Raw genomic sequence first — 288,358 nt, 5'->3', positions numbered from 1 at the left:
TGACCTGATATCCGCACTTTATTTTTAAGTAGTTGCATTAAAACTTTAGAGCATGTTTATCCTTTCTACACTGTAGGTAGAATTGCATAAAACCTGAAAAAAATCAAATTTATTGTATTTTAGGAGTAGAGTAATTAAATACTATTATATATATATTACTAGAATATTAGGTTATTAGTTTTTCTTCTTCTCGTGGAAGACAATATATTATTATTATTTTACGTGCATGCCCATGCATTGGTGAGAGCTGAGCAGAGTCGAGTGACTTCGTTCCGTCTTGGTGTCACTTGGCATGGGGCGGCCTGACAGCCACTGAGGCAAGGGTCACTTGATCCTTGGATGGCTTTAGGATTATATTATATGTATAAACTTTGATTATATATTCTTTTCGGTCATTTTTACTACTTGACGTGAGCAGTTCTGATCTCAAGTTCTGTGGCACGATACGATTCGGGGTTTGTTCCCTCCCTACATCAGGAGCTACTTTGCCTAGAACAGATTCCGAGGTCGAGCTACGGGAGCTATGGGGGTCAACGGGGGTCAACGGGAGCCTACGGTTGTGTCGGGCTCAAGCCGGACCCAATGACCGGACTCATAGCCGGACTCAGCCGATCTCAGCCGGTCTCGAGCCTTGTGGAATCATGCGTGGTGTACCTATTGGACTGGCCAGACGGTAGAGTTCTCTCCTGCTCATGAGGGAAGAGATTAACTTTTTACGACTTGCATTGTATGATTTCTCCTATTGGATATGTTTGGGTGATGAATCGTTAGGCGAGATGACACACCGGATTTTGATATAACCATCGGCTAGTGTGCTGTTCTTGTGGGGCAATGCGCGATATCACTAGGCAACGTGTATCATTGCACTCTGATCACAGTCCTTGGATTTTATTGTTTGGATCTTTTGATCATATTGGCACGGCACGGGGTGATTTACTTTATCCATATTATTATTATTATTATTGTATTTGGGCACACAGTGCAAGGAGTACTGGATTCCGACTTGATTTATATCCGATATTACACCTTGATTTTATTTTGGGTTTATTTCGCATGTTGGCATAATAGAATAATCGCATCATGACATCATTCAAAAGTGTTATAAATTCTATTAGCTATTGATATAGGTTCACACATGTGCATATTTTAATTGTAATCATTTTATAAATAAAAGTGTTTTGACCGTAGAGGATCCCTGAGGGGATAATTCTGGGTCACATACTGGGCGATTCGTCGCTCACCCACAAGTTGTTTTGTGAATTTTAGGTGCAGGTTCTGGCGGTCCGCCGCAGGAGATGTCAGGAGCTGTCCCCGAGGTCCACACTACTTGACCTAGTTAGGGTTAGGCTTTTGATTAGATTTACGAGTCCCGTATTTCCTGTGTTATATATACGGGCTCGGTAGATCATGTATCCTCTTCTATTGATGGTGTTATTTGGATTCGAGATGGATCGAATTATATGTTATGTATGTGTATGTTTATTTATTTGCTATGTGACTGATGCTTGATATTCATATTATTTTGCTTCCGCTGCTGTTTGATTTATTATTGATGATTAGCCTTGCGTGCTTAATGATTAATTAAGCACGAGGCGAGGTTGATCACACCTTAATTTCAGAATTCCTGGTTTGGGGTGTGACATTTTCCACAAAGTCACGCAAAGTTTGAGATATCTCAGAGGATACGAATTCCTTAAAAAGATGTTGCAACTCTGTTATTTGCTGCTTCAGTATGGTGGTTCCAAACTTCCAGCTACTGATGTATTGTAAATCAACAATCAATACCAATGGTTTAATTCTATTTTTAAATTTAGCTGTGTCAAGGTTTGTGACATGCTTTTGTTAACTAAAGCAGCCCATTGCCTATGGGCATTTCTTTGAAAAAAAGGGAAAAAAACTAAAAAAAACCCATCTATCCCACATTATGGTCCGTCAATCATTGTACCGTTGATCACATCATGAGGAATTAAAAAGGCAACTATGTATAGACTATTACTATGGTGACAATGCAATAAGCAGTCTTTTGGTATGACATTAGTGTCATTTAAGCTTATAAATTACTAGTTTTAAAATTTATTAAATTGACTTCAAACTGATTTATTTCATTAGTTATGTATTTATATAAAAAATTTATAATTTTTCAAATTTATTTAGTATCTAGTCAAACGGTCAGCACTTAAATATTTGAAGTATCGAACTACAAAGAGATACCTTTGGAAGATTTAGAAGTTCAAAAGTAAAATTCATTATTTCTTTGGTAATATTGCTGAACATTTGTGGCAAATATACAATTTATAATTACTCTTTTATTACTTACAAATAGTACAAGATGTTCTTAGGCGTTCTTTATATATATTTATGATAAGTATTATTTGTGGATTAAGAATCAATGATTCAGGAAAGTTCTGTGTCGGGTTTAATCAGGTTTAATTTGTTATTCTGTTAGGACTCTTTTATTTTGGCTCCTGATCTTCTAAACGAAATTTAATTTTGAGTTTAGATCTGGACCAATCTAGCTGAAGTTGAGTTGTTGTTGTTTTTTTTTTTTTTAATTATTAAATCATGACAGTAAACTGTCAAGTTGCTGAGTTACTAAGAGATCTCAAGTTGAGGGAAATAAATCTGCTACGATCCTAACAGAGATTGTAGGGTCCTACGATTCCAAATTCAACCTTTTATTTGTTTTGAGATTTGTGCATAAAAAACAACTTTTATGGAGATTCGTAATACTTAAAAAATAGAAGGTTGGATTTGGAATCGTAGGACCCTACAATCCCTTAGGATCGTAGCAGATTTATTTCCCAAATTGAGTGCCATGAATATCGCTTCCGAACCAACTACATATTTTCGTGCTAGATTATTGAAATACAATTTTAACAATGAGAAAAAAAAAGGTTTAAAGTTATATTTGATGACTATCCTATTTTTTTTAGCGTTAATTAGTTATGCTAGTTGAAGTGTCTGTGCTCAACTCTAACAGGGTTGTAGTTCGAGCTTAATTATCAGAAATTTCAAAAAGAGGATAACTTATGTATTTTCTTCAAAAAATTATAAGTATACTTGAGCTTCAAAAAATTGTAAAGTTTTGTCTACTAGTGAAACTTCTCTCCAAAACATACTTGTATTTCTGTATTCTTTTTTTTTGAGAAAATTATAAAAATAATAACAAAATAATCCCTCATCCAAAATTTTGTCACACCCTGCTAATTAATTTGGCTAGACCCCTGGATATTTTGCAATTCTTACAGAAAAGGTCCTTCCATATCTACAACTCTGATTCATTTACCATCTTTCAATCCATCACAATTCTACTCAATATTTCTCATCTTCAATTATGTTTATATCACCCCGTTCATTTAAGACGATTCTTTTATTTGTTAGCTCATGGCGGAAATCTCCAGTAATGCAAAGAATTACTCTAACAATTCAAGTGGAGGGGGCTTATCACGGTATTCTTTCGATCAGCCGCAATGAAATTGTGCGGCCAATCTTGAGGCACGGAATGCATAAATGATTAACAATGATTTCCTCCAATATTTTATTCTATAAATTCGTTTTGTTAAATCATAAGAAAATAATATTTACTTTTCATATGAAAAAAGTTAATATATATTTGATGAAGTATTTTTATTGGGTGCATATCCTTCATGACTAGTACACTTGAGAGAGGTAGTTGATGGCTTATATTAAAGATAAAACATCATACTTATTTGATGGTCTATTCATATTGTTTACTCGTTAAAAAATTGTGTTTTTATATTAACATTCACACAATTAATATGCTAAAATACTGCACTTTTTCCTCATAAGAGATGTAAAATTTAAAAAAGGAAATAAACATATTAGTACAGGCATATAAGGTACCTGTTCATTGTAGCTTAACACAGGAAGTATTGTATAAAACAAAATTATATGTGCGAACTTGATTAACGCTTCACTAATTTTGAAAATGCATGAAATCAAAATTTCAAGTGCTGAACACAACTTGTAAAAGCGAGTCTGAATTTAAATGCAATAAATTGGAATAAATTATTGTTTATACTTATATATGATGCAAGAATTTTATATAAAATTCACCATAACTTTTATACATATTTCCTCATTGGTTAATTCAATCCGCAAAACTTTTTGTTTGTTTTGCATGAAAAAGAAAAAAAGAATCACGAAACTTGCGGCGTTTCAAATATTTTTGTTTGTTTTGCATGGAATGATTTTTTTTGTGTAAATATCAAACGATTTCATAAAACAAAACTTTGACACTATTGTGCCTCTGAGTGGGGATACATGAAGTTCAGTGGAATTTTCTACATATGGGGACACAAAATTATGTTGTGCCTCATTGCAGTAATTTATTTGTTTTCTAGAACAGATTATTTAAGACGTGTGCTTTTGTTCACAATGAAGCGGCGACTGTTTTTTTATCTGCCACTGTGTTATTAATAACCCGTTACACATGTCATATTTTCTATGCGCCATACAAATTTCTTACATAGAGAAGTTGAATATATATATAGAGAGAGAGGGATTGACTACTTTATTTGTAAATAAGCATATGAGAACATATGCTTATAAGTTATTTTTCCGTTTTCAAAATTCAAAAAGTTGATCTGAACTGTTAGATGCGATCTCTATATTGAAATGTGCTTGGAGACCAAATTTTACATTTTTCTGAATTTTTTTATTATTTATTAAGTCACTTTGAAAATCGCTGATCCAACGGTGGCTTATGATTTTACTATTTTGGTAAGCCACTGTTGAATCAACGATTTTCAAAGTGGCTTAATAAATAGTAAAAAAATTCAGAAAAATGAAAAATTTGGTCTCCAAGCACATTTCAATATAGAGATCGCATCTAACGGTTCAGATTGACCTTTTAAATTTTAAAAACAAAAAAAAAAAAACTTATAAGCATATACCCTCATATGCTTATGTAAGTAGAGTATCATATTTTCAAATTTTCAAATTTTTTTATTGATATATATATATATATATATATATATATATATATATATAACAAACTTATAGTCAAATCTCATTTCATAGCATAAACGTTTAATAGTTCAGTGATATGCATGGCTCCAATTAACTGTTGAGTTTATTCGGCAGTTTTGAGTCCATGCAGAAACCATCGAATTATTCAGCAGTGATGCATTTTTTTTTTCAAACAATAGTTATTTTTCACTGACGTCTTTAGACTTCGTTATATTCATTCTTTGTTCGGTTATATTTTTTTTATTGTATTCGATTATGCTTGAATAGTATCAACCTAGCTAAAAGAAAATAAAGATGCAATAATACAAAATGATAAAAGATATAAACCAAGATAATATCAAAGTAGACAATATCATATATACCCCTCAAAATCTTAAAATTACGTATTTCTCCTTTCCAAATTCTCAACATCATATTTAATCTTTTAGATTTAAAAAATTCACAAATTGATTGAATTTAATGTATTTTCAATTAAAACTTATTTTAAATTTATAAAATACCCATTCTACCATTTTATTAGAAAAAAATTGTAGCCTACATATATAAGAGAAATTTTAACTCTTCTAGTTTGTCAGTTTGTAAGGAGAAATTGTTCATTTTTCTTCTTGTGGTGCTCGTGCAAGGCCCTATTTGTGTATGAATTGAATATTTTCATTTAATGCAAAAGCTGATTCTTGATATCACTTCTTTTACTTAAAAAAATATGTGCATTTTATTTACACAGACTATATAAGAATATTAAATATTTCTCTTACACCGTATTAGTTTACAATTTTAATTGCAATACTTTATTGTCAAAAGTTGAGTTTGTTGTCCCGTAATTTATACAAATGAGATCAAAAAATGGGTCATGGGCTCATTCTTTATTAATCAATGTATACATAAATGTCGAGCGACCAGCCTAGTCATACTAATAATATTCATAAAAAATGTAAATGATTTAATCTAGTTCAATTCTCTTGCATGCGGTACTTCCAGCGTGATCTATATTGAGCAAATTGTGGAAACAAAATTAACACTTCACTACTGCTAATTAATAAAAAAGAAGGAACTTTATAATATTTTTCTTTTGTATGAGAAAAACATGTCACTGTTATGACAATCTGACTTAGTGATGTACTTGCTGATTTTCTTTTTAATATTAATGACAAGGGAACATCAAAACTACATGAAGCAACTATATCATTTGTCATAAATTTATTATGAATTCATTATATATATTATCTGAGTAGGTAATGATTTTTTGACAAGTAACAACTATCAAATTTGTATGATCTTTTCATCTTTAATATAAGACATCAACTATATTGCATATACATTACTATATTAATAATGACATTGTTCTTCAACAATTTAATTAAATAAATTATAATATAAAATATTGGAGAAAACCAACGGTAATTATTTGGACAGACTATAAAAATTTCATATAATATTACATGGTATGACATGTTTACATCTCGAATCATAAAAAAGTAAGTTTATTTCTATATTTGTTTTTAAATTAGTAATATATTATGGTACTAAGGATCTGCTAAATAAACTTCTCTTATGCATTTAATTAAATTTTCAAATTTCTTTTTTATCATACTTTTATTTACTTTGAAAACATGTATTATATTCCTAACTATATATACAAAGTAATGACATAAAAGATTCCACTCGTGTTGTTTTCACACATTAACATTGTTATTTGTAAAATAAAGTATAAATTGTTTTAAATTTATCATTTATGTTCCATTAACCAAATAGTAGGAAGTTATTATTTACTTTCGGAAAAAATACATAACTTAAATGAAAGAGATATCACATAGGGGTATGGAGACATGTGGAAGTATATGGAATAAAAAGAGAAAAAAAATTGGGGTCTACTATTACGTATATGTACTGACTTCACAATAAATAATATGAATATGAATTCTAGTATGTGAATTAATATGAATTTGTGAAGTCAGTACATATTTGATACCAATATGAATTAGTATGTGATTTTATATGTGAGTGTATGTAGTTGTTATTTATAAGGCTACAAGTAATTAATATGTATTTTTGTATGTGATAAATGTACAGAGAAATCGATGCACTTGAAATGAATATGGAATATGGCCAAGAGGCTAAGGATGAACTAACAAAATCTATCCAGCAAAAGCTTCTAACAATACATGTATATGGCAAGGACTCATAGATTGGTTGGGATGTCTACGTTGATAACATATGTATACAGGTATAACTGGTAAATTAAATGAGAAAAATTTTGGGTACAAATGTTTGATTAGAGAAACAATTAAGTCGAAAGAAATTCAAAAATATGTGCATATACATGCAAATCTTTCAAAAGATTGACAGAATCTCAAGGACTACATATCTACACATTTTCAAGCTCTTGAAAAATTATGACTTGTTTATATAAAATGAAAATGACAGGAAAAATTGCTTCGAGAAGGTTGTGCTTGACACTATGAAACTTAGGATAAATGTCTTGCATTCACACAGATATTTCCTATTCTCTAAAAAACAAATTCTATTGTCATTTGTTTCTATTTGCATGGTGTATGTTTTATTTATTATATAACTATACTTTTTGTATGGTGTATGTTTTGTTTATTATAACTAGACTTTTTTTTTAAGTTCACATAGTTAAAACTTGCTAATATATCCTGATCCTTTAATATATCAACAATCGAAGTCTCCAGATCAGAATTAAAGATCAAAAAGAATAAAAAAAAAAACTGTAAAAGAAATAAATCTTCGAACAGTTTTCTAAATATATATATTGTTTCAAATTTTGATTGGTGGCAGAAAAAAAGAGGCTCGAAATGGACCTAGATTTGAGTTATCATGAATCATACATCAATATATTTGAATTATCAAGAAAAAAAAAATCACATTTTACATCTCTATGGACCTGGAAGATGGGGAGATGAACAGCCGATTAGCACTATAATTAATTAAATGTTCACGATTTCACATCTTTTATTATCATATCAACACAGTGATAACGGCTTATCTAAAAAAAATCTAGTCCATCACTATGTTTGCCATTGTCATATATATTCTCGAAAGAAAGATAAAAATTAGAAAGTTCCTTTGTTTTCTGGTTAGCTTGACGCTAGCTGAATGTACCGTGGTAAAGATAATTATATGTGGGAATTGAACTGAAGTAAATTTTTTGCTTATTTTTCTTTGTTTCAAATGAAAACAACTGATAAACTCTCTCTCATCAATTGGAGTCACTAGACATGTTATATTGATCATTAAGATATAGAAAAAAAAAAGAGGTAATACACACGCACACACACAAATATACATATACACACGAATGGGACAGTATCTGCGAGGTTGTCGACGGTATCATCGCAGATACTCCTATCAGTAATACTGATACGTTCAGAAATAACATATTTTTATCAATATATCCTTAACAATAGTATTTTTTTACCCTCGCGGATAGTGTTCTATTTGTAGTGTAATTTATTTTTACAATTGAAAAGACAAAGATTTATGTCTTTTGTATACCTTGCCCTTCCATTTTTCATGTCAGAGTTGAACGCTGCTGGCATTACATCACCAGATAAAAAAAATGTTCACCATATCAATCCAATTCTACCTCAGAAGACACTAAAATGACCGAAGATCCTCTGTATTATTACTTTACAATCTCTCAAAGCCAACTTCTAAAATTTGTTTACAAACAACTGGAATTGATTACAATCAAATTTTATTTCTTAAATATATACGAAATGTAAAATAATATAGAGGGTAATTCAAATATAAATAAAAGAGGTTAGCAGCAAAATGAGGGCACATCGTGACATATGACAAAAAGGAGTTTCTATTAACAGTACAGTTATGCATGTCATAAAATGATCTGATATTAATTATCTATTAAGATTAATAATTTTCATATCATAAAAAAACAATCTTAACTTGTAGTATGAACAAAAAAAAAAGATTTTCCGTTATATTTGATGACTTATTCCTTTTGACGCCTACATGATGACTAGCATAATTTTTGTAGTAACATTATTAATATAGATTGAACACAAAACTAGAAAATTGAGAAGGGACTAAATAAGTTATGGTATAATTTTATTTTACAAGGGGAGTTAAAAGGTATATATAAATATTTCTAAAAATATCAAATTATTAACTTTTAATTTATAGATGTTAGTTGAATAATATAATTGAGCTTTACGTTTGCAGTTATTTTCTTGTGCCACATGAAATTTCGCAATCTTTGCACAAAATCTTATTCCCTATCTACACATTTATTTAATTAACCTCTTTATCAATTAATCTCATTTTTTTCACAGATATCTCTCATCATTCACACTGTTGTTTACTTAACCTATGAACGTATCATCTCATGTATCAGAGATAATTCTTCTATTTAGTTGCTCATGGTGGGAATATCCAGCACTGCAAGTACCAGTTAGAAGGTATTGGTTGCAACAATTTGAGTGGAGACAGTTTATCGCCATATCCTCCCAACAAACAACAATTATTGCACGATCAACTTCAAACCTAAAATGTATAAATGGTTAACATTGATATCCTCCAATATTTTATTGGATAAATTTCTTTTGCTAAATTGTAGGAAATAATATTTACTTTTAATATAAAAATGTTAATATATATATTTCATAATGTATTTATTTGTGCATACTTCACAGCTAGTATATTTTGAAGGGGAAGTTGATGGCTTATATTAAAGATGAAAACATCATACTTATTTGATGGTCCATTCACATTGGTTTACTCACGAAAAAATTGTTGCTTTTATATAAAAAAAAATGTATTCACACAATTAATATAAACATATGCTAGAAAGTAGTTGCTTCATAGATATTTGGTTGTTCTCCACTCGAATTGTCTAATTATAAGGTTTAGTAATTCATCACATGGTGTTAATTGTATAAACTTGGCATTTTTTTTTCTCATAAGAAAATTTTTATGTCAGATCTTGATTAAATGCTTCACTTGTTATAAGAAAGTTTTTCGATGGATTTGTCATTATATATATGCAATAATTGTTGGAAAAGTTAACAAATTAAGCCTATAAATTAAAACACTTAACAAATAAAAAAAATAAAAATATATATATTAATTTAATTTTAAAATTGACAATCTTATCGACACATATATAATCCTCGAGCTAACATCCCGACAGTCCGACTTATTATTGAAAATCATCAATTATAAATAACAGAAGCATATATAATCATGAGATCTCGAGTACTACATTTCTTCTCACATGGGGGAGTGGACTTATGTCCATGCCTCTTTTTTAGTGTTGCACATAACTTGACGAAACGAGTCTCAATTTAATTACAATCATAGATCAAAGAAACTGAGAATAAATTGTGGGGACAAATTTGGGTCCGGTACAACTATTGTCTGGAACTACCGATCCGAAACTGGTAGGAAGCGCTTTGAGAGCCATTCATTCTTTCTGAAGTCTCTGCAACCGATGACTAATATTTACAGAGCCGCCACAGCAATAGATGCCTCTTCACAAGGCCTGATGGACATGGTCGACTACGGGTCCATTTATAACATCTTTGGCATACAGAACGATGCGCAACACAGGAGTGATCGATTGATCGATTCTGGAGGCCACTATGCAAAGTTCGAGCCCCCGAGCCCCTGAGCCCCCGAGAAGTTCAAATTTTTTTCTCTGGCTGCTAATTCAGAACAGAATTCTGACAGAAAGCTCTTGTAAAAAGAGGCTGCAGCACACTATGCAATAACTCCAACCTGGTGGAGGCACAACACTTGCTTTCGACTGTCCCAAAGGCAGAGATACTATACAAAAATGGAGGTCAATTGGCCTCCATTTTCTTTCAAATGCCTGTAATAAAAATATAGTTTTTTTATATAAATTATAATAAATGTTATGGATATAAGAAAATTGACCTTCATATTTTTGTGAAAACTTTATACTATTGACTTCCATTCTATTTTAAGAAAATTTGACTTATGTACAATTGGAAGAATTCTAGCATTTTATAACACTTTTGGACTATTGAAGTTTCTTTTGTCCAAGTATGTAAATCTTAAAATTATTAATATATATTTTATTAAAATTATGTTATTGAATTTTTTTTTTAGTATGTGTTTGACCCAGGGATGAAAACGGATCGGATAGTGGCAAAACCATATTCGTATCAGTTTTTTGTTTTTTCTGAATATGAATCGGATATTAGATGGATACGGATTGATATCAGCTTCTTTATACTATTATTTATTTAAAAGATATAAGTATAATTAAAAAATACAGAAGTTCACACTAGTGGAAAAATTAGAATCAGGATCGGTTATATACTCATATTAGTATCGGAATACAACCGATCCTGACCAGGGCGTTACAGATACAAAGATTAATCTGGATCGGTTATTGAACCGATCCTAAAAGTTAGTATTTGGATCGGTTGTTGTAAAAAACCGATCCCGATAGTGACTTTTAGGATCGGTTCTACTCTATAACCGATCCAGTTATTCAACTATCTGGAACGGTTCCTCACTACCAACCGTTCCAGATAATCAGCTATCTGGATCGGTTCTACAATAGAACCGAACTTGATATAAATTTTAATTAATTTTTTTAAATTCAGAAAAAATTATCATGATCGGTTCTTAGATAAAAACCGTTCCTGATTCTTTATTGAATTTTAAAAAAATATTTTTTATTAAATGGCCAGCTTCCATATTTATTTAGCTGGCCAATATGCTAATTTTTCACAATCCTAAATTATCAATAAAACAAATCCTAAATTAATTATCAATAAAACAAATCCTAAATTAATTATCAATAAAACACATCCTAAATTAATTATATATCATACACATCCTAAATTATTACAAAGAATTCATGTGAAAGATATGTGTTTTAAAAGTTATCATTTTTTGTAATGATTTATGTATTGTTCATGATTTTGAATATTATTATTATATATTCATGTTCCTTGAGATTAATATGTTATATTTTAGAAGTGTTCAAGAAGATGCACTTGGTCTTGAACCATAGAACTCTTAAAAATGAGAAACATATAATCCTAAAAATATGTTCACAATCGTGGTAATTAAAAAGGAACATTAATTACCGAGGAAGATTGTCATGTAGATTAAAGTACATTGAAGTTCTATAAATGTTGATAAAAGATTATCATTTAATTACATGAATATATAAAATGTGTATTTTATATATTGAACATGACCTAAATGAATGAAACATTATATGGATTGTGTTTTGTGTCATTAATGTTTCTATTGTGTCTTTAGAATCTTAGATATGAGATGTGTAGGTTTTTCACATGAGAAGTATATAATGTGATTGATATTTAAATACTATCTTATGATAGGAATAAAATAGCAGTTCGTTGTGTACAACTTGTGCGGGAGAAATCTATATGTTAATATTATCATTATCCCTCAATTTGAGTTATGATATTACTGGGCCCCTTGGTAAAGTGGAATTATATCGCATGCAATATAACTGATGTAGTTATAATTATAATTCACTTGAGAGACCAAGAAAATGAATATAATGCAAAAATGTCACGATCCTATTTTGCATATTATTCATAATATCATGTGACAAGGATAGACACAAAATTAGTGGATTGAGTAAATGATTACTATGTCGTTTGGATAACTATAATGTAATGATAGAACCTCTTATAGTCTATAATATAAAGATTTATATTATTGCCAAGATGACATAGATCCTCTATACGGTCACACCAACTGAAGAGAAACAACAAGTATTTTACATTTCATAATGATGTATAAGATAAAATACATGTGATGAAATGCTAAAATAAAATGTCATAATATGACATGCTTAGATCATAAATAAATTTATGAAGTTATGCAAATATTATTTGGTATAATGTTTGAATACATTATAAAAATAATATAAATATTGTATAATAGAATAATATGAATAATATTATTTGTTCATAAATTAATTTATTAAACCAACCATAAGATGAGATTAAAGAAAGCATGAGATGGCTAAACAAGGCTAGTGGCATTTGTGTAATTGATTCAAATCTTACACAAAGGGTTGCCCTAACCCTTGCCTATTTAAGGGGGCTCATTTGGGAGAAAAACAAGCTAATTTTCTGCCTATAACACTTGCCAAAATCAGCCCCTTTGAGCAGCCACGTTTTTTCTTTCTCCTTGACCGAAAGTTGAGAAACTTGCTCTCTCATCTTCTCTTGTTAGGTTTAGCCACCAAGAAATCAAATAGTTTGTTGATTTAAAGATCAAGAGGTGGTTGTATCTAATCCTTGAACTCCACATCCATCTATCTAAGAGGTGTGGTAGTTCGTTGTTTAGGTTCAAGGTGAACCAAGAGGTGCTTCCAAGAGAACAGCGATTTCAAGAGATCTAGAAGGGAAATCGACTTCCCTCTAACAAGAGATTTGACAATCTCTTTAGGTATAAATTATTATCTCCTCTTGTATAAGAAATGAATAAATTTATTTATTTTTATTTAGTACATATTAGGTGCTTAATGAAACTATTAAGAAGTTTCTTGTTTGCTATTGTCATATAAATAACGTCATTTGTGTATTGAGCCAAGTGGTGATAGGAAAAAATTTTAATTCTCACCACATAGGCATACACATGAAATCCTTACATCATGTTCATGCAAATTCGGATAAAACACCCTAAATTGTTGTACTTCTTATCGGCTTTATTTCTTTCAGCAAAATTTGGACCCACATTTGGCAAAAGTCGGCCAAGCGTTGTACCGTATATTTAGCGGGAATATCCTGCATTTTTAGAATTTAGAAGAGCATATACAATTAAATTGTGTATTTTATTATATTTGAAGCAACCATGATTATTTTTGAAAAATTTATAAATGCCTATATACCTTTAATTGCTGAAAAACATCGAGGAATTCCTTTATTATGTCTTGCATGAGCAACATGGTATAATATGCACATTCCCAGCCGGCTGGTTGTTGTGGACATTATATAACAAGTTTCAAAAAAATAGAATGTTTGTATTACGAGCATACAAATGGCTTACATGTATACAAATGTGTGCATCTAGGTCATTATAATCATATCGCAATAGAAACTATTACCTTGCAATCGTTACGAACCGTTAAAGAAGTACCCATTTCTTTCATGAAGACGCTGTTGAAATATGAAGACATTGAACAATCAGTACTTACGAGACATATTTAAAATGATAATATAATAATAAAATTATTAGTATTGTAAACAAACGTAAAACTTAGGAAGACACTTACTCCTCGACAGCAGCAGTGATCATTAGCATTTTTTTGCTCTTCTTATCGGAATCGTACACGTACAATGCACGTTCTCTTGGCATAAGCACAGCCAATATCCAATGATTTCTGCATGTTAGGTTTTTAGCATGTCATATTAATCAATTTATATGAATTGAAAGAAATATAATAAAATTAGAATATATATATATATAACACTAACATCTGATGGTAAGGTATGAAGATCAATCTCTTGTCCTGATGGTAAATCCCAGAATATTGACCTCTTCTTCCAACATATTTTCGGAGCCCCTTTCTTTCTCACCACCTTCTTTTTAAATATACCCAATTTAACTTTCAAATCTTTCACTCGCGAATAAACTTGCTTACCGGTCAACGGATAATTTGCTTTGGTATTCTCAGTCTTTCCATCGAATTCTTTTTTTCTCTTTCGGTGTGCGTGGTTGGCAGGAAGAAATCTACGATGACCCATGTACACATTTTTAGAGGAGTTGGGTAGCCACACATTGACTGTATCATCCAGGCAAACAGGGCACGCTTTCTCTCCTTTGACACTATAACCCGACAAATTTCCATAAGCCGGAAAATCATTAATGGTGCAGAAAAGCATGGCCCGTAAAGTGAATTTCTCCTTGCTGTATGCATCAAATATTTGCACTCCGGGTTGCCATAATTCCTTTAAATCCCCAATCAATGGCGCTAGATACACATCTATGTCGTTTCCGGGCTGTTTGGGTCCTGATATGAGCAAGGTCAACATGATGTATTTGCGTTTCATACATAACCAAGGTGGAAGATTATAAATGCACAATAGAACCGGCCAACTGCTATGCTTGCTACTCATGCTACTGTGCGGATTTATTCCATCTGCACTCAGCCCAAGCTTTAGATTTCTAGGATCACGTCCGAATTCGGGAAACTCTCTGTCAATATTCCTCCACTGAGGAGAATCAGCGGGGTGCCGTAATTTTCTGTCTTTTTTCCAGTTATCGGCATGCCAACACACTAATTTCGCATCTTTAGCATTTGAGAACAAACGTTTGAATCTCGGTTTCACGGGGAGGTACCACAATGCTTTTGCCGGAGGTCCTTTATTTGATTTACAATCATCACTTGTATCAATGATGACCTGCTTTGGTTTGTAACGTGATGCACCACATTTTGGACACTCGTGAAGGTCTTTATACTCATTTCGATATAATATACAATCATTTGGACACGCGTGTATTCTTTGAACTTCCAAATCCACCGGGCACAATATTTTTTTCGCTTCATAAACATTGGGTGGTATCTCGTTTCCATCCGGAAGCATTTCTTTCAAAGTTTGTAATAACTCAGTAAAACTTCTATCACTCCAACCGTTAGATGCTTTAAGGTTATACAATTTTAATACACCTTTCAATTTTGAAAATTTAGAACAACCAGGATACAATTCCTTATTAGAATCTTCGTACAAATTCTCAAACAAACAATACTGCTTATCATTATCAAAATCCTCTTCTATATCACGTAACATTTGATCAAAATTATCACATTTATCTACCACTATATCATCATTTTCTTCGGTATGATACTCTTGTTGCTCAGTACGAGTACCTACGTCGGTTTTCAATCCCCATAAGTCATTCCCCTCATCTCCAACGGTATGGTATTCCTGATGCTCAGTACCAGTACCTATGTCGGTTGGAAAACTCTCACCATGCCATATCCAACACTTATATCCTTGCTTGAATCCACGACGGATTAAATGGCTCCTCACTTGGTTCGGGTTGGAAAATTTTTGACCATTGTTACAATCACGACAAGGACACGACATCATTCTACTCCCCTTATTCGCCATATCTTCCATAGCAACTCTGATAAATTCCTCGACACCTGTCGTATATTCATCCGATAGACGTGATGTTTCGTACATCCAACTGCGGTCCATCTGCAATTATAGTAGAACACAATTAATTTATAACAAAGGTAATTGGGGTACTCAATTCTGTTCACAATAGGGCTTATATGGGGCCGGGTTACCATCCTATCCCACTCTCTGAATACTTTGTCTCAGTAGTGACTACATGTTAGTTGTGGTTTAGCATTTAAGAAAATTTCGGCAGCATTTCCCCTTAGTTCCCCGAGTATTCAGGGAACTAATAAGGAGAAATGCTGCCGAAATTTTCTTAAATGCTAAAACACGACTAACATGTGGCCACATCCTAAATGAGACAAAGTATTCAAAGAGCAGTCCCAAAATGGGAACTATTCAAAATTAATCCCTAATGGATTAATTTTGAACGGGTATCATGACCTAAAGGCATTAATCAGGCGGTTGTGGCTCATAAGACAATACTCTAGCTGCATACTTAATATAAATACATTTACTCTAGCTATCAAAATACGCATATATATATTCATGCACAAAACTAATTAAACATGAGTTTTATGTTGTACTTACAACTTTTTTAGATGCCGTACGGAGTGAGATGAAGATCGTTGCACCAAATATCTCAATAATAGCCAAACTACAAAATTAAACCATCGGAACCTAAATAAGGGATGTATATATATATAACATATATATGATGCATGCTAGCTAGCTAGGGTATATATGGTTATATATCAAAAACTCATATATAGCATGCATGTGCAAATATAGTTATATCAAAAGTTCATATATATATATAGCATGAATTTGCTCATCTTCACATATAAAGAAAAGCCATGAAATAGAAAATGTATTAAAACCTAAAAGAGAGATTAGGGTTTATAAAATGAGCCGAATTAGAGCCTAAATGGTGCTACATCTAACATCAAACTTGAGAAAAGAGATGATCAATCAATTAATGAACCTGAGAAAAGGAAGAGTGATAGAGCCGATCAATGCCCAGTAAGATAGCTGCTGCGCCAAGAAATGGAGGCGAGGTATGAGGAGGAAAGAAAACTGATTCTGTGAAGAATCAGACTTTGGAAAAATTTAAATATGCACTATCAAGATCGGTTCTTAGCTAAGAACCGATCCTGATAGTGCATGTGCTGTGCTTTCATTAGCTTTTAGTATCGGTTTTATCAGTAAAACCGATCCAGATAGGTATTAGTATCGGTTGGTTTGTAGAACCGATCCAAATAAGTCGATCCTGATTCCTATTTTTCCACTAGTGTCATAATATTTATCTAGCTAATAATACTGTAAATATTTGACTCCGCCCTTGACTGTCGTTAGGCAAAACTTTTCTGTGGTGGTCTACTAGTGCATTTTAACATAATTGTGCCTGTCAATGGTTTGGATCAACTTCAGGACATATAATTGGAGGGACGCAAGCGATCGTTGCCGACCTAGAGAAGATTGTGAGACACTAGCCGGACTGCACATTTATGAACGTTGTGGCGTGAGAGAAATAGAAAGTATTTCTCAAGAAAGGCAAAGGTGTTGCACATTTTAATACATGACATGATACAGGAAATACAAGTGGAGCACACACTGTTAGGGAGTGCTTGAATGCTAGCTGGTAGTGGAGTCAAATTCAAGGACTGCGCGAGCCATTACAGTAGCTTAATTTGTACACTTTTTTGTATCTAGAATATTCACTAACTGAGGTTAAACTAGATACCTCTAGATCACTGTAAATATCATTTTCTTATTTAATACAATCGGTAGTCAATCGTTAGTCGGTTTTTTGCCGCTAATTCTAAAAAAATGAAAATTGGAACCGATGTTCATTGGATTTGAATTTGAGTATGATGGTTTCCCAGTCTGTCTAATTCATTATAAAATTTATGTACGTTAAATCTGTACGAATATTAAAGCAGATGCATATTAATTTTAAAATGGATCGGACAGACTGGAAACTCTATAGGTCTCAAATTTGAGTTCGATAAATGTCAGATTCAAATTGCTCCCTAAATTGTATACTTTTCTATTCCCTCTTAGGTAATTTAATCTTCAAAATACAATATTTGGTTGGTATTTATAGATGAAAAAAGACTCGAGGTAACTGAATGAAAATTAATGGTACTAGAGTAGGATTTGTGAAATCGAGGTCGTGATTTGCTATTGGAATCAGAACATTTATTGGTGAAGTATTATAATTTAATTAAATAGATATCATCCATGTAAAAAAATAAATTTATTTGAGTTTTTAAGATAATGCAACAAAAAAATTAATTTCTTGCCATGAGATGACATAATTTTGTTATAATAAATTAGTACATTTTATCATGTGTTAGAAGGAAAAAAACATGAAAAAATAAAATAAAATCATGAAAATTGCGGTGTTTCAAATATTTTTGTTTGTTTTGGAATGATTTCTTGTGTAAATATCCAATGATTTCATAAAACAAAGCTCTTTGGCACTCTGTTGTGCCTCTGAGGAGTGGGGGCACGTGGCGTTCAGTGGAATTTTCTACATATGATCGATTACATTTGGAATTGCAAATATATATGAGAAGATCAAAGGACGTGTGAAGTTTTTTTTTTTTTAACATTCGCAGAGACTACAAAGTTGTGAGAAGGAATTGAACTCTCGACTTTTAAGTAACCAACAATTTTAACATTTTTTTAACCAATTGTGCTACCTTTCTTTTCTCCGATTCTCAATTTGTGGCCTCATCACAGTGATTTATTTGTGTGTTCTTGTTCATAATGAAGCGGCAACTGTTTTTTCATGTTGTTAATAACCCGCTACAGATATCATATTTTCTATGCGCCGTACAAGTGTTTCATCTAGAAAATTTAAATATCTTAATTAATTTAACCAATGGCCATATCATATTTTCAAAAAAAAAATATTGATACTAAAAAATACGTTTTGTAGTTCAGTGTTATTCATAGCTCCAACGGTTAAGGTTGAATTATTCATCAGTTTGAGTTCAAGCAGAAACTGTCGAATTATTCAGGGTGATGCATTTTTTTTCCCAAACAAAAGTTATTTTTCGGCGACGACTTTAGACTTAGTTATATTTATTATTTCATTGGTTATATTTGTTGATTGTATTCGATTATGCCTGAATAGTATCACCCTAAAGGAAAATAAAGATTCAATAATACAAAATGATAAAAGATATAAACCAAGATAATATCAAAGTACACAATATCATATATACCCTTCAAAATCTCAAAATTACGTATTTCTTCTTTTACAACTCTTAATATCATATTTAATATTTCACAAATTTATTGATTTTAATGTCTTCTTAATTAAAACTCATTTTAAATTTATAAATTATCCATTCTACTATTTTATTAGAAAAAATTGTAGTCTATATAAGAGAAATGTTAACTCTTCTAATTTGTTAGTTTGTGAGAAGAATTTATTCATTTTTCTTCTTGTGATGCTCGTGCAAGCTTCTGTTGGTGTATGAATTGGATATTTTCATTTAATAAAAAAAATAGATTATCACTTATTTTACTTAAAAAATATATATGTGCACTTTATTTACATAGACTATATAAGAATACTAAATATTTCTCTTACACCATATTAGTTTACATTTTTAATTGCAAGACTTTATTGTCAAAATATGAGTTTGTTGTCCCCTAATTTATCCATATGATCTCATAAAATGCGTCATGGACTCATACATAGACGCCCAATGACCAGCCTAATCATACCAATAATATTCATTAAAAATATAAATGATTAAATAATCTAGTTCAATTCTCTTGTGGTACTTCTAGCGTGATCTAAGTTGAGCAAATTGTGGAAACAAAATCGATACTTCACTACTATTAGTTACTAAAAAAAAAGGAACTTTATAATATTTTTCCTTTGTATGAGAAAAACATGCCACTCTTATGACAATCTGATAACTTAGTGATTTACTAGTAGATTTTTTAAAAATTAATGATAAGGGAACATCAAAACTATATGAAGCAACTATATCATTTGTCATAAATTTATTATGAATTCATTATATATATTATCTGAGCATAATATTTTTTTGACGAGTAACAACACTATCAAATTTTTAGAATCTTTTTATCTTTAATATAAGACATCAACTATATTGCATATACATTACTATATTAAAAACGACATTCTTGTTCAACAATTTAACTAAATAAATTATAATATAAAATATTGGAGAAAACCAATGGTAATTATTTGGACAGGCTATAAAAAATTTATATAATATTAGCGGGTATGACATGTCTACAAGTCGAATAATAAAAAGTAAGTTTATTTCTATTTTTGTTTTATATTAGTAATATATTATGTCACTAAAGATCTGCTAAATAAACTTCTTTTATGCATTTAATTGAATTTTTCAAATTTTTTTTTATCATACTTATTTTTACTTTGAAAACATATATTATATTCCTAACTATATATAAAGAAGGGAAAATTGTGAAAATGCCACTCCAAAATCTTGAAATTGGGAAAATGTCACTCTTAACTTTGAAATTGAGAAAATGCCATCCTAAACTTAATTAATTTGTAAATTTGCCATTGATCTTTTTAATACATAAAATACCCTTAATAAAAAAAACATCATCCTAGCCTCCTTTGCCAAATTGCTTGCATCTCTCCTGCGCGAAGGAAAAGAAGAAAAAAGAAACGCTGAGCACCACTCTCTCTTGCGCAAAGGAAAAGAAGTGTCCCCTGCTACATCCTGATTGGTCCCCTGCTGCATCCTCATTGGTCTCCTGCTCACCACAGGTTAGCAAAAACTTCCTTTATTTTCTAAGTTGAAAATTGAATTGGTCAATTTTGGGTTCTACTTGTTTTGCTCAAATGATTGGTCAATTTTATACAAAACCCTAACAGTACAAAGGTTGCATGCAGTGACAAAAGCCTAACGCTGAGCGCCGCTCTCTCTTGCGCGAAGGAATCGCCGGGTTTGGCAATATCGCACAAAGGATATTAGAAGAAGAGGCAATTTTGAACTGGAGGCATGCAGTGACAAAATAAATTAATTGTATAAAGGGTATAATTAGAAATACAGAAATATGTATATCAAAATAGTATAAGAATACAGTATAAATGGCAAATTTACAAATTAATCAAGTTTAGAATGGAATTTTCTCAATTTCAAAGTTTAGAGTGGCATTCTCCCAATTTTAAGGTTTTGAAGTGGCATTTTCACAATTCTCGCTATAAAGAAATGACATAAAAGATTCCACTCGTGTTGTTTTCACACATTAACATTATTATTTGTAAAGTAAATTATAAATTGTTTTAAATTTATCATTTATGTTCCATTAACCAAATAGTAGAGAGTTATTAGTTACTTTCGGAAAAAATATATAACTTAAATGAAAGGGATATCACATAGGAGTATAGACATATAGAAGTATATAGAATAAAAAGAGATAAAATATACATACTGACTTCACTACGAATAATGTGAATATGAATTCTAGTGTGTGAATTAATATGAATTAGTGAAGTTTATACATACTTGATACCAACATGAATTAAAATGTGCTTCTGTATGTGAGTGTACGTAGTTGTTATTTATAAGGCTATAAGTAACTAATATGTGTTTTTGTATGTGATAAATGTAGAGAGTATTCAATGCACCCGAGAAGAATATGAAATATGGCGAGGAGGCGAAGGATGAACAAAACTTATTTAGCAAAAGCCTCTAACAATACATGTATATGGCGAGGATCCATATGAAAAATTGGTTGGGATGTCTATGTTGATGTCATATTTGTACAGGTATAAAATTTATGTGTAAAAATGTTTGATTAGAGAACTTATCAAGTCAAAAGGAATTCAAGAATCTGTGCATGTACAAGGAAATCTTTCAAAAGATTGACACAATCTCAAGAAGTATGCACGTATATACACACTTTTTAGCTCTTGAAAAATAATGAATTGTTTATATAAAATAAAAATGACAGGAGAAATTGCTTCAAGAATATTGTGCTTGGCTCTATAAAATTTAAGATAAACGCCCTGCATTCACACAAGTTTTTCCTATTCTCTAAAAAAAAAGTTTTATTGTCATTTGTTTCTGTTTGCATGGTTAATGTTTTATTTATTATAACTATAATTTTTTTTTTAAGTTCACATATTTAAAACTTGGATTGGGGTATTAGTAGCATACCCTAATCCTTTAATATATCAACAATCGAAGTCTCCAGATTAGAACTAAAGATAAAAAAGAATAAAAAAGAGGAGGATAAGAAATTACATGGAGTAGAACTATTTTTATTTATTAGTTGCTGATGGGATTAGTTGCATACCCTAATCCTTTAATATATCCTTTAATGTATTAGTTGCTGATGGGATTAATTTGCATTATTTTTATTACATGGAGTAGAACTATTTTTATTTATAATCTTAAACTCTTGTTAGTTCTAATTTTGGATGAATATTTTTGTTGTTGTTCCTACAATAGTCAATTATTTTAATTTTATCTATGTAATTAGTTGGTCCGAATATATATCGCATATTTGACTAAAATTCTGGCGCCGCTTATTAACTTATAATTTATAGAGGTTAGTTGGATAATATAAAAATTAGAGTGATGCTTCTATGGACATAAGGACCTATTTGTAAAATGAACATATTTTTATTTTCAAAATTCAAACAGTCGATCTGAACCGTTCATATTGTTCTCCATATTAATATGTGCTTGGAGACCAAATTTTACATTTTTCTGAATTTTTTTACTATTTATTAATATGGGTACAAAAAATATCAAATTCAGACCATTGAATTTTGTACCCATCTTAATAAATAGTAAACAAATTCAGAAAAATGTAAAATTTGGTCTCCAAGCACATATTAATATGGAGAACAAGATGAACGGTTCGGATCGACTGTTTGAACTTTGAAAATAAAAATATGTTCATTTTACAAATAGGTCCTTATGTCCATAGAAGTCTTTGCCAAAAAATTATTAAGGTATAAATATTTATAAAAAATGATAAAATATAAAAGATAAAATTATTAACTTTTGATTAATAGACATTAGTTAAATAATATAACTGAGCTTTACATCTGCAGGTGTTTCCTTGTGCCACATTAAATTTCGCAATATTTGCACAACAGCTCCATTTAATTAACATAGGCACATAGCCTCTTGATCGATTTCATTTTTTTCTCAGATATCTCTCATTTACTTAACCTATCATTGTATAATCTCATGTATCGGAGATAATTCTTCTATTTAGTGGCTCATGGTGGGAATAACCAGCACTGCAAGCACCGGTTAGAAGGCATTGGTTGCAACAATTTGAGTGGAGGCAGTTTATCGCCATATCCTTCCAACGAACAACAATGCTTGCACGATCATCTACAAACTCCAAATGTGTAAATGGTTAACATTGATATCCTCCAATATTTTTTTGGATAAATTTCTTTTCCTAAATTGTAGGAAATTATATTTACTTTTACTATGAAAATGTTAATATATATTTCATAATGTATTCATTTGTGCATACTTCACAGCTAGTATATTTAATTTGAAGGTGAAGTTGATGGCTTATATTAAAGATGAAAACATCATACTTATTTGATGGTCCATTCACATTGGTTTACTCACGAAAAATTTGTGTGCATTTATATGAAAGAAATGTATTCACACAATTAATATAAACATATGCTAGAAAGTAGTTGCTTCATAGATTTTGGTTGTTCTCCACTCGAATTGTATAAACTTAAAAGGTTTAGTAATTCATCAACATGGTGTTAATTGTATAAACTTTGGCATTTTTCCTCACAAGAAAAGTTTATGTCAGACATTGATTAAATGCTTCACTTCTTATTGTAAAAACATGAATTTATTAGTGCGACCAAGTTTTTCTATGAACTTTGTAATTATATATATGTAATAACTGTTGGAATAGTTAACAAATTAAGCCTATAAAAACACTAAACAAATAAAAAAATATTAATTTAATTTTAAAATTGGCAATCTTATCGAAACGTATATTCCTCGAGCTGACAGTCCGACTAGGTATTGAAAATCGTCAATTTTGAGACAGTATCTGCGAGGGTAAGAAAATACTGTTGTCGATGGTGCACCGACAGAAACATGCTATTTATGAAGTATTGCTATTACCGACAGGAATATCCACAATGATATACCGTCAGTAAAAAACGCTTTTATCCTGTCAATGGTTCGGACCAACTTCAGGACATGGTACGTTGGAGGGACGCAAGCCATCGTTACCAATCCAGAAAAGATTATGGAACAGTATCCGCGCTGCAGGCTTCTCGGCGTTTTTGCGTGAGAAAAATAGAAGGCATTTCTCAAGAAAGGCGAAGGTGTTGCACATTTTAATACATGACATGATACAGGAAATACAACAGTGGACCGCACACTGTTAGGGAGTGCTTCAATGCTGGCAGTGGAGTCCAATGCAGGGACTGTGCGAGCTGTTACAGTAGCTTAATTATATTAGTATACTTTTTTTTAATCTAGAATAGACACTAACTGAAATTAAACCAGATGCCTCTAGATCACTGTAAATATGCTTTTCTTATTTAATACAATCGTTAGTCGATCGGTCTTTTGACGCTAATTCTAAAAAAAAAAAAATGGATTTGATATTCATCAGATTCAAATTTGAGCCCGACAGTTTCTCAGTCCGTTCAATAGCTTTAAAATTTGTATGCGCTAAATCTGTATGAATATTAAAGTGGATGCACACTAATCTTAAAACAGATCAGACAGACTCGAAGCTCCATCAGTCTGAAATTTAAGTTCAATAAACGTCAGAACCAGATTGCTCCAAGATTGTATGTTTTTGCATTATTTTTTTGAAAATTCAACATTACTTTTCTATTTCCTCTTTGGTAATTCAATCCGCAAAACGCAATATTTGGTTGGCATTTATAGATGAAAAAAGACGAGGTAACTGAATGAAAATTAATGGTACTAGAATCGGATTTGTGAAATCGAGGTCCATGATTTGCTATTGGAATCACAACATTTATTTGTGAAATATTATAATTTAATTAAATAGATATCCTCCATGTAGAAATTAAAATAAATTTATTTGAGTTTTTAAGATAATTCATCAAAAAAAGTTAGTTTCTTGCCATGTGATGACATAATTTTGTTATCATAAATTAGTATATTTTATCATGTGTTAGAAAAAAAAAGACAAGAAAAAATAAAATATATATGAGAAGTGAGGACACATGTAACACCGTGAACTTTTAAAATTCAGATTTAATTAAAATAATAAGTGGTTAAATCAAATAATATATATATATATACGTATATACGAAATTAGTGACGTGGATGGTGAAAAATAATTATACGATTAATTGTGTTAAGAGAGAGGAGCAATTGGGGTTATATAAATCATTTAAACAATATCGAACAAGTGGAGGGTTTATTTTGCAAAAATACCACTTACAAGTGGGGGCCCCTTGTCATTCCCTCCTCTTCCCCTCCTTCCTTTCCTTTCCTGCCCCCATCTCTTTTCTTCTTTTCCTTTGTTTCCGCCAAGAGAGAAAGAACGAGAGAGAGAGAGAGAGAGTGAGAGAGAGACACCCCGGTGACCATTTTGCCCGAAAACCGAGATCTAGGAAGAGGAGCTCAAATCTCGCACATCCATCCGTTCCATTGGTAATTCTCGTTTCTATTTCTCTCTCGTTTCGTGATTCCGTGTTTTTAGGGTTTCGGTGAAAACCCGTAGAATCGTACCAAATTGATTATTCCGTGCCTTTGTTGTTTCTAAAGTGTAAATTGATTGATTTCGTGTTCCAAAGTGCAACCAAATTTCCAATTTACGGATTTTCCCAAAAATTGATTAGGGTTTAAATTGTAAAAGTGCCGGACTTTAATAAATTGACCTATGTATAGATCCTAACGAGCACGGCTAGCGGGATTGACGAGCTTACCGAGTCGCGAGATCGCGGACCCTCTACGTGCCCTACGTAACCAGGTGCGGGGGTTCACGGGATCTGTTTTGGGGTTTATTCGTAGAACTAACTAACGGTGCATATTATTATATTTATGTTGATTGCTTGATTTAAATAAACTGTGCATAGCATGTTGAATCTCTGATTGAAAGCATTTGTTGCCGCATTGCATTAATTGTGATATTAGCGTAATTGAATTGTATAACTGTTTTGATTCTCATGTTGGTACGGTTTATCGATTGTTGATCTGTCGTTTTGAATAAGTGAGTGGAACCACAGTATGACTTGGATTGGTTGTGTGAAGTGAACAGTGTATCATAGTGGAAAGTCTAGCTAGCTACTAGACTTTCATCCAGGACCCTTATGCGCATCTGGAGAATGGCCCTAGTGAACCCAGTACCGGTTGGGTAAGGGAAGTGCAGTGTAATTTTAGGTAGAACTGTGGTTCAGTGGTTCAGTGATTCAGTGAAAGTGTCAGTGATTTCTTTTTGAGAAAAGTAATATTCTGTTGCATATTCGCGGAATATGCCCGTGAAATTTTAAGTGATGAATTGATGAGATTGTATGACTTGAAACCAGAACAATGGAACTGTTAAGCCGGAGGTGATCGATAGTTGATATCTGTACCTCATAACCAGACCTATATATATTATATCTGTGAAACCAAATCTTTCTGGAAATTCGTTGATTGATGTTGATGAGATGTGAATTGAAATCCGTTTGAATCTATTCCCGGTACATGTGCATTTATTATTATTGGTGAATAATTAAATAGAAGTTCTATTGCTAGTGTATTTAGTTCTGGTGATGGATTTCTCACAAATCCAGTAGCCCTGTTAAATTCCGCACTGAGAAAACGGATGACAGGTTTTCTCACCCCCTCCCCTCGGGGAATTTTTCCCTTTGAACTGATATGTGCAGGTAAACGCGAGTGAAGTGGGACTCGGGCTCGACTCGTGAGTATAGGCCGAGCTAATAGGTTATGCCAAACCCTTTTTATGCCATTTTGAATGTGTAGTTGAACCCGTAGTCGGTTATTTTGATGTATAGGTTATTATCGAACCGTATTATGTTATAAAACCCTAACGGTATGTTTTAAATGGTTGCTATGATTTAAATGTTGAAATTGCATGTTAAACGTCATTAAAATTTCTAGTGAATGGGGAATAATTGTTTAGTTATACGGGGATTTGATCGGGTTTGAAAACGGGGTGAAATTCCACGAAAATGGGCAAAGGGATGAAAAACAGTACCCTTATTACGGGCCGCAATAACCCTATTGCGGGCCGCAATGAGAGTAGACAGAGAAAAATTTGCAGCTTAAAAAGCCAACCAGGTCATTGCGGGCCGCAATAAATTCATTGCGGGCCGCAATGAATGGAGGCAGAAGTGCTGTGCAGAGGCTGGGAATTTTGGAAATTGTTGCGGGCCGCAATAAATTCATTGCGGGCCGCAATGAATGGAGACAGAGGAAAATTTCAAAGGCTGGAAATTTTGGGAAGCGTTGCGGGCCGCAACAGCCCTATTGCGGGCCGCAATGGGAATTCTGAAAAATGCTGTTTTGAGTATAACTTCGCCAAATTAAATCGGATTTGAACCAAACTTGTTTTAAATCAAATCATATGATAATTTGACTAATCTGGACCGTCGGTTAAAGGATTTTCATGCAATTTGACTTCTCCAACCTCAGACAACGCTCGCAGGGGGCTGCCGCCCCCCTGCCACCCCCCGCATACTAATAGAATCAGGCCCACCCACATAAAAATATAATAATATAAATATAAATCCGCATGCATGAACAAAACCGCATTTTAAAACAAAACTGCGCGACCCCCTGTTCCGGGGTGTGACAACACATAGCGATAAGTGGAATTTTCTACATATGGAATTGAAAATATATATGAGAAGATCAAAGGACGTACGTCAAGTTCTTCTTGTTTTTTAGAAAAAACCTTCGCAGAGGCTGTAAAGTTGTGAGAAGGAATTGAACTCTCAACTTAATTTTAAGTAACCAACAATTAATATTAATTAGGACTTTTTTATAGCCAATTGTGCTACCCCTCCTTTCTCCGGTTCTCAATTTGTGAGTCTCATCACAGTGATTTATTTGTTTCCTAGAACTGATTATTTAAGGCTTGTGTTCTTGTTCATAATGAAGTGCAACTGTTTTTTTCATGTTGTTAATAACTCGCTAAACAAATCATAGTTTCTATGCGCCGTACAATTAAGTTTTTCACCTAGAAAATTTAAATATCTTAATATATAACCAACGAAATTATTGATACCAAAAAATACGTTTAGTAGTTCAGTGTTATTCATAGCTCCAACGGTTGAATTATTCATCAGTTTGAGTTCAAGCAGAAGCTGTCGAATTATTCAGGGCGATGCATTTTTTTTTTCCAAACAATAGTTATTTTTCAGTGACGTCTTTAGACTTAGTTATATTTATTATTTCTTCGGTTATATTTGTTGATTGTATTCGATTATATATGCTTGAATAGTATCACCCTAAAAATAAAATAAAGATGCAATAATACAAAATGATAAAAGATAGAAACCAAGATAATATCAAAGTACACAATATCATATATATATACCCTTCAAAATCTCAAAATTACGTATTTCTTCTTTTAAAATTCTTAATATCATATTTAATCTTTTAGATTTAAAAGTTCACAAATTTATTGATTTTATAATGTCTTTTTAATTAAAACTCATTTTAAATTTATAAAGTATACATTCTGTATTTTATTAGAAAAAAAATGTAGTCTATATAAGAGAAATGTTAACTCTTCTAATTTGTTAGTTTGTGAGAAAAAAATATTCATTTTTCTTCTTGTGATCGCTCGTGCAAACTCCTGTTTGTGTATGAATTGGATATTTTCATTTAATGAAATGACTGATTCTTTATATCACTTCTTTTACTTAAAAAAAAATATGTGCATTTTATTTACACGGACTATATAAGAATACTAAATATTTCTCTTACACCGTATTGGTTTACAATTTTAATTGCAAGACATTATTGTAAAAAAAATGAGTTTATTGTCTCATAATTTATACATATGAGATCATAAAATGGGTCATGGACTCATTCTTTATTAATCAATTAATACATAAATGTCGAACGACCAGCCTAGTCCTACTAATAATATTCATAAAAAATGTAAATGATTTAATTAATCTAGTTCAATTTTCTTGCAGTACTTTCAGCGTGATCTATATTGAACAAATTGTGGAAACAAAATCAACACTTCACTACTGCTAATTAATAAAAAAAGAAGGAACTTTATAGTATTTTTCTTTTGCATGAGAAAAACATGCCACTCTTATGAAAATCTGATAACTTAGTGATGTACTAGTAGATTTTCTTTTAATATTAATGACAAGGGAACATCAAAACTATATGAAGCAACTATATCATTTGTCATAAATTTATTGTGAATTCATTATATATATTATCTGAGCAGGTAATGATTTTTTGACGAGTAACAACTATCAAATTAATTTGTATGATCTTTTTATCTTTAATACAAGACATCAAATATATTGCATATACATTACTATATTAAAAACGAAATCGTTCTTTAACAATTTAACTAATAAATTATAATATAAAATATTGGAGAAAACCAATGGTAATTAGTTGGACAGGCTATAAAAAATTTATATAATATTACCGGGTATACATGTCACTGAAGATCTGCTAAAAAGTAAGTTTATTTCTATTTTTGTTTTATATTAGTAATATATTATGTCACTAAAGATCTGCTAAATAAACTTCTTTTATGCATTTAATTGAATTTTTCAAATTTCTTTTTTATAATACTTATTTTTACTTTGAAAACATATATTATATTCCTAACTATATATAAAGAAATGACATAAAAGATTCCACTCGTGTTGTTTTCACACATTAACATTATTATTTGTAAAGTAAATTATAAATTGTTTTAAATTTATCATTTATGTTCCATTAACCAAATAGTAGAAAGTTATTAATTAGGTACTTTCGGAAAAAAAAAAATATAACTTAAATGAAAGGGATATCACATAGGAGTATAGAGACATATGGAAGTATATAGAATAAATCAATAAAAAGAGATAAAAAAAATACATACTGACTTCACTATGAATAATATGAATATGAATTCTAGTGTGTGAATTAATATGAATTAGTGAAGTCAGTACATACTTGATACCAACATGAATTAAAATGTGCTTCTGTATGTGAGTGTACGTAGTTGTTATTTATAAGGCTATAAGTAACTAATTAATATGTGTTTTTGTATGTGATAAATGTACAGAGTTTTCGATGCACCCGAGAAGAATATGAAATATGGCCAGGAGGCGAAGGATGAACAAAACTTATTTAGCAAAAGCCTCTAACAATACATGTATATGGCGAGGATCCATATGAAAAATTGGTTGGGATGTCTATGTTGATGGCATATTTGTACAGGTATAACTGGTAAATTCAATGAGAAAAAATTTATGTGTAAAAATGTTGGATTTGAGAAATTATCAAGTCGAAAGGAATTCAAAAATCTGTGCATGTACAAGCAAATCTTTCAAAAGATTGACAGAATCTCAAGAAGTGTGCACGTATATACACACTTTTTAGCTCTTGAAAAATAATGAATTGTTTATATAAAATGAAAATGACAGGAGAAATTGCTTCAAGAAGATTGTGCTTGGCTCTATGAAATTTAAGATAAACGCCCTGCCTTCACACAGGTTTTTCCTATTCTCTAAAAAACAAGTTTTATTGTCATTTGTTTCTGTTTGCATGGTTAATGTTTTATTTATTATAATTTTTAAAAAAAATTATGTTCACATAGTTAAAACTTGGATTGGGGTATTAGTAGCATACCCTGATCCTTTAATATATCAACAATCGAAGTCTCCAGACTAGAACTAAAGATAAAAAAGAGGAGAATAAGAAAAAATCTTGATAACTATACAGTAAAATAAAATTCCAAGAGTTGTCTAAATATCTAGTGTTTCAAATTTTGATTAGTCGCAGAAAGAGACTCGAAATGCCAGGAGAGGTCTATGGGCTAATCTAAATTCAGTTGAACCATGAGAATTTAAGAAACACAAAAGGTTGAGAAAAGATGCTGAAGACCACATCAGAACAGTGGAAATGCACAAAGAGATCAACGAGTGTTGATCCATCCCAACAATCATCGAACAAAGAGAAACTTTTTTCTTTTCGACGAGCATCTCGAGTAACCACACCAGCTCCAATCTTTTGTGGTAGATGTTGAGTTCAACAATTATAGTCTTTTCACCTCCTTTGAGTCTTGTTGAATACAGACCTCCTTTGAGACTCAGACCAAATGTTTAATTTGAGTTTTTAGCTCACGAATTCTCAAATTAATGAAGATCCTTGTTTTTAGCACTGTATTTGCTATGCTTACTTTCCACGACACTGCTCTTGCTCTTTCTTTCCTTCCCTCCATCAGCCTTTTCTAGAACACGTACAGTACTAAAAGGGGGTTTTCAATTTGGTTTTTTTAGGGTTTTGCCTCCAACAAAACAAAAGGAATTTTGATTTGGGCTCATTTGTTTCAAGGAAAACGGTCTAATGATATATGAATTCTTATTTCCACATTTTGACAAGTGAGGACCCTATATATAATGGTGCTGGATTTGGGTCACAATACAAAATTATGGTTTGTGTGTACATTTGCTCCAACAAAGCGGGCACAGGAGAACATGAATTTGCATCCTCTGAGATATCTCAAACTTTGGGTGAATATAATTATTTATGCACGAATCTCAAAGCGCATTAATGTTGAGTCCTTTTATTTCAAAATTCAAATAGACACCGAAAAGAAATTGAATTCGCATCCTCTGAGATATCTCATATTTTGCGTGACTTTTTGGAAAATCTCAACCGTTGCAATACGTTCTGCACAAATCTCAAAGCTCAACTAATACTGGCCCCCTACGTCACCCCCGAATAGGCACCGGACACATCGAAATATGAGATATCTCAGAGGATACGCACTCAAAGATATTGGTCCGACTATGAATCTCAGAGGATACGACTCGGAGAACAACGCATTGGACTTGAGCGCCTGTCTTGCTGTTGCGCCACTTTTTGTGTGATGCTTTGCCTGTAACAGCAAATTGAAGCGCTTGATTAGTTTCATATTACCCACAACACGAGAGATCACAGAGCTACCTACTAACGCCATGGAAAAAGCAAAACATGGTGGGGTCAGCCACTCGTTTATATCATGGGACTCACATGTCAACCTCGTTCCATGATGTATATACCCCACTCGTTTCAAACCTCGTATCAATCTAACTTATTTGGATGTAATGTTTTGGTATGAAGCTAGCTGAATAGCTCTTGAATTTATGTAGTTTCAATAAAAAGTAGGTGCGCTGAACATAAATTGCATGAATTTTCAAGACCTTACACACATTCATGATTAAGCAATCAACAAACCAATCAGTAAGGAACAACGACTAAAGTATAAAACAAACTAAACTATATTGCTTTGATTTCATTTCATTATTTTGCTCGTATAAAATTTATAGTCATGTATTTGGTTTATATTGAGTGTTTATTATATGGTTGAGTTAGCAATTTCTTTATATTTTTGTAACGCATTATTTATTTTGTTGGGAATATGTTTTACAAGAAAAAATGCATTTATCCTCGTAATTGTTCTTCGTAATAAATATATAAAATAAAAAAATTGTAAAGAAAAGTACGACATCTGTCACACATAATTTTAAAAGCGAAATGTATTAAAACTTTTATTGTAAAAAAAAACGACACTGTCATATTCAGAGCATTTATTGGAGGACAAATGCACAGATATTGCGTAATAGGCTAATAGCAAATTTATTTAAGAAATTAATTGTTATTACTTTATAGTTTATAGTTTTTGGTTAATAGAATTAGTTAAAAATATTTTCATTATTTATTAATTTGTATTATTTTGTTTCCTTTCGGCCAAAAATATTTTCATACATTTTATTTTACTTGGTAATTTAAACTTTTTGCAAATTAAATCTGCAAATTGAGCTCCGAAAAGGAGATCATTTTTGGGTGGCATGTAAAGGGGGAATAAATCTGCTGCGATCCAAATTAGATGAATAGTACTCGGAAAATTTTGTTTTTTCAAATCTAACTGTCCATTTGTTTTGAGATGCGTGTACAGACAAACTAGCTATTTGGAGATGCGTGCACAGAAAAAATTAAACGGTTAAATTTGAAAAAACAAGAATTTCAAAGTACTGTTCATCTAATTCGGATCGCAACAAATTTATTCCCATGTAAAGGTATCAAATCTGCAATGATCTTGAATAGGTATTACTTTAAACTCTGAAGAGTTTTTGGAAATTGAAAATCCTCATAAATACTTCCTGAGTTTAGCGCAGAGCTGTGAGGTGTGAGAAATTTTTGAAATGATCGATTTTACGTTTTACCCTTCTGAGTTCAGCGGATACTGATTACTGAGTGTCTGAGTCATAAACGAAGTGGATATATATCAGATTCTATCCGCATCGATCCGAAAGCAACTTACCAGTGCTGCAGCGGGTAATATCCACCTCAAATAAAAAAATTAAAAAAGAAAAGAGACTAATTTTACCTGGGAACAGGAGCAATTTGTATTGTACTCACTGGAGAAAAGGAATGGATCATCTCCAATTTAGTTGTAAGGTTTTGTCTTTGACCTTGTAATATAATAAATTTGGTCTGGGCTATGAAAGTTCCTATTTTCTTTTTCTTTTTTTGCATTACAAAAAGAAGGTAAGTTTTAACTGTAATACTTATATTATGTTATACAAGTGAATTATTTGAGTGAATTATTCATATAAATTAATTATTTGATAATTATTTATTTTGTATTCATATTTAAATATGTATTTGTAGATTTCTGTATCCGTTTAAAGTGAATTTGGTTTTAAAATTTTGACATCCGTTTAATTTTTGTATCCGAATTTGTATCCATTCTCTGAAAAAAAAAGTACGAATTTGGTATCAACATTATCCGCTCCGAATCTGCTCCTTTTTCACCCCTAGAGCCATCTGGTTGCAATATACATGAACTACTACTATTATTATTATTATTATTATTATTATTATTTAAATTAAAATGAACTGAATTTTACAAAAGATAGGTTCCGATCAATCAGAGCCTAACGTCTAAACCAATTTTTATTCAATCTGTACTAAATTATGTTCTTTAAAATGAAAGTATCAGTGATCATGAGACCCAAAAAAGAGAGCTAATTATGGAAGCTGCTATCTCTTTAACAGAAGAAAACTTTTGCTTTCTTTTTCTTATTCTATAGTTTGACTTTAATTGGAACGAACAATAATGCATGCAAAAACTTAAACGGATAACTAATGAGAGATTTTTGTGGATATGAATGTATACTAATAGTTTGAGCTACTATATATATGAGACAATAGTATTGTTTTCCGAGAATTTTGTTAAATTATTAGGTTTGATTTTTATTTGAATATTAATTAGAAGATGTGTCACACCCCGTAGCCATCCTGTACAAAATGCGACAGGGTCCCTGCCGTAAACATACGGTTTCCCGTATGCCTACAAGGCAATTACGATTCATTTATCCCATACCCCAAATTTACCCATTTCAAACATTCAATTCCACACATCTACACAACCTAGAATATTTAAATGCACACAAATAAACATATATCACATCACATACCTGAACATACTATATATATGAAAGTAATATCACAACCATAAGTATATATACATATATACATAAGTATCATATCATAACAACAACATATCACAAAACACAGAAAATATATAAAGGTTCTCACAATCCCATCACCATACTCAACAAGTATCATACATATAATACAAGTCACTGGTAAAGAGAGACAAATACCGAGGGCCTAGGACTGACGAGTCTCACCGCTCCCGGCTGCACCAGAACCTGAAAAAGAATAACCCAACGGGCGTGAGAATAAATTCTCAGTGCGATAATTTGCCACAACGGATCCCTGGACTTGGAATCAAGTTTTATTTTCAAAAAGAAATCACATTCAACACAGTGCATATATATATACAGTATATAAAGCTAAATGCATATACCTGACAGCAGTTAATCAAATGAAATCACAACAGAGGAATTATTAAATCGAATCTCAAGTTAAAGAACATATAGGGCTTAATTCTTTTAATTACGTCTGGTAGCAACTACAGATGTACCATCCAACTGGACCCTTCGTTCCCGTCGACACCTGTAGGGTTCCAGACACCTACAGATGGACCCCCAATTACCACCCTAATGTTGACACCCATCTGTAGTGCTTGGCTTAACCGTTTCCTAAGTTTCTGGTTACAAGTCATATTCAGAAAATTCAATCAATTCCTTTAGAACGTAATCTCAATAGATCATTCAAATGCATATCACGCCGGATAATGCTTTAGACGTTCACACTAGTCACCATATTCATACAATCCACAAATCATCACATTTGCCCCTGCCTCAACCAGTTGAGGGCTTACGGCAGCCTAGGTAAACTAAAGCTTTAGAGTCCTACCAAAACCTGCGCGCCAGGTTTTGCAAATTCGTCACTCTTTGGTGACCCATACCATTCTTTCCTTTTTCCAATTCCGGTGACTATCTATCTAAGATCAGATCATAATAGATCGACACAATTATAAACCATACCAGTATGCAAGTCATTCACGTTTCAGAATTCAGTTTCAATCAGATTGGGCTATGCTATGCGATGCACAATTCACATAATGCAATCAATAAATATTCAACATGTCAAACGAAACAATAATTTAATTCTGAAAATAAAATATCAGACAAGTCCAGAAACCCCGCACCTGAATATGCTGCTCGTATACCAACCTTATGTCTCAGACGTCTCGTGCGATCCCGTACTCGGTTGCCTTATAGATTCTATTTAGAATATGTACAATTAGGGTTTAATCAGCTATAATTACTATATAATTAACATTCGTATAATTACGGTTCGATGTTCCTTTGATTCGGCTTAGAATACACCATTTATAACACATCTACACTGTACTTGCGGCCCGTAGCCCAAGCCTTTGCGGCCCGCAGCAGTCACAGGTCAGATCAACAGAATTGGCTAAGTACAGGGTTGGTTGCGGCCCGTAAAGGTCCTGTTGCGGCCCGCAATGGTTTGACCTGCTTCAGGTCCAGTGACCATCTCGGGAATCACGCCTCTCTTGCGGCCCGCAACCCATTCTGTTACGGCCCGTAACACACACAGTTCAAAATCTGGTTATTTGGCTAAGTACCCTGACTTGCTTGCGGCCCGCAGGCCCCCTTATTGCGGCCCGAAATTCTTTTGCAGAATTCATTTTCTTTGGTTTTTAATCCGTTCGATCGAGGCCCGGTTTAGGTTCAGTTAATTCTCGCATTTTCCCGATCATGCATACTACCATACTTGGTAACTTATACCATGTTCATTACACTATTCATATAGGTTCATAACAATTCAACCTTTTTATCTATTTACGTCATAATTTGATCGATACAAGTTAGTAATTCGATTAAACAATCAATCGGGTTTCAATCTAAATATATCAACAAATCCCAACATTTCAGAATCTCAAAACCCCCAATTAAGTTCTCAAAACCAAAACCCTATTTCCAAAACCCTAAATCTCAATTCACAAATTTAAACTCAATGAGTCAAGTAAATGGACTTGAATATATCTAATAACAAGTCAAAATTCGAATTCAAACTTTAAACGAAATAAATCCAAATCAAATCGAAACTAGGGTTTTGAATAGAAATTGAGAGATAGAGATTTATACCAAATTGATTGCTTAATTGCGTAGAGGGTTTCGTCTGGATCTCGAATCTACAAACCGTTCGATCGATAGCGCGAATTTCACTCTCTCCCTTTCTCTCTTCCTCTCTTGCGCCTCACTCTCGCCTCTCTTTCTTTCTCACGGTACCAATGGTACCAACCGGTACAAGGAGATGATTATGACATGATTTTGGTACTTTTGCAATTTGGTCCTTCAATCTTTCATTTATTACATAAGGGTTTATCTTTTGCATATATAGCCTCGTATAAACTTTTAATGCATTCAAATCCTTTTAAATTCAATATATAACATATATATAACATTTATAGTATATATATATATATATTTTAAATATATCAATTTATATATTTACATATGCATTTCATTCTTTCTAAATTCAATGTACATATATCTATATATGTCAAATTTATATTTACAATTTTATAATAACATATATATATACATATAAATTTATTGATTTAAATTCCTTTATATCTAAATTAAAAAAAAACATGTTTTGCAAATAGACTCTCATATATATATATTTCTTATAATCAAGTTTAGAACGTTACAAGATGGCTAATATTAAATCGATTGTTTCTGAGATCTCGTGCAACTAAGTTGTTTTTCAATTTTCAAAGTCCAAAAAGTCGATTCAAACAGTTAAATGTGATCTCTATATTAAAATGTGCTTGGAGACCAAATTTTGCATTTTTTGGATTTTTTTTACTATTTATTAAACCACTTTGAAAATCGCTGATCCAACGGTGGCTTAACAAAACAGTAAAACAGTTTTACTGTTTTGTTAAGCCACAGTTGGATCAGCGATTTTCAAAGTGACTTAATAAATAGTAAAAAAATTCAGAAAAATGTAAAATTTGGTCTCCAATCACATTTCAATATAGATATCACATCTAATGATTCAGATTGACATTTTAGATTTTAAAAACAAAAAAATGACTTATAAACATATACCTTCATATGCTTAAGCATATAGAGTAGCCACCGAAATTTTTAAATATACCATCATCCCAAAAAAGATAAACCCAAACACCCCGGTTTTGAAAATTTTCGAATTTTGACATAACCGCATCGCCTAGATGCGGCCACTTTTCTGTGGGCCGCATCTAGGGGCAGCGGCCCTTTTTTTTTTTTTTTTTTTTGCCTTTTTCTCATGTGACTTTGAACTGAAAACAGGGTGGCCGCTCCCTCGGGATGCGGCCGTGTCAAAATTTGAAATTTTTCAAAAAAAAGGGTGTTTGGATTTATCTTTTTTTGAACCATGGTATATTTAAAAATTTCGGGAGTAGCCAACCTCCTATCTATAGCCTTTAATTAGTGTGACTAGAGCTATATATAAGGCTCTCTTCAACTTATCTACATTATAATATTATTCGTTTCAACTTATCTACATTCAAGTCAATATTTGATATGAATGGTGTTACATTCTGTAAAATACAAAACATAATATTAGTAACTAAGTCTGATATACGAAATATCAAATGAATTTTTATTTCAGAAAAATGCATAATATTTTAAAATAAGCATTACTTTCTTAACATATAATTAGGATAATTAATTTTAATTTATAGTTAACTGGGTTCATAAGATTATCTAAAAATCTATTTATCTAAAATAAAATACATCTTATATTAATCTGAAAATTTTGAAAATACTTGTAAATTAGAAAGGTTGAAAATAACTAATTTAATAGATTGAGATGCACAAAATTTAATTGCAATATTTTATACACTAACTAGCAAAATTAAGAATGGATCTTTTAAGTGGGACCTTATGTCATTCTCTATAATTCCAATCTCTATAATTATATATATTTCTTTCTCTTTCTCTACATGAGTGGCAAAAGCAGAGTGTTCCAGCGTGTTACCCATATTTGACTAAGTGAGGTACTTGCTAACTACCGTCTAATATCTATCTTATCGCTTGGTTGTTTCTCGAATAAGGTTTTCTCTCTCTCTCTCTCTCTTCTCTGTTATGAGTGAGATTACCTGAGAAGAATTCATATCATGTCATGATTTTTGGATTTCTTTGGTGTGACTATTGTTGTTCCATTCCACCGCACATAGCTACTTGGTATATACCTCTCTCTCTGTTATTATTCTTATAACTTGCTCAGAAGTATTAAGAAAGTTAGCTTTTAAGCTAAAGTATTAAATATTTTACTATTGAATTAAATTAGGAAGCTTGCTTAAAGGCTGGTAGCCTTCCAGTCTTATATATATATATGGGAATATGCTAGCATGCTATGCATAGCATAGAGCCCCTTCATGCAACGGCTCGGATTTCGAGTTTTCAAAATTCTAATGGTCGATCCGAACCGTTCATCTTGTTATCCGTATTAATATGTGTTTGGACACCAAATTTTACATTTTTTGGAATTTTTTTACTATTTCTGTAGATTTATTGAAAATCACTGTTTTTTATGGTCCAGATTTGCTGAAAACAGGGATTTTCAATAAATCTAAAGAAATAGTAAAAAAATTCCAAAAAATGTAAAATTTAGCCTCCAAACACATATTAATATGGAAAACAAGATGAACGGTTCAGATTGACCGTTAGGATTTTGAAAACTCGAAATCCGAGCCGTTGCATGGAGGAGCTCTATGCTATGCATAGCGTGCTAGCATATTCCTATATATATGTACGTATATACAAGTCTTAGTCCAATACCTTGCTATAACACAGTTATAACAGTTATATAAGAGTATGAATCATTAATCCACGTACTACTTATGGTCTACAAAGTACCCATGAATTTCTTTTATGTTATTTGTAATAGTTTGTTAATTATTTCTGGAAATTTTGATAACCAGTCCCTCAACGATTAAAAGGATTGTCTGGATATATATTTCACTGGTATCAGTACTAACTTTGTTACAGTACTTAATTTGTACAACCCGGGTAAATTAGAATTTAGGAAAATGCTTAATTGAGTTAGCAAAAATTTGAAGGTAAATAAAAGTACAATATGTATATAATATTATATAGGAGTTACTTTGTTGAAATATGAAATTACTTTCATGTTCAGTTATAGCTGGAAAATTGTGACTTAACTAAAGTTATTTTAATGAAAATAAACGAAACTCTCTAATTCATACAATAGTATTTATTTTAATGATTTCATCTAGATTTAAACCTATATGATGAGTTTATATGCTAGAAATGTCGCAATACATATGAGCATCTTAAAGGGATCTAATTGGTTAACTAATTAAAACCGAATATTAATTTTGAATCGAAAATTGTTTTACACGTAGTTATGAATTCGACCATTCAAATCGAACTGGCTTGTCAGATGTGGCTACAGGATGGTAATTGTGCTTTGAATTACATCGTACCCTACGTTATCAGGTGCGGGGTTACTGGACTTGTTTGATATTACATTTTTAGAATTAAATTGTTATTCATTTTTCATGTTGAACAACTGATTGTTGCATTATTTGAGATGTCTGAATCATGTGCATAGCCCAATCAAATTATAACTGAATTTTGTGTGATACTGTTGACCTATCATTTTGTACGGTTTACCGTTTGTATGATTCTCCTATTCTGAATTATGGTTGAGTCACCACAAGTTTATGTTTATGGAAATCTGTGAGCTCTGCAAAGTTTAGAGTCATGACTAGACTTTGATTACGGAATCCTTATGCGCATATGGTGAACGGCCCTCGCTAATCCCAGTACCGGTTGGGAGGGGGAATCTGATTCTGATTTTGATTATGATTCTGACGGTGACTATAAAGAGACGTCTGATTGATGTCATATCCAGTCTGGGACCGGAATGACAGGTTTGTTTAATGTGTTGAGAATTACCGATTCTGAGTTTATTGCATACGAAATATTATCTGACTATGAACCAGTCTTTAATTAACGGTATAAGCCTAAGCACATCAGATGAGGGTCAGTGGATGGTATTGAGTACCGGCAGGTGTGGGTTTAGCGTGGCCACTTGTGTGACAAGTTGGTGGATCATCTGTTTGTGCTACCAGACCTAATAATCTGAGTTTAAGCCAAATATATCTCCGTTGAGCATCATTTGAAATTCTATGAGTTGAGATTCGATTGACTATTGTGATTGAGCATATGCATTCATTTAATATATATAAACTGAATTGTTAATATTAAGTTGCGAGGATTTAATTCTGGATATGGATTGATTGCAAATCCAGTGGCCTGATTGTGGCAAATTCGCACTGGGAGATAATATTTATATTATTTCTCACCCCCACCCTTTGGGTTATTTTCAGGTTTAATTACATGGATACGGAGAGACAGTTTTGGATTGCATCTAACAGCATAACCACATAATACTGAGGTTTTGGGTTGTTGTAACTGACAGGATACGGGAGACATTTCTAAAACATAGTTTGCCGTATTATGTCAGGTAATTTCATAAATATTGAGATGTGGTTAATATATAATGGTGTTATTGGTAATGCATATAAAAGATCCACTGCTTTGCGTATATGTTTTAATAAATATACGCGGCAGGCTGTTATACCTGTATTTTGGGGTGTGACAAATGGCCATGTCCAAAAGCAGTATAACACTGGTTTATTTTACGTTTTCTTCTTCTTTCAGGCAAAGAAAAATTAAACAAAAGCAATTTTTTCCTCTGTTCCATATTATGATACGAATGACTATTTCCAAAAAAATTAAGAAATTACTAAATGTATAATTGATGTATATATTATTCTCAGTTTTCAATTTAATTAGAATGATAACATTAGTTAATGTATTGTTAAATACTTTAATACAAATACTTTAGTGTATGGGATGAAAATGCTTGCTTCAGTAATTTACTCTCTTTATATTGTAGATCTCGGCCACTTTATTAATTTTTCTTTTTTTTCTTTTTTGAAATTTATTTCTACGTCAAAACACTGTATTCTAAGTGCAAGAGGAGATGGTTTTTTATTTTTTTTCTACACCGTGTTGAATTTTAGTTGAAAAGTTAAGGAAATTGTTGCTCATAAAATGAAGTTAAGATCAATGAAGTAATTGTTGCTCTCTACAGGAGGCAGATGGATTAGCTCGCTTTTGTTGCTCTAGCTCTACAGTGTACTGTGAACAGAAGCATAGGTTCTTAAATAGTGTGTAATTCTATATTATTATTATTATCGTTGGTTTTTGTAATATGGCTATTTTTGTACCATGCAAGTACAGAAGCGTAGGTTCTTCAGGTTTCAAGGGTTTTCTGGTTTTGGATACTCAGTGGGTGGTTCTCATCCAGTGGGTGGTTTTCTGGTTTTGGAAAATCTTAACCGTTGTAATATGTTCTGCGCGAATCTCAAAGCTCAAATAATAATGCCCCCCTACGTCACCTCCGAATAAGCACCGTACACGTCGGTCACGCAAAATATGAGATATCTCAGAGGATACGCACCCTCTTAGGATGAGGCACAGTACTGTTTACTGCATGCGCTACTACAAGTCTACAACTTGTGTTGTATACTCTTTGAATGGTAATATATTCCTATGGGCTGCTTCTAAGAAAATCAGAAATATCGGATTAAAAAAATTTGTATTTACTTAATGCATAATAGTTATATCAAAATTCAAACACAGAAACACTACAAGGCTTCTAGTTCTCTGACGTTAATTGAAGGCGAGTCTGCACAAGGCTACATTAATTAATTGAAGATTCTACAAACTACATATACGGATATGAATCTGCATGCTGTTATTCCAAAGGATCACAGACCCTGTTATTATTCCTATCACAACCGTTCAAAGTTTTTCATATGAGAATCTCAAGACAAAAAGTTTTTGTGCACGAATCTCAATAATGATCAACGGCTGGGATCGGAATAACAGGGTCCAGTGATCCCTTGGGAATAACAGCAGATTTATTTCCCTACATATACATTGAAATTTGAAACTCAATAAAGTTTCCCCCGTTACAAGTCCCGCATTTATTTTGTACAATAAAACAGAATTAGAAATGTGCAATTAATGACACCATCGGCTCAAAACTAATGACAGATGGCAAAGTTAATTAAGATAAATCCAACAGATGGTATTATTTAAGTTTCTTCTATTCGTTTCGAAAAATAATTCAAGTATTGTATGGGAAAATTTAATAATTAATCAGATTTCTTGACAATAAAACCAATTTAACTATCTTGACAAACCCAAAAAATGAACTGTTCCAAATCTAGTCTGCTGTATGTCCTCGCTCTGAGGAGGTTCCAATGCCTCATTCTCATCATACCTCATATTTTATATTTTCGTTTTCAAAGTTCAAATTGTTGATCCGAACCGTTCAACAAAATATTTATACTAAAATATGCATGGAGATGAAATTTTATATTTTTTGGAAATTTTTTGCTATTTTTTAAGATAGGTACAAAATCACTGTTTTTGAACCGTTCAAAAAACAGTGATTTTCTACCCGGCCATCTTAAAAAATAGTAAAAAAATTTCAAAAATTATAAAATTCCATCCCTAACCATATTTTAGTATGGATATTATGTTGAACGGTTTGGATCGACAATTTAGACTTTGAATATGAAGAAAATAAAGATATAAATATGAGGTATAAAAAAAATGAGGCATTAGAACCATCCTCGCTCTATGTATATGTAATCTTAATAACATTTCTAAAAAGAATATTGCAAATGTTTCGTGCTTGATTGTTCACTAATTAAATAATTTGTAATTTACAATTTTCATTATTAACAACGTTGTAACATATCAAATAATATTCAAATTATGCAAAGTTTGAAACATAATCAATATAATCAAAAGACATTTTATTCTCTGGTGACTAATTCATTTAGTTTATACATTAAGCTAGCTAGTTGATATTTCCAAGAAAAAATTCCTACGAATTGTTAATGTGATTTGTTCGCATAAACGGACTATAAACATGCATTAATTTACAGCTGTTTGAAATATCGATCTTCAACACAAGTTTTACATAACTAAAATTATTAAATAGAGTGACATTTCAGGAATTATCTTATTATTCTAGTTATTTAGGAAAAAACATAATTTATTTGCCAAATTTAATATGCATGACTAGAAACCAAACTTCATGAAAAGCGTATTGTCTAACATATGTTTTACATTATATATGTACTAATTCAAAATATATGTTTCACAATAATCGTGTGACATATATACATTTATTAATATCAACGCGCATAAAAGTTTCTTGAGCGAAATACTATTAGTGGACGATTCAACTAGTATGATCTTTTTAGCTTGATAGAATTCATCAACTATACATCAAAATATTCTGAGCATCAAGTACCCGCCAAAAAAGATATTAATTATAATATGATCAAATTATTTTTGCATTTGTCTTCCATATTAAAAATAAACATTAATTCCCGATGATACAAGTAACACAAATTAGGATATTGGAGCAAATTAAAATTAACTATTTTGACCGAAATTTTTTTTGTTACCACCCAAGAAAATTAAAATTAAATGATTACCACCCGTTTTGTTGGATCTCGTTTTTTCTTCCATAAGAAAGTTAAGAAATTTAAGAAAGTTAAGAAAGGCAAGCGTAAGGGCAATGACAAGGGCAAAAGGAAGGCTTCAGTGGTTACTGTAAGCACTCCTAAGACGCCCAAGGCCACTACCGATGCCGAGTGTTTTTATTGCAAAGGCAAAGAGTATTGGAAGAGAAATTATTTTAAGTATCTGGAGAACAAGAAAAATGGAAAGGTCTTGTCTCCTTTAGATATTTTTATCATTGATGTTCACTTAGCTACCTCTATCAATGATTGGGTATTAGATACTGAATCATGTACTCATATTTATATTAATATACATGCACTAAAAGATAGAAAAATGCTAGGAAAGGGTGAGATGCAGCTCCGTGTCGGAAATGGTTTAAATGTTGCAGCAGTTAGAAAATATTTTCCAACCAATGGTCTATTATTTCTTTATTTATTTATTTATCTTTGAAAACATATATTAAATAACTGCAACGAATAATATCATTTTAATCTCTAGTCTAATAGTTAGACCGAGTCGCACGTAGAAAACAAAAATTAACGCAATAAACGTGTAGCAGGTTATGTTGAAATTATTATTAATATTAAATTATTAACTATTATAATAATCTTTTACATGTATTTTTAATTATTTTATCCAATATATATTAAAAATTAACGCAATAAACGCAATAAACGTGTAGCAGGTTAATCACTCTAGTCTAATTTTCGATGTCATATTTTATGTTATATTATTTATCTAAATTTTTAAATATTTTATCCAATATATATTTTTGAGTGAGTCTATGGTACTATGCATATCACGGGTTGTTACCGTGCTACGGCTCTATATTCGAGTTTTCAAATCCTAATGGTTGATCCGAACCGTTCATCTTGTTCTCCATATTAATGTGTTTGGAGACCAAATTTTACATTTTTTGAAATTTTTTTACTATTTTTTTAGATATTTAGAAATTCACTTGATCTGAAAATTCTGGACCATCCAAAAACAGTGATTTTTAATAAATTTCAAAAAATAGTAAAAAAATTTCAAAAAATGTAAAATTTGGTCTCCAAACACATATTAATATGGAGAACAAGATGAACGTTTTGGATCGACCATTAGGATTTGAAAACTCAAATATAGAGCCGTAGCACGGTGCCAAATCGTAATATGCATAGTACCATAGACTCACTCTATATTTTTACTTCTAAAGTGAAGTCCAAAAGACTGTCTTTAGAAGATTCACAAAACAAGTAGAAAAATACAATCGTGTATTAATTAACTAATTATATCTGATGATTTTCTTCCTATCATTTTGATGTCTAAATATATATATATATATATATATATTAGGGAAATACAATGTGAAAACATATGGTCTCCGGAGCTACTAGTTAATAGGCCTAGGGACCTCATATAATTATAAAACAAGTTGTTATTGGATAAATCAGAAAAGACCAATTTATGCCGATTTTTTTATTTATATCCAAAAAAATATATAAATTTAAAAAACTAACCAAACCGCTTGTCTTTTTTCAAAACTACCCAAACCGGAAAAAAAATTTCCGGTTTCAATACCAATTTCCGGAAATTGGATCCTAAATCCGGAATAATTTTTTCTGGATTTAGGATTTTTTTTTTCCGAAAATTTTTTTATAGGAATTTTATTTTTCATTTTTCAGTTTTTACTTATAATTTATTTATTTTTTGTATTGAAGTATTACAAATATTTAATATATTTAAAAAAAAATAGATGTAATACTATATAATTTGATTTATTCGAAAGACTGCTACAAATAATCCGGATCAACATTTTTCATACTGGATTTTTTACGGCCGTAAGAAAAATTAATATAATATAATATATGTATATGTATATGTATATATAATATAATATATGTATATGTATTTATAATATAATATATGTATATATAATATAATATATATGTTAAAATGTGCTTGCATATCAAATTTTATATTTTTTTTGAATTTTTTTACTATTTATTAAGTATTTAACAAAATCGCTATCTATATTCAGACCATTGAATTTTTGTACCCATCTTAATAAATAGTAAAAAAATTTAGAAAAATGTAAAATTTGATCTGCAAGCACATTTTAAAATATCCATCATGTTGAACGGTTTGGATCGATTGTTTGGACTTTGAAAACTTTGAAAATACCGATCGTTGAATGCCTACCGTTGAATGAAAACTTAAACTGAATTTTTGAGGCACTAAACGAGGGTTCCAATACCTCATATTTTTTATACCTCATCATACCTCATATTTTATATCTTTATTTTCATATATATTATATTATATATACATATATATACAGAGTTAGGCTGGGGTGCTATGGATAGCATAGTGGCCTCTATGCTACGGCTCAATATTCGAGTTTTCAAAATCCAAACGGTCGATCCGAACCGTTCATCTTATTATCCATATTAATATCTGCTTGGAGACCAAATTTTATAATTTTCTAAATTTTTTTACTATTTATTAAGCCACTTTGAAAATCGCTAATCCAACGGTTTTACTGTTTTGTGCAGCCACCGTTGGATCAACAATTTTGTAAAATACTTAATAAATAGTAAAAAAATTCAGAAAAATGTAAAATTTGGTCTCCAAGCAGATATTAATATGGAGAATAAGATGAACGGTTCCGATCGACCGTTTGGATTTTGAAAACTCGAATATTGAGCCGTAGCATAGAGGCCACTATGCTATCCATAGCACCCCAGCCTAACTCTATATATACATATATTATATTATATATACATATACATATATTATATTATATATACATATACATATATTATATTATATTATTTTTTTTTACGGCCGTAAAAAATCCGGCATGAAAAATGTTGATCCGGATTATTTGTAGCAGTCTTTCGAATAAATCAAATTATATAGTATTCCATCTATTTTATTTTTAAATATATTAAATATTTGTAATACTTCAATACAAAAAATAAATAAATTATAAATAAAAACTGAAAAATGAAAAAAAAATTCCTATAAAAACAATTTTCGGAAAAAAAATTTCCTAAAAAAAAAAAAAGAAATCCTAAATCCGGAAAAAATTATTCCGGATTTAGGATCCAATTTCCGGAAAAAAAATTTCCGGAAATTGGTATTGAAACCGGAAAAAAAATTTCCGGTTTGGGTAGTTTTGGAAAATAACAAACGGTTTGGTTAGTTTTTTAAATTAAAATTTTTTTTTTGATATAAATAAAAAAATCGGAATTTATGAGCACAAATTGTTAAAATTCCTGACATAAACAAGCTTCACCTACAGCCAATTAGGTACTACGAAGTGATAAGCGAAATTTATAGATAAATAAACACAAATTTGCTCGACTTATAATCCCCAATTAAGATAATTTATGAGGTTAGATTTATAGAATAAAATATTAGAGTAAACCAACTTAATATTTGAACAAGTTCTAAATTTGTAATAATTTCTTATTAACCAATTGTGACCATATCAAATCAGGCAAAAAAAACACAATATGAAAAATAAACTTGAATAATTTTAATTAAAATAACAGATTTAAGTAAACAAATTAAATAATTGTGAAGAACTGATTACGAAAGAATTAAGCAATTTGAGAAATATTTTATTTTCTCCCGTCTAGATTTGAAAGACATGAGATATTGAAACTTTCTCTATATAAATTATTTGATTTCGTATATCGTTATCTGTCGCTCAACATTCTGGATTTTTTTCCAAAACATACATGTGGATGATTTTATTTAGTAAAAAACAGCTAATTTTTTAGATCAAACGTTTTACAAAAAAAATTAAAAAAAGCCTTGAGCACGTTATCTATTAAAGTATGATATTTTTTTGACAACAAATATATATTCATTTGTGAAATATAATATAATTTTAACCATTTTTTATAGGACATCAAAACACTAGAAACTCGTCCTGTTCATATTTAAGTATTCATTAATGATAAACTAAAATGAAAATCAAATTGTATGAAGTTTAATAAACAATCAATCTATATAACATATTTATAGTTTTTTCGTTCTTCTAAAATACTTTTTACTTGAATATATTTTATTTGATTGAAAAATATTGTGGAATTTGTTTTGTTAATTTATTCTCAATGACTTGTAATTCCCACTTGCTTTTCTTTTAATTTACTTTTTGCTGAAGAAGTGAAAGCATTTTAGATTGAGTAAGGCTACGGTGCTATGGGTTGCATAGAGGGCTACAGTGTTACGGCTCAATATTTGAGTTTTCAAAATCCTAATGGTGGATCCGAACCGTTCGCCTTGTTCTCCATATTAATATATGTTTGAAGACCAAATTTTACATTTTTTTTTTAATTTTTTACTATTTTTTTAGATAGATAAAAAATCACTTGATCTAAAAAATTCTGCACCATTCAGATATTTGATTTTTTACCTATCTAACAAAATAGTAAAAATTTTCCAAAAAATATAAAATTTGGTCTCTAAACACATATTAATATGGAGAACAAGATAAACGATTCGGATCGACCGGTAAGATTTTAAAAACTCGAATATTGAGCCATAGCACCGTAGTTCTCTATGCAACCCATATCACCCTAGCCTTACTCTTTTAGATTGTACAATTTGAGATGAGTCATCCTGTCCGGAAATATATTTGTATCTTCTTTATAAATTCAGAACCAAGACTCAAAATAAAGCAATTAGGCCTTTAATGGGCCTTAAATTCGGCCCGGCCGAGTATTTGCTTGTATTTGAGTCAAGGGAAAGAGGTTACCTATATGAACAATAGGCCACAATTCAAATAATTCAATCTGAATTCAGATGAATAAATTTTCTTGTTGATTTTAAAATATATTTAGATTTGTATAAAAGGAAAGTTTCAACAGAAAACAAGTATTTGCCACGGTGGCCTAAACATGTGATAAAAAAAAGGAAAGAAAAAGATTGAATGGAAGAAAAATAAAAGCAAATACTTGTTTTCTGTTGGGGCGCCTAAGGCAAGATTTGAGGCTGGTAAAAATAAAAGAAAATAAAAAGTTTTGAACATACCATTTTTTTTTTCCCTTTTTGGGGCTGAGGCAAGAGATGAGGCTGGTAAAAATATTTTGCAGGTCGCAAAATTTCAGTTAATTTTATTTTCTACTTTCTAGTAATTAATTGGTAATTATTTTCTGGCACTTGACAGAAAAGCAGCAAGGGTGGGCTGGAAACAGTCTACTTCATATTAATTATTTTATTCTACCAGTAATATCTCTTAATACATGTCATTATGGAATGAAATATGCTTGAAATATTTTATTTTCTAGTGCTTTCTTTCTATTTTTACCCTTTTATGTGGGTGAATATTTGTTGATTGTTGTTGAAAACATTCCATATGTTAAGACTTCATTATGTTCAGTTATCTTTAAAACACAGATTAATCTTATCAGAACTACAGAAATCTCTGAAATCCAAAATCCTATCCAAAATTGAAAACACTGTTACCAATTTACAACATGTCTGACAAAATCAAACCACAATCATTACAATGCATCAGCACACATGCTGTCAAATTATTAAAGCAACTAAACAAAAGTGATAGATTAGAGATTTTAAAAATGAAAATAACAACAGATAGACACAACATTAATTGACATATTCCCTAATTCAATAACAAATATGAACATTGATTCCATCATGTCCCATTAGCATTAGCAATATTACAATCAGTGCTTCTAGGTTTCTAGCACAACCATCTATCGACATTACCCAATTCAATGACCTCCTTGAACCCTTGTAGGATCACCTTCCTTCCTCTCATCCTGTTCTCCTGTGAATATTGTTCCGGTGGGTCCCACGATATCATTTCTTCCTTCCATAAACTCATCTGTGGGTCCCATCAAGACCTTGTTGCTGCCTTCGTCGACGGGTCTCTTGGAAGGACGTCCCTTTCTAGGCGAATAAAGTCTTCTCGCGAGATATTCAGGCTGAGTTTTGTTACATATAGGAGGAAAAAGGAAGAACAAATTATACTATTATATTTTTTTTAAAATTGGGGCAAACCTTAGTCCCTGCACATATATAAATAAAATTAACACTTTTTTATATGTTTTGTCTTCCATGATGTGAATTTTTGTTCGGTATTGGTTTTACCAGTTAAATTGACCTTGTTATATTTCTGTATATAATTCAAAACACAAGTATTGTTTGGGCACTCCCCTTTGGACTATGTGGGAAAACCTATATTATATAGCAGAAATAGAACATGCAAGAAACCCTGTTGCAAATGTATCTTCAAATTAATAGCACCACTTTCTAAATATCTTCTAGATCTCAAGTGTATCAAAAGTATGTTAGAATTAGCCAAGAAAAGGAAAGTAATTCATTACCATTTCTGCAAAATCTTCAAAAGAATAGAAATCTGTGACACTCCATCGCGGTTTTCTTGCTTGTTTTGATACTTCTCCAGTTTGCAGATATCTCTCCACTTCCTTGGCAGAGCGGAAGACAATACCAGATTCTGGATCTGTGTAGTACTGGTAAAAGGAAAAAAAAAATGAATTGCTGTATTGCATAATAAATCAACTTTTTTTTTAAACTTTTGATCATTAGTATCATATATATTTACAAATCTGTAAAATTTAATAGTGATTAACTTTCTTATGCACAGGCAATCGAGTCAGTACATATAACAGACAGTTACAGGTACAAATCACCTGATTTATGTAGAATTTCATGCAATTATAAGTGTGAGAAAGAAGACACAAAATGTTGTCCTAAATAGTCTATTTAACAAAGTTTTCTAAGAGAACAATAAGACGTAAATTTTCAACATACCGGATCTTTTCTTATTCCATTCTTTGATGTAGCATAGGTGTGTCGATATTTAATTTCCTTAATCCATCCATCGGGAAGATTTTCGGGTGAATATGTAACCTCAGCTATTATCTAAAACAAAAACAAATTTACTTCCTCTCACTAAATGTATAATCTAATTAAGAACAGGATTGCATAGAACAAAATCGAAATAATATTAACTGAGGTATAAATTGTGGAACACTTTATAAAAAAAGTTGCCACTAACATTATCTTCACCCGTTGTGTCGCAGTATAATTTTTCGGTTGAAGCAGGATAGAGAGGCTTCCCCTCCTTTAGATAAAACTGCACTTCCTCTTTGGATGAGAATCTGTGCTCTTTTGTAGGATCCACATAAAACTAGACAAAATTGAAGAATTCATGTTTAGCTGATAGAGAAAAGGCGCTATTACAACCAAAAAAATAGCAAAAATAACAGTTGAAGATGTCAATAGGTAAGCTAAGAAAATGCCAAACTAAGGATGAGAACAAGTATAATAGTACATGAACTACTGGTAAAAAAAAAACACGGTACCAATTATCATCCTTATATTCCTTTTGCTTTATTTAATTTTAAAACATGAAGTTCAAGATGTTCTAGCACAATATATTTCATATCCGTAAAATTGGAAGTTCTATATTTGCATGAAGTACCTTATAAATTTTTCCATATTCCCCGGGACCGTGTCTAATCTCAATTATCCAGTCAATAGGAATAGAATCAAACAGGCCCTTACCAAACTGTCCTCCCTGAAGGAAAATAATATTAAGTTAATAGTAATACACATATAATATTTCTTAATATAAACTGTTTAGATTGATAATTACATTGATTTCAACATTTGGTATGATATATACTTGGCACCCATTGTTAGAAAACTTTGCTCTGTCGTCCCTGCCAAGCATAACCAATAAACACAGTATCCAGTGCAAGAACCCTTGGTTCAGAGACATTGCTTCTTGAATACAAATTATTTTAGAAAGGAAACAAAACCTCTTTAGAAGAACCCAATTCATTTGTATGTCGAGGGTGTCTCGGAGTTTCCTGTTCTTGTTCATTTTGGAACAATGTTTTTGATTTAAGAGGAGCATCTTCACATAAGAAAAGGCAATGCCTTAACACCTCATCTTGTGTCTGAAGTGTAATTCCCACACAATTTGGACATGGGTAATACTGCAAAAGTTAAGATTTTCTAATTAATACATGAGAAAATATCCACCTAAATTGATAAAGTTCTATCTATAGAAAAAATATTGAGTTCTAACAAAGTAGTTGTAATAATAGGTGATGCTTAATCTCGAGTTTAAAGTAGAAAATAAACTGTCCATTTTGACCTATGAAATGGACCGATCGGTGTCTCTGCAATCTCAAACAGTTTAAATAAATGACAAAAAATGGTACAACAAGAATAATAAGAAATCAAACTTGTTTTGCCAAAGAAAAGAAATGCTATCAAGGCACAAATTATTACGAATCGATCTGTGCTATGGATCTATAACTCCATTTTCAAAGTTCAAACAATCGATCTAAGCAACTAAATATGATCTCTATATGAAAATGTACTTGGAGACCAAGTTTTACATTTTTTTACTATCTTTTTAGAATTTTACATTTTTTAGATCAAGTGATCTTCTATCTATCTAAAAAGATATTAATAAAATTCTATAAAAAGTAAAATTTTATCTCCATGTACATTTTCATGTGGAGATCATTTTTGTCGAGTTGGATCGACTATTTGAACTTTCAAAAAACAAATGCAGATATGAATCCATAGCACGGGTCGATCTGTATAATATGCATATTACCATAGGTGCATGCATGGTTATCTCTTTTAAAATATTCTCTTTTTGTTATTTTAACTGACATCTTTTTCTATTAATCTTAGACTGTGCATGCAATTTGTACTGATGAATTTCGATTTCCTTTTAAAATAGCGATTTGAAATTTGCAATTTTAATTAGCAGGTGATCACAAAAGAACAAAAGAAAATCAAATAAGAGAAAATTGGTAAACTTACAAAGGTGATCATATCTTGATTGTTCTTCTTCCACCTAGAAACTGTTTCCCAGCCATCTGGCAGCCAACCCGGCCGATCCGAGTCGTCGGAGTTTGCATCCATGCATTCAGAAATTGTGATCACCTCTGCCACCTTTCTCCTTTTCATCGACATTTTATTGGAGATAGAAATTATGTTTCTATGATTTCTTTCTTTTTTTCCCTTTTTAGACTCTAATAAAAGGATCTCTATTGAATTTTTGCTTTAAGTGCTTCACTGTTGAACTTCATTTAAACCCATTCAGAGTTTGAGACCGTGACAACTGACAAGAAATAGTTATCACCTCTGCATGGACATGTTCTGTAACATTTGTTATGAGCCTAACATGGATGCTCTTTCAATTTTAATTAATTGCATGTACACTGTTATTTAATTTTATACAACATCAATCAAAAGTTATAAAGTAAAAGGTTTTAATAATTGTAATTATTTTTCAGGATTTCATTTTCATTATATAGGTAACCTAGCATACTATTATAATTTCAGTTTTTCAAAATTATACGATTTTACACGAAGTAAAGGAGACAAAATGCTCACTGCATATAAGTCTACGGTTGTGAAGGTTGCAAGGACCAAATTGAACTATGGAAAAGAATTTTATAGTTGTCCAAATTGCAATGAGTGGAATGGTTGGTGCGACATCACTACCGATTTCAATAACATAACTCAAGTGCAACATCACAAAAAGGGTTCAAGATATAGGTTTGAAGCGGAAATCACTTCGGTACTGAAGAAAATACTAGTCGGAGTAATTATACTTTGTGTATTGATGTGTGTACTTTGTGTGTTAATTGTTGTTAATTAGTGTGGTTTGTCAATTGTACTTTTTGTAAGAACCTTATGCTTATGGTGCATATTAATTGTACTTTTTTGTAAGAATCTTATGTTAATTTGTGTGTTAATTGTTGTTATCCACTTTGGATGATTGTAGCCTATGGGGATGAAAGGTATATATACACTGGGATGTAATTTTACGGCTATGTGCTGAAGTGATGCAGGAACTTTAGATCGAGTTCATCATAAATTCATCTCTAAAAGTTAGTTATAATTTTATATTTAATTGGATGATGGTGTATGTTACGGATTGTACTAAGGTAGCAGTAGCATATTTTATATTTAAAGAATATCAAACGTCAAATCTAAACATTAAAAGATAAAAACGCATTGTAGCAGTAGCAGCATATTTAAGATGCAAATCTAAACATAAGTCCAAACAAATTAACATAGTCTAAACAAAATACATCACCTTGATGTAGGCAGAAATTTAAGTTGCAAATCTAAACAAAGTCCAAGCAAATTAACATAGTCTAAACAAATTACATCAGTAGTAGTAAGGAAAAATTTAAGTTGCAAATAGTTAACAAAATCACAGTCTAAATACACAGTTCATAAATCTTCCTCTTCAGACTCGTAAATTTCTGCCAGCTTTTGAACACCACTCTCCTCATCAGCAACCGTCTTTCGTTTGCTCTTTCCATTGTTTTTCAACTATCACAATGAACAAACAGTGAGCAAAAAATGAACAAAAAAATGAACATAAATATGTCTAATAATTCACCATAAGGTTAGATACCATTGCGCAACTTGAACTTAAAATTTAGAAAAAAAAAATGTAAATAGAATTGGCAACAGATCAGATATGATACCATATAAAGATATGATACCATTGGGCAACATATCAGATAAAGATGACATTGGGCAACTTGAACTTAAAATTTAGAAAAAAAAATGTAGGCAACTTTGTACCATTGGGCAAGTTCTTGAGTTATGGCCCTCTTTTTCGCCACATATGCTACACGTTTTGCGCTTCTTCAAAGAAGGAGGCACAAATCGTGTCGAAACCTTCTTTCTACCTTTACAGTGTGACTCGGTCGAGTCGTCGGAGTTTGCATCCATGCATTCAGAAATTGTGATCACCTCTGCCACCTTTCTCCTTTTCATCGACATTTTATTGGAGATAGAAATTATGTTTCTATGATTTCTTTCTTTTTTCCCCTTTTTAGACTCTAATAAAAGGATCTCTATTGAATTTTTGCTTTAAGTGCTTCACTGTTGAACTTCATTTAAACCCATTCAGAGTTTGAGACCGTGACAACTGACAAGAAATAGTTATCACCTCTGCATGGACATGTTCTGTAACATTTGTTATGAGCCTAACATGGATGCTCTTTCAATTTTAATTAATTGCATGTACACTGTTATTTAATTTTATACAACATCAATCAAAAGTTATAAAGTAAAAGGTTTTAATAATTGTAATTATTTTTCAGGATTTCATTTTCATTATATAGGTAACCTAGCATACTATTATAATTTCAGTTTTTCAAAATTATACGATTTTACACGAAGTAAAGGAGACAAAATGCTCACTGCATATAAGTCTACGGTTGTGAAGGTTGCAAGGACCAAATTGAACTATGGAAAAGAATTTTATAGTTGTCCAAATTGCAATGAGTGGAATGGTTGGTGCGACATCACTACCGATTTCAATAACATAACTCAAGTGCAACATCACAAAAAGGGTTCAAGATATAGGTTTGAAGCGGAAATCACTTCGGTACTGAAGAAAATACTAGTCGGAGTAATTATACTTTGTGTATTGATGTGTGTACTTTGTGTGTTAATTGTTGTTAATTAGTGTGGTTTGTCAATTGTACTTTTTGTAAGAACCTTATGCTTATGGTGCATATTAATTGTACTTTTTTGTAAGAATCTTATGTTAATTTGTGTGTTAATTGTTGTTATCCACTTTGGATGATTGTAGCCTATGGGGATGAAAGGTATATATACACTGGGATGTAATTTTACGGCTATGTGCTGAAGTGATGCAGGAACTTTAGATCGAGTTCATCATAAATTCATCTCTAAAAGTTAGTTATAATTTTATATTTAATTGGATGATGGTGTATGTTACGGATTGTACTAAGGTAGCAGTAGCATATTTTATATTTAAAGAATATCAAACGTCAAATCTAAACATTAAAAGATAAAAACGCATTGTAGCAGTAGCAGCATATTTAAGATGCAAATCTAAACATAAGTCCAAACAAATTAACATAGTCTAAACAAAATACATCACCTTGATGTAGGCAGAAATTTAAGTTGCAAATCTAAACAAAGTCCAAGCAAATTAACATAGTCTAAACAAATTACATCAGTAGTAGTAAGGAAAAATTTAAGTTGCAAATAGTTAACAAAATCACAGTCTAAATACACAGTTCATAAATCTTCCTCTTCAGACTCGTAAATTTCTGCCAGCTTTTGAACACCACTCTCCTCATCAGCAACCGTCTTTCGTTTGCTCTTTCCATTGTTTTTCAACTATCACAATGAACAAACAGTGAGCAAAAAATGAACAAAAAAATGAACATAAATATGTCTAATAATTCACCATAAGGTTAGATACCATTGCGCAACTTGAACTTAAAATTTAGAAAAAAAAAATGTAAATAGAATTGGCAACAGATCAGATATGATACCATATAAAGATATGATACCATTGGGCAACATATCAGATAAAGATGACATTGGGCAACTTGAACTTAAAATTTAGAAAAAAAAATGTAGGCAACTTTGTACCATTGGGCAAGTTCTTGAGTTATGGCCCTCTTTTTCGCCACATATGCTACACGTTTTGCGCTTCTTCAAAGAAGGAGGCACAAATCGTGTCGAAACCTTCTTTCTACCTTTACAGTGTGACTCGGTTGGGTCATGATATGTGGGATTGGCATGCAATTGGTCATTCCCTGACCCTTCTTTTAAACTAGCTTCTAAGCTTGGTAGACAACCTCTTTGCGCTTGGTAATCTAGCACTGACAACAATTTTTGTTTTCCACTTGCAATTATCTCCTTCATACAAATACACTACAACAAATCTGACTTTCTGCGACCGGTTTTCCGGTCGCAGAAAGTCCAAGCGCCGGTCGCTGATAGTGATTCCGGTCGCAGAAAATCGATTCTGGTCGCTGATACTCCGGTCGCTGAAAGCATTGTCGCAGATACTCAACTGATGATGTCACCGGTCGCTGAATGACATCACCCGGTCGCTGTTACTTTTTCTGCGACCATTTTTTTTTGTCGCTGTTCTTTTGTGCTGACGTCACGAAAAGATTTCTGCGACCACAATTAACGGTCGCTGATACTATTCTGTTAGTTTTTTTTTTGTTATTTACTTTTCTGTTAGTTTTTTTGGATTTTTTTTCATTTTTACTTTTCTCAAAACATACATAATAGATCGATTCAATTGTAACATCAAATATTATACAAAATTACAGTTTTGATTTGAGATACAACAATAACAATATCAACACAATTGTAATTTTGCCATAGTATCAATTACAATTTTCTCAAAATTCTCAAGTCATGAAATAAAAAAAAACAGCACATATTCCTCAAAATTCTCAATTATAATTTTCCCAAATTAAGATAGCCTATTGTTATTTTGCATAATATAAACCTATAACACTGCAAGTAAAGGATTTGAGCCTAATGTCATAAACCTATAACTGCAAGTAGAACCTCTTGAAATATATTAATGAAATGGCCTACAACAAGCACATAATTAGTTAAATTTATGCAATATGATCCATAAAAGGATATAAATTAAAAGTGAACATAGCATACCTGAATTTTAATGGGGAATTGAATTAAGATAAAGCATAATAAAATTGTACATGAAAATATAAAGAAAAAGATTGGAACTCACTATTCATAAGTGCCATATAGACGAACTAGAAGCTCAATCTTGAATTTCTGTCTCGGTACTTCCATCACACTCTATATGCAAAAGAAAGAAAAATTACGAGAGTATTTTAGGTGTGAGTTTAAAGAACTTAAAAACAACAACATAAATCATACATATATGTAGAAAGAATAGAGGAATACCTTAATAGGACTTATATATAGATGGGCTGTCAAGAAAAGTAAACAACAACAGGTTGAATCATACCTGATTTTCCTTTCATTTGTGATGTAAGCACTTATATTTCCTTATTCTTTGAACTAAAAATTCTGAAAAAATCAGATTAAGTGCCTTTAAGTGCTGTTAGTGCTTTAACCCATTCTTAACCTTGTGATTCACCACTTATTAAGATGAAAGAAAGGTAATAGGTTTATGAAACTCTATACATAAATTCCCAGTTATCACAATCTCTCTATACAGCCCCAAATTGGTACTAATTAATTTATCAAATAAGGAACTAAAACAAAGGGACTAGATCTTACCACAGGAGGAGGCAAAGGCGAGCCAGATAAAGCGTTGCCGTTCGACGACGATCGCTGCTTCCACGCCTTTTTGGGGCTGGCGTTGCCGCTAGGGTTAGGGTTCGCCTTTTGGGGATCTGTCTCTGGCGCGAGTTGGTTTTGGGGCAAAAAATTTGGGGCGACTGTCTCTGGCGCACGCGAATAATGGTTTTGGAGATTTTCGGCGCTAAAAAAAAAAAAAAAAAAAACTTTCAGCGACCGGTGTTGGCGCCGGTCGCTGATACTGGTCTCTGATAGTTTTGGTCGCCTGATTTTGGATCAAATTCGTTTTTTTCGAAAAAAATTAATTATCTGCGACCGGCGTCAGCACGGGTCTCTGATACCGGTCGCAGAAAATCAATTCTGCTGTAGTGATAAAAGCCTCTGCACTAGAAGCCCCTAGGTCGGTAAGCTCCATCCAATCTGATTTTAAGGAAGCTTTTCTCAATGTCAGCAACTCTGCCGACTCTCCAGAATCCATACTTCTCTCGTTAATGGATCTTTTGACACTTGCATTAGCCCCTCAACTAGCTTCTCAATCTGCAATACGAATTGATAAACAGATTTGTGATTGTTTACCAATAACTTAAATATAGCATTCATACTCTCACTCCTCTGAGTAGTTGACATGTTGGCAAAAAAGGTGTCTCGAAAGTAAGCTAGCACCCATTGCTCCCGGTTTCTGTACATCACCTTGATGTAGTTAGAATTGTGCACGTCGTACGTGTCGCACATAGCTTTCCAACGCTTCTCAAAATCTGAAATCGTCTTAGTACGGATGATTGTAGCCTTTAATTCATCCTCGAAACCAGGCTTCTCATGGTAAAGCTTCGCAAAGCGTTCCCTTGCCTTTCTCATTATGTGCCACTGGCAGCATCGGTGGAGAGTTGTTGGAAAAATCAACTCAATTGCCTTTCTCATTGCTGGATCTTGGTCGGTAATAATGGCAGAAGGATGCTTGTTGTACATTGCCTCTAAGAATGTTTTGAACAACCAACAAAAGTTCTCCGCAGTCTCACATTTGAGAAGAGCCATGCCAAATAGGATGGATTGACGGTGGTGATTCACTCCAATGAACGGAGCAAAAGGCATGTTGTACTTGTTTGTCTGATAAGTGGTGTCGAAAGTCACGACATCACCAAACTCTTTGTATGCTCTCCTTCCTCTACCGTCAACCCAAAAAATATTCTTCACAACACCATCCTCATCTGCCAATACTGAATAAAAGAACTCGGGATCATCTTGCTTCTGTTTGAAATACATCAAGGTTGTGTGGACATCAACACCTATAAGCTTTGCATTATCCCCTGCTATCAGATTGCTTATATCTTTTTTCTTGAATCTAATATTCCCCTTACCATCATGTTGGGCACCTATATATTCGTGAATTTGTGATGTTCCCACATTTTGAGCACTCAATTTACGGATGGTGTCCTTCTGACTTCCCGTCATGAGTTTATGGGATCGCAAATTTCAAATCTTCGAAGGGCTCGTGATCAGCTCATGTTTGTGATCCTCCTCAAATACGCTCACTTTCCATTTCCCACTCCCCATTTTTCTGATTCTAAACGAGGCTTTACAGTCGCACCTTGTAATCCCATGTTCTTTCTCAGGGGCAGCAAATTCCATTGAGCATCCAATTGGCCTCTCTTTTCTTTTATGCCACTCTGATTTGCCTTCTTTGGAACAAACATATCGAATCGATGACAACCCATTCTTATTAGTTGCTTGAGTGGCTTTGCGAACACTAAATCCAGCACAAAGTGCATAATTGTTGTAGAAAGTGTATGCCTCTTCGTGTGTATTGAACTCCATGCCGACATACGGCTTACTTGTATCATTTAACAAAGGTTCATCAACTTCACGAGCTTCCTCATAATAGATGTAGGGATCGATGAAATCTGACTGTTAAACATAAGCAAACCATAATCACTAAACACTCTTACTTAAGTTGCAATGTATATGTTTTAAAAATATAAAATAACAAAAATTACCTGCATATGAAATCTCGGATTATTTTCATCTTCATCGACATAAAAGTCATTTGAGCCTACCCCTACACTATTAGAAACATCACATGATGACATTGGTTCTCGTCGCTCGTCTGAAGCTCTTCTCTTCTTGTTTATCTGTTTAACCATTTATTTAGTATGCTTTATTTGATGATGAAATGATTGAAATCATAGAGTGTTATTTAGTTTCATTGAAATGATAAAATAAATACTATTGTATAAATCATAGAGTGTTATTTAGTTTCATTAAAATAACTTTAGTTAAGTCACAATTGTCCAGCTATAACTGAATATGGAAATAATTTCATATTTCAACAATGCAACTCCTATATAATATTATATACATATTGTACTTTTATTTATCTTCAAAGTTTTGCTTACTAACTCAATTAAGCATTTTCCTAAATTCCAATCAAGACAACAGTGAAATATATATCAAGACGCCAGTGAACTAATTAAGCATTTTGCTATTAATTAGTTCTGACACCAGTGAAACATATATCAAGACAATCATTTTAATTTGGTACAGAAATTGCTTCCTAAAAAAAAAAATCGGTATAGAAATTGAACCTTGGTTTTAGTCTCACATAAAGCCAATTAATAGCAAATGATGCTCAACCAATCAAAAGTCAATACAAGGAGGCGGAGGTGCTCAACCAATCAAAAGCCAATCAAGAGCCAATTCATGTGTTCGCCTCTGAGAGAGAAGGAAAGCCAATTCGAGGTGCTAGGTGAGTCGGTACAACTGATCGCCTGAGAGAGAGAGAGAGAGGGCGACTAAGAGAGAGAGGCGCTGGGTTTCGGCATGAGGCAGAAAGTTTGGCGCTGATCGCCTCTGCCTCTCTCTCACGTCTAGGGTTTTCAATTTCGTGTGACAGAGAAGGAGAAATAATGGGAGGGAGATGTCTGTGAATTAATTGGAGTTCTCCAGTACCGCCCATTTTAATTGGGGAAATCGGAAGGCTCAAATGGAGGTGTCCAGTTCCGCCCGTTTTAGATCAGATCAGCACAATTTTTGAAGCAGATCGGAGGGTCAGAAACATGAAGTAAAACAGGCTGTTTACTTCATGAAGCAGGATAGCATTACTCTATATATATATATATATATATAGTAGGGAAATACAATGTGAAAACATATGGTCTCCGGAGCTACTAGTTAATAGGCCTAGGGACCTCATATAATTATAAAACAAGTTGTTATTGGATAAATCAGAAAAGACCAATTTATGCCGATTTTTTTATTTATATCCAAAAAAATATATAAATTTAAAAAACTAACCAAACCGCTTGTCTTTTTTCAAAACTACCCAAACCGGAAAAAAAATTTCCGGTTTCAATACCAATTTCCGGAAATTGGATCCTAAATTCGGAATAATTTTTTCTGGATTTAGGATTTTTTTTTTTTTTTTTAGGAATTTTTTTTTTCCAAAATTTTTTTTATAGGAATTTTATTTTTCATTTTTCAGTTTTTACTTATAATTTATTTATTTTTTGTATTGAAGTATTACAAATATTTAATATATTTTTAAAAAAATAGATGGAATACTATATAATTTGATTTATTCGAAAGACTGCTACAAATAATCCGGATCAACATTTTTCATACTGGATTTTTTACGGCCGTAAGAAAAATTAATATAATATAATATATGTATATGTATATGTATATATAATATAATATATGTATATGTATTTATAATATAATATATGTATATATAATATAATATATATGTTAAAATGTGCTTGCATATCAAATTTTATATTTTTTTTGAATTTTTTTACTATTTATTAAGTATTTAACAAAATCGCTATCTATATTCAGACCATTGAATTTTTGTACCCATCTTAATAAATAGTAAAAAAATTTAGAAAAATGTAAAATTTGATCTACAAGCACATTTTAAAATATTCATCATGTTGAACGGTTTGGATCGATTGTTTGGACTTTGAAAACTTTGAAAATACCGATCGTTGAATGCCTACCGTTGAATGAAAACTTAAACTGAATTTTTGAGGCACTAAACGAGGGTTCCAATACCTCATATTTTTTATACCTCATCATACCTCATATTTTATATCTTCATTTTCATATATATTATATTATATAGAGTACGGCTAACGCGCTTCCTCTAGCATATGGGCCGAAATGCTTCCGGTGGAAATTTGAAATTTCAAAATCCAAAAAGTCGATCTGAACCGTTCATCTTCTTCTCCATATTAATATCTGCTTGGAGACCAAATTTTACATTTTTCTGAAATTTTTTACTATTTATTAAGCCATTTTGAAAATCGCTGATCCAACGGTAGCTTCTGATTTTTACTGTTTGGTAAGCCACCGTTGGATCAGTGATTTTCAAAATGGCTTAATAAATAGTAAAAAATTTCAGAAAAATGTAAAATTTGGTCTCCAAGCAGATATTAATATGGAGAAGAAGATGAACGGTTCAGATCGACTTTTTGAATTTTGAAATTTCAACTTTTCACCACAAGCATTTCGGCCCATATGCTAGAGGAAGCGCGTTAGCCGTACTCATATTATATATACATATACATATATTATATTATATTATTTTTTTTTACGGTCGTAAAAAATCCGGCATGAAAAATGTTGATCCGGATTATTTGTAGCAGTCTTTCGAATAAATCAAATTATATAGTATTCCATCTATTTTATTTTTAAATATATTAAATATTTGTAATACTTCAATACAAAAAATAAATAAATTATAAATAAAAACTGAAAAATGAAAAAATAATTCCTATAAAAATAATTTTCGGAAAAAAAAATTTCCTAAAAAAAAAAAAAGAAATCCTAAATCCGGAAAAAATTATTCCGGATTTAGGATCCAATTTCCGGAAAAAAAAATTTCCAGTTTGGGTAGTTTTGGAAAATAACAAACGGTTTGGTTAGTTTTTTAAATTTATATTTTTTTTTATATAAATAAAAAAATCGGAATTTATGAGCACAAATTGTTAAAATTCCTGACATAAACAAGCTTCACCTACAGCCAATTAGGTACTACGAAGTGATAAGCGAAATTTAAAGATAAATAAACACAAATTTGCTCGACTTATAATCCCCAATTAAGATAATTTATGAGGTTAGATTTATAGAATAAAATATTAGAATAAACCAACTTAATATTTGAACAAGTTCTAAATTTGTAATAATTTCTTATTAACCAATTGTGACCATATCAAATCAGGCAAAAAAAACACAATATGAAAAATAAACTTGAATAATTTTAATTAAAATAACAGATTTAAGTAAACAAATTAAATAATTGTGAAGAACTGATTACGAAAGAATTAAGCAATTTGAGAAATATTTTATTTTCTCCCGTCTAGATTTGAAAGACATGAGATATTAAAACTTTCTCTATATAAATTATTTGATTTTGTGTATCGTTATCTGTCGCTCAACATTCTGGATTTTTTTCCAAAACATACATGTGGGTGATTTTATTTAGTAAAAAAACAGCTAATTTTTTAGATCAAACGTTTTACAAAAAAAATTAAAAAAAGCCTTGAGCACGTTATCTATTAAAGTATGGTATTTTTTTTTACAACAAATATATATTCATTTGTGAAATATAATATAATTTTAACCATTTTTTATAGGACATCAAAACACTAGAAACTCGTCCTGTTCATATTTAAGTATTCATTAATGATAAACTAAAATGAAAATCAAATTGTATGAAGTTTAATAAACAATCAATCTATATAACATATTTATAGTTTTTTCGTTCTTCTAAAATACTTTTTACTTGAATATATTTTATTTGATTGAAAAATATTGTGGAATTTGTTTTGTTAATTTATTCTCAATGACTTGTAATTCCCACTTGCTTTTTTTTTAATTTACTTTTTGATGAAGAAGTGAAAGCATTTTAGATTTTGTAAGGCTACGGTGCTATGGGTTGCATAGAGGGCTACAGTGTTACGGCTCAATATTCGAGTTTTCAAAATCCTAACGGTCGATCCGAACCGTTCACCTTGTTCACCATATTAATATGTGTTTGAAGACCAAATTTTACATTTTTTTTAAAATTTTTACTATTTTTTTAGATAGATAAAAAAATCACTTGATCTAAAAAATCATGCACCATTCAGATATTTGATTTTTTATCTATCTAACAAAATAGTAAAAATTTTCCAAAAAATATATAATTTGTCTCTAAACACATATTAATATGGAGAACAAGATAAACGGTTCGGACCGACCTTTAAAATTTTGAAAACTCGAATATTAAGCCATAGCACCGTAGTTCTCTGTGTAACTTATATCACCCTAGCCTTACTCTTTTAGATTGTACAATTTGAGATGAGTCATCCTGTCCGGAAATATATTTGTATCTTCTTTATAAATTCAGAACCAAGACTCAAAATAAAGCAATTAGGCCTTTAATGGGCCTTAAATTCGGCCCGGCCGAGTATTTGCTTGTATTTGAGTCAAGGGAAAGAGGTTACCTATATGAACAATAGGCCACAATTCAAATAATTCAATCTGAATTCAGATGAATAAATTTTCTTGTTGATTTTAAAATATATTTAGATTTGTATAAAAGGAAAGTTTCAACAGAAAACAAGTATTTGCCACGGTGGCCTAAACATGTGATAAAAAAAAGGAAAGAAAAAGATTGAATGGAAGAAAAATAAAAGCAAATACTTGTTTTCTGTTGGGGCGCCTAAGGCAAGATTTGAGGCTGGTAAAAATAAAAGAAAATAAAAAGTTTTGAACATACCATTTTTTTTTTCCCTTTTTGGGGCTGAGGCAAGAGATGAGGCTGGTAAAAATATTTTGCAGGTCGCAAAATTTCAGTTAATTTTATTTTCTACTTTCTAGTAATTAATTGGTAATTATTTTCTGGCACTTGACAGAAAAGCAGCAAGGGTGGGCTGGAAACAGTCTACTTCATATTAATTATTTTATTCTACCAGTAATATCTCTTAATACATGTCATTATGGAATGAAATATGCTTGAAATATTTTATTTTCTAGTGCTTTCTTTCTATTTTTACCCTTTTATGTGGGTGAATATTTGTTGATTGTTGTTGAAAACATTCCATATGTTAAGACTTCATTATGTTCAGTTATCTTTAAAACACAGATTAATCTTATCAGAACTACAGAAATCTCTGAAATCCAAAATCCTATCCAAAATTGAAAACACTGTTACCAATTTACAACATGTCTGACAAAATCAAACCACAATCATTACAATGCATCAGCACACATGCTGTCAAATTATTAAAGCAACTAAACAAAAGTGATAGATTAGAGATTTTAAAAATGAAAATAACAACAGATAGACACAACATTAATTGACATATTCCCTAATTCAATAACAAATATGAACATTGATTCCATCATGTCCCATTAGCATTAGCAATATTACAATCAGTGCTTCTAGGTTTCTAGCACAACCATCTATCGACATTACCCAATTCAATGACCTCCTTGAACCCTTGTAGGATCACCTTCCTTCCTCTCATCCTGTTCTCCTGTGAATATTGTTCCGGTGGGTCCCACGATATCATTTCTTCCTTCCATAAACTCATCTGTGGGTCCCATCAAGACCTTGTTGCTGCCTTCGTCGACGGGTCTCTTGGAAGGACGTCCCTTTCTAGGCGAATAAAGTCTTCTCGCGAGATATTCAGGCTGAGTTTTGTTACATATAGGAGGAAAAAGGAAGAACAAATTATACTATTATATTTTTTTTAAAATTGGGGCAAACCTTAGTCCCTGCACATATATAAATAAAATTAACACTTTTTTATATGTTTTGTCTTCCATGATGTGAATTTTTGTTCGGTATTGGTTTTACCAGTTAAATTGACCTTGTTATATTTCTGTATATAATTCAAAACACAAGTATTGTTTGGGCACTCCCCTTTGGACTATGTGGGAAAACCTATATTATATAGCAGAAATAGAACATGCAAGAAACCCTGTTGCAAATGTATCTTCAAATTAATAGCACCACTTTCTAAATATCTTCTAGATCTCAAGTGTATCAAAAGTATGTTAGAATTAGCCAAGAAAAGGAAAGTAATTCATTACCATTTCTGCAAAATCTTCAAAAGAATAGAAATCTGTGACACTCCATCGCGGTTTTCTTGCTTGTTTTGATACTTCTCCAGTTTGCAGATATCTCTCCACTTCCTTGGCAGAGCGGAAGACAATACCAGATTCTGGATCTGTGTAGTACTGGTAAAAGGAAAAAAAAAATGAATTGCTGTATTGCATAATAAATCAACTTTTTTTTTAAACTTTTGATCATTAGTATCATATATATTTACAAATCTGTAAAATTTAATAGTGATTAACTTTCTTATGCACAGGCAATCGAGTCAGTACATATAACAGACAGTTACAGGTACAAATCACCTGATTTATGTAGAATTTCATGCAATTATAAGTGTGAGAAAGAAGACACAAAATGTTGTCCTAAATAGTCTATTTAACAAAGTTTTCTAAGAGAACAATAAGACGTAAATTTTCAACATACCGGATCTTTTCTTATTCCATTCTTTGATGTAGCATAGGTGTGTCGATATTTAATTTCCTTAATCCATCCATCGGGAAGATTTTCGGGTGAATATGTAACCTCAGCTATTATCTAAAACAAAAACAAATTTACTTCCTCTCACTAAATGTATAATCTAATTAAGAACAGGATTGCATAGAACAAAATCGAAATAATATTAACTGAGGTATAAATTGTGGAACACTTTATAAAAAAAGTTGCCACTAACATTATCTTCACCCGTTGTGTCGCAGTATAATTTTTCGGTTGAAGCAGGATAGAGAGGCTTCCCCTCCTTTAGATAAAACTGCACTTCCTCTTTGGATGAGAATCTGTGCTCTTTTGTAGGATCCACATAAAACTAGACAAAATTGAAGAATTCATGTTTAGCTGATAGAGAAAAGGCGCTATTACAACCAAAAAAATAGCAAAAATAACAGTTGAAGATGTCAATAGGTAAGCTAAGAAAATGCCAAACTAAGGATGAGAACAAGTATAATAGTACATGAACTACTGGTAAAAAAAAAACACGGTACCAATTATCATCCTTATATTCCTTTTGCTTTATTTAATTTTAAAACATGAAGTTCAAGATGTTCTAGCACAATATATTTCATATCCGTAAAATTGGAAGTTCTATATTTGCATGAAGTACCTTATAAATTTTTCCATATTCCCCGGGACCGTGTCTAATCTCAATTATCCAGTCAATAGGAATAGAATCAAACAGGCCCTTACCAAACTGTCCTCCCTGAAGGAAAATAATATTAAGTTAATAGTAATACACATATAATATTTCTTAATATAAACTGTTTAGATTGATAATTACATTGATTTCAACATTTGGTATGATATATACTTGGCACCCATTGTTAGAAAACTTTGCTCTGTCGTCCCTGCCAAGCATAACCAATAAACACAGTATCCAGTGCAAGAACCCTTGGTTCAGAGACATTGCTTCTTGAATACAAATTATTTTAGAAAGGAAACAAAACCTCTTTAGAAGAACCCAATTCATTTGTATGTCGAGGGTGTCTCGGAGTTTCCTGTTCTTGTTCATTTTGGAACAATGTTTTTGATTTAAGAGGAGCATCTTCACATAAGAAAAGGCAATGCCTTAACACCTCATCTTGTGTCTGAAGTGTAATTCCCACACAATTTGGACATGGGTAATACTGCAAAAGTTAAGATTTTCTAATTAATACATGAGAAAATATCCACCTAAATTGATAAAGTTCTATCTATAGAAAAAAAATTGACTTCTAACAAAGTAGTTGTAATAATAGGTGATGCTTAATCTCGAGTTTAAAGTAGAAAATAAACTGTCCATTTTGACCTATGAAATGGACCGATCGATGTCTCTGCAATCTCGAACAGTTTAAATATATGACAAAAAATGGTACAACAAGAATAATAAGAAATCAAACTTGTTTTACCAAAGAAAAGTTAAATGCTATCAATGCACAAATTATTACGAATCGATCCTGCCCTCTCAAGCATGGCTCTGAACAGTGCGATATGCCCGAGATCAGATAGGAAATCACGACTACTTTCAAGCAAAAGTCGTCCAAAAGCCTTTTGTCCAGGTGTCTGCACCATGATAATTCCTCTTGCGGTCTGTTTCAACATGCGAAATCTCTACAAGAAAATGATATTTTTAAAATATTATTTGTGTAATCCAATAAAATAAAATAACATGTTAAAAAGAAAAATTAAAATACTTACGGCACGGGCTTGAATTAGGGCATCTGAGACATACCCAAGATTTGCTACATCTCCTTCCGGTTCGGGCACGTTCTGGCTCAGAATTTCTTCGTTGTTTTGATTTGGAAACACTAAATACATGCCATTGTCGAAGAACCATTGCATATACCCGTCATACCTTGGATAAAAGTGAAACTTAACAAAAAATTTCTACCATTGTTAAATGTGAATATTTTATTTTCAAAAATTTAATCGTACCTGTCCGGAAGATAAGGAATAAGCTGTCCATCTTCAGAAAGTTGTGCTAACAACTGGGGATGTGTGTCGATATGACTCAGCCAGTGGTCACTCCAGTCCACAGAGTGATCATCAAACAACCCGTGCGCTCGTGTGTATTTGCGAATCTCTTCAAGATGGCTGAAGGGTAGAGGAGCCGGCGGAGGAACTGCCTGATATAATCCGAACTGCCGAAAAACCCTCTCGGGAAAGTGAACCTCTACCTCCCAGAAATGGATGCACCACACGCGACATGCAAAGTACGCCTGGTCTCTTATCCCGGCCCCATGTAAATTATTTACATAAGATATGTACGGCCTCCAATTGACAACATCGGACCTCAAACGCTCAAACTGATTCCGAATTTGCTCAATACCTACGTTGTAAACATATGACAATTACATATTGAATCAATACATATTTATATGGAAAAACATAATAATTATTATTAAAATGTACCTCTCGCAGGGTTACCCTCCCACTGATGCGGAATAGTCCACGTTGCTCCATAAGCCAGTCTCTCATCTATGATATTGTTGCCAAAGTGTACATCGTGTGGTACGGGCCGGGCTATAGCAAACCGGGTCCAAGACCACATCTGAAGCAGCAGTAATGGACCATTAATTGATCCCACTTTATACCTGCATGCCCGTGACAACTGGCGATACAGGCAAGCGAGCACAGCGCCTCCCCAGTTGTAGTGGTTCTCACCTCGAGGTCCCAAATATTCCAAGAATGGTAAGTACATTAACGAGACGGAACTTGAATTCGAATCCGGAAACATTATAGACCCGAACAAGTACATTGCATATGCTCGTGTGTGCCGATCTATTATATCCCGGTTATCCACTAGTGCCAAATTCGTATCATTAAATTTTTTTTTCAACCATATCAGACGCATATAGTTTTTTGAGATTGATACCTTTTCATTGGGTTCACCCTTATTCTCCACCTTTTTATGATAAAATTCATCATCATCCCATTCATAACCATCATACACTTCGTGTCCTAGACAATCTAAGATCAATTGTGAATATTCATCATCGGTACATCCACAGATAGCCTTCCCTGTAAACATAGATGTTAAACAAAATTATACTAGTACAAAATTTCAATTAATAACAAAAGTATAAATTAGCAACAAAAAATATTTTACCAGTAACAGATAAGCCCCACAAACAGCTAACATCTTCCAATGTCACTGTGCACTCCCCCACCGGAAGATGAAAAGTATTTGTCTCGGGCCTCCACCTCTCAACGAGTGCAGTGATCAACCCTTTATCTATCAGACAGTGATGGACATGAACCATCTGATACAAGCCTAAATTTTTTAAACCTTCTTTCATCTTAGGCTGGTACCTAACTGCCATTTTGCAACTACCAGTACGCAGTTCAAAATCAGGCTGGAACGATAATTGACATGCAAAATTTTTTTTACAAAAATTAGATTTAGAATTCAAAAATTTAATAAGTAAATTTAAATTCAAACCGATATTAAATAAATACCTTCGTAGTCGCCGCATATAATTTATGTTGCTTTTGGGGCAACTGCAATAAAGATTGTTCACCTTCCATTTTCCACTACAATATAAATAAATTCATACAAAAAAAATATTAACATGCAATTCCAATTCAATATTGACATGCAAATATTGAATTAAATATTAACATTCATTCTATTATTTTTCATTATTCTACAATTACATTGGAAAAATCTAAATTACACTAAAAAAATAAATGATTGCAACAATTACTAAATGCTTGTACACTAAATAATTCTACAATTAATAGTTACAATATATAAACTTAAATTACGCTAGAAAAATAAATATAAATTAATACAATTACTACAAAAATAATTTATACTACAATTAAATTACAACATAAACTACATGCAAACTACATACAAATAAATTACAACATAAACTATTTAGTTAAACTACAATTATTACATAAACTACATGCAAATAAATTACTATATACAAATAAATTACAACATAAACTATTTAATACAATTATTTATACTACATGCAAATAAATATAAATTAATACAATTATTTATACTACATGCAAACTACATACAAATAAATTACAACATAAACTATTTAGTTAAACTACAATTATTACATAAACTACATGCAAATAAATTACTATATAAATCATTTTTTATACTACAATTCCTACATAAACATTTATTTATACTACAATTAGTCCATAAGCCATTTATACTACTAAAAAAATACACATAAATCATTTATACTACAAAAAGAAAAAATTACACAAAAACTATTTATTTATACTACCATTATTACATATATCATTTATGCTACTAAACCATTTATTCTAACTATTTATTTATAATTTCGGATTATTAATCAAAAATAATAGAATTAAACTACATACCTAACGAAACTTGTAGATCTGAAGCTCTTCTTGTTCTCCTTTCAAAAATACACAAACCTATATAATTAGAATTAAAATTAAACTAATAATTAGAGAGTAAATTTTTTTTTTTGAGGCAGCCACGGAGAGAGAAGAGAGACAGGGGGGGAGGAAAAATGGTGAAGGGGGGAATGGGGAACGCAACACAGAGAGGGGGTCAGTTTAATAAATCTCAAGACCGAATGGTCTACTCGGTCTGGCTTTTTCAGGATCTTCTGTGGCGCCTGCAGGGAAAACGTGAAAAAAAGGTTGAGACCGAGTGCTCGATTCGGTCTGGAGAAAAGGATAAACTGGAGACCGAATAGAGCACTCGGTCCTTCTGGTTTTTCAAAAAAACAAAGTAATCATGCTGGTTCCGGAAGAATTTATTCATTCATTATGGTTTATAAAAAAATTTCAAAAGAATGAGTGTTACAAACGAGGGAAATAAATCATCTGTTATTCTGTGGAGATAACAGGGTCCTGTTATTGCAATCCCAACCGTTCCAATTTTTTAATGCACGAATCTTAACCAATCTCAACAGTTGGAATCGGAATAACAGGTTCCTGTTATTCCTTTATATTAGGAGGGAGGAGGGGAAGTGTGATAAGACCGTGGCGTAACGTGTAACCTTTGCATTCCAAATTAATACCGATTGAGACGTGGTTACATGTGTCTTTCATCACTGAAGAGCGCGAATATTTAGAAAACCGTAAGACTGTCCGATTCTCACTGCATAACATGCGATACAGGTGACTGGAGAGGCAAGTAAAGAAATCAGCTATTTTTCATGGATACGGGTAGGGCTGGCAAAAAAATTCGATGTTCGTGATTCCATTCGGGTTTGATTCAGGTTTGATTCGAGTTTAATTCGATTCGAAATGGGTTCGAATTGAAACGAACCAAATCAGGTTCGGTTCGGAATTAATTCAAACCAAACCCAAACCTAGTCTTGTTCGATCGAAATGGGTTCGATCATTTTTATGGTTCGAATAATCGAATCTCATAATAACATCGGCCGTCCATTTACCTGATGAAATTAAAATCCAAGATAAAGAGTCATAATTTAACTTAGCCGACACTCCCTCGCTCTCAAATCTCAATAACCTAGTTCTCTCTCCACCTCTCTCTAACTCACTCTCCCTCTAGCTCTAAAATCTAGCCGACGCTCTCGGCGACTGGCTGTCTCTCTGGCTGTCACTCCTCTCTCCGGGCTAGATGACTGTCTCTCCTCTCTCTTCGGTCGTCTCTCATAGTTTATACCAGGAAAGCCGTCTCTGGTGTATTTTTTCATAAATAATTTTTCAACTTAAAAACACTCATTTCATAGTTCATACCGGTAAAAGGAAGTCATGTGAATTGTCCCGCGAGAAAAAATTAATGTATAAACTACCGGTATAACTAGGATTGCTAAAAAATAATTTAGTTCGTGGTTCGATTCGAAAAATGTGTAGTTCGCAATTAATTCGATTCGAAATGGGTTCGGTTCGAAACGAATCAAACCAGGTTCGGTTCGAAATTAATTCAAACCAAACTCAAACCTAAGGTAAGTTCGGTTCGGTTCGGTTCGTTGCCACCCCTAGATACGGGTACATGTATTGTATTGGATACGACATGCATACAATGATATGTCAATTTCAAAAATCAAAGATACAGCATATATATTTTTTTATTATTTTTATAATATTATTAAAAAATTAATAATATAATTATAATATTAAAATTCTGTTTTATTGTACAAAATAAATGTGGGAGTTGTAACGAGGGGAAACTTTATTGAGTTTCAAATTTCAATGTATATGTAGTCACGTAGAATCTTCAATTGATGTAGCCTTGTGCAGACTTGCCTTCAATTAACGTCAGAGAAGCCTTGTAGCTAGTGTTGGAATTAGGGCTGGCAAAAAAATTCGAGGTTCGTGATTCGATTCGGATTTGATTCGAGTTTAATTCGATTCGAAATGGGTTCGAATTGAAACGAAACCAAACCAGGTTCGGTTCGGAATTAATTCAAACCAAATTCAAACCTAGACTGGTTCGATCGAAATAGGTTTGTGATTTTTTTGTGGTTCGAATCTCATAAAATCACCGGCCATCCATTTACCTGATGAAATTAAAATTCAAGATAGAAAGTCATAATTTAACTTAACTGACACTCCCTCGCTCTCAAATCTCAATAACCTAGTTCTCTCTCCACCTCTCCCTAACTCACTCTCCCTCTAGCTCTAAAATCTAGCCGACGCTCTCGACAACTGGCTGTCTCTCCGGCTGTCACTCCTCTCTCCGGCCTAGATGACTGTCTCTCCTCTTTCTTCGGTTGTCTCTCATAGTTCATACCAGGAAAGCCGTCTTTGATGTATTTTTTCATGAACAATTTTTCAACTTAAAAACACTCATTTCATAGTTCATAGCGGTAAAAGGAAGCCATGTGAATTTTGTTCCGCGAGAAAAAATTAATGTATAAACTACCGGTATAATTAGGGCTGCTAAAAAATAATTTAGTTCGTGATTTGATTCGAAAAATGTGTAGTTCGCAATTAATTCGATTCGAAATGGGTTCGGTTCGAAACGAATCAAACCAGGTTCGGTTCGAAATTAATTCAAACCAAACTCAAACCTAGAATAAGTTCGGTTCGATTCGATTCGTTGCCACCCCTAGTTGGAATTTTGATATAACTATTATGCATTAAGTAAATACAAATTTTTTGCATCCGATATTTCTGATTTTCTTCATGTAATTAGTAGAGGCTTTGGGCGACTAAAATAATAAGGGTTCAGTTCTGTTTTTTTTGGAGAAGCAGTCCGTAGGAATATATTAGCATTCTTGGTACGTTTGGATCGAGCAAGAATTAGTGCAAGAATAGTAATTTTTGGGTTAGTGGCTGAAAATAGTGCTAACTCGAATGGTTGAAAATAGTGCTAGCCCGAATGGTTTGAGAATAGCGCTAACTTTGGACTATTCGGATTAGTAAAATGTTGTTTGAATTGTATGTTTAGAATAGCGATGAAGAGAATAAATAAAATAGTGATTAACTTAATATAATATTTAAACTAATATTATATTACATTTAATATCTAAACTAATATGTTATTTCATTTAATATTTAGACAAATATTATATTACATTTAAACTAATATTTTTAATACTAATCAAATATTTTATTTAATACTAATTCTACCGATCTAATTTTTTCGAATTATTAGAATCGGTAGGAATTCTATTGATTCTATTAATAAAAAGAAAGAGACAAATAGAAAGAGTATATCAGTTTTTAAATTAGTAAAAAGAATGATAGAAATTCTATTGATTCTAATAATTCAAAAAAAAAAATAGATCGGTAGAATTCCTACCGATTTGAACTAGTTTTTTATTTTTATTTTAAATTGTTTTCTAGTAAATATAAAAAAATATTTTAATAAAATAGATAATATCTTTAAATGTAATAGAAAATTTCCATCTATTTTTATAAAAAACTTTTACATTTTAATAGAGATGTAATAAAAGAATTTCATCTATTTATGTATCAGATTTAAAAGAAAAAAAACTAAGTTAGGATTGGTAGAAATTCTACAATCGATCCAAACTTTTGAATTATTAGGATCAATAAAACTTCTACTAATATTTCTACCAATAAAAAAAATATAATACATTATTTCTATTTCTCTCTTTCTTTTTATTAATTATATAAAAAAAAAATTCCCATACATCACGCTTCTTATTAGCTTTTAATGATGAATAGTCCTTGAAGTCTTGAATTTTATTCGTTTGTACTTTTCCAAATCTATCCAAAAACTTTCATTAATCACATGTTATTTAACGAATCTATCCTAATTATTGCCTTTCTACTTTTGCAAATCTATCCTAATTAAATCTTCCATTAATTACTTGTCCTTAATTACGAAGTTTTGCTTGATTTACAACAAACAATTTAGAAAAGCAAAGTCAAAGATTATCCGCATTCATTGGTAAATGCATTTTTTTTTTCTATAACTATTAGTTGCATAGTGTTATAAAGAATACATATGTGATCAACATGCACAAGAGATATAATTAGCTAGTATATTCACATCAAGTTTATAAGCATAATCAATTTGAAAACAAAATTAACATAACAGTTTCACACTGAAATAAATGATAAAAAACAAATAAAACATAAAAAAATTTAGCATAACAGTTTCACACTTATATAGATATTGGTACTGGAAGTTCATAAGCCGAGGCCGGATTTTGAACAATGGGGTTCAATTTATACAAAGGAAAAAGTATGGGGGTTATTTTTAGAAAATAGGTATCAATATTACTTAAAATCCAACGCATTAATATGATTTTTTTTTTTTAAATGATGAGGCTGGGTTGACGCGGTTTCTTTCTTAATTAGTGGATCCATCACTCAATCAGTCTATTTAAAGTAATTGGTAGCATTTGTAATTCTTTCTGATTTCCTTTCCTATCGGATAACTTAAAAAGATTTGCAATTAATCGAGCATTCAGTTTTCTCCAAAACGTGTAATGTTGCTTTCCCAATTTTGTATCGAGATAAATGTATCCCAAGGCGCCCAATTTTGTTGTTTCCAAACAGATGCCATTAAATTCACCACAAATTTTCAAAGAAGTGAGGATTGGTGCGAGGATACGATCGAAGCCAATTTCTCTACACCAAACCCCGGCATATCAAAATAAGATAGGTGAAGGGTGTGTAACAATGTAAAGCCATTGGAAAATCGGAGAACATTGATAATGCATGCAATCATATAGATACACACATTCTAGTGCAAGGCAAGAGATGAGGCTGTCGGAAAGGAACATACCATTATTTTCCCTTTTGAATTGGGGCTGAGGTAAAAATTTGCTTGTTGATATTAAAATATATTTAGATTTGCATAAAAGGAAAGTTTCAACAGAAAACAAGTATTTGCCACGGTGGCCTAAACATGTGATAATAAAAAAGGAAAGAAAAAGATTGAATGGAAACAAATAAAAGTAAACCAATTTGCACACAACTAAGAATAAAGGGAACTGAACTTGCGCGCTGCACGAGATTCTGGGAAAAGTCGGGCACTCGATGAACTCCTGACCGGAGGTATAGACGCAAAGGAAGAACAAATCCACATTAATATCAATAATAATACATATTCACATTTAAATTCTAGTGCTTATTTTATAAAAGGTTGTATTTTCTTTATGATTTCGAACATACGATTTCTCACATAAGAACGTACGCATTGTCTTTTGTTTATTTCGATTTTTTTTTTTTAAGATATTTATCACTGAAATTAAATTTACAAAATTTTATATATAAATATACGGAAACTCATCACAACATGCGACTCAGTCCTTTTTCGCTTTTATAATAATAAAATTAATACACAAGTGTTTAGTTTAGCTAGCATAACTCAAGTTAGCACAAATTAATTAGTTCTAATTTTGGATAAGATTTTTGTTCTTCTTCTTATTATATAGTCAACAATTTTTACTTTAAATCTTTGTAGTTGGTCATAATATATGCTGCATATTTGACTTCAATTCCAGCACCATTCTCAATCCACCAGATATAGCATACACACAAGAAATTGCAATATTATGTTACAATAATTTCAACATATAATATCTAAAGGAAGCAACAAGTGTACCAGATGTCACACGCTCCAACAAAGGAGAGAGTTCTCTCCTCTCCTCTAACCAGTGTTTTAAAATGCGGTCGCATGGCTTGCATATACGGCCATATATGCTTATAATGTGGTCTTTTTCATACAGAATCTCATGCAGTCAAGTTTATACGGTTTTGAATATATAGACACATATACGGTCCATGTAGACCAGAAAAAAAACCTAAAAACTATTTTGCAATATTGGAGAAAATTAAAATCTATATCCTTTATAATATGGTAAAGAGTATAAACCACTAGACTAAACAAGTCTTTAGATATAAATTAGTTTTATTTTATCTAAATTTATTTAAAAAAATATAGTAAAACCGCATATGTATTTCCGTCTACAGATCCGCATATGCGGCCGCATACCGCATATACACTATATATGCAGTGATCTTCTGCATGCATTAACAAAACCGCATTTTAAAGCACTGCCTCTAACATCATATATATATACAAATTTTTATGAGTTATGCATGAGTACGTCGGCCTAATTGTCATGAGAAATGCACACATAAAAGTGTGAAATACATTTATCAAGTATGTAACGCACATGAAAATTTCATGAGCGTAATTCTATTAATTGGCCATTCAACTTTTTCATCTTTGATTGAATTCATCAAATACACTCAAAAATTTCCTGTTAACAAGTATCCGAAAAAAAAAAACTAAAATGTCAAATGTGTATTGACATTTTTCTTCCATATTAAAAATAAATATTATTATCCAATGATATAAATTAACACATTTAGATTTTGGAAGAAATTAAAATTTATCATTTTGACTCACATGATTAATATTTTACTAAATTGAAGGTTTTGTACCTGAAATTGCTCCGGCTCAAACATCTCAAATTTTAATATTTAATATGAAAATTGTCAATTTGATTAAATTTTTTTGAATTTTAATGAATTGGATTGAATTTGATTAAATTTGACTGAATCTGAAAATTGTTAATTTGATTAAATTTTAATATGTAATATTATTAATCTTTTAACAAATTAAATTTTAATTTATTTGCAACCTCTAAAAAGTAGGATTGAATTCTTGGTTTCCAACTCAAAGCTCAACCAATAACTTGTACTTTTTGGTACCGAGCTCAAACTATCATGTACCGGGTATCATTATCATTTATCTTGTGGTTTTTTTAATTTTTAATTAATTTTTAAATAATTTGATATAAAATCAGTGCCTATTTGTACCAAGTTATTATGAGAGTGTTTATAGAGAAAATGAAGACAAACATGAGAGTATATGAGAGTATTTATAGAGTTCAGAGACTTATAGGCTGTGGTTGAGTGGTGACATCATTTAAAAAATAATTTGAGTTTATGTTTCTATTAGGTATTAGCAGATTAGCCTTTATTAATCTCTCCTTTTTTAGACAATTTTAAAATTTTGGAAGTTTGTAAGATGTCTTTCTATTTTGAGAAAATTTTATTTTTATATATATTACTCTTAATAAGACAATCTTAAGATATATATTCATTTCAAGGAACTTTTATTTTTGATATATTACGCTTAATAAGACAATTATATATATATTAATTTTAAGATACTAAGATTTCACCGTTAAAAAAAAAAAAAGATACATTTTACTGTGCTTTAGGTATTGTCATTAATAAGACAGAAGAATTTTATACGGAATCTAAAATGAGTACAAATTTTTATCCGGATACAAGCAGCCGAACCTTCCTATATATATATATATATATAGGAGTCTAGGACCATCTCTATCTCTAAAATTACAAAGTAACATAGTTAATGAGGACTTATTTTTTTCTTTTAAAAGATAGATTTCCTGTTAAAAACAAAACAAAAAACTACTAATTTTAACCGACGAGTATTTTGGGAGTAGTTACCGATTCTGTTTTGACACATTAGCAATTTTAGTAATTAAGTATCGCTCAATAAATAACATACCAGCACTTAGTAATATACTAATTTCAATTTTTTTTAATTTTTTACATCATTGTAGTTGTCAAATATTTTAGATACATAACTATAACTATATGTATCTAAAATATTTGAGGTCAAATGTACAAATTTTGTAAGAAAAATCAAATTCTAAGTGTATATTTTTTTTTTTTGCACATGTTCTACATGTAAAAGGAAACAAAACTATAGTGGTGAAATAAAACTCACAAAGTTAGATAATCAGAAAATAATTTGATATACTGTCGAGTTGTACAAATATTATTATTATTAGCTCTCTTCATAAAATTCTATAATACTTATTCATTCATTTAGTATTTTTAGTATTTTTATCTCGATTTTCTACTTCCGCCTTTGTCTAAGCAAGCATTAATTTGCTACTTGTGGGTTGCAATTCTGAGGAGAAATTAAGTAAATATATGCTAGTTGAGCTCTGACTAGATATTAGAGATGCATTTCAGCATTTGTGTCAGTTCAATTTCTAATTATTCCATTTTTACCTTACTCACTAGCTTGAAGATTAAAGGGGTTGGACAACTCTGAAATATATTTATTCAAATAATTAAATTGGATCAGGTATCTATATAAACAGTGTTATAAAAATATTGACCGTATATACTGTATACAACCAAAAAAGTATTATCGCATGGCTGTTGCATTTAATACAAGTATACAACCAAAAAAGTTGTATTTCATAGGTTAATTGTGTCTTGTTATTCAACATTTGTTTTTGGATAGTGATGATATTCTTTAAATCCGATTTATAATAATAAACGGAAAGGACAATTTTATGTAAACAAGACATATTGAAGACATATTAGGATAATTAAGGTTTAATGGGAAGCTTTACATGTGAATAATGTTATTTATGCAAATAAATAGAAAAAAAACACATATGCTTTTGTACAGAAAAAAAAAAAAAAACTTAAAAAGGCATTCCATTGTTAGAAATTATTAAATTGCATATAATATTATGTTGAACCATAATCCAATCAAATCAGACCCTAATCAAAGTTATTACAAAAAGAAACAACAACAACCGAAGAACAATAATTTCGATTCAATTTCTAATTAAGGAAAGATAAAGAAAGAAGCATAATTAAATCAACAGATTTTGCTTGCTAATACAAAATCAATGTTTCAAAGCAACAAAGTCCATCAAAAGCCGGTGCATATGCAATGCGTCGACCTTTTTGCTCGATCTTCGTCTCTCTTTCTGCATTCGACAAACTCTTTTGCTTCGTCTCTATTTGCTTCTTATCGCCATTCGACGGGATCTGTAACGCACTCTGTTCCTTCGTCTCTTTCTTGTTCTTCTTGAAAATTTTATCCATTGGATTCATCGCGGGGCCAAATGTATGTGCCATGCCAGAACCCAGAATTGCCATGGCTAGCATTTTATACATTTCCATGATTGTTGGAGGTTATAAAATGAGAAATGAAAATTTTGAGAATAGAACAAATGAAGACGATTGAGAAAATATTTATAGGTATCAGAGGTTTATAGGCGGTGCATGGTTGAGTGGAGACTAACCATTTTATAAAGGAAAGTTTATGTTTCTATTAACAGATGAGCCTTTCTTGATCTCTCTTGTTTTGGACAATCTTAATATTTTCGGAAGCTTTTAATTAATTAGATATCTTTCTATTATAAGAAACTTTTACTTTTAATATATTACGGTTTATAAGACAATTTTAAGATATATTTTTATATTTTAAGAAACTTTTTGCTTCTATATATATTAATTATGCTCAATAACACAGATTTCATTTTAAGAAATTTATATTTGGATTTTATTATTAGATTTTCTTATTTAAAAAATATTTATAAATTCCATGTTGGCTCAATAATTGGCTTGAATTATTTGTCCTTTTTAAATTTATTGCTGATGTGAATTAATAGAAACTCTAAAATTAATTTAAGGGATGTAAGAGTTTAGAAACTTTACATACCTTAATTTCTAAAAAATAAACTGTCATTTAAAAATTGAATTGAATTGTTGGGAGGTAGATGCTTATAACTTTCTCAGGTTCAGGGAAATAGACATGCGTTTCACAGTTCAAGAAAAAAAATAAAGGAAAAAACACAATTTAAAAATGACATGAGGTTGAAGATAAGAGAAGCCCCGGGTTATTTAATTCAGTACCGGTATATTTTTCTTTAAAATGGTATACATTTTTACTGTTGCTTAAAATATTGTCATTAAAGCATGAATATTATTTTACGGAATATAAAATAAGTAAATATTTCTAGAGATGCAAGCAGTCAAACCTTCCAATAGAACCATTTTTATCTCTAAACTAGTAAAATAAAAAGAAGTGACAGTTAATTAATAAGGACCCATTTTTTCTTAAAGATAAGAGTTCTCTTGTTAAAAACAAAACATAAAACTACTAAAGCATCATTTGTTTCTTTGAATTTGAACCGAGGATTATTTCACTATTTTGGGATTTTAGCAAGTATCTCTCGATAAATAACATACCAACACTTAGTAATTAATATACTAATTTTAAAATTTCAATTTTTTACATAATTAACAATTAAGTTGTAATTATCACGTCATCATTTACTTTGCGGGGATGAAGATGCTCAAAATCCAGATCATGGGGATCAAAACTTCAATGCTTCAAAAGAACAACTATGATGTGTACAGTGTGATCAAATTAAGGCCATACAAATAAAAAAAAAATGCAATTTAAGGGTCGGAATGCAAAAATATGTATGGTCAAGATTTATATATGCGAGCAAGATGATTTTTAGTTTGGGGTGCAAACGGATCTGTCACACCCCCAATCCAGAGGTGCGACGAATTTGTCATGTCTATTTATCATTCAATATACGTATCACTAGACACGGATCTTTTTATACATTGCCAATAACATACATTATTTTGCCACATCCCAATTTATTTACAATAATTATCTGATATTTTATAGTGGATGATGCTAGAGATATACTCTCTGCGCCATGTTAGATAAAATAACCCCAAATTCTATACCTTTAGGTGGCCTTGCTGTTAATTATAGCCCGGAAGCATTTCTCTGACTTCGCATAATGGACTTGTAACCCACAAGGAAAAACGAGTGAGAAATAATAAATTATTTCTCAGTGCTGATTACCACTCAGATTATTGGATTCGAAGGAAATCCATATTCAGAATGAAATCACCGCACGAGAAATTATCAATTTAGTTCTATAATGACGAGTGCAAATGCTCAACAACAATAATCAATCAGAAATCAATGTATATAACATTAACCGAAAATCAAATAACTACTAACAGGAATATTTGGGACTAAATCTTTACAACCACTAAGTCAGGTAACACTAACAGATACCACCCTGCTTGTCTATGCAGACGCCCACCATAAACCCACGTCTGTCTTTACTCATATCCATTATCTGTAATGTTAGGCTTATACCGTAATAACAGTTCTAGTTCATAGTCAGACATTTCAATTTCAATAATTCAATTCAACAATAATGCAATTCAATATAATATCAATATTGCCACACCATATAGGTAGTGACCAGTGAATAGACATTTACCACAGTTTATAATCATTCAGTCATTTACAATATCCTCTACCCAACTGGTACTGGGTTCAGTTGAGGACATTCACCATATGCGCATAAGGATCCCGGATCAAAGTCTAGTAGCGATCTAAACTTTGAATTATATATTAATCACAATGTAGTCAATCAAAATTCAAAATGCACAGCGAGTTACGATTTAATTTTAATAATGAATCTCAGACTAATCCAATAACCTCGCACCTGATATTGTAGACCAATAGGCGAGATCTTTAGCAATCTATTCTTGTTGAATATTCATCTTGTCAGTTTCATCTGTAAATATGCCTATATCAGAATTATATATATTCTGATCAATACTTATAATATAACACAATAATTTATATGTTCCAATATTTAATTCCCAAGTTCATATTTATTTAATTTTTTGTCCTTTATCCTTCCTAATTCAATCAAATTTCAATCGAAGTCCGGCAGTTCAGTCCATATATCCAATCAATTAAGATCTAAATTAATTTATTATCAACCATAACATAATTGAACTAAGTCTTTTTATATCTTTTCCAGTTTCATACTTTCTTGACCAAGCCACATATTTTCAATCAGAATACAATTCCGAAAGCCAAAATCAATCCACACTTATTTTCCATTTTTTTCTATTAAACCCTTCTGACAAATTATTATCACTCAAGTATCATTTAGCAAATTTAACCTTTTTTTATGTTCTTACAAATCAGCCCTTATAATCAGAACAGGGATAAAATGTGATACTACACTTGGGCTCAAACCTGACAAGAAAACAAGAGAAGACAAAGAGGTTCAATAATCCTTCAAGCATTAGCAGCCTCCTAAACAACCATTCTTTAATTTTCATTATTTATTTCAACACCGAGAGCAAGCTTTAACTTATTAATTTTCATATTTCACTAAAAATCTAAATTAAATTATGGAAGAACGATATAGAGAAAGAAATGAAATACCTATATAGTGCCAACCTTGAATTTTCAAAGGGAAACAAAGAATAAACACCAATCTAATTACATAGTTTCTTTTCAAGAAATATTCATCTCTGTTGCCCAACGGAAAGAGGAAAGAAAAATATAAATGAAAATGAAAAGTCTAAAAGAGATTGATGGCTTCCTTTAGAAGATATTAAGGATGAGCATCCACTATTGACCACGTGGCAATAATGCCACTTTGGTCAATCTTTCTATTTCTTTTAGTATTGCACTTTTTACATCTAAACCCTTTAAGTTTTCAAGTTTTACAATTTAGTCCAAAAATAATTTCAAGTAAATAAAATATGAAATTTACCGGGTGTTATAGGATCCGATAGTGGTAAAATTATATTCGTAGCCGTTGTTATTTTTCAGATACTTATATATATAAGAATTAGATATTAAACAGATATAAATATAAATGTGATATTAAATGAATTTGGATTGGATATATATTTTTTAATTATAATAGTAAATAACATCATTTTTTTCATAATATATATTAAATTATGGTATATAACTATTATCTGAATACAGATAATTAAAATATAAAATTATTTATGTATATGTATTCGCATGAATATTTAAATATCGAATATATATTCATATTCAAAAATTGATGCAGATATGGATCCGAATACGTACTTGGTTTGGCTAGGGATAAGATTTTTGTTCTTCCTTCTACTATAATCAATAATTTTACTTGAATATGTGTAACTGGTCATTATATATGCTGCATATTTGACTCCAATTCCGACACCAATCTAAATCCAACAGATATAGCACACACAAGAGAGTGCAATATTATGGTCACAATAATTACAAAATATAATATAGCTAAAGGAAGAGACAAGCGTGCAGATGTCACACGGTCCAACAAAATAGATGAGTTCTCACCTCTCCTCTAAGGGCGGATCAGAATTTTCATCAAAGGGAGAGACAAAAAAAATATTGTATTGGATTTAAATAATTTATTAGATTTAAATTCATTAATTAATTGAATACTCGATAAAAAATAATGTTTTGACTTATATTTTTCAATATCTTGACTTATAATTTCTGATCCTATAACTTATAATTAATATTACCAATCATAATTTAAAATATTTATTTTGATTTTAATACTAAATTTAACCCGAATTACAAATCAAATATTCAGAAGAGGCAAAAAAAAAATTCAGGGAGGGGCAAAGTCGATCGGTACCAATAGATTACCACTAAAACTCGAAATTCAGAGGGAGAGGGAGCGGCTGCCCCCTCTCTGTGCTACAGTAGATCTGCCCCTGCCTCTAACATCAAATGTACAATTTTTTATGAGTTATGCATGAGCATGCTTATATTGTCATGAGAAATGAGCACATAAAAATGTGAAATACATTAATTAAGTATGAACGCACATGAAAATTTCATGAGCGAAATACTATTAATTCACCATTCAACTTTTTCATCTTTGATTGAATTCATCAAATACACATAAAATTTTTGACCATGTATATTGATATTTTTCTTTCATATTAAAAAAAAATTATTATCGACTAATATTAATTAAAACATCTAGATTTTGGAGAAAATTAAAATTTACTATTTTGACTCACATGATTAATCTTTTAACTAATTAAATTTTAATATGTAAAAAGCCTTAAGAATGTCTTTTTCAACAAATTAAATTTCAAGTATATGAAATTTTTTGAGGAAAAGCCTTGTAGAAATAAGAAAATAAAATTATAATATGTAAGATCAAAATTGAACGAAAATCAAAGAAAATTTTAAGTTCAAAAGAAACTTACAACGTGATAATGGGCCGGGTTCATTGTTGCTATGAGAAACAAATTTTTGAAACCAGCCGATGCGGTTCAGTCTTAGCGATGAGAACATTTCTTCTAAAGTAGTGTGATGACGTGTATTCCTGGCAGAATTCATCTCATCCAACATAGTTAATATAATTTTTTAATATATTTTTATTTGATATTTTGTGCTTTGATGAAAGCATTTTTATTAAATAACCCTATATAAAATTGAGTTTTAAATATTTAGAGGGTTCATGTTTATTGTTTAATAACTTGTTGTTTTACATCATTGCAAAATCTTTTTCATAGTACGTCAAAATATTTTATTAAATAATTTTACTGGGTTGATATTTTACTAAAATAGGATAATTAATATGTATTATAATTAGTAATTAAATTTTGCTGGGTTGATATTTTACTAAAATAGGATAATTAATATGTATTATAGATAGTAATTAAATTTTGCTGGGTTGATATTTTACTAGAATTTATACTAAATTAAATTCAAACTTTAAAATTTTAACAAGTAATCGCATTTCTCATAAGGTAGAATAATTTTAATGGTTCAGATTCATCGTTTGAAATCAATTTAATGTGTTTTAGAATTGAGTTCAAAAAAAGAATTTGCTGAACTTAAGAACACCCGATTTTTTTATTTATATCCAAAAAAAATATAAATTTAAAAAACTAACCAAACCTCTTGTCTATTTTGAAAACTACTCAAACCGGAAAAAAAATTTCCGGTTTCAATACCAATTTTCGGAAAAAAAATTTCCGGTAAATGGATATTAAAGCCGGAATAATTTTTTCCGGTTTTAGGAATTTTTTTTTTCATATTCTTTTTTTTTCATTTTTCAGTTTTTATAATTTATTTATTTTTTTATATTGAAGTATTACAAATATTTAATATATTTTTTTAAAATAGATGGAATACTGTATAATTTGATTTATTCGAAAGACTGCTACAAATAATTTGGATCAACATTTTTCATGCCGGATTTTTTACGGCCGTAAGAAAATTTAATATAATATATGTATATGTATACTAGTAATCGTGCCCGTGCACAGCAACGGGAGTAAATTATGTAGTAGAAAACCTAATTTACTAAAGTATTTTTTTATGATAAAAAATAGAGAGAAAAAATATCGCTAAATGTAAATCAAAGATATTATTTTTGAATTGAATATAGGAAGAAAAAAATATAGCATTCTCTAATAAAAGCCATAAACATACAAAGCTAAAACAAAATAAACAACCTAAAAGCTACTGAAGTCAGTAATTGCAATACACTGACACCACATTTGGTAGCACCTCACGGCATGTTGAGTCTGCACATAGTAAACAAACTGTTTTAATCAAGGAACTTAGCATTAATCTTAATTTATCAGTTCGTCATATATTGATCATTCACCTTGATCTAAATTAATCTAATTTAATCATAAAATAATTTATATGTTTAATAATTTAATTTGAAGATATATTGCTTGTAAAAATTCAAATATCGAAATATTTGCAAAAATAATTATTCGTTAGTTACAGAAATTTTAAACGTCTTACCAATTAATAGATCATAATTACTTACCTATTTGATTTATTTTAACTTAACTCTAATTATTTTAAATCCGTCGAAATGCGGTTTTGAAGGTTAACTTATTATTAATATTTCCTAATGCTATTATTTTACTAAAATATGTAAATTGTGCAATTATTACTAAACTATATTGTTAGTTTAATATATTTTAGTTACTTTATAATTTAGATACATAATTTATTTATAAAATTTTAAAAACGAATTTTTTATCCATTTTACGTGTTTTTAATTATTTCTAACCAAGCCGCACAATTCGATATTTTATAACTACTGTAATTGAAAATATATTTTAATAAAAAATAGATTAATAAAAAAATAATAATTCAATAATATCTATAAATGATATTCAAATAGATTCGTTCTAAATCCAAATTATAAATAAAGTTAGAAAATGAGAATTCCTTCCCTCTGTTATGCTTTCTCTGTTATGCTCTATCTAGTAATAGTTGATTTCTAAATACCACTGAACCAGTTTAGGTACTGTGTACTGGTAACATTATCCCACCAGGACACATTTATCATACTATAATTGAGATACCATTTACTATCAACAAAGAGGTAAAAAAGTTAGTTGAATGAGGCTATGGTACTATGCATAGAATATATTGGTCCGTACTATGGATCAATATATAAAAATGTACTTAGGGACCAAATAGAGCACGTGCAAGTGCTCTGCGCATTCGGCAACCACTTGAAAATGCTCTTGTCGGTTTTAACATCATTTCTTGTGTAAAGCTTAGTCCCTGAAAAAAAAAACAGTTAATTGTCAATAAATTTAAAACATTAGATGCAACAAGGATGCATATTCAACCGGAGGATATGAAGTTTTCCAGTGCAAGTGAAATTTCTTAACAGCTTAATATTTTGGCATCAGTTGAGGTCTACTGTCGCCTCTATCTGGGCTTTTACTAATGAATCAAATATTGAGAGGTTAATAATAAATTATGATTGAAAGTAGTGTCATTTGTGGCTACTAAAAACATCAACATGTGATCGGTACTCAGATATTGGATTCACTCAGCCAAATCACCCTCTTTCAAAATTTATAACCACAAAATTCATCAAACAAAATGCTATAGGATAAGATTCTCTTTATAGATAAACAGACCTATAAATATCATTTTCCAAACTTTAAAGACAAAATAGCAAGGTGGTGTTACATTCCGAAATTTTAAAACATGATTAAATTGATAAATCGATCAATTGGCTTAAATAAAAATTTTAATTAACTTAACGATCGTTCAGAAATTTTCTGACCGACTAAAACGAAACTAAAATTTTGAAATGTAACAGGAATCAGGAAATTATGTATATTAAAAATTTAGAGATTTAGAAATAAAATAAAATATAGTACTAGGAATAAAATTAAAATTATTCGGTAAATTAGAAACTCAGAAAATCCGTTACAAATTTCTTTAGGTTGTTAGAAAAAGAAGAAATTTATTTAATTAGATTCGTGTGAATAAATAAATAATTTAATTCTAAGTAAGAATATAATTATACGAAATCATTCGTACGAATAAATTATAAAATTTACAAATCTCATTTGTTAAGAAATTATAGAGATTTAGTTAGGAATGTGTGTATATATATATATATTGTTTGATAACGAATTATTTAGATTTTAAATTGACAAATAAAGGTCTGAAATATACATACGAATTTAATTGTAAAATTTTACGAAACTTCGACTCGAATTTATAAAAGAAACGGACCATAAATCAATTAAATGAGACTATACTTGAATTTCAGAATTTTTGAACCCTTAGATTTATTTCAGCACGGATCTTAAAGCATTCCCTTTAATACATGATACCTCGCATATTTAGCCTATATTTGACTTGATTTCATACCAAATCCATGTTCCAAATTGTCAAAACCATGTGCATTTCATTGATATATTCTTAGAATTTTGTACTGCTGAGAGTTTGTTTGTTTTCTGCAGGATTGGAGCAAAATACACGAAGAAACGGCGTTTTTGGACACCTTGGTACGGCCCTTACCAAACTTGGTACGGCCTGTACCAAACTTAGCCGTTTCAGCCTTCTTCCCACCTTGTACGGCCTGGCCGTACCAAATTGGTACGGGCCGTACATAGGTGCCGCCTGACAGAATTCAAATCTTGGCAGAGGCTATATATAGCGGGGGATCTCTCCATTTTCGAGAATTGGACTTCATTCCAGATTGAGAGCTCAGTGAAAGAGAGAAAGAGAGCAAAGGAGCAAGAAGAGAAGATCAAGGAAGAGGAAGAGGCGAGAATCGACGGATCTACACCTTCTCCATTCCCGATCTTCAATCTAGTTCTTTCATGACTTTCTCTATCTCTTTTCTTGTATATCTGGACAGATCCATGACTTGTGAGTAGTAGACTTTCGTTTCTAGGGTTTGTAGATGGATTTTCTTGATTTGTGTTGCTTTTCTTGATTTGGATCTTGTATGAACTCTTGTGATTGAATTGATTGTGAATTTGCTTGTCTTGATTGCTTTGTGTTTCTGTGATTGCATGTGGTGTGCCTATAGTGGTAGATCAACCCTAACAAGGTCATGTGACCATTGCCTTCTCTCAACCAAACCAATCCCTTTAGGTAGACTTGATCGAATTGAAGCCGAAAGGTTGAATTCTCCTCTAATCGACAGATTAGAGGTTACCTTAGATCTCCAATCAATCAACTAGAGGATCTGGACCAAAACACGAGAGTTGAGGTTTAGAAACCCTAGAAGGTAAAGAATTGAATCCAAAACTTAGATCTTGAACCAACACACGAGAGTTGAGGTTTAGGAACCTTAGGTATGGTCAATTGAACCTTTATCAAGAGTTTAATACGAGGTACCAGCAAGAAATGCATCAACTCGAACTTGTAAGCTCTGTTCTGGTAAACCAGTACGGCCCTTACAAGAGTGGTGCGGCCTACCCGTACCAAGCCCCATACGGCTTGGTCATACCAGGTTGGTGCGGCCTGGCCGTACCAACTTGGTAAGGGCCGTACCACTAGAGGCAAATCAGAGATGAAGTCTGAAACCCTTGAAACACCTTTTATCCCAAATCAAAACACAGTTTATACCTTTTCTTGCACATTTACTATTCTATATCATTGTGTGATTGCTTGAGTTGATTCCTTAGGAAAATTAAACACCAAAACCCCTTTTTCTCACTTCTAGTCTTTAGCTAAGCTAAGTAAAATTCTAGATAAAGAAACCGTCCCTGTGGATCGATACCCGATTATACTCCTCGATAGGGTTGTGCACTTGCAACCCTAATCGGAAGGTGTAACCGCGGTTTAAAAGGTACGCTCCCAAGCGTACCGAAACTTGCGTTGCGCTTTCACGCGAACAAGTTTTTGGCGCCGTTGCCGGGGACGGCTACAATTTTATCTAGATTCTTGCTTATCTTAGCTAATCTAGATTTTAACCTGTATCTTTTCTTTTACTTAGCTCTTTCTCATTATTAAAAACTGGCTCTTGAACAACCTCCTGCAGGAAAGTTCAGATTGAAATACCAACTGAGGAGCAGAGGGCCACTCTTTGACGAGACTCCTCCAGACGACACTGTCCCTGTGCAGACCACTCTCAATACAACTCAAGTCACATCAGACGCGACCCATATTGAAGAGAAGATGTCTGTACACCGAGAGGACAGGCGTGAGCGAGAGGAGGATAGAGACAGAGAAGCAGAGCTAACCGATCATTCTGACCACGAGATGGATGACTTCATGCCCCGAACCTTGCGAGAGTTCAACGTACCGAGGGCTGGAGATGTGAGAGGTGCGATCCGACTGCCACACATTCCAGGACAACAACCCAACTTCAATCCGGGGGTTGTCAACATGGTGCAGCAGAACACCTTTCATGGACTCGACCACGAGGACCCGCATTCGCATCTCCAAACTTTCCTCGAGTGCATCACGACCATCAAAACCAACGGTGAGAACGCTGATTACACCAAGCTTGCTCTATTTCCTTTCACTCTTAGGGACAAAGCAAAGAAATGGTTAGGATCTTTACCTAGGGACTCGGTTTTGACCTGGAGGGAATTGTCCAAATTGTTTCTGACCAGATTTTTCCCTCATAAACGAACTGCCAAGGTAAGACATGACCTGACCAGCTTTAGTCAAATCTTTGATGAACCCCTGAATGAGGCATGGGAAAGGTTTAGAGAACTGCAGTACTCTTGTCCACATCATGGTATACCCGATTGGCTCTTGATCCAAACGTTTTACGACGGCTTAAACGAGAGCACTCGTGCTTACGTCGACGCTGTTGCGGGAGGCGCACTGATGTCAAGGGAGCCTTTAGAGGCTATGAACTTGATAGACAACATGGCGCAGAACCAGCAGTGGTCTGGCCGCGACAACTCACGACGACGAGGAGGCCAAGGAGGTAGCCAAGGAGGTGGCAAGTACGAGGTAGATCACATCACGGCTCTCACCGCCAAGATGGACGCCATGCAGAGAGCGATGGACAAGCTCAGCGTCAAAGCAGTCGAACAGCAACCTCAAGCCTGCGTCATATGCGGAGACGAGAGGCACGTTTACGAGAAGTGCCCGTTGACGCAGCAAGACGACGAAAGCGAGCAAGTCAACTCTCTCAACAGTGAACCTTCTTTCTTCCCGAGACCTCCTTTCAGTCGGTCTTATTCTAAAGACCCAGTTGAGCAGCAGCATTGGAGGTCGAACCAGAACAACCCTGCACCGTTCAACAACTCTTTTTCCAGACCGCCATTCAACAACAACAGCTTCCAGAGGCCGCCATTCAACAACAACACATGGAACAATCGGACGAACAACAATTGGAACAACCCTCCTCCCAACAACAACAACTGGAGCGACCCATCTTCGAGCAACAACAACAACAATGGCAACAGGAACTTCTACCAGAACGCTTCCTTTCCCAATCAAGGCAACCGAGCAGCTCCATCTGATCTCCCAAAGTCACATGCGCCTACCGGAGTGAATGATTTCACCCATGAGCAGGGCAAGATGAATCAAATGATGTGGGAGCAGATGCAAAGCATGACGACTCAGATGGCTGCCCAAAGCAAGTTGTTGGAGCAGCTGAGCCAGATGGTCACCTCCAGCCAACCTCAACCTGGGAAGCTTCCAGCTCAACCAGAACCCAACCCAAGAGGAGAGGTTAAGGCGATTACTCTGAGAAGTGGGACCCACTATGATGAACCACCAATGCCGAGTGACATCACAGCTGATCCGGCACCTGACGCGACCCTGACCCCTGTGCAGATTCCAGCAAGCGAGGTAAATCCAGTACGTGCTGACCCCATTCCACCTCAAGCGGGTACGGATAGTACCAGCTCAGCAAGACCTGTACAACCTTCATTTGAAGCGTCAGGGAGTCAACAGAAGAAAGAAAACGAGAAACCACCCCCATACCGGCCACCCATTCCTTTCCCCCAGAGATTAGCCGAGACCAGATTGAACGCACAATTCGCGAAATTCATTGAGGTGATCAAAAGACTGCATATCACAATCCCGTTCACCGATGCCTTGACTCAAATGCCTACTTATGCCAAGTTCTTGAAGGACATTCTATCCAACAAGCGCAGCTTGGGGGGGCATGAGACTGTGAAACTAACGGAGCAGTGCAGCGCCATTCTGAACAGCGAGCTACCACCCAAACTGGGAGACCCTGGTAAATTCTCAATTCCTTGCAAAATTGGGAAAGCTACCATCAAGCGAGCCCTGTGTGACCTAGGGGCCAGCGTGAGTCTCATGCCACGCACCATCTTTGAGCGCATGGGAGTAGGCGAGCTCAAACCCACGCGCATGACTCTACAGCTTGCTGATTCTTCTGTCAGGGTACCACTCGGCATAGTGGAGGATGTGCCAGTTCTAGTCGGAAAATTCTATGTCCCTACTGATTTTGTGGTGATGGAGATGGAGGAGGACAAAGAAATTCCCATCATTCTAGGACGGCCATTCTTGAAGACGACTCAAACACTCATTGATGTGGAGAACCGAACTCTGACTCTGCGGATTGGAGATGAGAAAGTGGAGTTTAATCTCAACCGAGTTATGAAGTGCCCCTCTGAAACAGAAACATGCTGCTGGCTTGGTGTGGTCGATCAATTGGCCAAAGAACAATCTCGAAGGCAATACAGACCGGATGAATCCCACGCGGGTCGCATGCCACAGCTCGAAGGCTTGGAAAACAGAGAACGAGGATCTGATAAAGCTGACGCGAGGTCTTCACGCGACCCGAGTGAACCTAACGCGGACCGCGTCAAGGTTCACATGGAGCCGCTGACTCCCGAACTCAAACCTCTTCCAGCTAACCTCATGTATGAGTCCTCAGACCCAAATACCTCTTGTCCTGTGATTTTCAATGCAGACCTCGACCCTGCTCGCATCCTCAGATTATTGGAGGATTTGAAAGCTCAGCAAACGGTGATTGAGGACTTGATCGAGAAGGTGATAGGCGCTCATCCAGCCACATGCAGGCTCAGGACTTTATCAGCAAACCAGCACACGGTCTGTACACCTCTGAAGTGGGAGCTCCGCCCAGAACCGCCTGATCCCGCCCGATTTAAAGCATAACAGAGAGATGGTCGAGCTCAAGACCTAAAACAAGCGCTCCTTGGGAGGCAGCCCAAGCCTATTTTTGTATCTTAGGAACAATTAGAAATGTGGCATTCATGTTTTCTTTTTTTTCTGCATCATAAGTGAGATTGAGAAGTCTTCAAGAGCCAAAAGAACAGCAACCTTCCCTGATACAGCTAGGCCGCACTGACTTGGTACGGCTAGACCGCACCAGGTTGGTACGGCCAGGCCGTATCTAGGGTTGGCACGGCTCACGAAAGGCCGGTACGGCCCGTACCATGTTGGTTCGGCCAGGCCGTACCTAGGGCTGGGCGACGCAGAAGGGCATTCAATGCCGCACTTCTCTTCTTAAACCCCTCCCCTCCCCGCACCCCTTCCCTTGCCGTACCTCTCCCTCTCTCTCTCTCTCTCTCTCAATCTCTCTCTCTCTCTCTTTCTTCCTCCCTACCGTACCTCCACCTCCTTCTCCTTTCTGCCGCGCACCACCGCCCTCCCTGCCGCCTCCGTTTCTCACGTACGGCCCCGCACCACGTACAGCCCGTACCAGCGTAGGCCGCACCCCTTCCTCTTCGGGTAAGTTCTCTTCAACCCCCTCTTTCTTTTCCATTTTTGGTAATTTCATTTTCGTTTTCATTGTTTTCCTTCTTCCATTAGAGGTTCTGCCAATTTTCTGCAAACCCTAACCCTGGTACGGCCTACCCGTACCAGGCTGTACGGCCTGTACCAGCACCAGCACAGGTACCAGACCTTGTACCAGTGCTTACTTGTTTCATTTGAAATGACCAATTTCTGTGTTATGTACATGGTTTGAGGATTATAAGCACTAACTTTACCAATCTGGTGTTGGTACCTGTTTGTACGGCCTGTGCCAAAGTCCGGTACGACCTGTACCAAGTTCTGTACGGCCTACCCGTACCACTTTGTGCGGCCTGGCCGTACCTGATTACGTCTGGCCTACCCGTACCAGACTTGTACACCCCACCCGTACCAGTCCAGTCAGGCCTCCATCTGCTTAGGTCTTGTGTGAGACGTACATGTCCGACCCGTACACAGAACGTCAACGCAAATACGCTCAACAAGAACGTCAAGAGAGTCTTCGCGAGATGCGTCGGCAACTCTCGCACACCCCCACTCCTTCCGGGTCTGATTCTGAGTCCTTCGTCCCCTCCGCTTCTGGCCCCACGTCATCTCGTCTCTCCGGCCGGAGTAGCTCCAGGAGCGCATCGCAGTCTCGGGATGGAGGAGAGTCCTCGTCTAGGAGTGCCTCTCAGGCCGGTTCTGGAGGTGGGCACGAGAGCCCATCCTACCAGCCTTCTGGTACACCCTCCAGTGACCACGCCTCCGACTCCTACGGCACTGATGAGGGTGTCTCTGACTCCACCCAGCGCGCAGCGCAGTTCCACCAGACCCTCCGTCAGAGAAAGTTCGCCAATACGAGGATCGTAGACTTCTCGGCCCTCCAGACTCTGGGACTTGACCAGGAGTTCCTACGTCTCACTGGTCGGATTGGGATATCCTCTTCCTTCTGGAGCATCGCCCAGAGAGGATACTCGGGTCTCACCCTTGAGTTCCTCTCCTCTCTGGAGCTTCGATATAACAAGAAGGATATTCCATACATCAAGTTCCGCCTTCGTCAGGGGGTTCACCGTGTTTGGCTCTCCCAGTTGCGCGAGTGGTTTGGTTTTGCACCAAACCCGACGACGGACTCCCTCTCATTCGCTGACGATCTGGATCGCAACCACTTCTGGGAGTTGATCTCTGGCAGGAAAGCGGGCTCTGCATTCAATCCGGAGTTCAAGCAGCTGAATGTCCCACATCCCGTCCTCCGCTGTATACTGCGGATCCTCGGCGGCACCTTCTTTGCACGTGGCGAGACGATGACCCGTGCTAATGTCGAGGATCTGCAGTTGCTGGATCATATGCTGCGCCCTGACGACGCACTCGAGCGGCCCGATCTGATGCTCGCGATGATCCACCACTGGCTCGGTCTCCAGCGCGCCACCAAGGTTGGTGGCATTGTCTCTATCTACGCCTACGTCACGCTCATTGCTGAGCGACTGGGTGTCCAGATCATCGGAGATGAGGAGTGCAAGGGCCCCCGCCATTTCACTCTGACGGCCCTGCACAATTACAAGTTCATCCAACCAGCCGCAGCACGTGATGGACAAGGTGTTTGGGCATGGCGCCTCGGCGACCAGGCCAGCTATGTCATGCCCTTCCCGGTCACTCTCTCCTTTGACGACCGGAGCACCTGGCTGTTCACCCGTCCCCCTCGTATCCAGCAGGGCCCCGCACCACCTCCACCACCACCACCACCACCACCACCCACGGACGATGTGGAGATGCTCGACATTCCCGTTCAGGATCAGGATGAGCATATGACTCCTCACTCTCCACTCCAGATGCCTCCCTCTCCTGGTCAGGTCCCTCTCTTCTCTCCGCAGGGACCTTTCCCTTCTCCTGCTGCAGGCCTTTCCTCATTTGGTGCTGGACCTTCCACCTTCGGTGCTGGACATTCCACTTTCCAGCCTGGCCCATCCACTTCCACATATCAGGCTGGCCCATCCATTTCCTCAGCTGGTCCCTCTCATGAGCCTACCATGCGCGAGTTGTACGCCCTCATCTCCTCCATGCAGGCCACCCAGATCTCCATTCAGGCCTCGCAGCGGGCCATCCAGGAGACTCAGTCCGGCTTGCTCGAGTCTCAGCTCGCCATTCAGGAGACGCAGGCCGCTCAGGGGGACGCTATTTTCGATATTCGGGCCGATGTCGCTCAGCAGGCCCTGAGTATTCAGCGTATGGAGCGACAGATGACTGACTGGCGTTTCTTCATGGACCACGGTCACTGGCCTGACCCACCACCACCCTAGACTTCTCAGGTTCGTTTTCCTTTACCCGAGCTGTTACATTTTCTTTATCTTTATGTCTTGAAGCATTGAGGACAATGCTCAGGACAAGCTTGGGGGGGGAGACATTTGCATGTAGGTCATGTTTACTTTATCGTTATTTTTACTTGTATTTTTTTCGTATTTTCTTGCATTATTAGGTGAAAATTTGCGTGAACTGTTAGAATTTAGAGTAACTTTGAAACATTTCTGGTTGTAATTAGGATAGCCCTGAATGAATTGGAACTAACCCATGATTGGTTATTGAACTGCTTACGTTGAGATGTTTTTAATGATTGAAAAAGATGAAAAATTTAGAATTGCATCGAGCAAAATTATTTGAATAAACTGAAAATATGTTTTTAGGAATTGAGATGTTCAATTGAGAAATTTTGGAATATCCGTTGGTATGAATGAATACCAATGGATGTGTGTATTCATGGTATTTGCTTGTCTAAAAAAAAAAAAAAAAAAAAAAAAAAAAAAAGATGGAGAAAATAAGAGTACTGGCAATAAGTCCTATTGGGCGCCTTTGAGCTCGTCTCCCAAAATAAAAAAATTTTAATTAACAAAAAAAAAAATAATTTTTGCATATACCAACACACATCGTTCGCAATTTTCTTGCCTGAGTTTGTTTCAAGCTTGGGGGAAGTTGAAAATCAATATGAATAAAAGCATAGGCTCGGTAAAAGAATAAAATTGTTTCGATCAAACCTAATTATGTAGTCTTTACAATCATTAAAAGCATCTCAAAATATGAAGTCCAATTGACCAATTGGTGGAGTGAATTAAGGTTTATAAAGAAATGTCCAAGTTACAACTGAAATGATTCTAGAAATTCTTAACCATAGCAGATTCACGTAAGTTTTTACAATTAGATTTGTAATAGCATTTAGGTTTAGTAGTCTAGCCTCAAACCCAAGTTTGAATCTGTTTGCTTGAGGGCAAGCAAAGGTTTAGCTTGGGGGAATTTGATACCTCGCATATTTAGCCTATATTTGACTTGATTTCATACCAAATCCATGTTCCAAATTGTCAAAACCATGTGCATTTTATTGATATATTCTTAGAATTTGGTACTGCTGAGAGTTTGTTTGTTTTCTGCAGGATTGGAGCAAAATACACGAAGAAACGGCGTTTTTGGACACCTTGGTACGGCCCTTACCAAACTTGGTACGGCATGTACCAAACTTAGCCGTTTCAGCCTTCTTCCCACCTTGTACGGCCTGGCCGTACCAAATTGGTATGGGCCGTACATAGGTGCAGCCACCCGCCCCCTCTCCTCTCTTCTACGCCAAAACAGTGGCTCTGCCCCCTCCCCTTCCGCCGCTGCCACGGCCAGTCCGCCGCCCGCCGCCCCATCTCTCTCTCCTTTTCTTCTCGGTCCGACCCACCAGACCAGCCAGAACCACCCGCCCCCTCTCTCTTTTTTTTGCCTCCCCTCCCCTCTCATGAAACCCTAGAAATTAGGGTTGAGGGGTTGGCTTGGAGCTGTCCTGGTGCTTGCTTGGTGCTGTGCTGGTGCTGTGCTGATGTCGGTTTGGTGCTGCCTTGGTGCTTGCTTGCTGCCGTGCTGGTGGTGGCTTGGTGCTGCCTTGGTGCTGCCTCGGTGCTTGATTGGTGTTGTCTCGGTGCTTGATTGGTGCTGTTCTGATGCTTGGTTGGTGCTGAGCCGTGCTAATTGCGGGTTGTTGTTGCTCCGGTGTCGATTCCCCTTTTTCCTTTGCTCTCTCCATACCAGGCTAGCTCTAATCGGATAAATTATCGAGCCTCTTGTTTAATTGATTGTATTTTGTTAAGGGAATTGTAGTTAATTACACCTTTGCTCGGGTTGTTGATTTTCCCGGTAAATGGTGCTGACTTGAGGCTTGAGCCGTGTTGTTGATTTCTGGTGTGCCTGTTCTGATCTGACCTGTGGCTGTTATGTTTTGCTGGTTTGTGTTGAGAATGTGGTACTTGTGGTGCTTGTTGTTGTGTATGTGCTGCTGGTACCAGTCGGTACTGGCCTAGTGATACCACTGGTACTGTGCTGAATTTTTGTGTGTATACTAGAATATTCAACTGACAGGGACCTTATAGCAAAATAAATTTATTAGGGGTCTGAATTGTAAAATATAAGGCCTTATGTAGAGTAGTATAAATTAAGAGCCTAGATGTGAAAATGTGAGGTTTTGAATTAATGGCCGGCCTATGCATTAGAAATGTTATAAATAGACTTAGAGTAAATTTGTGAATTGTTAATTAGAGGCTTAAACCTTTGCTAAATTATGGTCCTTTAATTAAAGTAAGTAGATGTGATGATTTTAAAAACTACTAGGATCGAATTGCAAATGTTTAAAGTAAAGGGGTATAATTGCAAAGTAGACACCACACCATGGTGTGAAATTATATTGATTAAGGACCAATATGAAAAAGATGTGAATTTATATGGAATGATGGCCGTGACTTTCCTGTTGGGCTATACTTGAATTAAAATGAAATAGTTTAAATAACTGGGCCTTTGAATTGGTTTGATTAACGACATGATATATATATATATAGAGAGAGAGAGAGAGATGGGCTATGGTGCATTGCAATGCATAGGCCATGGTGTGCATTGGACCATAAATCACCGATTCAAAGTCCAAATGACCGATCCAAACCGTTCATCTTGTTCTCCATATTAATATGTGCTTGGAGACCAAATTTTATATTTTTTGGAATTTTTTTACTATTTATTAAGCCACTTTGAAAATCGTTGATCCAACGGTGGCTTCTGATTTTACTGTTCCAAACAGTCACCGTTGGATCAGCGATTTTCAAAGTGGCTTAATAAATAGTACAAAAATTCCAAAAAATATAAAATTTGGTCTCCAAGCACATATTAATATGGAGAACAAGATGAACGGTTTGGATCGGTCATTTGGACTTTGAATCGGTGATTTATGGTCCAATGCACACCATGGCCTATGCATTGCAATGCACCATAGCCCATCTATATATATATATATATATATATATATATATATAGAGGATGGCTAAGCTCAAATCGTTTGTTCCTGGACTCAGGAACAAACGATTCAGTTCTCTGATTTCCGAAGTTCAAATGACCGATCCAAACCGTTAGATGTTTAATCTATATTAAAATGTCCTTGGAGACAAAATTTTATATTTTTTGGAATTTTTTTACTATTTATTAAGATGGTTTGAAAGTCGCTGTTTTTTTATGGTGCAGAATTTTAATAAAAACAGTGACTTTCAAACCCTCTTAATAAATAGTAAAAAAATTCCAAAAAATATAAAATTGTCTCCAACCACATTTTAATATAGATTAAACATCTAATGGTTTGGATTGGCCATTTGAACTTCGAAAATCAGAGAACTGAATCGTTTGTTCCTGAGTCCAAGAACAAACGATTTGAGCTTAGCCATCCTCTATATATATATATATATATATATATATATGTGCATACTTGGGTCCAATGCTAGAATGTAAAAGAAACTGAAATTTGATTTGGCTTTTGAAATAAGATTATGATAACGAAAGTATAAAGAAAATAATATCACTCAAGTAAGCAGATAAATTGTCGAACAATGATTTAAATTAAGTATACGTGTAATATAGGTATAGGCTCGGTCGAGCAAAACGTTGCGAGACATTTCGTGACGCCTGAACCATAAATTAAGCGGTACGCTCGTCTTAAATAGGTACGGGATTCTTGGACTTGTTTGATACTTTATTTTCAGGAATGAAACTGTGTATTCGTTTGTCATGTTGAATATCATTGATTGCATCATTGAATTGTGTAGAGCATTTGCATAGTCCAATCAAATTAAACTCGAATTGATATGACTTGAGTGATTTGCATGCTGGTATGGTTGTAGGTTGTGTCGATCTATTATGATCTGATTTGATTGAAAGTCACCACGATTTGATTTGATATGTATGTGAATGGATTTACGAAGTTAAGCACTTGGATCCAATGAATTTGCAAAGTCGGGCTGTATGCTGGCTTTGATTCTCAGGATCCTAATGGCCTTAGGTGAACGGCCCTCGATGTTCCCAGTACCGGTTGGGACGAGGGAGGGTGATTATGTTATGAGATGTGATTTGAGATCGTGGGTGACATGTGTAACGTCTGTGGCTCGGTGGCATTCTCCTACGTGTTAATGCATTTGGAAGATCAATTGAATATTACGACTATTGGAATGATTCCAAAGAGGATTTTCTTTATATGATTCGAACCAGACCTTAATAAACTGTTAAGCCAAGTGATTGCAGATGGGTGTCAGATAAAGGGTCCAGCGGTTGGCCATCTGTAGGCATCTGTAACCCTACAGATGTGGGTTTGATAAAGATCCAGCTCGAAAGAACATCTATAGTTGCTACTAGCCCTAATGAATCGAGTTAAGCCAAATATATGTTGTGTTTGAAATTCATCTTGGAAATTCCGTGAACTGTGTTTCAAGTTGATAAATTGTTGTCGAGCACTGGCATTCTGTTATTTATGATTATGTATATATATCTGCTTGCATTGTTATTGTTTGGGTTTCATTTTTGAATATAGAGTTTGATTGCAAGTCCAATAATCTAAACTGTGGCAAATTTCGCAGTGGGAATTTATTCTCACCCCCACCCTTTGGGTTATTTTCAGGTTTATTAAACGGATGCAGCAAATGAGGATATTGGTAATGCATATGAAAAGATCCACTGCCTTGCGTGTATTTATATGTGACACTTAATAGATATACGCGGCAGGCTGTCAGACCCGGGATTTGGGGTGTGACAGTTAAGATGGTATCAGAGCATGAATATGCAGTGCCAATAACTCATTTGCTGTCGAGAGAACGTCAGTGAGATTCGATCGAGTAATTCTTATCGTTAACAAAATTCCCTTGTCTATTAATAACATATCTTGCAGGAAGTGGAATAGCGTATTACATTTTAAAGACACTCATCTACATGTATAAAAGAAGAGTTTAGGACATGATGGTAACTGTAACACTATGCAAAATATGTAAATGGAATTAATGATTGAAAGTAATATACGAAATGCTTAAAGATATTTTTATAGAATAAATTGCATTTTAGTGTCAAGTATCATTTTATTAAGCATAACATCATATATTTAAGTTACTTTGTCCAATTATATGTTGTTAAGTCAGACAAATTAACTGATACAATAAAGGATTAAACAACTAGTACTAATTATAGACATCTTTTTAGTATTTGGACTAATTTGAAAAGCTTGAAAATTTTGAAGGTTAAATATATAAAATGGAAAACTTAAATTAAAGAAAAAGAAATTGATCAAGGTGGCACCATTGCCACGCGGCATGTGGTGAGTGAAACACCACCTAGTTAGTTCCTTAATTGGGGGTCTTCTCTCCCGTAAAGAAAAGAATGAAAAGAAGAAAAAGAATAAACAGAGGGTTTTCCTCTAATCCCTTCATGTTCCACTTCTTTTATTCCCATATGAATTAAGATTCTTTGATGATTGAACTCTTGAGCTTGATTAGCACATATATATATATGCCGCTTTTGAATTGAGCAAGAAATTAAGCTAGTGATTAGGTGCAACAAGAAAATCTATCGGTATCTTTCTGTCTATTTCCTTTTTAATTTAATATGATATGAAGATTTGGAACTCGTTAAACCACTCAAGTGCATAGCTTTAATTTCTATAATGATTGAAATGAAACGAAAATTTATTTAATCTTGAAAGTGATGAATTTACTTTATGGATCATTTCTTCTTATTTTTTTTTACCGAATCTGAATTATATAATTAATTGAATTCTCGATTATGGATATAAAGCTTAAACCTTAAAATATTATAAGGTTCAATTAGAGATTAGGAAATTTGTGAGTTATAAGAAAATTTGTTTAGCTGATTCATATGGGGTTCTGAACCACAATTGAAATTTGATATTATTTGATTTTAATTGATTAGACTGGAAATTGATACAGATTAAAGAATTATGACAAAATAATAAATACATAATGTCATTAATCAACCATAAATTGATTACTACTATATGTATATTGTTTCGTAATGATAATTTATGAGTGTTAATCGAGAATATGTAATTATGCTATAGGCATATATACTGTGGAATGAGACTTGACAGGACTGTTCGGAACAACTGATATACAATGATTGATCGCTCTATTTGCCCTACGATATCAGGTGCGAGGTTATTGGATTAGTCTGAGATTCATAACTAGGAATTAAATCGTAACTCGCTGTGCATTTTGAATATTTGATTGACTGCATTGATTGAACTGTTGCATCATATGCATAGCCCAATACAACTGGAACTGAATTACAGGTAAATCTGTTGACTGTCATGTTGATATTGTTTATCGATTGGTTTATTCTTATTGCAAATGATTGATTGAGACCACAGTAATTGAATTGAATGAATATTGAATACTGAAATCCTTGAACCTCCATATAGTGGAGAAAAAGGATTATTATACGTAAAGTCTAGCTAGCTACTAGACTTTACTCCAGAACCCTTATGCGCATATGGTGAATGGCCCCAACTGAATCCAGTACCGGTTGGATAGGGGATATTGAATAAATGTGAATTGTGACTGTAAGACTAATGAACTGTGGTAACTGTCTTATCATTGATTTTCTTTCCGATAATAACAGTATTGTGATATTGATTTCGTATTGTTTCCGTTAATCAGGTGTCAGGATATTTAGAATGGTATAAGCCCTGACACGACAGATACATGTATGATATCTTTCAGTGTTACCAGACTAGAAATTGTAAAGTTAAGAAACCAAACGTTACCAGACTTAGTGGTTATAAATATTAGGTCCCAAACGTTACCTGACTTTATGGTTTAAAAGATTTTGACCCAAACCATTTATTCTGATAAGATTCCTAGAGTTCTGATTTATTTATCTAATTTTTGTCATTCAATTGGATACTGTTATTGAGCATTTGCACTCGTCATTATAGAACTGAACTGATAATTTCTCGTGCGGTGATTTCATTCTGAATATGGATTTCCTTCAAATCCAATAATCTGAGTGGCAATCAGCACTGAGAAATAATTTATTATTTCTCACTCGTTTCCCCTTGTGGGTTACAGGTTTATTATACGAAGATAAAGAGCGCTTCTGGGTAATTGACAACAAGGCCACCTAAAGGTATGGGATTTGGGTTTATTATATCTGACAGGGTGCAGAGAATATATCTCTAGCATCATCCACTATAAAATGTCAGATAATTATTGTAAATAAATTGGGATGTGGCAAAAATAATGGATGCTATTGGCAATGCATAAAAAGATTCATGCCTTGTGTTGAGTAAATTGAATGATAAAATGACGCGGCTGCATCGTCGCACCTCCGGATCGGGGGTGTGACAGTAACACTTTGAAAATATAATCCAAACTTTAACATATAAATTTCCATGATTGTTATAGTACCAAGATGTTGTGACTGTGAATTATTTTAAGTAAACATCTATTAAGAATATCTAGCTAGATTATTTAGTGATATTTGGTACGAACACATATGGTAAAAATTGTTAGAAAAATATATGGTTTTCTAATATAGTTAAGTATAAATGTTTAGCGACACAAGTAAATTAAAATATATAATCCTTCTGTAATTTTTAAGTAAAGTGGCGCCAAACAATTATGAGAGTGATATGAATTTGTTATCGTGTGTACGCAATATATTATATTGTTTTATAATTGTGATAAACTTGTAATAATAAATTTACAAATAATTACTTTTGAATAATCTTAATGTTGTGGTACCAGCTAAATAATTTTGGAATGAAATCATAATTCTTGTCGAATGGCAATTAATAGTAATTATTTTGAATGTACTTGATGAAATTTTCGTACAAAATACTTCGATCAGAGTAGCGCAGCGGAAGCGTGGTGAATTTATAGAATTAATTAAATTGGTTAAACTATGCATCTAAATTTTTGGTCTAACTATTTTAGATGAAGAAAGATACTATTTTCTATTTTGATTTTTAATTTCGAGGACGAAATTTATTTTTAAGGGGGGAAGAATGTTACATTCCGAAATTTTAAAACATGATTAAATTGATAAATCGATCAATTGGCTTAAATAAAAATTTTAATTAACTTAACGATCGTTCAGAAATTTTCTGACCGACTAAAACGAAACTAAAATTTCGAAATGTAACAGGAGAGATATAATATAATATATGTATATATAATATAATATAATATAATATAATATAATATAATATATATGTTAAAATGTGCTTGCATATCAAATTTTATATTTTTTTGAATTTTTTTTACTATTTATTAAGTATTTAACAAAATCGTTATATTCAGACCATTGAATTTTTGTAGTCATCTTAATAAATAGTAAAAAAATTTAGAAAAATATGATCTGCAAGCACATTTTAAAATATCCATCATGTTGAACGGTTTGGATCGACTGTTTGGACTTTGAAAATACCGATCGTTGAATGCCTATCGTTGAACGAAAACTTAAACGGAATTTTTGAGGCATTAAACGAGGGTTCCAATGCCTCATTTTTTTATACCTCATCATACCTCATATTTTATATCTTCATTTTCTTCATATTCAAAGTCTATATTGTCAATCCGAACCGTTCAACATGATATCCATACTAAAATATGGTTAGAGATGAAATTTTATAATTTTTGAAAATTTTTTACTATATTTTAAGATGGGTAAAAAATCACTATTTTTTGAACGGTTCGGATCGAATAAAATTTTTAACATATATATTATATTATATAATATATACATGAGGAGGGATCCACTTACAACAACTTGAAAGTTACAACATCTTACAACATCATTTTTTTTCAATTTCAAAGTCCAAATCGTCGATCCAAACCGTTAGATATTCAATCTATATTAAAACATGCTTGGAGACCAAATTTTACGTTTTTTGAAATTTTTTTGCTATTTATTAAGATGGGTACAAAATCGCTGTTTTTTAATGGTGCAGAATTTTAATAAATACAGCGATTTTGTACCCATCTTAATAAATAGCAAAAAAATTCCAAAAAATGTAAAATATTGTCTCCAAGCACGTTTTAATATAGATTGAATATCTAACGGTTTGGATCGACGATTTGGACTTTCAAAATAAAAAAAAAACGATGTTGTAAGATGTTGTAACTTTCAAGTTGTTGTAAGTGGATACATATATTATATTATATATACATATACATATATTATATTATATTATATTATATTATAGATACATATACATATATTATATTATATTATATTATATTATATTATATTATATTATAGATACATATACATATATTATATTATATTAATTTTTCTTAAGGCCTTGAAAAATCCGGCATGAAAAATGTTGATCCGGATTATTTGCAGCAGTCTTTCGAATAAATCAAATTATATAATATTCCATGTATTTTTTTTTAAAATTATTAAATATTTGTAATACTTCAATACAAAAAATAAATAAATTATAAAAACTGAAAAATGAAAAAAAAAAGAATCCGAAAAAAAAAACTAAAAACGGAAAAAATTATTCCGGTTTTAATATCCATTTACCGGAAATTGGTATTGAAACTGGAAAAAAAAATTTCGATTTGGAAAGTTTTCGAAATAAACAAGAGGTTTGGTTAGTTTTTTAAATTTATATTTTTTTTATATAAATAAAAAAATCGGTAAGAACACCCTTCTTCAACTCCTGTTTCAGCATCAATTTATTGACGATTGAATTTTCCCTCCAACAATTTGTTTTTATCCATATTAGTGGAAAAGATATCCGTCACAACTTATGATACCGCATCATCATGTCTACCATTTGTCTTCATACTTGTATAAATACTAAAAAATATTGATCCATTTTTAACGGACAGTAGGACTAATTTAGTATGAATTTAAAATTATAAGGAGCAATTTGAAAACTTGAAAACTTAACAATGAACTTCGGACACCAATATTACTGTGAAATTTTAAAAAAATCTAACTCTTTGGAAAAAGTTGAGTTGTATTATCAAATAAACACATTACTTAGCTTAAATAAGCGTAGCACTTACCACTTCGAATTAAATTTTCTTTTTATTCAGCATTCAAACTAGGAGCGGATCCAGAATTTTCGTTGGAATAAATAGCTAATTAGATTTAAATCCATTAACTAATTGGATGCTCGATAAAAAATAATGCTTTGACTTATATATTTCAATGCTCTAACTTGTAATTTCTTATTCTTTAATTTATAATTCTAATTACCAATCATAATTCAAGAAAATTATTTTGATTTTAACACTAAATTTAACTTGAATTACAAAACAAACATTCATAGGAAGGTAAAAAAAATTTCAGAGAAAAATAAAGTCGATCAGTATTGACAAATTACCACTAAAACTCAGAAGGAACGGCTGTCCTCCTTTATAGTGTTGGGTCCGCCCTGATTCAAACCATCAATTTCAACATTTCTTTGCTTTAAAGAGAAAACATGCATGTGTAGCTTGAAAAATGAGCAGGGAGAGAGGGCACGGAGTTTTTTAAGAAGTTCAGAAAGAGGACTCAAGGTCATGCAAACAAAATCTCTAACTGAACAGTTCCAAATGAGGGGGGGGGGGGGGGGGGGGGGGACGGAAAATGAAGAATGTTAGTGGCTCTTCAGGTAGTTAAGATAGGTTACAGTTACTGTTCCATAATGCCAAGTCAACATGAATAAAACTGAAACAGCCATTAACCCAACAGCTGTCCGCTGTAGTTATAAATGATGTCACTGAGTTTTAATTGTAATTTTTTTTTCTTAGTATGGCATTTTAATTCAAATTTTCTGGAACCAACATCACCATGATCATGTCATATATATAACCATCATATTCCTATGTTGAGAAGGGATACCCATATGATATTAATTAGTAGGTCCAACACCACATGCATGTACTGGTATTATGTAACCTAATTTAACAGAGTAATAACATTGGAGCTTGCTAAAAAGCACAATGAAATAATTTTGTTTTATTCATGCTTTTTCACATTTCATCCCAGGACAAACTCAGAAGATACATGATAAAATATAAAGCATTGATTATATTGCACACTTGCATAAGGAATTAACAGTTTGAAAGGAAAGGTTTGATTATACTCCACTCTTGACTGCCAGAAATTCCCTAAAGGGAGGGATAAAATTTGATTGTAAGTGTAGGAAAATTGTCAGAAAGAGGAATAATGCTCCAAAAGGAGATATCGCGCTTGCCGAGGACGGTAAATCTTGAATTGTTCATCATGGAAACAAAATGTAGGAAATCGGAAGGAATTATCAATTCAGCTGACTATTAGCTTTGCTGAGAAATTATCTATGCTGTACCGACTATCAATTTCAATGGATGAATCGATCTTTAGAAAGTGCCACAGAGTTTGGAGATATGGAAAAAGCTTGATGCTGTCGTTTGATATGTTAACATTTGGTGAGTACTGGTTTTGAATCTGACCAGTTGATGATATTCCAGTCTTGCTATTTTCTGATGTAGTGATTACTTGATTGTGAGTTATTCAAATAAACCTCTTTTTGTATTGTTAACTGGGATGATATTTGAATATTGCATGAATCACACCAAAATCTGAACTCATTTGTGTAGAGACCGATATAACATGAGCTATTAAGTTTTTCAGCAAGGAAGTCTGGCTGGTGGGGTCAACGATTCTAAGGACTGTATAGTTGTGTGTGTTTGCCCTTTTGAATATATAATTGTTGCTGGAGGGTTTGCCCTTTTGAATAAACAAGCTTCTTGCATTTTTATCATCAAATAACAAATAAAATAAAATAAGGGACTTAGTTGTAAAATAGCAATGGTTGCTGATAAATGAAATATGTATGTAGGTTTCTGGATAGACGATGTTCATGAGATGTAGATTTATACAAAATCATGTGCACTAATCATTGTTACAATCAATAAGTGCATTGGTCTTATTTAAATTCACATGCAATGGTCATATTTAAATTTGCTTGGGACTTGATCCATATTTCAAAGAATGGAGCAAGCAGTATGTGAATTGGGGTTCAGGGCTGCTGGTTGGAACCATGCAACTGGTATAGATCGCTTCGGGAAAATACTGGTACAGAATGTCAGCTGAAACGGTACGTTTCTGGTAGGAAAGAGAGGACTTGAATTTATTTAGGTAAGGCTGGTACGGACCGCAGGCTGGAACGATACGTTTCTGGTAGGAAATAGGGTATTGGTACAGATATTTTTTCTGGTAAAGACTGGTACATGCAGTGTAGTTCAAACGGTCCAAATCCCAACACACTAAACTCATGAATTTTCCATTATTGCAGGCATTCTTTGGTGTATTTGACGGCCACAGTGGAAAACAAGCAGCTGAATTTACCTCTGTGAAAATGGGAGCTATTATCAGAAGAAATTAGAAAACAAGAAGAAACCACCACAGTTGAAATAGAAGAGGCAATAAAATATGGTTACATTAGAACTGACGAACAATTTTTAAGCGAAAATATCAGTGGAAGCACTTGTTGTGTCACTGCGGTAATTCAAAATGGTGAGTTCTTTATTTAAAATGCCGGTGATTGCTGCGCAATTTTGAGCAGAGATGGCAAGGCTGAGGCAATCACGTCAGACCATCAGCTGAGTAGAGAGGATGAAAGAGACGGAATTGAGAACCTTGTAAGTTATACAAACCATAATATTTGATAACTTTTTTACAAACCATGAGTTTTACAAACAACAGCTTATGTTTTTCTTTTAAATGATTTTCAGCGTGGTTTTTCACTACTGCCATGGAACATGGAGACTCACATTTTAAATAGTGGATAATACCAGAACCCAAAACCCAAGAAATGAAATCCGCTGAAATCCTTCAGGATTTCAGGGTCCCTCAAATTCCAAATCCAACCATGCATTTAAGTTTTTCCATACACGAATCTCAAAATAAACAGAGTTCTATGCACAAATCATGAAATATATAAATGGTTGAATTGAAAACATTAAATAGTTGATTGGCTTGACCTCAGGCGGGTTATGGGAATATCAAATAGTTGGTTGGCTTGACTTCCAACCATTACTCAAAATATGTTATGATGAATCTTACAGGAAGAAAAAACAATATGTAATTTTAAAGTTTTGAGGAATGTATATGAAATTCCCAATTTAATAAGCATCACTATAAAACAACAAAAATTTATCAAGAAAGTACCGCCTAATATATGTTTCACACTATGTACTTCAAAATATACTTTTCACATTCTTTGTGTGATCGACATACATTTATTATTATGAAGGCACATAAAAGTTACGTGAGCTAAATACTATTAGTGGACAATTTGTATTTTTTTTTTCACGATTGAATGAATAAAATATATATTCAAATATTTTGTTCATTAAGTATCCAAAAAGAGAAAGTTTTCTTTCATACTAAAGATAAATATTATTTTCTAATGATACAAATAGCACATATTTAAATATTGGTGAAAACTAAAATTAACCATTTTGGTTAACCTATTTTGGTTCTAAATATGTTAATCAAATTATTGTGATCGTAATATTATTGAGCTTAGATAGACAAATATTTCAAGAAAAATAATTTCAATTTTATTTTTGTGAAATTATATATAAGTTGTTTGGTTTGTTGAATTCAATTAGATAAAATTGAATTATGGTACAAAATTATTGAATGTGTTGAGTTTAGATTGGGTTTTCAAATATTGTTGAGTGAGTTGTTTAACAATAATTTTTTTATCTTTATTTTTTAAGTCTTCAAAGAATTATGTTCTTTTTATTTATCAAATATTTGTAATTGAGTTTGTTTAATAATGTTGTTATATACATGAATTATTTGTTAGTGTCTTCATTTTGTTAGTTGCTTGGTAATACTTTTTCTTTTTTTTTTACTCACACATTTTTGTTTTGAAAATGGTCGTTCAATTATTATGGTTAAATGGTTATTCAATCATTTTCGATAAATAAAAAAATATTTAAATCATTTTGCTCAGATCTAATGTTTAATTAACAAAATAAATATTCAATTAAATCATTAAAATAAAATGAAAATTTCGAAAGTTTAGAACATAAAATTTGAAGTTTTGATCCATTTTTTTGTAACATTTTCTAACCTGTAGCCCCTGAATTCTTCATATATTTATAATTGAAAAAATATATTAAAGAAACAAAATGAAGAAAGCCATTTAAATTCCAATCCAAGTTTGAGCATTAGTCTGTTAGTCACAATGAGAGAACCGAGATGAGTCCAATACCCATGTAATAAATTATATTGTAATTATGATTATGATTAATATTAACTATCTGAATTATTTTTTATGTTTTTTATAATAATGTAATATTATTTTAATTTTATTATTTTAGTTGGATATCTTTTTATGCCATATTCATTTGATATTATAAATCTTACATTTCAAATTTTTTCCAATACATATTTTCATTTCTAGATTGAGTCCCAAAAATTGTCTTAATTATAGAGAATTCATAGAACAAGTAGGAACAAACAATCGTGTATTAATTAAATTATCTCCGAAGTTTTTTTCCTATCATTTTAATGCCTAAAAAAAATATAGTTTGACAATACAGTGTAATTTGTCCTTTTATATGCCCATAAAATAATCAAAACATATGGTCTCCTGAGCAAATAGGGAACTCATAAAATAATAAAACAAAATTTTATAAGGTACAATCAGAAAAGACCAATTTGTGAGCTCAATTGTTACAATTCCTGACATAAGCAAGCTTAACTACAGCCAATTTTGTATTACAAATTGATAAGCAAAATTAAAGCAGGAATAAACACTAATATGCTATACTAAAAATCTCCAATAAAAATTAGCTCTTAATCACAAACAAAAACCTATCAGAAGCATGAATAATTGTGTGTGTGTGTGTGTTTGGGGGGGGGATTAATAAAAAAGAAATGCAAATAGGGAGATCATCAAGCATGCTTGAAAAGCTTCATGCTGAGCCAGTGTAGATATACTGCTATTAATATCACTGGAATTGTCAATGGAACCAGAAAACAGCAATACCTACAATAATAATAATAAGTTACATTCAACTGATATTACGATAATCCGAAGTACCAGTTGATAATTATTCCATTACCTTTTTTAACCCTAAAATTGTTTAATGTGTAATAAAGCCTTAAAAGGATCATTTATGGCCAAATAGCCCCCAAAATGGTCTCCCTGTATAATTAGTACTGTTACTGGTAGCTTTGAGGAGATCATGTCTGAAACAAAATTCACTTTAGTCAGAATTAACATGCATCCTCAGGTCATAGTTTCCCTCAAAAGTAATATAGGTCTCTTTCCCAAATTATAATTAATTTTTTTAATTAGATCCAGATAACACCTGATATATCACATATCTCCTAATAACACAAGAGTTTTTGAGGTATTTGCCAAAAACACCCCCAAATTTTTGGATTAATCTTATGGATAATTTATGTTCCATGAAAAGATGACATTCATGCCCCCAACTAATATTCATTCAATGAAGTTGTCTATTTGTATTTACATCTGGTAGATATTGTAAATAATCCTAAAATTTGGTTTCAAAGAAACAGATGAGAAATCTTTGTTGTGTTTTCCAAATATACAAAATTGCCCATTTCAAGTTACTGATAAATCATTATTAACAAAAACTAGAAAAAAATTGAGATAATCTCAGTAGCATACCGGTCATTTTGAATAGCACGCAAGATTTGATTTTGGAAAGGAGGAAGGAGCTTAGACATTACAGCAGCAAAGAAGAACAATAGAAATGAAATCACACCAGAAGCAATAAATACTAATCCAGTTACAACTCTTCCATTGCAACTCTGAAATGCCAAATCCAATTTCTTTCTCATCTGCTGTTAACTCCTTATTGCTTCACCGTACCAAATCATGTAGTCTCCAACTGACTAGAAAGATTAAAAAAATGTTAAATTCGGTTTCAATTAAGGACTAATTCATCAACCAACAAGTAACCTCAGAAAAACGACCACTAATTCAAGCTAAAATCATCAAATTTCAGCGTAAGCATCAGATAGAAATGTACTAGATCTGTACCAAGCCTATCAATTGGCATCTAGATAGGTGATACGAAACCCTCCAAAATGACACTGCTGTCACTAATTTCGATCCGATCACCACAACCCCTCCACAGATATCGCCGATTACCCAATTTGAACAATAACGAAGTCCGGCAGAGGTACGCCATGGGTAGATACTGATTCCATCTCTCGTGTAAACAAGTGAGTTAGGAGGAATGAAGGAGAGAGAGAGATGCTTACGAGTTTGATTTCTTTCTTGGATGGCGACGAAGGAAGGCAGCTTTTGCCAAGGTTTCAAAAAAAGACGAAGGGGACGGGAGCAGGAGCTTACAAGTACAACTATCCGAGTGCGTATCCTCTCAACTAATATCTTGCGTGACCCACGTGTCCGTTGCCTATTCGGGGATAGCGCGGGGGCCAATATTTTTTGCTTTGAGCTTCGTGCAGAACGTATTTGAACGGTAGAGATTTTCCATAAGTCACGCAAAATATGAGTATCTCAGAGGGTGCGAATTCCAATTTCCAACTATCCGAAGGCAGGCAGGACATTCTATGAGTATTTATAAACGTTATATAAGTTAATTTGCCTTTTTGGAACAAAAAGGGCATTTGGTCTAGTGGTATGATTCTCGCTTAGGGTGCGAGAGGTCCCGAGTTCAATTCTCGGAATGCCCCAATTTTTTTCTAATATTTTGCTCTAATACTCCGTACCATTATCAGAAATCGGAATTTTATCAATTTATTTAACTAAGTCATAAACTATTTGAAAATTAAGTAATTGTAGCATTTGTATTGTTCATTTAAGGCTCTCATCAAATGACCTTTTTCTATTATTTCCTAAAACAATTTATAATGTCATGGTTAATTTTTATATTTTTTTTCATGATTATAACAATTAAATATTTAATTGGAGATATCAAAAGAAACCGTATCAATACTAAGGTTCCGTTTTGTACTTTGAAAAATACCGGAAATTTACTCTTTGTTTACAAATTAATAGCACAAAAATCACAAATGGATTTTGTAGATGTCGCTGGGTAAGGTAAACTTTTCTCAAATAATTTAATTAAATTACGATTACTCTCTACAAAACTTTAAGAAGGAATGCACAAAACCTGATTTTTTACAATCATTAAATTAAATATAAACTATTAGATTTAAGGCTGATCACTGAATGATAGGCAATTACATGGAAAATTTAAATTTCTTCCCACATGAATGTCCTAAATTTATCTTAATTTCCTTCGACACAAATAGTTCCTAAGCATTGCATAAAACTGCACATTAATTTGATAATAGAATTTTTTTTCAAAAATATTGATATTGAAAGGGTAAGATAATCGATATATTCATTTAAAGAATGAAAAGAAAATTATATGTACTATTTTCTTTCTTTATTCCTTGGACCAAAAAAACATCAATACTGATGGCATCAGGGGTGAAAACAGAGCAGATACAGAGTAAATAGTGGTAAAAACCATATCTATATTTCTTTTTTATTTTCCTGATACAGATATGGATCAGATTGGATATTTATTAAAAATATATAAAACTATTATTAAAAAAAGACTAAAGTTAATATTTATCTAATTATAATAGCGAATAACATAATTTGTTCATAATATATATTAAATTATATAATATATATCTATTATCTAGATACAAATAATTGAAACGAAAAAATCGTATTTGTATCTATGTCCACACAGATATTTATATTTAAATATCAGATATCTAAATCTAATTTTTCGAATACGGATATACATCGGATATCGGATCATACCGTTTTCACCGCTATGGAGATTGATGAAATGACTAGGTTTTTGGGAAGAAACAATATTTTATTCCAAATCCAATAAGCATGTAATTAGCTAGAGAACAACAAAATCATGTGAAATAACTACAATCTACCATACATTTACATTAATTGAGTATATGGTAAATACAAATATTAATTAATATTAAAGGGAAGCAAACTTACTGTGAGTAAACTTACCATGTTACTCGCATGATGTTTTGCATTATTAATATCTTTCATCAACAAGACATCATCAAGTAAAATATTATCAACTACTTCTACACTAAAAATAACCATTGTTTTACAACTATTCAACTAATTGATAAGCATATCTTGTGAAAAGAAATATTAGAGGAAATCAATGTCAATAACATATGAGTTTATAAAACAAAAGTTATTCAAGGATAGCGATGTAAATGCATCTCGGTATTCTTGTGATTATATAACTTATATGTACTACTAGATAGAGACAACGTGATCAACATATTCAACTATTATAACATGATGGCTATCTCTCTATTCTCATTCCTCAACAAACAGAGTATAGTCCATGAGAGATTATCCAGGATAGTGAGCTTCGGTACCTTCTCTGTATTGTATTGTCGAATGTTTGCATACAGTGTTTTGCACCAAAGCAATGCTGGGTATTTTTTGTATTTATTAATCTCAATTAGATATGTATATATATTTTATGTGATATAATTGAATTATTTGAAATACATACTAATTAAGTCCAAAAGTATTATATTGCTTAAACTGTATATATGACTTATTCTAATTTGGCATTTTTTTTCCAACAGAAAAAAATAACAATTACTATTTACATTGGTATACAAAAGCTAACAAGTTAACTGTCATAGAAAATTATTTTCTGAAATTGTTGACATCATCTTAGGGGTGAAAACGGAGCCGGATTATCCGGCGGATATCCGGTCCGTATCCGGATATAATCCGAATCCGGATAATCCGGATTCGGATAATTCTCGGATACGGATTCGGATAATTTTCGGAAATTCATAAAAGATCCGGATACGGATACGGATTCGGATACGGAGTCCTAAACGGAGCGGATATCCGGATTATCCGGATTCGGATAGTTTGGCCAAACCCATATAAAAGAGGAATAAATATTTGCTATAGGTGGGATTTGAACCCATGTCCTCCCATCTCAATGCCTTAAGCCTAACCTTCAAACCACTACACCACAACATCTTTTGTTACCATACACTTATTTGATATATATATATTATATGAATAGATTATCTTTCATCTCTTATAAGTTCATTAATATTTATATTTAATGTTTTAATTAATATTTGTATTTTAGAAGTTCATATATCTTAATTATCCGACCATTATTCGTTTTATATCCGTATTCGAATCCGTATCCGTGGACTATCCGTTCCGTATCCGTATCCGTTTAAGGCGGATTTGGTTTTGAATTTTGATATCCGTTTACTATCCGTATCCGTATTCGTATCCGCTCATTATCCGACGGATGCGGATATGGTATTAGCATTATCCGCTCCGTATCCGCTCCGTTTTCACCCCTACATCATCTCCATTCTAAATTCCTATTGCATTAGGTACTATTCTACTTCTTAAAATTTGAACATATAATTTGTATATTTTTTTAGGTTATATAATTTAAATTAAATACCATAATATTTTTCTGACTTGCAGTATAACTGATCACTTCTCTCCACTATCATGCATGTTTGATATGTTAATTAATAGTTAGGTTGTGTTTGATATATTAATTTTTGAATAATTATTATTTTTCATTGATATATTATTTTTCTTATAATATGTCCCGTTGCAACTTACGGTTATGATACTAGTAACACGATAACAAGATAAACAATTCAATATGAACAATAAATTAGTAAAAGAAAGATATCTTTCCTGTCTCAAAGAAGGCAAACAACTACAAAAAGAAATCAAATCCATTATACCGCGCGCTATATATATGCACACCTCTGTGTTTGCCATCCATATCACTAGAGCAAATCCCTTCTTGGCTTCTATCCTCTCTAACGATCACCTCTCCAGTCTCAGCCATGTGCGAGTGCGGTGCGAACACTCAATGCCACCATCAACAACCCCCGCACCTCGCTCCTCTCATCAATAAACAAAGCCCCAAAACCCCAAATGAACCCCACCAAGCGAATAGACTTGTACCGGTCATGGCTGAGGTCCGGTCTATATTAGCGCTATCTTTACCAATGGTATTGTCAGGGCTGTTACTGTATCTCCGGTCGATGATTTCTATGCTATTTCTCGGTCGGTTGGGCCGGTTATCGCTTGCTGGTGGCTCGTTAGCACTCGGTTTTGCCAATATAACCGGTTACTCTGTTCTCTCTGGTCTTGCCATGGGTATGGAACCGATATGCGCACAAGCTGTTGGTGCCAGTCATCACAATGTCCTCAATCAAACTCTACGGCGTACAATTGTTCTATTGCTCACCGCCTCTGTACCTATTGCTGCTCTCTGGTTCTCCATGCAACACCTTTTACTGGCCTGTCGCCAGGACACTGATATAGCCACTGCTGCACATTCATAGATTCTTCTCTCCTTACCGGATCTCTTTACAATCTTTCCTCCACCCAATCCGTATCTATATCCGTACCCAATCAATCACCCTTCCCCTAAGCTATGCTTCATTCATTGCACTTCTATTTCATTTTCCTATAAACTATTTGTTTGTTTCAATTCTTGGCCTTGGTATAGAAGGGGTTGCGATTGCCTCTGTTTTCGCCAACTTTAACCTTCTTCTATTCTTATTCTTATACATTTTTTTTCTCTGGTGTCTCTAAAAGCACCAGAGATATTGATACCGATAATTCAAGCAGTGATGAAGAAACCTTATTAGAGTGGAAATCACTATTAAACCTTGCGATACCAAGTTGCATTTCAGTTTGCCTAGAATGGTACTGGTACGAGATAATGATCTTGCTCTGTGGCTTACTTGCCAATCCAAAATCAACCGTTGCATCAATGGGTAACCTCATCCAAACCACATCTTGATATACATTTTCCCCTCTTCACTAAGCTATACTGTGTCGACCCGTGTTGGAAATGAACTCGGAGCGGGCCAGCCTGACAAGGCCCATCAAGCTGCACTTACGGGGTTGGCATGCCGGTGGCTTTAGCATTAGCATTTTGATTGAGAATGGGATTTACTGGCATGTGGCTCAGAATGCTGGCAGCACAAATGGCATGTGTCATGTTCATCCTAGTCTCGGTGACTGGTACCGACTGGCACCTACAGACTCAAAGAGCACAGAGGTTAACAAGCAAATAGTTTATAGGAAAATGAAATAGAAGTGCAATGAATGCAGCATAGATTAGGGGAAGGGTGATTGATTGGGTACGGAGATAGATACGGATTGGGTGGAGGAAAGATTGTAAAGAGATCCGGTAAGGAGAAAAGAATGTATGAATGTGCAGCAGTGGCTATATCAGGGTCCTGGCCACAGGCCAGTAAAAGGTTGCATGGAGAACCAGAGAGAAGCAATAGGTACAGAGGTGGTGAGCAATAGAACAATTGTACGCCGTAGAGTCTGATTGAGGACATTGTGATGACCGGCACCAACAGCTTGTGCGCATATTGGTTCCACACCCATGGCAAGACCAGAGAGAACAGAGTAACCGGTTATATTGGCAAATCCGAGTGCTTACGAGCCACCAGCAAGCGATAACCAGCCCAACCGACCAAGAAATAGCATAGAAATCATCGACCGGAGATACAGTAACAGCCCTGACAATACCATTGGTAAAGGTAGCGCTATTATAGACCGGACCTCAGCCATGACCGTTACAAGGCTATTTGCTTGGTGGGGTTCATTTGGGGTTTTGGGGCTTTGTTTATTGATGAGAGGAGCGAGGTGCGGGGGTTGTTGATGGTGGCATTGAGCGTTCGCACCGCACTCGCACATGGCTGAGACTGGAGATGTGATCGTTAGAGAGGATAGAAGCCAAGAAGGGATCTGCTCTAGTGATTTGGATGACAAACAGAGAGGTGTGTGTATATATATAGCGCGCAGTATGATGGATTTGATTTCTTTTTTCAGTTGCTTGCCTTCTTTGAGACAGGAAAGATACCTTTCTTTTACTAATTCATTGTTCATATTGACTTGTTTATCTTGTTATCTGTTATAAGCTGTTTTTATAAGGGAAACAATGATATTTCCCGACAGAGACAATTGGAACTTGTAAAAGTATTCTCTTCTCTGCTTCCACATGTTTTTCAATTATGCCCTTACTGTTTTCTTTTTGTCCCAAATTGCCCCTGCTGCAGTATGGGTCCTGTTATTTTGTTTGTAGTATTCATTTGTTGTTCATTAATGGTTGACAAAGGGAGGATTTAAGTAGATCCGAACCCAACTAATTTGTAACATGAACAAACCTGTGCTGAAATAGTACTAATACTATGAAAAAGAAATTCAGACTTTGGTGTGAACAAAGTTTCAGAAAGATCTCATTTTAATTTAATAGATAATAGAAATGAGCATAACAGAGTTAAATCAAGAATTGAAGTTTCTTTGCTTCGTCTGGCGAGAAGAACTTGGTAGACTTTGACTAAAAGTATTGATGTATTTCTTCTTATTTACCAATTAGTTTTTATTTGAAGGAGGAGAAATAAACCAAATTAAAAAGAGTACGTATGACAAAAGATAAATTAATTGAGAGAAGAGAAAAAAACAGATCATGCACTTAGTTGAAGCTTCTTAGCAATCTAAGAAGATTACAATTTAACGTCAAATGTAGAGCTAAAATATTTAATAGGATGGAGAATTTAATTATAAATGAAGCATAATTTTATAATTATTTTAATTTTCAAGTTCATAAGTTTCTTAAACAAAATAAAAATATAAAAAATAGAAGTATATTTGAAAAAATTTAAGCCATGGGAGACCCATAATTATTTTTATTTATCTTTTCTATTATAAATAATAAAAATATAGTAAAGCTGGAATGTGCTACGCTCACCCGGAGAGTTTGGAAAGGATAACTTCAAAATCTATCAGATTAACTTCAAACGACGAATCTAAATCATTGAAACCAATCTAATTTATATATGAGTGATGTGTGTACATGCATGCAAACTTTTGAAATTTTTCAAATTTATTTAGTACAAAGTTAAGTGGTAAAAAAAATAAAGTTTTATAAGTTATTTTAATACATTTATTTTTCATCCTTTTTTAACCACTGGACTTTGCAGTACATGAATTCGAAAAATTTAAAATTATGTATGTATACTCATTATTTATGAAATAAATTACTTTTTAATGATTTTGATTCAACATTTAAAGTTGATTCAATAAATTTTAGAATTATGTTCACCAAATTCTCTTAATGAACATAGCACATGTTTGTTAGCTTTGCTAAAAAAATTATAGTTATTTGTTTCATTTATATTCAAAGTTATAATAAATGGCAACATTGTATCAATTGGATCCATTGTTTTCTCTAGTTATCAAATACTAATTTCCTTTTAGTCATCTACTACACGCTGGTCCTCTGTGTTTCACAGTTTGACAAATAAAATACAAGTAATAATAGAGGCATAACAACCTACCATATTTAATTTCATTATAAGAAATGAAAATTGATCAGATTCACTAATAACCGAAATTTTTAAATATATGATACCCAAAAAAAAAAAAAATCAAACAACCACGTTTTCTGAAAAATTTGAATTTTGACATGACTGTATCTCCGAGGTGCTGCCACCTTTCTACGGGCTGCATCTAGGGGATGTTGCCCATTTTTTTTGTCTTTCATTCTCGTTCGGCAGTTCAATCTGAATGAAAAAAAAAAGGGTGGCCGCATTTAGGAGATGCGGCCCCCTATTTATGGACCACATCCCCTATATACGGCCCGCAAAAAGGTGGCCACACCTAGAGGATGCGGCCGTGTCAAAATTCATTTTTTTTTTAGAAAATGTGGTTGTTTTGTTTATTTTTTTGTTTGGGTATAGTATATTTAAAAATTATGGCACTAATAAAGTCGGTCCGAAAATTGTAATTAAATTAAAGTAGCTGTCTCAAATGAGTAGTTCCATTATATTTTCAATAAATATAATTAGTATTAAATTGATTAGGTGGCAAACAACCAATAAGGCGTCTTCTATGAAGGTCTTCAGGAAGACCTAATTAATTTATCATCACAGTTTTTTGTTTAAATGTTGCCACGTCTGCATGAAGACGCCTTATTTGAAAATAATCATGTGAGCATTGCTATCGGTCAACAGTTAAGAAATTGGGAGGTCACATGTGACTTTTTGAAGTCCCAAGAAGCATCCATGTGATATTATTAGGTACGGTACCTTGCATTAATTAGGAATACTAATTATAATGCGCATCTTATTTACTGTGTAATTTTCTACGGTGGTCACTAATTGATCAAATATTCCTAATTAAAAATGAAATTCGAAATCTCTCCCAAGTCCCAATCAACTATATACCTCGAATTTATTGTCAATATGCATGAGATGAGAGTTTGAATTTTTTACATTTTTTTGATTTTTTTTACTATTTATTAAGTTAATTTGAAAATCACTGATCCAACGGTGACTTAACAAAACAGTAAAATCAGAAGTCACCGTTAGATCAGCGATTTTCAAATTAGTAGCTTAATAAATAGTTTAAAAAAAAATCAGAAAAATGTAAAATTTGGTCTCCAAGCACATTTTAATGTAGAGATCACATCTAACGGCTCAGATCGACTTTTTGGATTTTGAAAATGAAAAAAATGAGTTATAAGCATATACCATCATATACTTATGGAAATAGAGTAGTCAACCTCTATATTGTGATATAAATTATGAATAATTTAAGTCTTACATTTAGATTCCACAGGCATAACATTAATTTAGTATAATAGTGATTTTTATAATGAAAATTTTCACTATATATTGTAATTATTTGTCCCACTTTATTTTGAGAAAACTTTAGTTAATCTAAGCGGTTCCATTCATTTATATGACCCCATTCAAATTAAAATGATTCGCGATATGAACGATCATATGTCAACAAGAGTTTTTGTTCTTTAATCATATGAGGTTCATGTAAATTGTTTTTCACACAACACTTCTATCAATGAACTCCTCAATTGAGTTCGAAACCTAGTTTCTATGACTAGCAACAATGAAAAGAGTGTGACTTAAAACATTGATAATTCATGTTATATATATACATGAAGATATATAATGAGGTTTTCAGCATAGGAGGAAAAAATTAAGAGAACATTTAAACTACAACATAATCAAATAAAAAAAGGAAATGACAAGTATTTATTGAACCGTTATTTTTAAACAATAACAATAATAAAATATTTGATGAAATCAATATAATTTTACATTACACTACAACATAATCAAATAAAAAAAAATAGATATCAAGTATTTCTTGAACCGTTATTTTTAACTAATATCAACAATAAAATATTGGATGAAATCAATATAATTTAAATTCAATTAGTTGAATTAGACATCTCCATTCAGATGAAATGAAGAATAGAAAAGGTCGTTGATTCACGCGTCATGGTTATTTATTAAACCAGACAAGTGAGACCTATTCTCATTTGCATTGGCTCACAAAAACCATGCTCAATTGAAGTGACTTCGATTTAAACTCCACGCTTAAAGGTTTATTCTCTCTGTAAACCCAATCCACATGAGCAGATTTCAAAAATACTGTTTAGCTAATGTGCGCAACGTCTAAATACATGAAAGGTTTGTCTTTCTTAATTAAAATTGAAGTAAAAGAAAAGATTGATCAAGCAATTGGGGGTGAAAAAATAGACCTCTAATTGATGTGATATGCATATTTTTTTAAAACCATTCTATATTTGAAAAACTCGAAAAATTGTATATATTAAAAAAAAAGTTGGTTTACATTTATTTTTGTTGTCGTTTCTTTTGTTATGTAATTTGTTATAATATTATTTTATTTAATTGCAGACTTTTATGTTTCTTTAATGTAGAAATTTGTTTTGTTATTTTTTTATTGTGTACTACAAGGCAAAAGCATGTGTACCCACTTTTCCACTATATTAAATTGCTTGGTTCATGATCTTGTTTTATGATTCATTAATTAATATTTTGTTAAATATTGTTATAATTTTCTTGGCAACATTATTTATTGAATATATTTGGTGTTATTTACAATTTGTTTAACATATATACTAATTCTAAATTAGACATTTCTTCAAACAGAAGTAACAGAAAAAATGTTTTAGATATGTTGGTACAATAGCTATCATATTTGCTATGCTAATAGTTTGTGTTGTGTAATGTGAATTTGAGAGCTTTGTGAGAAATCAAAATATAATTTGTATCAATAAAAATGCTTGTTTAAGAATGCGATGAAAAACCTTTTGATTCTACATTGCTACTTAATTACTCGGTGACGTTAGCAACATTGTTATACCATCATCATGAAACTTGCAAGTTTTATTTTTCTGGTAATTAAAAAATTACAAGTTTGATTTATAAATTGGATAATCTATATGAATTGTTTGATTGAGATGAAATCGACTTGTATCAAATCAAAGTACCATACATTGTTATCTAGCTTCAGTTTAGAATGCATCATCTTAATTAATTTGACGGCCCAAATATATCAGGATATTTGTCAGATTTAGTTGCTCATGTACAATGAAATTTTGTTGTGAATATTCATGTAAGATTTGAATTATCTTATAAAACTAAATTAATTTTATTTTGCTTTTTTTATTGCAATAAAAAGAAAAGTTAATTCGAATTGGATTGGGTACAACAGCAAAGCAAGTTGGGTTCAACTAAATAGAAGTTGGCTATAAATATCAATTGATCTAGAGAATTTCATAAATTTAATCCATATGCAAGTCACGGCACGAGACACGCGAGTCACAGCACGTAACTGACACACGTGTTGTGTCATTCCGTACCTTTCCGTGACAGAACCGGCTCCGCCGTGCCATTTTTCCCATTCTAACGCCGGATTACCTAGAATCGTGGTTCGCAAAATTAGAATCGAAATCGGGATCGGTTACTAGACCGTGGAACCGATCAAAATCGAGTGAATCAATCAGAATTGGTCAAATATGATCGGAAATGCAGATTTTTTTGTTTTTCAAAAAAAGCTTGTTTTGTACTAAAAATAGAAAAAAAATTGTCAAAAAAAATAATGTTAAGACAAAATATTTTATTAAAATAAGTCACTTATCTCCATTCTTATATTATGCACGTAGTTGTCCTGATCCGTCAACAGTTGAGATTGAAAGATGAATTTTTGAATTTAATATCAACCCTCCAATCACATAATCTGTCTTCTTTTGATTAAATATATCTATTTTATGTATAGAAGTCTAAATTTAGTTAAAAAAATATATTTGTCACTCAAACTGCTACATAGTTTGTCACAAATAAAATTGAATGAATTTCTAGCAATCTATTTTCTTATTTCTTACAGCTATATTCGATTTGTGCAATTAAATTATTTCCTTATTTTTCTGTTTTCTTTGTTTCATTTCTCCTCTTCCTCTATAGTTTTGACAATGAAAATGGAAACCATCGTATCTTTCTGAATTTTGTTTAGGGCTACTGTATTTTTGTGAATAGATGAATAACAGATATTGTGCTGATGTTTACATAAAGAAAACATCTTGTGCTGATTGAAACAATCATATATTTTCAATCTGAAAAGAAAATGAAGAATATCTAAAACCTTCGTGTAGAGAAATTATCTGTAGACATATTTCCACTGTTAAAATAATTTTCATCTGTCAACTTCTTGCAAACAATGAACAACTAAATTTTCAGAACAAAACATAATTTATTTGCTAAATATAATATGCTGTTATTTGAACTCTTGATTCGCATACGTCTGTTAATAAGTCAATATTAAAATCATAAAGTGAAAAATTCCCAAATAGAAAATCATAAAGGAAATGTACTAGAAAATGGAGAAGTCAGTTTCTAAATTAAAAAATGAAAAAAAATCTTGAAATTATTTAGCAAAAAGTAAAATAATAGCAACTCTCCCTCAGACACACACACTCAATAAATAATTCAGCAAAAAAAAAAAATGCAAATCACGAAGGAAGAAAAATCCGAGAAATTTGTATACTCTACATTAACGGAACGTGCGTTAATAGATTAATAGATCTGAACCGTTCAATTGATATCCACACTAATATTAGAGGGCCTCATACGTTATAGGTGTGGACCTGATTGACTCTCACAGCAAGAATGAGACACTTTTCGTGAGGATAAAAAAATGACTTTTTGCGACGGACTACCCTCATTGTTCAGTTTTTTTTTTGCGACGAACTACCGCCATAAATGCGTTTTTTCCTCGCAAAAAGTGTCTACTTTGTTGTAGTGTCTGATCCTGATGGGGTCATTCGACAATAAATGATTAAGCCTCCTTAAGGCTTAATCCGCTTCCTTTAGCTTCCTTAGCCGCTTAATCCTACTGAACACCGGTTCTTTAGCGCGGATTAAGAACACCTTCTTTAGCTTTCTTTTGCCCGGATCTTAATCCTCTGCCAGGACTTTAAGGCACTCATACCCCTTCCTTTAGCTTCCTTAGTAAAATTCATGGATTAAGACAACCGAACATAGGTTCTTTAGCGCTCCTTAAGCTCTTAATCCTTCACTCTTAATCCTTTGTTGCCGAACGACTCCGATGAAATGAGGTATTAAGGTGCCCGAGAGAGTTACGGTCACCGATCGCGAATGCGAATTTGAGGATGACTGTTGAAAGAATTGAACCAGTCAACAAGCAGAAGGTAAGAGATGAAGTGGAGGGCAACTCGGTCAGACGCACGGGCAACAGAATTATGAGAAGTAAGAGACTGACAAAGGGACCCGCAGTTCAAATTGAAACTGGAATAGTTGAATCATCTCCATCTCCATCTCTGAGAAGTTTGCCACGATTAACTGAACTGGAGGGGAAGCAGAGATGAAAACTGGAGAGCATCGCGAGTTATTAGTTAGTGGAAATAACTAAGACAAGTCAGCAAGTGTCCGCTGACGTGTTGCTATGTAAATCAACAGAAGGATCAGAACTAGGAAAATTAGAAATTCTTGTTAAGTAGAACATCGCCTATAAATAGGCTACATAATAAGAGATGAACGCAGAATTTCTGTCAGAAAAAGACATAAATAGAGTTAAAATAATTTATTGAGTTCAAACACATTAACTAATGGGATACTAGATAAAAATAATAATAAACATAAAAAGAAATAATATAAATAGTATAGTCTTACATAATAGAAAATAATAAAATAATATCATTATACATATTAAAAAACAATAAAGTTGGTCCAGATCCATAAATTTTTTATAAAATTTCTAGAAAAGCAACAAAGTTTCTCGTTAACAGTACTTTTGAACTGGTCTGGTGGACTTTCCAATTTTAGAGAGAGACAAAGTGTACTACAAAATTTCAAAATCCATAAAGAAGCAGCTGCACGAATTTTGATGTTAATCTAATGATGCAAATTTTGGATTTTATTTGGAACAGAAAAAATTGAAGCAGTAGAGCATATTTATCTCACAACTCAAATGAGTTTTTAAATAATTGTTAATCACCTTTTATAAAGTAAAGTCTCTAAATTTTCGTAATTTTCATATTCTGAATTCATCCGTTTATAGTGGATTTGATTTTAAATTTTGACATATATATGTTTACTATCGATATTCGTATTGGAATCTGTCACACCCCGGGACAGGGGGTCGCGCAGTTTCGTTTTAAAATGCGGTTTTGTTCATGCAGATATATATATATATATATTGATATATGTTTATGTGGGTGGGCCTGATTCTATTAGTATGCGGGGGGGTGGCAGGGGGGCGGCAGCCCCCTGCGAGCGTTGTCTGAGGTTACGAAGCACCGCTCAATAGAGCACGGAAAATTTTATTTTGGAGAAGTCAAATGGTATGAAAATCCTTTAACCGACGGTCCAGATTAGTCAAATTATCATATGATTTGATTTAAAACAAGTTTGGTTCAAATCCGATTTAATTTGGCTAAGTTATACTTAAAACAACATTTTTTTCAGAACCCATTGCGGCCCGCAAGAGGACTGTTGCGGCCCGCAACACTTCCCAAAATTTCCAGCCTCTGCAAACTGCCTCTGACTCCATTCATTGCGGCCCGCAATAAAGTTATTGCGGCCCGCAATGACCTGGTTGGAAGTCAGCCTGCGAACTTCCCTCTGTCTGCTCTCATTGCGGCCCGCAATAGGGTTATTGCGGCCCGCAATAAGAGTACTGTTTTTCATTCCTTTGCCCATTTTCGTGGAATTTCACCCCGTTTTCAAACCCGATCAAATCCCCGTATACTTAAACAATTACTCCCCATTCACTGGACCTTTTAATGACATTAAAAATGCAATTTCAACATTTAAATCATAACAACTATTTAAAACATACCGTTAGGGTTTTATAACATAATACGGTTCGATAATAACCTATACATCAAAATAACCGACTACGGGTTCAACTACACATTCAAAATGGACAAAAAAGGGTTTGGCATAACCTATTAGCCCGGCCTAAACTCACGTGTCGAGCCCGAGTCCCACTTCACTCGCGTTTACCTGCACATATCAATTCAAAGGGAAAAATTCCCCGAGGGGAGGGGGTGAGAAAACCTGTCATCCGTTTTCTCAGTGCGGAATTTAAAGGGCTACTGGATTTGTGCGAAATCCATCACCATAACTAAATACACTAGCAATAGGGCATCTATTTATTCATTTACCAGTAATAATAAATGCACATGTACCGGGAATAGATTCAAACGGATTTCAATTCACATCTCATCAACATCAATCAACGAATTTTCCAGAAAGATTTGGTTTCACAGATATAATATATATAAGTCTGGTTATGAGGTACAGATATCAACTATCGATCACCTCCGGCTTAACAGTTCTATTTTCTGGTTTCAAGTCATACAATCTCATCAATTCATCACTTAAAATAAACACGGGCATATTCCGCGAATATGCAACAGAATATCACTTTTCTCAAAAAGAAATCACTGACACTTTCCCTGAATCACTGAACCACAGTTCTACCTAAAATTACACTGCACTTTCCTTACCCAACCGGTACTGGGTTCACTAGGGCCATTCTCCAGATGCGCATAAGGGTCCTGGATGAAAGTCTAGTAGCTAGCTAGACTTTCCACTATGATACACTGTTCACTTCACACAATCAATCCAAGTCATACTGTGGTTCCACTCACTTATTCAAAACGACAGATCAACAATCGATAAACCGTACCAACATGAGAATCATAACAGTTATACAATTCAATTACACTAATATCACAATTAATGCAATGCGGCAACAAATGCTTTCAATCAGAGATTCAACATGCTATGCACAGTTTATTTAAATCAAGCAATCAACATAAATATAATAATATGCACCGTTATTTAGTTCTACGAATAAACCCCAAAACAGATCCCGTGAACCCCCGCACCTGGTTACGTAGGGCACGTAGAGGGTCCGCGATCTCGCGACTCGGTAAGCTCGTCAATCCCGCTAGCCGTGCTCGTTAGGATCTATACATAGGTCAATTTATTAAATTCCGACATTTTTACAATTTAAACCCTCAAATCAATTTTTTTTGGGAAAAATCCGTAAATTGGAATTTGGTTGCACTTTGGAACACGGAATCAGTCAATTTACACTATATAAACAACAAAGGCACGGAATAATCAATTTGGTACGATTCTACGGGTTTTCACCGAAACCCTAAAAACACGGAATCGAGAAATGAGAGAGAAATAGAAACGGAAATTACCAATGGAACGGATGGATGTGCGAGATTTGAGCTCCTCTTCTTAAATCTCGGTTTTCGGGCAAAACGGTCACCGGGGTGTCTCTCTCTCACTCTCTCTCTCTCTCGTTCTTTCTCTCTTGGCGGAAACGAAGGAAAAGAAGAAGAAAAGGAAAGGGTGGGGGCGCAGGAAAGGAAAGGAAGGAGGGGAAGAAAAGAATGACAAGGGGCCCCACTTGTAAGTGGTATTTTTTGCAAAATAAACCCCCCACTTGTTCGATATTGATTAAATGATTTATATAACACCTATTGCTCCTCTTTCTTAACACAATTAATCGTATAATTATTGTTCACCATCCACGTCACTAATTTAATATATACGTATATATATATTATTCGATTTAACCACTTATTATTTTAATTCAATCTGAATTTTAAAAGTTCACGGTGTTACAGAATCTGCTAATTGAAAAGTGAATACGAATTAATATTAGCATTATTCACTCTGAATTTGCTCTTTTCTGATGTCTATGAAACATTGAAAGCCTGAACCGCAAAAATACAAAAACATATCATCAGAAAAGAATATCACAAGTGTTGAACAAATATAAAGGAAAAGGTTTGGTGAAATCAAAATGAAGAATACTATATTATTTTCTGCATTATCTTACAGCTTATTTTATATTTGTTAAAGTCTAATAACAATTTTTTTAATGCTGTCTAATCACAGATTATAAAGCCAAAAACTGTATAATATTAATTTCTAATATTTTGTCTTTATCTTCATATATATTTTTTGTTAGAGTAGAAAAATAAATTATTATTAAATTTGGTTAATATAATTAATCCTCTTCATATGTCAAATATATACAACTGTGCATATCTTATTATATTTACGCTAGATAGTTTGCATATGTTAAGATTAGATAATACTTTAATTATATTTTTTTTGTTACATTTCCTGATATGAATTTTATGATCCGATTCGGTTCATTATGTGAGCGATTTAATTCATGAATTTGTATTCACAACATGAGTCGACGACTATCAACTAAAATTTGTTAATTTTTATGCTTGAAAGTTTCATTTGTATTTTATCTCTTTCAAAATTTCCTTGTTCATGTTTTATGATTCTTATGTTAGATTGCACAAACAAAATTTAATTTACTATAATAGTGATTTTTTTAATTTAGTATAAATAGTTATTATTTATTGTAACTAGTTGTTCTACTTTACTTTTGAGAAAAAAAATAGCGAATCTTAGCGTTTCCATTCAATTTTTCAATCCAATTCAAAATAAAATTATTCAAGATATGAATGAATATATGACAATAATAGTTTTTTTTTTGTTCTTTAAGCAAACAAGGTTCATGTAAATTGTTCCTCTCACAACACTTGTGTGAGTGAATTGAATGAGTTTGAATGCCCAAATTGCATGACTACAACAAAAAATGAAAATAGTGTTTGTGATTTTTTGAAAAACATTGATAATTCATGTTATATATACACACGTGAAGATATAATAAGGTTTCAGCATAAGAGAAAAAATATATAGAGAAAGATTTACACTACAACATAGGAAAATATAAAAACTATATAACAAGTATTGATTAGATTCTCATTCTAAATTAATATTAATAATGAGATATTGGATGAAATCACTTTATTTTTTACACCAAATATTAATGAAATTTAGCAGACTAATATCAAACATTTTAATAGAAAAAATATAACATATAGTAATTTTAAACAAAAGATTAGATCACAAATTACATAGGCTGACATTAACAAAAATAAGATAGATTAAGAAAACAAAAAAAAATATATAATTTAGAAATCACATATATTAAATCCAACATACATGTTATGTTTAAACATGGTTAATTACAATCCTAGTAGAGATAACTCAAATTCTGATACCCCTATAAAGCCGACATTTTTATTTTTACCCAATTAAAAAATTATTTTAATAATAATAACTAAAGTTTAGGAGAAATTTTAAAAATATTCAAACCGTGGAATTTTTCCACGGCCTAGAATTTTAATTCCAAACCGTAGAAAAATTCCACGGTTCCAACTTTTTTTTTTGTTTTTACAAAACAGGTTGTATTTATTTTTATTTTTTGTATTGAAATATTAGAAATGTTGGATATATTTCTTTGAAAATAGATGGAATACAATATAATTTGATTTATTAGAAAGACTGTAACAAATAACCTGGATCAACATTTTTCAGGCCGGATTTTTCGCGGCTATAAGAAAAATTAATATATTTCATTAAGTGTTATTGTAAAAAAATAAAAATGCTTGGATTTTGAGTTATTGATCCCGGTTCAAAAGTCACTTCTAGGTAATACATAAAATATTGTCATCCTTCTAGTACATTTAATTTATAAAAAGTTGTATCTATTTTGATAATTCTTTTTGAATAACAATCAATAAATAACTTAAAGTTTTTATTTTTAAAAAAATAGATACAACATTTTATAAATTAAATGTACTAGAAGGATGACAATATTTTCTGTATTACCTAGAAGTGACTTTTCAACCGGGATCAATAACTCAAAATCCAAGCATTTTTATTTTTTTACAATGACACATAATGAAATATATTAATTTTTCTTACAGCCACGAAAAATTCGGCCTGAAAAATATTGATCGGGTTATTTGTTACAGTCTTTCTAATAAATCAAATTATATTGTATTTCATCTATTTTCAAAGAAATATATTCAATATTTCTAACATTTCAATACAAAAAATAAATAAATAAATAATAAATAAATAAATAAATAATTCTAATATAATCAAAGTTGTATCTTTTTTGTTAAGTTATAGGAGACGGTTTCGATACAACACACATGACAAGATAAATCAAAAATAACAAAATGTAAAACATGGTCACGCTGTGAATCCTACAAGATAATCAAAATATATGAGGAGTCCTACAAGATAATCAAAATAACAAAATATAACACGCTGTGAATCCTACTGGCCACGCTGTGAATATACATGGTGCTCTGTAACATTATGTAAATTATATATATAATATGTAATCCAATTTTTCTATAGTTCTAACTATATATTTTGCAAAAATGTAAATTTTGAATGACACAATATCAACAATAATTTTAAACATTTATTTTTCAGAAAAGTTCAAACTAAATCAGCCAAGCACAAAGCTAATCTCTATTATATTATTAAGCACGTTGGGTGTCCGATCCGCCAACGGCTACGATTGAAAGATGAAACTTCGGATTTGATCTCAGCCCTCCAATTACATAATTTGTCTTATTTTGATTAAATGCATATGTTTTATGTATAAAAGTCTAAATTTAGTTAAAAACATACTCACTACATGTGCTGTCACACTAGGCCTGCAAACGAACCGAACCAAACCGAACCTACCCAAGTTCGAATTCGAATCGAACCCAGTTCGAAATTGAAATGATTTCAAACCTAAAAAACTAGTTCGAATTCGATTCGGTATAATTCGAACTGGTTCGATTCGAATCGAAATTAATTCAAAATTAAAACCAATTCAATTAAATTTAAATATTTTAATTAAGTTCAAATCTAAAAATTTTCAAACCCATTATATAAGTTCGGACCTTAAAATAACCTTCAGACCCATTATTTGAGTCCGAATAGGCAGGTAAGCAATACAGCGCCCCCCTCCTCTTCTTTTATAGGAGCTTGAGCGCTAGAAATTACTTGTTTGATGATTGTGGGACTTATGAACCGCTGCAGTATATTACATACCGACTCCGAAGGCAACGGAAGCAGTAAATGGCACAGGAAATTCACGTGCAGCCCATTTACGGGCTATTGGCCCAAAATAATAAAAGGCAAATTAACAAGATATTGGCTCCCGTATATTACATGTGCAGCCATTTCTATAGAACAAATAATGTATGATGGTAGGGCCTAATATTTAAATATAGATAATTTTGAACCCAAAATAATTTCGAACCGAACTGATTCGAACCTGCCCTGATTCGAATTCGAATTGAATTAATTTCGAATCGAACTAGTTTGAATTAATTTCGAACCGAATTAGTTTCGAATCGAATTTTTTTCGAACTTTTTCGAATCGAACTCGAATCGAATCACGAATCTCGAATTTTTTGTGCACCCCTATGTCACACGATATGTTACAATTAAAATTGAACAAATTCTGAAATTTAGCGATATATTTATCCGTTTTCTTATTTCTTTGTTTCCATATATCTCTTTTTCAATTGAGAAGACTCCACCTTCCATTTTTCTTATTTCTTTGTTTCCTTACTTCTTCGTTTCTATACGGATTACAATGAAAATCAATTTTTTTTTTAATTTTCTTATTTCTCTTTCTTTGTTTCTATACATATTGATGTAGGCAATTTAGAATATATTTTTAATATAGAATATATCAATGTGTGTGTGTGTGTATTCTAAATTGGAAACAAAGAAGAAAAATAATATAAATTGGAAACAAAGAAGAATATAAATTGGAACGTGTGTGTGAATATATATTTCTCTTATAATATGTGTGTGTGTATATATATCATATACATACACACGATAACACTTTGTATTTATGTTTTTTGATATCATATTATATGTCGATCTTGAATTGTTTGTATGATATTTGATATTAGATTCGAATCAAGCTATTATTTGATATCATTGGTACTTAAAAATAAAGAATCATCACATCATCAAATTGTTATCAGATATCACGATTAAAGTTAATTAAAAATACAGAATCATATAAATTTTTTATTAACATGTGTCTTGATTTTTAGTAATTATTATTTTTTATTGATATATTTGTTTCTTATAATATGTCTCCGTTGCAACGTACAGATATGATACTAGTAATTTAATAATATTGTTATCAAGAGTTAATAATTAAATGTTTTTCCATCAAAAGCAAACGATAAGCCAAGCGCAGAAAACAAAAATAAAAAGGAAATTAAGAAACATAGTCAGATTTTCAAATTGAAAATAAATTCGTAAGTACATGATTTTCATCAAGTTGCTCCAAAGATGCTCCTTTGCAAAAACTCATCGAGTCCGCATCAACTAAATTTTAGTATCAAGGTCTGAAAAGGTAAGTCTAGAAGACAGCAACACAAACTTCGATGTACCTAAAAGAGGAAAAGGGGGCATTCCGAGAATCGAACTCGGGACCTCTCGCACCCAAAGCGAGAATCATACCACTAGACCAAATGCCCTTGTTGTTATTTGGAGATATCTTATTCTTATAAACCAACTATTAATTCACAGCGATTTCATTCTCCGAGTGACTTTATCAGGCGTTTAATATGAAACTATTTTAACGATATTGAGATTTTCCCATCAAGTTTGAATAAATTGGAATTTTCCATACTGCGGATTAATTACACCAAATTTATTAATTTCTATGTACTTCGGACATCAAATTAGTTTTTCTTTTTAACATATTTAATTGTAAGAAAATACCGGACAAGTTTCTATGTACTGTTGAACTCCATATATATTCCGAAAAAAAAAATACCGGACAAATTTTAGAGGTACACTTGCTACTGCTATTGCTTGTACCTTTTCGTTTCCCTCCAAAAATTCGGCTAAAGATTTTAACAGCGAATTTTAGCTTCATGCAGCGCACAAACTATATGCAGTGCGGTTTTGATTCTATAACCAGTGTGCTGCATGAAGCCAAAGCTACTCTGTTAAAATCTTTACCCAAAAATTCGTAGTTGCACCGCACGAGTGCAGCTAATAAAATAATGTTATATTTTCTCTGCAAAGAACTTTGTGGTTCTTTGTGTTGCACTCTCGAAACACTCTTCTACATGTTTATTAACACCGATGTGGAAACAATAAATCCGATTTCAATCGAGTATCTTCCTTCTCCAAGAAGATGCCCAAACCTGAATTCAAATCCGATTTAAATTGGACGGTCTGGATCTAAACACAAAATTTGGGTTAACTTCGAGAATTCTAATTCCCCAACGCCGATCGCCTTATATTTTCTCTTGTAAGAAGAGATTTTCATCATGTCACAAAGAGATCAATCTTCTAGTTCGATTCCTCTTAGTTACTCCGTTTTTCTCTAAATCGCTCTCGCAGTACTTGATCGATCGATCGAAGCAGCATCTATCTACCACGGGATGTTTTTCGTCTGAGATAACTCGAGGTCAGTGAGAACTGTTAGTATAGTTGTTACTTTCTTTTGTTTTTCATTTTTCAACGGTTTCAAATCATTCGAAATGATGCGTTTTCGATGCGAGCGGGATGGAAAATGCTATCAATGATGGTTTTGGGAGGGTTCTATGGAAAAATTTACAATTCGAGGTTTTTGAGAACTTTCAAGGCTTTTTTGTAGTTACTTGATAAAAGATCATATCATCTCTCCTTAATGATGCCTTTAAGACTAATTTTTATTGTGCTTGTCATGAAACTCCCATTGAAAGCTGAAATTGATTTGTGTATTATCCCAAATAGCTCACTTCACTTAATTCTGTCAAAGAAAACAAAATGTTAGCGAAATTTATTTCCATTATTAAGCGGAAACTTTCTCAGGATATGGAATAATTCAAATTTCAGGTTAAATGTGTATCAATGCTGAAGCTGGAGATCAAATGCATATCTTGATATTTATTAGTCCTTAATTTACTCCCTTTATCATTGACAACGTAAAATAGGAAATAAGATAAGATCCTGAAAATGCATATCATTGATTACTTCAAAATTAATGCATAATCATTGAAAAGAGACCTGATTGATATGACAAATAGCACATTGGATTACTCAGATAACAACAATTGTCTATAGCCCCTTTCAAATTAGCAATTTAACAGAAAAATTATTTATATATATATATTTTTTAAACTTTTCTCTCAGCTAGTTATCTGTCTATTTGTTACCAATTGGCACAGCAAAATCTGTCAAAATTTCTTTTATTCAGAGCTAAAATTTTATACTTAACAGGTCTAAGGCAAAAACAAGCTCAGTAAAGCTACCTTCGAACAGAATATTTGATAAAATGGAGGGTGAGAATGAAAATACACCGCTGACTAGAAGATTAACATATGTCAAGTCTCAAGAGCCCGACGAGCTATCCCAAGCCGATGCATTAAATGCAATCGATAGATTCCTCTCATTTGAAGAAGAGGAAGAGAAAGAGAATACATACTCGGGCATATTATCACACAATAATTGCACTGATACGGTGACAGAGATAAATACAGAACTCAATTTAAGTGCAAAAGTGGTCAATTATTTGTCAAACTGGCATGAGGACAAGTCTTTGATCCATAAATTGGATGTTTTTGACTGGGTTGAGACGTGTCAGGAGGACGGGGAGAACTGTGGCACTTATGATGTGGGGCCCGCTACTCAGATGGCAGCTGAAGTATTAGAGGAGCTGTTCCATGCACCAACTCCAAATAAAATTAAAGAAACTGAGATGGGAAGTGAAATAAGGGGAAGTGAGAAGGAACACTGTATGTTTACACACCCCAAGAGAAGGCGAACTATTGCGAATAAAACTCTGCGGCGCTCTGTGTTGCATGGTCTGGACGGATGTGTTTCAGATAGGTTGCCTTTAATTATGGATGCTGTCAGAAGAAAGAAGAGGTCGCATTTTGTTAGGCACTATGGGTCTAAACATGGAAATTTGAGTGTTTGTATAGGTTCTGATGGTGGTGTGGATTTCTTGGATGAGAGAAGAAATCGAAGAGATATGCATGATGATAGCACGAGTTTTTCCGATCAGAGAAGAATTAGAAGTCGTGCACGTGCAGTTCATGTTATTTTTAGCCAAAACTTAGACCCGAAAGTCGTGAGGCAACAGAAAAAGGTATAAATTCTCCTTTTCTCGTATCCTATTTCAGGTATCTAATACTGGGTTCTTTTTTTTACCAAACTTGGGGTTTGATTATTTATTAAAAGCAACCCCATTTCTCATACATGCACTTCTGCCACAATTGTTTGGGTAAATTGGCAAATGATACCCACCAGACCATATAATAATAATGGAAGTTGACAAAATTGAACCAAATAATACAAACCCTTAAATCTCTGGCATTGAATGTGCCTTTTTTCCATCAAACTTATCTAAAGGTTGTGCAATTTGCAAATATTTCAAAAAAGTGGGATGCAAATTGCAATTATGAGAACCGTTAGCTGTTTTTTGCAAATATTGCAACCTGTTAAACTTTGTTTGCAAAAAAAATCCATTTATGTTCCTGTATACATATTCACAAATATCTGAAAATTCATTGAACAATGTGTTATCCTTTGATTGTTAATTCAAATATTCCATCCTTTTTGAAATTAACTTAACAGTACATGTATCTAGTTGATGTACCAATACCACTATACCAGCAATATACCACCCAGTATAAATTCAAACCAGATCATATATGACTCTGACAAATGTGCAAAGTCACAAAAAGTTGTGTAAAACTCTTCTCTGAAATACTTTTTTTCCACTTTTGGTAAGATTTTATTGCAGTTTGGCGCTTCAACTGTGTTATCAATGTCAGATGCAACCCACTTTGTAGCAGATCAGTTTGCAAGAACCAAGAACATGCTGGAGGCGATTGCTATGGGGCGACATGTGGTGAGACGTGATTGGCTCGACAGCTGTACCAAGGCTGGTTGTCTTGTCAGTGAAGAGAAATTTGTATTAAGAGATCTGAAGAAGGAGAGAGAGATTGGATTTAACATGCCTGATTCAATACACCGTGCTCAGAGATTTCCTTTGTTAGAGGTATGTGTTTGTTAGTTGTTTATTATAGGGAAAAAAAAAGAGTGAGGCTATGGTACTATGCATAGCGCAGATTGGTCCGTACTATGGATAAATATCTACGCTTTCCAAACAGTTGATCTAAACTGTTTAACATGATCTCCATATGAAAATGTACCTGTAGATCAAGTTTTACATTTTTTAGAATTTTTTACCATTTTTTTAGATTGGTAGAAAATCACTGCTTTTGAATGGTCTAGAATTTTTAGATCAAGTGATTTTCTATCTAAAAAATTTGTAAAAAAAACTCAAAAAAATGTAAAATTTAGTGTGCAAGTACATTTTCATGTGGAGAACATGTTGAACGGTTCATATCAACTATCTAGACTTTGAAAACAAAAATATTGATATGTAGTATGGACCAATCTGCATTATGCATGGTACCATAGCCTCACTCAAAAGAAAATATACATGTTTCATGCATTATTCACATAAATGTATCTAGTCCATTTGAAATTGAAAATATATTCTCCCTTGTTCTTTTTACTTATTATGAAATATTATTAGTTAGGACTTGGGAAAGCTATTATTGATGAAATAATCTTAATTAAGGCAGATTGATAATTTATATTGGGTTTGTAATTTACTTAAATTCATGCTGCTCTATGCATCTAATCAGGGCTGGAGGGTTTCAATTACACCAAAAGTTCGGCCCAATAAAGAGCTTCTTAAATGCTTAGTTAAGGCTTCTCGTGGCCAGGTATATTTTTATCATTATTAATATTTTTATCAGTAGTTCAACATATGCTAATATAATGTTAGTTGCACTTGACTTTGACTTGGGAATAAGCAACACATGTACTTAACATTTTTCTTTTCTAATTTGAACAGTTGGTGGAGCGGTTGAGTAGGTACACAATGGAGGATGAAGATAATTTACAGGGCAACTTCTTCATAATTTCATGCAAGGAAGACTACCAAATTTGTTCACCGCTCCTTAGTATAGGTAAGGTACCCTGCATAATATTGTGAAAATACATTATCTAAACCAAGGAGTATTTACCTTGGTTTTAGTTGAGCAATTGAAATTTAAAAAAAAAATCATCAAACAAAGATATCTGGCATAGGCCCACATCAAATATTTTTAAAATGAATAACTTGTATTTAAGAAAACAAACTTATTGCAGGGATTAAAGCTTATGACTCAGAGCTGTTGCTAAATGGTATAGTTACGCAAAAGCTGGAGTTTGAGAGGTAAACTTAAATTCTCTTTGCTTATGAGAGCAGTTTGAAATTGGAAACGGAAAATATAATTTATTTCAAAAATATCTTTGAATTATTGGCATGTGGACTTGATTCAGATCTGAAAGAAAACTGAAGTTCTTAATTTTCTCGTAATGAAATTGGAAGAAGAAACTAATTCCTGATTCGATAAAAGTAAAAAATTATGAGAAAGAGGCTGGAAGAAAAGAATCTGTTATGATTGAACCTTAACAGTTACATCTAAACACCGAGTTGCTTCAATTTGATCTGTAGTTCTTTTCTATGATTGTAGGCATCGCCTTTTTGCTCGAAAGAGATGATTTATAACTCTTGAACTTACTTCAGGGGAAGCAATGTGCCCCCCCCCCCCCCAAACCACCACCACCAAACAAACAAACAAAAAAAAATCATGTTTTCTCTCTCTTTTTTAATGATAGATAATCATGTTTTGTAATTAAGAAACCAGGTGTGATGATCTCTTATACAAGTGCCTATAGAAAGAGCTATTTTGTGTTACTGGGTAGTATAGAATCCATGTTTAGAAAACCGTAGAATTATAGCGTTTAGCCGCTTTCTGCTCTCTTTTTACCTCATGATTAATCCAAAAATGGTGCTTCTCTTGCTTGAGTAGATTTGGAGAGTTTTTAAGTTTTACACTGCTTATATTGGAGTAAATGTGTTATGTAGTTTGCCTGATTGCTTTGTCCATAAAGTGGTTTACTTGATAAGTGTTTATTTCAGTTCAAACAAATGTACATTTAAATGAGTATGTATTCTGCCATGAATTGGAAATCATATAGTGGATGAATTGGAGAGAAAAGTGTTCATTTTCAAGTTTAAATAGCGTGCATTTCAACCGAAACAAGTATTTATTCTAGATGTGCATTTTAGGTGGATCTGATCTTCATCTTAGTAATGAGTTTAGGAGTTTAATAAGTCTACAGATTCTCATTTCAATTTAAATGAGTGTCTTATATTAGTGCATTCGAAATTATGTATTTTATCGTCTAAAATTCATAAAATCATATTTACTCTTCTAAATTTCAAAAACTAAAATATTTATCTATTTATTGTCTTTTCTATTAAAATTCATTTTTAACTTATAAACTTAGTAAAAAAATTTTTTAAAAATATGTAGCATATGTAAGAGTTCAATTTGAAGGAAAAATATGTAATTTCGAAGTTATTGATGTACTTGCATGAAATTCCCCATTAAAAAAAGTCTTGAGGACAAAAGAAGACTTGACAAAGTTCAAAAGAAATCGTCTCCAATTCATCCACTATGGCTTGTAAAGTTACGCGTAAAGTTGTATGTACATTTGAAAAGTTGGCAAGTACATCAATAATGTATATTTTTACTTGGCAATTCATCCACTATGTTGAATCAAAAAAAAAAAATTCATCCACTATGGGTTTAATGTATATTTTTACTTGTAAAGTTACGCGTAAAGTTGTATGTACATTATGGGTTTAATACTTGGCAATTCATCCTTTTTACAAGTTTACAAGCCATAGGCATTAATACTCTTTTCTATTAAACCCATAGCTTTTGAAAAGTTGCCAAGTAAAAATAGTAAAAAGGATGACCATTTGAAATTGCTCTACAATTTACTGAGAAATCTCTGCTTAATAAAAATATTGTTTTTCAATATTCTAAATATCGAAGCACACACATTTTTCATTAAAGATATTCATGTATATGTCATCCCAAATTCCCAACCATATATAATTATAGTTTGATCAAGCAACCACCAAAAATTTAAATCAAATATTTAAGAGTATTTTTTTCTATGATGCACCATGTCAATGCACAAAATGTGGGAATTCTTTTTTTTTTTTTACAAATTAAGAAAAAGTATAATAATTATAAAAAATAAAATCTTCAACTACAAAATATGATTAAAAAAAAAATTATATAAACAGTCTTAGACAAATGGGCTGGCCCAACGTGCTCATCATTGAAAAAAAGAAAAAGAAAAATAAAAAAGCGACCCCATCAAATTTAACACGGGTCTTTATTCATACGCGTTTTTGTCCTTCCAAATCTACTTTTCAGCTACGCGCCCCCAGATGACGTGGCTCAATTTTGATTGGATTATTTTCTCTCACTTTGGCGGGAATTTTTATTAATAGAAAATATATTAAATAAATATCGACAAGAGAATTAATAGTTGACTTGAACCAAGTCTTTTTTTAGATCTACATCAATTTCTTGAACTTTGAAAATCAAATCGTATAATGTTTATTTTAACTTAATTTTAGAAAACCAATGAATCACGACTCACAAATTAAGCAATTCAATGATCAAAATGGGAATGAGAATCTGAGCAATTTCCTTGTATTTAAATTCAAATTACATGTTCACCATGTTCTCAATTGGGTCCACATTATTCTAGTCACCTCATCTCTATATATATTCATTATGTTTAGGTCAATCACACCAAATATATCTGAAGCTAAAACTTTCAACAACAACAACAAAAAATAAAGAAATATCACAGAGAGAGAGAGGAAGAGAGATGGGAGGGTGTTTTTCGGATGTGAAAGGAGGAATGGTTGCGGTTGGCGGATCGGCGAATCCGCAACAGAACGAGTTGAACGATGCGGTTACCGGTTTCTTTCAAGCACAAGGTCTTCAAGGCCTTTACATGCCTCTTCAGGTACATTTTTTTTCTTCTGAATTGTAGAAAAATTAAATGCATTTAGTTTTAATTGAATAAATCTGTAAATGTGTCCTGATTTTTCATCTTTTATGGATAGGTTTTGTAATGATTGTTGAAAATGCACATTGGTATTTTGCTGGTATAATATACTGGTATTGTACCAGCAATAAATATCTGTTGCCTACCGCATTTATAAACTTATTATTTTTAGCTCGCTGTATGTGCGCCACAAATTTAATTAGAGTAATATCTTAATTAAAGGTTGGATTTGTTGACAGCACATTAATTTGCTAATTTTAACATTCTTATTAAAAAAAGTAAATTTATCTGGATATAGTGACAAAGAACAACATTCTTCATGTGAAAGTGTGAAAGATTATGTGTTCGAAATTCGAATAAAATTCTTCACAAATATTAAATAAAAATGACTCAGTTTTATGTTTTTTTATTAAAATTCATTTTAAAATTTATGAAGTATCTATTTTACTCTTCATTAAAAAAAATAAAAATATGTAATATGTTTTAGACAAATATTAGTCTTCTAATTGATCGGTTTTTGAAGACAAATAAGTCAATTTTTAACTTCTGACGCTTATACAAATTAATATCACTTACAAAATGTCAATGTATGTTACATACAATAGTCACTTTTTTAATTGTAAACTTCTATAAACTTTGAACTTTGTATGATTGAATAATATATTCGTCTAATTATCAATTAATTATCCGTTCTTAACATTTTAACTAGATATTATTAATATATTTGACAAACTAAGAATTTAATATGGAGATTTCTATATATCTAGAAGTAGATATATATATAGTGGGTAGATAAAACTTAGGTGAACTCATTCACAAATATTGTAGTTACTCTTTAATTTAATCTTCTTTCTTTTCAAATACATTGCACACGAAATTGAAAAATGAATAAACAAATCTATATTTCGGTTCAGCAAAATAGATGAATGATCGTTTCAATTCAAACTGAAATTTACGGAGTCTCATTAATAGATAAGATTTGACGAAAACTGTGGTTTGCGGTGACTTTTAAATAAGACAATTTCAAATTTCGGCTTATATAACACCAACTCCAAAATCTATTGAATTAATTTCAAACGGTAAATTCAAACAGTCCAAACCGATCTACTTCATTAGCTGTGTATTTACATACAAAATTTATAATTTTTCGAATTTATTTAGTATCAAGTCAAGCGGTCAAATGTGCGAGTTTTTAAGTTAATTTAATACATTCATTTTTCAATATTTTTACTGCTTGATTTGATACTGAAATAATTTAAAAATATAATAAATTTGCATGTAAACGCATCACTCATAAAGTAAATCGGTTTGAATTAATCGTTTGAAATCTATTTAATCAATTTTAAAATTAGTGTCATATGACACCGATGTTATATTAGTCGAGAGCTCATCAGTAATATAATAATGTTTATTTGAATTTTGAAACAACAAAAAATGGCGGCTACGTCCACCTACCTTCTTTCAGATAAAAAATTAAATTTTAAGAAACCAAAAAGGAAACTTAAATGAAACAATCAACGGTCAAATGAAAACGGACATATTTTAAACAAATCAGGGGCATGCAATGAGGCGGGCAGCATCTATATAACTACTCTCTAAACTCAATTAATGGCATAATTTACTCAACATTATCTCCTAATTAATCTCCTCTGAGTATTGCATCTCAATTACTTGAAAAATAATTTGCATTCACAAAGCTATAGAGAGAGAGAGAGAGAGAGAGATGGGAGGGTGTTTTTCAGACTTAGAAGGAGGAATGGCAGCCGTGTCTGGATCGATGAATGCGCAACGGAATGAGTTGAACGACGCGGTTGCCAATTTCTTTCAAATGCAAGGTCTTCGAGGCCTATACTTACCCGTCGAGGTATATATAGTACATCTATCAATTAGAGTGTTTAGAAAATGAGTGTGTATCCTCTGAGATATCTCATATTTTGTGTGACCGACGTGTCCGGTGTCTATTCTAAGATAGCACGAGGGCCAGCATTGTTTGAGCTTTGAGATTCGTGCGGAACGTATTTGAACGGTACGCAAAATATGAGATATCTCAGAGGATGTGCAGCCCTAGATTGGACGAATCTCCATAGAAGTTTTTTATGCATGAATCTCAAAATCAATGACAGATTAGATTTGAAATTTTAGGACCCTACAATCCCCTTAAAATAGTAGCAGATTTATTTCCATGCCAAAGCCTTCCAAGAGAGAGAATATATTCAAAAAAGGAAAACAATAAGAAAAGAAAAGGAAAAGAGAGAAATGATTGATCAACTGCCTTAAAAAATTAAGTACTGAAAGCATCCCAATTGTTGGTTTACACTTTACAGGTAGAGCAGGTAACATGTCAAGTCATTTTTTTATTTTTTATTTTTGGCTTTGGTTTAATTCAATTTCAGCACACCAAACAAACCGTCATACTTCATATTAGTTGGTAAAATTTCAGCGTTTTCTTTCTCTGAATTATATTAAATTTAGAATCCATCCATAAACTTAAGTTTGTTAAAATGGGATTTCATCGTTTCTAAAAAGGTAGAGCGAGTAATTTAATTTGGCAAAAATAAAAAAATTAGACAAAATGTATGATTGATTTTAAAAATGGGTTATAACAACATAACTCCGCTGAAAAATTTTAGGACTTGTTCGGCCGTTTACTGTGTGCATGGAAAAAAAAAATCACTCAGACTTCGCAAAAATCAGCCCACGCGCACATTATTTCGGTCATTAAAAAATTTCTATTCCAGTTCCCTTAGATGGCCGAACAGACTCTTATACAATCAATCCATTATTCCAACATGTCTATTAATTTTTCTATTTCTTATATTTTTGTAGCTTGTTTTTTTTTTATAAAAAAATATTAAGATAATCACTGACAAAGAATTCCAAGAGCATCATATAAAAAATTTTAAGCGGTACCTTTTTATTTAATAAAAATGAAATTCAGATTAAGTCTCTAAACAGATAACATATAAATTTTGAGAAAATGCTCAGTGTTTTATATTCCAAAATTTAATTGCTCTAGAGATCCAATTTCGAATTTAATTTTTTTGGTAAGAAATTTCGATTATTTTGCAGTAATTAATTAATGTAATTATTTCGATTATTTATATATATAAAGAAAACGCGTGACAATGTTTTATTGGTAAGCGTTAAATGCAGTCTTTAATTTACTAATATTTTCCATTTTTTTCCAAATTGATTCCTGAATTTCTGCAGTTGACCCTTTTTGAAAAGATTCGCATAAATCAAATTACTAAATTTAAGCCTTCAACCCCACAAAAACGGATAATTAAATAAAAAAACGCGCTTTTGCTTTTTCTCCCACGCTTTTTCCTATTATATATATACACCCCCACGGGCCCCACCTGACAACGACAGCGACAGAGACATAAGGGTAGAGAGAGAGAGAGAGAGAGAGAGAGAAGGTGCCTTTAGCTAGGATGGGAGGATGTTGCTCGGACTCGAGGGGAGGGATGGAAGGGGTAGGAGGTGGGGCCCAGGGGGGCTTCGTCGGACATCCGGCGACGGCGACGGCGGGTCACACTTCTCAGACCGAAGCCAACGCCGCCGTAGACAATTTCTTCAACTCGCGCGGTTTACGAGGCCTCTATATCCCTCTTGAGGTACAAAAATTGAAATTCAAATTGTCCCTGTTATAGTATTTTAAGAGAGAATTTCATGCGACGTGTAGACTGTAGATTGCGTTTTTGAAGGTATTTATGCGAAGCTTAAATTTTGGTTTCAAATTATGCGATTGCTTTAGTTTAACTGACAGAATTTTGGGTAAAGATTTTAACAGAGTAGTTTCGGCTTCATGCAGCACTGTTTTGATTCTATAGTCTGTGCGCTGTATGAAGCCAAAACTGTTCTGTTAATAGGGGAGTGACGGGATTTACTAGCATTTATATTGTTAATTGTGTTCATAAGCAACACTTTTTGTTGTAACAGTTTTTGAAGGTGTTTATACGAAGCTTAAGTTTTGGTTTCAATTATGTGATTGCTTTAGTTTAACTGTCAAAATTTTGGGTAAAGATTTTAACAGAGTAGTTTTGGCTTCATGCAGGGCTGTTTTGATTGTGTAGTCCGTGCGCTGTATGAAGCCAAAACTGCTCTATTAAAATCTTTACACAAAATAGATTTACCAGCATTTACCTTGTTAATTGTGTTCACAAGCAACACTTTTTGTTGTAACAGTTGTCGCTGTCTGCTTCTAAGCTACAAGACATGGATGTATTTTCTAAGGTACATTTCCTAAGTACTTGATATTTTTTCTTTATTTTCTGTGTTCAAATTTCCATGGTTTTTAGTATTTTGAAGTGTGTATTTTTTTTGGTTGATTGTATGTAGAGTGACCCAATGGCAGTATTATATGTTAAAAAACAAGATGGTAAACTAGAAGAAGTAGGTCGTACTGAGGTTATACAGAATTCTCTAAATCCTGCTTGGATAACAAAAATTTGCATAAATTTCCAGTTCGAGATGGTGCAAAATTTAGTGTAAGTTCTCCTTGTATTCACATTTTGTATGTCATTTTCTTTTCTTTTTTTGTAAGGGTATATGTCGCATTCTTTTAATTCTTTACTATTTTTGGGTTGTTTGAAAATTATAATAGACTCCACACACTATCAAAAAACAAAAAGCTGTTCCTTTCATGTTGACTTATTCAAATTTCTTCTTAGCAAGTGCATCAAGCAAGGATCTTAAGATAATAATTGTCAACATGTGTAGAGATGCATGATTTGCAATATACAATATGGGCACAAGTTGTAATTGCCCCATATATGTGATATTGTAGTTTCATAAAAAAAAATTTGGAAGCTTAAAATGCAATTCAGGCTTAATTAGTTTGCTTAACCTATATTGCTGTAATATCTTGTATGTGATACTTAACTTGATTTATCTTCTCTAATGCTATCAGGTTTCGCATCTTTGATATAGATACAAAATTTCACAACACACCTGTTAAGGTATACTATTGTTTCTTTTGTCATCTGAAATGGTTCACCGCTTCCGGATTTTATCCTAATTATCTGTCTTTTTTAGTCTCTACAATTAAACGATCAAGATTATCTTGGCGAAGCTTCTTGTGTACTCTCTGAGGTTCCTCTCTCTCTCTCTCTCTCTCTCTCTAAACACTAGCACTATTATATAGACATGCACCTGAGAACTATGACCAATTTCTCAGTTCTAGTCAGATTTCAATCAAGTGACTTCTGTATATTTTGTGGTGGATTGGCAGTATGTAGATAAATTAGGGTTTATCGATGCTCCAAATTTGACTTTTGGTTAAAATTCAAAACTTCCTGACAAAGGCATGCATGTTTATTTTTCCAGAATTGAGCACTGTATACATTCTAATTAAACAGCACAACTTTCTATTTTACATAGCCTGGCAACATAAACTAGCACGCCTCTTGGTTTTATTTCCCAAATTATCTGATTTTGTTACAACTAGATTCATCTTATCACTTTGTCTCTGTGGCAGATTGTAACTAAGCAAGACCGCAGCGTGACTCTTAAACTTCAAAAACGTCCCGGCATGGCCCACTTTGGGTCACTCATGGTTCATGCCGAAGAGACGGTTACCTCAAAACAAGCCGTCGAGTTGATTTTGCGCTGCACTCATTTGGAAAACAAAGATACCTTCTCGAAAAGTGTATGCGTTGAACTTTGTATTTCCTCCATTTTTTTAACTAGTTTTGACACCTCTGTATTATTTTAAGTGACAGAACAATTTTCAGGAATTTCAGGTGTTAACAGGTTTATCCTACAAGTAGTGACTAGATTTTGCAAATAAAGAGAAAGAGAATGACAAAATTATATATATATATGATTTAATCTGTTATTTCAATAGATGCCTAATATCAGAACTTCTTTTACACCTGAAATGTGTATATCATGCCTTAGTAATAATATTATAATACAGCTAAGACCCACAAATGACTTTTGCTTTAAAAATCTTCAAATTTCTGACGAGCAATTAATGCACAGGATCCTTTCATTCGAATTTCTCGAACAGTAGAAGGTGGTGCATCGGTTCCTATATGTAAAACAGAGGTAATAAACAACAATTTAAACCCAGTTTGGCGACCCGTTACTCTTACAACCCAACAGTTTTATAGCAAGGTAAAACCCCATTTCTTTTTAATTACTTTCTAAGCAAAATAAGACTAACCTGGTGCTTTTGCAAATACTTTAATATTAAGACCGTTTTGCTATTTTCTTTTGGTTTAATTTGCTTGGGTTTTGGCTTACAGGAGAATCCACTGGTGATCGAGTGTTTTGATTTTGAATCAAGTGGCAATCATGTCCTTCTTGGGTAAGTTATTCATAATTATTGTTACTGCTGTATAATAAATAATGTAATTTGCAATAGTGAAACTAAACTACAAAATGTTTTTACTATTTAAACAGGAGAATAGATTTAAGTATTGCTGAACTACAAAGACTTAACAGAGAAAGGACTGGTACAAACTTCTATGTCAATCACCATGGACATCGAAAGGTAATATCTGAAATATCTAAATGTTACCCTTAAATTTTTTCTAAATTTCTTTAAACATTTGGGTGAGTAGTAGTATATTGAGTTGATTTTTATTTTGTTTCACATCAGGTGTTGAAAGGACAGTTATTTGTTGACAAATTTGACGAGAAAACACAATATAGTTTCTTGGATTACATCTCAGGCGGATTCGAGCTTAATTTCATGGTTGCCATTGATTTTACTGGTTAGCACTTGATCTTATCAATCAGGTATCTCCAGTTATATTTGCCCTGGAGATGTTACTCCGTTGAAAATACCCATCACTTTGTATTTTTTCTCTATGTTACAGCATCAAATGGTGATCCAAGAATGCCTCAGTCTTTGCATTATATCGATCCAGCTGGCAGACTCAATTCTTATCAACAGGTATTATATTGTAAATTTATTTGCATTAGTTATGGGTTGAGTGAGTATTAATATAGTCATAATTGCTCATTGAGGGTTATTTTGGGGTAACTAAAAGCTGGTTATTTTAATGTGGCGACAACTGATTACTATATTGTCATCTCTAATGGAGAATTGAATGCATTTTTCTATCTTTTGTTCTGACAATCTTACGTTATATTCATTACAATTCTTTTGCTTTTCTAAATAGGCAATCATAGGAGTAGGAGAGGTATTACAGTTCTATGACACTGACAAGCGGTTCCCAGCTTGGGGTTTTGGTGGAAGAACACGTGATGGTGTTTCTCATTGTTTTAATCTCAATTTACTACCCATGGAATCTGAGGTAACTTCTTTCTTGTAATTTGTTACTCTCATGCTAGCCAAGTAGTTAGTTAGGAGCCAATTATATCTTCTTATTTTTTAAGGTTAGTGGCCTGAATGCCTACTAACAATTGTATTAATAACCGAAAAAATATTTACAACACTTAAATAAAAGACTTTATTCCACAAAATAAGCCTTTATTCTTCTCTATTCTGTTCTTAACCCTCTCTATTTTTACTCTACGCTAGATAAGAACCTCTATTCCAGATCTACATCCTTCTAATTCTCTTTAATCCTACCAAAATCTGAAAAATATTACCCTATTCTCTTATTCTTACAGATCTACTCTCTTTATTCCCTCTATTCTACTCTATTCTACAGATTTCAGTTAATGCGGAGAAACAGACAATTTTATCTTATTTTACTTGAATTCGTAAATGTCTTCTACAGAGTATAAAATTGAACTTTGGTACACTTTTGCAGATGTTTAATTGTGTTTTTTACATTTTTCTCTTTATTTATTACTTTGTTTTAAATATCAGGTAGTTGGACTAGAGGGAATAATGGGTGCTTATTCCACAGCTCTGCATAGTGTTTCCCTTGCGGGCCCGACTTTATTTGGCCCGCTGATAAACAGAGCGGCAGAGATTGCAACACATTCTCTTTCATACAGCCAAAACAAATATTTCGTTTTGCTCATCATAACAGTATGTTGAAACGTTCTCATTTTCACTGTAATGTTTTTAGTAATTAGTAAACTACAACTTGGTTACATGGTTTTACAAACAATTATGTATGACTGCTGTAAACCCTCAAAATATTACTAAAAGGAAGGTTCTAGTTAAAAAAAATTAAATCCCAAGTTGAAACAATGAATCGAAACAGTTGCACTGGTTCTTCATGAGCGATGCATCCATGTAGAGTTTCATAATTTGGGTTAGTTCCTGCCAAAGATCAAAAAGCCAAAAGACGAATGCACTTAATTTATTTATTTATAGTAGTTCACATGACCCATTCATTTTATGGATTGTTGATCTTGTGCAAAACAAGCTTAAAAGAAAACAAATGTTTTAAAAATATGATTGTCTGGATGCATTTTTTGTGAAAAAGAACAGATCTACATCTTGGATTAGTTATTTTTATCCTGGACTTTAAAATATTTGTGCAAAAGACTCAAAAAATATATTATCAGAACCTTCCTCGTATATATTATCAGAACCTTCCTCGTATATTTATACCCTTCACAATTGATAAGAAAGTAGTCGGGATAGAAACATCTTGGTTTGCAGAATTGCCGAAACGAGTATAATTTTCAACTTTTAGGGTTATGTATAATTATTTGCTTCGTGTGTGTATCAGGATGGTGTTATCAATGATCCAAATGAAACAAAAGATGCAATTGTTCGAGCTTCTGATCTGCCCTTATCAATTCTTATAGTGGGAGTTGGAAATGCTGATTTCAAGCAAATGGAGGTAATAAACCTAACATTTTGTTACCAAACTTTAATTTACGAGGCTTGTGTGTATATATTTATATCTCTTATTTAAAATTGGGGTGATAGTCCCCTTCTGACTAGTACATTTCACCTTGGTATAAGTTTACAATGACATATTTGCCCCTGTACTGTACTGTACTGTCAACAGATACTGGATGCCGATGGAAGTAGAAGACTGGAAAGCTCTACTGGGAGAGTGGCCACTAGAGATATTGTACAATTTGTGCCTATGCGTGATTTCTTGGGTAGGTCCTATAATTTCATCATTTTTAGCATTCTTAGAAACCTGATTAAATAATTAATTTAAACTTCACAAGGATTCAAATGCTTCCAATTTCTGTGCCTCCATTTTTAAAATTTTAATGACTCCAATTTAGAACTTGAATGTCAAAATAAAACCGTTAGATATGATCTCCATTATTTTCTTTATGTAAAGGTGAAAGATTATGACATTTCAACTTTGTATTAATTATTATCAAGAGCTTGCAAAAATTCACTGTGGATGATTTCTGGATGTCAATTTTTCAACTTATTTACTTGCATTAAAAATAATCGAAAAGTGATAATTTTTTTTGTACATGTAGAGAAAATATCATAAATTACATCTATCAGTTTTATATGACATTAGAAAATTAAAAAATAGAGGCATTTGAACCCTCCTTTTTAAACTATAGACAGTGGAGGCATGAGATTGGAAGGGGTTTTGGGGGAACTTTTTCCTTCTAAAAAAAAAAAGAAAATGATCATTTTTATACCAATTAGTGATTTCTGTGTTCAACTCTTGATTTGAGTTTATTTTTGTAAGAAGCAGGTGGCCAGGTGTCAATTGTTCAAGCATTACTTGAAGAACTGCCAGGTCAATTCTTGTCTTATGTGAGAAGCCGAGATATTAAGCCCCGCTTTGCACAACAACTTAGCTAACATAATAAGAAATGTTATAACTTCTAGTAGGCAAAATAATGGTTTTTCTAAGTTTCGTTGAACTTAGTATATTTATTTATTTTTTATAAGACTTTTTTTTTTGCCTCTTCAGAGGTTTCTTTTTCTAGCTTTTTTTTTGAATTAGTGGTATAAGTGCTGTTGATGGTTGCTGTGTGTGAATATGCTTGGCCTTTTTTTTTCCTTCCAATTTGTACAGTCCTTTGGGATACTCTTGATTTTATGTGCATATCTTTCGGTCTATTTTCATTGTGTAAATACAAATATATATTGTTTATGGTCTATGAGACTATGAATGAATTCACAATTTAGCTACAAGAATCTGTTTTATATCGGGAGGATAAAATTGTTTAACAGCGTCGATATTCTCACGGATACTTCCATTGTTAATAATCATATCCTCGAAAATAGTATTTTTGGTGGTTTTATCTTCGACAATAGTCATTTTTTATTCTTATCGAAAAAAAAAAGTTGTAGTATGCATTGTTGTACCTCTCCTATTTGTTGAACTGCTACGAGCGTAATTAAAAAAAAAAAAAACAGTGAGATGTCAAAGGTGCTCATTTGAGACTTATATATTTCATTCTCATGCACATGTTGATATTGGGTTTAAGAGGAATTGTGTTAATAGTCTTTATAGTTGGAGAAGTAACTTCCTTTGCTAATGCTACCCAAATTCTTATTTTTCCAAAATAAGGCTTCAAGAATTTCCTTGAGAAAATCGCAGTTTTAGTAAAGAAAATAGATTTTATTGAATTTTTGTGGTGTTTACCCTCATGTTTGTACTGGTATATAGATGCTTGTGTGAATACTTAAATTTCAACTCAGGTAACAACTTTATGCCTCAACTGGTATGAATATGAAATATACATATAACAAGTATAGATGAACAATAGAAACTTGTAAACCAGTAGATTCTTATACAACATAATTTGCAAACATACATAAATCCAAGCTTAAGCACCCAGCTTTGGAGCATAATTAAAATTTGAAGAGAACTTTTGTGAGGCAAAGGACTTCTCTAGAGACCCCATTTTAGAAGAAGGTGCCACTTGTAAGAACATGTAGTTGCCGGCGAAGAGATCGGCTATGTATGGTTTTCCTTCCTTGAACCTCTTCACCACCTTTGCCACTGAAAACTTAAAGGCAGTACCGACAACCCTAGCTTTCCTTCTTAGAACCCTCTTCAAACTAGCTACTCTCAGCCTTGTTCTTGGCCTCCGCCATCTCCGGCCCGTACCACCGGTACGGAATGACCACTTCCTAGTGATAAATCCTGTGTTACTACTAGGTTTGAACACTACAATCTCTTCTTTGTCTTGATCTTGGATTTGTTTGTCTAGTTTTTGATAGGAGAGCTTGAGTGAGGAAGCCATTTGAGCTTTTGAAATAGTAGCTTGGTTTTTTTTTTGTTTTTGTTTTGAACAATAGCTAGGGTTATAGGTAAGGATGGAAACCAGTTCATCTGTTGAGTCTCTTTGCTGTTCAATAGAAAAAGACATTTGCTCATGGAGTACCATTTAATTGTTGGATCCACCAATACAATTAAATTTGTGATAGAAGGATAAGTCCAAATTACATAGAAATTTATTTTTAATCTAAAATGATAAGATGAGATCTTATATAGTATATCATGTTACTCAAGGATATGCTTGTTACTTGTTAGTATCATATATTTATTAATACATTTGAATACCTATTTATGACAATTCAAACAATCGAACTCAAAATTTGTTGAATTCTCTTAAAAGTTATACTAAATTTTGGCAACTCACTCATACTTATTTAACTTGATAAATTCATAATAAGTTCGGCTAGTATGATATCTGTATTATTTTAGCTTGAATGACACCAACTACAAAAGCTATCGAATAGGGTTCAAACGACGAATCCAAACCATTCAAACCAATCTCCTTCATGAGTGATTTGGTTACATGCAAAATTTATATTTTTTGTAAATTTAGTTAATATCAAGTTAAGTGGTCAAGCTTTTTTAAGTTAATTTTAATACATTTATTTTTAATCAATTTTTGACCACGTGACTATACTAAAATAATTCAAAATTTTAAATTTTTTGCATGTAAACGCATCACTAATGAAGTAGGTCAGTTTGAACGGTTTGAATTTGTCATTTGAAGTCTATTCAAAAAGTTCTGAAGATCAGTGTCACATGCCACCGATGTCATACTAGCCGGACTCATTACTAATAAGTTCTAATTTTGTTAAATTGAATATAAATATTTTTTTAAAATTTTTATTCAAAAAGAAAATTTTATCTATCAAGCATTTTGGTGTCACCCATGTACCAAGTAATTCTGTGGTGCAAAAATTGAATGGTAGCACTTGTGTCTGTGTGAAATATAATCTTTTCTCCATAATGAATTAGGCACACAGTTGGGGGCGAAGCTGGTGATAACATTGAATGCTTAGAAGAGTGTGGAACTGATATAGTGTGGAAAGAGAGATAAATCGGTTCAATAAATGCCACTTTATCCATGCTTTGTTAGTTGTTAGAGTTTAGGGTTTGGCCAAGGAGCTGGCACATTAACTAAAAGGCCCTATGATATATGTGATATTTGTTTGTAAGTTTAGGGTTTGGACAGTGTTGTTGGCACATTAATTAAAAGGCCATATGATTTATGTGATTCGCCTCTCTTTCTCCTTTTGACATTTTGTAAAAGGGGAGTGCTATATTAAGTGTACAAATTGTGATTTTGAGAGCTGAGAGACTACAATATCCAATTTACCCTTAGTTTTTAAATTCTTAATAATTTCACATCTTTTTAATTCTATATATGTCTTCATTCATTAATACTTAGACGTATGCATGAAATGAAACAATTAAATTCATTTATATACTAATAATCTCACATTTTTATTTGGTTTGTCTTTTTTTTTTATGAACGGTAAAAATAAAAATTTCGGTGATTGTAGTGTTTTGTAATGTTTGCAGGGGTTCAGATGCAATTTAGCCATTATTTAGTGCTCGTACTTTTTGTAATTTTTGTAAGGGCTCAGGTACAATTATTTACCCATTATTTAATGATTGTACTGCTTTGTGATTTTTATAGGGATTAAGGTGCAATTTAGCCATTATTTAATGATAGGTAGTACTGTGGCAGTCATTGTAAGAGCAATAATGTTGTTGTCTAAGCGTGATCTCGGACCCGGTACAATAATTGCTGGTGTCAACAACAACTCACAAGTGACTCCAATAAAGAATAATTATGACTTAAAAAAAGATTCGGATCCTCTACAGTTGCATTTTGTACCTTCAATTTCAAATCGGACTTGTAAACAGACAGATATAGATTTTAAAATTAATATATACCATTTAATCCAGAAATGGACGGTCCAGATCCTTCTAGAATGATCCAAGAATTATTATTCAAATTGGTGAGAGGCCAACTCAACTACTAGTGTAATCAAAATCTACAGTTATTGTTATGCATAAACAGTGTTCCTACTATCTCTGCTTTTCTAAATTTAGTCTTTGAATTGCTTCAAAATGTATACACGAAAAGCTTTGAAAAAAATTGTTTTAAAATTCGTTCCCTCAAAAAATTGAATAATTGGATTCGAAAAAACAAAAATAAAATAAAAATAGCAAAATTACTGTTTACATGAAAAAAATAGCAACGGATTTCATTCCCTATCAGTGACCTATAATAGAGCTCACAAGTTTCGATGCACCTTATAAATTCATGCCAGTTTTTGCGCTCACAAAATTCAAGGCAAAATATGTTGGCACTTCTAAATTTATGCCAAAGCTAACTATTAAATGATGATGGATTTAAAAATGATTTTTATATATTTTTTTTGTCTTTATTATGCATTTACTCGTTAATCTTCCAAACCACAAAAATTCTAAAATTTATGTCAAATAATAACGTTGGATGTAATCTATATAATATTCTCTGTGTACATAAAAATATTATTTTTAAAATTTGCTTTTACAGACGAATCAATCGAATCAATAAGTTAAAAAATCAACATCTAAAAATTATTGATATTAATATATTCTTGCAAATTCTTGATAACAATCAAAATAAAGATATAGTAAAAATAATATACATCATATTTAACAAATTTTAGTTTGATATTCAAGTTTTAAACTATAAGCTAATAAAAAGTTTAAAATAGAGGCATAAGGGAAACATAAAAAGTAGAGGTATTTGAGTCATGATAGGTATTTGAATAATATCATGACGTAATTAAAATATGGCACAAGTCTTCAACTATGCAATTAAAAAAGTTAGAACAAAATCATTACATATTATAGCAAGATTTGACATGGGACAAACTAAAATCATCAAAGAAAACCAGGCAAGGGTTGCTCTCTGTCAATGATGCTTTATTTCATGAAAGATACACTAATTAGATGTCAGTTAATTAGTTGTATAGTTACATTTGGTCAAGTTTTTTAACAATAGAAAATAGCAAAAATGGTTCATGAATATTCCAAAATTGTTTGCAAAATGCAATAATAATGACTAAACAAGTTATTTTTAAGAATTTCTCTTCCAAGTTTTAGTTTTTCAGTAGTACATTGCAAAAGACAGCAGCAAGAATGTGTTTCGACCAGTGGGGCCCGCCACTTACATGGCTTTGACCCCGAAAAACCACAGTTTGCCATTTCCTTGCATTTACATGATTAAATATATACAAACACTACAATGCAGCCTCCTCTCAACTCTAGTCCAGCGATTGACTGAGACGGTTGTGTTTAGTAATTTGGTGTATTTTGCGGGGTCTAAAAGGAAAAACATGTTTAGGTTCCTAATCTTCGTACCAGTCTCATTGTAGTAGTAGTAGTAATAGATATAAGATGGGTCCTATAAACCACCCGATTCTCACTGCATGAGAAGCACGACCTACAAATGAAAAAAAAAAAAAACTTAACACTCAGAGATCTTTTGTATACAAGTTTAAACTACACTGCAACCAAACCAATTACCGTACGAATCAGGTACAGTGCAATATCGGTAGGGCAGCCCTTGGTACAGACCACTTCACAGTAACAGCAGTTACAGCACCAGCAAACATCCCATGATTTCTAATCTGCTTCTTCTGATTTATAATAACATGCATGAAGGGTATACAAAGGACAAACAAAAGTTATCTAAAAATAACAAATACATGAAACTCACATGAATTAGGCTGAGGTGACGGAGAAGGAACCATTATCCAATTATGCCCCTTGTCACTCCTCTCACTTTCACTTGGTGGGTTTACATGCTCAAAAGAAACCCCAGACAACGGTGCGCCTCTTGATGACCCAGTATGGGTAGCAGAAGGTGCCGGAGCCGGCGCCTCCCTGCTAGGTGGCAACGCCTCATTTACCGGTGGAGATGCCACGGGAGCAGCTGCATGGTTCCCAGTCACATTATTTTGATATCCTTGAAACCTACAACCAGTCGGTGGTGGAGGTTTTGGTGCAGGAGCGGGAGCGGGAGCGGGAGCATGGACCGGGTTCAGGGCAGATCTATGATTATGATGATGATGTTGATGGTGGGAATGGGGAAGCGGAGATGGACCTGGTGCATATGGACCCGGTGCGTAGGGCCCGTTTGTCAGAGAGTGGCGAAGGTAGGAGGACAGGCTGATCTGTTTTACCCGGCCAAATGTGGTGTGGTTGAGACCGAGGTTCGATCGGGAAGAAGAGTTTGTTATGGTTTGTGCCAGCTGGCGCAGCCTCGGCTGAGATGGCTGATGGTTGCCGACCTCTAGTACAATTGAGGTTTGCACTATGGTTGGTGGATTTACTGTTGACCCCTCCAGGTTTGTTAATTTTATGAAGAGGTTCTATTTTATTGACAAAAGAGTAAAGAGTGTATTAGAGAACCAAATTCAAATCTAGCTGTCAATAGAATTGAAATGAAGAGGCAATGGTACAATGCATAGCACAGATTGGTCCGTCCTACGGATTAATATTTTCATTTTCAAAGTTCAAATAGTCAATCTGAACTGTTCAACATGATTTCAATACAAAAATGTACCTGAAGACTAAATTTTCCATTTTTTATAAATTTTTTAGATAGGCAGAAAACCATTACTTTTGAATGGTCTAGAATCTTTAGATCAAATGATTTTCTACCTATCTAAAAAAATAGTAAAAAGATTCAAAATATAATTTCAGCTACAAGTACATTTTCATATGGAGATCATGTTGAACGGTTCAGATCAATTGTTTGAACTTCCAAAATAAAGATATTGATTCATAGCCTCACTCATACAAGTCATACAAGAATTTGGGAAAAATGCCTGACAAGTCAGGTTGGTACTTGTGCATACTTGTCAGGACTAAGCTGCTTAAACTCCGCGACCGACAAAATCATTATTTCAGTTTGGTAAAATAAAAATTGAGATATAAAAAACAATAATAATTGAAGAATTTACCTCATAAGAGTTGAGATATAATCCCTGTTTCATCTGGTTCTTCAATACCTCAACCTCATTTTGAACTTTATAAATCGGAAAATTCAAAGTGAAATTGAAGAAGGCATGGGGTCTTTGTAAGAGAAATGCACTCTGCTGGGGTATAATGGTAATTCCACCTGGGAATCTTACTACTTCGAAGAAAGATGAATTTCCAAAAAGGGGTTCAGTGAGTTGCAGTGTCGACTGTCCTACCACCAAAGCCATGAACTTGGATCGGATAATACTGATCCAGGTGGGAGAAATTATCGAGTTTTTAGGGTAAGGCCATATACTGAAAACCACTGTTGTGTAAGCTGACCCGTTAACCGACCCATTTACTGGCTCGAGAGAGCTAACAGACACCTGTAGAAGAACAGAGTTAATAAAAATTGAAGGGGTGTATACTTCAAAACTTCAGTAAACGTGTTGTACTGATATTATATGGCATCAGGTGGGCCACCAACTCATTATTTCCTATTTTTTAACACATTTCTAGGTTTATCTAGCAGGGGCAGATCTAACTATAGTTCAGGGGGTGCTTAGCATCCCCCGTAATTTCAAAAATTGTAATCATGTATATTAAAAATTAAATTACATTTTCATTTTTCTTAAAGTTTTTATATAGTTCAGCTCTCTCATGAAATGCTAAATATGTGCTTGTAACCTAGTGGTTAGAATTTCATTTAGTGGTTGTTAGCAGGTACTCAGTAGTATTGCTGTGCTGGTATCAAAAGAAAAGAGAGAAATATAATTAAACATACAATGGTACCGGGGCTGCCAACTTCTCCATAAATATCATATTCAAGTCTCGAAATGTTTTCTTTCAATTCATTAACTGTCCTTTGAAGCCTAAAACTTGCCACCATATCAGCTGAAAAGAAAAATTGGAAAAGGAAATCGAAGCACATCAGTGGAAAGAAACATAATTAGACTAATCTGGAAAAATATCTTACTTGACCCTGCAAAACTATTTAAAGGTATTTCTAAATTTCCAAAGAGTGTGTGATAATTCTTTTATTTGCAGGGATGTTTTGCTATATTTTTGGGAATAGCAGCAATCTACAATATCTATAATAATGCAAATCAAGAATTTTAGATTGCTGGTTGCTGGTTGCTGGTTGCTGTCACTATTTCAATTTTTCCATTATGATGCTACTTTTTTCCCTAATTGGTCAATAGTGCAATTAACCTAATAAAGTAAAATTCAGTTATGTCAAATCAAATAACTCTTCATTGCATTTAGACTTCAATAAGAAGCTATAGGAGAATTAGGCTGTTATAGTAAACACTATTCCAATTTCCAATAATAGACACAGTATATTGACAGAATGAACAGCAAATTGTATAACAATGGAATCTTTATTCCATGCCACATTTTATTATCCTGAAATTACAATAAAATGCTGATATTTTTTAACTGATTAGATTAAGCTAAATTAAAATCAAAATTGGGGAAAAAAATCTTCAGATCTGGACAGACGAATCCAACAAGACCAAAAAACTTAAAAAAAATGGAAAATAACAGGGAATTTCATACAAAAAGCAAAACCCTAAAAGGGGAAAATCCAGATCTGGCAATGCTGAATCCAGCAATAACTCAATCAAAACAAATCGGGGATGGATGAACCCACATTCCTCAAAAGCAACGATACACTCACCTTCTATGGTACCGTCAGTTCCGGGACCCACTGTTCTGTGATGCCACGTGTCAAAAGGAGGTAACCAGAACACAGCTGATAGCAACACCGCCAAACCGAATAACAACACAGCAGCACATCGCCAAGTCACACACTTTCTACAGCTCCGTACAGGGCCCCATCCACTCTCCTCCGACGACGACGACGCCGCGCCGCCGGATCCCCGCGTTTGATCCTCTTCATCCTTCCCCATTGCTGGAGGGGGCGCTTACGCTAGTCTCCATGCAATGTGTGGTTGAGGAAGCGAGACATTGTTGGGTTAGAGGTAGATTTTGATTTTGATTTTGAATTGGGTGGTAATAGAGAGAGAGAAAGGAAGATGGAAGGTGAGAGAAAGTGAGAGTTAAACCAGAGCTGAGAGAGAGAGAGAGAGAGAGAGGAAGACTGACACTATGTTTATTTTATTTTTCTCGAATTTTATTTTGTTCATTTTGAGTTTGTTTTTTGGTGTTTGAATTATTTCGTGAAAGGGATTTGTTATGTGACACCTGATTGACTCCCTCTGTACTGCTCCAATTTAAATTGTGAAGAATAGTTCCAATCATGATTGAAAGAGATTTGGAGTTACTACTTACTACTAAGAATTGTATACTCTGAGTACTACAGAGGTACTGTTCGGTGATGTATTTGGATTCAAGTCATTTTTTTAACTTTACACAAATCTCAAAGCACAACTAATACCTGGCCCTGCACTATTCTGAATAGGCATTTTTTTTAGTTAATCCGGACCGTAAGTAGTGAGCTCCATGCATGCGGTACTACATAGGATACTTGTCCATTAGTACTATGTATTGTTATTTTATTTGTTCTCTCTAACATTATTCAAACTATATAATCTAAATAAAGATATACTAATATAAATAGTATTATTCTTACTCTATGTATATATACACAATATGATTTTTAATTAAGCTTATGAGCAAAACTTTTATCTTTTAGAGATATAGACTATAAAAAGTTTGTAAATAGTTTCGTGTTAATTTTATTTTCTCCAACATTAACAATTACAATACAATGCACTGCACTGCAAATCAGAGAAAAAAAATAAGAATAAATTGATCTCAAACTTGTGATTGTATTTGTTTGTAATTTTACAAGTGATATATTTATTGTTTTGAAAAGTAGATCACTTTAGTTTTGTATACTTTCTTTATGAAATATGGAGATTTGTACTCTTTTTCAGTGTCAAACTTAAAATATAAATTATCTAGACATAACTTTAAAATCCATACCTCAAAAATCAAAATAATTAATTTCACGTCTCGATTTCAAGTTTTACTACAAAACTATTAGTTAACTTATTTGTATGTATCAAGTTTATAATATTCCCTTATGATTTTCATATTTTCTTTTTTCACTACACGTTACAAACCTAATATGAATGCTAAATGGGGTACAACTTGGGTCGCTGGATTTTTCCAAAGGGCTAAAGAGGAATCTGCTTACCGAACCTAAGACAAATTTTCGTGAATTTTTGGGTGGTTTATCCATTTCAAAAATGTTGTCGTCTTATTGTGCCTAAATTTATTAAAACCGTAGATTTTCTGTGAACACAAAACCACCCAATGTTTATTTTTTGTAGCCTCATACATAGTGACAAATGAATTATTCAGATTCTGTTTGTCGAGATCAAAAATTCATTATTCGGAAATAATTCAGGTATAATTTGGGAACGATTCGAAATTATCCAGATCAGAAATCTCAGTCCTGCAAGGGAGCAAAAAAAAAAACAAAAAAAAAAATTATTCTTGGAAAAATTAAGAAAAAATTCGTGAATAATTCGTAAAATTCGGGAAAAGTTCGTAAAATTCGGGAATTATTCGGGTTTAATTCGGTTAAAGTTTGGTCAACCGAATAATTTAACGTTCGGTTCGGCATCACTCCAAAAAAAAATTAAACAGATACAATTCAGATATTTTATCACTATGGCCTCATACTCATAGAAGCCCAAACTGCATAAAACAAACACAGATACAAAGAACTGGCCACAGATGATCTCATTTCTATTGGTGAGGGAATTAGTGAAGTTTGAGTGGGTTTTCATTTTCCCGTGCTTTGCTTACGCAGAACGGGATCGGAGGTGAAAAGTGTTCTTATTAAGGCCTGGATTTCCAAAGAATTACGATAGTGCCACTGGTACGTGAGACGTAGGTGAAGTTGGGGGAGAAAGGTTGGATGGATGGTGACATTATTGTTTACACCCGGACCACAAAGACTCGTGGGAATTTGTTCTTGCTGTCCGTTTTTAAAATACTGGACATCTCCATTCTCGTATATCTGTGTTGTCATTAGTGCTAAAATAGATGGTCTACCGGAGTTAAGGTAATGCAAAGAAGAGCTTTTGTGAATTGTGTTTGGTGAAGGGTTGTGTTAACATTATTGTATTGTACTGTTATTTGTTATAATTATTCACACATTTTTTTAATTTTTACTGTTAAAGTAGTCTAATTTTCTCACAGTAGCAATTGCTATTATTAGTAAAATGATATTTTGATGGCAATAAGTGTGGAAGGTTTTCAGAATGTAAGAATAAAATTTCTCATTATATTATTTATAGTTTTCATATAAATTGAAAGCAGGTCATGAACACTTTGATGTGTAAAACTCAAATTTGAATATCATTATGTGGAATTATGTTATTTTGAAACTCGATTAAATGAATGAGAGGTGATAGGTATTGTCGGTATATTTTTAGCTTGATACATATTCTGAATGTTATAAATTCATGTGCTAAAATTTTGGACAATATAAACAATTTTTTTTAATAATATATAATTGAGCAATTGATTCATCAGAGAAGGATCTTTTTTATTCATTATCTTAATTGTTTATATTTTTTTTCATTATAAAAAACAATCATTTGAATCCCGTTTAATTGGATAGATGACATGTTCATGTCCTACACAACATAGCCAAAATATTTTTTTAGTTAATGCGTCATTGTATTATTGTTTGAAGTTTTGAAGCTACAAAAGATGTCAACATCTTGTGTAGCATTATCCTCATTATTTAATGCTTGCTATATTCTATCAACCTTTCATAATATTTAATAGTATAAGATTAATCATAAATCATGAATCATAATTATTAATTCATGTTGTTTATTAGTTAGATTCTCTATTCTTCTTCTCTTAAATAGCGCAACAATTCTTTATAGTTGTAAAAAATAAATTATTTATTGGCGAAATGTCTTTGCTTTGACCGCAATTTTAGAATACCATGTGTATAATCATAGTTACAAGATTCGCAAATTATATCCGAATAATTCGTTTTTGGGTGATGCCGAACTGAATGCCGAAATATTTGGTTGACCGAATTAAACCTGAATAATTCGCGAATTTTATGATTTTTTTCCGAATTTTCCGAATTATTCGCAAATTTTTTCCTGAATTTTTTCCAAAATATTTTTTGTTTTTGTTTTTGCTCTCTCGCATAACTGAGATTTATGGTTCTGATAATTCCGAATCATTACCGAATTATACTCGAATTATTCCCAAATCACGAATTTTTGACCTCGACAAACCGAACCCGAATAATTCATTTATCACTGTGTGCATAACAAAGTCGTGTCTAAAAAAATATATTAGAATGAATGGACCATGGTTAAATAAAAAACCGGGTGCAGTTGGAGGTAATATCAAGTGTCGGTTACTGCAAATGCTATTTCTCCATCTGTACAAGGACCCAGGAACTAACCTGAAATCCACGGGATGTGACTTATTATTTTTATTTGTAAAATGAAAAGGAAAAAAAATATTTTGTTTCCTTAAAATTGAGTACTGCCCGTGACGCGTGACAAAGCGTGTCGCTGATATAATTCCCACGTTTAGAAGGGTATTTTTGACAATTGAGTACAGCTGAGGTTCGCTTTTAAGCTCATTTAATGTATTCTGTCAGTTTAATTTCAGAGTTTATTACCGTTTTTTTTTTTTTAAATTGAAATGGTTGAAACGGGTAGTAGAACTAGTGGATTAACAATACCCGGGTCGGGTATACCCGACCATACCCGCCCGGGATACCCGTGCCCGAGCCCGGGTATGGGTCGGGTACGCGGGTGCGGGCATAAACCGGACCGGACCCGTTTTTTTGGACCAATATCCGACCATACCCTACCCGAGTTTACCCGTACCCGACTATACCCGTACCCGAGTACCCGTACCCGATACCCGAGTACTGTTCATCCGAATTCAAAATTTAAAAATTATGTTTTTCCCTCTCAGAAAAAAACAGAAAAAACCAACAAAAAACCAGAAAAAAACCAACAAAAAACCAAAAAAAAAAAACAAAAAAACAAAAACAAAAAAATCAGAAAAAAAAAACCCGTACCCGCCCTACCCGTCAAGGGTACACGGGTACGGGTATAGGACGGGTAGGGTATGATTTTTGAAAAATATACCCGACCATACCCGTACCCGTATACCCTTGTACCCGTCCTACCCGTACCCGTCCTACCCGTACCCGTACCCGTCCCGGGTATACCCGTACCCGCCCGCCCATTAAACCTCTAAGTAGAACTAGGGTGTTCTTAAGCTCACCAAATATTTTGGTGAGCTTAACTCTAAAATTCATCAAATCAGTTTCCAATTATGAATCTGAACCGTTGAAACCCGCCTACTTTATGAGTGATCCATCTACATGTGAAAATTTTAAACATTCGAATTAATTTAGTATAAAGTCAATTGGTCAAAATTATAAGGTTAATAAAGTAATTTTAGTGCATTCATTTTTTTAATGATTTTTGACCGCTTGATTTTATACTAAATTAATTCGAATGTTTAAAATTTTCACATGTAGACGCATTACTTGTAAAGTAGACAAATTTCAATGGTTCAGATTCGTCATTTAAAATCGATTTGATGAGTTTTGAAATTAAGCTCACCAAACACTTTGGTGAGCTTAAGAACACCTTAGTTCTACTCGAATAATTATATAATTTTTAATTCATGTAGAGCATAAGACAATTGTCATATCAAAATGTGTACTCGTTGAAACCGATCTATTTTGTTAATAATATGTTTATATGTAATATTTTAAAATTTCTAATTAATTTAGATATAAAATTAAGTGGTTAAAAAATGATGAAATGTATATGTTTAAAAACTAAATTATAAACTTTATTTCTCACCGGTTGACTTGACATTAATTTAATTTAAATATTTATAAATTTTGAATATGGAAATTGGTTTCAACGATTTTGATTAATTATTTGAACTTTGAAGCAAATCTAACAAGTTCAAGAATTGAGCTCATCAAAATACATTACTTTTCCTCGTGACAATTTATATTTGGCATCAGAAAACCTCACGATTTAACAGATGATAACTTATATTAAAAATAATAAAAATAAAAATAAAATATTATAGTTTTAATCGGTATTTGCAATATTTTAAGGACCAAAGATCACAGGTGGAGATTAAAAAATTCCGATTTTTTAATTCTTTATTTGTTTTACTTTATTATTTTTTATTTGTTTTACTTTACAATGTGAACTTCCATCTAATAATTCACTAGGTTAAGTTACTCCAGCCTGAAAAAAGTTCAAAGATATTTGGTCAAAATTCAAACGCAATGAAATCATAGATTGGTTTGAGAAGGATATTCATTTATTTCGAAAATTCAAACAAAATTTAAATAGCATATGTCAGTTTTGTTCAAATGGTTCCAAATTGGTTAAAGATAAGAATGAAGGTTCTAAATAGTGATTATAGTGGGGTAGGTATATTGACACCACACACATTTATATTAACACAACATCTTTAATAAAAAATTAATGTATGGACAATTTTAACCCTCTTTAAATATTTTGCTGATTACCATATTTTTCCATGATATAATTAATGTAGTGATCATTTATTAAATTATTTGATTTCCATACTTGCTAGATATTTTTTTTCCTTTTTTATTTTATTTTACATTGAGGTAGTCTTTCTCTGATTCATATTTTCTCATAGAAATATATACAACTACAAACTTTACACGAAAACTATTAATTCAATTGAAATTTTAAGCACTGAGCCATCATTTAATTTCCACTCGAATCAGATTAAATCAAGGTATGTATTTAAACTTTTTTTTGTAATTTTTTTATATTATGATAAACTCGCTTTAATTTTGATATTTTAATTTGTAAACTTTATAAACTTTATTTTGAAGTCTTACAAACTCGCTACTGAAATCTTACATATCTCGCTTTTGAACTTGCTTTAATTTGAAAACTTTATAAAAAAATTCTTAGCTTCTCGGAAACCACGAATTAATTGATATTAATTTAAAGCATCAATTGTCGTTCCAGCTACTAAGTGCATTATTCCGGATACGCATATGCTGTTATTCTTGTGCATGAACAATGTTCCTTCTATCCCTATTTTTTTAAATTCAATATTGAATTATTTCAAGATGCGTGTACATAAAAGTTCTGAAAAAAGATTGCTTAGAGATTCGTTCCTGAAAAAATTTGAACGGTTGGATTCGGAAAAGCAGGGAAAGCAGGGTTATTGTTCAAGGAAAGAGAATAGCAGCGGATTTGATTCCCATTATTCCAGTGGATGCATGAATCCGTTGTTTGATACTTATTATCTATAGTTTATTTAATTAAAATTGTTTACTGATGTTTTGTAATAATTTATATTTATTAATTGAATAGATGGCTCAATCTTCTAACCAACCGGAAGAAAATCTGGAAAATGGATATATACAACAATGATAGATTTTAATAATATAATATAATACAACTATTCACTGTTGTAGTTTTAAAAAAAAAAAAATTAAAGATTCAATTAATAAAAATAAATAAAAAATATTTATTATGTTAATCTAACTTCTAAGAAAATAAATCATATAATGTATAATAACATATAGGAGAGAGAGAGTTTTTTAACAAAATAACTTATCTTATAAAATATAACTTTTAAGGAAATATGTTATGTGGTAATAGTGAGAGAGAATCAGTTTTGAATGGAAATACTTAATGAAGGATAAAATTGTATATATCGTAAAATATTTTGACAGTATTGTGTTAATAAAATATTTTGTTGTTTTAATATCATCACCCATTATAGTGTTATAGCTTTTAAGGTTCAAAAAGGTTATAACGCAGCTATAGTGTAACCATAACTAGCTATTTAAAATCATTTTATAAGTAAAGCAGTTAATAGCGTTATAGCTTTTGAGGTCCGAAAAAGCTATAGTGCAGCTATTACGTAGTTATAGCTAGTTATTTAGAACTCTGATAAGAATAGATACATAGAACGCACCAGATGTTTCTCAGCAAATTTATTTAAGTAAAAATTTATGTATTTTAGAATCTGTACAAACTGACTTAATTTTTGTTATTTTATGACATTATGAGAATATTTGACAGTTTCGGTGATATTAAGAATCTGAAATGTGACGAGAATAATTAAAAACACGAACAAATGTATCCAATACAACGCAAAGGCATTCCAACAGATTTGACTTAATATTAATATTTTTAATCAATAATGACTTGATTACAAGTCCTACAATAATAAAATATATATACTTTAAATATTATCCTGTACATAATATGAATATTTTTTGCTCAAACTAAAAATTCGTCGATTCCTGCATGTTTGAGCGGTTAGATGATCGTGGGATCGTGAATAAACCGACATAAACACGGTTATCCCGCATAAAGGCGGTGCCAGCCAAATCAAGGCGGCGTAAGCCGAATTCAGGCTTGCCCATATTTCATCTCAAGTTCTACAATTCTCAAATTGTAAGTATACATACACTAAATATTAGTTTGTATTTACTCAAAATATGTCATATATTACGCATATAAAGCATATAAATTTGCATGAATTTATTTAAAGCACATTGTGACTATTTATTTGCAACACATTACTCGTGAATTTTTTAATATTGATATTAATATGTATTGTCAATTAATTAAATGATGTAATAAAAATATTAATAAAATAAGTGAGTTTAGGTGACACAATAATTAATTTGAAAATTTTGATGGATAAATTTCTACATCATCAAATTCCGTTAGGTATATATAGATAAACTTATCTTAAAAAGGTTTGTGGATGGTCGTCAACTCTCAAGTAGGTCGACCAAATCACCTAACCTTCGATCCAAGATTCGTGTAACGCCTCACATGATTTATACGGACGGTTCAGATTTGTCATGATCAGATAGCGTAAATATTTTAACAGATCAATATTGGCTTCAGGCAGCACAAAAATCATAGGCAGCGCTGTTTTGATTCTCCAATACGTGCGGTGCATGAAGCCAAAACTGTTCTATTAAAATCTTTACCCAAAACGTTTTTGCAGTACAGGCAGCTTGAGATGTTCCTTGGGCTTGGGCTGGATGCTGTATCAACTAAACAGGCCGAAAGAATTTGAAGATCCGATTTTGATCCGTTAATAATTACCCGATCTCTCTTTATAAACGGACCCATTTTATGAGGTAATAGTAATAGTAAGGCTCGGAATCTTTGACTGACTGCAAATGATTGTTAGCAAATGGATAAACGGGCTAAATAATAGGATAATTTCCATCCGACCCGATATCTGGCTCATTTGATAGCTAATTAGCTACACCAAGTAGATTGGCCTCCTGTCATTATCGGATTTCATTTCGTCCATCTCGAGAAGAACGGAACGTCGAATTTAGATCGGACGTCCCACATCAGACCAGATATCTCCATATCCTAACCTGCCCTTGATGATGAACTCCATGATAACTGTCCGATTTAAAATGGACGTACCATAGCAACTTGGGTTGCTTCAATGTATGGTCGGGATGACAGATCCCGTCAAGCGGTCAACCAAACACCGCAACACCAGGGGTAGTATGGTCTTTCTGATGTAAGACAGGCCATGGTATATAATGCCCCTCCGCCTTTCTCCTCCGTTCGGATCTAGGGTTTTGACATCTCTGTCTAAAGCTAGGGTTTAGCCACGCTTTCGATCTCTTATACTCTCCTCTCGATCTAACTACCAGCTATACCATGACGGCGCAAACACAAGAGGAGCTCCTCGCCGCTCAGCTCGAGCAACAAAAGATCGAGGTTCGTCTCTGTTTCGCCCCTTTCTATCGATTCGATCATTTGGATGATTATTCATCATTGATCGTCCCCGTGTCAGTAGAGACTAGATAGTGATTGGAAGTTGGGTAGTTTGATGTAGATAAATGATTAAAGTAGGTTTCTCACGCACTTGATTGCGGTATAACAGAATTGAGTGAAATAGTATAGATCTACCACTTAGATTAGTGTAAACACTAACAGTAATCCGCACTGATTAGCTTTGGTCTTCTTCTGATTGTGATAAAGTGTGCATTTTTTATTTGCTTTCTAAACAAGCAACGTTCAGTATTGAATCTAACGAATTAATACTGCTCTGCTGTTTGTTATTTGCATAGTTTTGGTTGTGTTTGTCATGCTTATTAGTGTAATCCAGCTTCCCTATAGTATGGTCTTCTTCTAATTTTCCGTCAAAATTTTTGTTGCATGCTTATATTTTAAATTTAATTTGATTTAAATAAATGTGTGCAGAGTGAGGAGCCACTTGTTGAAGATGAAGATGACGACGACGATGACGATGATGATGACAATGATGCTGATGATGCCGAGGGTAATTTTGTAATTTCTCCCTTATTTCAATATTCAATTTTGTTCACAATTTGACTAGCCAGAAGTAACAATTATTGTATGTATTTATCAATGTTTAATGATAGGCCTGTGTGACAACTTTCATAGCTTTAGACAACACAGTTGACAGAGAAAAATATTGGAATAAAAATGAAAAGAAGTAACAATACTACTACCATTTTTTTTAATAATATTTTACTGTGTTAAAAACAGGGCATGTTGATGGATCTGGCCGATCAAAGCAGAGTAGAAGTGAGAAAAAGAGCCGGAAAGCGATGCTCAAGCTCGGCATGAAGCCTATCCCTGGTGTCAGCCGTGTCACTGTCAAGAAAAGCAAAAATGTGGGTTCTGTTTCTCCCCCCTTTCTTTTGCTGTTTCTCTCTGTCGACTTATCCTTTCTAACAGTTAATTTGCATTTGACACTTCTGTTTTCTAGTTTGGTGTACCTGAAAATTAGCACCACAACTTGAAGTGTAACTGATTTTGGTTGGAGCTATCATTTACCACAATCACAATATTCTTCTTAGCTCAATGATTGTACCTTGCAGTGATATTAATTGACTTGCATAAAACAACTCTCTGATATGTGGCTAAATATTTCTATTATCCTATGCCCAATGGTTTACATTCTGTCAGATAAATTTGTCTAATTACAGAGTTTTAGTAGAAATGCACCCACTTTAAGTTGATCTGAAATTGCTAGAACTAGAACAAGAGTGAGGCTATGGTTCTATTAATAGCGCTCTTTGGTCTGTACTATGGATCCATATCTCAATTTAAAAGTCTAAATAGTCTGTCCGAGCCTTTCATGATGATCCCCATATGAAAATGTACTTGGAGGTCGAAGATACATTTTTTGGAATCTTTTTACTATTTTTGTACTGTACATAGTATGAATCAAAGTGCTGTGCATAGTACCATAGCCTCACTCATACAACAATCATTACTAACAACCATCTTAATTGCAGATCCTGTTTGTCATATCAAAGCCAGACGTGTTCAAGAGCCCGACATCTGACACCTACGTAATTTTCGGTGAGGCCAAGATTGAGGATCTGAGCTCACAGCTCCAGACCCAGGCAGCAGAACAATTCAAGGCACCTGACCTGAGTCACATGGTCACTAAACCCGAAACATCGGCAATTGCACAGGATGAGGAGGAAGAGGAATGTGATGAGACAGGTGTCGAGCCCAAGGATATTGAGCTCGTCATGACTCAGGCCAGCGTGTCCCGGTCGAAGGCTGTCAAGGCTCTCAAGGCTGCAGATGGAGATATTGTTAGTGCTATTATGGAACTCACCAATTAGTCGGGTTGGTTTTGGGCTTTTTTAGAGGATAATTTTTTTTAATTCGGTTTTGTTGGTGCTTTGGTTGGAGAGTACTTTGTCACTGAGGTTGATGTTTAATGCTCTGGGACTGTATCTTTCTTTGTATGGTGAATTGGTGATGTGTTGCTCTAGTGGTGACAACTCCTTAATTTTGTTGCTTTTTATTTTGGGGGAACATTGTTGGAAAATCAGTAGTAAATTATAGGCTTGTTTGGGTATTTTCTCACAAAGGAAAACTTGCCCTTGCTGCATAAACGTGCACACACACACTCCAAATGGTGAAAAAAAAGAGGGAATGAAGAGTATTTTTGGGTTATTCAAAACTTTCAAGAAAAATTTAATTGATTCAACGAAGAAGCTTTTTTGCAGAAATAATAATTCATTTTACAAAATTATAAAATATATTTACGTTCAATTAAAAAACTAGTATATCATGTGAAGTCGTAAAGAACATGAAATCTACTCGCATAAAATCTAAGTTAAAAACTTGTGGAGAAAGATAATAAAACAAAGAGTGAGTCTATGGTACTATGCATATCACGGGTTGTTACCGTGTTACGGCTTTATATTTGAGTTTTCAAATCCTAACGGTCGATCCGAACCGTTCATCTTGTTCTCCGTATTAATATGTGTTTGGAGACCAAATTTTACATTTTTTGAAAAATTTTTACTATTTTTTTAGATATTTAGAAAATCACTTGATCTGAAAATTCTGGACCATCCAAAAACAGTGATTTTCAATAAATCTAAAAAAATAGTAAACAAATTTCAAAAAATGTAAAATTTGGTCTCCAAACACATATTAACATGTAGAACAAGATGAACGGTTCGGATCGACCGTTAGGATTTGAAAACTCAAATATAGAGCCGTAGCACGATAACAAATCGTAATATGCATAGTACCATAGACTCACTCTAAAACAAATTACAAAATAACTACTCTTAAGAAATAAGATATTATTATTATTATTATTGTGAAGCAATTACCACGTGCACAATCCCAACTCGATCAAGTTCCAAAAATACTTCAAAACTTGAAACGCTGCGTCTCGCTGCCAAATTGATCTAGCACCTCTTTAGGATCCAATAGTACCGGCTCCCTACTCTAGATTGCCATGACACATTTTCTGTGACCAATTCATCACATTTATGTGACCATTTGGTTAAATATATGCTTATTTCCAGCACTTAATTTTTGGATGAAAATAAGAATACAATTATTTACAAAAGTTTCTCTCAATTATACACATGAATTTGTTTACTGTTGTAAGGGTATGTTAAAATAAAATATTAGAGAAAATCAATAGAATACAATTTTAAAGTAGAAAAAAATAACAAATTGATATTTGTTCCTAACATGCGTTCGGTGGCTTAGGGTATGCTCCAGTTGGGGCCTTGGGGGGAACGGAGGGGAGGGGAAGGGAGCGAAGGGAAAAAATTAGAAGTTCACCTGCTCCGTAAAAAAATATGAAGGGGAAGGAAACGGAGCGAGAGTTAACAGTTCACTCAATACAAGCGAAAAGGCTACCCTCCAAATCGGGGTGTAGACGAAGGAAAACTGGGCCCACCAGCAAATTTTACACAATATACCCCTTCTCCCGCCGTTCTGGTTCTACATTTTCGTCTTCCCTCCAAATTGCTTTCTCTCTCGGTAAATCAAGCAATTTCTATTCTTTTTTTTTTTCTCTTGGCGGTGCTTGCTTTCTATCCCTTCTCGGTGGTGCTTGATTTCGAATTAACTGTAATAAACAAAGCAAAGAGTGGATCGGTAAATTAGTTATCAATTGCTGGTCATTGTAACCCTTATTTATAGCAGTAAGCAAAGAAGTCCTTTATTTTCTCTATTGTTGGTCATTGTTCACAACTTCACATTTTTAAAATTTTTATATAATTCTGGTGAAATCTGGGGTATAATCGTACGGTTATGATTTCGTGCTTTCATGAATAGTTTTAATTTCTATTTACGCTATCTTCATGTTAGGTTTTATACTTGGTTTGATTAACTAGCTGTTTATTTTTGTGATTTTTTACCGTTAATTTGAAGCAACTCGTACCACTATACTGGTATGATATGACTCTTGCCTTTTTCTTTTCTTTTTTAGTGAAATTAAACTTGTAGGTATTGCATTGCAAATGTAAAACTGGTACATGAGTTTTTACATTCCTAAACGAAACTATAGAAGAATAAATTGCTTAGCTTACAGTCTTCCTCATTGTGCATTAAGCATGTAGAAAAAGTAATTGTAGAAGCTAATTCATGATTTTGTAATCTTTCTTCTAGTCAGGTTCATTTATTTTTATTTCCATTACTTAATTAGTTAAGTTTTATTTCTTTTTATTTTCATCACATGTTTCTATTTATGAAAAAAAATGCCAAGTAGTTCTATTTATGTACTAATTTGTGAGTGATTGAGTTTACAAAAATTTTCAAAAAAACACGAAAGAGGAAAAATTTGTGCAAAAAATGGTATCACTGTATTAGTATGGTTTACAAATGAACAATGTCTTTCTAATTTTTTATGTGTGTAATGTGTACCGATAGCAATGACTCGGTAATTTTATCTTTTTCTTAGATGGACCAGCAAAGAAACAATAAGCTAGTTACTTTCAACAAGATGTTGGCAGTTGCACACATTTGTCGTGGTTCTTATCAATTAATGATTCAATGGTTAAGGAAGAAAGCTAATCAAGTTCAACGAGAGTTGAAAGCAGATTGTGATCTTGAAAGAGATAAATTAATGTATAGACTTGTTCATGGCGGGCAATGTCGTGACATAGTTCGAATGGACGCTCACTCTTTCCTCTACTTGTGTTCTTTATTGGAAGAAAAAGGTGGTCTTAAACCAAGTAGACGTGTAGGCATCCATGAGCTTGTTGCAAGGTTTCTATACACAGTTGGCCATAACGAAAAACATTGGCCAACAACATTCTATTGGAGGCGTGACAGAGCTAATAGTGAGTCGTGATTTTGATCCAGCCTGATGGATCAAGAATTCCTCAAGAAATACTCAATAGTGAAAAGTTCAATCCATACTATAAGGTATAACTCTAATTTACTACTTGCACATGAAATAGAATAAATAAGTAACGTGTTACTCACTCGTTAGTATTTTGTAACCTTTTAATGACAGGATTGTGTCGGTGCTATTGATGGTACACATGTTAGAGCGAGAGTTGATGACAAAAATGCTCCTAAATATCGTGGTAGAAAAGACTACACAACAATGAATGTATTGGCTGCGTTTACCTTTGATATGAAATTTACGTATGTCTTGGTGGGTTGGGAGGGGACAGTATCCGACTCAAGAATGATTAAAAATGCATTAACTAGGAGGTATCCTCTTAAAATAGCACAAGGTAACAATATTTGTTAAGACAAATATATTTAAAGAAAAATGCACAATTTTTGTTTTGTAATGTTCATTTCTAAAACTTTTGTAGGAAAGTACTATTTGGTTGACGCTGGATTCATGATAAAGAGTGGATTAATTACACCATACAGAGGAGAGCGGTATCACTTAAGAAGTACTCAACTAGGAACCCCCCTCAAACCTCCCGTGAATTGTTCAATCTTCGACATGCTTCATTACGAAATGCGATCGAGCGAGCTTCCGGTGTCCTCAAGAAGCGTTTTCCTATTATCAGAAGCACAACCGAACCACATTACTCTACTGATACACTGAAGAAAATCATTTCTGTTTGTTGCATATTGCATAATTTCTGCATCAACTTCAGCAAAAAAATCATTTCTGCTTGCTGAAGTTGATGCAGAAATTGAATATCGAATCCCTTCGAGACCTGAGCAGCCTACTAATCGAGATGAAGAAAGAGATTCAAGGAGAGGAGAAGCCATGAGAGAGGGAATGACACTTAACATGTGGACAAATTATGCAAGATGATAATCTGATGCAATTGATGTTTTGTATTGCTGTCCTTTTATTTGATGCTATGTTTGCATCATTTTTGTGGTTAAAATGCTATGTTTGCATCCTTTTATTTTCTCTATTGTTGGTCATTGTTCACAACTTCACATTTTTAAATTTTTTGTACAATTCTAGTGAAATTCGGGGTACAATTTAAAAGTTGAGTTTTTGGTGATTTAAGGTTGCATTTCACCTAAGCATTATGCTATGATTACATTATTGAAAAGTTGCATTTAAAAGTTGAGTTTAAGGTTGCATTTAAAAGTTGAGTTTTTGGTGAAATCTGGGGTACAGTTAATTCAAAGCAACTCGTATCACTATACTGGTATGATATGATTCTTGCCTTTTTCTTTTCTTTTCTTTTTTAGTGAAAACTTGTAGGTATTGCATTGCAAATGTAAAACTGGTACAGGAGTTCAATTTGATTATAAGGGGAGCTATTTTAAGTATTTTTAGTATCCATTGTTATAAGGGGAGCTGTTTTAAGTATTTTTAGTATCCAAATATTTGAGAATGTCCTTTATATTTTGTGAAAGAACCTTGATATATTTAAAGACTTGATTATGCTTGATTATACTTGATTATATATGATGATGCTTTATTATACTTTTGGTATGATCTTTGATTTTTGACTTTGGAAGGGCTTGTTTGTAAGTTAACAAAATTTCAGGGACTGACATGTAATTTTTTTAGATCTTCATTGTCAGATTTTTTTTCTTTGCTTGTTGTTACATATTTTTTTATTCAACTTATTTTAGTTTATATCTACTATGATTTGTTGTTTATGGTACCGACTGGTACAGTGCATGAGATTTGGATCAAGTCCTGGCATACAGTAAAGAGAACCGGAAAAAAAAGGCAAGAATGGAATGGGGCTCACGAATTGCATGTGTGGTCTAGTTCATATGGAATCAGAGAAATAAGATTGTTTTTGATGATCAAGAGTTATTGCCAAGTATACTGGCAAGGAGGTGTGTGCAAGAAATGCAACTATGGCTGTTGAATTGCTAGGAAGATACGCCAAGGTATTCAGAGGTGGCTTCGTGCATGTTACTGAGATGATACATGAACTTTAAACACTGTTTAGCTTTCTAAATTGTATATAGCTGTTGTGACCAATTTTAATTAATGAATACAATCCCCTTAGCTTTCGAAATTGTATTTACCTAGCTGTTGTAACCAATTTGTATATAGCTGTTGGATCTTTTTTTGGGCTCTTGATGATTCTATGGAGTTGGTACTTTGTTGTTACTCTTACTTGAAATGAGATCAAAATTTCATTTTTTTTGCATAATTTTCTAATAGATAAAATGAAGTATTATGGGTAAAATAGTCACAATAGATAAAATATAAGTTCAATTGAAAAATTCAAACATACTCTTCTTTCACTCCGTGTAAATTAGTGGAGCAAGTAACAGCACATATATTTACTGGAGCACAGCCTTAGGATTTTTCCTAATTTAATTTTCAAGAGTTCATTTTTTTTTTCAAATAAAACTGTTACCATAGGAAAAAACAAATTAAGTCGAAACTCTGTTTTTTGTTCCCAATTGGCTAAGCTGTTGTGAAAACTAATAAATTAGTTACTTCTTGATGTGATTAAGCTATTTTATTATAATTATTAATATCAAACTTAATTTAGCTAATAGTTTTTAAATTTTAATGCTTCTTAGCTTCTCCGTAGCACTGTAGTATGTAAAAAAATAAAATATATATTATTTAAAATATTAATATCTTATTTTCTATCTGTTTATAAATATTTCCTTAATTTATTACCCATTTTCTTGTTTTAATTATAAAAATATTTATATTTTATCAAATAATAATTAATAAGTTATATTATGTTATGTTAGTTCTTAATGTATTTTATTTTATTACATTATTAATAATTTAATTAATAAAAATAATTGTATAATATCAATTGTTCTAGAAAGAAAATAAAACTTCCCACAATTAATCCTACGGTACAACTAAACACTCATTTCACCAAATTCCCTTACGTATCTTCCCATTTTTTAAAAAGTGGGTTTCCATCCTGTCAAATTTCATCCCGCATAATCCTATGACAAACGCACATGGCCTAAATCATTTTTATGTTTTGAAATTAATAATTAGATCAATCCAATTCAAATTCAAATCATAATTGACGTTAGATTACAATTACCTGATATTTTTAAAGTTGAAATTTTTAATTACAAATCTGCACTGAATTGCGTAGAGAAGACTACACTTTCTTAAACATTTTAATATACCCAACTATATTTATCAAAATTGTATCAATTATAGTTTCATAAGTTTTTAGGTCGTAATTAGATATTGTAATATTATAAATTTTTAAATTTTTGTTAAAATAATTATTATTGGATATTGAAGTTTTTTTATATTATTATTTTGAATTATTTTGTTGAAAGGAAAATTGGTTATTTACCACTCCAAAACCTTCAAATTGAAAAAAATGCTATTTTAAACTTTGCAATGATAAAAATGTCACTCTAAACTTGCTTAAATTGTAATTTTGCTATTTATACTGTATTAATCTTTTTAAAAAATAAAAATAAAAATAATGACTAAAATACCCTTATCAGAAAAAAAAAACACGAAAATCACAAAAAAAGGCAAACTCACAGAAAAAGGAAAAGGGTATATATACAGTGCTGCCACTTAACTAATAATCGAACCTTGCCATTTTGGAGAGCCGAATAGAAAAGGCAAACTCAGCTCAAGATTATTTTGTTTTATTAGTCTCGCTCGATCATATACAACTTGCCAAAATTTCTGGAGCACAAGGTAAAAGTCCACACGAATTCACAGCGAGACTATTGGAGAGGGTATATATACCCGAAAATCACAGAAAAATCCACACGAATTCATACCGTACTGAGTAGATAACTGACTCCCTCTACAAGGTCGTCACAAGGTCAGGGCTTCTGACGACGGAGAGAACAGCGGCGAATTCCGTAACCCAAAGGAAGAGAGAGAGGCGGGAGATCATCAAACCGATAGCCTTCTCCTTGAGGGCCTGTTCGAACGAATCGCTGTTCATGTGGGAAAAAAAAAATTCAGTTGAACTGAATTTTTTTTCCCGTGAACTGAATTTTTTTTTCCCACGGGAACAGTGTTTTTCAGTTCAATTCCTGTGCCCAAGCCCATTCCCATTTGTCGGCCGAACAGGCTCTGAAGGAAAGGAAAAGGAGAGAAGACACGGGGGTGGGATTGGGAAATCAGTGGAAGAACGGGGGAGTGGGGCTAGGGTTGCAGCGAGAGAAGAGAGGAAGAGAGGAAGAGAGGCGTCGCCTCTGTCTCGTGCGGACGGGAGAGAGAAAAGAGGAAAGAAGAAGGGTTGTTGGGGTGGGGTCCGTTGTCAGTGGAAAAAGAGAGGAGGAAATGGAGGAGTCTATACATGAAGGTATAATCAGAAATACAAAAATATGTATTTCAAAACAGTGTTTTTCAGTTAATTTTTAATAAAAATAGCATAAGAATTGAGTATTGGTAGCAAAATTACAATTTAAGCAAGTTTAGAGTGGCATTTTTAAATAGCATAAGAATTGAGTATTGGTAGCAAAATTACAATTTTAAAGTTCAAGATAACATTTTTCCAATTTGAAAAGTTTAGAGTGGCAAATAATCAATTTTTCTTTTGTTAGAACTCCTGGATTATTCGTGCAAGGCAATGAAACACTCAATTTATTTTGCCCACTACCAGTCAAAGCAGGAATTAATACAATTTTTTAAGAAATTAATAACTCACATTATTATCACAATTACATTGATTAGCTAACAATTACATCATAATTTAAACAAACCATATAGTTATTTTTGATGGAACAAAAAACATGATTATTGTAGTCCAAGTTCGCTTGTTTACTTGGAATATAACTTAGACAATCCTGACTAATGTAATTTAATTTCAAGTTTTATAGGGTAGTTCTACTTCCACCATCCTTATACAATTTATTGTTATATCTGAAAAATAATTTCATTATGAAATTGACCAAAAAGTTTTCATTTCTTTAATTACAATAACAAACAGGCCTATAATTGGGTGGGAATGGGATCAGCTGCTCTTCAAATTCTTGCTATTCTATGCTCTTCTATCTATCTCTCTCCTCTGTTTCTCTCTCATCTTTTTCTCTCCTCCTCTTTGAAGTGAGAGATAGAAAGTATAAGGGATAGCAGCTTCCTTCTTTTTCTTTGAAAAAAGCAGCGGATGCTGATCCAGTTGGGTGCCTCAGAATTGAGGCCTAAATTCGTTCATTTAAAAAAATGGGTAGACACACTAATCGATACATTCTAAAGCTCACAAAAGTAGTACCTTTTATTTTTCTTATAAATATTTTAGAGGAGGTTAACAACGATCTTATGAGATGATCATCACATTTTGAGTCATGCATTATATATCATTTATTGCCTGTGAAGAGTACAGTCATAGAAAGTTCGTCTCTTGATGTTTAGGTGAAAAATTAAATTAATATGATCAAATGAATAGCTGACTAATATTTCTATATAAATTTACCATGACCATAGTTTTTATATTTTAATCAACAGTAGTATTTGTTTACTAAATAAGGTTATATATGTTTCTCAGTAGTTTTGTTAACTGAATAATTAACAATTAGATATTCAGATATACATATTGACATGTTAAGATATTTGAGAAAATCATAAATGTACAAAAAAACAATTGGGATCATTGTATTCACGTAACTATTGTTATTCTCAAGCCTGATAAGAAGATATGATCGTGAAGTCGCAAGAAAAAGAAAAAACACGGTGTAAGAAAACTAATTACAACAAAGCATAAGATGTGAATGAAATATCATTCTCAATTTGTAAGTTGTAAGATCATCCACAATGATGATTTAATTTCGATTGCTAATTCGATCTATCAATTTTTTTTTTCAATTTCAGCGCTACTGACCCTATTGCTAATTTAGAAGAAAAATGCTATTTATGCAACCCTTATTAAAACCATTATGTTAAAACTCTCAATTTCTATTGGCTTCCATTTCTCTTTCAAGTAAATTTTTATTCGCTCCCTTCTCTTTCAATGATGGAGCTGTTTCAAAATTAAAATTAACTTAATTTTCATTTGGTAGTACGTAGACAATTGTATTTTTACTGTACTTAATATTCTTTCTTATTGCACCATTGTGGATGCTCTAAGTGATGGCACCCATTAGTCTATTGAAGGTTGCCATAATGTGTCTCAATTTGGCTAGAAATTTGATGTTGAAACATGACACGCCGAATGACTCATTTTGGCGATCTAGATCTATATATGACGTGGTGGTGCGCTCTATTTATGTTCTTCGGGACTGTATCTTTCTTTTTATGGTGAATTGGTGATGTGTTGTTCTAGCTAACAACTCCTTAATTTTGTTGCTTTTGATTTTGGGGGAACATTGTTGGAAATCAGTAGTAAATTATGAGTCTTGTTTGGGTATTTTTCTCACAAAGGAAAACTTAATTAGCCAGGCTGCATGAACTCACACCGGATCAAGTGTTTCTTGTCTTTCTATTTGGCCATTTGAAATGGTGTGGTAACATTGTTGGTTGTTATCTTGAGTTTTTTATGAGAAGAATTTGTGATTATTTTGGTATTTGTTGACTGATAGAGTATCCCACTGTTTGAAGTGGTGGAAAATGAGGGAATGCGCTAAAAAGAGAGGGAATGAAGAGTTTTTTTGGGTTTTTCTTTCCTTGAATTGTTTGATAATCAAATTTTTCAAGAAATACTAATTGATTTTATGAAGCAGTTAATTGAAGAAGTAATAATTGATTTTACAAAATTGTAAAATATATTTACGTTTGATCAAGAAACTAATTATATCATGTGAAGAACGTGAAATCTACACACATAAATTCTAAGAGCATCTACATCCCTGAAACTATTGGAGTTTCTAATATGACGTGACAGTTTCTAATCCAGTTTCAGGGATGTGGGAGAGTTTCTATTTAGAAACTATGCATGAAAGTTTCTTATTAAGAAACTGTTTATAAACTCTATGTTGGTCAAATGATTGACTCAAATTGTTTCTCATTTTTTAATTTGTTGCTGACGTGACTTAATAGAAACTCTAAAATGAGTTTTAGGGATGTGAGAGTTAGAAACTTTAAATACCATAATTTCAAAAAAGTAATTAACAGTTATTTAAAAATCCTTTTGAGTTTTAGGGATGTAGATGCTCTAAGATCTATTAAGTTTATAAATTATAAGATCTATAAAGCTTATAATCTAGTGAAAGATAATAAAACAAATTACAAAATAACTACTCCTGATATTTATTTTTATTGTGAAGCAATTACCATGTGCACAACGAGTCCGTGTCCCCCCATGCAGGGAGAAATGTGTAGGTCCGATGCCCATCGGACCTAGTTTGGTTCCGATGGGCAGATATACCGTCTAATTTGCTTTAGGATTTGTGAGCACGAATATTAAAGCAGACGCGAAAGTTCTGACGCGAATCCTAAAGCCAATCTGACGGTGATTGAACCCGTTGGAACCAAAGTAGGTCCGATGCCCATCGGACCTACTCTGTTTCCCCATGCAGGTACCTGAAGTGCAATTGAAACAACTGGACGGTCCAGATTAATTTTATTCAGGCAAACTCAATCCGGTGATTGTTGAGGCTGTAGGGGATATGCTTTAAGATTCGTGCAAATTGAATGAAAGGTTCAGATTCACCACTTGCACCTCAGGTACCTGAGGTGTTATGGATTTGTGCATAGGTCTGATCAAGTTCAAAAAATACTTCAAAACTTGAGACGCTGCGTAACACTGACAAATTGATATAATACATTAACTATTTAGAATCCAATACTAGCGGCACATATTCTGTGACCAATTTATCACATTTACGTGACCGCTTGATTAATACCAGCTTTTAATTTCTGGATGAAAACAAAAATACAAAATTATTTAAAAAGGTTCCCTCAAATATACACATGAATTTGTTTACGGTTGTAAGTGTATCTTAAAATAAAATATTAGAGGAAATTAATGCAATGCAACTTGCGGTTCAAATTAATCTAGTAGCTTATTATATTGTTAGATTAGTTGCAGTTAAAAAAACATAATAATAATTTTTTTTTTAAATTTTTCAAATTAATTAAATAAATTTTATTTGAAACTAATGTTGGCTTGAAACTATACTAATCATCTGATATTTTTTAAGTTGAAATTATTAAGTACCTTAATTTTCTTAAGTTGAAATTATTGAGGTCAAATCCACACTTAAATGATACTTTTTAGACATTTTAATATAGACAATTATATCTTTTAGGCAAACTATATGTATCAAAATTGTATTTATCATAATTTGATATGTTTTGTGTAGTTTCAAGATATTGTAATATTATAAAAAAAATATTTTTGTTTAAATAATTATTAGTAGATATTAATTTTTTTTATATTATTATTTTCAATTATCTCGTTAAAACTCCTGGATTATTCGTCCAAGGACTCAATTTATTTTGCCCAATACGAGTAAAAGAATGAACTAATACAAGTCTCAAAGAAATTAATAACTCACATTATTATCATAATTACATTGATTGGCTTACAATTACATCATAATTAGGACAAACCATATAGTTATTTTTGATGGAACATAAAACATGAATTATTGTACCAAGTTCCCTTGTTTTACTTGGAATAGAACTTAGACATCCCATGACTAATATAATTTTATTTCAAGTTTTATAGGGTAGTTGTACTTCCACTATCTTTACTGATACAATTTATTCTTATATCTGAAAAACAACTTTATTATGAAATTGACAAAATTAAAGGTTTTCATTTTTTCGGTCACATAAACAAACATGCCTAATAGTTCAGGCCTAAACTTCATTCGTTTAAAAAAATGGGAAAACACACTACATTCTAAAGCCCACAAAAGTAGGAGTTCAGATCCAATGAAGTAATCCAATCTCGAGCGACGGATTAGAATCAGATGGTCTCGATTCAAAACTCAAAAATTGGGTTACTTTAGGGGATCTGGACCCCAAAAGTAGTACCTTTTATTTTTCTTATAAATATTTTAGAGGAGGCTAACAATGATCTTATGAGATGATCATCACATTTTGATTCAAGATATATCATTTATTCCATGTGTGTAGAGTTTATAGTCATAGGAAATTCATGTCTCTTGATTAGGTGACAAATTAAATTGATATGATCAAATGGATACATGACTAATATTTCTATGTAAATTTACTATGACCATAGTTTTTATATTTTAATCAATAGTAGTATTTGTTCAAAAAATTAGGTTATATGTTTCTCAGTAGTTTTGTTACTTGAATAATTAACAATTAAGTATGTAAATCAGATATACATATTGACCTGTTAAGATATTTGAGAAAACCATTAAACGTACAAGCAAACAATTGGATTCATTGTATTTACAGAATCTTTGTTATTCTAAAGTCCAGTAAGAACATGTGACGGTGAAGTCGTACGAAAGAGGTGTTAGCTTGTAAAGAAAACTAATGACAAAAAGGTATGTGGGAACATTGTTTTCAGGGAAAAAAAAATGAAATGAAGAAATTCACTAAAAATATGATTATACAGCATGAAAACAAAGAGAAAAGAAGAAAGCATAGCAACTTGCATATTAAAATAGCCCATATCAATCAATTCATCTCCTGACCAGGAGCACTTTACATGCTTGTTATAACCCACAAAAACATGCAATTGATAGTTCAATTTAAGTTCAACTTTTAGCTTACAATACCATTTAATGATTTAGGAAATGATAAACACTTTTGGTTTATTGATAAAAGACAATCAATTAATTGGTAAAATGAAGGATTCTAAGATCAAAACTTAAAGAATTTTTGTTTGTTTGTTTGTCAAATGGCTTAGAAAAGAAATCCTTGAACCATGACAATATCATTAAGTTTGGTATATATATTTTGAAATACTAATTCAGACCAGCCAGACATATCCTTTAGTCTATTTTTGCAAAGAATAAAGAAAATAAATTGTCCACAAACAAAAATTTATTATAAAACAAAACAAAATAATATTGGGGAGAGGCTAAATCTTATTTCTATATTATATCTCAATCTCAATATTCATCTTGAACCATTTACAAAACATCTATTTATAGGCTAGAGAATGCAAATGAAAAGCCATATAATTAACATGAGAGTTAATACAAAAATTAAATCTAATAGAAAGTGGATGAGGTGGAGAAGGTGAAATGTCTACTATTTATTATTTCATAACACTCCCCCTTAGATATTTCACCTTATATTATACACTATTAATATTGTACTGCAGGACAAATATTAATTTGGTACTTCAGGACCAATTTGAATTAACTGATACTTCCGGATCAGTTATGCTACCTCATTAAAAACCTTACTAAGAAAACCCAGTGGGATAAAACTTAGTGAAGGGAAAAAGAGTGCAGCGTGTATAATACTCCCCCTCATTTTAATGTATATCTTTTAAGCGACGGATGCCGATCTTCTGTGAAAGTTGCTCAAAAACTTTTCTTGGCAATGATTTTGTGAATAGGTCTGCCAAATTGTCGCTTGATCTGATTTGACAAACATCTATCAAGCCATCCTTTTGTAGATCATGAGTTGAGAAGAATTTTGGCGAGATGTGCTTGGTTCTGTCACCTTTAATATATCCTTATTTAATTTGAGCAATACATGCTGCATTATCTTCATATAGTATTGTCGGGCTTCCTTTGATTGATTCGAGCCCACATTCCTCCTGGATGTGTTGGATCATTGATCTTAACCAGACACATTCTCGACCAGCATCGTATAGAGCAATTAATTCGGCATGATTTGATGATGTTGCTGTCAGTGTCTGTTTTGTCGATCGCCATGAAATTGCAGTACCGCCATATGTAAACACATAACCGGATTGTGATCGGGCTTTATGCGGATCTGATAAATATCCTGCATCTGCATACCCAACTAATTTGGACTTTGTACCTTTTTGATAAAATAGTCCCATATCACGTGTCCCGCAAAGGTAACGAAATACATGTTTAATTCCGTTCCAATGTCGGCGTGTTGGATCAGAACTATATCTTGCTAGTACATTTACAGAAAAAGCAATATCAGGTCTCGTATTATTAGCAAGATACATCAAAGCCCCAATTGCACTTAAGTATGGTACTTCTGGACCAAGAACTTTTTCATTCTTTTCTCGGGGACGGTAAGGATCCTTTTTTATATCAAGTGATCGAACAACCATTGGTGTACTCAGAGGATGAGCTTTGTCCATATTAAAACGTTTCAACATCTTCTGGATATAATTTGATTGATGGACAAAAATACCATTATACAAATGCTCGATCTGCAGGCCGAGACATAATTTTGTTATACCAAGATCTTTCATTTCAAATTCTTTCTTTAATAATTTTGCAGTCTTTTCGATCTCTTGAGGAGACCCAATGATATTTAAATCATCAACATATACTGCAATAATTGTAAAATCTGAGTTTGATCTTTTAATAAAAACACATGGACTAATTACATTAGATTTATATCCTTCTTTTAAGAGATATTCACTGAGTCGATTATACCACATTCGACCCGACTGTTTTAGTCCATATAAAGATCTTTTTAACTTTATAGAGTACATTTCTCGAGGTTTTGATTTTAATGCTTCAGGCATTTTTAATCCTTCAGGGATTTTCATATAGATATCATTATCAAGTGATCCATACAAATAAGCTGTGACTACATCCATGAGGCGCATTTGAAGGTTTTCAGTGATTGTGAGACTGATTAAAAATCTAAGAGTTATTGCATCCATTACAGGTGAATATGTTTCTTCATAATCAACCCCTGGTATTTGTGTAAAACCTTGTGCCACAAGCCTTGCTTTATATCTCACAATTTTATTTTTCTCATTCCTTTTTATTGCAAATACCCACTTGTAACCTACAGGGTTTACATCTTTGGGGGTTAAGACTACAGGTCCAAAAACATTGCGCTTTTCAAGCGAATCTAATTCAGCCTTCAGGGCATCTTTCCATCTTTGCCAATCATTTCTGTGCATACACTCTTCAGGAGTTTTTGGCACATAATCTTCCTCATTTAGCACATCAATTGCTATAGCATATGCAAAAATTTCATCAACACGTGTTTCATTTCTGTTCCATATTGTACCATTCTGTACATAGTTTATTGAGATCTCATAATCACTAGGTTCCTGAGTTTCTTCTGGAACTTCATCCACCTCTTCTGGGGTTTTATCAATCTCTTCTGAGATTTTATTAATCTCTTCTGGGATTTTATCAGTAATCTCTTATGGAGGTACACCAACTGCTTTATTCTGCTCTTTCTTTTTTCGTGGATTTTTATCTTTGGAACCAGTTGGTCTTCCACGTTTTCTCTGTATAGTAACCTCTGCTGGGATTACATCAATTCGAGCAGTTGCATTTAAAGCTGGTACATGTGATGTAGTCACTCTTTTTGTATCTGTAAATGCATCTAGTAATTCATTTGCAATTCTTTGCAAATGTATAATCTTTTGAACTTCCGATTCACATTGACCACTTCGGGGATCAAGATAAGATATTGATGATGCATTCCAAGTTGCTTCTTGTTTTACCAGCTTTTCTTTTTCTCCTCCTAAGATTGGAAATATTGTCTCATCAAATTGACAGTCAGCAAAACGTGCTGTAAAAACATCTCCAGTTAATGGTTCTAAATATTTAATAATTGATGGAGAGTTAAAACCAACATAAATTCCCAATCTTCTTTGTGGTCCCATTTTTGTACATTGTGGTGGAGAAATTGGAACATACACAGTACAACCAAAAATTTTAAGATGGGACAAGTTTGGTTCTCTTCCAGAGACCAATTGTAATGGAGAAAATTTATGATATGCAGTCGGTCTTAATCTAATAAGTGCAGCAGCATGTAAAATGGCATGTCCCCATGCAGAAGATGGTAGATTACATTTCATAAGTAATGGTCTAGCAATCAGTTGCAATCTTTTAATTAATGATTCAGCTAAACCATTTTGTGTATGTACATGAGCCACTGGATGTCCTACCTTAATCCCAATTGACATACAATAATCATTAAATGATTGGGATGTAAATTCTCCTGCATTATCAAGCCGGATTCTTTTAATTTGATAATCCGGAAAATTTGCTCTCAATTGGATTATCTGTGCTAATAGCCTAGCAAATGCAACATTTCTTGTGGCTAATAGGCAAACATGTGACCATCGAGTGGATGCATCAATTAAAACCATAAAATATCTAAATGGTCCACATGGAGGAGAAATAGGCCCACAAATATCTCCTTGAATTCTTTCTAAAAATGTAGGAGATTCATTTTCAATTTTATTTTTAGATGGCCTAATTATCAGTTTTCCAAGAGAACATGCTGCACTTGATAAATCTTTTGATAATATTATTTTCAGGTCCTTTAGGGGATGCCCATTTGCACTTTCAATTATTTTCCTCATCATAATGTTACCTGGATGACCTAATCTGTCATGCCACAGAGTGAACATCTTTGTGTCAAGTAACTTCTGGTTACTTACCATATTTGATTCTATTGGGTTTATGTTCGTACAATATAATCCAGAGGATAAAGCTTCCAGCTTTTCCAATATGATCTTCTGGCCATATTCAATAGATGTAATTTGGAGATACTCAACATTATTTTCAGTCATGGTTTCAAGATGATAGCCATTACGTCGAATATCTTTAAAGCTTAGTAAATTTCTTCTGGATTTACTAGAGTATAATGCATCATTTATAATTAATTTTGTTCCTTCAGGTAACAAGATACAAGCTCTTCCGGAGCCCTCAATTAAATTACTAATGCCAGAAATTGTATTAACATGTGTCTTTGAAGGAGACAATAAAGAAAAATATTTCTTGCTTTTTAGTATTGTGTTTGTTGTTCCACTGTCTACGAGACATTCATCTCTAATATTTACCATAGCTCTTCTGGAGTCTCCAATCATATTCTTTTTCCTTTGAACATAAAAGAAAATGTATAAGATTAAATAAAAGGAAACTAATTTTATTTCATGATAAACATCGACTTACAACATATAAATAAAAAGAAAACTAATTTTATTTCATGATAAACATTGTCTTACAACATATAAATAAAAACTAAACTTATTATAAAGACTGAAAACAAAAACTATTTCATAACATTAATTTCTTCATCAACATTTTCAAAGAAGTCAGAAACATCTAGGTGTGTATCCATATGCAAATCATTTGGGTTGTTTTCAATGAAATTTGTTTCTACTTCTTTTCCCTTTTTCTTGATAGATGCTTGGTAGAGTTCGACTAAATGTTTAGGAGTACGACATGTGCGTGACCAATGGTTTGCCATACCACATCTATAGCAACTATTTTCAGATTTCTTAGAAGATGATGACGGCTTTCCCTTTTCATATCTCCCCGCATTATTTTCATTTGGTTTAGGATTATGACCATCACGTCGCCAAACATTATTGCGACCACGTCCACGACCTCTTCTGGGGCCGCGACCACGTCCTCTTCCATGACCTCCTTTAAATGATGTCGCATTCGCTTCAGGGAATGGACTAGAACCAGTGGGTCGTGATTGATGATTTTTCATCAGAAGCTCGTTATTTTGTTCCACAACAAGAAGACATGATATCAATTCTGAATATTTTTTAAAACCACGCTCTCGATATTGCTGCTGCAAGAGCAAATTCGAAGCATGAAATGTAGAGAATGTTTTCTCTAGCATGTCTTCATCAGTAATCTTTTCTTCGCATAATTTTAATTCAGAAGTTATGCGAAACATTGCGGAATTATACTCACTCACAGATTTAAAATCTTGTAACCTTAAATGAATCCATTCATAACGAGCTTTTGGGAGAAGTACTTGTTTTTGATGGTCATATCTTTCTTTTAAATTTCTCCACAGTTCTGACGGATCTTTCACCGTTAAGTATTTAGCTTTTAAATCCTCATGGAGATGATGACGGAGAAATATCATTGCTTTGGCTTTCTCCTGCTGGGAGGTATTATTTTCAGCTTTTATTGTTTCTCCAAGATTATTTGCGGTAAGGTGGATCTCTGCATCGAGAGTCCATGGGAGATAATTCTTGCCCGATATATCAAGGGCAGTGAACTCAAGTTTTGCAAGGTTTGCCATAAGGACTACAAAATATATATAAAAAAAAAATAATGCTACTATTATTAACTAATTTAATTAAATATGCATTTGTGCTTGATAAAGAAAAAAAAAACGATTGAAGAAAAAGAATCTTAATAACTTCAGGTTATTAAGAGATATTAAGAGAATTAATAACTTCAGGTTACTAAGAAAATTAAGTATTGGAGACATTTTATTTATTTGATAACTTCCGGTTATCATAAATATCATTAACTTCTAATTGTTAGGTAAAATAAAAATATTCAGTGGCATACAATAACTTCCAGTTATTATATTTTATATGAGAATTTCTGGTTCATATAAAAACTGCTGGTTCTTTTTTTTTTTTTTCTTTTTTTTTTTAATATATAAAAACTTGTGGCTAAGAACTTCAGGTTCTCTTGTATAAAAAAAGAAAATTATGATTAAGAACTTCAGGTTCTTTTAGAAAAAGCTTCTAGTTATAGTATGTACAAAAGCTTCTGGCTTTATCATGTACTTGCTTTATCATTCTCTTCAGGGAATGAAAATATTACTCTCATTCAAATAAGAAAATTTCATCCAAGAAATAAAAATTATTACTAATAGTAAGCAATATAAAATAAGAAAATTTCATTTAAGAAATAAAAATTATTACTAACAGTAAAGTTATGAAATGTAATCTAAAGAGTACCTTCTTCTTAAGAAAATCGCGTCGCAATTTGACTAGAGCAAACTCGTGCTGATAACGTATTATAAAACAAAACAAAATAATATTGGGGAGAGGCTAAATCTTATTTCTATATTATATCTCAATCTCAATATTCATCTTGAACCATTTACAAAACATCTATTTATAGGCTAGAGAATGCAAATGAAAAGCCATATAATTAACACGAGAGTTAATACAAAAATTAAATCTAATAGAAAGTGGATGAGGTGGAGAAGGTGAAATGTCTACTATTTATTATTTCATAACAAAATTAACCTTTTTATAAAATGTTTTTCACTTGCTCTTCTAGTTCCTTAGAAGCCAGAGGAAGAGCAATAGTGAAGAATAAATATGTCGTTCACCAATATGGATTGTCACATGATCACGAAGCCCGAGACATCGGCAATTGCACATGACGACGAAGACGAGTAATGCAATGAGAGCAGAGTTGAGCCTAAGGATATCGAGCTCGTCATGACTTAAGTCGCCGATGGAGATATTGTCAGTGCAATCATGGAGCTCACCAATTTGTCAGTTTTTCTATGGGATTGAGGTTGATGTTTTATGTTATATGGGAGACTGAGATCAGATCTTTCTTTGTTTGGTTAACTGGTCGTGTTGTTCTAGTGGTGACTACTCTCTTTTTTACTAATTCTGATTTTGGGGAATATTTGAGTTAATTCAGATAATAAGAATTTGTTATTTTCTTGGGTTCTTTAATTTAAATTTTGCAAGAAAAAATAATTTATTTTACAAAACAGCAGAAAAAATGATTAATTTATTTTATAAAATTGTAAAAGGTATTTAAGATATCCATAAAATCTACGATCTATAAATTTTTTAAATCAGTAGGCATTACATGTAGCCACACTTATTGTTTTGTCCTGAGTTTTTTCTTGTACTTTATGCAGAAAATTAATTAATTGGTGATTGTGATAAATGAGATTTGGCTAATATGCTATGGGTTGCATAGAGGCCTCCCGTGCTACGGCTCAATATTTAACTTTTCAAAATTCAAACGGTCGATCCGAATCGTTCATCTTGTTCTCCATATTAATATGTATTTGGAGACCAAATTTTACATTTTTTTGAAATTTTTTACTATTTTTTTAAATTTATTGAATATCGCTGTTTTTTATAGTCCAGATTTGTCTGGAAAATGTTGCCTCTATGCAATCCATAGCACCGTAGCCAAGTCCGTGATAAAATGTTGCCTACTACAACCACGTTTAACAAAATTGTAGAAGGAATCTAGGAAAGAGTAAAGCACAGGATTGTCTCTTTTTGCACATAAAAGTAAGGGTCCTCCTCAAAAGAGAACCCAATATTCCACTATATTGGCAAATAACACTCAACATATTTGTATATGGTATAATCCTGGAAAAAGTTATTTTGTATATTTTAAATGTTTAAAATTTAATGGGAGAATATCTAGTGTGCCCATCTAAACGTCTGAAATAACCAATTTTCTAATGAAAACGATCATAATATATATCCAATATCCCCACAAATATTTAGCATTCTATTTTCTATCCCCCTTTTAGTTACTTAACCTTTTATTTAGTTTTTTCATAATTGAATTAACAAATATATATATATATTTTTATTTTTACCCTCCTCTCACCCAACAGCATGTTGTATCCATGACTCTGCACATCCCCTGTTTATTCATGTTACTTTTCATGTATAGCGAAAGAGAGAAATTTTTTTTTTGGACTGGCCCTCTGCATTAACTCAAAAGGCAATCTTTCGAGTTAATACATCTGGACCATCCGAAATGCTTTAAATTACGTGCGGATTAGATCCGCACTAATATTTAAGATTTCCAGTGTTAAAATCAGACGGTTGGATTGGTTCTATTTTAAATCAAGATGTATTAACTCAAAAGATTCCTTTTGAGTTAATGCAGAGGATACGTGTTCGGATAAAAATATTACTTTCACCCTCCGCTGCCAGAGCCATCTACGCGAGAAAAGAATAAAAAAGGATCGCCGCGAAGAAAAGGATCGTGGCCGCGCTGCCACCCCGCCTGTTACCGCTGATCGCCGCATGGAGCCCGCTAACCCTAGGTCCTAGCCGCCTGCTACTGCTATTCGGTAAATTCCCTTCTCTCCATTCTCTGAATTCTGATTCCTTTTTGTTAGAAACTGATGTGTTATTGTTGATAAATTGCTGCAGGAGCTTACATGTAATCGGCTAATCGCGCTCTCCTTCCTGGCGTCATCACCATTTCATTGATTAAGCAAAGAAATTTATCAATTTTATGTTTTCTTCGGAAGACTGGACACAAAGGTGTAGAACAGTAGAAGAATGAATTTTTCTTTCAAATTGGGATTTCTTTTTCATTCAATATAAATATATAATGCTTGAACTCATTTTTATCTTGGTGTGACTTTGGTTTTATCTGTATTTTTATCTTGAACTCAATTTGCAACATATTTATATAGTTATGCTTGCCTACCTCTAACAAAATTCCTAACTTCGCCACTGGATTTACCCACTCTTACTGAAAGCACAGTTGCTATTATAATAATCGGAGTCTTAGAGAGCTCTCTTTGGTATAACCCTTGGCCTAAGCAAGGCATAGAATGTGAATATTTCTTGCTTCCCCCACCTCACCACTCCATATCTCTTCGCTATGATTTATCCTCATATCTCATTCAATTGGTCCCCATTTCAAGAAAGCTTCACTCTTTGTACTCCCAAATAGCGAGATGAGTCGCGTTACAAGATTGAGACTTGAGGTCATGATACTATGTCCTATTCTTCTCGCTTTAACACTCTCACCAGGTGACGAGCATGTTTCTTAGTGCTGTTTAATCATTGTTTTGTTCAATTAAGCTCGGATTAATGTGTTTTTTATGGAAATTTAGTTGATGCATTTGACAAGGTAAGAGGGGTAAATTTGGGAGGGTGGTTGGTGGTGGAGCGATGGATCAAGCCTTCACTATTCGATGGAATTCCTAATGGAGATATGTTGGTAGGTCTAGAGATACATCATTTCCAATTTAATTACTATACATGTTTTACTGTGAAACAAAACTTGCATTCTGTATTTTTGCACAGGATGGAACTCAGGTGCAATTGAAGTCTGTAACACTTCAAAAGTATATTACTGCAGTCAGTGGTGGTGGCTCAAATGTCACAGTTGACCGTGATTTTGCTTCTACATGGGAGACTTTTAAGGTCATTTTTTTTCTTTTTTATAGAAATTACTTCTGCTGCTATTTAGTCAGACTCGAATTTGAGTATGATATTTACTTTGAAATTTGAGTTTGACTCGGTCCCAAAAATGGTTGCTTTGTTTTATACATCACATTATATGTGATTACTACAAACATAAAGGCAGGCATGCTACTGACAAAATTTATATGCAAAGATTTCTAAATACTAGTCTGGATATCTTTAGTCACCACCACTATGTACCGGTCATAGCAATGCATATCAGTTGTGTACTGGCTTACCCAATTTTATTGAACAATTCATATGAACTTAAATTAGGCCTCAACTACCATTTTTGTAATCTCCTAATTAAGTGGAAACTGGTAACCTTCATTGAAGTGAGTAACATCACACTTAACATGACTGTGCATTTCTTTTCTCTGGATCTTTGCTTCAAATTCTGATGTGAAATTCTATGATGAAGCACAACCTAACTACTGTTTACCAGCAGCTATGGAGGGTATCAAAAAATCAATTCCAGTTTCGGACCTTGCAAGGCCAATTTCTCACATCAGCAAATGACAATGGTTTGATCACGGCAAACGCCGACTCACCTGGCATGGCAGAGACCTTTTTCATTGAAAGAAGCAGTTCAAGGATTCACATCAAGCCTCTAAATGGGAGCTACATCCAGGTAAAAAACACAGATGCTTAACTTAAAAATTAGATTAACACCAATTATATACAGGGAGGATCCATGTTGAGACGAGAGAGAATGGGGGTCAATTGACCCCCATTCATTTAAAAATAAAATGTACTTGTATATGATTTTCTATACAGTTGAATAGTAAAATGATATGGGTACCGTAAAATTGACCCCCATACGCAGAATGAAAATTTTATATGATTGAACCCATAGCTTGAAAGTCTGGCTCCGCCCCTCATTATATACATATTAGCTCTGAAAGATGGAACTTATAATCACCTTTCTCGTTCTATTTTAGGCAACAACAGACAATGCCCTTATTGCAAATTATCAGTTTCAACCTGATTTTGGCGATGATAATGCGGCGACGTTTGAGATGACAATCGTGGCCAATAACTTGCATGGAGATTACCAGCTTGCTAACGGGTATGGACCCGATAAGGCTAAAACTGTTTTAGCAGTAAGTTTTGCAACTTTTTTTCTTCAGCTAATGCCTAAAACATGAAAGTAGTGTTTCAGTAGACAGCAGATGTCATAGCCATATAGGTATTATAACTGTATTACAACCAAGGGTATATCAGTCTTATTTGGCTTTGTTCTTTTGTATAAAAATCACTACAAGAGTTTTCTTATTCTAGGTTGGCCATATTAAATTAATATAGATTACTGAACACAGACATTTCTTATATCGTAAAATGTGTTATATTGTTTCTTTGTGTAATTTTTTCTGTATAATGCAAAGGAACACAGGAAGACCTTTATCACATCAAATGATTTTGAGTTCCTTTGGAGAAATGGGATAAACACGGTGCGTATTCCTGTCGGTTGGTGGATTGCACAAGATCCGGATCCGCCACCCCCTTTTGTTGGTGGTTCCTTGGCTGCACTGGATAGTGCATTTTCATGGGCACAGTATGTTCAGTCCTTCAACCATTTTTGACAGTTAACACCGTAATTTAATTCAAGGCATAAATTTTCATCAATATCTTTTAATGGTGAATAATAATTTATATTAACCATATCAACACCAGGGCTTATGATATAAAGTGCATTATTGATTTACATGCGGCACCTGGGTCACAAAACGGGATGGAACATAGTGCAAGCAGAGATGGGTCGGTTGATTGGCCTTCACCAGCTTATATTTCACAAACTCTAGATGTCATTAACTTTTTGTCTGCCAGGTATCATTTCAAGACTTCCATTTAAAGCTCAAGATAAGCATACCTACAAATGTTGGTAGTTTTATATTTCTAACAAAAGCTCAGTGTACTAAAATGCTCCATTAAGCAAAACATTCAGATCAAGTTGGTACAGGCCTTTTCTGGATTCAGGTGGGATCATTTCCCAGTGGTCAATTTTGGTATTGTTTCATGCAGATTCGAGTCATTTTGGTTTCTTATCTTGAAACGGTTAATTAGTAGTTACGGTCAAGACAATGTCAGATTGAGTTGGCTTTCTTGTTGGTGCAGGCTTGGCATTCATATCGGGTTCTGGTAATTGAACCACCACACTGCCCCCTCCCCACCCAAACTTATTTGTTGCTCAGATAGAGGTTTTGTGTCATACCTATTCGCTAGTCAAATTGTGGTACTTTTTATTAAGGGAACAGGCTCAAACGTTGAACCACCACACTGCCCCCTCCCCACCCAACACACATATGCTCACACACACAAAGAAAAAAGAGAGAAGAAAAAAAGAAAGAAAAATGCGCAGGGTTAGGGCAAGTGCTTGACTTGAATTTCTTGTTTCGATGCACAGGTACGCCAATAATACAGCTCTATTAGGCATAGAGCTATTGAATGAGCCGTCAGCAGCATCTGTTCCACTAGACATGTTAATTTCTTATTACAAAAATGGATATCAAATTGTGAGAAATTATTCCTCCACAGCATATGTCATAATGTGTCAGAGGATAGGCAACGCGGATCCCATGGAGTTGTATCAGGCAAATATTGGCTCTTCAAATATAGTTTTGGATTTGCATTATTACAACTTGTTTGACCCATATTTTGATAACCTGACGGGGGTTCAGAATATTGAGTTCGTGTACAATAACCGTGCCATGCAGTTGGAGACACTTAACAGGGCTAATGGACCTCTTGTTTTCATTGGTAATGTTATTTTTGGTATCATGGTTGGGTTTTTGCATATTAAGCCCAAACTTTTTGCCTATTTCCAAGCTTGCCAAAATCCCTCGCATTTGCAACAAACACCCGAAGACCTTTTGAATTTTCTTGCCCTTAATACAATTGTTATTGTAACACAAAAATTGAAAAATTGCCGTTTACAATGGAAGGATTGCGTCATGACTTGTTCATCAAGATTGAAAGCTTCTCTAATATGTTGGTTTAATACTTTTAACTGCTTATTATTGTTTGCGGTTACAAGTACAATAAAATGGGGCCATAAGCAAGAATATGAAATGTTGGGTGATATCTGCAAATAGCCAAATACTATTAAATTATGGATATGTAGCAAGAAAAACTTTGATTGGGTAAATTAAAAAAGACACCCATCAAGTTCGGATTTGGAAGGTATTTTTTCTCAAAAAATAAAAATAAAAATTCAAGATACCCTTGTATAATATGAAATGATACCTAGTCTTAGTGATGATTCCATACTTCTCTAGATGCAGTTATTCATTACTATCAGATAGATACTTTCTACAGTATTCCCTATAGATTGTTTATTCCACTTTGCTTCTTTTTGAAAATCAACAGTTCTATCAAAATAAATTTGTATAAACCTGACTTCTATAAGATATGGAATGGGATGGCATTAATTCCTAGTTTGCTATAACTATTGTCATCACTATCATATACTAATTTACTGTAATTTTCAGGGGAGTGGGTTAATGAATGGAATGTTTTAAATGCATCTAAAATCCAATATCAGTTGTTTGGAAGGGCTCAACTGGATGTTTTCAGTAAAGCTTCCTTCGGTTGGTCCTATTGGACACTTAAAAATGATCAGCCACACTGGAATTTTGAGTGGAACATCAAAAACCGGTTTCTTCTTCTAAGTAAGTTCGTGCGCTTACCCTCCTGATATATATTATCATTATACTTGTTTAATCTATGTAGCCCATAGGATGAATCCAAAAAATAGTGGTACCCACTTGTGTTCGATATATATTATCATTATATTTGTTTAATCTATGTAGCCTATAGGATAAATCCAAAAAATAGTGGTACCCACTTGTGTTTGATATATATTATCATTATTCTTGTTTAATCTATGTAGCCCATAGGATGAATCCAAGAATAGTGGTACCCACTTGTGTTTTGCATATTAATTTCTTACCAGTATCTGTCTTTGTCATGGTGCAATCAAAATCTAGAACTAAGACTGCAGCCCAAATCTCCTCTACTTTCTCTTTTTTTTTTTGTTAAACGAAGGGATCAAGGCCCTTATTCTACCACACGGAAAGCAATGTGTTGTAAACTGTGTTAGGCATGGTTCTTACAGTCCAAAGTGGTTGGCACCTGTTCATCGTTGTTTCACGTTTTAATTATTCATTTTATAATCAATAATAACAAAGTGCTTATCTGATTAGTTAGCTTTTTTTAAGCGTTAAATGTGTTGAACAAATAACTAACCAAAAGAATTTGTGTTGACCTGGTATGCACATGTGACAGGAAACTCAAATCATTGACTTTTAAAATTTTAAATTTTAAATTGGAACTTAAAACATATATTTCATGCTTATTTTACCTTTTATAATTAATATTTGCAGGTAATTCATCAGTGAAATTACCAAATTTCTTTTTGTTGGCTGCCTTGTCGTGTGCGACATTCCTACTAACAATCTCAGGTTTTACCAGATAGTCTATGGAAATTATGTTCTGATTTGTAGACAATTTTTTCCTGTAATATTCGTTTAAATTTTGCCTCATTCAATGTATTATTTATATAGTACAGTAGGATAAACATTTTTAATACATCTTTGAAATTCATACGATACACCCTCTCAAGAAAAGGATTGCAATCGACTCTTTGTCATATCCAGAAAATAATAAATGATATTGACTGTTTGATGCAGCCATCTGTGTTGTGAAAGATGTTGAAGGAGAAATAATTGTTGCTAAATAATGTCAAATCGCAATAAATATCGCAAATGATTGAAGAAGAAAATGCAAAGTAATAATCTTACGAAAAAATTACCTTACGTCGTATTTGTTTGGATGGAGAAAGTGAAAGAAAAATTTCTGATTGAATTTTATTTTGTTGGATATTTAATAGAGGATAAGATTACTAGAAGTTATTTTTTTTTAAACCTCTTTTACCTTTTTAAATCTTATATTTTGTCGCTCTTTAAATTGAGGTGTAATGAAGGTAATTGAGATGATCAAATAAGAGAATAAAAAAAGTATATATAATAATTTTCTTTTTCATTTATTTTTGCTTCCCTCATGTTCTTTATCTCGTTTGAACCAATTTGGTTGGTAATTTAGAACAATTTGGTTGGTAATTTTCAATTGGAGCATGAAACAGGAGTTTTCATAAGCTTCTGTCAATGTAAATTTAAAAGAGAAGTTATCTATTTCGGTGTTGTAAATAACGTTATGTACTCGTCGGATGGAGAAGACTAGAAAATGAACAGGTGCCACATATAAAATACTTTCCATACCTAGTCTTAGTATGAGCATGAGCCTTAGTTGTTATTACAAGTTACTTGTAAAATAAAATAACAAATAATTTACTCACTATTAGTGCTTACTAAATCAATTAGTATTTTATACCTTCAGATATTGGAGTACTCGTGCTCATACATCACGGTCGTATGCTCGGGGAAAACATACATCTAATTGAGATGATTTTTCATTCAAGTATTCCGTTTATATGATCGCTATACAACAAAAAAAAGGCATTAGTTAATTAACTGTTATAGTCATATTCTCGGCGGACATTTTTATTTTTACCCTTTTTTTATAAATATTTTATTAAAAATAACTACAGTTTAGCCAAATTTTTAAAAATAACCAAACCGTATATATTTTTTGCGGTTTGGATTTATGGTCCTAAACCGCAGAAAATATTTACGGTTTCGGTTTTTTTTTTTTTTTGCACTATAAATACAGAAGAAACTCTAACTTAACAATTCCATCAAAACCATCTATATTATTCAGCTCACCATAATACACTTATCTATCATACTAATTTATACATGCTCTCAGTTTGAGAAGTTAACAATTCCATCGAAACATTTTCCTCTAATTTAACAATTCCATCATACTGATTTCTACATGCTCTCTGTTTGTGAAGTTTTTGTACTTTCAGGGGGTCTATTTGTAAATTTTAAAAAACTTCTTTGCATATTTCATATAATCAGAGGGGTTTATATGCAAAAGGGTATCATTTAATCATATTTGGGCTTCAAGATTGGTGTTGTTTCACATATACATTTTATCAATTTTGTCAATATTTGAAACTTGAGATCTCTCAAACTACTTGAAGGTTTTAGGAGAAATTTCACAGGAATGTTCTATGATGTCAAGATTGCATGTCAATCAATTTTCATGATTTTTGGGACATGATTTCATGGCTTAAAGGCCATGCAATGGTAGGGTAAACTTTAGAGCTGCTGCTATGTGCACTCTTTTACCAGTTTGATCAATTTTTGAGACCTGATATCTCTTGATCTGTTTGGAGATTTTATATGAAACTTTGCAATCTTGTTCTATGATATTAAAATTGTATGTCAATCAATTTTCATGATTTTTGAAACATGATTTCATGATTTAGATGTTGTGCAAAGACAGGCAAATTTAAAACTGCTGCTGTGTGCACACCTTTACCAGTTTGAACAATATTTGAGACCTGATATTTCTTGATCTGTTTGGAGGTTTTGTATGAAACTTTGCAGTCTTGTTCTATGATGTCAAGACTGCATGTCAGTCAATTTTCATGATTTTTGGAGATGTTTTGCTATGTTAAGTAGAGGTGCAAAATTGGGTTCAAAATGAAACTGTGAGTTGTGCAGTTTTTTTATTTTTTATTCTGTTCCAGGCTGTTCCTGGTCGAAACAGTTTGTTCCTGGATAGTGCAGAAAATGCTATAGTTCGATCAGATCCAAAACAGGCTGTTCCAGGCCGAAACCAATGTGCAGAAAAGACTATAGTTCGGCCAGAGCCAAAACAGAGGCATGAAGCATTTATTTTTGTTATTTTTGAACCATATTAATTGTAATGCATTTATTTTTGTTATTTTTGAACCTCAGCTTATACCGTACGGCAGTCTGACTTAGTTGAATTTTCAGTATTTCACCATGTTGCATATTGTGTATTTCGCATGACGTATTTGCATACTTCACGTGATGTTCTATTTTGATGCTTCCTTCAGAATTGATCTAAGTATGACATTTTTACTCTGTTTTTTGTCTAAATTTGCAACTTTCTTCAAAACCTGCCAAAATATATAGCCTAAAAACACGTTTGTGGTGAATAATTCAGAAAAATTGATATTTTGCATATGTTTTTCCACTATTTTTCGTACTAAAAAGTAGTGATTTTCGCTATATAAATTGGCATTATCAAAATTCAATGTAATATGCATATTACCGTAACTTCACTTAAGAATAAATATGTCATTGACCAATGCGTTGCCCACAACTTTATATTACCTGCTCGAGTTTCATCAGTAAACCCGAAGTGTTAAGTTGTGCTTAATTTTTTTTTGTGTAGCCGTTATTCTGACAAGAAACAATAATATAACCCGAACTATTTACCTTAATTTTTGTCTAACTGAACTGGATTTTCTTTATTTAATTGACCGCGTGTATATGTTGCAGTTTATTTTGCGTGCGTGCCTCCTTCCTTTACACACCGTTTATTTGGAAATAATTTAGATTCATATTTATGATGTGTTGTGTATAATTAATATTTTTGTAATAGTGTGTCTTTGTCTAATGTTGTAGCACATTGCCCCCAAAGAGTACCACAAGTGCCTGATCTGTGTGTGTTTGGGGTGTAACCTTAAGAATTTTTTTTTCGAATTAACTAAATTTAAGTGGTAAAAAATTGTGGTTTATAAGTTATTTAAATGTATTCATTTTTCATAATTATTTGACAAATGGACTATATACTAAATGAAATTGAAAATTTTACAAACTTAATATGTAAAGACATCAATTGTGAAGTCGGCTAAAAATAATCCGATAGATTTTGAAAATAAACATATATAGTAACAAATGACTTGGTGATTATAACAAGACGCTAGCTTTACTCCACTTTTTTATGTGCAAAACAACTATTTTCTTATTTTTAAGTGATATGATAGTTGAGGAATAACTTTCTCGAATTACTATTTCTTTTTTTTTTGAGTAAAGATTGGAGGTCATGTCACCCAACTATTTAAGCTGTCAAACAATAGGCGCCAGGAAGAGAGAAAATGAGTCCACGTTCTCAAAACCAAAGTTCATGGGCTTTTCGATTTGGATAAGGAGGCACAGATAGCCAACGAGAGGGTGCTCCGTATATTAAAGGGGGGGGCCGGGTTTTTTTATTTATTAAAAGGCCTCTGTAAATTTTCTGGGCCAAGGGAGCGGGTCAAGGCTCAGGCTGGCCCAGGCCTTGGTTCCGCCCCTGGTCATAATTAAATGGATACTATTATTAATTCCATTTGTTCTGATCTATATTCTTCGCCGTGTTGTTTATAATCCCCATAAAATAAAATTCAATGATTGTTGTAAACTTTACGGCAAGCATTGAATCTTTTTTATTGGGTGTAAAGAAAAAAAAAAAAGGGCTCAAGAAAAGAAATTTTTTTTGTGTATCTCCGAAGCTGAGATTTTATTGGGTGTGTGCACAATAATTTAACCAACAAAGGAGCTCAAGAAAAAACAGCCAGAAATTTTAACGGAAGAAGCTCAAGAAAAATTGAGATTTTCGGAGCAATGTTTTATTTGTTAAAGATGAATGGGGGTTTGCGCTTTGACTAAGCCTTATCAAAGGCCTATAAAAGTTTGATAATGAGACTTAATTTTGGTTGCAGATATCTAATCCAAATATAAATATCCTTTCAGGTCCAATTTAATTTCCGCAATCTCCGCCACTCTGTCTGAACTCTCAACTACCACCTCGTTACACTTTCTTCTTTCTTTTCTCTTTCTTGTTATATATTTTTTTATTTTTGTCCCACCATACGACAAGAGTCAAGACTCAAGATAATAGTGATCATTCTAAAAATAATAGTGATCATTCTAAAAATGAATCTCGTCCAACTAATTATGCTCCATTTTCGGAAGTAAATGAAACCCACATAATAGTGATCATTCTAAAAATACATGTTTTACCAAAAGTGAAAAAAATAATTCAGAAACTTTTTTTTTGGCCAAAATAACGAATAAGAAAATTCATATTATCATGATCTACATCAATTATCACTGAAAAATAAAGAGAAAATGATCGGAACAATTTTTTTAATGCGTAGTTTGTACAAGTCCCTCAGATTTAATGTGCTTTTCACTAATGTTGTAGCACAGTTTTTGGTACCACAAGTGCCTCTATGTGTGTTTGGGGTGTAGGCTTAATTTTTTTTTTTAGAATTAATTATACTCAAGCGGTGAAAAAATTGAAACATTATAATTTATTTTAATATATTCATTTTTCATCATTATTTAACCTGTTGAGTACTATATGCTAAATGAAATTGAGAATTTTACAAACTTAATATGTAAAGACATTAATTATAAAGAACGGTTTAACAATTTGAATTTGTTGTTTGAACCGAATTTAATAGATTTTAGAAATAAACGTAGCAACAAATAGCTTGGTGATCAGCTTAACAAGACACTAGCTTTACTCCACTTTTTATGTGAAAAAAATTATTTTCTTATTTTTATGTGATCTGGTAGCTTGGCTTGGGAATAAACTTTCCTGAATTAAATTTGAAAAACATACATTCTTGTAAAATGATTCAATGTTAGATATGAAAATTACTTGTAAAAGAAAAAACAAACCATACATTTATTTCAAAAAATGTATGTTAATTAATGCACACAAAAAAATATTATGTCATAATTAAATGGATACTATTATTAATTCCATTTGTTTCATCTATGTCCTTCTCCGTGTTGTTTATAATCCCCATAAAAAAAAAATTCAATGCTTGCTGTAAAGAAAAAAAAAAAAAGAGTTGCAGAGAAACAAGTTTTCTGTATCTCCGAATCTGAGATTTTATTGGGTGTGTGCACAATAATTTAACCAACAAAGGAGCTCAAGAAAAAACAGCCAGAAATTTTAACGGAAGAAGCTCAAGAAAAATTGAGATTTTCGGAGCAATGTTTTATTTGTTAAAGATGAATGGGGGTTTGCGCTTTGACTAAGCCTTATCAAAGGCCTAAAAAAGTTTGATAATGAGACTTAATTTTGGTTGCAGATATCTAATCCAAATATAAATATCCATTCAGGCCCAATTTAATTTCCGCAATCTCCGCCACTCTGTCTGAACTCTCAACTACCACCTCGTTACACTTTCTTCTTTCTTTTCTCTTTCTTGTTATATATTTTTTTATTGAGTAATGATTTTGTCCCCCGCCTTCTAGTCCCCTAATCGTCCCCCGCTAACTGTCAATGTTTTGCATCCCAACTAAAACTATTCAAAAGAAATGCAACTCCTTTTTCGTTTGTCGTTTTCTTTCATCTCTTTGACTTTTGTCTTCCTCTCTCTCCTTATCTGACTTTCCTTGCTTCCCCATCTCTCTTCTTTTCTCTACATCTAAAATAAGGACATGGTCGTCACCGCTGCCACCCCGGCCAACACCGCCGGTGGACGTTCTTCATGGAGAACACTTCATATCTTCGCTAGTGGGGCCCACTTCGCATCTACTAGCGACAGCACCGGCTCTTCGTCTAAGTCGACTCAACCTCAATCAACAGCGCCAGTAGTGGCAACGAGTTTCTCATCTGAACCCGTTAATCTCAACTTCTCCACCACCCGACCCACATCTACCTCATCCGCTTCTACAAGGATCTGAAATCGATAGAGGCGAAGCAACTCAAAAGAGATGTGAATGTTTGGAGATGGTTGTCCCCCGCCTTCTAGTCCCCTAATCGTCCCCCGCTAACTGTCAATGTTTTGCATCCCAACTAAAACTATTCAAAAGAAATGCAACTCCTTTTTCGTTTGTCGTTTTCTTTCATCTCTTTGACTTTTGTCTTCCTCTCTCCCCTTATCTGACTTTCCTTGCTTCCCCATCTCTCTTCTTTTCTCTACATCTAAAATAAGGACATGGTCGTCACCGCTGCCACCCCGGCCAACACCGCCGGTGGACGTTCTTCATGGAGAACACTTCATATCTTCGCTAGTGGGGCCCACTTCGCATCTACTAGCGACAGCACCGGCTCTTCGTCTAAGTCGACTCAACCTCAATCAACAGCGCCAGTAGTGGCAACGAGTTTCTCATCTGAACCCGTTAATCTCAACTTCTCCACCACCCGACCCACATCTACCTCATCCGCTTCTACAAGGATCTGAAATCGATAGAGGCGAAGCAACTCAAAAGAGATGTGAATGTTTGGAGATGGTTGAGGTTTATTAAAAAAAAATTTAACATTAATATTCGTACATAAATTCATAGGTATGAATACAAATGTTAATACGGTTACTATTATCTATGAATAACAAAATAATTAAAGTCAAATATTGTTTCATAACAATACGCACTTTCACGCTTAAGTATGAATACTAAGTGTTTTAGATATCAATAAATCAGATGAGGTGTGGATGAAAAAAATAATAACAAAAATGAGTAGATATGAATACTTCATGTCTGAACTATTGGTAAAATATATGCATCACAGTAACACTAAAATTTGACCAAGTAGATATGAATACTTCATGTCTTAAAAATTGGTAAAACATATGCATCACAGTAACAACAAAATTTGACCAAGTAAATATGAATACTTTATTTGTTAGATATGCATACTTCATGTTAGATATGAATACTTCTTGGAAGATGTGGGGGTGAGAGAGATGAATCTGACAATGAATTTTGAATTGTATAAATTATTTCGAACATGTATGAATACTTCGTAATCGTCAGTATGAATACTTATTGGAAGAGGTGGGGTGAGAGAGATGAATCTGACTTTGAATTTTGAATTGTATAAATTATTTCAAACATGTATGAATACTTCGTAATCGTCAGTATGAATACTTCATTTGTTTAGATATGAATACTTCTTTATTTAGATATGAATAATATATAGATTCGCTGTAGTGGTCCACAATTTTGGCAAATGTTGCTTTCAGACGGTTGCGGTCCCCAATCCAGGCTGTCACAAGACGTCAGCGGTCCCCCTGGTCGTTACTGGTCCCCTCCAGCTTGTGTTTACATATGACGAATGGTTTTGATAATAAGTATGAATACTATAAATTCGTAGGTATGAATACTATACGTTTTGACTATTAATGAAATAGCATTAATCTTGCTTTTTGGTGGTAGTTAGCATGTTTTAACTATTTTTTTTGTCTTTTAGTGCGGGAGACAGATAGGGGACTGAAATAGGGGGACTGTTAGTCGATCCCTTTTTTATTTTTGTCCCACCATACGACAAGAGTCAAGACTCAAGATAACTCAGACAACTCCCAATTAATTTAATTGAGAATAAGCAAAGGAGAAGGATTTCGATTGATTGCTTCGTCAGTTGGTCTAATGCGCTAATTGATTAATTATTGCTCTGCGGGGCCGATTTTTTTATTTTTATTCAAAATATAAATTGAATTTTAAAAATTAACCGAACCGGTTGTCAAATTTTAAATCTACCCAAACCGGTTAACGGTTAACCGGACCAAATTTCCGGTTAACGGTTAACCGGACCAAATTTCCGGTTAACGGTTAACCGGACCCTTTGAAATAGTCCGGTTAACCGTTAACCGGAAATTTGGTCTGGGTTCGCTTAACCGTTAACCGGATTCGTTGGTTCGCTTAACCGTTAACCGAACCTGATTTTTTTTTTTTTTTTTTAAAACAGAAAATTTTAAATGTTTTTTTTTCTATTGAAAATATACATGAAAATTCGTATTTAGATTTATCAAATTTACACAAAAAAAATTTGTAAATCAAATATGAAATTTAAAATTATAGAAAAATACACATACACATACACATATACATATACATATACATATACATAAATAATATACGGTTACCAATTTTTTTTTTTTTTTTACTTTTTTTACTTTTTTTTAAAACAGAAAATTTTAAATTTTTTTATTTTTCTATTGAAAATATACATGAAAATTCGTATTTAGATTTATCAAATTTACACCAAAAATTTTTGTAAATCAAATATGAAATTTAAAATTATAGAAAAATACACATACACATACACATATACATATACATATACATATACATATACATATACATATACATAAATAATATACGGTTACCAATTTTTTTTTTTTTTTTACTTTTTTTACTTTTTTTTAAAACAGAAAATTTTAAATTTTTTTATTTTTCTATTGAAAATATACATGAAAATTCGTATTTAGATTTATCAAATTTACACCAAAAAATTTTGTAAATCAAATATGAAATTTAAAATTATAGAAAAATACACATACACATACACATACACATACACATACACATACACATACACATACACATACACATACACATACACATACACATACACATACACATACACATATACATAAATAATATACGGTTACCAATTTTTTTTTCTTTTTTACTTTTTTTACTTTTTTTTAAAACAAAAAATTTTAAATTTTTTTATTTTTCTATTGAAAATATACATGAAAATTCGTATTTAGATTTATCAAATTTACACCAAAAAATTTTGTAAATCAAATATGAAATTTAAAATTATAGAAAAATACACATACACATATACATATACATATACATATACATATACATATACATATACATATACATATACATATACATATACATATACATATACATATACATATACATATACATATACATATACATATACATATACATATACATATACATATACATATACATATACATATACATATACATATACATATACATATACATATACATATACATATACATATACATATACATATACATATACATATACATATACATATACATATACATATACATATACATATACATATACATATACATATACATATACATATACATATACATATACATATACATATACATATACATATACATATACATATACATATACATATACATATACATATACATATACATATACATATACATATACATATACATATACATATACATATACATATACATATACATATACATATACATATACATATACATATACATATACATATACATATACATATACATATACATATACATATACATATACATATACATATACATATACATATACATATACATATACATATACATATACATATACATATACATATACATATACATATACATATACATATACATATACATATACATATACATATACATATACATATACATATACATATACATATACATATACATATACATATACATATACATATACATATACATATACATATACATATACATATACATATACATATACATATACATATACATATACATATACATATACATATACATATACATATACATATACATATACATATACATATACATATACAGAGTTAGGCTGGGGTGCTATGGATAGCATAGTGGCCTTCCGTGCTACGGCTCAATATTCAAGTTTTCAAAATTCAAACGGTCGATCCGAACCGTTCATCTTATTCTCCATATTAATATCTGCTTGGAGACCAAATTTTATAATTTTCTGAATTTTTTTACTATTTATTAAGCCACTTTGAAAATCGCTAATCCAACGGTTTTACTGTTTTGTGCAGCCACCGTTGGATCAACAATTTTGTAAAATACTTAATAAATAGTAAAAAAATTCAGAAAAATGTAAAATTTGGTCTCCAAGCAGATATTAATATGGAGAATAAGATGAACGGTTTGGATCGACTGTTTGGATTTTGAAAAATCGAATATTGAGCCGTAGCATAGAGGCCTCTATGCTATCCATAGCACCCCAGCCTAACTCTACATATACATATACATATACATATACATATACATATACATATACATATACATATACATATACATATACATATACATATACATATACATATACATATACATATACATATACGAGTAAAGCTAGCGTGTGACATGCTCACCAAGAAAGTTTGGTGAGCATAACTCCAAAAATATATCGGATCGACGTCAAATGTCAAATCCAAACCGTTGAAATCCATGTACTTCATGAGTGATGCATATACATGCAAAATTTTGAAAGTTTCGAGTTTATTTGCTACACGGTCAAGTGGTCAAAGAAATAATAAAAATTGAATATATAAAATAACTTATAATAAAATGTTCATTTCTTTGACCACTTGACCGTATAGCAAATAAACTCGAAACTTTCAAAATTTTGCATGTATATGCATCACTCATGAAGTACATGGATTTCAATGGTTTGGATTTGACATTTGACGTCGATCCGATATACTTTTGGAGTTATGCTCACCAAACTTTCTTGGTGAGCACGTCACACGCTAGCTTTACTCTACATATACATATACATATACATATACATATACATATACATATACATATACATATACATATACATATACATATACATATACATATACATATACATATACATATACATATACATATACATATACATATACATATACATATAAAAGGTTACCAATTTTTTTTTCTTTTTTACTTTTTTTACTTTTTTTTTAAAACAGAAAATTTTAATTTTTTATATTTTTCTATTGAAAATATACATGAAAATTCGTATTTAGATTTATCAAATTTACACCAAAAAAATTTGTAAATCAAATATGAAATTTAAAATTTAAAATTTGTAAATCAAATATGATACATATACATACACATATACATACACATATACATACACATATACATATACATATACATATACATATATGTTCGCGTGAAAGCGCAACGCAAGTTTCGGTACGCTTGGGGGCGTACCTTTTAAAACCGCGGTTACACCTTCCGATTAGGGTTGCAAGTGTACAACCCTATCGAGGAGTATAATCGGGTATCGATCCACAGGGACGGTTCCTTTATCTAGATATTTACTTATCTCGACTAAAGACTAGAAGTGAGAAAAAGGGGTTTTGGTGTTTAATTTTCCTAAGGAATCAACTCAAGCAATCACACAATGATATAGAATAGTAGATGTGCAAGAAAAGGTATAAACTGTGTTTTGATTTGGGATAAAAGGTGTTTCAAGGGTTTCAGACTTCATCTCTGATTTGCCTCTAGTGGTACGGCCCTTACCAAGTTGGTACGGCCAGGCCGCACCAACCTGGTATGACCAAGCCGTATGGGGCTTGGTACGGGTAGGCCGCACCACTCTTGTAAGGGCCGTACTGGTTTACCAGAACAGAGCTTACAAGTTCGAGTTGATGCATTTCTTGCTGGTACCTCGTATTAAACTCTTGATAAAGGTTCAATTGACCATACCTAAGGTTCCTAAACCTCAACTCTCGTTTGTTGGTTCAAGATCTAAGTTTTGGATTCAATTCTTCACCTTCTAGGGTTTCTAAACCTCAACTCTCGTGTTTTGGTCCAGATCCTCTAGTTGATTGATTGGAGATCTAAGGTAACCTCTAATCTGTCGATTAGAGGAGAATTCAACCTTTCGGCTTCAATTCGATCAAGTCTACCTAAAGGGATTGGTTTGGTTGAGAGAAGGCAATGGTCACATGACCTTGTTAGGGTTGATCTACCACTATAGGCACACCACATGCAATCACAGAAACACAAAGCAATCAAGAAAAGCAAATTCACAATCAATTCAATCACAAGAGTTCATACAAGATCCAAATCAAGAAAAGCAACACAAATCAAGAAAATCCATCTACAAACCCTAGAAACGAAAGTCTACTACTCACAAGTCATGGATCTGTCCAGATATACAAGAAAAGAGATAGAGAAAGTCATGAAAGAACTAGATTGAAGATCGGGAATGGAGAAGGTGTAGATCCGTCGATTCTCGCCTCTTCCTCTTCCTTGATCTTCTCTTCTTGCTCCTTTGCTCTCTTTCTCTCTTTCACTGAGCTCTCAATCTGGAATGAAGTGGAATCCCCGAAAATGGAGAGATCCCTCGCTTTAAATAGCCTCTGCCTAGATTTGAATTCTGTCAGGCGGCATCTATGTACGGCCCGTACCAAGGTGGTACGGCCAGGCCGTACAAGATGGGAAAGAGGCTGGATCGGCTAAGTCTGGTAAGGGCCGTACCAAATCTGGTAAGGGCCGTACCAAGCCTGGTAAGGGTAGGCCGTACCAAGTCTGGTAAGGGCTGTACCAAGCCTGGTAAGGGCCGTACCAAGGTGGTACGGCTAGGCCGTACCAAGCCTGGTAAGGGTCGTACCAGGGAGTCCAAAAACGCCGTTTCTTCGTGTATTTTGCTCCAATCCTGCAGAAAACAAACAAACTCTCAGCAGTACCAAATTCTAAGGATATATCAATGAAATGCACATGATTTTGACAATTTAGAACGTGAATTTGGTACGAAATCAAGTCAAATATAGGCTAAATATGCGAGGTATCAATATACATATACATATACATATACATATTTGATTTACAAATTTTTTGGGTGTAAATTTGATAAATCTAAATACGAATTTTCATGTATATTTTCAATAGAAAAAAAAAACATTTAAAATTTTCTGTTTAAAAAAAAAAAAAAAAAAAAATCGGGTTCGGTTAACGGTTAAGCGAACCAACGAATCCGGTTAACGGTTAAGCGAACCCAGACCAAATTTCCGGTTAACGGTTAACCGGACTATTTCAAAGGGTCCGGTTAACCGTTAACCGGAAATTTGGTCCGATTAACGGTTAACCGGTTTGGGTAGATTTAAAATTTGACAACCGGTTCGGTTAATTTTTAAAATTCAATTTATATTTTGGATAAAAATAAAAAAATCGGTCTGCGGGGCCTATGCATTAAGCAAAAGCTCCTTTATTCCACTGGTGCGGCACTAACATTCAATGGTGGTTGCTGTTATTGATTGCTGCTTTACAACAACCACAACCACGCGGTAAGACGGTAACAATAGTCTTCTTTTGCATCTCACATTTCACAACGATCAGAAGAAACCAAACATGTTCTCTCTTGCATAGTAAATCTCTCATATTAAATCTGCAATTAACGTCCTACTCGTTCTCTCATAAACCATCCTACTCTCAAATTTCAGATAAAAATCAACGTACTCCTTGCCTGTTCAAGTACCTTTCAAATTAACCACCAATGGCAGATCTACTGCTGTCAGCTTTGATTCCAGTGGTTCTGAGGAAAGCGGCAAACTCACTGTTTCAGCGGATCGGGGAGATGTGGGGCATCAACGACCAACGCGAGAGGCTCCACAACATGCTTCTCGAAATCCAGGCTGTACTTCCTGATGCTGAAGAGCAAGGAAATTCTAACGCAGCCGTGAAATCTTGGCTTGAGAAGCTCCAATCGGCTGCTTATGATGCTGATGATCTGCTTGATGAATTTCGTTACGAGGAACTGCACCAGGATGCCGTGAGACGTGGCCATGAGGACGGCAATGTAAGTGGCTTCTTTTCCCTTAAAAATCCTGCTCTGCTTTGCTATAAGATGAGTGGGAAGTTGAAGAAAGTTGTGGGGAGGGTTGATGGTCTTGTTGTTCAGATGCGGAGTTTCGGTTTTGTCCATGGCCGGAGTCAACAAGTGGCCAATCGGATTAGAACTGATTCTCTTGTGGTTGAATCAAAAGTTGTGGGAAGGGACGAAGATAAAGAGAAGGTAGTGCAATTATTACTCAAATGGGGTGAAAGTGATGATCTCAACGTCGTTCCAATAGTTGGCATGGGTGGGCTCGGCAAGACCACTCTTGCTCAGTTGGTGTACAATGATCCAAGAGTGAAAGAATACTTCAACTTACCATTATGGGTTTGTGTTTCTAACGATTTTAATATTGGTCATCTTATTAAATCAATCATTGAATTAGTCGAGAAGAAATGCAAACTTCCTATTGACAACATGGAACTACTCCAAAGTAAATTACGCCAAGTTTTAAGTGGAAAGAGATATGTTCTTGTGCTAGATGATGTTTGGAATGAGAATGTCGATGAGTGGGAGCGGTTGAGAGCTATGCTAAACTGTGGTGACCCTGGGAGTGTTGTTATAGTTACCACAAGGAGCGGTAGAGTGGCTCAAATAATGGGTACGGTAGAGACTCAAAATTTGGGACGCTTAGGTGAGGAGGATTCGTGGAGCTTGTTTCACAAAAGGGCATTTAGCAAGGGGGTAAAGGAGTGCCAAGAGCTGGTTGAGATTGGTAGAAAGATGGTTCAGAATTGTCGGGGATTACCACTGTCCATAAAACACTGGGTAGTTTAATGAGTTTCAAGTTTGACATGCGAGAGTGGTTGGCAGTACTCGAAGAAAGCAAGATATGGAAACAAAGTCCTGCTAATGATGGGGTTTTGTTGGTATTGAAGCTAAGTTATGACCACTTGCCTTCATACATGAAACAATGTTTTGCTTACTGTGCAGTGTACCCCAAGGATTATGAGATGGACAAGGAGAAGCTCATCCAATTTTGGATGGCACATGGATTTATTCCATCTGATGACTCGCCTAGCCTTCAAATGAAAGGCAACTATATCTTTAATGAGTTGGCTTCGAAGTCATTTTTTCAGGATATTAGGCATGTCAAAAGAAACGAATATGGATTTGAAACGAGAGAAACATACAGTTGGGAAACCAAGTTCAAAATGCATGATCTGATGCACGACCTTGCTCAAACCATCATGGGTGCCCAATGCCGCTCCAAATCAGAATTACCAGCACAACTTAATCAGCCAATGATTAATGTCCATCATATTTCAGTGAGGACTCTTCCCATAGATATTAACAAAGTGATTGATTGCTTCCCTTCTATCCGGAGTCTCATTTCATCCCGTCATTATTATGGTTCTAACTATGTCAAAAAAACTGGATTTCGAAGATCGAACTCTCTGCGTATATTAGAATTACATGTACAACCTAATTGGAAAACTATCTTTACACCCGAAAAAATGAAACACTTGAGATATCTGGAGTTTTCGAACAAAAAAATTACATCATTGCCTGAAGCGATAAGCACCCTCTATCTCTTGCAAACCCTAAGGCTCTTCGCTTGTTATGAACTTGAGCAGTTACCAGAAGGTATGCAATATATGAGTAGCCTTCGGCATCTCTATATTGAAACCTGTTATAATTTAAGAAGCATGCCAGAAGGTTTAGGACAGCTAAAATGCTTGCAAATACTAACAACCTACATTATAGGCACCGATGCTGGTAATGGTATTAGGGAGCTGAATAACTTGAATAATATCCATGGCCAATTGCATCTGTACAATATAGGGAAAATTAAGAATATTGTAGATGTAACTGAAGCAAATTTGATAGCTAAACAAAATCTGGATGATCTGGCATTATGCTGGGGAATGCCAAAGTATCATCAAAGAGTTGATTCCAATTTACCAAATTCAAATGCTCCGGAGGTGATGCACTGCGATCATTTTGAAGTGTTGGATGCTCTTAAACCTTGCAACAAGTTAAAGGTTTTGAAAATCGAAGAATATAGAGGTGATAAGCTTCCAATTTGGATGACAGAGTACCAGATGCTAGAAAATCTAATTGAGTTGTATATAATTGAATGTAGAGAGTGCACGGAAATACCACCAGTAGAAAAGCTACCTTCTCTTCAAATTCTCAAGTTAAAAGATCTGGATAACTTGAGGCATCTTTGTAAAAGTGCATCCACTAGTGTCGAAGGTGATGAAGATGACCAAGTAACTTTTCCATCATTAAAAATCATGGAATTGATTGGAATGCCCGAGTTGTGCAGCTGGTGTGAAGGTGAAGTTGGCAACGAGTCATCATTGATTTTTCCTGAGCTAAAAACACTAGAAGTCATCTACTGCCCTAAGCTGGCTGCAATGCCAATTGTACGTTCACTCATGAGCATGTCTGTTAAAGGAAACAAAAACTTGTCATGCTTTGCAAAAGGGTTAACTTCATTGCATGAGCTCTCACTTGAGAGCCATGGTGAAAAGGAATCTCTTTCTTTTCAACCTTGGGAGTCTCTCAATAAGTTAACTTTGGCAAAATACAACAGTATTTTACCTGTAGTTACAAAGGAGGGAGAGGTGATTACAACTCCAACAAAATGTCGAACTCTCTTTTTGTATGAAATGACAAACATTCCATCAAATACTTCCTTATGGTTCTGGAAGTGTTTTACATGTCTTGATGATCTGAGCATTTCGAGATGTGACAATCTTATTTATTGGCCAGTGGAAGTCCTCAGAAGTTTGAACTGCCTAACACATATTAGTGTGATTTCTTGCCCAAAATTTCTTGGATCACAACAGGAGTCACCAGTTGGGAGTTCAATCACCGAAGTGCTATTACCGTTACTTAGCAGTCTATGTATCTGGTACTGTCCAAAGCTGCTCGAAATTCCCAATTGCTCAACATCTATTGAAGTATTGTATATTAAGGAATGTCCAGAACTGCAAAGCTTACCAGAATGGTTGGGAAGCATGATTGCTCTCACAACGTTAGGTGTTTTCGAATGTGAAAGTTTGAACTCCTTACCACGGAGCATAGGAGGCCTTGCTAGTCTAAAAACGCTCGTCATTGATGGTTGCCCCAGCTTGGCATATCTTCCAGAAGGAATGGAAGGGCTTAAAGCACTTAAGCGACTTTATATTGAAAACTGCCCAATGATAAGGGTTCTTCCTGGAGGTTTGTTACAGCAACTAAAGAACCTCAATGAACTATGGATCGAAGGTTGTCCCCACCTGGAGAGGCATTTCCGAAAGTTTGGAAAGTATCGGCGCCTAATTTCTGAGATTCAGATCACAAAATTTGGAGAAGAAAGAAGATTCAACATATTAAAGGATCTCGCACTGTCATTTGCACCAAGCAAAATCACTTGCTTTTCAGCACGATCCTAAACCAATATATCATAATTACCATATGAGGTATACTAGTTCCAAACTATATCATTTTAAATTATTTTTTAAATGTTTTTTTTTGCACTTACAAAGGGCAATCATGTAGCATAAGTAATTATACATGTAGAACAAAGTAGGCTTACAAAGTAATACTACACGCATATTAACTGTTACAAACATTGTTCAACAGGAGAGTATACCCAGTGTTGCTCGAGTGGTACTTATCAGTGCGGCTCTTTTTTTCCTTTCTATTGTACTTGATGAAGTCAAAGAGACAAAAGTGATGCATTGTGGTCCCTTAAAACATAAAATATAAGAATGAGCACGAGCAATGCAATAGACAATAAACTTAGCATTCTATTTTGTTGCTTTTTTGTTGCTGATTTGCATCTTTGTTTATCCAATATCCCCACAAAAACTTATCATTCTATTTTCTATCCCCCTTTTAGTTATTTAACCTTTTATTTAGTTTTTTCATAATTGAATTGACAAATATATATTTTTTTTATTTTTAACCTCCTCTCCCACAACAGCATGTTGTATCCATGACTCTGCACATCCCCTGTGTATTCATGTTACTTTTCATGTATAGCGAAAGAGAGTGGCAAGGGGTTTCTTGCTGTTGTTCCTGTATAACAAAACAATCAATTGACCACCTTTTACCCTTTTTGCCCTTATGTTCATAACATTTGGAAATTGCTTCTGGATTTTGACAAATGCTCGATGATTTTTTCAAATGAGAATAAATAAAGAATGCATATTTCAGATGTATATCGCAGACTTTTAACAATTGATCTATTCAATTGTATTCAGTGTCATTCTTTGGACGGACCATTCGATTGGAAAGGAACAAAGCGTTCTTCAACCAAAAGGTACCAAAATATGTTGTGAAATCATTAGCTTGTCTATATCACTAATTTATTTTTGGGTGGATGGTTAATTTATATATGAAAATCCCAACTTCTAAAAATACAACATGTACATGGGGTCTGATTTTGTAGGATTACTCAAAACTGACTGGTACAGCCATGGGTTCATAGACCTCAATAGATATGGTTGCCTAATTTTGTTTCCTCTTCTTTCTTTTAAGCTTTTACTCTTATTATTCTCTTTATAATTAAACCCTAACTTGAGTTCTTGTACTAGGTTTCCCTATTTGTACACCAACTATTATGAATTTCTCGATAGCATCACCAAGTCAGAGTTGGCTCATGATGTGGCATCTGGTGGGCTTGACTTCCTTGCCCCAATCCAGATGTAAAAAGGTTAATTTTCTTCTCAGTAAATCAGGAATTTGTTCAAACTTCTAATAAAAGCAATGATCATTATGTTGCATTAGATGACAATAATTATCAAAGTTGAATTGATTGATAGAATGAAAATTTGAATTCTTGTCAGATTAATTTGATTTATGTAATTTTGTTTATTAATTTGATAATATTTACTTGGGCAGCGTATAACTGCATTTCCTTATTAATCCTTCAATGCATTAATTTATATGTGCAATACCTCAAAATGAGAAAAAGACAAAATTTAATACATGGAGCCTATTTGTATGTCGATGCTCAAAATTAACTGGATGGTACCACAATCCTAGACAATAATACCTGATTGCATGGTGTACCGAATTTTTTATTAATATTCAAATTTTATATTAAATTAAAAAAAATATCCGAATCGGTTGTTGTTTTCGAAATCTACCCATTCCGGAAAATATTTTTCCGGAATTAAACTCTAAATCCGGAAAAAAATTTCCGGAAACTCGGTTCTAACTCCGGAAAAAAAATTTCCGGATTTAGGATTTTTTTTTTTTTTTGCTAAATCCGGAAAAATTTTTTACGGCCGTAAAAAATCCGGCATGAAAAATGTTGATCCGGATTATTTGTAGCAGTCTTTCGAATAAATCAAATTATATAGTATTCCATCTATTTTTTAAAAAATATATTAAATATTTGTAATACTTCAATAGAAAAAAAAAATAAATTATAAATAAAAACTGAAAAAAAAAAAAATTTCCTAAAAAAAAAAATAAAAAAATAACTAAATCCGGAAAATTTTAGCAAAAAAAAAAGAAAAAAAATCCTAAATCCGGAAATTTTTTTTCCGGAGTTAGAACCGAGTTTCCGGAAATTTTTTTTCCGGATTTAGAGTTTAATTCTGGAAATTTTTTTTCCGGAATGGGTAGATTTCAAAAACAACAACCGATTCGGATATTTTTTAAAATTTAATATAAAATTTGGATATTAATAAAAAATTCGGCATGGTGTATGTTTCCTTTTTGTTTTTTTTCTTTGACTATTTTGCCCTTAACCTTTGTATTTTGAACCCTAACTCTAGCGCTTGTACCAGTTTTCTCTATGAGGACATGGGCAGCTCTTTGATTGACAATTATGAATTTTTGGTAAGCAAACTAACTTTACAACAGGTTGATGACAGAACATATGGTGGGCCCGACCACTGCACCCCAATTCAGGAGCAAAGGTGATTATTTTTTTCTCAAAGGTGATTATTTTTTTCTCAGTAAATAATCAAGTTAGTTTAGGGAAATCTATGATTATTGTTACGAACCCCACTGATATAACATGATTTGCAATATGATATAGCGTACACAAGCAATAATCTGATATAACATACACCAGATTCCATTGAATTAATGATTATTTATATATGGAATACTCCAAAATGAGAAAAACAAGGAATTAGGTAATGCAATCGTGTAGGTAGTTAACTGGTACGATACCCTGTGGGCCAACACATCTCGAAATTTTAATACATGGAGCCTGGTGGTCTATAAATGCTTGATATTAATTAGAAAGTACTCCAACCCTATACCACAATGCCTTGTTGTTTGGTGTATGTTTTATTTTTTCTTTCTTTGACTATTTTGCCCTTAACCTCCATATGATGAACTGCAAGTCTTGTACCAGTTTTCTCCACGAGGACAAGGGTAGCTCCCTTCCCGGATATTATGAGCTTTTGGAAAGCAATGAATCTTTACAACAGGTTGAGGACGTGGCATATGGTGGGTTCGACCATGGCATTCCAATTCAAAATCAAAGGTGATTATTTTTTCTGAGTAAATTTAGAGTTCTAATTAGAGAAACAGTGGTTATTTATGCATAATATAAATCAATTATACCCCTCCTTGCATATTGTAATTTTTTTTTTCTCTGAATTAACAAATGCTATTTACAGAATGAAGGATTTACTATCTTATTGCAATTTACAAACTTACTTTTGACTCGAAAATTTAGTTTGGCGATAAAGGTAGAGGGGGAACACAAATGTAAGAGGAGTTTGCAGAATTCTTCGCATCATTTGAAGCTGAAGGCTCATACAATCTTGTGGCGGCACATGGGGCACAAACGAACATGCATGAATTGGACAAGAGGTATGAGAAATATCTTTTTCTCTTCAATAAAAAAAATGTTCTCTCTGAATATTTTCCAAAATTCTTTTCTCAAAAAGTCATTTTCAAAATTACTACAACACTTCTTTTTCTTTAACTGTAGATTTACATATTCATGACTTCTTTGTAATCATTCACATTTTTTAGAATGAACTTATGCTATTTGCAAACAAAAGATGTTATCTTGTATTTCAAATTTTTAATAGACACTGGTATTTACCAAAATCATAATTCTTGTTAGAACAATTGTATTCATATAAGAAAATTAAGAAAAATTAAGTTGCCAGGATCCACTAGATTAGCTTACACTTCTACCTGATGATTCCTATTGATCCTCCATTGTAGTAAACTAGTAATTTATATAGGAAATGCCCTACAATTAGAAAAAAAAAAAAAAAAAAAAAATGAACTTGGTGACAGAGTTGTTTAGGTACTTAAATGTACAGCACCATAGATACCTGTCACTTGGTGTGTGTTTTTGTTTCTTTTATTTTGACTATTTTGCCCTTATCCTCTGTATCTCTAAATTCTAATTCTAGTTCTTGTACCAGGAATTCTTATAAGTACATGAGCAGCTCCCCTACTGACTATTATGGAATTCTCAAAAGCAATTCCATTTTACAAAAGGTCGACAACGTGGCAAATTATGGACTCGACTACTGCACGGCAAATAAGAGGGAAAGGTGCTTAGCTTCTTCTTAGAACTACAAGTTTACTAATTTTATGAAAACACAATGATTTCATGACCACTAACGAATAATCATAGGATAAACAAAGCCTATTTGCAAAATGAATATTTATTATCGGGTGATTATTCACATACTTATTTTGGTTCTGAAATTTAAGTTAGTTATGAAGATAGAGGATGAAAATGAGTGGAAGAGAAGTTTTGGAGAACTGGTAGCGTTATGTCAGGTCGAAGACCAGTACTAATGTGTGTTGTCAGGTGGGCATATAATAGACTGCGTCTCCATCTCTTAGTTGTTATATTAGGAACTTTTTGTTTTGTTTCTTCTTTGTTGATTTTTGCAGTTTTTGTGTGAACTTTGTGAACAACATTTATTACAATTAGTTTAAAACTTCTTGTTAATTACTAATTTATTTCAATTTTCTACAACTTTGAATTAGTCAATGCAATTGACTGGTCAAACTCAATTTTAATGTTGCTAATTGAGACCCTTTCATTTATTGGGGCAATGACCGTTTTATGAGAAGCAAATTTAATTGATTTAATAATTTTCTTTAAAGCCTGAATGAGAAACAAACCATTTCTATATATACTAGTGATGGTGACAGAGGTGCAGAGCAAAGCATGGATGTGTCAATGCAATTAATAACTGAAAGAACCTTGTTCAGGGATCGCTTTAACTCAATTCAACTAAATTCACGCAATAATTTAAAACAATTATGCAATTTAATCAAATCTCAGACACTAGTGGAAAAACATGAATCAGGATCGGCCTATTTGGATCGGTTATATGAAACAACTGATACTAATACCTATCTGGATCGGTTTTCTGAACAAAACCGATCCTAAAAACTAGTTAGATCGGGTTTTTTAGTCAACCGATCATAATTTGTGAACTATCCGGATCGGTTTTTTATAAAACCGATCCTGATAGTATCAGGATCAGTTGTTCTAAAATACCGATCCTAATAGTTAAACTATTAGGATCGGTTGTTTAGAACAACTGATCCTGATACAATTTTTTTTTTCAAAATTGGTTCTGTAAAAAAAAAAAAAAAAAAAAAAAAAAATCAGGGTCGGTTTTTTATAAAGAACCGATCCTGATACTATTAGGATCGGTTTTTTATAAAAAACCGACCCTGATTTTTTTTTTTTTTTTTTTTTTTTTTTTTTTACAGAACCAATTTTGAAAAAATAAAATTGTATCAGGATCGGTTTTATTGATAAAAACCGATCCTGATAGTATCTGGATCGGTTTTTAGCAATAAAACCGATCCAGATAGTTTTTTTCTTTTATTTGGAAAATCTTTTCATATGGTTATGTTTAAATAAATATAAAAAATTACATATTAGAAATATAAGTTAATTATTTAATAGAAATTTTATTTAATTTTCAAATTCTACTTAAATAATATTAAGATCCAACGTAAACTATTTACGGCCGTGCGATGTTGCTATATTGTTTTGCTTTGATGAACTAGTAAATGAATCCCGAATTGTATCAAATTTTATAATGGTGAAATTAATATGACATTCTTTCATTTTAACGGTTCCGATCGACCAAATGCTAATGTTCATATTCGTTCCTTCACAACCCCACACAACAAGGATTCAAGTCCTATGTATATTATTATATGGCACAAGTCATTGATGCATCATGCATGATTGTATAAAAAAATTCAATAGTCAAAATGACTTCAAAATGAAATATCAATGTCAAATAATTAATTATATTATCACATAAATTTTAATAATATAAATTACATTAATTTTCATCAAAATTACATTAATGAAATGTCAATGTCAAATAGTACCTATCTCCTGTTTAATATTATTTAAGTAGAATTTGAAAATTAAATAAAATTTTTATTAAATAATTAACTTATATTTCTAATATGTAATTTTTTATATTTATTTAAACATAACCATATGAAAAGAGTTTCCAAATAAAAGAAAAAAAACTATCTGGATCGGTTTTATTGCTAAAAACCGATCCAGATACTATCAGGATCGGTTTTTAGCAATAAAACCGATCCAGATACTATCAGGATCGGTTTTTAGCAATAAAACCGATCCTGATACAATTTTTTTTTTCAAAATTGATCCTGGAAAAAAAAAAAAAAAAAAAAAAAAAAAAAAAAAAAAATCAGGGTCGGTTTTTTATAAAAAACCGATCCTGATTTTTTTTTTTTTTTTTTTTTTTTTACAGAATCAATTTTGAAAAAAAAAAATTGTATCAGGATCGGTTTTATTGCTAAAAACCGATCCTGATAGTATCTGGATCGGTTTTATTGCTAAAAACCGATCCTGATAGTTTTTTTCTTTTATTTGGAAAATCTTTTCATATGGTTATGTTTAAATAAATTCAATAGTCAAAATGAGTTCAAAATGAAATATCAATGTCAAATAATTAATTATATTATCACATAAATTTTAATAATATAAATTACATTAATTTTCATCAAAATTACATTAATGAAATGTCAATGTCAAATAGTACCTATCTCCTGTTTAATATTATTTAAGTAGAATTTGAAAATTAAATAAAATTTCTATTAAATAATTAACTTATATTTCTAATATGTAATTTTTTATATTTATTTAAACATAACCATATGAAAAGAGTTTCCAAATAAAAGAAAAAAACTATCTGGATCGATTTTATTGCTAAAAACCGATCCAGATACTATCAGGATCGGTTTTTAGCAATAAAACCGATCCTGATACAATTTTTTTTTTTCAAAATTGATTCTGTAAAAAATAAAAAAATAAAAAAATAAAAATCAGGGTCGGTTTTTTATAAAAAACCGATCCTGATACTATTAGGATCGGTTTTTTATAAAAAACCGACCCTGATTTTTTTTTTTTTTTTTTTTTTTTTTTTTTTTTTTTTTTTACAGAATCAATTTTGAAAAAAAAAATTTGTATCAAGATCGGTTTTTTATAATAAAAAACCGATCCTGATACTATTTTTATACAAAAAAATTAGTATCAGGATCGGTTTTTTTATTATAAAACCGATCCTGATACTATTAGGATCGGTTCTTTATAAACAACCGATCCTAATGATAATTCCTATATAACCAGCTTAGCTAGGGTTCTTCTTATTTTCATTTCGCGCCTCTCATTTTCAATTTAGCATCTCTGTCTCTGTCGCCGTATCTTCCTCTCAAATCCTCAGTACTCTGTCTCTCTCTCTTTGTCTCCGTCTCTCCCTCTCCTCCGTGTCTCTCTCTCTCTTTCTCTCCGTCTCTTCCTCTCAAATCCGAGCCTCTCGCACCTCCGACTCAATTGTGCCAGTTTTTAATTTGTTTTATTGTTTCAAAAATTAATTAATGGTGTTTGTATATTGTTTTACAGTTTTGAGGACATCTCTCTCAAGTTACTTAATCATTCGGCCGATCAACTATCATGGTATTAGCTTTATCTAATTTTCTCATTATTATACTTTTAAAACACATTTTTTTGTATTTTTTATTGAAAAATGTTTTTCCATCTAATTGTTACCTTTGTTTTTGTTTTTAGGGTCTTTTTTAATCTCAAGTGATGTGATTGCAAAAGAGGTAATTATTGATTTTTTTATTGTTGTGCTTTACATTAATTGCATAAATGTGTATATTGTATAAATGTGTGTTAATTGAAGAAATAGCCCAATTAGTCAATTGTATGTTTGTTAATTAATTTTTTTTTGGATTTAAATTTCTTGTTATAACATGTAATGCTTCACAAAACTTTTTATGAAGTACATGAATTTTTTGTAATAGTTTAAGATGTGTATGATAATTAATTTATAATGTGTATATGATATTTAATTGATTATTGCTTCTTACTGTGCAACAAAAAAAAATTTAGGATGCTGGCCAACAAAATATATATGGAAGCTGGTCAAATAAATAAAAATATTTTTTTTAGCTTCAATAAAACATCAGGATCGGTTATTTTAAACAACCGATCCAGATTACTACTATTAGGATCGGTTGTTTAAAATAACCGATCCTAATTCTAAAAAAAAAAAAAAAAAAAAAAACTTTTAGGATCGGTTTTTAAATAAAAACCGATCCTAAAAGTTTTTTTTTTTTTTTTTGGAATTATGATCTGAAATACAATCAAGATCGGTTTTAATATAAAACCGATCTTGATAGTACGTATCAGGATCGGTTGTTATGTAATTTAAAAAAAAAATTCGAAAATATTATCAAGATCGGTTCTTATATAAAAACCGATCTTGATAGTACGTATCGGGATCGGTTCTTAGTCAAAAACCGATCTAGATAACAACTATTAAGATCGGTTTTATTAAAAAACCGATCCTAATAGTTTCTATTTGGATCGGTTCTTGAAAAATATAAAACCGATCCTGATAGTATCAGTATCGCCTTCATCAGGATCGGTTGGATTCCGATACTGATATGTGTATATAACCGATCCTGATTCCTGTTTTTCCACTAGTCGACTAAAAACAACAATGACGGAAGCCGTGAAATTAAAATGATGAACTCAACAAATTGACAATCTATTTCCTGATCCGAGTCATTACAATTACTTTCTTTTTATAGGTGATTGTATACGAAAAAAGAACTACTAAAATCTACCGTGTAGATTACTAAAATGAATTACAGAAGAAAATCTGGACATCCACGTCAGCTCTTAAGCTGTTCTATCTAACTAACTATTCAACTGACTCGCTCCATTCTTTTCCAGTCCTGACGATGTGGGACCTGCGCTGCAGCGATTCATCTCTCTAACGGCTCAAGTGATCAGCAATTTAAATGAGGGGCCCAGCATGCCCTCTCTTCCTTTCTTCTCCAAACCGTTCGTTGACTTGTCAAAATCAACTACGGCCATCCCCAAATTGAGCTGAGATTATGACGTAGTAGCACTAATTGATTGGTTAAAATGAAAATTTCATGCCCATTTCCTTCTGAAAAGAATGACAAAAGATGGAATTTGTAGGAAAGGAACAAAAGCTCTTCTTCTCTCCCCATTTTTCTGCCTCGCTGGGAAGTCAGTTTACCACAGCAACTGAGCCCATATGATATGAGGCCCACTTATCTATAAAACAGCCCATCTTTCTACCTCAGTTTCATATTTGACTGGGTCAACATCGATCCAAGTTACCCTTAAAACATCTCCATTCCTGTAATTACAAAACATTTATCTGCCACATCACATCACATCAGTAATTTATTATTTTTCATCATTTAATTTCAATATATTTTCATCCCTTCAAATTTTAGTTTTTCTGAAGTGCAAAAAAAAAAAAAAAAATCAGTTTTCAAAATTAACAAAAAGATCTTTAGCAATTGCAAGAATTTAGATGTTCATCCGACTCGCAAAAATAATTGTCAAAGATTTATGTAATACTTTTAAAAAAATTATAAATTTAGCAAGATATCTAAAGTAGCAAGTGCTTCACATCTCGACAATAGAAATTATATGTGGCGCATCAACTGTTGCAATTCCTCACTTGTTAATTCCATGGCTGACATTATGAAGTTGAAATAGAACAAAATCAGATTTGTTCCCTTGATTTCTTTAAAAAAAAAGGACTAGTCCTTAGAACACAAAATATTTTAAAACAATAGAAGCGCGGATATATCAGATCAGTCTACTTCGTTTTTTTTTATATATAATTAACTTTATTTTTTCTTTGACCATGCGAGTTGGAAATAAACCCAACAAATTAAGGATTGGATTTTATAGTTTTTATTCCTTTATGTTATATTGAATTTTATTTTATTAAACCTTATATTCTATGCCGAAATCTTTGTATTTACGATTATATGAAAATCCAACAAGAATTATCAAATGGTAATTCGAAAATTTCAAAATATACATACAAAAATTATTGTACATATCCCTTTGTTTGATAAGTTTTGTAGTGTAGGTCGTCACGAGATGTTGTAGTGTATTTTTTTTTGTTTGATAATTATTATTCGATATTTATTGCTTTATTATTTTATTTATTATATTATTATTTTGAATTTTTCCTTAAAAGTTCTGAATTATTCGCCAAATAATTAATTTTTCCCAGTACGAGTAAAAGCAGGAAGGGACAAGTCCTTAATTATGAAACTAGTTACATACATTAGGATATCATAATTATAATGATTAGCTAACAATTACAGCATAATTTGGAGAAACGATATAGTTATTTTTGATGGAACAAAAAACAAGATTTTTGGTAAAGCCAAAGAAACCAATATGACTTGAACAACCCAGGGATTAATGTAATTTATTTTATTTTTTATAGGGTAGTTCTAGTTCTACTATCCTTATTAATAGAATTTATTGTTATATCTGAAAAATAATATCATGTACAAGAAATTAACAAAAAGTTTTTCATATTTTTATCACAAAAACAAACAGGCCTAACAGTTGGATGCCTCAGAATTCAGGCCTAATTAAAGTTCATTCATTTTTTGAAAAAATGGATAAACATGTACACTATACATGCATTCTAAAGCTCACAAAAGTAATTATGACTTTTGTGTTTTCTTGTAAATATTTTAGAGGGTAACAATGATCTTATGATCATCACATTTTGAGTCAAGAGATATCAATTATTGCATGTGTAGAGTTTATAGTCATACGAAATTCATGTCTCTTGATTAGGTGACAAATTAAATTGATATATATGATCAAATTAATACCTGACTAGTATTTCTATATAAATCTACCATGACCATAGCTTTTACATTTTAATCAAGTATTACAATACATTAGGTTATATGTTTCTCAGTAGTTTTGTTAATTACTTGAATAATTAATAAAATTAAGTATGTAAATCAGATATACATATTGACCAGTTAATATTTGAGAAAACCATTAAATGTACAAGAAAACAATTGGATTCATTGTATTCACATAATCTTTGTTATTCTAAAGCCTAGTAAGAACATGTGACGGTGAAGTTGTAAGAAAGAGGTGTTGGCTTGTAAAGAAGACTAATGACAAAAAGGTACGAGGGCACATTGTTTTCAGGAAAAACAAAATGAAATGAAGAAATCCACTAAAAATAAGATTATACATCATGTAAATAAAGAGAAAATAAGGAAGCATATCAACTTGCATATTAAAATAACCCATGTCAATCAATTCATCTCCTGACTAGCAACACTTTACATGTTTGTTACAACCCACAAAAACATGGATCGTGTCTCAACAGGACCAATATGACTTTGACAACCCATAAGTCAATTTAACAATTTTTTTTTTTTTTTTTTAGTTTAAGAGGGAAGTCTCAATGGCATTATCTTTACAATATACAACTGATAGTTTAATTTAAGTTTTAACTTTTAGCTTACAAAACCATTTAATGATTTAGGAAATGATAATACTTTTGGTTTAATGATAAAAGACAATCAATCAATTGGCAAAATGCGAGATTCTAAGATCAAAACTTAAATAAGTTTTTTTGTTTGTCAAATGGCTTAGAAAAAAGGTCTTTGAACCATAACAATATCATTAAATTTGGTATATATTATGAAGAAAATAATTTAGACCAGCCAAACATATCCTTTAGTCTGCATTTGCAAAGAATTAAGAAAAAAAATGTCCACAAACAAAAAATTTACCTTTCTACAAAATGTTTTCACTTGTTCCCCCAGTTCCTGAGAAGTCCAAGGAACATCAATAATAAAGAATAAATATGTCATCGACCAATGCATTGCCACATGGTCGCCAAGCCCCAGACATCAGCAATTGCACACTACTAGAATTTCCGTTTTTTTCAAGGGTAGCATCTGTATTTTCAAGGGTAAGAAGGGCCCTTGGAAATGAAATTGAGTTTGCTGACACATTTAACTATTTTCAAGGGTAGGCCATTGGAAATAGTAGCGCATGGAAATCCCTGATGCCAACCCTTGAAAATGCTTGCTATCCACCCTTGGAAATACTTTTGCATGACCCATGACCCGCTAAACAGAACGAATACTATATTTTATTGAGAGCCCATATTATTTTCAAGGGACTACCCTTGAAAATGTTTTGGTAAGTCTGTTTATACTATTTTATAGTGAGGCTCATGGAAATGCTGGAGCACAATACCCTTGAAAATACTTTGTTGATTCAGTTTATATTATTTTATGCTGAGGCCCATGAAAATGCTGGAGCACACCCTTGGAAATGTTTTCTTGATTCAGTTTACATTATTTTATAGTTGGACATAATATTTCCAAGAGACTACCCTTGAAAATGTTTAGCTCCTAGAGACAGAAACATTTTTGTTTATTTGAGATGCCCCTTTGAATGATGAAAATAATAAATCACAACAATAAAACTAGTACAATAAACACCCACAATTCCAATTAATAATACTAAATTATATAAAAAGATTACTAAATAACACGATAATAATATCATATTATCCAAGTATCATATTTACAAAATCAAAGTACCTCATTATTCAACACACAATTTCATGTATCTATGATCAGAAAAAATCCACCTACAATTTTTCTCAAAACAATAAAAAGTGTAAAAAAATCCACTACAATTTTTCTTCGTAATCTGATCATTTGTTCATTTCCTTGTATGCTTCCATCTCCAATTACTAGACTAAGAGGCAAAAAAAAAAAAAAAAAGCAATGTCAGCTCTCTCTCTTTTTTGAATAAAATGAGGTCATGGATAAGATAAGTTATTTCACCATGTACAAGATAATAAGAAGAAGACTTAAATTAGTAAGACACTAGTTTACCTTCTTTGGAAATGGTCAAATCTACAAAATTTCATACAAGTAATTCAATTGATTTTGCACAATTCTCCTTTCAAAATGACAAAATCTGTTTGTTGGTAAACTGCAGTTCTCTATTCTGACAGTCTGATTTGTGATTTTTGCTGAGAGCAATTGGCTGGGCCAAATTTGGAGTTTTTTATATGGAAATGACCATCAATACTTGAACTTTATGCCTAATTAATTTCAGAATGTTTATGGCTCAGGGACTATGATGAACAGGTGGTTTTCTAACTGACAAATTTCAGGCTGGTAGCAATTTTTCTGAACCAGTCCCAATTTCAAAAGATGAACTTCTAAAATCGATCATAAATCACAGAAAATTCCAAATCAAGAAATTCATTTTTCAATATATTCATATGAATGTCCTCCACATGTAGATGTAGCAGTTTGAACATATTTGAATTAGAGCTATGCTTTTCTATTTGTTTAGTGCATAGTGACTTGTAAATAACCAATGAGACAGTACTGGTACTGGCTCCTTAGTTGTCTCTCCTTTTATATCTTTATTTGTGCAAATGGCAAGTTTGAGATTCTGTTCTATACCAAAATTTTCTTCCTTGTCAAAAGTAAAATAATAAAAAAGAATATATAATAAAATAAACTTGTCTTGTGTTTCTCTTCAAGTTTCTCAGATGAATCAAATGACAGCTGATCTGTCAAATGGACCAAGGATAATTTGTGATAAAGTGAAAATGACCAACTTGTCCTTGAGGCATCCTCTTGCAGGTAGTAACAAGAGCCTCGCTAAAACTCCTCTAGCTGAGACTTCATAACAGCATTCATTTTGGTTTCTTGTGATGAATGTATAATATCTACTAAGTTCAGTAATCTCTCCATATCCTATATAAATTCAATTCAAAGCATTACAGTAATATTCATGGCAACTTCCAGTTTCTTCCTTAACCCTTCTTTGCAAATATTAAAAAAGATGGCGGACCATTTGATAATCTAGGCACCATTTGCAAAACTGTAATTTACATATTTTACTTGGTAGGCAGGGTAATTAAATATATTACAAGTACTGGCAAGGTATATCCTATTTGAAAGAGAAACCCCTATTTCTTCTCAAATTTGTGTAAACACGAAATGTTATAACCCTTGCAATTTATATACACTGGTGTAAGTAAAACAAACTTTAGATTACTTTATTACCAAAGTATTTCTTTTCTCAAATATGTTTTGAGAGAGAGAGAGAGAGATTACCCTTCAGAAGCAAGGATATTAACACGTGCCACAATTTCAAAATGTACCATAGCACCATGAAATCATCCTTTGGAGGTCGTCATCAGCCACTGTAACATTCATGAGCACCAGTGATTTGACAGAACGAATGCCGGTTAATTCTGATGGCACCACCAGCCTATAGGTGCTGATCTCCACCTTTACAATCGTGTCGCAAGCAAACACTGGAGAGGGTATCTGGTAGCAGCTATGGAAACCAGTGTTGGAGATAGGCAGCTCCTCCACACCAGCAGAGCAGACAACACTGAAAACCAGGTAAAAATCATCAACATATAGTTCGCGTATATTTACCTCTGTGTCAAACTTCTTAATGACAGTTTCTCTCTCTCGGCTGAGACCTCTCCCTCCCTCTCTCTCTTTTTTCTTCTCACAAAACCGAGTTGGGGTGTTTCCACCTCTCTCCTCTTTTACTGCTCATTTCCATTTTTCTCTTTTACTGGTAAAACCCTAATTCAATTAAAAAGCCCCAATTAAACAAAAATTAATCAATATCAGTGTATAACAAAAAATGGTTAAAAAAATAGAGAGAAGAGAGTACCAGTTGCGGAGGAGGTGAGTGAAAGCAATCTCGGAGGGGGCGGTGTAACAGAGCTGCGGCGGCGAAGGATGGGACCGACGGAGAGGGGGAAGACAGCAGGGAGGGGACAGAGCGCATGGTGTCGACCTTGGGTTTCAGGCTGGGATTCGTCGGAGGAAGGGGAAGGGAAAAAAAGGTGGCGGTGGAGGAGGAGAGGAGGCAGAGGGAGGAGAAGGGGTGGTGGGAATGAGGATCGGAGGGGAGTAGAGAGAAGGGAAATGCGGAAAAAGAAGAAAAAAAAGAATCGATATCGCTGAAGAAAGGGAGTCTGCATCGTCTGCAATAACTCAAAAAAAGAAAGAATCGATATCAGCCGTCCGATTATAAACGGAGTCCATCCGACCCTCCCCTAAAACATAGGGGTCTTTACTTTTAGTGCGGATCTAATTTTCACGACTATCAAAACAAATCAGACGGTCTAGATACTTAACTCAAAAGATTCATTTTTGAGTTAATGCAGAGGATACGAATTCGAAGAAAGGGACCCATTTGTCAGAGACGCTGTTTAATTCATTATACTGTAGCAATCATCAAGGATTAGATACATAGTATAGATTGGTCCGGATCTCCTGAGATAATGGAGATGTCCATTGACAATCAGGATGACACATTTTTAATCGAACGGCTTAGATTTACAAATGTTCATAGCCCTTCGATATCTCGATATTCCATCAGCCAGATAGATAAGTAAATGAACATGAAATCAGATCAAACTTTGCTATAAGGAAATAAATGCAGTGCTCTTTAATTTCAACGGTTCCGATCGACCAACGAACAATGTGTTTACGTGCGTCTTCATTAACTCACAGAGCAAGAGTTTATGTTCTATGAAACATATACTCTTGCTTTGTGAGTTAATGAAGGCACACGTATACATGTCGTCCGTTGGTCGATCGAAACCGTTGAAATCAAAGAGCACTGCATATATATTATTGCAGAAAATTTTGATGAAATTTTATATTTATTTACCTATCCATCAAGTCGACGGAATATCAAAACATCGAAGGGCTATAAATACTTCACGTTGGATCAAGGCTCAGATACAACAAAACTTCAAAACTTTTATGTTGGTTGTGTTTAATATATCTCCTTGATCATTTCAAAACAAATTTAGAATCATTTCATTGAAAATCAACCGTCGATCATTTACGTGAAAATGAACGGTCCGCAAATATTTGCTAAATTTGAAGGGGCAAATAATGATGAAAGTCTTTAAAATTGACACTTATAAGTATAATTTGGCCCTAAAAAACATAAGTAATTTTAATTTTAATTTTTTTCATATTATTTGATGTATATGCATTACATAATTAGCAAATATCAACCTCCAAGCCGTCTGATAAATAATAAATGGTGATGATGTACTTATTTGAGGTGATTTTATTAGCAAAGTAGTTTTAAATTATGCAGCGCACAACCTATATAATTTAAGGAGCTTCTAAAATATCTGATACACTGCTTGAAGCTAAAACTGCTCTGTTAAAATCTATACTTCTCAAATTTTTTGTTCTCCCATTTCATCCAGAGAAGATTTTTAGGCACCTACTCTCTCTAAAATTTTCCATTCCCTCCAATTTTATCCGCCATTTTCCTCTTCTTTTTTGGAAATTTCAAATGGAGTTGCCGCTATCACCAAACCTAATGCCGATCTTTTTCACTTACGATCTAACCACTAGACCTTACATTCGCCCAATCCCACCACCAAACCCTTGTGCACACGCAAACTTCCATCTGTGCTCTCCATCTTCTACAATGCAGCCGCCGCGACGAGGTAGCAGAGGTGGCGACTAAGATGGCCGCGATGAGCAGTGGCTGAATTTGTGAATTTACACATCTGATTGCAATTTAAATTAACACAAGTCTCTCTCTCTCACACACACGCACACATATGCGCACATAGAATTCTAACACAATTGACCTCCTTCTGCCTAATAGGAACTCTGAAGAGGCCCAAATTAGTCGTGTCAGCACAGAAAATCTCGCTTCCTTCAGTGACAACAAGTTTAGTAGCATAGCAGGTATGCTACGGGGAACTGATGAGTTGATTAGTTATTATTGTCTTTCTTGTGGTGCACTTCAACTGTTTGATGAAATGCCTCTTTTGCTTGCTTATGCAAAATTGACAGTTTTTTACTAAATTTTTTGACAAACTTTATTAGATCTTCTTCATGATTTACAGTTTGGCTGTTATTTTTGGTGCTGGATTAGTAACCAGCTTATCCCCTTGTACATTGAGTGTTCTGCCATTGACTCTAGGCTACATAGGTAAAATAATTTCATAATGCATGCATTAGTTAAATGATAATGTTGAATGCAAAGTACATTTCCCTCTCATGCATTTCACTTTTTTTTAACTTTTCAGGAGCCTTTGGTGCTGGGAAAGATTGAGGAGAGGTAATGAAAATCTTTGTTTAAGAAAAAAAAATACCTTAATGGAGGCCCATATGAACCTCTAGTGAAAGAATGATGATATTAATATGTTTAGTCTAGTTTTCATAAAACTAGCTACTGGAGCACATCGGGTTTATATGATAAGCTGCAAGAACAGTTACTTTATTAGGCGCAACAGTAACTGTTCTTTCTCATATTATTTCCAAAAAATTATAACGGGCAAGAACAGTTACTTTTAGAGAGAAAAAAAATAACTTAGGCGCAACAGTAACTGTTCTTTCTCATATTATTTCCCTATTTCTCACATTGTATCAATTCCACATTGGTTTTCATTATTAGGCACTAAAAACTGAATAAATGGTGAATTGCAGTGCTGAGGGGCTAATGGAGGCTCAATTGGTCATAATTGAATATTATTGTAGCCTTTGCCATATTTGCTAATATGCTACTATAACTGCTTGATTTTAGCTCTGGTCGAGTTGTTGTGTGCAATATTCATCTCCTACATGGGGTACGTATTTTGGATTTACTTTTTTGTTGGTATCCTTGTTTCATCATGTCAATTAGGCCTGCAGTTTGCTTGTGGAAGAGATGAATGCACACTTGGTTTTACATGCTGGCCTTATACTTGACTTCTATATAGGTGGCAATAGCATTAAGAGTGAGGCTATGGTACTATATATGCATAGTGCATATTGGTCCGTCCTACGGATCAATATTTTCATTTTTAAAGTCCAAATGTCAATCTGAGTTATTCAACATGATTTCTATATAAGAATGTACATGCAAAATTTATATTTTAATCCTTGGGGGATTATCTTTTGTATTCTTGGCATTTGTTTGATTAACTAATGTTGAATTGAAAACTAACTAATATTTTGGTTTTAGCTGAAAAACTTTAGTTCGATGATGACAAAAAGCAGTCCAGATTCATAAGCAAGTTAATGAACTTAAGGTACTTTCATATATACTTGTAGTTATTTATTCTATGCTTTTGGTGCTTGTAGTATTTGTTTTTTTTATTTTTTAACAGGATCTTACCGATCTATTAAATTTTTCCACCTTCTTTTCATACAATGACTTGCTTTTTGAAAATATTTTGCTAAATGACTTGCAAGGTAACCTTCTCTTAAGTATTTTTTTTTTCGAAATTTTTGGCAAAGGTTGTTCCTCCATCTAAAGTAACTTCTCATTTTTTAGAAGTTAAAGCCTTAGTGATGTTTCACTTGTGCTGTTAATTCTCAATTGAAAAAATGCAGGTTTTGCTTTCTGACAATCCATAATTGTAGTTGTCAATTAATAGTAACTTATGCTTTTTTCATATTTATTATTTGGATAGGTAAACTTTATTTCATAGATTTGAGTATGGCTCATACAGTTACAGAGGATACGACATTGAGAATCATTTCAATGAATATGCTGGTTTTGATTTCGACTATATACAACCAGTAAGTTCAAAAATAATGATGAACTTTCTAGTCTATAGCCCAAAATTAAGAGGCTTTATTTGACAATTAATGATATTTGTAACTCTGCTTTAGATATCCATATAAGGAGGATAGTTTTGTCCTTTTTCAAAAGGTATCAGAGATTATATATCTTTTCAAGTCTGCTATTTTTTTATGATACTGGTATCAATATTGCTTGCCTTCTCTTCTATTTTCTATTATTTAGACATTGGTACAGTACAGGTACACTGATACAAATCACTTGATTAAAATTGTGAAAATGACGAGACATTGGTACAGTACCAGTACAGTACAGGTATGCCAATTTCTGAAAATGTTTCCTGCTTTGGTTGCTTAATCAAGTTTAAACTAGTATTTCATTATACCTATCCTTGCTTGTATGACCATAATTATATGCAAAGCATTTTTTATTAATTCAAATTGCACCTCATATCATTATTGTATTTGCATTGATGCCTACTAATTGTGTTTGTGATCATCATCGAACATTGGTTTATCTTAGCAATTCTAGTTTTAAAATTGCATATAAAGTGGTTAATTTGCCTCAAACATTTTGAATTAATTGAAAACTAGCCTCTCCACAAGCAGTTGATGTAAAGAACAAAAAACTATTATTTGGTTGACATCTGGTTACTTTTTTATCAAATTTACACTAGCAAGATGGTCAAGTTAAAAACACAACATGGAGTGATAATAATGAGATTCATTCTACCATAATTAGATACTACTTTGACAATTGACACACTGATCATTATAACCAAAGATACCCAACAAATTAACCTTGTCAATCTATTGTCTGTTTATAATGGTATGGCCATGTTAGTCCTGGGTACCAACATGTACTTTACATCCAAGATTTTATTTATTATTATTTAATTTTAATTATTGAAATTTTAGCAACTGAGATTTAACTTATACCTTCTACAGTGAGGATAAGTCAAACTATATGTCCAGGCAAAACTTACCATCGTCCATGATAAACAGCAGCAAGGTAGAGTACAATTTTTAGTAACTTATCACATTTTTGCAAAATGCATTTCCAAGCTAATAATAATAATATAATTCTCATAATTTATTTTCTTAATATTGTAGGTAACAGACTCGATAATTTCACATGGATGCTCACATGGATGTTTTCTTAATATTGTAGGTGGCAATCTACCTTCAACTTTAACCAGACCTTTTAGTGTCCGAAAGTGCACATTTTGGTGAATTTACAACCTCTAACATATCAACAAACTAGGTGGTAACTTATTATGTGAATTTTTGTTAACTCATAGCATAGTGGGTATATTTTGGGTATATTAGTAGTGTGCAAGTACACAATACTGTGTTGTAAAGGGTTTTTCACTTTCTTTTGATACAATGTGTTGATTATGCTATGTTAATGATTTATGCTTATTAAATGCTTTGCAATCTCTTTTCTCAATGTGTTTTTTATCGATTTGTAAGATGTGTTATCAGTTTGAATGAGAATTGGGAATTGTAAAGGAATATTGGGTTGGTACCGGGAGAATAATCCAATGAAAACATTCTGGTACAAAAAAAAAGGAGGCTAGTATTTCCAGAGGTATTTCTATGGAAAAAAATGCACGAACTCATTCAAATAATAGCACCAACATTTGACCAGGTGGGGCCCACTTTTGTTGGCCATGAATTTGCTGGGGTGGGTCCTCCATAAACTGCCCTTGAAAATACTCAAGTGGGTCCCAGGGGTGTCACCCTTGGAAATGTTCAAGTGGGACCCATGTTCCCTCCCCTTGAAAATAATCTGGTGGGCTCCACGATGCTTCCCTTGAAAATAATCTAGTGGGCTCCACGATGCTCCCCTTGAAAATAATGTAGACAGAAGTCAAATTTGAAAGTATTTCCAACGGTCCTTTTTTCAAGGGTAGTCTCTTGAAAAAAGCTAGAAAAGAGTATTTCCAACGGTCCTCTTGGAAATACTGACTATTTCCAAGGAGGGTATTATCAACGGTAGTATTTTCAAGGGCAGCGCTTGAAAATGACGATTTTTGGGCTTTTTTCAAGGGTAATCCCTTGGAAAAAGCCATTTTCGGGAGCATGAAAAAATAGTGAATTCTAGTAGTGGCACAAGACGACGAAGATGAGGAATGCAATGAGACCAATGTCGAGCCCAAGGATATCGAGCTCGTCATGACTCAGGCCCCCATTTCCTGGTCGAAGGCTGTCAAGGTTGTCAAGGCTGCTGATGGAGATATTGTTAGTGCAATCATGGAGCTCACCAATTAGTCATTTAACTTGTTTAAGTTGGTTTTGCCATTTTTGGTGCTTTGCAGAGTACTCTTTGTCACTGAGGTTGATGTTTTATGTTATCTGGGACAGTATCTTCTATATTTGGGTATTAATTTGATTTAATTAGGGGCTGTTTGAAATGGTGGTTAAAAAAAAAAAAAAAAAAAAAACTATCTGAGATTTCTTTTTATGGTGAAGCAATAACAATTAATGTGGACAATCAATCAACTTAAAAAAAAAATTACCATACAAATTTGAGTCAGGGGTCCTCTCCATTAATTTGAGTTTAGATTCGGACCGTGTGATCAGTATGTGGAATGCACATGATTTCTTTAATATTTGTGTCAAAACAAATCTGACAATCTGAAACTAAACTCAAAATTTGCACTCTAGGTGATAGGATTTCAAATTTGAGACGTTGCATCACGCGTCTAATATTATTCAATTTAGGAGCAATGGGCCTACATTTTATTTTATTGAGTTTTTCTTATCAATAAAAAAAACCTGGATAACCCTAAGAAATATTGTTTCCCATTCCTTGACTGATAGATAGGCTGGTTCTACCCTTGCAACCTAGGGCTTGATGTAATTTTATTTCAAGTTATATAGGTAGTTCCAGTGTCACTATCCTTATATCTTATTAATACAATTTATTGTTATATCTGATAAAATAAGTTCTTCTTTAACAAATTGACAAAAAGGTTCTCATGTTTTGATCACAAAAAAAGACCTAATAGTTGGATGCCTCAGTATTCAGGCCTAAAGTTCATTCATTCCAAAAATGGATAAACACACTGTACATCATAATGCTTATGAGAATCACATTTTCAGTCAAGAAATAACAACTATTGCATGCATGTGAAGAATTTATAGTCATAGAAAGTTCATGTCTCTTGTTGTTTAGGTGACAGATTAAAATGATATGATCCAATGGATTCCTTATGTACGATTTCTATATAAATCTCTCATGACAATAATTTTTTCAACTTTTTAAGTTAATTTGTTCCCTAAATTTGGTTTTATATTTCTCAGTAGCTTGTTACTTGAAAAATTAACAATTAGGTATGAAAATCAGATATAGCTATATATATTTTCTTTTTAAGATATTTGAGAAAACTATTAAATGTATAAGAAATTAATTGGGTTTGTCATCATCATGTAATTCTTGTTATTCTCAAGCCTGGCCGGGAGGATCACAATAAGGAAATAAAAGAAGATATAACGTTGAAGTCATAAAACGGAGGTGTTAGCTTGTAACGTCCCACAATTAGCAAAAAAAAAAAAAAAAAAAATAGAATGTCAATATTTATAACGTCCCACAATTAACCTTGCAAGTTTGATAATGTGATAGTTAACATTCAAATGACATAATTTCTCAAGTTTGAGTCCGAACGTTACAAACAATAATGTTGAGATTATTTGTTTTGTTTTTGTATTATTAATTAGTGATTTTTTAGTTGATTTCGCTAATATGAACATTATGGTTTATAGCAAAATGTTATAAACTATAACGGTTTTTTTATATTTCGAAATCTATCGAATTCATTAATTATTATCGATTTTTTAAATTTTTTTTCTATTAAATAAAAAAAATCATAGAGGCCTGAAAAAACCCAAGGCCCATTATCTGGTGAAGTGAAGTACATATAATTTTCACGGAAATAAATCTGCTTTGATCCGTAGAAATTGCAGGGACCTGCTATTTCAAATCTAATTTTTTTTTTTCTAAACGCATGAATCCTAATAAAATTTGTTAATTTATATGCACGGATTCGAAACAACTAAAAGATTAAATTTGGAATAACAGAGTGCTGTAATTCCTACGGATCACAGCTAGGGGTGAAAATGGAGCGGATACGGAGCGGATAATGCTGATACCATATCCACATCCGTCGGATAATGAGCGGATACGAATACGGATACAGATAGTAAAAGGATATCAAAATTCAAAACCAAATCCGCCTTAAATGGATACGGATACGGAGTGGATAATCCACGGATACGGATACAAAACAAATAATTGTCGAATAATCGAGTCATATAAACTTTAAAATACAAATACTAATTAACCAAATTGAAATATAAAAAGCTACCATCTTAGTATGCATACAAGACTTTCGATTTACAAAATGACAGTGCAATTAATTATACCACTATCGATGCACAAAATATAACATTTTTTGCACCAAAATAATATAAACTAGTATAGATAAACTGTATCACTTTATGCACAAAATACTATAGTTTTGCAATGAAGGACACTAAGACATTATTCGCCACTAAATTTGAAGCATCACCCACTCTACTCATGGCATCAAAGGGTTTGAAGAAGTTCCCATTGGAAAAAAAATACACAACAAACAAAATTAAAAGATTAGCAACCATGCATGAAGGTACCTACAACTGGTACATAAAATTTACTTGATCCTTATAAAATCCAACTATGAATAAGGATTAGTACTTCATTTTTTTCTATTTAAGTATCAAAGTATTGTACCTACAACTGGTACATAACTTGCTTATAAAATTTACATGTGCACCCTTATAAAATTCAAATAATAGTTTGGCTTTAAACAAAAGGCCTGATTCAGTGCATACCAGTACTACCTGCCCAGTAAGGTAAGAAATGTTTCTATCTAAAATGGGTTGATCCTTGTCATCAATTAAGACGTAGAACATCAGATATATATTATTTGGCATCTTACACCTAAGCCCCTTGATAATGACAAATTACAAGGCCCCTAATTTTAGCATATGAGACCCTACATTTAAATTATTTGTGCTTTGGTCCCTGACTAAGGAACCTATAAATCCACAAACATATTAATATTAATCTACTAAAAGTTGCATAGAGGGCTACGGTGCTATGAGTTGCATAGAGGGTTACGGTGCCCAAAATAGAGAGAGAAATCACAAGACTACGCTATCTTCGTCTTGCGCTTTGTGTACAATATAATCACAGACACTTCTATGATTTTAACACGGGTAAAAACCTTATAAGTTTATTTTGTAATTTTTATTTGTAATAAATGCAACCCACATTTTGGAAAGATGTTGTCGTTGATTGTAAGGACTGCCCAAAATAGAGAGAAAAATCACAAGACTGCGCTATCTTCGTCTTGCGCTTTGTGTACAATATAATCACAGACACTTCTATGATTTTAACACGGGTAAAAAACTTATAAGTTTATTTTGTGATTTTTATTTGTAATAAATACAATATAAACTTATAAGTTTATATTAATTTTGAATTTTTTTTTTGAATATTAATTAAAATTTTGGAATTTCCTTTCACAATTGCTAAAAGAAACTGTACAATGCAATATTTGAAACGGTGGCCTACAACAATTTAGGACTTAATTTCTTTTATAATCTCTAATATGTTTCATAATAATTTTATATAATGTTTAATTTTTTCAATAATTTAATCTTCATAGTAATTTTAGATAGTATCATTATGTCGAATTACTTTGTAAATTTTAAATTTGTAGCTCTTGACATTACAAATAAATAATAAAAAAAGACGTTACTTATTTTAAAAATTATTTTCTTATTTTTATGTGATCTGATAGCTTGGGAATAAACTTTCTTGAATTAAATTTGAAAAACAGACATTCTTGTAAAATGATTCAATGTTAGATATCAAAATTACTTCTAAAAGAAAAAAAAAAACAATACATTTATTTCAAAAAATGTATGTTAATGCACAAAAAAAATATTATGTCATAATTAAATGGATACTATTATTAATTCCATTTGTTTCATCTATGTCCTTCTCCCTGTTGTTTATAATCCCCATAAAAAAAAATTCAATGTTTGCTGTAAGAAAAAAAAAAAAAAAAAGAGTTACAGAGAAACAAGTTTTCTGTATCTCCGAATCTGAGATTTTATTGGGTGTGTGCACAATAATTTACCATTTCTGGGTTAAAATTATTGGAGAGATTGCGGAAATCTGAGATTTTATTGGGTGTGCACAATAATTGGGAATAAGCAAAAGGATTTCGATTGATTGCTTCGTCAGTTGGTCTAATGCGCTAATTGATTAATTATTGCTCTGCGGGGCCTATGCATTAAGCAATAGCACCTTTATTCCACTGGTGCGGCACTAACATCCAATGGTGGTTGCTGTCATTGATTGCTGCTTTACAACAACCACAACCACGCTGTAAGACGGTAACAATAGTCTTCTTTTGCATCTCACATTTCACAACGATCAGAAGAAACCAAACATGTTCTCTCTTGCATAGTAAATCTCTCATACTAAATCTGCAATTAACATCCTACTCGTTCTCTCATAAACCATCCTACTCTCAAATTTCAGATAAAAATCAACGTACTCCTTGCCTGTTCAAGTACCTTTCAAATTAACCACCAATGGCAGATCTACTGCTGTCAGCTTTAATTCCAGTCGTGCTGAAGAAAGCAGCAGGCTCACTGTTTCAGTGGATCGGGGAGATGTGGGGCATCAACGACCAACGCGAGAGGCTCCACAACATGCTTCTCGAAATCCAGGCTGTACTTCCTGATGCTGAAGAGCAAGGAAATTCTAACGCAGCCGTGAAATCTTGGCTTGAGAAGCTCAAATCGGCTGCTTATGATGCTGATGATCTGCTTGATGAGTTTCATTACGAGGAGCTGCGCCAGGATGCCGTGAGACGTGGCCATAAGGTCGGCAATGTAAGTGGCTTCTTTTCCATTAAAAGTCAACCTCTGCTTTGCTATAAGATGAGTGGGAAGTTGAAGAAAGTTGTGGGGAGGGTTGATGGTCTCGTTGTCCAGATGCGGAGTTTTGGTTTTGTCCATGGTCGGAGTCAACAAATGGCCAATCGGATTAGAACTGATTCTCTTGTGGTTGAATCAAAAATTATGGGTAGGGATGAAGATAAAGATAAGATAGTGCGATTATTGCTCGAAGGGTGTGAAAGTGATGATCTCAAGGTCATTCCAATAGTTGGCATGGGTGGGCTCGGCAAGACCACTCTTGCTCAACTGGTGTACAATGATCCTAGAGTGAAACGACACTTCAACTTACCATTATGGGTTTGTGTTTCTGACGATTTTAATATTGGTTGTCTTATTAAATCAATCATTGAATTAGTCGAGAAGAAATGCAAACTTCCTATTGACAACATGGAGCTACTCCAAAGTAAATTACGCCAAATTTTAAGTGGAAAGAGATATGTTCTTGTGCTAGATGATGTTTGGAATGAGGATGTCGATGAGTGGGAGCGGTTGAGAGCTATGCTAAACTGTGGTGAACCTGGGAGTGTTGTTATAGTTACCACAAGGAGCGATAGAGTGGCTCAAATAATGGGTACGGTAGAGACTCAAAATTTGGGATGCTTAGGTGAGGAGGATTCGTGGAGCTTGTTTCACAAAAGGGCATTTAGCAAGGGGGTAAAGGAGTGCCAAGAGCTGGTTGAGATTGGTAGAAAGATGGTTCAGAATTGTTGGGGATTGCCACTGTCCATAAATACACTGGGTAGTTTAATGAGTTTCAAGTTTGAGGTGCGAGAGTGGTTGGCAGTACTCGAAGAAAGCAAGATATGGAAACAAAGTCCTGCTAAAGATGAGGTTTTGCCGGTATTGAAGCTAAGTTATAACCACTTGCCTTCATACATGAAACAATGTTTCGCATACTGTGCAGTGTACCCCAAGGATTATGAGATGGACAAGGAGAAGCTCATCCAATTTTGGATGGCACATGGATTTATTCCATCTGATGAGTTGCGTAGGCAGCGTAGCCTTCAAATGAAAGGCAACGATATCTTTAATGAGTTGGCTTGGAAGTCGTTTTTTCAGGATATTAGGCATGTCAAAAGAAACGAATATGGATTTGAAACGAGAGAAGCATACAGTTGGGAAACCAAGTTCAAAATGCATGATCTGATGCACGACCTTGCTCAATCCATCATGGGTGCCCAATGCCGCTCCAAATCAGAATTACCAGCACAGCCAATGATTAATGTCCATCATATTTCAGTGAGGACTCTTCCCATAGATATTAACAAAGTGATTGATTGCTTCCCTTCTATCCGGAGTCTCATTTCATCCCGTCATTATTATGGTTCTAACTATGTCAAAAAAACTGGATTTCGAAGATCGAACTCTCTGCGTATATTAGAATTACATGTAGAACGTAATTGGAAAACTATCTTAACACCCGAAAAAATGAAACACTTGAGATATCTGGAGTTTTCGAACAAAAAAATTACATCATTGCCTGAAGCGATAAGCACCCTCTATCTCTTGCAAACCCTAAGGCTCTTCGCTTGTTATAAACTTGAGAAGTTACCAGAAGGTATGCAATATATGAGTAGCCTTCGGCATCTCTATATTGAAACCTGTTATAATTTAAGAAGCATGCCAGAAGGTTTAGGACAGCTAAAATGCTTGCAAATACTAACAACCTACATTATAGGCACCGATGCTGGTAATAGTATTAGGGAGCTGAATAACTTGAATAATCTGCATGGCCAGTTGCATCTGTACAATATAAGGAAAATTAAGAATATTGTAGATGTAACTGAAGCAAATTTGATAGCTAAACAAAATCTGGATGATCTGGCATTATGCTGGGGAATGCCAAAGTATCATCAAAGAGTTGATTCCAATTTACCAAATTCAAATGCTCCGGAGGTGATGCACTGCGATCATTTTGAAGTGTTGGATGCTCTTAAACCTTGCAACAAGTTAAAGGTTTTGAAAATCGAAGAATATAGAGGTGATAAGCTTCCAATTTGGATGACAGAGTACCAGATGCTAGAAAATCTAATTGAGTTGTATATAATTGAATGTAGAGAGTGCACGGAAATACCACCAGTAGAAAAGCTACCTTTTCTTCAAATTCTCAAGTTAAAAGATCTGGATAACTTGAGGCATCTTTGTAAAAGTGCATCCACTAGTGTCGAAGGTGATGAAGATTATCAAGTAACTTTTCCATCATTAAAAATCATGGAATTGATTGGAATGCCCGAGTTGTGCAGCTGGTGTGAAGGTGAAGTTGGCAACGAGTCATCATTGAATTTTCCTGAGCTAAAAACACTAGAAGTCATCTCCTGTCCTAAGCTTGCTGCAATGCCAAATGTACCTTCTCTCATGAGCATGTCTGTTGGAGGAAACGAAAACTTGTCATGCTTTGCAAAAGGGTTAACTTCATTGCATGAGCTCTCACTTCAGAGCCATGGTGAAAATGAATCTCTTTCTTTTCAACCTTGGGAATCTCTCAATAAGTTAACTTTGGGAAAATACAACAGTATTTTACCTGTAGTTACAAAGGAGGGAGAGGTGATTACAACTCCAACAAATTGTCGAACTCTCTTTTTGTATGAAATGACAAACATTCCATCAAATACTTCCTTATGGTTCTGGAAGTGTTTTACATTTCTTGATAATCTGAGCATTTCGGGATGTGACAATCTTATTTATTGGCCAGTGGAAGTCCTCAGAAGTTTGAACTGCCTAACACATATTAGTGTGATTTCTTGCCCAAAATTTCTTGGATCACAACAGGAGTCACCAGTTGGGAGTTCAATCACCGAAGTGCTATTACCGTTACTTAGAACTCTATATATCTGGCACTGTCCAAAGCTGGTCGAAATTCCCAATTGCTCAACATCTATTGAAATATTGGATATTGACAATTGTCCAGACCTGCAAAGCTTATCAGAATGGTTGGGAAACAAGGTTGCTCTAAAATATTTGTTTATTAAAGAATGTGAAAGGTTGGACTCCTTACCACCGAGCATAGGAGGCCTTGCTAGTCTAGAAACGCTCTTCATTATTGGCTGCCCCAGCTTGGCATATCTTCCAGAAGGAATGGAAGGGCTTAAAGCACTTAAGCGACTTATTATTGAAAAGTGCCCAATGATAAGGGTTCTTCCTGAAGGTCTGTTACAACAGCTAAAGAACCTCAATGAACTATGGATCGAAGGTTGTCCCCACCTGGAGAGGCATTTCCGAAAGTATGGAAAGTATCGGCGCCTAATTTCTGAGATTCAGATCACAAAATTTGGAGAAGAAAGAAGATTCAACATATTAAAGGATCTCGCACTGTCATTTGCGCCAAGCAAAATCACTTGCTTTTCAGCACGATCCTAAACCAATATATCATAATTACCATATGAGGTATACTAGTTCCAAACTATATCATTTTAAATTATTTTTTAAATGTTTTTTTTTTTCACTTACAAAGGGCAATCATGTAGCACAAGTAATTATACATGTAGAACAAAGTAGGCTTACAAAGTAATACTACACGCATATTAACTGTTACAAACATTGTTCAACAGGAGAGTATACCCAGTGTTGCTCGAGTGGTACTTATCAGTACGGCTCTTTTTTTCCTTTCTATTGTACTCGATGAAGTCAAAGAGACAAAAGTAATGCATTGTGGTCCCTTAAAACATAAAATATAAGAATGAGCACGAGCAATGCAATAGACAATAAATTGTTTCCATATGTTTCTTTTTTGTTGCTGATTTGCATCTTTGTTTATCCAATATCCCCACAAAAACTTAGCATTCTATTTTCTATCCCCCTTTTAGTTATTTAACCTTTTATTTAGTTTTTTCATAATTGAATTGACAAATATATATTTTTTTATTTTTAACCTCCTCTCCCACAACAGCATGTTGTATCCATGACTCTGCACATCCCCTGTGTATTCATGTTACTTTCCATGTATAGCGAAAGAGAGTGGCAAGGGGTTTAAAAGAATTGTGGTTCAAAACAAAATTAATTGATTCCATTGATCCCTTGATTTATATAGGCATTACAATTTGCATTTACAATCCTATAACTTCTATAATTCCTTTCTTACCGATATAACCCTATAACTTCTATAATGTGATAAACATACATAAATCTCAACACTCCCTCTCAAGATGGGCAAAGATATCCATCAAGTCCATCTTGTCACATAACCTAACTAGATCTATTGAGCTAAGTCCTTTAGTGAGGCAGTCAGCTACTTGGTCTCTAGTAGCTACATAACTCAGCTCCAATAGCCCAATTTCCAGTTTTTCCTTAATGAAGAACCTATCGATCTCCACATGCTTGGTTCTGTCATGCTGCACCGGATTGTTGGCAATGCTAATTGCTGACTTGCTATCGCACCACAATTTCATTTTCCCTTCGTGCTTCACCTTGAGATCTTCCAGTAACCTCTTCAACCACAGCATCTCAGCAACTCCTAATGCCATAGACCTGTACTCGGCTTCTGCCGTCGATCTCGAAACAACTAGCTGCTTCTTGCTCTTCCATGAGACCAAGTTGCCCCCTACAAACATACAGTAGCCAGATGTGGATCTCCTGTCATCTTGGCAACTAGCCCAGTCAGAATCACAATAACCCTCAATGTTCATGTGCCAATTTTTCCTGAAAAATAGGCCCTTTCCTGGTACACTCTTCAGGTACCTCAGAATGTGCTACACTGCGTCCATATGGTCCTTCCTAGGGTCATGCATGTAACGGCTCACCACGCTCACTGTAAATGAGATATTGGGACGAGTGTGACCCAGATAGATCAACCTGCCTACTAGTCTCTGGTACCTCTCACGATCAACCTGTTCTCTTGCCTCTGCACTCATCTTGGCCTTTACATCAATTGGAGACACTGCAGGCTTGCACTCCAACATGCCTGTCTCAGTGAGCAAGTCTAGGACATACTTTCTTTCAGATAGAACAATCCCCTCTGCTTCACGAGCCACCTCAATCCCAAGAAAGTACCTAAGCTGTCCCAGATCCTTCACCTCGAATTCCTTCCCCAATCTTGCATTCAACTGTGCAATCTCCCCCGCATCATCCCCAGTAATGATCATATCATCGACATACACAGCTAGCATAGTAATGTGACCACCATGTTGCCGAGTAAACACCGTGTGGTCAGCATTGATTTGCTGATAGCCCATGCCTACCATAGCTTTCCTGAACCTATCAAACCAGGCCCGAGGGGACTGCTTCAACCCATAGAGTGCCTTCTTTAGTCTGCATACCTTACCCACTGTCTGGTTTGTGCCAAACCCTGGTGGAACCTCCATGTACACCTCCTCCAACAAATCACCATGAAGAAAGACATTATTCACATTGAGTTGGTGTAACTGCCATGGAAATCAGTGTCCTCACTGTGCTCATCTTCGCCACTGGTGCAAAGGTCTCATCATAGTCAATGCCATAGGTCTGGCTGTACCCCTTCGCTACCAATCGAGCCTTGTAGCGCTCAATCAGACCTGGATTTTGCTTTACTGTGAAGACCCACTTGCATCCAACAGCCTTCTTGCTTGGTGGTAGTGACACGAGTTCCCATGTTTTGTTCTTGCAAAGGGCACTGAGCTCTTCTAGCATGGCTGCTTTCCACTTCGGATCTTCTTTAGCAACCTGCCAACACTTAGGGATAGAGACAATGTCTAATGATGCAATGAATGCTCCATGTACAGGTGATATGTGTGAGTAAGAGACAAATCTGGCAATGTCATGTGGGAAACCATATCGGTCAGGAGGAATGCCTGCATTCTCGCGAGAAGTCCTCCTTACCGATAGAGGAGTGGGAGGAGTAGAGAGAGGAATCATATCACCTGTGTATTCTGGGTCTGAGGTGGATGGTGAAGGTGTCTCGAGAGTCGGAGTAGGCAGGGACAAGGGACTTGGCATAGGTGGCACTGTAGGCACGGTTCCCTCATTCTGCTTCGTTCTCCTTACATACACCTCACCATATCGCAACTCCCCCTGAGCCTGAGTTCTACCACCCTCGGGCTCAATCCTCTCAACTTCTGTCTCAATTCTAACCAAATTCTCCTTTTCCTTCTCCTTTTCCGGCTCAACCACAGCCGATTTCTCAAGAATTGGGCAACTAATACCACCCACCACACTCACCGTCCTCCTCTCACCATCACCACTACTCTCCCCCTCTTGCCTTATACCTCCTGTATCGAGCGAGTCTTCAAATGGTGATGTTGCTTCTGAGGAGTAGTATGGTTGGAGCTCGTGAAAGGTAATATCCATACTCACAAACATCCGCCTCTCAACTGGGCTCCAACACGCATACCCCTTTTGAGTGGCTGAGTACCCCACAAAGATACATCTCACTGCCCTTGGATCAAGTTTCCCCACATTTGGTCTATTGTCATGTACAAAGCACACACACCCAAAAGTTTTGAGAGGAAGAATGTCTCCATTCTTACCTGTCAGCATCTCAATTGGAGACCTCCAATCCAATACCCATGAGGGCATCCTGTTGATCAAATAGGCTGCTGTCAGAACTGCTTGCCCCCACAAGTACTTTGGGACTTTCATCGAAATCATCATACTCCGAGTTACCTCAAGGAGATGCCTGTTCTTCTGTTCCGATACCCCATTCTGCTCTGGTGTGTACGGACACGTGGTCTGATGCTGTATCCCCTGAGATGACAAGTATTCCCCAAACGCCTTATTAGTGTACTCTGTCCCGTTGTCAGATCTCAATACTTTCACAACTGCACCGTATTGAGTCTGAACCATCTTGTGGAAATTTTTAAAGCAAGCAAGCACATCACTCTTATTTTTCATCAAGTAAAGCCAAGTTGAACGAGAAAAACAATCAATAAAAGACACAAAGTATCTAAATCCATTCAAAGTAGTTGTAGGACAAGGTCCCCATACATCCGAATGAATCAAATCAAAACTACAAGACCTCATACTTCCAGAGCTAACATAAGAGCTTCTGGTATGCTTGCCTAACTCACACGTATCACACACCAATTTTTCCTTATTTGCCTTTTCAAACAACGGCTGATACAACATACTCAAAACTGGAAATGAAGAATGACCCAATCGCCTATGATGGAGCAACAGCAGGTCTTCTACACTTCTCTCAACAATGGATGAGAGGGCCGAGTCCATACCCTCTTTATCCATGTACCACAGGCCTTTATGCAGTGTGCCAGTCCCAAGTTCCTTCCCCGTCTCCTTCTCTCGGAAGATCACCTTGGGATTATAAAACAAAACAACACAATTTAGTTGTGAGACAATGGCACTTATAGATAGAAGATTCACAGGAAAAGGAGCATGCAAAACATTAGACAAAGTCAAAGTGTTGGTACATTTCACTGTACCCTTACCAACTGGGCCGTACCATCGGCTATCCGGATGCTCTCTGGAACCGCTAGGTGAGTATAGGAAGAAAACTCCATAGCAGCACCAGTCACATGGCGAGATGCACCAGAATCGACTATCCAATCTGATGATCTAGTGGTGGATATAGAGGGGATAGCAAGAGTATCACAAGTACCTGTGGTTGAGTAAGCAACAGAAGCAACGTTACCCGTGATGGATGCATCATCAACTGCACTATTTTCCTCACTTGCTCCTCTCTGCCTCCTCCTGACTATCTCCCTGATCAGATCCTCCTCAGATAATCCCACAATAACTTCCTCTTCTTCCTCTGCAACCATCAGATTTGCTCGGTTGCCTCCTCTTTCACCTCTTCTGCCCTCACGGCCGTGTCCACGGTTCGCAAACTGCCCTCTACCACCTGCATCTCTCTCCCTTGGTGGCCTAGGACAAGCCTTGATCAGATGACCTGTTTGTCCACAGTTGTAACACTTGCGAGTCTCCCCCTTGGCACCTGTCATACCTGAGCTCGAGGCAACCAAAGCTGATCGTGCGCCTGGAGGTCCACTCGGCTCAGCATGTATCACCATGCGACTCTCCTCCTGCATCATCGCTACAATGGCCTCATCCAATGAAGGGATCTTCGTCTGGGCTAGGAGAACTGATCTCCTCTGATCAAAAGCCGAGTTCATCTTAGCCAAGAACTGCATAGTCCTCGTCTGTTGAATGAGCTCCTCCTTCTTGCAGCTCGGATCACTACAGTTCAACCCCTGTGAGAAGTGATCAAGCTCTGCCCATAGCTTTTCCAGATTCAAGGAGTAATCCTGAATCGATCTATCACCCTGCACCACAGCCAATACCTCTTGCTGAATCTGGAACACCCTCATGTGGTTCTCAGTCCCACCATAAGTCCTCTTCAGCTTTGCCCAGATGTCCTTCACAAGTCGGATGCCATCGACTGAAGAGGCGATCGATTGTTTCATCGAGTTGAGCAACCAGGTGTAGATCAAAGCATGTGTGGTCTTCCACTCCTCAGCCTAAGCAGTAGCACTAGCTGGCTCATCCTCTGTCAGATACCTCTTGAGCTTCCTCCCTTCCAGAGCAGTCTCGATCCGACGCGACCAACTCAGATATGAGGCCGGTCCATCAAGCTTAAGCTCCACAGTTTGGAGATCAAACTTCACCTGTGGTGGATCACGTGCCAAGGTATTGGTCTGAACACTGGCTCCCTGGATGATACCAACCAACACCTTTAGAACCTCGGGATCAACACCCGACAAGCACTCTAAAACCCCTTTCCCTTTGTCACCCTCGCTGGACATCTTCTCTCAAAGGATCCAAGTCTTCAATCACACAGATCACCTTGACTTCCTTCCCTTTCTCGATTCGAGCACTCGTATCTCTCGTAAAGACCCGATCTTGCTCCTCAAGACGGATCTAAACCATCTCCCCCTTTATTCTTCTCTTTCTTGACCCGATCTTGATCTATCTCATCAAGATTCCAGCCCGAACTCGATCGAAAACCTGATCAATCCACGTCTCGGGTATCGTGGGGTAAAAGCCCCCCACGCCAGCCAAATCAACACAAAATACCGAGATTTTAAGGCTTGATCTGCCTAGAAAAGAAGAAAAAACAGCTTAAAAGAAAGAAGAGATAGAGAGAAGGTGGCTGATCGGAGAGAGGCAGAGCTACAGTGCTCGGCCAGAGAGAGAGAAGGACAGGGCGAAGCTACACCGGAGCAGCTCGGTGGTAGATCGGGCCGGCTGGGAGGCGGACGGCCAGATCTGGCGGAGCTAGGTCAGATCGGGCTGAGAGCTGTCCAGTAGTGGCTGGGCCGATCAGACCTGATCAGGGGCGGCAGCCCCACTTCCTAGGCGGAGGCGACCCGGAAAGGGCCGGCGGCGGCAGTCGGAGATGCAGGGAGGCGGCGGACTGGTGGTGGCAGCCGGTCTCTGTCTGGGGCGGAAGAAAGTGGAAAACACGGGAAAAAGAGAAAAGAGAAAAGCTAGGGTTTTAGGATCTTCTGTGCTTTGATACCAAAAAGAATTGTGGTTCAAAACAGAATTAATTGATTCCATTGATCCCTTGGTTTATATAGGCATTACAATTTGCATTTGCAACCCTATAACTTCTATAATTCCTTTCTTACCGATATAACCCTATAACTTCTATATTGCGATAAACATACATAAATCTCAACAGGTTTCTTGCTGTGTATAACAAAACAATCAATTGACCACCTTTTACCCTTTTTGCCCTTATGTTCATAACATTTGGAAATTGCTTCTGGATTTTGACAAATGCTCGATGATTTTTTCAAATGAGAATAAATAAAGAATGCATATTTCAGATGTATATCGCAGAATTTTAACAATTGATCTATTCAATTGTATTCAGTGTCATTCTTTGGACGGACCATTCGATTGGAAAGGAACAAAGCGTTCTTCAACCAAAAGGTACCAAAATGTTGTGAAATCATTAGCTTGTCTATATCACTAATTTATTTTTGGGTGGATGGTTAATTTATATATGAAAATCCCAACTTCTAAAAATACAACATGTACATGGGGTCTGATTTTGTAGGAATACTCAAAACTGACTGTTACAGCCATGGGTTCATAGACCTCAATAGATATGGTTGCATAATTTTGTTTCCTTTTCTTTCTTTTATGCTTTTACTCTTGTTTTTCTCTCTATAATTAAACTCTAACATGAGTTATTGTACTAGGTTTTCCTATTGTACACCGGCTATTATGAATTTCTGGAAAGCATCACCACTCAGAGTTGGATGATGATGTGGCATCTCATCGGCTTGACTTCCTTGCCTCAATCCAGATGCAAAGGTCAATTTTCTTCTCAGCAAATCAGGAATTTGTTCAAACTTCTAATAAAAGCAATGATCATTATGTTACATTAGTTGATAAAAGTTGACAAATTTGAATTAATTGGTAGAATGAAAATTTGAATTCTTGTCAAATTAATTAATTTATATAATTTTGTTTATTAATTTGATAGTTTACTTGAGAGCATATACCCTGCACCTCCTTATTAATCCTTCAATGCATTAATTTATATGTGAAATACCTCAAAATGAGAAGAAGACAAAATTTAATACACGGAGTCTATTTGTATGTCGATGCTCAAAATTAACTGGATGGTACCACAATCCTAGACAATAGTACCTGGTTGCATGGTGTATGTTTCCTTTTTGTTTTCTTTCTTTGACTATTTTGCCCTTAACCTTTGTATTTTGAACCCTAACTCTAGCGCTTGTACCAGTTTTCTCTACGAGGACATGGGCAGCTCTCTGATTGACAATTATGAATTTTTGGGAAGCAAACCAGTTTTCTCTATGAGGACATGGGCAACTTTTTTTATTTTTTTGAGTATTTTTCCCTTAACCTCTGTATGATGAACTGCAGGTCTTGTACCAGTTTTCTCTACAAGGACAAGGATAGCTTCCTTCCCGGATATTATGAGCTTTTGGAAAGCAATGCATCTTTACAACAGGTTGAGGACATGGCATATGGTGGGTTCGACCATGGCATTCCAATTCAAAATCAAAGGTGATTATTTTTTTTGAATAAATTTAGTGTTATAATTAGAGAAAAAGTGGTTATTTATGCATAATATAAATCAATTATACCCCCCCTTGCATATTGTATATATTTTTTCTCTGAATTAACAAATGCTATTTACAGAATTAAGGATTTACTATCTTAGTGCACTTTACATACTTACTTTTGACTCGAAAATTTAGTTTGGCGATAAAGGTAGAGGGGGAACACAAATGTAAGAGGAGTTTTGCAGAATTCTTCACATCATTTGAAGGAAGGCTCATACAACCTTGTGGCGGCACATGGGGCCCAAACGAACATGCATGAATTGGGCAAGAGGTATGAGAAATATCTTTTTCTCTTCAATAAAAAAAAATGTTCTCTCTGAATTTTTTCCAAAATTCTTTTCTCAAAAAGTCATTTTCAAAATTATTACAACACTTCTTTTTCTTTAACTGTAGATTTACTTATTCATGACTTCTTTGTAATCATTCACATTTTTTAGAATGAACTTGTGCTATTTGCAAACAAAACATGTTATCTTGTATTTCAAATTTTTAATAGACACTGGTATTTACTAAAATCATAATTCTTGTTAGAACAATTGTATTCATATAAGAAAATTAAGAAAAATTAAGTTGCCAGGATCCACTAGGTTAGCTTACACTTCTACCTGATGATTCCTATTGATCCTCCATTGTAGTAAACTAGTAATTTATATCGGAAATGTCCTAAAATTAGAAGAAAAAAAAACAATGAACTTGGTGATAGAGTTGTTTAGGTACTTAAATGGTACGGTACCATAGACACCTGTCACTTGGTGTGTGTTTTTGTTTCTTTTATTTTGACTATTTTGCCCTTATCCTCTGTATCTCTAAATTTTAATTCTAGTTCTTGTACCAGGAATTCTTATAAGTACATGAGCAGCTCCCCTACTGACTATTATGGAATTCTCAAAAGCAATTCCATTTTACAAAAGGTCGACAACGTGGCAAATTATGGACTCGACTACTGCACGGCAAATAAGAGGGAAAGGTGCTTAGCTTCTTCTTAGAACTACAAGTTTACTAATTTTATGAAAACACAATGATTTCATGACCACTAACTAATAATCATAGGATAAACAAAGGCTATTTGCAAAATGAATATTTATTATCGGGTGATTATTCACATACTTATTTTGGTTCTGAAAATTAAGTTAGTTATGAAGATAGAGGATGAAAATGAGTGGCAGAGAAGTTTTGGAGAACTGGTGGCGTTATGTCAGGTCGAAGACCAGTACTAATGTGCGCTGTCAGGTTGGCATCATGGCCAGTACTACTGTGGAGCGACATATAATAGACTGCGTCTCCATCTCTTAGTTGTTATATTAGGAACTTTTTGTTTTGTTTCTTCTTTGTTGATTTTTGCAGTTTTTGTGTGAACTTTGTGATTAGTTTAAAACTTCTTGTTAATTGCTAATTTATTTCAATTTTCTATAACTTTGAATTAGTCAATGCAATTGACTGGTCAAACTCAATTTTAATGTTGCTAATTGAGACCCTTTCATTTATTGGGGCAATGACCGTTTTATGAGAAGCAAATTTAATTGATTTAATAATTTTCTTTAAAGCCTGAATGAGAAACAAACCATTTCTATATATACTAGTGATGGTGACAGAGGTGCAGAGCAAAGCATGGATGTGTCAATGCAATTAATAACTGAAAGAACCTTGTTCAGGGATCGCTTCAACTCAATTCAACTAAATTCACGCAATAATTTAAAACAATTATGCAATTTAATCAAATCTCAGACTAAAAACAACAATGACGGAAGCCGTGAAATTAAAATGATGAACTCAACAAATTGACAATCTATTTCCTGATCCGAGTCATTACAATTACTTTCTTTTTATAGGTGATTGTGTACGAAAAAAGAACTACTAAAATCTACCGTGTAGATTACTAAAATGAATTACAGAAGAAAATCTGGACATCCACGTCAGCTCTTAAGCTGTTCTATCTAACTAACTATTCAACTGACTCGCTCCATTCTTTTCCAGTCCTGACGATGTGGGACCTGCGCTGCAGCGATTCATCTCTCTAACGGCTCAAGTGATCAGCAATTTAAATGAGGGGCCCAGCATGCCCTCTCTTCCTTTCTTCTCCAAACCGTTCGTTGACTTGTCAAAATCAACTACGGCCATCCCCAAATTGAGCTGAGATTATGACGTAGTAGCACTAATTGATTGGTTAAAATGAAAATTTCATGCCCATTTCCTTCTGAAAAGAATGACAAAAGATGGAATTTGTAGGAAAGGAACAAAAGCTCTTCTTCTCTCCCCATTTTTCTGCCTCGCTGGGAAGTCAGTTTACCACAGCAACTGAGCCCATATGATATGAGGCCCACTTATCTATAAAACAGCCCATCTTTCTACCTCAGTTTCATATTTGACTGGGTCAACATCGATCCAAGTTACCCTTAAAACATCTCCATTCCTGTAATTACAAAACATTTATCTGCCACATCACATCACATCAGTAATTTATTATTTTTCATCATTTAATTTCAATATATTTTCATCCCTTCAAATTTTAGTTTTTCTGAAGTGCAAAAAAAAAAAAAAAAATCAGTTTTCAAAATTAACAAAAAAATCTTTAGCAATTGCAAGAATTTAGATGTTCATCCGACTCGCAAAAATAATTGTCAAAGATTTATGTAACACTTTTAAAAAAATTATAAATTTAGCAAGATTGCGAAATTAGCAAGTGCTTCGCATCTCGACAATAGAAATTACATGTGGCGCATCAACTGTTGCAATTCCTCACTTGTTAATTCCATTGCTGACATTATGAAGTTGAAATAGAACAAAATCAGATTTGTTCCCTTGATTTCTTTAAAAAAAAAAGGACTAGTCCTTAGAACACAAAATATTTTAAAACAATAGAAGCGCGGATATATCAGATCAGTCTACTTCGTTTTTTTTTTTATATATAATTAACTTTATTTTTTCTTTGACCATGCGAGTTGGAAATAAACCCAACAAATTAAGGATTGGATTTTATAGTTTTTATTCCTTTATGTTATATTGAATTTTATTTTATTAAACCTTATATTCTATGCCGAAATTTTTGTATTTACGATTATATGAAAATCCAACAAGAATTATCAAATGGTAATTCGAAAATTTCAAAATATACATACAAAAATTATTGTACATATCCCTTTGTTTGATAAGTTTTGTAGTGTAGGTCGTCACGAGATGTTGTAGTGTATTTTTTTTTTGTTTGATAATTATTATTCGATATTTATTGCTTTATTATTTTATTTATTATATTATTATTTTGAATTTTTCCTTAAAAGTTCTGAATTATTCGCCAAATAATTAATTTTGTCCAGTACGAGTAAAAGCAGGAAGGGACAAGTCCTTAATTAATTATGAAACTAGTTACATACATTAGGATATCATAATTATAATGATTAGCTAACAATTACAGCATAATTTGGAGAAACGATATAGTTATTTTTGATGGAACAAAAAACAAGATTTTTGGTAAAGCCAAAGAAACCAATATGACTTGAACAACCCAGGGATTAATGTAATTTATTTTATTTTTTTATAGGGTAGTTCTAGTTCTACTATCCTTATTAATAGAATTTATTGTTATATCTGAAAAATAATATCATGTACAAGAAATTAACAAAAAGTTTTTCATATTTTTATCTCAAAAACAAACAGGCCTAACAGTTGGATGCCTCAGAATTCAGGCCTAATTAAAGTTCATTCATTTTTTGAAAAAATGGATCAACATGTACACTATACATTCTAAAGCTCACAAAAGTAATGACTTTTGTTTTTTCTTGTAAATATTTTAGAGGGTAACAATGATCTTATGATCATCACATTTTGAGTCAAGAGATATCAATTATTGCATGTGTAGAGTTTATAGTCATACGAAATTCATGTCTCTTGATTAGGTGACAAATTAAATTGATATATATGATCAAATTAATACCTGACTAGTATTTCTATATAAATCTACCATGACCATAGCTTTTACATTTTAATCAAGTATTACAATACATTAGGTTATATGTTTCTCAGTAGTTTTGTTAATTACTTGAATAATTAATAAAATTAAGTATGTAAATCAGATATACATATTGACCAGTTAATATTTGAGAAAACCATTAAATGTACAAGAAAACAATTGGATTCATTGTATTCACATAATCTTTGTTATTCTAAAGCCTAGTAAGAACATGTGACGGTGAAGTTGTAAGAAAGAGGTGTTGGCTTGTAAAGAACACTAATGACAAAAAGGTATGAGGGCACATTGTTTTCAGGAAAAAAAAATGAAATGAAGAAATCCACTAAAAATAAGATTATACATCATGTAAATAAAGAGAAAATAAGGAAGCATAACAACTTGCATATTAAAATAGCCCATGTCAATCAATTCATCTCCTAGTCTGACTAGGAACACTTTACATGTTTGTTACAACCCACAAAAACATGGATCATGTCTCAACAGGACCAATATGACTTTGACAACCCATAAGTCAATTTAACAAATTTTTTTTTTTTTTTTTTAGTTTAAGAGGGAAATCTCAATGGCATTATCTTTACAATATACAACTGATAGTTTAATTTAAGTTTTAACTTCTAGCTTACAAAACCATTTAATGATTTAGGAAATGATAATACTTTTGGTTTAATGATAAAAGACAATCAATCAATTGGCAAAATGCGAGATTCTAAGATCAAAACTTAAATAAGTTTTTTTGTTTGTCAAATGGCTTAGAAAAAAGGTCTTTGAACCATAACAATATCATTAAATTTGGTATATATTATGAAGAAAATAATTTAGACCAGCCAAACATATCCTTTAGTCTGCATTTGCAAAAATTAAGAAAAAAAATGTCCACAAACAAAAATTTACCTTTCTAAAAAATATTTTCACTTGTTCCCCCAGCTCCTGAGAAGTCCGAGGAAGAGCGATAATAAAGAATAAATATGTCATCGACCAATGCATTGCCACATGGTCGCCAAGCCCCAGACATCAGCAATTGCACAAGACGACGAAGATGAGGAATGCAATGAGACCAATGTCGAGCCCAAGGATATCGAGCTCGTCATGACTCAGGGCCCCCATGTCCTGGTCGAAGGCTGTCAAGGTTGTCAAGGCTGCTGATGGAGATATTGTTAGTGCAATCATGGAGCTCACCAATTAGTCATTTAACTTGTTTAAGTTGGTTTTGCCATTTTTGGTGCTTTGCAGAGTACTCTTTGTCACTGAGGTTGATGTTTTATGTTATCTGGGACCGTATCTTCTATATTTGGGTATTAATTTGATTTAATTAGGGGCTGTTTGAAATGGTGGTTAAAAAAAAAAAAAAAAAAAAAACTATCTGAGATTTCTTTTTATGGTGAAGCAATAACAATTAATGTGGACAATCAATCAACTTAAAAAAAAAATTACCATACAAATTTGAGTCAGGGGTCCTCTCCATTAATTTGAGTTTAGATTCGGACCGTGTGATCAGTATGTGGAATGCACATGATTTCTTTAATATTTGTGTCAAAACAAATCTGACAATCTGAAACTATAGGTGATAGGATTTCAAATTTGAGACGTTGCATCACGCGTCTAATATTATTCAATTTAGGAGTAATGGGCCTACATTTTATTTTATTGAGTTTTTCTTATCAATAAAAAAACCTGGATAACCCTAAGAAATATTGTTTCCCATTCCTTGACTGATAGATAGGCTGGTTCTACCCTTGCAATAACCTAGTGCTTGATGTAATTTTATTTCAAGTTATATAGGTAGTTCCAGTAGTGTCACAATCCTTATCTTATTAATACAGTTTATTGTTATGTCTGAAAAAATAAGTTCATGTTTATTGACAAAAAAGTTCTCGTGTTTTGATCACAAAACAAGACCTAATAGTTGGATGCTACTGTATTCAGGCCTAAAGTTCATTCATTCCAAAAATGGATAAACCCACTATACATCCTAATGCTCACAAAAGTAACACCTTAATTTTTATGAGATTATCATCACATTTTCAGTCAATATATAACAACTATTGCATGCATGTGGAGAATTTATAGTCATAGAAAGTTCATGTCTCTTGTTGTTTAGGTGACAGATTAAAATGATATGATCCAATTAATGGATTCCTTATGTACTATTTCTATATAAATCTCTCATGCCAATAATTTTTTCACCTTTTAAAGTTAATTTGTTCCCTAAATTTGGTTTTATATTTCTCAGTAGCTTGTTACTTGAAAAATTAACAATTAGGTATGAAAATCAGATATAGCTATATATATTTTCCTTTTAAGATATTTGAGAAAACTATTAAATGTATAAGAAATTAATTGGGTTTGTCATCATCACGTAATTCTTGTTATTCTCAAGCCTGGCCGGGAGGATCACAATAAGGAAATAAAAGAAGATATAATGTTGAAGTCATAAAACGGAGGTGTTAGCTTGTAAAGAAAAATAATAACACGAAGTAGGAGGGGTCGATTGTTTTCATTAAAAAAATGAAATAGAGAAATTATCTCAAAATTAGATTATACATAATGAAAACAGAGAAGAGATAAGAAAACATATATAACAAGTTCCATGCTAATATAGGCCATCTCCATCAATTCATACCTAATTAACGAGACAATGTTCGATATACTCAGCTGAATTGCTACCTGCTAGAGCAAATTTTAGGCGAGAGCAAAGGGGATCATGCATGCAAGAACGTACTGCATCCTAATATTGGGATCATTATTTAACCTTAAGATCATTTTTTTTTAATTAATTAAACTCAAACAGTAAAAAATTGAAGATTTATAAGTTATTTAAATATATCCACTCTTCATCGTTATTTAACCTATGGACTATATATTAAATGAAATTGAAAATTTTACAAACTTAATATGTAAAGATCGGTTTTAACGGTTTGATGAATTCATCGTTTGCATCCAATCCCATATATTTTAAAAATAAACATAGTAAGTTAAACAGAACGCTAGCTTTAGTCCACTTTTTATGTGCAAAACAACCATTTTCTTATTTTTAAGTGATTTGATAGCTGAGGAATAAACTTTCTTGAATTAAATTTGAAAAACATACATTCTTGTAAAATGATTCGATGTTAGATATGAAAATTACTTTACTTATAAAATTAAAAAACAAACCATGCATTTATTTCAAAAAAGGTACGTGAATGCACAAAAATATATTATGCTATAATTAAATGGATACTCTTATTAATTCCATTTATTTCATCTATTTTCTTCGCCGTGTTGTTTATGACCCCCCCCCCCCCCAAAAAAAATAAAAATAAAATAAATAAATGTTGCAGAGAAACAAAAGTTTTCTGTATCTCCAAATCTGAGATTTTATTGGGGGTATCTCCTCAAATTTCCCTTTTTGCCTCACCCTAGTGCCGCTTCCTTTTTTCGATCTCACAACAGAAGCACATTTATTTGTTAAAGATGCATGGGGTTTGAGCTTTGACTAGGCCTAGTCAAAGGCCCAAAAAAATTAGAAGATAAAACTTTCCAGGCCCAATTTAATTTGACGCATGAAATTGGTCCATTCATTTTAAATCGGATTGATATAATGTCCCAAAAAGCCGAGTACTACGCGTTTGAGATGCAGAGGAGAGCGATTTCAGTTGATTGCTTCGTCAATTGGTCTAATGCTCTAACTGGGCTCTGCTGGGCCTGGGTCTATGCGCATGAATACATATCACCTGAGGCAACAGAAATTTTGAGTTTGGATCGGGACCGTCCACTCTGCTTTGGCGCAAATATTAAAGGGAACCCGTGCATTGCACCTCGGACCTGGTTGCCTCGAATTCTGATCGGACGGTCTTGATTCAAACCCAAATTTTCTCTTACGTCACAGGATATGGATTTCTATGCGCATTGGGTGAATACTCCTTTGATTTTTCCCTTTTGCACTCTAGCGGCACCAACTTTCAAAACCCCGAAATTGCTCCAAAAGAAAGAAAAATATCCACACTTTCAGAATAGTCTTCCTAAGAATATCCCCCAAGCATATCTTATCTCCTTAGCTTCCGAAACACTCTTTTGCACCTCACATTGTTCATAGACCAGGGAGATATCTAACAAATTCTCTCTGGCATAATAAAGCTCACATTGTATATGCAATCAGCAAGCCATTTCCAGTCAACTGTTCTGTCAAAAACCATCCTGCCCTCAAATTTGAGATAAAAATTAACCTCTCTCCACTCCTTGTCGGTTCAAATACCTCCCAAACCACCAATGGCAGATCTACTGCTGTCAGCTTTGATTCCAGTAGTGCTGAGGAAAGCGGCAGACTCACTGTTTCAGCGAATCGGAGAGATGTGGGGCATCAATGACCAGCGCGAGAGGCTCCACAACATGCTTCTCGAAATCCAGGCTGTACTTCCTGATGCCGAAGATCAAGGAAATTCTAACGTAGCTGTGAAATCTTGGCTTGAGAAGCTCAAATCAGCTGCTTATGATGCTGATGATCTGCTTGATGAGTTTCGTTACGAGGAGCTGTGCCAGGATGCCGTGAGACGTGGCCATAAGGTCGGCAATGTAAGTGCCTTCTTTTCCCTTAAAAGTCATCCTCTGCTTTGCTATAATATGAGTGAGAAGTTGAAGAAAGTTGTGGGGAGGGTTGATGGTCTTGTTGTCCAGATGCGGAGTTTTGGTTTTGTCCATGGCCGGAGTCAACAAGTGGCCAATCGGATTAGAACTGATTCTCTTGTGGTTGAATCAAAAGTTGTGGGAAGGGACGAAGATAAAGAGAAGATAGTGCGATTATTGCTCAAAGAGTGTGAAAGTGATGATCTCAAGGTCGTTCCAATTGTTGGCATGGGTGGGCTCGGTAAGACCACTCTTGCTCAGCTGGTGTACAACGATCCTAGAGTTAAAGAATACTTCAACTTGCTATTATGGGTTTGTGTATCTGAAGAGTTCAATATTGGTCATCTTGTTAAATCAATCATTGAATTAATTAAGGGGGAATGCAATATTTCTATTGACAACATGGAGCTGCTCAAGGGACGTTTACGTCAGGAGATAAATGGAAAGCGATATGTTCTTGTGCTAGATGATGTTTGGAATGAGAATGAGGAAAAGTGGATGCAAGTGAGAGATCTATTAAACTATGGTGATTCTGGGAGTGTCGTTATAGTTACCACAAGGAGCAGTAGAGTGGCTACAATAATGGGTACGGAAGAGAGTTATAATTTGGGATGCTTAGGTGAGGAGGATTCGTGGAGCTTGTTTCACAAAAGGGCATTTAGCAAGGGGGTAAAGGAGTGCCAAGAGCTGGTTGAGATTGGTAGAAAGATGGTTCAGAATTGCCAAGGATTGCCATTGTCCATTAATACACTAGGTAGCTTAATGAGTTTCAAGTTTGAGGTGCGAGAGTGGTCAGCAGTACTTCAAGAAAGCAAGATATGGAAACAAAGTCCTGCTAAAGATGAGGTTTTGCCGGTATTGAAGCTAAGTTATGACCACTTGCCTTCATACATGAAACAATGTTTCGCTTACTGTGCAGTATACCCTAAGGATTATGAGATGGACAAGGAGAAGTTGATCCAATTTTGGATGGCAAATGGATTTATTCCATCTGATGGGTTATGTAGCTTTGAAATTAAAGGAAACGATATTTTTAATGAGTTGGCTTGGATGTCATTTTTTCAGGAAGTTAGGCAAGTCTCATGGAGGTGGATAGAGTACCCTAAATATCAAACGAGAGAAGGATACTGCTCTGAAACCAAGTGCAAAATGCATGATTTGATGCATGACCTTGCTCAATCCATCATGGGTGCTCAATGTCACTCCACATTAGAAGTACCAGCAAAGCTTAACCATCCAATGATTAATGTCCATCATATTTCACTAAGGACTCTTCCCTTAGATATTAACAAAGTGATTGATTGCTTCCCTTCTATCCGGAGTCTCATTTCATCCAGTCTTTATTATGGTCCTAACTATGTCAAAAAAACTGGATTTCTAAGATCGAACTCTCTGCGTATATTAGAATTACATGTAGAACCTATTTGGAAAACTATCTTTACACCCGAAAAAATGAAACACCTGAGGTATCTGGAGTTTTCGAACTATGATATTACATCATTGCCTGAAGCGATAAGCACTCTCTATCTCTTGCAAACTCTAAGGCTATTTGCTTGTATAGATCTTAAAAAGTTACCAGAAGGTATGCGATATATGAGTAACCTTCGGCATCTCTATATTGAACATTGTTATAATTTAAGAAGCATGCCAAAAGGTTTAGGATGGCTCAATTGCTTGCAAATACTGACAACCTACATTATAGGCACCGATGCTGGTAATGGTATTAGGGAGTTGAATAACTTGAATAATATCCATGGTCAATTGCATCTATACAATATAGGGAAAATTAAGAATATTGTAGATGCAATGGAAGCAAATTTGATAGCTAAACAAAATCTGGATGATCTGGCATTATGCTGGGGAATGCCAAAGGATCCTCGAAGAGTTGATTCCAATTTACCAAAATCAAATGCTCCGGAGGTGATACACTGTGATCATTTTGAAGTGTTGGATTCTCTTAAACCTTGCAACAAGTTAAAGGTTTTGAAAATCGAAGAATATAGAGGTGATATGCTTCCAGATTGGATGACAGAGTACCAGATGTTAGAAAATCTTATTGAAATGTATGTAATTGAATGCAGAGAGTGCTCCGAAATACCCCCTGTAGAAAAGCTTCCTTTTCTTCGAATTCTCAAGTTGAAACATTTGGATAAGTTGAGGTATCTTTTCAATAGTGAATCCATTAGTGCCGAAGGGGGTGAAGATGCCCAAGTAGCTTTTCCATCGTTAAAATACATGAAATTGTCTGAAATGCCAGAATTATGCAGCTGGTGTGAAGGTGAAGTTGGCAACAAGTCATCACTAGCTTTTTTCAAGCTAGAAACACTAAAAGTACACAACTGTCCTCAACTAACTGCAATACCAATTGTACCTTCGCTCATGAGAATGTCTGTTAAAGGAAATAAAAACTTGTCATGCTTTGCAACAGGATTAACTACATTGCATGACCTCTCACTTGAGAGCCATGATGGAACTGAATCTCTTTCTTTTCAACCTTGGGAGTCTCTCAATGAGTTACGTTTGGAAAAATACAACAATATTGTACCAATAGGGGCTAACGAGGGGGAGGTGAGTATAACAACAAAATGTCGATCTCTGTTTCTGATAGGGTCAAATATTCCATCGAATACGTCCTTGTGGTTCTGGAAGTGTTTTACATTTTTGGATTTTCTGTACATTAAGGATTGTAACAACCTTATTTATTGGCCAGAGGAAGAGTTCAGAAGTTTGAACTGCCTAAGAGACATTCATGTCATTGGATGTCCAAACTTTCTTGGATCACAACTGCAATCCCCAGTTGGGAGGTCAACCATAGAAGTGCTATTGCCTATGCTTAAATATCTTAATATCAGGAGCTGTCCAAATCTGGTCGAAATTCCCAAATGCTCAACATCTATTCAAGAATTGTATATTTATGAATGTCCAAAACTTCAATGCTTACCAGAATGGTTGGGAAGCATGATTGCTCTCAAAGGGTTAGATGTTACAAAATGTGAAAGCTTGACCTCCTTACCATGGAGCATAGGAGGCCTTGCTAGTCTGGAAATCCTTCAGATAGAAGAATGCCCGAAGATAAGGGTCCTTCCTGAGGGAATGGAAGAGCTTAAAGCACTTGAGATGCTGAGGATTGAAAAGTGCCCAAAGATAAGGATTCTTCCTGAAGGTCTGTTACCACAGCTAAAGAACCTCAATCAACTTTGGATCAAAGGTTGTCCTCACCTGGAGAGGCATTGTCGAAAGTATGGAAAGTATCGGCGCTTGATTACTGAGATTCAGATTACAAAAATTGGAGAAGAAAGAAGATCAGACATATTAAAGGATCTCGCAGTACTATCATTTGCATCATGCAAAATCACTTGCTCTTCAGCACGATCCTAAACCAATATATCATAATTACCATCTGAGGTATACTAGATCCAAACTATATCATTTTAAATTATTTTTTAAATGTTTTTCTTTCACTTACAAATGTCCTGTAGGATAAGAAATTATACATGTAGAACCAAGTAGACTTACAAAGTAATATATATACATGCATATCAACTGTTACAAACATTGTTCAACAGGAGAGTATCCCCAGTGCTCGAGTGGTACTTATCAGTATATGATTATTCTTCTTTTTTCTTTCTATTGTATTTGATGAAGTCAAAGAGACAAAATTGTTGCATTACGGTCCATTAAAACATGAAATGTAAGAACGAGCATGAGCAATGCAGTAGACAATAAATTATTTCTGTATGTTTTATCTTTTGTTGCTGATTTGCATCTTTGTTTATGGTAACAAATGCATAATTTTACAGTCATTACTGATGCACAAAGATTCATGTATGCTCTTAGTAGGAAATCATTATCTGATTCATGTATCCACAACACCATGTTGTACCCGTGACTTTGCACTTCCCGTGTATTCTTGTTACTTTTCATGTAGAGCGAAAGAGAGTGGCAAGGGGATTCTTGCTGCTGTTCTTGTATAACAAAAAAATAAATTGACCATCTTTTCCCTTTTTGCCCTTATGTTCATTAACATTTGGAAATTGCTTCTGGATTTTGACATTTGCTCAATGATTTTTTTCAAATGCAAATAAATAAAGAATGTATATTTCAGATGCATATGGCAGAATTTTTTTTATCTTTACCTTCCTCTCTCCCACAACAGCATGTTGTACCCATGACTCTGCCCATTATGCCCCTCACCAGAATGCACATCCCCTGTGTATTCTTGTTAATTTTTATGTATAGCGAAAGAGATCAGTGTGTCAAGGGGATTCTTGCTTCTGTTCCTGTATGATAAAAGAATCATTTGACCACATTTACCTATTTTCCCTTATGTTCATTAACATTTGGAAATTGCTTCTGGATTTTGACATTCCCTCAATGATTTTTTTCAAATATGAATAAATAAAGAATGCATATTTCGGATGCTTATGGCAGAATTTTAACAATTGCTCTATTCAATTGTATTCAGTGCCATTCTTTGGACGGACCATTTGATTGGAAAGGAACAAAGCGTGCTTCAAACAAAAGGTACCGAAAAGTTGTGAGATCTTTAGCTTGGCTATATCACTAATTTATTTGTGGGTAGATGGTTAATTAGGGATTTACATGGGTACATATTATACATCAAATTTATTTATTTGTGGGTAGATGGTTAATTAAGCAATACTAACAGCGGAAAGGAAAACGGGTGGCAATTGCTGTTCGCTAGGAGTTACAAATCTCAGACTTCCCAGTTTTGTAATTTTGAGATGTGGTGATGTATTGCTTAATAGAACTTGTAATAAGGAGTGCTGGTCCTTTTGCTTTTTTTCATAGATTCAGTCAATGATGTGTGCGGTACCGAGTCGGGTATCCCATCTCTTCTTCAATTTAATTAGTTTTAGTGGTATTCCATCTCTTCTTCCAAGGAAACAGGCTTAAGTTTTAGCAAATTGCGAATAATGATGAACATTCCTCATCCTGAAATTCTTAAAGCATGGGAGGGTAAAATTAAAAAGAGTATATTTGTCAATTTAATTTTTAAAATAACTAAATAAAAGATTTACTAAATAACAGGGGATAGAAAAAGAATGATAAGTTTTTGTGGAGATATTGAATATTATGCTATTTTTATGAAAACATTGGTTATTTTAGATGGGCACACTAATAAACCTTTTTACTGACTGTTAAAAAAATCATTTACTGACTATTATTGAGGTGTTGTTGTCAATATAGGTACTCAACACTGACGGATAAAAAACAGTCAGTAAAGATATCCAATACTAACTGTTTTTTAACCATCTTTCTTCGATCAGAATACGGATTTGGAATTCGGATTATGGTCTCTGCACCGTTCGATCAGAATACGAACCAATTTGCAGTTCGGATCTGAAGGTGATAAGGAAGAGAATCGATTTCGGCCGTCGCTGAGCTCGATCCAGCTAAGCCTAAGTCTGAGAAGAAACGCAATTTTTTTTTTCTGTTTTTGAAAAACTGATAGTGGCTATCAGTATAGAAACACAATTTTCTTAAGTGGCGATCCCATAGGTTTAGATCCCTTAAAGTAACTTAAATTTTGGATCTGCATCATGACCGTTTGTTAAGAATCTGGATCAATCCGAGGACCAAAACTCAAAATTTGTGTTACTTTAGGGATCCAAATTTCCCAGGATTGCCCTATTTTTTACGAGTAATTGCATAAGCTGGCCTATGAATACCTGCTGTTCCATCAACTAACGATTAACTGACGACAGGCCCATCTTCTTCCTTCTCATTAATTATGTTGCACAATGAATATATTTTACTCTCTTTTTCATTTTTTTTTTATGAGTTTGAAAGATTCATTTTTGTGAAGTTTGGGGAACGGATGGTTTGGGCCTAATTATGAAATGTAGGTTTGAAAGATTCAGGTTATAAATTCAGCATTATATTTTGTTATTACTGCTATTATTGTAATTTTTATTATTATTTATTATTTGTGATGATGGTTGTTATTGTTATGGTTGTTGGTATAGAGTTGTTCTTTTAATGCAATTTTGATAGTAATATAACAACACCTTTAAATTCGGGCTTCTTGAATTGCAATCACAAATAGTTTCTAACAACTAGATTCTATTTGATCGCGTTTTTATTTTATCATATTAGAGTTATAGTTAAAACTTTTTTTTAAAAAAGAAATAGTGACAAGAAATTAAAAGTATATAGACTGAATTTTAAAGTTCTTCTTCATAATAATACTCTATATAAATTTTTTTTTTTTGTAAATATTGAAATCATTAGAATGACGTTGAATTTGTTCCAACGGAATACTCTACATAATTAAAATGTTGAATGTTGAAATTGTAGGGTATTTCATACAATAATATCTAATGAAGTATGTATATTGTTTCAATAAATTGTTTACACACCCAATTCCGGGTACTTGTATAGATTAATTGTTTCACTTTTTGGGCTCCTAGTAGAATTTAAGGTGGTTTTTTTTTCTAGTTTTATTATTATTAATTCTTCATATTAAATGTTGAGTGAGGCTATGGTAATATGCATTGTGCCCGTGCTATGGAATCATATGTCCGCTTTTAAGATTCAAACCGTCGATTTGAACTGTTCAATCTTCATAAGACATTGTACTTGCAGACCAAATTTTGCATTTTTTTGAAATATTTTACTAATTTTTAATAAGTTAAAAATTAATGAATTTAAAAATTCTGAACCATCCAAAAGCATTAATTTTCTTTTTTTTCATTGAGTATTTTCTCTCTCTCTCTTTAATTATATTAGCTAGCTAGTGAAAAGTTTCTTTCTGATCATCGGTATCCAATCACGAGGCAAAATAATTAAAGATTTTAAATTACTGATTAAGATGTAGTCCCTTCGTTTCTTGACTCTTGTGGCCAGGGATCATGCTCATGAATCTTCTTCATGCACGACTCTTCAACTTAATTAATTAATTCATTTATTACATTGATATATTTCTATTATCTCTTTAGCATAGATTTAGTAACGTTGTGTTATTATTTTTCATAGTAAATGTTTATTAGGTCATTGGAAAACCTCACAAAACACAGCTGAAAAACATTGAAATTCTTCCGGACCTGATATATTTTGATAAAAAGATGTTAAGTGCAAACACGAGCAGCCGCAGAAATAAATTATTTTTTCCCTCAAATAATAATGCTCACGCCTTAATAACATATACGGTGAATTTCACGTATCCCCTTCAAAAACTTTAATATTACGTATTTTCCCCTTTAAAACTAATAATTACATATTTATCCTTTAAAATTTTAGATACTCGGATATTTATCAAATTCATCGTATTTAACATTAATTTTATATTAATTCCTATTTTACTCTTATAAAAATTGAGACCAATTAGTTCTAGTGTCTATCTCTACCGTCGGATCGTAGTGTTAAGATTTTGTGCCATCAGATAGATCGATCATGCTGTGTATCTTTAAGAACAACAGCAATACGATGGCTAATGAAAGGTTGCTTTCTGATGATCGGTGATTTCTAGGAAAATTAATTAATTAGTAACTTAATGACTGATAAAAGCTAAGTCTAATCTTCTTTATTCACGACTCTTCAACTTTAACTTATTGGTCCATATATATATATACACACCACCATTGTTAATTATCTTCCAAATCACTAAATATATAAGCTCTTGCTTCCTCTCGATCAAGTTTTAAAAAGCTTATGCATGGCTTCTTCGTTTACATCTTCAGCTGTATTCCAAATGAAAACAGTAAGTAGCGGCACACACCGTGTCAAAATAAAAACTCAGTCCCTGACCAGATTCTTCTTCAGACGTGACAATAGCATTCAGTGTAGCACATTCACAGTTGGCGAGTACTGATGGGCAACATTGTACAACCCATTTGGCCTGTCTCCAAAATGTATACCTATTATATCATTTGGTGTTGAATTACTGAGCGAATTAGTGAAAGATGTTATGGTTCTCTTTTCTTTCAGTCTAATAGACCAAAACGGGAAAGCATCACATTGTAGGACACAGAGCAAGGTTTTTAAAAAAGGAGATACGAAGGGATACATTGATATTATCACAAAAGAAAGTTTCTATAGTTTAGGTATTGTCAAGGATGATAGCTTTACAGTTGAGTGCAATTTACAAATCCTTGAGCCATCCAGAGAAGAAGTAAACAACAATAGCTCCATCTCTGTGCCTCCATCCAATATGCACCAGCATTTCCATCATTTGCTGCAAAGTGGAGAAGGTGCCGACATCTGCTTTAAGGTAAAAGATAAAACATTTTCAGCCCATCGAATTATCTTAGCCTCCCGTTCATCTGTTTTTCGGGCTGAACTTTTCGGCTCTATGAGTGAAAGCAAAGCTAAGTGCATTGAGATTCAAGATATGGAGCCCCAGATTTTCAAGGCCATGTTGCAATTTATATATACTGACATGTTGCCTCCAAGTGATAGTGATGATGACCATACCGACAAAGGCGTGGATGAAGATATCACGGCTCAGCATTTAACTGTAGCAGCTGATCGGTACGATTTGGACAGATTAAGGCTCATTTGTGAGGAGAGGTTAGCCAAGAAAATTAGTGCTGACAATGTGGTAACGACACTGGTGTTAGCTGCGCAACATAACTGCCAACAACTCAGAGAAATATGTCTCAACTATATTTCTTCTTCTAAGATTTTGCATAGTTTCACAGAAACTGATGTATTTGCAAGCTTTACGGTGAGTTGTCCATCAGTTTACAAGGAGCTTCTGGTAAAGGTTGACAGCAACAGGAGAACCTGAGATGGTTATATATGAATGTGTTAAATCTGTTTGTTATGTTAATTAAGTTTGTTGAAGTATTTTATAATTTAGATGAAACTTGTTATTTCTTCATTTAATTCTTAGTAAGATATATGTTGTCTTTTATACCTAATTAATCTCTGGTTAAATCGTGTTATTTGTTATAATTTAGATAATTGTGATAATTTTTTAATTTGATATGAAAATGTATGTGTTTTGTGTGTTGTAATGATTTCCATTTTTAAGAATAGTTAAAATACTCGGTAGAAATATATAAAATTAATTTCTTACAATTATAACACAAGATTTGAAAATATATGTCCCTGAAAAATGTGAGGTCCATAAGTGCTCGTCTAATTAATTTGCTATTTCAATATTTTTTAATTTAGTGAATCGTTATCCAAAATATAGAAAAATTCCTCCATATATGACATGTCTTGTTTTTTTACCTGAAATTTCGTTCTCTTGTTAATCAAGGTTAATTTTAGGTGCACTTCATAATTAGTTTACTTGAACACATTTTAGGTTCTTAATTTTGTCCAGATCAAGTTTTGTGTGGATGAGTTTTCAAGAGGGAGAGTGTATATGTAATCGCCTTAATGGGCCATCATTGGGCTTTCTATTGGGCTCAGTTAGGTCATGTCGTGAAATTAGGCCAGTGATGAAGTTTTTTTCACCTTCAAGAACTACAGTGCAAATACATTTTTTTCACGGGTTCAAGAACAAACACACAAGTATGTACATAATAATAACAATATATTCGACAGAAAAATAAGATTAATTTGAGAATTAACATCGGTTTACTGTTCAGGCAAAGATAGGTTGCAGCCAACAAGCATGCATTTATGGTTGTGACATACCCGTTGGTTTGTTTTGCTTTATTTCACTTTAGTTTCACAAAAAATTTCTCCGACTCGCACTTTTGCACAGAAACATGATCTTGGACAAAACTCAAAAGTAAAATGTCAAAAATTTTGCTAAAAAATAAATAGTTTTAACTTGAGTACTTGATTTGTTACGTCATTTTTTCCATGAAAATGTACAAAAAATTAGTATGTTACGTCATTTGTTATGTCTCTTCGAAATGCTAGCTTGTAGTGATGTGTCTAAATAAGAAAATTTTAAAATTTTAATTTAATTTTGTATAAAGTCAAATGACCAATAATATTATATTATTTAAAAGAGATTATTGAATTAAATGTGTTTCATTTTCGGTTTAACATTAATTTGATAAGGAACAATAATAATATATTCCACGCATACCCTGATTTCTAAAGCTCATACCACATCTTTTTTTTCATATAAATAAAAAAACTCACAAGAGTACCAAAAATTATCATCATATTTTGATTCACAATTCAATTGTTTATAGTCATATAAACTTCATGTTTCACGATATTTAGGTGATGACAAATTAAGATGGTGTGCTTAAATTAATGAATACCTTATGCTCCTCTTTATAAATATCTCTCCAAACAATGACTTTTAAATTTATCGAATTATTCTAGTTCAATAATTAAGGTTTTATGTCTCACTAGTATGTTGCTTGAAATGTGTGAAAAAAATAGATATATATTTATTGAACTATCTATTAAGATATTTGAGAAAATCAATATAAATACAAAATAATAAAGTTCTTTAATCTAATAAATATTTTAATCTTTCTCAAACTAAGTCTTAACAAATAAGAAAAAAATATAAAAAAACAAGTGCTGGTAAATAAAAATTCAAGATAATGATAGGTGAAGACTGTAGCTGCTGTTATACATATCAATAATTATTATATTTTTCTTGTGCTATAAAGGATCGTAGCACGAATCTAAGATTGACTCCTAAGAATCCGAAAGAGACTGATTTTGATTGAAGTTACCTTACATGTCTACACCAATGCAAATTGGGCGGGATGTTGGGATGATTATCGATTGACATCCGGTTTTTGTTTCTTTTTAGGCACCAATCTTCTTTCATGGAGATCCAAAAAGAAACATATATATCGTTTTAAGGTAAAGTATCAAAGCCGAGTATAGGAGTATGACAAGTGCATGTCAAGAGCTTATCTGGTTACAATAACTTCTCAAAGAACTAGACGTTCCACTTGTCTCTAAATCAGTTCTTTGGTGTGATAATTTTGGTGCAACTGTTCTTACCTCAAATCTGATATTCCACGCTCGTACCAAACACATCGAAATTGACTATCATTTCATTAGAAAAAAGTTAGCCGCTAATTAACAATTGATAGTGCAATTCATCTCAAAACAAGAACTAACTCGCTAATATATTCAACAAGTCCATATCAACTACTCGCACGGCTAGCTTTCCTGCAAGACAAGTTGACACTCTGTGCACAGGATGGTTCATCTTGCGGGGTATTAATTAGATAAAGTTAAACAATAGATATTGTACTGAGTAATTAAACAATAGAGAAGAGATTTAGGATTGTATCTGACAAACAGTTCAGAATAGTTAATTACAATTGTATCTCATTTGTCCATATATACATGTACATGTAAAGAAATACATTCAAATATTCAATAAATGCAAGATTCATTTTACAAATCTCTTTCTATTCTCTGTAATATATATGAGGCCTATCTTTTTCCTAACTAACACATACCCATGAATACTCCCTGTTTAATTAACTAACGACAAGTTTCGTCTTCCTCCTTTTCATTAATTATGTTGCCCAATGAATATATTTTTAACTCCGTTTTTCATTTTGCATTTGTATGAGTTTGGGTAATGGATGGTTTGGGCCTAATTATGAAATGTAGGTCTCTTTCAGGTTATAAAATGAATATCATATTTTGTTATTATTGCATTTATTGTAATTTTAATTATTAATTATTATTTATGATGATGGTTTTTATTGTTGTTGATGTTTTTTTGATAGCAGTATAATAACACCTATCGATTTGGGCTTCTTGAAATGCAACCACAAATACTTTCTAACAACTAGATTATATTTAATATATTTGTTATAAAGCAAAGATAAACAAACACAAAACAAGATGGAGAATGTAAAGAATGACTATCTCTTATTTATATATTTCTCATGCATATAATACAAGATTACAATGCCTCTATTTATAGGCTACCAATTGTAAATGAAAAGCCATTACAATAATAAATATGAAAATGAATTCTAAATAGTAGTGGGACATAAATTTCAATGGTAGTGGGGTAGTGGGGATTAATATTGGGAGTTACAAATGAATGGACCATCCACTATATTCATAACACTCCCCCTTGGATGTCCATTACATAAGAATATGTCTCATTAAAACCTTACTAGGAAAAACCCTATGGGATAAAAACCTAGTGAAGGAAAAAAAGTACATTATTCTTTTAATGCGTATTAACTCCCTCTCATGACAAGATCTTTAAGTCGGCGAACTCCAATATTATGAACTAGTTTTTCGAATATTGTAGTTGAGAGTGCCTTAGTGAATAAATCTGCTAGATTCTCACTTGAACGGATTTGCTGAACATTAATAGTATTATCCTTTTGGAGATTATGTGTGAAAAAGAATTTTGATGAAATATGTTTTGTTCTATCTCCTTTAATGTATCATTTCTTTCATTGAGCAATACATACAATATTATATTCATATATGATCGTCGGGATCATTTCTCTAAAAGACAAGCTGCATGTTTGACAAATGTGTTGAATCACATATCTTAACCAAACACATACTCGGCTTGCTTTTGTGTATTACTAAATTTTCTCATAGGTAGCGAAGTATATGTTTAATTATATTCCAATATCTTCACGTGAGAGAAGAACTATATCTTGCTAATAAATATTCACTTAAGTGCTCATATTGCACTAAGGCATGGTACTTCAGGACCAAATAGTTCTTCATCATTTTCTCGAGGTCTAAAACGATATTTATTCGCATCTAATGATCTTACAACCATCGGAGTGCTTAATGAATGTTATTTATCCATATAAAATTATTTCAGCACTCTTGCAATATAATTTTCTTGATGCATAAAAATATCATTTTTAAATGTTCAATTTGCAATCCAATGCAAAACTTTTTTCTTCCAAGATCTTTCATCTCAAATTCTTCATTTAAATAATTTATTCTTTTGGAAGCTCTTCAGGAGTTATAATGATACTTAGATCGTCAACATAAACTGCAATTATAATAAAATAATTTATATATCTTTTCATGAAAATACATGGACAGGTCATATCATTCTTATATCCATGTTTCAATAAATATAGCATATGCGTCCATATTGCTTTAATCGATATAAAAATTTATTCAATTTAACTGAATAATGTTCTCGAGAACCTAAATTACATGCTTCAGGCATCTTAAATCTTTCAGAGATTTTCATATAAATATCATTATCAAGCGAGCCATTTAAATGGGCTGTAATAATATCCATTAGGTGCAAATTAAGTCCTTCATGGACTGCCAGACTAATTATATATCAAAAAGTTGTAGCATCCACCACAGGTGAGTATATCTCAAAATTTCACCTTTCTCATTTTATTTTCTCATAAATACTCATTTATATTCTACTTATTTTATACCTTGAGGTACATGGACTACAGGTCCAAAAACTTTTCATTTTTCAAGAGAGTTTAACTCTACCTCAATTGCACCTTTCCATTTTTGGCCAATCATTTCTTTGTCGAGATTCTTTAATAGACTTCTAGTTATGATCCTCAATATTTATTATATTTAGCGCTATATTCTATACAAAAATATTATTGATATCAATTTCATCTCGGTTCCATTTTATTTCATTCATGATATAATTTATCGAGATCTCTTTATTTTAATGAATTTCAGATACCTGAGTTTCTGCTGGAACTCCAATATTACTTATAATTTCATTCTCTTCTGGAGTTTTATCTGAAATTATCATATCCTCGACTTGACCATTTTTATTCTTTGCTCCTTTTCTTTTTCGAGGATTTTTGTATTTTTAATCTTTGGAACCGATTGCTTTTTCACGCTTCATGCGTGTTATAATTTGTCTGTCCAACAGGGACACCAACTTTCATTAGAGCATTAGCAGCTGGTACATGTGATTTGGTCACTTTCTTTGAGTCTGTGAATGTGTCTGGCAATTGATTCACTAACATTTACAAATGAATTATCTTTTAAACATTTAGTTCACATTCTTTAGTACGAGGATCAAAATAAGACAATGATAATTCATACTAATATTTTTTTTTCCAGCTGATAGTTTTCTCCCCCTAAGGTTGGGAATTTTTATTCATTAAAATCACAACTGGCAAAATTAGCCATGAATAAATCTACCATCAATGGTTCTAGATACTCTATTATATATGGAGATTCAAATTCAATATAAATTCTCAACTTTCTTTGATATCCCATTTTAGTGCGTTGTGGTGGAGCAATTATAATATATATCGCACATTCAAAAATTATTTTATGGGAAATATTAGGTATGTGACCAAAAACCAATTATAAGGGGAAGCATTATAATAGCTAGTTGGCATGATGTGAATATCATATCTTCTTTTTATATACAAACATCTACAGGATGTTCAACATTAATTTCGATATTGTCTAGACGTATTTTCATAATTGAATTATGCTCTTTAATCAAATCTATTAAGTAAATAATTTCGCAAACGCCAGGTTGCGATTTGATAATAACATACATGTGACCATCTTATCGATGCATCAATTAAAATCATAAAATATTCAAATGGTTCACATGTTGGATATATTGTTCCACAAATATCATATTGCATACATTCTAGAAATAAAACCAACACAAAAAAAATTTCACCATATTAAAGAATCTTCTAGTTCTTTGATGAATGTTTATAATAATTATCTATTATTTTTCGCATCACTATTGATCCGGAATGGTCCAACCGGTCATGCCAAACTATAAACATATTCTTGTATGTAAACTTCTGGTTTACAATAACATGTGTTTCAATTGCACTAATATATGTGTAGTACAAGTCAGAGAAAAACATATGCAATTTATTTTCAATATGCATTGTTTTTCATATATTCATTATTTTTTCATTAGTTGTCTCAATATGATATCCATTTCAGCGGATATTCTTAAAACTTAACAAATTCATTTGAGACTTACAATAATATAATACAATATAAATTTGTATTCCTCCATGTAACAACAAAATAGCTCTTCTGGAGCTTTCAATCAATACTACAAAAAAAATAACAGCACAATAACAAAAATAATAATAACAATTATAATTACCTTTTCTTTATTCTTACCATCATTAATTTTTAAGGAATAAATTTAGAAAAAAAAATGACCTTGGCAGGTATAATGTGTGCATTTTAATGTACATCATGTTTGAAAACCGATGACTTTAAATGAGTTATTACTAAAATTATTATCAGATCTTTCGAAGAACAATAAAAATTAACAAAATTAATTTGTAAGACTAGTATTCTAGTATCAATTTGAGTACTTTTTTTATGCTTCGTGGAAAGTATCTATGTGGCATACATAGCATGGTAATATGTGTTGTCTAATAACAATAATAACAATTGTGTTATTTGTGTATGATGATATGGAACTAGGATTTATATGATGTATAACAATACGTGTCTTTTGATGGCCTCATATAACTATTTTTTTTTCAAAAGTACCCACAGATTCATAAAACTAATAATTAAAGATAGATCAATATATCTTTCCAAATAAGTATACATAAACGGTATCCTTTTAATAAATAATAAAGAGAGATAATTGCATTAACTTTGAAAGCAATTTGACTCAGAGGAGATAAAAAGATCATCTGAAAGAAGATTAATTTTAATGATCCTTCATAAAGATCAACATGATTTTATTTTTATTTTTTGACGTACTACATGTACGTTGACGTACGACAAGTACGTGACCAATGATAGCATGAATTCTCTTGTTTGCTATTTTATCACTTTTCTTTTTCTCATATTTTTTTTTATTTTCTTCATTATTTTTTTTTCACTTCTGGTGGAAGTATGTGTTTTTGGAATAATCGTCATGATAATAATCTCAATTTTGTCCACATGACTAGTTGTCCATCATATTATTTTCCACTTCTGGTGAAATTATTATTTTTGGTCAACCATAAAAAAAACAAGAAATATACTCCAAATAATTCTAGAAATCTCCTTCAGGAAGATTAAATTATTAGAAAAAATTTTGAACATCACATTAATTTTTGCACATTGTTTAAATTTTCTTCAGAAAAATTTCTTAAAATCTTCTTGATATTTGTTGAAATCTTCTTCAGGAAGATTACATCAATAAAAAAAAATTTCATATCATATCAACCTTATTGAAATCTTCTTCAGGAAGATATATTGAAATCTTCACATATTAATTTTTGTGAGCCACATAAATCTTCTTCAGGGAGATACTTGAAATACTTTTCGTTTTTTTTATTATTAAATCTTCTTCCGGAAGAATAAATTATTGAAAAACAAAATTAATATGAACATGATATAAATTTTGCAGATCATATAAAATTTATTAAAATCTTCTTCAAGAAGATTAAATTATTGAAAATAAAATATTGCACCAAAAAAATATGAATCAGATCTAAATTTCAAATTATAAAATTTATGATCAATGGATGGCTTCAGGCCATTTGATAAATTAAAACCTTATGATTAATAGATAGCTTCAGGCGATTTGATTAAGTCCAGAATTCGTTATTAACAAATGACTTTTGATCATTTGATAAAATTAATATATATTTTTAAATCTTCTTCAAGAAGATTAAATAAAAATATGAACATAATATAAAAATTTTCGAATTCTTCTTCAAGAAGAACTTAATATCTCATGAAATCATTCTTCGGGAAGACCTTCTTAATATATTTTGAAATTTTTCTTCGAGAAGATTAAATTAAAAAAAAATAACAAAATGAACATCATACAAAATTTGTATATCATATAATTCTTCTTCAGAAAGATTTTTTTTTAAATCTTCTCAGATTACTATTCTATATCATATATATCTTCTTCAGGAAGATTTATTTAAATCTTCTTCCGAAAGATTAAAAAAAATGCACTTCATATAAAATTATATGAACCATACTAAAAATCTTAAAAACAAATGTACATAAATTGATAACTTATTCCATTTAACAATTACTTACTATAAGCATTATTTATTTAAATGGAATTGAAATAAAATATATCAAAGTTACCTTGAATCAACTAGTAGAGCTCTCGTACTGATAACGTGTTATAAAGCAAAGATAAACAAACATAAAACAAGATGGAGAATGTAAAGAATGACTATCTCTTATTCATATATTTCTCATGTATATAATACAAGATTACAATACCTCTATTTATAGGCTACCAATTGTAAATGAAAAGTCATTACAATAATAAATATGAAAATGAATTCTAAATAGTAGTGAGACATAAATTCCAATGGTAGTGGGGTAGTGGGGATTAATATTGAGAGTTACAAATGAATGGACCATCCACTATATTCATAACAATATTAAAGTTCTAATTAGATTATATGTAATATATTAGAGTTCTAATTAAAAAAATTAAAGAAAAGTGACGATCGAGGATTAAAAGTATTTTAATTTATTTCTGTATGGGTACTGAAATTAAAAGTTCTTCTTGATTATAAATTTATAGTACTTATATATTTTTCTTTTTCTAAATATTGAACCGTTAGATTAATTCTTCGATTGTCCCAACGGAATCTCAGGCATATTCGATACATGCATGCCAAAAGAATTTTGGAAGTAGAATACAATAATACCGAGGTATATATGTAGAAATTAATCCAAACTAGGACGAATTTTGGTATATTTTTATCTTCTTCTTTTTTAATATAATTCAAGTGAAGTTTACATTAATTGAAGATTAATTTATATTGCTTTCTTATGATATGGATTGACATTGTTGAGAGAAGTTTTTTATGCATTCTGAAAATTGTAATAAGACAAAATAAATCTAAAAGTTAGTCCATAGAAGAAAATCATTAACACCCAGCAAGTCTAAAGCGAAAAAGAATGAGAAAATTGAGAAAACTTAAAATTTATAATTTATTTTGAGTAAAAATTAACAAGGATCAAAGTCCTTATTTGATTTTAGTGAATAGAAACAAGAGGTCCTAAAAAATAAACGGACGATCAAACGAGAATAAACAGAATAATTGAGAATAATCGGCCGATTGAATTAGAAAAATCCACTAATAGATCTCCGATAAGTGTATTGATCATAACGGTTTGACCGTCGTTTACGATTAAAAAAATATATAATCGACCGTTAAGACTATTTTTTACAACACCAATATATATAAAAGGGCTCAAAATTTTCTCTCGCTCCGGACTTCAAAATCTTCAGAACCGGCCCTAAGGATTTCAATAAGCCAAAACGAGGCCTTAATTGCAAAATTAAGCATCAACAGTGCAACAATATAAGCCTCAATATATTTCAATCCATTGTGCCCTTATCAACCTTGATCTAGGATACAAATACTCAAAGCATGCATATAAATTAAAGCATTCTATAATATATAGAAAACAACATCCATTGACAATCCGATTTAAATCTCCTCCTATTACATATTAATCAGCATTAACTTCTCTCTTCCTAAAAACACTTAGGGACTAATTAAGAATTTAAGCAGATGTTGTAACTGTAATAATTCTCTCTTCCTAACAAGTATCTACATAACTAAACAACTTATCTGCTGCTATCCTCAATTCTTCGTCTATCTTTTTCTCAGCAAGTTTCGCCAATTGCGGGATGTCAAGATCAAATGCTGCTATCCAAAGACGAAAAAGCGTCGTAATTCTACTATCACGATTCACAAATTCCTTATCCCAGTTCTCGATTTCCTTCTCAGTCATGATTATCGGGCTCCCGTCCGGTGTTTTACAAGGTTTGGTCGTCTTCTTCTTGAAGACATGTATCTGACAATACTCGTACACCATACGGAGGATATCAAAGGTGATGTTGGGCAGCTCAATGTTGGCGTCAGGGTTGCCGTCTTTGATCACGTTACATATGGCTGGAGACATAGTTGCTATTGCCTCCATCACCAGACACTCTTCTCCATCGGAGGTTAAGAGGAAGAACATCTCCGTCACCATGAACTCTTCTCCATTGGAAGTTGCAAGGAAGCACATATCCTCAGGTAGTTTCGTCGACATTTTAGTTTCGTTGAGGTTTTACATTTTAGGGATTAAATTCCAAGACTTATATAATGTATGATCATCATAGGATTTAAAATTAGAATTTGCAATTATGGCACATCTGCAATTAGACAAATTAAATTTTTACTATTTTTATTACTCTAAATATACTCGCAAAAGACTGATAAAACGTATTATAAATAATTAAATATGTACGAATTCCTTTATATTTGTTGTTTAAATTAAATTGTTTTTTTGCTATTCATAGCTCATCTAATTATGCAGTTTTCTATAAACTGATATAAGAGTTTCTTTATTTAGACAATATATGATTCATTTTCTGTGAGCCATGAATAAAAATTTTCCTACATATTTAATTAGATGAGCCATGAATAGCAAAAATTGATCAATTCATCACATGCATTTATTCAAAAATCAAAATACAAAATTATTTGCCAAATGTTCCCAAAATCTATATGTTTCATCTATACACATACATTTATTTAAAGTTGCAAATGAATGTTAAAATAAAATATGAGTGGAAATCAATTTAAATCAAATAGAAACATGAATTAAATCAAAATATTTATCAAACAACTACCATCTTATCTAAAATTGCAAGTGAATGTTTTACATATTAGGGGTTCCATTCCGAGAATTATATTATCAAACAAACACCATCTTAGAATTTAGAATTGAAATTTCCAATTACGACACCTCTTTTTTTATTTTTTTTAAAACAATTCTTGTTTTCACAATTTTTATTACTCTAAATGTACTCACAGAACACTAGATATTTATAAATATGTAGCAATTCCTTTATATTTGTTTATAATTCTTGTTTAAAATGAATTGTATTTTTGTTATTACTGGCTGAGTCTAATTATGTAAAGTATTCTATAAATTAATATAATAGTTTCTTTATTTAGGCAATATTATATGATTCTTGATTTTAATTTTAGATTATTTAACTTTTGTTTAGCTTGGTTGTAGAATATATATTTACCTGAAAGTTATTAATTTTGAAAAGCACTATTTTATTTATTAAAAGTTGAAATAAATTTTCTATTTTTATATCTACATTGTCCTTCAATTTGAATGGATAGTCGGATTCAAAATAAAAAATTTAGTTATCTCAAGATACTAATTTGATTTATCCACCGTCACAGTTCTGTGACGTGCGTTATTTAATTTGAACAATTTTTGTGATATGTATTATTGTTATTTTAATCCGTCTGATTTATTCTTTTTATTTTTTCAATGGATGGCGCCAGTTTCAATGTCTACAAGTTTAAGATTCTTCTTAAAAAACTATAAAATATGTATTTAACATTTCGGAAATAGATATTTGTCTGTCCAATATTTTTTCGGATGCAACATATTTCTTTATAAAAATTAACGTTTCTTGAATATTAAACCTTGTTCGAAATAAAGTTTAATACACAATCATGATATTAAGAAAAGTGTAAATGCTTTTTAAAGATGATAAAAAATTTATAAAATATCCACACAATTCTGAATAGGGTTCCCAGTTTTTTGAGATGCAACACATAATTTGTGGTTGGTTTTACGATTAAATTTCTTTTAAAATTAAGTTATTTTGGTCTTACATAATAAAATTTCTATATTTCCCTTGTTCCATATTTGGAATATTTGCAAGGATTACATGTAATAATATTTTTTTAGGGTATTTTGGGAATGCTGTTTCAAATGTCTCTGTCTAACTGATTATATTGTGAGACTTTATTGGCAAAATTTTATTAGTAATATGGGGAGAAAGGAATACATGAATTTTTTTCAAGTGGAGTGTAGTGGCGCAGCTTCTTCTGTGTTCTATTATGTATTCGAATTTGTTTAAATTACTGTGGACAGGTGTCCCAAGTGAATTGGAACATTTATTTTGCACAGACGTGTTGCATGAATAAGGGAATTGGATTTTGCCCAAAGAACTTTGGACAAAATCTCATTCAAGGTCGGACATTACCGTTTGATTTGCTTTAAGATTCGTACCAACATATTTAAAACTGAATGACTTTAAATAACTTTGTAAATCTAAACCATCCGTGTAAATTTTAACACAGATCGGACAGTTTATAACTGACTTTGGATGAGATTTTGTCCAAAAGCCTTGAGACAAAAACTCCATGCATGAAGAAGACATGATGATGCTATAAATGAAGATCATTTGGGTGATTAATGGCAATTTTTGTAATTGGGTTGCCAAGTTCATGATCCGATATATATATTTTGTGCCGCGCCCTTATTCTTCCACTCCACAAACACATCAAATTTACTAACCCCGAAGCCAAAACTCTATCCCAAAACCCAAAAATCCGAAATCCAAAACCCTGAAAACTTTATGATTGAGGTGGCATCCATGGACGGTGTGAAGGGCCGACCTAAAGATAAAGGTGAGATTGGGGTTTGGATTCGAGGAAGAAAGATTGGGGCAATCGGGGTTAGAATTTCTCCTGGAATCACATGTCATGGATTTGCATTTACTATTGATAACGATTTGAAGTGGTACGAGAATATCGTGCTATGTGGAATTGAGGGTAAAGGGTTTACTTTTTTGAGGAGAGAGGTGAGTAGGGTGTTGCCGAGTGATGATGTCATTCATGATCAATTGATTCAAGGTTTGGCAAGAATATTTAGATTTTCAGATATTTAATAAAACATGATTTGCCAATATTGTAAGGACAAAGCTGGGTTCAATTTTTCTTTTATTGGATGTTTAATATCTGTATCAGTTATTTGTTTATTGTTGTTTGAGACTATGATGCTTCAAATCAATGTAACCTTTCAAGCAAAAGGAATCCTATCAATAGATTTAATTCTAATTGGTGAGTTTTGCACTCTTGCTTTATTGTGTTCATCCAATACTAGTACAATTTTATAGTTATTGATTTTTTGAGCATCTTCCAGACTGGACTCACCACATTGTAATACAAGGACATAAGCTCTATTTTAATGTTCTTTTGGTTAATTGTTTGAGGTGGCCAAGTATACCAAGTTAAAGAAATTATAAGCTTGTGGGAGTTAACAAAGAACATGCAATTATGAAATCATGGTTGCATTTTTGTTTTTGAATTTCTTGTTGTTGCTTTCATGTTGGTCCTGTTTAGGTTTTCCCTCTATATTTTTCCATTGGTGGTTCAGGGTTGTTGACATGTTATTTTCTTTGGTACACCTAGTTTGATTTCTCTGTGACAACTTTAGCCAATATAATTAGTGGGATTAGTTCCCTTCTTTTCATATCTGAGTCAGTAGACGGACCTCTCTTGTCAGTAATGTGCATCAGCAACTATCACTGATAATTTGGGCTTTGATAATTCGGTAGATAAAAATTGCCATAAGCTAATAATGCAATGTCCAATATATTTAATTTTAACTGATAGTGATACATATATATTATTAATACGTTAGCCTATAACCAAGAGTCCATCATTTCTTCTCTCTCACATGGAAAACAATAAAATATATACATATGGACCAGGAGAAACCTAACACGTTCTCTCTTGAACAGTAATTCTCACACTAATATTGCAATCATCAAACCATTTCCTGTGACCATATTCTCTGTTCTCTCTAAAACCATCCTACTCTCAAATTTGAGATACAAATTGACTTCCCTGCACTCCTTGTCAGTTCAAGTACCTTTCAAACCGCCAATGGCAGATCTACTGCTATCAGCTTTGATTCCAGCAGTGCTGAGGAAAGCAGCAGATTCACTGTTTCAACGGATCGGGGAGATGTGGGGCATCAATGACCAGCGCGAGAAGCTTCACAACATGCTTCTCGAAATCCAGGCTGTGCTTCCCGATGCTGAAGAGCAAGGAAATTCTAACGTAGCCGTGAAATCTTGGCTTGAGAAGCTCAAGTCAGCTGCTTATGATGCTGATGATCTGCTTGATGAGTTCTTCTATGAGGAGCTCCACCAGGATGCCGTGAGACGTGGCCATAAGGTCGGCAATGTAAGTTCCTTCTTTACCCTTGAAAGTCATCCTCTGCTTTGCTATAATATGAGTGGGAAGTTAAAGAAAGTTGTGGGGAGGGTTGATGGTCTTGTTGTCCAGATGCGGAGTTTTGGTTTTGTCCACGGCCGGAGTCAGCAAGTGGCCAATCGGATTAGAACTGATTCACTTGTGATTGAATCAAAAGTTGTGGGAAGGGACGAAGATAAAGAGAAGATAGTGCGATTATTGCTCGAAGGATGTGAAAGTGATGATCTCAGGGTCATTCCAGTAGTTGGCATGGGCGGGCTCGGCAAGACCACTCTTGCTCAGCTGGTGTACAATGATCCTAGAGTGAAAGAATACTTCAACTTAACATTATGGGTTTGTGTGTCTGAAGAGTTTAATATTGGTCATCATATTAAATCAATTATTGAATTAGTTCAGGGGGAATGCAATATTCCTATTGACAACATGGAACTGCTCCAAAGGCGTTTACGCCAAGTTTTAAGTGGAAAGAGATATGTTCTTGTGCTAGATGATGTTTGGAATGAGGATGTCGGTGAGTGGGAACGGTTGAGAGATCTATTAAACTGTGGTGATTCTGGGAGTGTCGTTGTAGTTACCACAAGGAGCGGTAGAGCGGCTACAATAATGGGTACGGTAGAGAGTTATAATTTGGGATGTTTAGGTGAGGATGATTCATGGAGTTTGTTTCACAAAAGGGCATTTAGCAAGGGGGTAAATGAATGCCAAGAGATGATTCAGATTGGTAGAAAGATGGTTCAGAATTGTCGGGGATTGCCACTGGCCATTATTACACTAGGTAGTTTAATGAGTTGTAAGTTTGAGATGCGAGAGTGGTTGGATGTACTCGAAGAAAGCAGGATCTGGAAACAAAGGCGTGCTAAAGATGAGGTTTTGCCAGTATTGAAGCTAAGTTATGATCACTTACCTTCATACATGAAACAATGTTTCGCTTACTGTGCTGTATACCCCAAGGACTATGAGATGGACAAGGAGAAATTGATCCAGTTCTGGATGGCAAATGGATTTATTCCATCTGATGGGTTGTGCAGCCTTGAAATGAAAGGCAGTGATATTTTTAATGAGTTGGCTTGGAGGTCATTTTTTCAAGAGGTCAGGCATGTCTCATGGAGGTGGATAGACAACTCTGGATATCGAACGAGAGAAGGATACTGCTCTGAAACCAGATGCAAAATGCATGATCTGATGCACGACCTTGCTCAATCTATCATGGGTTCCCAATGTCTCTCCACATCAGAAGTACCAACACAACTTCACCATCCAATGATTAATGTCCATCATATTTCAATAAGGACTCTTCCCATGGATATTAACAAAGTGATTGATTACTTCCCTTCTACCCGGAGTCTCATTTCGTCCAAACGTTACTTTGGTTCTAATTATGTCAAAGAAAATGGATTTCTAAAATCAAACTCTTTGCGTATATTAGAATTACATGTACGACCTATTTGGAAAACTATCATTACACCCGAAAAAATGAAACACCTGAGATATCTGGAGTTCTCGAACTATGAAATTACATCATTGCCTGAAGCGATAAGCACTCTCTATCTCTTGCAAACTCTAAGGTTCATTCGTTGTTTCGACCTTGAAAATTTACCAGAAGGTATGCGGTATATGAGTAACCTTCGGCATCTCTATATTGAACATTGTTATAATTTAAGAAGCATGCCAGAAGGTTTAGGACAGCTCAATTGTCTGCAAATACTGACAACCTACATTATAGGCACCGATGCTGGTAATAGTATTAGGGAGCTGAATAACTTGAATAATCTGCATGGCCAGTTGCATCTGTACAATATAGGGAAAATTAAGCATATTGTAGATGTAACAGAAGCAAATTTGATAGCTAAACAAAATCTGGATGATCTGGCATTATGCTGGGGAATGCCAATGGATCATCGAAGAGTTGATTTCAATTTACCAAAATCAAATGCTCTGGAGGTTATGCACTGCGATCATCTTGAAGTATTGGATGCTCTTAAACCTTGCAACAAGTTAAAGGTTTTGAAAATCGAAGAATATAGAGGTGATAAGCTTCCAGTCTGGATGAGAGATTACCAGATGCTAGAAAATCTTATTGAAATGTATATAATTGAATGCAGAGAGTGTTCAGAAATACCACCAGTAGAAAAGCTTCCTTTTCTTCGAATCCTCAAGTTAAAACATTTGGATAAGTTGAGGTATCTTTGCAATAGGGAATCCACTAGTGCCGAAGGTGGTGAAGATGCCCGAGTAGCTTTTCCATCGTTGAAATACATGAAATTGTCTGAAATGCCAGAATTATGCAGCTGGTGCAAAGGTGAAGTTGGCAACAAGTCATCACTAGCTTTTTTCAAGCTAGAAACACTAAAAGTACACAACTGTCCTCAGCTAACTGTAATGCCAATTGTACCTTTGCTCATGAGAATGTCTGTTAAAGGAAATAAAATCTTATCATACATTGCAACAGGATTAACTACATTGCATGACCTCTCACTTGAGAGCCATGGTGTAACTGAATCTCTTTCTTTTCAACCTTGGGAGTCTCTCAATAAGTTATGTTTGGAAAAATACAATAGTATTGTACCAATAGGGACTAACGAAGGGGAGGTGAGTATAACAACAAAATGTCGAACTCTGATTCTGATAGGGTCAAATATTCCATGGAATACGTCCTTGTGGTTCTGGAAGTGTTTTACATTTCTTGATTTTCTATTCATTAAGAAATGTGAAAGTATTATTTATTGGCCAGAGGAAGAGTTCAGAAGTTTGAATTGCCTAAGAGAAATTCGTTTAATTGATTGCCCGAACTTTCTTGGATCACAACTGCAATCACCAGTTGGGAAGTCAACAATAGAAGTGCTATTGCCTATCCTTCAAGATCTCATAATCATGAGATGTCCAAATCTGGTTGAAATTCCTAAATGCTCAACATCTATTAAAGTATTGAATATTTGGGAATGTCCGAAACTTCAATTCTTACCAGAATGGCTGGGAAGCATGGTTGCTCTCAAATATTTGAGAATTACGGAATGTGAAAGCTTGAACTCCTTACCACGGAGCATAGGAGGCCTTGCCAGTCTAGATATGCTCTACATCATTGGCTGCCCCAACTTGGCATATCTTCCAGAAGGAATGGAAGGGCTTAAAGCACTTGAGCAATTTAGGATCGTAGAGTGCCCAAAGATAAGGGTTCTTCCTGAAGGTCTGTTGCAACAGCTAAAGAACCTCAATCAACTATGGATCAAAGGTTGTCCCCATCTGGAGAGGCATTTTCGAAAGTATGGGAAGTATCGACACCTGATTTCTAATATTCAACTAACAAAATTTGGAGAAGAAAGAAGATCCAACATACAAAGGATCTCACACTGTCGTTTCCATCGTGCAAAATCACTTGCTTTTCAGCATGATCCTAAACCAATATATCATAATTGCCATATGAGGTATATTAGATCCAAACTATATCATTTTAAATTATTTTTTAAATGTTTTTCTTTCACTTCCCAAGGGCAATCTTGTAGCATCTTTGTTTATGCTAACAAATGCATAATTTTACAGTCATTAGTGTTGCAAAAAAATTCATATATGCTTGTAGGAGAAAATCATTATCTGATAGATGATGCTAACTTAATTCACCCTCACAGGTTCAGGGAATGCTTCACAATCTGGTAGTAGATGCATCCTGGGAAGAGTATTTTCTTGTGCGAAACATGTTACTAGCTGTTTGGCCAGCTTAATATGAGATGGTCTACACAACTATTGGTAAAAAAATTGTAGATCAGTAGGCATTCTATAGCCACACTTATTGTTTTGACCTGAGTTTTTTTTCTTATACTTTATGCAGAAATTAAATTTAGTTGGTGATTGGGGGAGATGTTTCCTAGTACAACCAAGCTTAACAAAATAGCAGCAGTTCTAAGAAAGAGTAAGCACATGAATTCTCTTTTTGCACATGAAAATTTGGTATATGAGATGGGTTCTGAACTTTCTTAAGGGTCCTTCTCAAAAGAGGACCCAATATTCCACTATATTGGCAAATAACATCCAGCATATTTGTATATGGTATAATCCTGCAAAATTTTTTTTGATATTTTAAATGCTTCAAATTTAATGGCAGAATTTCTAGTGTGTCCATCTAAACTTCTTAAACTTCTGAAATAGCCAATTTTCTCATGAAAACGTCATAATATTCAACATCCCCACAAAAACTTAACATTCTATTTTCTATCCCCTTTTAGTTAACCTTTTATTTAGTTTTTTCAAAATTAATTGAATTGACAAATATATATATATTTTATTATTTTTACCCTCCTCTTCCACAACAGCTTGTTGTATCCATGACTCTGCACATCCCCTTTGTATTCTTGTTATTTTTCATATGTAGCGAAAGAGAGTGGCAAGGGGATTCTTACTGCTGTTCCTGTATAACAAAAGAATCAATTGACCACCTTTTCCATTTTTGCCCTTATGTTCATAACATTTGGATATTGCTTCTTGATTTTGACATTTGCATAATGATATTTACAAATGTGAATAAATAAATAATGCATATTTCAGATGCATATCACAGAATTATAACAATTGCTCTATTCAATTGTATTCAGTGCCATTCTTTGGATGGACCATTTGATTGGAAAGGAACAAAACGTTCTTCAACCAAAAGGTACCAAAATGTTGTGAGATCTTTAGCTTGGCTATATCACTAATTTATTTTTGGGTGGATGGTTAATTTATATATGAAAATCCCAACTTCTAAAAATACAACATGTACATGGGGTCTGATTTTGTAGGAATACTCAAAACTGACTGGTATAGCCATGGGTTCATAGACCTCAATACATATGGTTGCGTAATTTTGTTTCCTCTTGTTTCTTTTAAGCTTTTACTCATATTATTCTCTTTATAATTAAACCCTAACTTGAGTTCTTGTACTAGGTTTCCCTATTTGTACACCGACTATTATGAATTTCTAGGAAGCATCACCAACTCAGAGTTGGCTGATGATGTAGCATCTGGTGGGCTTGACTTCCTTGCCCCAATCCATTTGCAAAGGTTCATTTTCTTCTCAGTAAATCAGGAATTTGTTCATACTTCTAATAAAAGCAATGATCATTATGTTGCATTAGATGATAAAAGTTATCAAAGTTGAATTGATTGGTAGAATGAAAATTTGAATTCTTATCAGATTAATTTAATTTATATAATTTTGTTTATTAATTTGATAATATTTACTCTGGCAGCATATACCTGCACCTCCTTATTAATCCTTCAATGCATTAATTTACATGTGAAATACCTCAAAATGAGAAAAAGAGGAAATTTAATACTGGAGTTGTGTAGGTTTGATAACTTGTATGATACCATAGGAGTTATGATGTGTTTTTTCATTTTTTTTGTATATGCCAGCACAACCTGATATTAATACATCGAGCCCATTTGTATGTCGATGCTCAAAATTAACTGGATGGTACCGCAATCTTAGACAGCAATACCCTGGTTGCATGGTTTATGTTTCCTTTTTGTTTTATTTCTTTGACTATTTTGCCCTTAACCTCTGTATTTTGAATCCTACTCTCGCGCTTGTACTAGTTTTCTGTATGAGGACATCGGTAGCTCTCTGATTGACAATTATGAATTTTTGGTATGCAAAACCAACTTTACAACAGGATGATGACAGAACATATGGTGGGCTTGAGCACTGCACCCTAATTCAGGAGCAAAGGTGATTGTTTTTTCTCAGTAAATTATGAAGTTAGTTTTGGGAAATCTATGATTATTGTTACGAACTCCACAGATATAACATGATTTGCATTCTGATATAACATACAGAAGCAATAATTTGATAGAACATACACCAGGTTCCATTGAATTGATGAGTATTTATGTGTGGAATACTCCAAAATGAGAAAAAAAAGGAAGTAGGTAATGCAATCGTGTAGGAAGTTAACTGGTACAATACCCTATGGGCCAACACATCTCGAAATTTTAATACATAGAGCATGGTGGTCTATAGATGCTCGATATTAAATAGAAAATACTCCAACCCTATACCACAATACCTTCTTGCTTGGTATATGTTTTACTTTTTTCTTTCTTTGACTATTTTGCCCTTAACCTCTGTATGACGAACTGTATAGCTCTTGTACCGGTTTTCTCTACGAGGACAAGGGTACCTCCCTTACCAGCTATTATGAACTTTTGGAAAGAAATGCAACTTTACAGCAGGTTGAGGACATGGCATATGGTGGACCCACCATGGCATTCCAATTTACAATCAAAGGTGATTATTATTTCTCAGTAAATTATGACTTAGATTAAGAAAAACAGTGATTATTTGTGCATGATATAAAAAAAATTATAAACCCCCTTGCATATTGTATTTTTCTTTTCTTGTATCTAACCTTTTCACACATTCTTGGCAAATGCTGTTTACAGAAAAAAAGATTTACTATCTTATTACTATTTACATAGTTACTTTTGACTCGCGAATTTAGGTTGGGTATAAATGTAGAGGGGAGACACAAATGTAAGAGTAGTTTCACAGAATTCGTAGCATCATTTGAGGCGGAAAGCTCTTACAACTTTGCGGTGGCGCATGGTCCCCAAACTAACATGCATGAATTGGAGAAGAGGTATCTTTTTCTCTTCAATACTAAAAATTCTTCTCTCTGAATTTTTTTTTTCCAAAATCTTCTCTTGAAAAAGTCATTTTCAAAATTACTACAACTCTACATTTTTTTTAGAATGAATATATGCTATTCGCAAACAAGATATGTTCAGTGGCGTAGCCAGGATTTGAGTTAGGGGTGGGCAAAAATCGGGTTCGAATATTTTTTTAAAACTGGTTCGGATTCGAATCGCCTTCATAATTCTCTTCTCGTTTTTGTCTGCCTACCAAATTGCATTCTGCCTATCGAATCGGTTGTAAAATTGCATGTGCATTGCCGAATTGAACAAAGATTTAAAAATACATTTCTTTTCTAATTAGATTAAACGACTCACAAACCATCTCTGAAATTCGAACTGACAATCGGTACTCCGAATTGAATCCAGAGAAAGGCAGAATCAAATTCAAAAGTAAGCAAGACCTATCGAAGAACCTAGTTAAAAGAAGAAGAAAAATTCCAGGGGCAGGCAGCTGCCTACCCCTATGCCATTGTGGCTCCACCACTGGATATGTTATATATTTTTTAAATCTTCTTGTTGGTTTGACTTAGTCTAGCAAAACATTTTGAGGTTAGATATTTTATAATTAGCGTTACAATTAAAATATAATTAATGTGCTTATAAAGAATTCTATTAGCCTATTTTTTATTTTAAAAATCTATAAATTAA

General features: G+C 33.1%; 14 protein-coding genes, 3 long non-coding RNA genes, 2 other non-coding genes and 4 pseudogenes across 29 annotated transcripts; 14 read left to right on the top strand and 9 right to left on the bottom strand.

Moving 5' to 3' along the window:
* Nucleotides 1-50,761: 50,761 nt before the first annotated feature.
* Nucleotides 50,762-51,932, bottom strand: LOC144553923 (uncharacterized). Its single transcript, XR_013511468.1, has 4 exons — nucleotides 51,851-51,932; nucleotides 51,425-51,556; nucleotides 51,178-51,288; nucleotides 50,762-50,876 (listed from the first exon to the last, which is right to left on the bottom strand). It is a non-coding gene; the product is annotated as an uncharacterized LOC144553923 (long non-coding RNA).
* A 7,012-nt stretch (nucleotides 51,933-58,944) lies between these two features.
* On the bottom strand, nucleotides 58,945-60,635 carry LOC144553874 (protein FAR1-RELATED SEQUENCE 5-like; annotated as a pseudogene).
* Nucleotides 60,636-66,605: 5,970 nt separating this feature from the next.
* LOC144553921 (uncharacterized) lies at nucleotides 66,606-67,776 on the bottom strand. The gene is made up of 4 exons (XR_013511467.1): nucleotides 67,695-67,776; nucleotides 67,269-67,400; nucleotides 67,022-67,132; nucleotides 66,606-66,720 (listed from the first exon to the last, which is right to left on the bottom strand). It is a non-coding gene; the product is annotated as an uncharacterized LOC144553921 (long non-coding RNA).
* Nucleotides 67,777-102,506: 34,730 nt separating this feature from the next.
* On the top strand, nucleotides 102,507-103,660 carry LOC144554724 (uncharacterized). Its single transcript, XR_013511718.1, has 2 exons — nucleotides 102,507-102,542; nucleotides 103,463-103,660. It is a non-coding gene; the product is annotated as an uncharacterized LOC144554724 (long non-coding RNA).
* Nucleotides 103,661-112,997: 9,337 nt separating this feature from the next.
* On the top strand, nucleotides 112,998-113,069 carry TRNAP-AGG (transfer RNA proline (anticodon AGG)). Its single transcript has one exon. It is a non-coding gene; the product is annotated as a tRNA-Pro (tRNA).
* Nucleotides 113,070-116,200: 3,131 nt separating this feature from the next.
* LOC144553873 (protein DETOXIFICATION 49 pseudogene) lies at nucleotides 116,201-117,345 on the top strand (annotated as a pseudogene).
* Nucleotides 117,346-117,466: 121 nt separating this feature from the next.
* On the bottom strand, nucleotides 117,467-118,174 carry LOC144553872 (protein DETOXIFICATION 49 pseudogene; annotated as a pseudogene).
* A 14,949-nt stretch (nucleotides 118,175-133,123) lies between these two features.
* Nucleotides 133,124-133,195, bottom strand: TRNAP-UGG (transfer RNA proline (anticodon UGG)). The gene has a single exon. It is a non-coding gene; the product is annotated as a tRNA-Pro (tRNA).
* An 812-nt stretch (nucleotides 133,196-134,007) lies between these two features.
* LOC144554733 (uncharacterized) lies at nucleotides 134,008-138,694 on the top strand. 2 transcript variants are annotated; one of them, XM_078303053.1, is made up of 7 exons: nucleotides 134,008-134,139; nucleotides 134,934-135,804; nucleotides 136,450-136,719; nucleotides 137,375-137,455; nucleotides 137,587-137,701; nucleotides 137,883-137,949; nucleotides 138,251-138,694. In XM_078303053.1, exons 2-7 carry the CDS (start codon nucleotides 134,989-134,991, stop codon nucleotides 138,276-138,278), a joined length of 1,377 nt encoding a protein of 458 aa, XP_078159179.1. In that variant the 5' UTR covers nucleotides 134,008-134,139; nucleotides 134,934-134,988; the 3' UTR covers nucleotides 138,279-138,694. The 2 variants fall into 2 exon arrangements, with proteins under 2 accessions (XP_078159179.1, XP_078159180.1); XM_078303054.1 differs by lacking the exon at nucleotides 134,008-134,139 and having other exon boundaries at nucleotides 135,400-135,542; nucleotides 135,638-135,804; nucleotides 138,251-138,561.
* A 1,768-nt stretch (nucleotides 138,695-140,462) lies between these two features.
* On the top strand, nucleotides 140,463-150,582 carry LOC144554149 (protein BONZAI 3-like). 6 transcript variants are annotated; one of them, XM_078302408.1, is made up of 16 exons: nucleotides 140,463-140,618; nucleotides 144,849-144,896; nucleotides 145,002-145,150; nucleotides 145,573-145,621; nucleotides 145,698-145,754; nucleotides 146,140-146,310; nucleotides 146,646-146,780; nucleotides 146,912-146,973; nucleotides 147,069-147,159; nucleotides 147,268-147,382; nucleotides 147,488-147,564; nucleotides 147,794-147,928; nucleotides 148,450-148,614; nucleotides 149,267-149,380; nucleotides 149,552-149,648; nucleotides 150,215-150,582. In XM_078302408.1, exons 1-16 carry the CDS (start codon nucleotides 140,478-140,480, stop codon nucleotides 150,322-150,324), a joined length of 1,716 nt encoding a protein of 571 aa, XP_078158534.1. In that variant the 5' UTR covers nucleotides 140,463-140,477; the 3' UTR covers nucleotides 150,325-150,582. The 6 variants fall into 6 exon arrangements, with proteins under 6 accessions (XP_078158534.1, XP_078158533.1, XP_078158535.1 ...); XM_078302407.1 differs by having other exon boundaries at nucleotides 150,212-150,582; XM_078302406.1 differs by lacking the exon at nucleotides 140,463-140,618 and adding an exon at nucleotides 144,033-144,277.
* Nucleotides 150,583-154,809: 4,227 nt separating this feature from the next.
* LOC144554150 (uncharacterized) lies at nucleotides 154,810-158,878 on the bottom strand. Its single transcript, XM_078302411.1, has 5 exons — nucleotides 158,421-158,878; nucleotides 157,524-157,633; nucleotides 156,742-157,125; nucleotides 155,493-156,147; nucleotides 154,810-155,216 (listed from the first exon to the last, which is right to left on the bottom strand). Exons 1-5 carry the CDS (start codon nucleotides 158,650-158,652, stop codon nucleotides 155,140-155,142), a joined length of 1,458 nt encoding a protein of 485 aa, XP_078158537.1. The 5' UTR covers nucleotides 158,653-158,878; the 3' UTR covers nucleotides 154,810-155,139.
* Nucleotides 158,879-167,287: 8,409 nt separating this feature from the next.
* On the top strand, nucleotides 167,288-169,648 carry LOC144554148 (nascent polypeptide-associated complex subunit alpha-like protein 1). The gene is made up of 4 exons (XM_078302404.1): nucleotides 167,288-167,502; nucleotides 167,989-168,067; nucleotides 168,298-168,425; nucleotides 169,053-169,648. Exons 1-4 carry the CDS (start codon nucleotides 167,443-167,445, stop codon nucleotides 169,389-169,391), a joined length of 606 nt encoding a protein of 201 aa, XP_078158530.1. The 5' UTR covers nucleotides 167,288-167,442; the 3' UTR covers nucleotides 169,392-169,648.
* Nucleotides 169,649-172,386: 2,738 nt separating this feature from the next.
* On the top strand, nucleotides 172,387-173,127 carry LOC144554765 (uncharacterized). The gene is made up of 3 exons (XM_078303094.1): nucleotides 172,387-172,452; nucleotides 172,544-172,769; nucleotides 172,854-173,127. The coding sequence occupies exons 2-3, from the start codon at nucleotides 172,637-172,639 to the stop codon at nucleotides 173,093-173,095; spliced, it is 375 nt and encodes a 124-aa protein (XP_078159220.1). The 5' UTR covers nucleotides 172,387-172,452; nucleotides 172,544-172,636; the 3' UTR covers nucleotides 173,096-173,127.
* Nucleotides 173,128-184,619: 11,492 nt separating this feature from the next.
* Nucleotides 184,620-186,002, bottom strand: LOC144553871 (uncharacterized). Its single transcript, XM_078302064.1, has 2 exons — nucleotides 185,804-186,002; nucleotides 184,620-185,020 (listed from the first exon to the last, which is right to left on the bottom strand). The coding sequence occupies exons 1-2, from the start codon at nucleotides 186,000-186,002 to the stop codon at nucleotides 184,620-184,622; spliced, it is 600 nt and encodes a 199-aa protein (XP_078158190.1).
* Nucleotides 186,003-186,484: 482 nt separating this feature from the next.
* LOC144553870 (uncharacterized) lies at nucleotides 186,485-187,477 on the bottom strand. Its single transcript, XM_078302063.1, has one exon. It carries the CDS (start codon nucleotides 187,475-187,477, stop codon nucleotides 186,485-186,487), a length of 993 nt encoding a protein of 330 aa, XP_078158189.1.
* A 2,627-nt stretch (nucleotides 187,478-190,104) lies between these two features.
* LOC144554274 (putative glucan 1,3-beta-glucosidase A) lies at nucleotides 190,105-196,041 on the top strand. Of its 2 annotated transcripts, XM_078302603.1 has the most exons (11): nucleotides 190,107-190,264; nucleotides 190,347-190,958; nucleotides 191,042-191,148; nucleotides 191,235-191,354; nucleotides 191,842-192,024; nucleotides 192,335-192,496; nucleotides 192,779-192,948; nucleotides 193,068-193,220; nucleotides 193,798-194,150; nucleotides 194,882-195,061; nucleotides 195,776-196,041. In XM_078302603.1, exons 2-11 carry the CDS (start codon nucleotides 190,883-190,885, stop codon nucleotides 195,865-195,867), a joined length of 1,596 nt encoding a protein of 531 aa, XP_078158729.1. In that variant the 5' UTR covers nucleotides 190,107-190,264; nucleotides 190,347-190,882; the 3' UTR covers nucleotides 195,868-196,041. The 2 variants fall into 2 exon arrangements, with proteins under 2 accessions (XP_078158728.1, XP_078158729.1); XM_078302602.1 differs by lacking the exons at nucleotides 194,882-195,061; nucleotides 195,776-196,041 and having other exon boundaries at nucleotides 190,105-190,264; nucleotides 193,798-194,631.
* Nucleotides 196,042-209,226: 13,185 nt separating this feature from the next.
* On the top strand, nucleotides 209,227-214,379 carry LOC144553869 (disease resistance protein RGA2-like). The gene is made up of 4 exons (XM_078302062.1): nucleotides 209,227-210,473; nucleotides 210,506-213,130; nucleotides 213,917-213,975; nucleotides 214,250-214,379. The coding sequence occupies exons 1-2, from the start codon at nucleotides 209,379-209,381 to the stop codon at nucleotides 213,101-213,103; spliced, it is 3,693 nt and encodes a 1,230-aa protein (XP_078158188.1). The 5' UTR covers nucleotides 209,227-209,378; the 3' UTR covers nucleotides 213,104-213,130; nucleotides 213,917-213,975; nucleotides 214,250-214,379.
* LOC144554147 (uncharacterized) lies at nucleotides 214,254-250,959 on the top strand. 3 transcript variants are annotated; one of them, XM_078302402.1, is made up of 6 exons: nucleotides 214,254-214,368; nucleotides 215,529-215,584; nucleotides 216,031-216,162; nucleotides 216,358-216,494; nucleotides 217,064-217,195; nucleotides 217,359-217,723. In XM_078302402.1, exons 1-5 carry the CDS (start codon nucleotides 214,276-214,278, stop codon nucleotides 217,081-217,083), a joined length of 438 nt encoding a protein of 145 aa, XP_078158528.1. In that variant the 5' UTR covers nucleotides 214,254-214,275; the 3' UTR covers nucleotides 217,084-217,195; nucleotides 217,359-217,723. The 3 variants fall into 3 exon arrangements, with proteins under 3 accessions (XP_078158528.1, XP_078158527.1, XP_078158526.1); XM_078302401.1 differs by lacking the exons at nucleotides 214,254-214,368; nucleotides 216,031-216,162; nucleotides 216,358-216,494; nucleotides 217,064-217,195; nucleotides 217,359-217,723 and adding exons at nucleotides 249,384-249,527; nucleotides 249,722-249,857; nucleotides 250,422-250,553; nucleotides 250,717-250,785; nucleotides 250,817-250,959 and having other exon boundaries at nucleotides 215,136-215,584; XM_078302400.1 differs by lacking the exon at nucleotides 214,254-214,368 and having other exon boundaries at nucleotides 215,137-215,584.
* On the top strand, nucleotides 238,163-284,941 carry LOC144554422 (disease resistance protein RGA2-like). Its single transcript, XM_078302741.1, has 2 exons — nucleotides 238,163-242,000; nucleotides 284,668-284,941. The coding sequence occupies exon 1, from the start codon at nucleotides 238,248-238,250 to the stop codon at nucleotides 241,971-241,973; it is 3,726 nt and encodes a 1,241-aa protein (XP_078158867.1). The 5' UTR covers nucleotides 238,163-238,247; the 3' UTR covers nucleotides 241,974-242,000; nucleotides 284,668-284,941.
* LOC144554146 (disease resistance protein RGA2-like) lies at nucleotides 257,561-264,065 on the top strand. Of its 2 annotated transcripts, XR_013511547.1 has the most exons (3): nucleotides 257,561-261,557; nucleotides 262,618-262,676; nucleotides 263,444-264,065. XR_013511547.1 is itself a non-coding variant. In XM_078302399.1 (2 exons), exon 1 carries the CDS (start codon nucleotides 257,799-257,801, stop codon nucleotides 261,528-261,530), a length of 3,732 nt encoding a protein of 1,243 aa, XP_078158525.1. In that variant the 5' UTR covers nucleotides 257,561-257,798; the 3' UTR covers nucleotides 261,531-261,557; nucleotides 262,618-262,946. The 2 variants fall into 2 exon arrangements, 1 of the variants encoding a protein (XP_078158525.1); XM_078302399.1 differs by lacking the exon at nucleotides 263,444-264,065 and having other exon boundaries at nucleotides 262,618-262,946.
* Nucleotides 265,602-266,970, top strand: LOC144553868 (BTB/POZ and MATH domain-containing protein 1 pseudogene; annotated as a pseudogene).
* On the bottom strand, nucleotides 276,561-277,058 carry LOC144553867 (SKP1-like protein 7). The gene has a single exon (XM_078302060.1). The coding sequence runs from the start codon at nucleotides 277,056-277,058 to the stop codon at nucleotides 276,561-276,563; it is 498 nt and encodes a 165-aa protein (XP_078158186.1).
* Nucleotides 280,591-287,341, top strand: LOC144553866 (disease resistance protein RGA2-like). The gene is made up of 4 exons (XM_078302059.1): nucleotides 280,591-284,273; nucleotides 285,997-286,091; nucleotides 286,690-286,745; nucleotides 287,161-287,341. Exons 1-4 carry the CDS (start codon nucleotides 280,712-280,714, stop codon nucleotides 287,339-287,341), a joined length of 3,894 nt encoding a protein of 1,297 aa, XP_078158185.1. The 5' UTR covers nucleotides 280,591-280,711.
* The last annotated feature ends 1,017 nt before the right edge of the window (nucleotides 287,342-288,358 follow it).

The sequence above is a fragment of the Carex rostrata genome, chromosome 5 (genome assembly GCF_964058835.1).
Source record: "Carex rostrata chromosome 5, lpCarRost1.2, whole genome shotgun sequence".
NCBI lineage: Eukaryota > Viridiplantae > Streptophyta > Magnoliopsida > Poales > Cyperaceae > Carex > Carex rostrata.
Note: the sequence above shows the minus strand (reverse complement) of the source record. Positions and strands in the feature narration are given on the sequence as shown.

What these genes read in the sequence shown, in the direction of transcription:
- LOC144554733 (XM_078303053.1), top strand. Translation starts at nt 134,989, where the DNA reads ATGGAGGGTGAGAATGAAAATACACCGCTGACTAGAAGATTAACATAT. An exon ending in AGAGATTTCCTTTGTTAGAG is followed by an intron (nt 136,720 to 137,374) that starts GTATGTGTTTGT and finishes GCATCTAATCAG; the next exon opens with GGCTGGAGGGTTTCAATTAC. An exon ending in CAAAAGCTGGAGTTTGAGAG is followed by an intron (nt 137,950 to 138,250) that starts GTAAACTTAAAT and finishes CTATGATTGTAG; the next exon opens with GCATCGCCTTTTTGCTCGAA.
- LOC144553871 (XM_078302064.1), bottom strand. Translation starts at nt 186,002, where the DNA reads ATGACTGAAAATAATGTTGAGTATCTCCAAATTACATCTATTGAATAT. An exon ending in TGACAGATTAGGTCATCCAG is followed by an intron (nt 185,021 to 185,803) that starts GTAACATTATGA and finishes TTAAATATTTAG; the next exon opens with AACCATTAACTGGAGATGTT.
- LOC144553870 (XM_078302063.1), bottom strand. Translation starts at nt 187,477, where the DNA reads ATGGCAAACCTTGCAAAACTTGAGTTCACTGCCCTTGATATATCGGGC.
- LOC144553866 (XM_078302059.1), top strand. Translation starts at nt 280,712, where the DNA reads ATGGCAGATCTACTGCTATCAGCTTTGATTCCAGCAGTGCTGAGGAAA. An exon ending in AAAGGTTCATTTTCTTCTCA is followed by an intron (nt 286,092 to 286,689) that starts GTAAATCAGGAA and finishes ACTTTACAACAG; the next exon opens with GATGATGACAGAACATATGG. An exon ending in ACCCTAATTCAGGAGCAAAG is followed by an intron (nt 286,746 to 287,160) that starts GTGATTGTTTTT and finishes CGAACTGTATAG; the next exon opens with CTCTTGTACCGGTTTTCTCT.
- LOC144554148 (XM_078302404.1), top strand. Translation starts at nt 167,443, where the DNA reads ATGACGGCGCAAACACAAGAGGAGCTCCTCGCCGCTCAGCTCGAGCAA. An exon ending in TCGAGCAACAAAAGATCGAG is followed by an intron (nt 167,503 to 167,988) that starts GTTCGTCTCTGT and finishes AAATGTGTGCAG; the next exon opens with AGTGAGGAGCCACTTGTTGA. An exon ending in TGATGCTGATGATGCCGAGG is followed by an intron (nt 168,068 to 168,297) that starts GTAATTTTGTAA and finishes TGTTAAAAACAG; the next exon opens with GGCATGTTGATGGATCTGGC.
- LOC144554146 (XM_078302399.1), top strand. Translation starts at nt 257,799, where the DNA reads ATGGCAGATCTACTGCTGTCAGCTTTGATTCCAGTAGTGCTGAGGAAA.
- LOC144553867 (XM_078302060.1), bottom strand. Translation starts at nt 277,058, where the DNA reads ATGTCGACGAAACTACCTGAGGATATGTGCTTCCTTGCAACTTCCAAT.
- LOC144554274 (XM_078302602.1), top strand. Translation starts at nt 190,883, where the DNA reads ATGAGTCGCGTTACAAGATTGAGACTTGAGGTCATGATACTATGTCCT. An exon ending in CGCTTTAACACTCTCACCAG is followed by an intron (nt 190,959 to 191,041) that starts GTGACGAGCATG and finishes ATGGAAATTTAG; the next exon opens with TTGATGCATTTGACAAGGTA. An exon ending in TAAATGGGAGCTACATCCAG is followed by an intron (nt 192,025 to 192,334) that starts GTAAAAAACACA and finishes GTTCTATTTTAG; the next exon opens with GCAACAACAGACAATGCCCT.
- LOC144554150 (XM_078302411.1), bottom strand. Translation starts at nt 158,652, where the DNA reads ATGGGGAAGGATGAAGAGGATCAAACGCGGGGATCCGGCGGCGCGGCG. An exon ending in AACTGACGGTACCATAGAAG is followed by an intron (nt 157,634 to 158,420) that starts GTGAGTGTATCG and finishes TTTTCTTTTCAG; the next exon opens with CTGATATGGTGGCAAGTTTT. An exon ending in TATATCTCAACTCTTATGAG is followed by an intron (nt 156,148 to 156,741) that starts GTAAATTCTTCA and finishes TCAATAAAATAG; the next exon opens with AACCTCTTCATAAAATTAAC.
- LOC144554765 (XM_078303094.1), top strand. Translation starts at nt 172,637, where the DNA reads ATGAATGTATTGGCTGCGTTTACCTTTGATATGAAATTTACGTATGTC. An exon ending in TCCTCTTAAAATAGCACAAG is followed by an intron (nt 172,770 to 172,853) that starts GTAACAATATTT and finishes AAACTTTTGTAG; the next exon opens with GAAAGTACTATTTGGTTGAC.
- LOC144554422 (XM_078302741.1), top strand. Translation starts at nt 238,248, where the DNA reads ATGGCAGATCTACTGCTGTCAGCTTTAATTCCAGTCGTGCTGAAGAAA.
- LOC144553869 (XM_078302062.1), top strand. Translation starts at nt 209,379, where the DNA reads ATGGCAGATCTACTGCTGTCAGCTTTGATTCCAGTGGTTCTGAGGAAA. An exon ending in GTCGGGGATTACCACTGTCC is followed by an intron (nt 210,474 to 210,505) that starts ATAAAACACTGG and finishes ATGAGTTTCAAG; the next exon opens with TTTGACATGCGAGAGTGGTT.
- LOC144554147 (XM_078302400.1), top strand. Translation starts at nt 215,364, where the DNA reads ATGGTGTATGTTTCCTTTTTGTTTTTTTTCTTTGACTATTTTGCCCTT. An exon ending in ATTCCAATTCAAAATCAAAG is followed by an intron (nt 216,163 to 216,357) that starts GTGATTATTTTT and finishes TCGAAAATTTAG; the next exon opens with TTTGGCGATAAAGGTAGAGG. An exon ending in ATGCATGAATTGGACAAGAG is followed by an intron (nt 216,495 to 217,063) that starts GTATGAGAAATA and finishes TTCTTGTACCAG; the next exon opens with GAATTCTTATAAGTACATGA.
- LOC144554149 (XM_078302405.1), top strand. Translation starts at nt 144,095, where the DNA reads ATGGGAGGATGTTGCTCGGACTCGAGGGGAGGGATGGAAGGGGTAGGA. An exon ending in TTCACAACACACCTGTTAAG is followed by an intron (nt 145,622 to 145,697) that starts GTATACTATTGT and finishes TGTCTTTTTTAG; the next exon opens with TCTCTACAATTAAACGATCA. An exon ending in CTTCTTGTGTACTCTCTGAG is followed by an intron (nt 145,755 to 146,139) that starts GTTCCTCTCTCT and finishes TCTCTGTGGCAG; the next exon opens with ATTGTAACTAAGCAAGACCG.